Here is a 243,793-nt window from a genome sequence, read left to right as displayed (position 1 = left end):
TAGTTTAATTTTTCTGCTTACAGAATACACTTATTCCATAGAATTCTGTCTGCTGATTTCATCTCATTCATATTCTCTCATCCACCTTCAAGGCCAGTGAGACCACCAGCTAGGAGAGCTTCCCCAGGCCCGTGCTGGGAGAAGAATTGTTCCCATTTTCAGTTCACTTGACTTACTCTGCTGGCAAGGTTGAATGAGACACTCCAATACCTTGTTTTGTAGGCTGGAATCTTAGTATATGTACCACCACCTCGCTCTTTTCAGTACTTAACCTCTATTCTGCGGAGTTAATACTGCAATTCTATGTTGTATTTGTACATTCTAAATGAGAATCGTGATGTTCCGCAAACAAAACCAGACAATGCTAGCCTTAGGATTTTTGGTTTTTTTAATTCCAAGTTAGGTACAATTTAAAGACATTCCGGGATATGACGAAAAATGGTCTCAAATTTCTTTATCAGTTCTTTGAAGAATTAGTAATGGCCAATTCTTTTCCATTTTATGAGCTAAACCTTTGCTATTAGACTTTCCTTTCATGTATTTTACCATAAAGTCCTTTCCATTACTTTGTACTTTCATCATTATAATATGATTCATTCTTGACTCACAATGATCCAACTTGCTGTGATTCACGTGGGCAAAATTCTGGAAATGATAGCCATGTTATTTACTTACAGCACTTAGTGAAGAGAGCAAGCCAAGTGCCCCACCTGGCCAGGGTGTAGCTCCCCTATCCCCTGACATGACCACCTTGGTCCAGGCCTGCCCAGGACAGGCCCCAGCCAAGGAGTCCTCATGCTTCCTGGGGCCACTCTGAGAACCCATTGGATAAATGTATGTCATTGGTTCTTTTCTTAATTCTCTATTTGATTGATAAACACGTTAGAGAATGTTATTTATAATTCGTCATCTACAGAAATGTGGTTGGAACATTTTATACTGGGTGATGTAAAAGTGTATCACTGACGGTTGATTAAATACTACATTTGTGGCCAGTTCTGTTAAAAAATTAGGCTCTAGGTTCTTGGTCAGGAAAGTAGCCCATGATTACTGTGAGTCCCAACTGTATTCAACTAGGAGAATAACTGAAAGTCATAATGTGAAACATGATGAAATATTAACACAACAAATTCAAAATAATTTAGTTCTGAATAAGATAATATTTTATACTAAAGACTTATATAGAAAAAGCTTTAAAAGTATATGGGGTTACAAATTTTAGCAGACACAATTCTATTAGTTAATTTAATTTTTTACTACACATTTGAAAAAGACCACTGTCATTAAGTTTTAATAGTGAAACTCCATGGTCCAGCTTTTGGAATGGGAACAGAGTCTGAAATTCATTGCCCTGTTATAATATTGTTTATAGGCACAAATCAGATTTAGCTAGATTGTTCATACTCAGGAGTTGTTACCATGCCATAATGCTGAAAATTACATGTAATAAAATGCCTTTAACAAGGAAGTTCCACACTGAGGTAAAGGCTTTTGAAGGAATCAGCTTTACTAGGTACGTCGTGCTTCATCTTAAGGAATTTCAAACATATTTGAGGAGATGGATTCAATGTTCTCAGTGGTCCCTTTTAGCCCTGAAATCTTGTGATTTCGTGTTGAATGGTTAAGGTTACTGGATAACCTTGTAATCTGAAACATGTTTCACATTTTGATATGCCCATGGTGCAAGAGCCGTGTGTTTGCAATTCCATTTCCATAAGCAGCCTGAGGGTTGGTGTCGGACTCGTTGGAAAAGTGTCTCCAGAAAATCTCTTAAAGCCTGAAAATAAAAGCAGCTTAGGGAAGCAGTGAGTGGAAGAAATTTATATACTAGAAGCCTAAGAAAGCCTTTCAGAAAGGTCTTTTTAATCTTTTGACAATTGCAAAGCAAGAAGGCCGCTAGTGGAGGAAGAAACAGCCTTTTCAAAGACTCCCTTTTCCAGCCAAGAGGATAAGGAAATTTATGTCACGGATCAAAAACATTTGCAGAAAATTTACTTGGAAATTTCTAGACTGTAAAACTGGTATTTTAAAATGTAACTGTAGTAACAGATATTTTATAATCACGTGAACTAATTGTTCTCAACATGTTTGTAAGCAGAAGCCCTGCCAGGCCTGATTTCACATCTACTGGGACCCTTAATTACTGCTGTGGAAAGAATGTGAGTGTTGGCATCTAGGAGATTTAATTTTGGGTTTGGGAGCTCTGCCACTTAACTGGCTATGCAAAATGCTAGTTTGGGCATGTTACTTAAGTTTTCTATGGCTTTCCCTACTGTAAACTGGAGATAATAATAGCTATCTCACAGTTGAGGACTAAAAAAATCCTGTGAGAAAATACCTACCACTACGATCACTATGTTTTCTTTCTTTTCCCTCTACCCCCTCATTGTTCTCTTCTACCAACAGCAACATTTGTAAGTAAACACAGGTCACTAGGGTCCTCCAAAAGAATCTGAACTCTTACCATTCTTTTCACAGTTTTGTTTATTCCTTCAATAGGTGACACTTAGTACCACATCTAACAAAAGAAAATTAAGCTAGTAAAATTCTGAATTAATGCTATGTTTTATATGCAAGCCATTATACTCCATCTCCATTCTTCATAATCTTTCAAGACGTGGTCATGGTGGAACACTTGCTTATCTTTCTTCCAAGAAATTCAGCACTCTTTATCTCTTTTAAATTCTGTATAACATTCCTAAGAGGTGAATTTATAGGTAAAATGGCTGGCTAAAGGAAGAAACACTGAAGAGGTGCAAAGTTGGTTTCCTGTGTGCACTGCTTCTCCTTACTGGGTCCACGTCCACACGCTGGTATAGCTCCCTTCTTTCCCTGCAGGGGCCACGGCCTCATGCTCTGTTGCTTTCAACCAGACCTGTTACACCATCACCTTTTCCTGAGGTGCATGCAGTGCAGAATAAAAAGCTTTGTCTCCACTACCATGATTTCAGACATTCACGAAATGGCCATCTGGGGAGTGAAGGAGGGAGAGAGGATTTGAGGAAAGCAGATTCAGTGCCTCCCTCCTCTGCCCAAGCTCAAGCCTGTTTCTGTGGCAAGGATTTCTATTCACCTGCCGCATGCAGGGCCCGCCATCTCACCTTTTCACATTGCAAAATGGCACCTCGGAGTGGGGCGGCATCTTCATTTCCATCAGCGCTCTGCACAGGCCCATTAATTCTTAACACATCTACTTCAGATGACAAATCCCGCCCTCCATCATTTTCCAACTGTCCTTTAAAAGGGATTGGTGCTAGACCTACCTTGAACTTTGGTTATGAGGAAAATAAAAACTTCTGATTTCAAATGTATATTTGATTTTCCTTGAAATGTAATTTCAATTTGATAAATTTACTATGTAGCTCTTCATTTATATTGCTTTGATATTTTCCACACGGAATAAAAATATATATAATATGTAACATAATGTGGATAGATTCATATAGAATGAGCACACTCTTTACCTTTGTCCCCTCAGTGCACACATAAAAGTGAATATTTGTAATCTGACATAGTGCCGGATTTAATGAGTGAGAGCAGACCCGTGCCTGACACACGCCATTTTCTTTGTAATGTCAATCATTTTTTGCCTTTATTTATAAAGTTAGGTTAATGTTTGCAATTAATGAGCAATTGAAGTGTTTCACTTAAAAACCAAAAGACTGTGGAAGTAAATGAATTAAATACTATGCAACCTATTCAGGTTTCTGAATGATTTATGATTGATATATAAATAGTGTCAGAACATTTTAGTTTAAATCTAAAAGAAGTGTATTCCTATGATTAATGCATTGAAATAAGAAAAGTGTTTTGTTGGCCATGCCTCATTACGTTAATTACATATATAAAACATGAATCGCGAGAAAAAATTATTTTACATGTGATCAGGAAGAACAATGTATCAAAGGAGATGACATTTGAAATATTATTTTGGAGTTCCTGAGAGGCACATCTTAAATTTATTATTATCATTATTATTATTATTATTTAGTTATGAACATTTCAGCTATGGTATACCATATTATCACCTAAAATATATTAGTCAGCTGTTCCTACATATGTTAGTAAAACACCTTTGTATTCACGTACATTAGGATGCCAAATAAGAACAGTATTGGGCAGTTTGTCTCAGTAATAATTATTACAACATTCTTATTATTTCCTTTGTGGAATTTTAAAACTCCTTGTAATCATTTCAAAGTACCAAGTCTATGCATCTGAGTTGATTTGCATGCTGGATACAATTTATTTCTAACAGAGACTATCCTGTAATAAACATATTTCATGACACAAGTTTACATTTTCAGAAGAAATGGGGCTGATGTTTTATAAGCCCTGAAATAAAAGTTGAATCCCTTAACTCTGGAATTTTCAATATAAATTCCAATGGGTTCAGACTCTTGCTAGAAGCAGTTATAGAAAACTCATTTCCTTGGTCACTTCCCAACTCGCACCCCACCCCGCCTTTGCAATAGTTCAAATTTAACTCTCTGGGCATATTGAGAATTAACCACGGGGCTCTGTCACAGCACACCTGGTTACTACAGATGAAGAAGGAGAGCTGCTCTCTGGCCCACTCTGCCTCTCAGTACCAAGCACCACGTAGTTTTCCACCCCTTTCACCAATAAAATCGCCTTTGATCTTCACGATAACCTGGCAAAGACGGCAGCAGGATTATTGTCTCTGCGAACAAATGAATGAATGAACCAAGGGTCATTTACAGCTCGTGAATGGCAGAGAGCGTTAAATCAGGAACAAAGACCCTCGGCGTGATTATATCGGCGTATGCATTTTCCTACATTCCAGGTTGTCACTTCAGTTATTAATTACGAGACTGTTGAAATTCTCCAATTCCCACACTTAGATCTGTTGCTTATTTGCTCTTCCTAAGACTGTAGAGATGGAGATTTAATCAAAAGACCTTAAGAGGAGTGCCTTGTCAGAGCACAAACATTTTGAAATCCCAATGAAAATGCAGTTTAATGCATCCAGTTAAATTGCCTGAGAGGAAATAGTGAATACAGCTTTCTTAAAGCCTTTCCCCTCAGGCCATTAACTAAGAAACTGGTCACTAACTGCTGGTAACAACCCATTTTGGAGGGATTATTGCTATTATTGGCATTCTGTGGTTTATGGCAACATTTTGTTAAAGACGTTAGAAACGATAGCGCAACTGGACTTGGTACTTCAGAGAAATCAGTCCTTTCCCTTGTGGTTAATGGCCGTTTTTTCATTCCAGTCTAAATGTACCGAGGCTGAACTGAGCCACCAGGTTTATTATCTACCACATTTCTTGTTGCTCTAAGAAATATGCTTTACACCGGAGTCAGCATTCAAATCAATGGAGCAAAAATATAACATTTATTGTTAGTTAAATTGAATCATGCTGAAAAGGCTGAATGAATGCTTGACAAACTGGATGTTAGAAATCATTTCACTTGCCACGAGCACTTTCTGGCTGACACACAGCCACATGCCATTCCCTTCCTGTGATTAATTGTTAGCTGGAACAGGCATATACGCGTTGCCAAATGGAGAATAATAACCAAAGTTGTATTATTGATTTCCCATAACTCGATGTGAACCTATACACCTAGAGAGGGGCCTGCCCTGGGTGGCTTACAGCTGCCTGCTGATAATTCTATGCTCTGATAATTCCGTTTACTAAAAACAGAATTAGAAAGGAGACAGCCTCATGAAGGGCAGGTAAACATCACACAATGAAACTAAAGTTCTTGAGAGTTTCAAAAAATATTTCTTTTGTTCACTTCACATGGCAGAAGCAAGCCAGGACCCTGACAGGTTAAAAGTATAAGGTGTATTTCGGAGACTGAATGCAGATTACAAATATGTTATTTGCATGGGAGACATGTTTTTTCGCGTTTTTGGGGTCCGTTTTTCCTCCCATCTTTTAATTACAAAAAAAAAAAAGGAAGATCAGAACATATCATTAGCTCTGCTTCTTAGTGAACTTGACTTTTCTCAAAAAATTTACATCTTTCTCTCATTTTCTGTTAAGGTTTCTTCCCCTGTTTTCTCACCTAAAGAATTATAATGAGGTAGAGTGAATGAGATCTATGGGGAGTGCAGTGGACCCAGAGACTAAAGGTAAAAGGATGATTGATGGTATGAAATTACCATAAAAGTACAATCAGGATCAGATTTTAAAATGAATTTTTAAGCAGCCTAAGAGATACTCTTTGATTTGCAGTCTGGTGGAATGGATAATGTCTCATTCAGTGGATAAAGTTTCTCACTGTGTGACTTGAGCTTTTTCTGATCTTTCTGACTGGGAGTAAAACGGAACCAAAGCCTAAAGTGGTTTTTAATGCAGAAAATATCAAACACAATATTCTTAATGTCAAAACCCGGGCATAGCAGGTGAGGAAAGAAAAATAAATAGAAGAATATTACTGTTAGTATTATTGTATTAGGCTTTCCTCTCACTGACAAGTGGGGTTAAAACACATATTTTTTAAAGAGCAAGCTTGTTTACATACTGAAAAAAAAATTAATGTTTAGGCTGGTGTCAGATTTTAATTTTTCTTAGGTGTGTAAAATGCTCCAACTGAAACGTGAAAGCAAAATGCTTTTCATGGGCTGTATGTTTTCCCATTTGATTTTTAAAAATTTAAATGCACTTCTTATTTTAGAATAATTTTAGATTCACAGAAAAGTTACAAAGATATTACAGAAAGTTTCTCTATACCCCTCATCCAGTTGCTCCCATCATTAATATCTTACATTTCTATGAGGGTTACCAGCTTTAGCTGATAAACTAAAGGACACCCAGTTAAGTTCAAATTTCACATAAACAACGAATAGGTTTTTAGTATACATAGGTCCCATGGCAACCCTAATTGCTACTGGACACTTGTCACAACCAAGGAACCAATAACGGTTAACTAAATTCTACACTTTATTCAGATTTCCTTAGTTTCTTTTAATGTCTCTTTTCTGTTCTAGGATCCCATTCAGGATACCACATTACATTTAGTCATCATGCCTCCGTTGTCCCTGTGGTCTGTGACAGTGCCTCGGACTTCTCATTTGTTCTTAAATACAATCAAAATCAAAATAAGCTAAAATATTAATTGATCATCTAATAGTGTTAATAAACACGATGTATGTATTTAGAATCCCTTTTTTATTAATGAATTTCAAAAAGTGTTTACCTTATGAGTCATTTTGATGATCTGTATATCCAACGCTCTCTACCTAAGATTATAAAACAATAATAAATCCTAATTATAAATCATGAATGTTCATTTTTAACATTAGGAAAAAATAACTAGGAGCACTTTTGACAAGTAGGACTTGTAAACATGTCCAGGCTCATCGTCAGATTGAAAATATTGTGTTCTATTGAATATTAGAGTTATCGTGGTCCTTGAATATAAAAATAATTCTAAAAACTTTCAAATCATGTGCTTTTATTTTACTCAGTTTAAACTTTCATTTCATCAGTCTTTTCCACAGAATATGCCTCTTCTGAGAAGAGATCCTTAAAAGATGTTGACTCATTTTGTTGTAAACTTTGTTCATAGCCATTAGTACAAACAAAGGTTCATTTTTATTGTGATTTTTTCAGAATTTTTCCAAGAAGGTTAAAATAAAAGCATAAAAGAGGGATGTGGTGTTAATCAACCTAGTAGAAAATATTTGAAGTCTGCAGGTTTATAATTTAGGTGGATCTTCATTAAGTTAAAACCCCCCGATTTAAAACCCTTAAACAGTATGGGAATCTTTAACATTTGAGACAGTTGCTTCTTGTGACAGTTTCCATTTCTTCCCCCCTGCTGACAGTTCCTATAATGACTTTAATCATAGAGTCTGGAAACGGAACCAGCTATTGAATAGCAACAAACTCAATGGTCAATGTCTATGTCACTTTTCTGGGAGCAGGACTTTCTGAGCATCAAGGAGCTAATGCTCAGAGCCTCCTGGAAAAGTGCTAAATGCATTAACTCTCTGTCAATCACATCTGTAACACGCGGGCCAAATTATTACTATTTGGCTCAAGCATTCCATTGAAACTTATTTGTGTGGTATTCGTATCTGTGTACCATATATCACTAATGATGATTGTTTATGGAAAGGTGCCTGTCCAATTATTTTTGAAGAAACACAAGAATGCAGAATGACTGGAAGCATCAGGTTTTTGCCAAAGAATGCCTCAGGTAAGAGAAGAATGGCTAGAGGCTATAAGGAATCACAAGAGACAAGTCAGAGTCGTAAATTGGGAAACTGACATATCTCATCTAATATACTTGCTAACTAGGCCTTTAAAAACCTTGACATTTAACTAAGTTTGTGGAAAAGTTATGGGTTTTTGTCCTTTTCTATTGGCTCTAACTGATTAATCCAGGGAATTAAGGTGTTGATCATTGTTACCAATATTACTAGATAACGGAGGCAGCTGTTTAGAGAGCAGGTAAGCATCTCGCGTCGGAGGAGCAGCTGTTTACGCAGGCTGTGCCTGTTTCAAAGTCAAGTCAGTCAAAAATGATACTTCAAGTTATTTACCCTTTTGGTACTTCGGGGCTTGAAATGGCATGAAAGGAGCCTTTCATTCAGCAGAGGCATTTAAATAAAGCTTTCCAAAGACTGATGTGTTTGGAAAGGGGTGGGCTCTTTACTGAAATAAACAAGTTTCTGGGGATTTTAAGAAAATCGGAAAGAAATGAAAACTCTCCAGTGAATGTCGTCTCCTTCAATATCTGATTTTGACCAAATTTGTATTATTTAAGGGCATAGCAATAGCTCATGGCAAGATCATCTTTGGCTTTATATGTTAATGTTCCTGAAGTACATTTAACTTTACCATAGATATTTTTTTTAACTCCAGAAACATTAGGAAACAAAAAAAAAGACGTATCATTTATAATCAGAAGGCAGCATGGTTTTCTGAAAAGGCAGAAAGAGAAAGTGCTGTTCACAAAGCATATAGTAAAATAGTTGAGCTTTTTATTCAACATTTTATTAAACGTGTGTTAAAAGGAACTTCATTAAACTGAAATGCTTCAAAAAGAAGTGTTAGGATTTGCCTTTATTAAACACTAGTCACCAAAATCAAACCAAAATCCTACCCTCCTTTTTTTCTTTATAATTTCCAGGCTCACATTTTCAACTTATTTATATGAAGTGGATGATAAAGACATTCAGAGACACTTTAGAAGAGGTTGAGATAAGACTACCTAACAATTAACGTGTGGGAATTACTACTTTGAAACCCTCAGAAACTATTTCAACTCCCTTTTCAAGTTATTAAAAATCATATGTGTGTTTCCTTTTTCACCATTTATCTATGAACTATGGAGATTCATCTCTTTTTAAATTCTTTAATAAAAATAAAAAGACTTGGTTGCTTGCTTCTAGAATTACCATTGACAATTTGTAGCACTTATAAATTTATTGGTCAGATGAAAAATAGTTCAAGGTGTATATTTTAAAGGACGTTATCGAATTATTTATGCCAGTTCCTTCTTTTTTGGTTTATTCTTGTCAACAATATATCAAGCCAATATTCATTTAGCAATTTGTATGAACTTAGCAGAACATTAGATTCTTTGGAGAAACCATCAAAGAAGTTTAAGATATGGTCCTTACCTTCAAGAGTTCTAATTTTATGTGGAAGACCAGTCCAACACATACAGAAATATAAACCATAGGAGAACAATGTAAGATGATATGAAGTGATTAATAAAGACCTTTGGTAATAAATAATAAAATGCCACATTGTGTGGTTTAATAAAAATAAAAGACGCCTATAGCTATAGAGAGAAGGAAGATCTCTGTGGATGGAAGAGTGAGGGAAGGCCTTTGTGAAGACCCTGAGGTCGAGGTATGAGGGCCGTGTTGTCCGTGATAGTTTGCCTTATTTGGTGATTAGTCTGTGGGTGTAGATCTGAAGACAAATGCTTACACATCTGAAGAGACCATTCCAAAGCTAGAAAACAAATTAGACACAGTAGTAGCTAATGAATTGGCTAAGGAGTTCATAAGGGTAGTACATTATCCTTGACAAAGAGGGTAGCATTGGTTGAGGGGGCGCGGAGCACGCAGGATGCCCTCTGTGGAGGAGTGTCTGTCACGTTAAGCAAGCTGTTTAAACTTTCTAAACCTGGGTTTCCCTATCTTATCTGGGTTTCCTCACATGGACTAAATAATAGTTCCAATCTCATCCATTTTTTGTGCATAATAAATGACAAAAAACCACACCAATAATGCCTATTCCATAGGGCTATGGTGAGAATTCAATGGGATAATACGCACAAAACATGGTGGAGGTTGGGAGCAGAGACTGGAAGTTGTCTGGGAAGGTATGACAGCTGGTCTTAGCCTCATGTTTGTAAGGGCCTGAGCTGGGAATGCAGAAGCTGAATTGGGGCGGTTCTGTGTACATCTCGTATGTGAGGTGAGTCAACAGGCAGTAATTCTGTTCTGATGTTGGTTTGTTGTATGTTTATGCGTTGCCTTTCACGGAGGTCTTAGGGAAAGGCTCTGTGGATATAGATAAGGGTGTTCTTCAACCTGGGGTGGAAAATGAGAGCTCAAGGATTAGGTTTTAGATAATATGGAATAACTGTTCCTCTGTTTAGAACTGGAGAAAAAAGAAGTTTGGACTCAGAGTACAAGATACATTTGCAAGGAAGTCTCATTGCCAGAATTTTACATTGGCCTCTGCAATATGCTGGAAGAAAGAAGCTAGAAAAATCAGTATATTTTAGAGGCCTGGGTCTCAAAAGGGGCCTCAGAGAACTTTGAGCCCAAGGACTCAGAGCAATCATATCTAATAGCTAATTTTAAGTCCTTTGTGTCTTATTTCATTCTGTTTCCTAAAACCATCATAAGAGTCTTGTTAAAACATCAAAGCTCAATCTTCCCTATCACAGTAGGGAAATGAGGGAGGCATCGGAGCCAACACTTGAGGCGAAGCCGTGCTAGGGAGAATTGCAAATGCTGCTTGGGTGCAGCAAGTCTTGGGTGGGAAGAGGAGACCTGCAGAAAAGCCCAAGATTGTCCCAAAGCCACACCAACATGGCATAGATAGCCAGGGTTGGGGATGGGAAGAATTTCAAAGGGTTCCAAGAAATTCATGGAAAGGACACTGGTAAAGATGCTGGACATCCAATAGTGACAATGGATGGAGACCCAGGTTATTGTGGTTTGAGTATTAACGGGAGGTGTGATCTTGCAACTTGCTGATGTATGGAGTATCTGGGTTACATAGGATTTTTGTGAGGTTGAAATGAGATAACATCTGGCTTTTAATAGGCGCACAATTAATGTCTGTTGTAGTTGACGTTATTGTTATGGGCTATTGGATGTCATGTTAGGAGATTATGTAAGGGTATTGGGACAGAAGGTCATATAAGAATTCTCATTAAGCAAGTCCTGTAGATAGCCAGACTTTTGGTCTAATCAAGTATTAGACCAAATGGTACCACTGCGTGCACAGCCAGACTAAGGCATGACTAGAAGGCCATTTTCCACTTGTCACTTTCCCCAATAAGGACAAGGTTGCAGGAAGCCAGAAGTATAATTTTATAAAAAATGAAAAATCACAAATAATTCAACAAAGCTCTTTCAGAAGGCCATGAATCTGTGGGAGCAGCTACAAGCCTCAAATGACAAGTGCATTGAGGCAGTGGCAGCTCTGTGGGAGTTTGTCCATTTGTTTTTCATAAGATTACTGGAGTCCCCATTGAGCTGAGGTGTGGTCTAATAAACTTCTCCATAATTTGATGGTTTTATTCTTCTATGCATCTTTTAGGCTCAAAGAGGGAGGTAGCCATTTGACAAAAACACAGGCCCCAGTGAAACATGTTTTGGGAACCATCTTCTGTGTCTAGAGACATCTCCCTTTAAGACACACAATTGTCCTACATCCCTGGCACTGTGGTGGAGAGTGGGCTTGGACCTGGCAGGAGACCTGGGCAGTACTGGTGACAGAAATCTTGTATAAAGCAGAAGGCAGAATTGATTTAGGGAGCTAAATAGAGGTCTAGCCAGTAGAACCCAAGATACAGGAGGAAGAATGGCAGAAGATGAGATACAGCACCAGCATCTCAACATGTTACACACACTTACTAGTCTTACTAGCAGGAAGCAGCAGGTAGCAGCGTCCCCAAACAACATGGTGGCCTCAGGTCAGCTGAGGAACTGGACTAGCTGGGCCAGAGTATATGAAGCAGTCTGATAATACTAACAACTAGCGTTTATCAAGAAATATTTATGTACAGGTTCCATTTAAAGTTATTAAATGAATTAACCCATTTAGCCTCATAACAATTGTATTTAGTAGGTAATGTCACTATCTCAGCATACTTCAGCCTCAGGGCCTTTGCACTCATAGTTTTCTCTGATAGGAACACCAGTTACGTACCTAGCCCACTTCTCACTTTATTCAGACCTCTGGTAAAATGTCATCTCCTCAGAGAACACTATTTTAATTACTCCAACTAAAATACTCCACATCACTCTTTATTCTCTTACCATGCTTCATTTTCATTTTTCTGCATAGCTCTTATCTCTTTGATGTTATATTTTTATTTGTGCATTGTCTATTTCCCCTCTAGAACTTAAGTTCCACGGTGGCATGGGACTTATCTAGTTTGTTTACAGCTGTATCCTTAGGCCCCAAAATAGCACTCTTCCCAGAGAAGTAGCACAATAAATAATTGTTGAATAATGAAGTTTCAATTTACAAAGAAGAATCTGAATTGCAGGGATTTTAAGCAAATTGCTCAAGGTCTCAGAGTCACACATGCAGAATGCGACTTGGAATCCAAGAAGTGTGGCTCCAAGACCCCAGCTCTTGACTTCTGCTCTATATTGCCTTGTGAGTACTTCATTACATCACTTCTGTCCTGAGACAGAAACAGATCTGCTGCGAGCAGGACTTCAGCCTACAGAACATTGCTCTCTATGAACAAGGACTGGAAAGGGTGGACGCCCACATCTGGCCTTCTTGGCTCTCTCTTCCAGCCTGGACCTCCACACATACTGCTGGGAGGCCCTGGGGCTCCTGGCTGAAGGGTAGCTGCCTTCTATTTCTCTCACTCTCCTGCAGAGCATGAGAGCCGGAAGTGAGACTAAGTCCAGCTGGAAACCAAGATATCAGAGATACACTTTTTGATGGAGAAAGGATGGCAGGGTCTCTATTTGCCAGTAAATTTCTGAGCACCAGGCTGTGGTCTTGGAGAGCTCTGGCTAAAATGCTTAGACTCCAGTCCTACTGGAAATACTCAGATCACCCACTGTGGAGGGCACTACTGAGCCTCAGGACACAGCTGGCCACTTGATCTCAGCTGAAGGCAAGGCGCCATCTTCATATTTAGCTGACTCTCTAGAGAAGCAGGAGTCTGAAGGCCTGTGATTTCAAGCTCTGAGTGTGTCAGAGGTCTAAAGTTTCCAGAAGAAATATCTCACGCAGTTACACCGTCAGTTAAGTAATCCTGGCATGCCCAGCCACTATCACAGATATCGGAGGGATAAGAAAGAGACGTAGAGACTGATGTTCAAACAACCCTTCCATTAGGTGGATACCCAGTGGGCTAAGGCCTAGGGCTTGGATAAGGCACAAACACGGGGCAGGGCAACTCTGCAGATTATGGTTTGTGGTAGTTCAAGAAAGGAGTCAAAGCCGAGACCTAAATTTAAAACCAGGTGGACAGCAGTGTCTGGACAAGAAGTATAACTGAGATCAAACAACAGAAGAGAAGCTGGTATTTTAGGCCAGAGCAAGAACATTCAGAACACAGGGCAAGAACTAAAGACATTCCTGAGCTATGTGGTGCCGCCACTATCCCTTTCATAGCACACTGTTGGCCTTGATGGAGAGAGAGGCAGAGTCAGCTTAGGTAACACTTAAGTTACAGAGAATGGGCTCCAATAAACTTAGGAGAAAAAGAGAAAGTCAAATGAGTATCTATTTTCATATTCCAAAAGCTCAAAATACTTTGCAGATTCTACACTTCATGGATCACTACTTCATTTCATTAATTCAACAATTATTTATTCAGAGCCGACTGTGCTAAATGCGGCAGTAATTTTTGGCTGAGGTGAACCGACCAAGCCACAGTGATTTTTTTCAGTGTTTCTTATGTAATTCTTTCAAAGAGAAAAACTAGCTTGTCAAATACCCACACCCATATCATCCTGTCCTATGAAGATATGTTTCTTCTAATACTAAAAATTTTTAAAATAGAGAATGAGGCTTTTGCTTTGCTAGAAACTCATCAAAAAAAGTTTGAAAAGTTACTGTGAAACTGACTTTTTTATACTGAAGAGGCAACAATTTTTACTCAGATGTTGCCTGCAAGCTTATCAGTCCAGTAGAGAGTTACCAATGTGAATATTTCCAAAAAGACCACTACTCCAATGACACTCAAAGCCCTCTTCAGGTTTATAGGCTGGTTTGCCTGAAAATTTTTTTTACCTTATTTTGTGTTGTTCCCATTTTGAATCTTTTGTTGTAACTGCTCTGAAGGGCCGTGGATCAGAACACTCTAATAAACGGTGATTCTCCATCAATTACATATCAACATAACTTCATACTCAAAGGACAGCATCTTTCAAATCAAAGAAGACAGTGCTAATTACTCCCATTGGGGATGACTAGTAGTAGACTTACGCATGTTTATTGAACGCCTACCTAGGCCTATAGGTAAGAATGTAGGTTAAAGAACACAACTTGAAGTTTCAGTGGTGACAGTCCTTCCAGGTTATTTGTCCCAGGAAACTTAACTAAAAAGGATTAGGCATTTGAATCAAGTGTAGAGAACATATGGAGGCCAAAGCTAGAAAAAATTTTAAAATGACAAAAATTAATAATAACAATAAAAATAGAGGCCAAGAGAGCAATTGGGAGCCTACCTCTGACTCATTTAGAAAGGTTCAAAAGTGGCCAGAGGTATCTGGTAGACCAAGAAGAGCAAGGCTGATCTCACCAACGTGTGCCACCAGCAAGGATTTTTTAGATATTCAACGAAGAGTCACACATACTTAGGCAATTAATTGAACATGTGAATATTGATTATGGTAAATATGTGGGAATTCTTCCCTTAGCACTTTTCAGCTAGTATAGTTCACAAGTATACTAATATTATCAAGAGTGGTTTGAAAGAATATGCTTATTTTTTAAAATAAACTTTTGATTAAGGCTATTACATGTGTTAAAACTTCATGTTTTATAACATAGCAAAGTTTACTTTGTACTCTCCCTGCCTCCTGTCTCCATAAAGTTATTGCATTAAATTATTCTCACTTGATTGAATGTCTCAGTGCAAGTTACAAATTCTATTGAAATCACACTACAGTCTAATCCACTAATTTTAAGGACCCTTAATATCCTCATTTACCATTGAAACAAGGATCTCATAAAGAAGCTAAATGGATTTCCAAAAATGTTAGATGATAGTATTGACAAAATCAAGTATAAAAATCCTTTCATCTTCACTTCCAAACCATGAGCATTGACTGCAATGACAATGAACATTCTAACACCCGCAATAAACATTTTTTATTTTGACCTTGGGCAGAGGTCATAGGTCCTAAAGTCTTTTTGATGGACTGAGAAAATCACTGGTATCACAAGATCTGTGTTTTTTCAGTATACCAACCAACCAACCAGCTAAAAATAACTTGTCTCTCAGAGATATCCTTTGAAAGAACTTGGCCACATGTTGGATTGTTAATAATGAAGCAGAACTGTTTGATAAGCAAGGAACATGATTACAGGAAGGAGAAAGAAATTGAGGAACACATTAGTGACAATTAATTTTTTTTTTCATATTGCAATAATGGGAAATACCATCTAGGTTCCTGCTGAACAGAGTCAGTCCAGGAAAAGCAAAACAGAGGATTACGAGGTTGAATAAAACTAATGAAAATAGACGTTGTTGCTTCAGGCCAAGTTCTCTCCTCTTAGATCTGTATAAAGAGCCACCTATGCATTGCCAGGTGAGATGTCTTTCAATAATAAGGCTCCAGGCTGGCCCAGCCCTTTTTCTTGCAGCCCTGTGTTCTATGACTGACCAAGGCAGGCTGTGTGATCCTTCCAGCTTCAGAGCTCCCTCTGTGGAATGTATGTTCCCAGCCCTCCCACTGCATGCTGCTCCCTCCTGCTAGGCAGTCTGAGCTCCTCAGGGAGCCTCTACCCTCACACATCTGCCAAGAACCATCATTTCTTGAAAGAGTCCATTTCCCTTGGAAAGATCTGAATCTCCTACATTCCTTCTTAGTCCTTAGAGTTACTAAATCCTTACAGAAACGCAATTATTTCCTGTCCCAGAAACACGTAGCCACAAGCAATTTGTTTTCTCCTCACTTAGTTTGTGCTGTTGCTGAGCTTCAAACCCTGTTGTTTAATTTCCATGTATGTATTGTACACCAGGCCTGTGTTAAGTCCTTTACAGTCATGACATAATTTAACCTTATTTTAAGCTTACGGAAACCCTTCTAACTAGGTTTTATTATCCCCATTTAACAGATGAGAAATATGAGGCCCAAAATAAATGATGTAATTTGCCTAAAGTCACAGAGCTCAGATATAGCGCATTGATCCAAGAAATCGGATTCCAAAGACTATGTTGTTACTGTCTAAATTATATTACTTTCATCAGCCAGATCTGTAGATGGGATGAATTGACCTTAATTTTCTTCAAAATGTTCATCATTGACATTATATAACTCTTCCACTTAGGGCCATGTGATCTTGAACAAATAGGTACTTAACCTATTTTTGCCTCATCTGTAAGATGGGAATTATGATAGTTCCTACCTTAAAAGAGGGTTGTGAGAATTAAGGGAATTAACATATGGAAGAGAATAAGAGCCATGCTTGGCCAATTGTAAGCATTATATGTGTTAATTATCACCATTAGTAGTGTGGTAATCATAACTAATAATAGTAGTAATAGCAGTAGTGGTACATTTATTTGTTTGGGGGCTTAGTATCTGCCTCCTACACTAGAATGCAAATTCTTTAAGGACAGAAACTTTGTTTGTTCATGATTGCATTCTTATTGTCAAAAACAATGCCTAATGCAAAGTAAAGCCTAATAATTATTTGTTGCATGAATGAATACATAAATGACTTCAAGCCTTCATACTTTTTCTGTGACTTTTGGGATTTGGGCAGCTAAAATTCACAAGTGAGTGAACATGGTCTCAGATTTCCAAGTTGTACACAACTTGTCCTGCACCCCAATATGCCCAGTGTTAAAAAACAAGTCGACAGGCCCGAAATGGAGTTGCTTATGCTAAGCCCAAGTCACTAAACCAACGCTTAACTTAAGTATAGTTTTCGCTCTCCCAGAAGTGGAATCTTAAAGCAGTCAATCAGGAATTGCCTCATCACTACTAGTTAGGTCATCTGCCTGATAGACTCCTACAATCCCCTAAAGAAAAGTTACCTTGCAATAACTAACCTACTTTTTGCCTATTGTAACCTCCTTGCTCCTGCTGTCTTCTGCCTATAAGTTTTTCATTTTTTACAGCTCCTCAGTGCTCCCTTTTATCTGCTAGAGTGGATGCTGCCCAATTTGAATCGATTTTTGCTTAAACTCTTAACATTTTTAATATGACTTGGTTTATCTTTTAGCACCAGATACAAAGTGGGCACCACTTGTGTTCTTTGTGGTGCTTCACTGTGATGGCCTTCGTCTTCCCAGGGGCCTCATGGATGGCCGAGTCACTCTCCACTCCTTTCAAGTTGCCCTTTCCTCTCTATCCCATAGAAATGAATCTGTCCTTAATTTTATGGCCGTAAGTCTTCCTCCTTGGTAGGTGATACCTAATTACTCTTGCAAATTAACATGCTATTTGAATTTTTCTAATATCCCCTGCAATTCTAAAACTCTGATCTCTTGTGACTGTGTGGTTACCTCACAACTTACTGGATGTGTGATGATAATAGCTTATCAAAAATGTGCTAATATTTAACCTCTATCTGGTAATAAATGCCTTCATCCAAAGGAGTAGCTTTAATGGTAGAACTCAGGCATCGCGGCTAACTTCTAGAAAAAAAAATTTGGCTGATAGCACCTTGAGAAATCTCTTGCTACATCACATGTTTTTGTTTCCCAGAAGAAGGGCTAGTGCTCTCTGGTTCACCCAACCAGCTGCTCCTCTCAACTTCATTCAAGACACAGGCTTCATTCATAACTGTGTAAGCTTGGAATTTAACTTCCCTCTCTCCTGTTAAAAGTAGCAGAGTTTACTGAGAGAAATCATGAGTGAGGGTAGAAAAGAAGAAAGAGCAAAGAACAGGAGAGGGCAAGAAATCTGTGCAGTGTACAGCAGAGGAAAAGAAGGTACAGGTCAAAGCAAATGGCAGAGCAAAAGAGAATGCTTACTAAGTCAGCAGGAAAAAGGAGGAAATATAAGGGAAAAGCAGAGAACAGAGGAATTAGCACAGAAGAAAGGTGGTAAATTGCAGGAGATTTCACCAGACAACTGAGACAGCCCGGTATGGAAGAGTGGACTAAGATAAAGAGACAGGGTACAAATGATTAAGATATGGATTAGCCACTGTCAGTTCTCTAGGTAAAGAAGGATTTGTGGTCTAAATAAAATTCACATTGTTTATAACTCTGGTGGTTTGTTATTTATGAAACATCTATTTGTTTCATTTAATCTTATTAAATTATAGTTATAATTTTATTCTTTACATGCAACCAATTATTTTCAATATAAAATGTATTGTTAAAAAAAGATCAACTGGGGCTGGCCCTGTGGCCGAGTGGTTAAGTTCGTGCGCTCCTCTGCAGGTGGCCCAGTGTTTCGTTGGTTCGAATCCTGGGCGCGGACATGGCACTGCTCATCAAACCACGCTGAGGCAGCATCCCACATGCCACAACTAGAAGGACCCACAACGAAGAATATACAACTATGTACCGGGAGGCTTTGAGGAGAAAAAGGAAAAAATAAAATCTTTAAAAATAAAAAGATCAACAGGCCTAAAATGGAGTCACTTATGCTAAGCCCCACATCAGCAAATCAGGACTTAACACCTAACCTAACTGCAGTTTCAGCCTCTCCCGAGAATGGAACATTAACCAGTCAATCTGGAATTACCTGGTTAGCACTGATGAGGTAATCTGCCCAACAGGTTTTGTCCCCTGTAGGAAAGTGACCTTGCCTGAAACAATCCACTCTGCTAGAAACTTCTTTTCCTTGCTGCTTTCTGCCTATAAAAGGCTTTTATTTTATACAGCTCTTCAGAGCTCCTTTCTATTTGCTAGATGGTATGCTGCCCGATTCATGAATTGTTGAATAAAGCCAATTAGATCTTTAACTTTACTCAGCTGAATTTTGTGCTTTAACAGATTTTTCTGGCAGCATGGAGATCTGAAGGAAAACTTCTGATGGCTTTGGGGACAAAAAGAAACACAGGCATGGTACTCACAAACCTTTTGCCTTCTCTGTCTTTCCTGCTGTTTCCGAAGACCATGGGTAAATTTCTCTTAGTTCTGAGCTCCACTCTTTTTGCATTGAGCACCGGATCTAATTGGCTTTCCAGTCAGTTCCACGTTTGGAACTACTGGCAGTTCCGTCCACAATGCCCCATTTGATTGGAAACCCCAGCCCTTGGTTCTGTCCCCAGATTCCATATTGAGAACTCCTGGTGGCAGCTGCAGTTCCTCATTTGTTTGGAATCAGTCCAGAGTCCCCATTTTTTGGGGTCTGCTGGTTCAGTCTCTTCCCAAATCCGTAATTCCACATTGGGAATTGCTGGTGAAGCACACAAGGCCTTCTATGGGCCATACTGCAGTAATATCTCATTGTTAGTGCTGGTATGTTAATGTGCACATTAGGTACAGGTTATTGCTAACAAGAATCTTGGAAGCCAAAAGCCATGAATTGGTGGGCATGGGTTGAGCACATAAAAGCTGTTACGAGTTCTTGGCAACTAATGCTAAGACTCCCATGTTTAGGATAAGTTGGTCACAGAACAAGTTAGAATGACACTAAGTCACCCACTAACCTCAAGAAAATTTGTGTGCAACGAGGTACATTGTAGAACACCATATAGTCTCCAACTTAGCTGCACGTCCCCCTTAGGTGTTAGTTTGGCTCCAAGAGACCCAAAGGCTTAGCTAAAAAAGAATGGGATTCTTAAGCTCAAGGAGTCAAGTGCACCACATTCCAGCACAACTGCTTATCTTATGTCTAAGAACTATGGTCCCAGAAGCTATAAATATCTACAAAAATGGCAAAATCTTACTAAACTTGTTTTGTGTCCTGAGAGCTTGGCTTGGTAACTGTCAGGTTGGGGGCTCCAAAATATGGCAAGGTAGAAATGTGGATTACAATCCATTTGCATAGATATGGCTGGACAGAAATGTAGGTTGAACTCCAGTTACAGCTAGGGTAGCTGAAGCTACCAAACTTCTGCCAGCCCTCAGGGAAATTACAATGGCCATTATGAGGAATGTTCCAATTAGATAAGATCACTTAAGAAATGCACTTGAAAGTGAGAGCTCCCATATCAAACAAACAGAATGGGATACCTATTTTAATTGGTATGCAGAAGCCTCCAAAAGACTTCAAAATTCCAAAATATCTTCATTGAAAGATTCACTGCAAAAGGCTAATGAAAAATTAAAGATATAAGAGGTACCTAAAACAAAAGACTGTAAGACTGATGTAACTCCTACTGTTCCTTTCTATCCTCCTTTACTTGAGTACTCATTCCAGTAATCTTCTGTCAGAATCGTTTTTCAACTCTGAAGAGATTCCATGACCGTAAACAAAAGTCCACCAAGTTAGTGGCCTTATAGACATCTCCACATCTATCCTCTAAGGAGAGCCCCCATGTGGGCCTCTCCCAGGGTTGATGAGACTCATAGGAATTTTCTAATAGACTGCTACGTTATTCCCTTAAACAACCAATGGGAAACTAAAATTAAAATTAATAAAAAACCTTGCCAAAATTCTGGTGGATACCAGAGCCTACAGATGGGATCCTGGGAAAACTGACAGAAGCCAGAGAAGGGTAAGATTTCTTACTAAAGTCAGCTCTCCCAAATCTCTGTCTGTAGTATCCAGTCAAGAGAGTAAAATAAAATATTTTTACACCCTCTTTAGGAATGCCTCTTAATCCAAGGGAGGTTGTTCTATTCTGCCAGAAATACTTTCTGTTTGTCCTGGCTGAAAACTGACAAGATATTTTTAAAAATATTTTTAAGTAGCTCTGTGGTCAGAAGTTGACCAAAGTGGAAGCTGATATTCAAAGCCTGAATAAGAACTTTTTTTAGGCCTTCTCTCCTAAGCTAAAATAAACCTATGTACCCAGAGGGAAAGAAAAAACCTTTTAAATCCTTTGTGGAAGGATTTACTAAAACGTTCCAAAGACAAACAGCTCTAAATCCAAAACACATAAATCTTTTGATTTCGATCTTAATTGGAAGTCTTCTCCCTGATATAGAAAAGCAAACTGAAGATAATGTGATTAGGTGAGTGGATCAACCTATGTTGTAGTTTAAGTTGCAACCCGTTCCTTGAGGAGTAAAAGCAAATGTCCTTATCTTATAGATTTTTGCAAAGCTGGAAATGTGGCTCTGGAAACAAATCAAAATCTACCTATCCTTCCTACCAATCCCAAAACCTCACCTATTTATCCCAAAAGGCTTGTGAGTATTGTAGAAACTCTGCATCAACAAGGATGGACCTTGAGGGTATTATGTTAGGTGAAATAAACCAGACAAGACAGAGAAAGATAAACACTGTATGATTTCACTCATATGTGGAAGATAAACGAACACATGGATAAGGAGAACAGATTAGTGGTTACCAGAGGGGAAGAGGGTGGCAGAGAGGGTGAAAGGGGTAAAGGGGCACATAAGTATGGTGATGGATAAAAACTAGACTATTGGTGGTGAGTATGACACAGCCTACATAGAAACTGATATATAATAATGTACAACTGAAATTACACAATACTGTAAGCCAATATGACCTCCACAAAATAGTTAAATAAAAAATTCTGGCCTTAGGAAATAAAAGTTCTTCTTGAAGGAACCTGCATCCTTTCCCTGTGCCTTTAAGATGTAAATGTTTTACCCAGCCTTCCCCAGGAACTCTTATCTAAACCATCCCCAATTCCGAGGAATAAAGAAAAAAGGGGGAGAGGCTTTTTAAAATACTAACTGCTATATAATCTCCCTTACCCAAAATCTAATGCACAGCTTCCATAAGATTACCTGTCAAGGACAAATACAAATCTTAAGTGTTTTCCCCACAAATATTAGTAGAAAAAGATTTAGCCATCTGAGCAGATAAACTTAATTTATACCAACTGTTCTTTTATAACTAATGAGTTTTGTATTATTGTGTACCTGATTCATGGATAAAATTGCAAAACAAAAGCTATGAGGTCTCTGTTTACATTTGTATGTATGTTTATGTGTGTTTATATATGTATATATATGTATATATGTTATGTGTGTATATATGTGTATATATATACATATACTGTAAATGTCTGGTATTTTTCCACCTCTGGATGGTATTGCCAAAATTAATTTTGAAAAGATCTCTGTTTAATTGGCTTAAAAACAAACTAGCACTTATATGAATTAAGAATTCCTAAAACTCTCAGAAATATAAAAACTGTCACAAATGCTTTTCAGGTTCATGTGATCCAGGAAAATATTCATTATTAAAGCTAATTATGATATGTCTTTAGAGTTATCAACACTAAACATAATGCAGGCATAGAACTTTTACTCTACCTGGTTTTATTAGTCAAATAAGTTTTTGTGTTATCTCTGTTATAAAATTTTCCACCTAGAAAAATAACTTGGTATAGGAAAATTTTTGTAAGTATTCTAAACATAATTGTTAAGAATAAGTGAATTAAACAGATGTAAGTGGGATAAAAGCTTTTAGGGCAACTTTTTAAATAATTTCCCCAAATCTTTTTGGTAACTTGAAACATTAAAGTTTTGCTAAGTTAAATTAAATTATAGATAGTCATTAAATATCTAGATTAATTCCAATAAGATAAAATAGTGAAATATTAATTATTGAATATGTTTGTCTACATATGGCTTCCTTTTACAGAGGAACTAAATATGTTTGGTTCTGTGAGTGAATATGTTTTGTGCCTCATTGAAAAGTTTGCTGTAAGAAAGCATATGTTTCCAGAAATTTTAAGGAGCATTTAAAAATTTTCCAAGCCACAGAATGCTAATGTAAAAGACAGCTCACAATTGTTTCCTTCTTTATTTTCACTAGAAATTAAGGTTTTTAGGGGTTAAAAATTCTCATATAAGTAATTAAAGCTACTAGAACTAATAGCAGAAACATCTCCATATGCAAGAAAAGTAGGATGTGTGTTTTTGGTAAAAGAAGGCATACGGAATGGAGATGTAATTTTGTTGAGGGAAAAGAAAATAATTCTTTCCTAAAGTGAGACAGGTTATTTCAGAATGGAAAAGAGGAAAAACATTGACAAAATCCAAATTTAAAAAAAATAATTATAGAAGGTTTGTGGAAAAAGAAGCTTGGGAAAGGAATTTTATGTGTGGTCAAGTTGGATGAGATTAAATAAATTTGTTATAAGGGTTTTTAAAATCAGTTTTAATATCAATAGTGTACTTATGTGAGACTAAGCCTTAATTTTCTTTCTTTAGTTAAAAATACAAAGTTTTCTTAGATTGTGGGTCTGCTCTTAACAAAAAATTGTAAACAAAGATTTTCTTTTCTTTCTTTTCAGTAATCTGCCTAAAAAACAAAGATTCCATGTTTTGTCAAAATAACTTCCTGTGTTTCATGTTGTCTTTATCAAGTCTTCTATTACTTAAGAAAATTAAGTTTTCTCTATTAAAAGAGCTAAGGGTGTTTTGTTTGTTTGTTTGTTTGTTTGCTTTTTACAACAATTTAACTTTCTGTATTTACCTGCAAAGTCTTTAATTGTCCCTCTGGTTAAATGGATAACTAAGTACTGTTTCATGGTAACCCATGATCCTACTGGACCAAGTGTTTTTAAAATCTTTGGATACTTTTTGGCAAACTTCCCCAAAATGTCAAATTCTAAATGAAGCCTTTTTGACCTAGAAGTTACTTTAGATTTTCCAGAGGGCCTCTGGAACATCTCAAAATATTTGTTCTCTCTCATTATAAAAAGAAAGATGTAAACTAAGTAAGCTTATTTCATATGTTAGATTACATGAGAATCATTGTCCAATAAGAAGTAATATTAAGCCTTCTTTATGTTGTATTTGTATAGGTATATGTTACAAGTGTTCCAGAAATTGTGTGTAACTCCTGGAAATCTGATATGTCCTGGTATAATTTTATCAGTCATAATTCCAGTTATTATTTTAAAATGTTTTATAGCACAGAAATAACTACACTTTCTTATCAAATAAACTCTCATAGATCTTTAACAATGTGCATTTTTAAGTCTTTATTTACAGAGAGTTATTTTTTACTCCGATATTTTTGCAAAAGTGTTCCTGCAAAAGTGCTTTATCTTCAAGGAGATTCATGGAATGGACTTTGACAAGTACAGGTTTTTGATAACTTTAAGATCGTAAAACTGACCTGGGTAAGAATTTCCAGAACTAACAGAAAAACTGGATTTAAGCAGAACAAGTACTAATTACGTGGAGCTGAGAGAACCGAGAAGGATATTGTAACTTTTATGACTTTTTGTTTGAAACACTGCTTAATGTTCTGTTTTCTAGATTTTAAAAAAAGGCTTTTTCTCTTAAACTATCTATGACTTACAGAAATTTGGTAAAGTATACCTTTGTAAACAAAGATGAAACATTTACTTTTTCTCCTTGTCTGGTCACTCCAGAATTCAGAAACATGTGAGTATTCTTTTCATGGCAACATATCTATTTGCATAAGTTCAATAAGAATCTGTTCTCCTTGTAACAGGATATAACTGGAAACATTGGCTATATTACTAAGGTTTTGATCAAAGTGTCAAGTTTGAGAGAGATGTGCATAGGCTCAGATATGACCAGATAGCTTTAAGGAACTGCTTTAAAAAAAAAAAAAAAAAATCAACCTGGTACCTTGCTTACAGGGTTACCAGTAACCTAACCACATGACTAATGAAAGTCACTTCCTGGCAAGCCAAGGAACCTCAAGATATTTGGGAGGACCTCAAAAAAAGAAGAATTCACACAAACTACAGGTATTACAGGCAAAATCTTGGCTTGGCTTCTTGGCCTCAAAGGCTTTTAAGAGTTCAATCTGAGATTCCTTATGAAAAGTTTTGATAAAGTAGTCTTAAAAAGAGCTTATATGGTCAACACTATTCTTGTTGCACTTTGTAAATAATTAGACCAAGTTTAATGCAAACAAATTAGTTTTACTGTAATTATCTTTGGTAAAAAAAAATGGCAGTGATTGTAGAGAGAAAAATTAGGTTTGCACCTTTGTAGATATCAGATTCTAGTCTTGGTAATTGTCTTTGAGGTTCTGTTATATACCTACAAACTACACTGGATGCTAAATTCTAGTTTCCGCAAATATCTGGCTATAACTCTCCAAATTAACGTTTCTAATTTTCTCCTACCCTTCTGATTTGGAACCACTAAGAACAAAGAATTCCCTTGAATATCCCTGGAAGGGACTATACCAGATCCTGCTCACTACCCAGATGGCAGCCAAACTTTAGAGACCTAAATCAGGTACACATCTCACAGTGTGAAGGGTGTATCTGCTTCACCTGCCATCTGGTCCTGAACAAATGCTGGAGACCTCCAAATCAATTTGAGTAGGAAGAGAAGAAGCCAAGATCAAGGTAGACTGCTTCCTCTCGAGATGCTAGATCAAGACTCCATACTTTGACATGAAACCCTTTCTTCTTCTCTTTCTTTCCTTTACTCTGGCTTGGCCTGGAAAAATAATGCTGTCACTCGTATCTTCCAGGCCATTGCTAAGGGCAATAACTTTTCAGACTGTTGGATTTGTCATCAAAAACTCTAGTCTGTCCATTAACAGTGCCACCTTAGCAGGAGTGGTTTCTGCCCCAATAGGGTTTATCTTTGTCTGTGGTAGTTATCATTCTCCTTGGGCATACAAATGCCTGAATGACTGGTGCATAGCTGGGCAATGCCTCTTAGGTTACCTAACTGTTCACAAACAGACTGACTCACCTCAATGGTCAACTTCCCTGAATTTACTTTGTCAAAGTACAAAGGACCCGCCAGGAGGCATTCATAATTCAGGATTGGCTTCCTTTGATAGGTCTCTACTGCCCTGGTTAGGAGTAAATACAAATGAGGCTATGATTAGGAATCTCTCCTTAACTCTCAAAAATATTGCAGAATCTGCTGCAAAGCGATAGCTTCCCACCAAAATCTTCAGACTCTCTGGCGAAGGTTGCTCTTGGTGATAGGATAGACCGTGATGATCTTTTAGCTGAACAAGGAAGTGTCTGTGCTGTGGCCCACACTGCATGCTGCACCTGGGTTAACATTTTCTGGGGAAGTTGAAACTCAGCCACATGAAATCACTGAACAAGTTACTTGGATTAATAAAATGACTCCTTCAGTCTTTGACTTATTTCATTTTGATGGGTTTAGGTCTTGGGGACTGTGGCTCTGAAGTGCACTCCAGACATTGGGAATTATCCTGCTTATAATAATCATGGTAGGCTCCCTGGTGTGCTGTTTTCTCTCAAAAGCTTTAAATACATGTTCACAGCTGCTAACCACCAAGCAAATGATCTCCCTAAGACTGAAACACCAGGAAAAGAATGAAGAAAATAACTAGAAAATTGTGAGCCTGAAGTCATGACCTGTGCATGCGACAGAGACTCAGCCAAAAAAAAAAAAAAAAATGCATCACAACCTCTGAATATCACACAGGATCAATAAAAGCTGCAAAAACTACAGAGTGGTAGCTGGGAGTAGCAATAATATCTTAAATTTTGATCATATCTCTCAGGTAAGCTGAGAGTCTAAACAAAAGGAGGGAATTGTTAAAAAAAAAAAAAAAAAAGAAACAACAGGCCCCAAATTGAGTCACTTGTGCTAAGTCTCACCTCAGTAAACCAAGACTTTATACCTAATCTAATTGCAGTTTCAATCCTCTCCTATGAATGTAACATTTACTGCATCAGCCTGGAATTACCTGGTCAGCACTAGTGAGGTAATCTGCCCAACAAGACACCTTCTGTTCTGCATAGGATAGTGACCTTTCCTGAAACAATCCATTCTCTGCTAGAAAGTTTCTTTCCCTGACCCCTTTGCTTATAAAAGGTTTTTGTCTTGTACAGCTTTTCAGAACTCCTTTCTATTTGCTAGATGGGATGCTGCCTGACTCAAGAATCATTGAATAAAGCCAATTAGATCTCTAAATTTACCCAGGTGAATTTTGCTTTTTAACAGTATAGATGGTGCCTTATCAAGGGGTAGAAGTGATAGAGCTTCACTTAAATCCATTATTATCCATACAAGAATTAACCTCACATTGTTGAAATCTTCCTGGCAGTGCCTGGCTGTACTAAACACTGTTCTTGACACTATAAGCATTGCCGTGCCTATTTACAAAAGGGGAGCAATTATTTCCCAGAAAATAAGATACAATTTAAAGGCTTTGGCCTAATTAGCTGTGAAAAAGGACGTGGTCCAGGTAGAGTTTGCAGAAAAGTCAATTCACCTATGTACACGCTTCTCTCTCCATTACCAATGCTCCATCCTTGTTCAAGTCACTCTCATCTCTCACCTGAAATGTTATGATAGTCTTTTAATCCCTTTCTCTACTTCAGCCTTTTATCTTTCCAGTTATCCACAACACATCTGAAGTGAACTTTTAAAAATATCACCCCTCAGCCTCTATGTAAACTTTTCAGTAGTTTCCTACTGTACAAGAAGAAAACCTTACACTGAAAACTATAAGACATTGTTGAAAGAAATCGAAGAAGACACAAAGAAATGGAAAGATATTCTGTGCTCTTGGATTGGAAGAATTAACATTGTTAAAACGTCCATACTTCCTAAAGCAATCTATAGATTCAACGCAATCCCTATCAAAGTTCCAAGAACATTTTTTACAGAAATAGACAAAGAATCCTAAAATTTATATGGAACAATAAAAGACCCCGAATAGCTAAAGGATTCCCAAGAAAAAAGAACAAAACTGGAGGTATCACACTCCCTGATTTCAACTTATACTACAAAGCCATAGTAACCAAAACAGCATGGTACTGGCACAAAAACAGACACACAGATCAATGGAACAAAATTAAGAGCCCAGAAGTAAACCCACACGTTTAGGGACACCTAATATTCGACAAGGGAGCCAAGAGCATACAATGGAGAAAGGAGAGTCTCTTCAATAAATGGTGTTGGGAAAACTGGACAGCCACATGCAAAAGAATGAAAGTAGACCATTCCCTTATACCATGCACAAAAATCAACTCAAAATGGATTAAATACTTGAATGTAAGACCCGAAACCATGAGACTTCTAGAAGAAAACATAGGCAGTACACTCTATGACATTGGTCTGAGCAGCATATTTTCAAGTCCCATGTCTGACCGGGCAAGGGAAACAAAAGAAAAAATGAACAAATGGGACTACATCAAACTAAAAAGCTTCTGCACAGCAAAGGAAACCATCAACAAAACGAAAAGACAACCTAACAATTGGGAGAAGATCTTTGCAAACCATATATCAGATAAGGGGTTAATATCCAAAATATACAAAGAACTAATACAGCTCAACAACAAAAAAACCAACAATCATTAGAAAATGGGCAAAAGGTCTGAACAGAGATTTCTCCAAAGAAGAAATACAGATGGCCAACAGGCATATGAAAAGATGCTCAACGTCATTATCTATCAGGGAAATGCAAATCAAAACTACAATGAGGTATCACCTCACTCCGGTCAGAATGGCTATAATTAACAAGACAGGAAATGACAAATGTTGGAGAGGGTGTGGAGAGAAGGGAACCCTTGTTCACTGCTAGTGGCAGTGCAAGCTGGTGCAGCCACTATGGAAAGCAGTTTGGAGTATCCTCAGAAAATTAAGGATAGATCTACCCTATGATCCAGCTATTCCACTGCTGGGTATTTATCCAAAGAACTTGAAGACACAAAGGCATAAAGATACTTGCACCCCTATGTTCATTGTGGCATTATACACAATAGCCAAGACTTGGAGGCAACCTAGGTTCCCATCAAGGGACGAATGGATAAAGAAGATGTGGTATTTATACATGATGGACTACTACTCAGCCATAAGAAATGACGAAATCTGGCCATTTGTGACAACATGGATGGACCTTCAGGGTATTATGCTGAGTGAAATAAGTCAGATGGAGAAAGTCAAATACCATATGATCTCACTCATAAGTAGAAGATAAAAACGACAAAAAAAAAAACCCACATAGCATTGGAGATTGGACTGGTGGTTACCGTTGGGGAAGGGGGGGAGGGCAAAAGGTGTGATTAGGGTCACATGTGAGGGGGTGCACTATAATTAGTGTTCGGGTGGTGAACATGATGTAACGTATACAGAATTTGAAATATGATGCACCTCCGAAAAAAATAAACATTTTTTTTTTAAAAAAAGAAAGAAACCTAAGTTCCTATAGGACTTACACTATCTTGCCCCTGTATATCTCATCTTTATGTTCAAATATGCTGATCTTCCTTTTTCTTCTCAGATATGCTATTCCAGGGCCTTCACATAATTCAGTCTCAAAACTGGAATGCTCTTCCACATTCTTCATCAGGTTAACTAATACTCATGCTTCCTGTCTCAGCATAAATACTGTTTTCTTCAGAGAAGCTTTGCCTGACCAGCTTAGGCCAGGTCATTCTGTTACATGTGCCCATTGCATGTTTTATTTCTTCTACACATCAAGTCACAGCTCTATTTTTTAATGTTTATTTGTGTACCTATTTGTTTGCTGTCTCTGACCCATAGCTGGTTGTAAGTCTTATGAAAACAGGCCAGCTCCATCTTACCCATCACTCTTTCTCTAGTGCCCGCCATGGTTCCTGCCACGTGAAATGCACTCAACATGTTGGATGAAGGGTAAACGAGTTTTGCATTTCCAACATCCTAGACTTGTTTACAATCTGAAGGAGTCAGCCTCAGGTAGAGCACATGCAATACTTTCTATGCATTTATTTGCAGAGATGAGAGAGAGAATCCCTTCTGCTTCCCAGCTGGCTAGCGTCGTTCTGAATGGACTCTGTTTTGCAGCACCAATAGTAGGGATAGAGATAGCAAGCCTGTGAGTCTTCCATATGTAAAATAGTGCCTGCTGTCCTCCATGAAAGCAATATGATGCTCAGTATACAAAACCTTTTCAACTGCTGTAAGCAGAGGATTTGCACTCCTTTTTAGTTAAGATGAAATCTAGCTGAAAGGCAGAATGTAGTTGGAATAAAGAGAAGCATTATTAGCACTTTGTATAAAATAAAAGTGACAATTAATATCTTTAGTTCTCTACTTCGTTGACATTACTTTCTTCAGAGTAAGTCTCATATTATCCTCTCCTGATGTGCAATTGCAGCCCTTTTCAGCCTAGTCACCAGTCCCTCAAGCTCTATTCTGACACAATGGCATCCAAAATCTATACTCCTCAGAGCCATGAATGGTTTCAAACATCTCTGGATGACTGCCTCAAGGACTTTTGACCAAATGCTGCCAATTAGGTTGAAGTGGTCTCCAGCAGGGCCAGATTCAATCTAATTCAGCTTCCAGTTGTCTCCCTATAAGCCAAAATATTATTTTACAGATACTGACATAAGCTGTGCTATCACTCATGCTTGTTCCTTTCTGGTGGTGATAGGGACAAGAGAAGACAATGCACTGTTAACTCTAATATAATTGATCAAATAGAGTTGTTAGAACTTGCTGATTCTCTTCTGGCAGCCAAACCTGCTCGTAGCTTTCAGAATTCATGTCCACTAATGGCATTAAACACTTACTCCTCTCATCACAAATGTACACAATTATCTTTCCAATAACTAGATCAGCCCATGTCAATGTCATGTTTAATATTTAAACATAGTCTACTGTCTTTTGTATTGTTTAGTCAGTGGCCATCTGCAGAACCAATATGAATAAAAATGGAACTTGTGGGGCAAGAAAAATATATTGAGAATCATTGAGTTGGACAGACCTAGTGGGAAGAGTGTGTCTATTCAAACACCTGTCTTCCACCCTCCCACCATCTGTGCAATCACTTCAGCCTTCAGCCTCACTCCTCGGCCCTACAATTACCCTGTCAAAGGAGAGTGCAGCTCAGGTGCATTCAGTGTAGGCTTAATATGGCCCATTGAGTTTAATGTTGATTTCCTTTAAGTAACTGTTTCTGTTCTTGCTGTAAGTCTATGTCTATGTGTCTATGCCTAATTTGGATGAGTTCATCTAAGGCAAGAGTCAGTTTATATGTTTTGTAGAAAGACTAGATCAAATAAGCAGTGATAGGCCGTCCAAAGCTGTAAGTGAAAACTGCAGAATGACGCATAATTCACAGGTTACAGTGAAGTTAAAAAAGGTTACATTTTAACACATTTTTAAGAATTCTTTCCTTCAAATTCTCGATAAAATATAGCTGTAATTTATCTCTATATAAATATATCTCTCTATATATTTTATCCATAATCTATATATAGCTATAAAGGGGAGTTGAGTAGCCAGTATGTAATCCAGACCTACTATATGTTGTTTGGTATGATGCTAGAGAGCTTATATTTATTTTCTCATCTAATAAGACAACTATTCAAGGTGAGCATTTTAAGACAAAGGACCTGGGGGTCAGAAAGTTCAAGAATCTTGGGATACAAGGCTAAGTCTATCTGTTTCAAAAGTATGTGTTCTTTCTTCGAAGTGGTCACGCCATTTACCCGGTGATAGCACATCAACCTGGATGATTTAAGCCTCTAAGGGTCTCCCCTCATCATGTGTGATATGTTATGCTATATCCTCTGTAGAAAACACAAAAATGATTAGAAAAAATGGAAATCATAAGAAATTGCCCACCCCATTACCTACGTATGACATCATTAGAGCTCAAAGCAATTGGATAACCATAATTGTTCTCTTTCCACCCATTCATTCTCTTACCCAAAACATATTCTTTTGGTTTCCAACTATGTGCCAGGTACTGGGATAGACATTTCAGGCAGAATGATGAGCAAGACGGAAGTACTGTCTGTTATCACAGAGCTGGGTGTCTACAGACCACGGTGCGGTGCAGATTGGCCCCTGTGGATTCTGAAGTGGTGTATGACTCAATGTGGCCTCCTTAGAATGTGAGAAACCAGGTGCAAGTAGATGCTGCTTCTTTGAAATAATTTATGAAATGTAAAGAAGGCAGCAGTATCAGTAACGTTTTATATTTAGTCCGGCTTAAAATATTTATTTTATCAGAGGTATTCAACCATGATATTTCAGAAGTATGAGACAAGTAGTTAAAGGAGAAGTCTGTTGTCGATTTTCTGAATCTGTCAACATGTTTGCACCACTGAGGACCTTTATATTTTGCAAGGATGTTGAGGAAAGACGTAACTGGCCTTCAGTTACAATGCATAACACCTCGGTACAGAACCAAGAAATCCTATTTAGATAGTAAGGTACTCAGAAGCATTCAGCTGCATGCACAAGTCATAAGCCCTTCTCAAAGGAAAATTTACCCCCTTCCTTGATGCCAGAGCCAAGAGTATAGAGTGGCATTCACTCAGTCCTCATTTTCAGATTTAGTAAGGTCAATTGAAAAACCCATAAGAGAAATATTGAGTGTCACACCAATTTCATTGCTTTTTAGATGAAATGAGCTTTGTGTTTGCTCTCCAATTAGACACTTATCATGCATAATTAGCCTCTTGCATAGAACAGCTGCTGCATTTACGCCGCTTTCAATCCAGAGCTGAGTGTACCCATTGTTGGTGTTTACTGTGAGCATTATTCAATCAAATTGTGGTATATACATCATTTGATTTGATGATAAAATATGGAAAAGAATTACCTAAAGAAAAGCATAGTATGCTCATTTTCACCCAGGAAAGTTAACTCTGAAGTAATTATATTAAAAGGCATCAGTTTATCATGTTGGAAAATTAAATTTTTAAATAAAAAATTTTTCAATTTAATATTAAATATTATTCTATGACGGTTTATGAAAAAGAGGAAACTGCACATTTCCCGTCAGTATGTTCAGAGGACTCAAGAGGCAATTGAGTCATCAGGATGATGATCTCATGAATAAACTGGGAATCAGGAAATCTTGGACTTTAAAACCCCACTAACACACCTACTTCCTACTTTTTGCCATTTGTACAATTGAAAAATAATCAACAAACATTTATATGAGGCACACTAAGAAGGAAATTGTTACAATAGATATACAAAATGTAATTCTCAGAGTATAGTTCTAAATTTAAACACCATAATTATTCATATTTGCCACAAATCGGAGATCTTGTAGTGGATTCCATTAGTGATGATGCACGTGTTTGAGAAGTGGGAAAAGCTCGGGGTTATCTAAGGTAATCATTACAAGCAGTAGTCTGCTACCTTTTATTTTTTAACTGTATGCGTTTTTCATCTCTAATTGGAATCACTGTTTTGCAAATAAGATAGCTGAGAAAAGAGAAACCTACAGAGTCACAGTAGTTAGATAAGGAAATATTACTACTGTCCCTCAGTTTATGTATTTTATTCCTAATCCCACGAAGCTTAAAAGACAAAAAGAAATTTAATATATCATGTTTTAGATGACAAAGGACAATAAAAGCTGTGTCATGTGCACAACTATCCTTTTTCAAACTGTAAAAGTAGATTTGGCTATAGCAAGAGAATTCTTCACTTATATTGCTTTAAAAAGGCCTCATATGGTGGGAATAGTTTTTAACATCTTTGGACTGAATAGATGAAATTTCTCTCTTTCTCTCTCTCTTTTTCTTTCCCTTCTTACCCCTCCCTCTGTTCACATTAATCAAAAAGAAAAAAAAAAGTGGTTGGCTATTTAATGCAATTACTCAAAAATACCCCAAAGCGATAGTTTTCACAAATGCTTTTAAAATATGGTATATACTTTTTAAAAAGGTAAGTATTCTAAATTTTCATCTTTTGTGACTTTGGTGGACAAGTTTCTCTGTATCACTTTTATGTACACCATCTTTTATTCTATTTCAGTGATGTTCACACAGTCTGAGATGGCATAAAGGGAGTAATTTGACCACCATTTATTTTTGGAGAAAATCATTAGAATAATTCTTTTATAAGTAGAATTTTTGGAGAAAATCATTAAAATAATTCTTTTAGAAGTAGCATTTGATAGAATTCAACTACTTGTTCTCAGCATAACTGTTTTACTTAATTCAACTAGTTTTTTCAAGTTAATTTGATTGAGTAAATTCACTTTATACTCAAGATCTTTAATTAACATATTCTGTTTCACAAGGCAGAATCCTGTATAATTAAATAAGAAAATAATCATGAAGGATTCTCTATATCTAGGAAGAATCATACCATTCATCATGGAAAAAAGAAAACTAAATCATTTTTAAAGGAAGCCTAGAAAAAGTTATTCTATAACCATAGGTCTTAGTCTTCTTATAAGCATCAACTTTATAGATAAGTTCCTTGTCACATTCCACTTGTGGAAATATACATAATTTCTCCAATACAAAAATATATAAAGAAAATTTCCCATCAAGAATCCTTACTCCAATCTAAGTGACATAATCCTTAGCTTTTAAGGATTGTCTAAATGCACTTTAATGATTGGTAAAATATAGTCTCTACTGAGGAACACGGATTTTAAAAAACAAACACTTTAAGTCTTTAAAAAGAAACAAAAGAAAATCATATTAACAAACGTATTTAAAAGATCTCAACATCATTTTTCCTTACTTCCAAATTATACATTGAGACTCAAAAAAAGAAAGAAGGAAGGAAGGAAGGATGGAAGGAAGAGAAAAAGAGAAAGAAAGAAATTATCTATATTTCTACCACGAAAATAATGATATTAGAATATGAGCAGATATATTTAAAAAATACCCTGTTCTGATATACATTTATTTTTCCAAAATAGATGTTGAATCTTGATCCCAAATGAAAAGAGAAAATTATTCCTTTGGATCAAGTTTAAGATGGGGCAGACTTTCCAGGATCCAAGTCTTCAGATATTTGCTTGACTCAGGAAGATCTTTCTCAATTATCTGTCGCTCGTGTCAAAGTCAGACAGACATGTGAGATCAGACTCATTCTGAGCCAAACCAAGCTTTTTAACTTGTCAAACGTGTTCTTTGTGAAATAGGATTGTGGTGCAAGGAGGAGTCAGTGACACTCCTAAGATAAATCATAAACATAGTAACATTTACCATAAAAATATAATTATATAAGTACAATATACATTTTGAAGTATATGATTGCAGATGCTGAAGTCTGAGCAAGAAAATCAGGATCCATTTTCCCTGAATTTAAGCATATTTATATGCCCTTCATTTTAAAAAATCCCTCAGGTTTACCCTTCTAAAGCTTTCACCTGGCCTTGCTGCCTGTTTCCCTCCTGGGATGACATCCCTGGGGTCTGCAATCACTGAGCACGTCTTCAAGCGCTACAACATCAGTAAAGATTTTGATTTTAATATCTCGAGGAAGAATAAATGTAGAACCAGAAGAACTTGACTGGAACGAAGACCTTATTTAGGGATAATGAAAACCACTGAATGCATCTTATCAGCGTTTGGGTTTCAAAGCAGAATGCTTTTTAAGTGCTTGCTTTCAAGTTTCACCCTCCTCGAAGTTGTAGCGTTTTGTTAGGGCTTGGCTTCTTTCCTAAATAGACTTGTTGCTATGTCCAGAAATATATCATGGAATCTCATAAACACACACCATCACTCAGTTAACGGAAGCATCCTTTCTTACCTCTCATGAACTTTGCACCCTCGGGATTTGAGAATAGGGCTCATTAGTGTCTAAACCTCATATAAACCTACCAGAACGTCTTCTCTCTTCTTAGTGAATTAAAGAGGTTTTTGTTTTTTTTTTTTTTAAAGATTGGCACCTGAGCTAACAACTGTTGCTAATTTTTTTCCCTGCTTTTTTCTCCCCAAATCTCCCCAGTACATAGTCGTATATTGTAGTTGTGGGTCCTTCTAGTTGTGGCATGTAGGATGCCGCCTCAGTATCTGCTGACGAGCGGTGCCATGTCCGCGCCCAGGATCCAAAAGGGTTTTTTAAAGATCATGATTTTTCTGTTTTCTCTCCCTTCTAGTGGTTTTAAAATGTGGCTCTCTGTTCCACACTCCTTCTTAGCAACTACGTTTTCTAAGGAGGAACTATTATTGCCTTGCTGTTATTCTTTTCTTTGATTCCTACTTTCCTTCTGTCATTGTGTGCCTCAAGTTTCTTTCCAGGGCCATTCCTTTATTTCCAACCATTTTTGTCACCCTTTGGGCTCCTTAAGACCTGGCCTGCATTGGCTTTTTTCAACTAGCACATTCCCTTGGCTTTTCTTCACTGCTCATCTTCCTGAGCCGCCGGCAACAACCTGGCTCCTTCTCTATCTTGGGCTACCCCATATTCTTCCCACCACTCCAGAAAGACTTCCTACATTCAAGTTAGCTACTAGCCTGGAACTTTTCAGGGAACTTTTCAAAGCTCCTGGGCGTCATCTCTCTGTCTCTCCTCCATGAGTGGTGGTCGGAGCCAGTTCACATCCTTTGGAGTTGAGGTGGGCGAGAGGAGCCTCTGGTTTTGCCTGCTGGAAGATTACTGCTTCCTTGTGGCGGAGATACTGTGCTCTTCTGAGAGCCTATCGTGGGGCTGTCACTCTCCGCCAGGTTCAGAGGGTTTTTTTTTATTATCCCTGTCAGTTAGCAGCCCAAGGTTACTGCCAGCTCTCTGTCAGGGCTTTGATTTTTGTCAGCTATGGCCAGGTCCTTTTAGTTATCTGCTATCTTTTCAGCTTTGTTCAGGCTGAGCTCTACTTGTCTACTAATTAGCTCTTTGGAGATTTCCCTTTTAAAACTCACTATCACAGAGGACAGGAACCGTTCAAAAGTTTTGTGCTTCATAGACATTCCATATTCATCCATATCTCGTACAGCCGTATTTTTAAAATTAAAAGTGGCAGGTCCGGCCAATTTAAGGTATAGAAGGAACATCGTCTATAAAGAGAGACCTTCAGGTTCTTGATCAGGTATGTAGATGAGTGACAGTGAAAGGAAAGGGTTTACATCAAAAAACACTGAGGGGTACAAATTAAAAAGAAACTATCACTCTGTGTAACATATTCACATTTTCTTTATCTTCTGGTGTGCAAATATTGTGCTAGCTGAATATAAAAGTAGCACAACTTTAGGGTACAAAAAAAACACACTGTAATAACATCAAGAGTGGTCTTACATCAAGGAGGGCCCTGAGGATGTCTTTGTTGTCAACTTCAGAAGAAAAGAGAGGAACAGAAGAGGAAACTGGCAGAAGGAATAGATGCCAAAGAGAACTCAAAGGATTAGGTCCGGGTGAGGTGATCGGTATTCGAAAACAGTCTGCCTTCTGGCTCTGATCTAAGGGAATAGGCTGGCAGCCAAGCCAGAGGGCATAGCAGCACAAACACACCTTCAGCACACCGCTTCAGGGTTGCCTCAGTGCCTTAGAAATTGTGCTAGCAATTAGAAATAAAGATATGGAACAGCAATAGGCAAAATACTCTATGTATAGATAAAACTCTGCTTTTCACATAATTCCCAAACTGGTTGTCCCCTGCACACAAACATACCTTTTCTCTCACTCTCTCTTTTTCTTTTTTTTTATAAGCCCCTCTTCTTTTTCTAGGCTCCTAAGTACGTTTTTCTTCTGCTAACTTCGTACTGTTGTAAGTTGCGCTTACATTGCATTTACACACTGTTAATGCCTGCAAGATGAAAGTAAAAACCTTTGAATATATTAATGCTATAACACAGATGTCTTACTTTTTACTCTTTTTTTTTTTTAGCAAGTTGATGTGGCTAATAATGATGCAGATTGTGCTGGATGGATGTGCAGATGAAACAGGGGAATACAGATTAAATAAAAATTTCTTCAAAGCTTACATTTGCTTCATAATTTAACTTCTGGGCTTGTCTCAGTGGTAGTAGGTACGAACAGGCATCATCGCATTGTTCTAAAAGATCTTGGCATCACAGAGCAACAATCACCCAAACAGCACTGTGGTACTTCTTCGAAGCAAGAGGAAAATAATAACAGGGAAAATAAGGATTCCTAGTGACTCTGAACAGAGAGGCCTGAACCAAGTGCTAATAAGGTGAGAGCTACGCGAAATCAGGGATGAAGTTTGTGTGCTTAAGAAGTAATCTGATTGTACACAGAATTTTGCTTTCTGTAGCTATATTCAAAGCGTCACTAGCTTCTTTTTCCAGATGGTGAATGTGGTGTGTGCCAGAGGTGGTCAGATGCTCACATCTATGGAATGATCCTATCATTGAGCTCTTTTAAACAATGAATTAAAAGGGATATGCATGACATAGGCCTTGGAGCAGGCACAACCAATTTCTCTTTCACATGTCCATTCCATCAAGAAGCATTTATTAGCATGCTGCTCCCATGCCAGGGATTTTGCTAGGGCCCTAGGACATGAGGAGGAGGGCTCTGGGGTCTGCATCTTTAACGTGTGAAGAGAAGCTTACTAGTTGGACAAAGAGGCGGGTGTTGAGGCGTGGAGTCATGGATGAGCAGCAGCATTGGGCAAAGGTGAGACTGTCAGCGAGGCCAGAGTGTAGGCCGTATGTGTGGGGGCGGGGTGGGGAGAGAAGGGAGGGACAGAATGACAGGTGATGACACTAGGCAGGTAGGTCTAAGCAGACTCTACAAGGCCTTATCTGCTAACCTAAGGCATTTAGAATTTACCCTATAGGCAACAAGAAGCCAACTGGAAGCTTCTAGCAAAGGGAAAGTGTAACATAATCTGATCTCCTGTTATGACAACTCTAATAGCTGTAAGGAAAGAACATTGGCTCCTCTAGAAGAGGCTGATGCAAGGAGACCATTAGAAAGCGTGCAGTTTTCCAAACTGTGATGACGATAGTCAGCTGAAGAAAAGCAGCTGGATTCAAGAAACACTTTAAGGGACTTAGATTAGCAGAACTGAGCTTCAGCTCAAAATGTCTGCCAGTAGCCACCTCGTTACCCCACCCCTCCACTATCTTACCTGACGTGGGCAACTTGCTGAGAATCCCATCCCATGCTTCTTTCTGGGTAAAGGAACTCAGCTCATAAGGGTCTAATAAGAAACAGGAAAGAAAGGTCATTCTTCTTCTTCCGTGTGGAGCTTTATGAACACAGATAGCAGCCATCCCCTCATGCACTGTGTTACCTCTCACCACGCCTAAATAGAGCGCTCAAGATAACACACACGTGCCATCTTTTCCTGAATGAATGAAACACAATGAGTGACAAAACTGGAGTGCAAAAAAACCTCCACAGATTGTAGCAAAGCATTGTATTTGTTTAAAATAGTTGCTAGAGTGTAAAGATAACCTTTTTATTTTTATTTTGAAACAGGGGAAGTGACCAGTTTATTGTAAACAATAAAAAAGTTACTCTCTTGTGCTATTTAGAAACAAGTGCCCATCCCTCTGTAGAAACAAAACTAAGTATGTGTTATATAGGTAGTGGTCTATAAGGCGCATCTCTTGGCCTCCAAGTGACACACACAGCATGTCTATGTGGTCACATGGCAGAGTTGCTTTGGGGAGTGACTGTCGAGGCCTTGTGCTTTTGGGGTGGTGAGCTCCTGATGCTGCAAGAGAAGAGAGCTATTGCCTTCTGCTGATGTTACTAAAGAAGCAATAGGCAAACGTGGCTGACAGGGACAGTTGAGCAGTCTGTGCCCTGCACAAGGACACCCTGCTGAGCAGCAAGTGGCAAGTGCAATCTAGGAGTTGTGTCTGACTCGAGCAGGGCTTTTTAAAATCACATCTAAGTGCTGGATGGGAGAATGGGATCCTGGATTTAAGATAAAAGGACTAGAATGAGTGGAAAAGGATATAGCTGAGACCACATTCGCGGACAATGTCCTGAATTTACCCACTGCCCCAATCTGAATCATATCCTTTTATACCATCTGCCCATTATTTCCTCTTGTGGTTTTTGAGCTTCATATCTGTCTTGCTGTCTGGATCTTCTCTCTCACTCCACTTGGCTGGTATAACTTTTAAAGGGCCTAAAAGGGAAAAGGGGCACACAGTGTCTTTAAACACAATTGACACAGCCATCTGTCAAGCACCGAGGACGTCTGGGAGAGATTGCTTGCCATGCTCATTTGGCCAACTGGTCGATGTGGGCCCTAATAATCAGATTATTGGAGCAGCAGCATGTTCTACTGGATGAAACTTCAGACATTACTTATGGATGAAATGAGGTCAGAAGAGGTCAGAAAAGATAAGAGATGAGCTGGCCATGACAGCTGTCCAAGCTGCCCTTGAGAGGCAACATCTCAGCACCGGAGCCAGGGCTGCATCATCTCTTGGAGAAGGAATTCCGTCCACCAGAACCACTGCTGCTGCAGTGTTTCAACCCCAGGGCATATCTCACGGGCAAAGCAACTCTCCTGGAGGAGGATGGGGGAGAAGCAAGCAAACACTGCTTTTGAAGTAATGAAAGCATTAACCTTATGTCTGTGCTCTTCTCGGGAGTTTTACAGCCAGGCTGGGAGCTCCCCGAGAGCAGCTATTAGCATTGTGGTCGTCCTTGGGCATCTATCCGAGTGAAAGCAGGCATAAGCGAAGGGATGGCTTGATGACTGCAAAATACACACAGTCTGGTGTAGAGAGTTGGAGAGAGAGCTTTTTAAGAGCAGGTCTCACAGAAGAAAAAACATTTAAAGTAGATTTCTTTGGTTGTACAGACAAATAAAAAGGTCTACTCCTGTGAGTGATAGTGCACCATCATTTGCCTAATTTTCTAGAGTAGAAATAAGTTAGACTCTCACTTGGAGAATCATAACAGGATTTACTCTATCTCAACAAAGATGAAATCACAAATGTAAAGCTTAAAACAAAATCGTCTTAGCCTTTTGTAAATTGCCCCTAACCTAGGGCCAGAAATATTAAAAAAGGGAATAGATTTAGATACGTAAATTTATCATTCATAAAGTTTCTATTTTCTTGCACAAGAAAATAGCATATTGAATTGAGAATTGGTCACTTCATTAAGTGGTGCAAAGCCTGCTTTTAAATCCAACTTGAATGTTATTCCAATCATAGCCACCACTTGAAACGAAATATGCATATAATACACACATTCTTTGTGAAAAATAATATTAACCTCAAAGAGCTATAGGTTAAAAAGAGCAGAGTTCCCACTTCCAAGTGTAATAAATCAATCCAATTTTGGGTCAAGGTTGTAAAAACATTTCTAGAGCTTTCTACTGTAAATACAATAAGCTCAAGAATTTTTCTCCTAGAGAAGCAAAAAATGCGTTTCTAAACTGCAAGCACTTGCAACCTATCCCCCAATGCCAATGCCAATACAGCTTCCTTCTGTTGCACTTTATTTTAATGCTCTTCTTTTCACAGATGAAAGTTTCATTTTTTTAAGAGAAGAGACAAGAATATGCAGATAGTATGGCAGTGATGGCTGGGAGGGATAGCAATAGTTTATGTGGTCTGGGAATTCTCTTCTATGTCACCATCCTCCCCCTTCTGTGAGTGTAGCAAAATAATTGGCCAACATAATTAAATATGAATCTGCAGAACTTCAGACTGTGAGCGAGTGATCAGTTCTTTGATAAGCTAAAAGGGGTGCTTCACCCGGCCCCGTATTCCGAAAGCAAAGTGGGAAAACCTGTGCTTTCTTTGATTTGTGAAAGGGTGCCTCTGCTGTAAATAAGAAGCACATCCTTGACATTTCCTTACGAAGACATCTGAAAACTTGGACGGTATTTATCACAAATGCAGAGGGGACTTCACAGTACATTCTAGTCCTTCAGTCCCAGTCGTCCCCACCAGCGTTCACAGGATTTTAAAAGGAAGAAGTTTTCAGCTTATTTGGGAGGTAGTACCACAGAACTAAAATAAAACAAACAAAAAAATCATAATGTAATAGTAACCAGCAGTTAGAAAATGAACCAATAATGTTTACTGAAGACCTGTGGTGGGCAGAGCTCTCCACCAGCTACCATGGAAAGGTATAAATCAAATGGAAAATAAACTTCCTCCCTCAAAGGGCCTACAGTAAAGTGGAAGAAATATAGATAAACAAATGCAGGTGAATGTACAAACAGCACATGAACCTTGAAAAGTCAGAGCAGGCAAAACCGATTACAACCGAACACACACGAGTTCGTGTGGAGGGGCCTCTCTGACAGGCTGAGTTCATTTGAGACAGCTTCAAAACTTGGACCTTCAGGCACAGAAACGCAGCTGGAGGCCAGTGCTGTCCATGATATGAACTCGTTCATTTTCCGTCAAAGCGTTTACTCAGTGTGAGATAGGACGGTAGTTACGTAATTTGATCATATGTAAAGGTTTAATAAAATTAATCCAATATTTGATTTACTCACCCTTCTGTTGATTGTTTTCGACAGACTATGAATTTTGTTTTAGCTAAAAAGAAAAAGAGTTGATGTTTAGAATTTTAACTTGCAATATTTAAATAATGTACCTGAAAGATTATTTTTTTTAGATTAATTGAAGGGAATTGTGACTCATCTCTATGCTAACTTAAGGATTTTAAGTTTAGAAGGCAAAGAATGAGAAGGTGTTTTCTCAGATTTTTCCCCCCTTACTTTAAGAATCACTAACAGAGACTATCATCTTAATTACTATCATGTTAATATTTAGTATTTTAGTCTGAATAGAGAAAGAAGAAAGTGTCTGACTCCAAGAAATAATTTCTCATAGAAAATTCTAATATTTACAACTAAATCTCATGAACATTCAAAAGGAATAAGCAGAAAGCTACTTGAGTACAGAAATACTGGCTGCTTTTTTTGATAAAGATTTAGTCCATAAGACAGTGAGGATGCAATCACATACATGGCAGGATTACAGGCAGGAACAGGACTACAGTAAGAAGCTACTGATCACTAAATGCAGTTTATTAAATTAGGGAGATAAGTTAATTTTTAATAGGATTCACTCTGTCTAAACAACTATACTTACAGCTATACGAGTGAATGGTCAAACTAGTTCATCACAATTTTTCTTCCCCCTGAGGAAGATTAGCCCTGAGCTAATATCTGTGCCAATCCTCCTCCACTTTATCTGTGAGTCGAGGCCTCAGCATGACTGACAAGTAGCACAGGTCCGAGCCGGGGATCCGAACCCGTGAACACAGGCAGCAAAAGCAGAGCCTGCCAAACTTGCTCACTACACCCCAGGGCGGCAGCATCACAATTTTGACATCTATGAGTTATCACTTACTTGGAGAAGGAGTGTGGTTTAAGTGATAAAAACGTTATTTAAAATCCATGGATGACCTGGTTCTTTAGAGTTCTTTAGAATTTAACATTGAGTATGCAATCTATGGGGATATTATAAGAAATACTATGCACCTAGAAGAGTCAAAAACACAGAGAATAAAAGGATCTATAGAGGCCAGGTAAAATTGTCTACTTATTTAAATTCTATTAATCAGAAAACCTAATTAGTTGTGATGTTTCTGGTAGTAGTTTAATAACAAAAATTGATATTTAAAATTATAAACCTGGAACTCTTGAAGTACCATCTGAATCATTAATTTCAGAGATAACCTACCTGTATTTTATTTGTGGACATATATTACTTCATACCAAACTGCTATCTAAAAAAAAAAAGGATGGGGAGTTTGAGATGGTATACCATAAAATAAACACATACACATTCAAAATATCTTTAAAGTAAAGGTGTTATTTATTGCAGTGGAGATAACGGTTTAATTTTTTTTAAATCTTTGGAACTGTGAGAGTTGCAGAGAAACACAACAAACGCTGTCAGAATGGAATGGAGCAGAAAGGTCCCTGCCAATTCCAGGCCCAGGGATGGCGTTTTGTGTGTCTCAGTTTCCCCTTCTGTGCAATGCGGAAGCTCTCTACAGCTCCCAGTGCTGACCTTCCAGTCCTCTAATTAGGAGGGTCAGAAAGAAGTCCTTTTCTGGCACACCTCACACATGCTGCTTGTAAAGCAGAGGGTGAAGAATTTAAAACTAAGCTGAACATAGACGATAAATTCACAGGGGTCATTGCTCTGCGAGGGGTCTTAAATAAGCTGAAAAGAAGAAATTCGGAGCTTAGAGTATTAAGTACGAGTCAATTCCCAAAATCATGCTGTCTTCATCATTTCATCTGCTCCAAAAGCAACATTCACCGTAAAATAACGCATAAAAAATGTTTTAATTAACATTTTACATGTTAGTACACTAACTTCCACAAGTCAAAATTTATTTTGCACGCGCATTTACGAATCCTAACACATGACAAATTTTTCATGTTCCACTAGACATGGCTGTTATATAATCTGTTTTAACACGTGTAACTTTCTTATTTTTTAGAAGCTACTTTAATTATCTTCCAAAGACGTTACAAGATGGTGGGGGTGGGGGAAGAAGGGAACCTCAGTTATTTTTATAGAACTGGTGAAACAGAGCAGTCTGTAGATTCCCTCCGGCTTGGCAGGTGTTTGCGTTCGGCACAGGGAGAATTATGCCAAGCCGAGGAAACACCAAGGATCTGCGGTACGGCAGCTTGAAACATTGGGAAAAGTTGGGTTCCAGCTGAGAAGCCTGCACCTTTAGCTTCTCCTGGTTGAATAGGAATGGAGCGAAAAACTATAATTAGAAATTATACAGGATACAAAAAAAAGCAACTTCTGTGTCATAAAAGCAACGTGGATTCTACCTGGTCCCTTTTGGGCTAAGTAAGCTGTTTGATCAGCTTCTCAGAGTCTCTGTGGATGTCCTTATATGAGTCTAATTGAAGGACTCCTGTTCTCTTTTTATTTTTGCTCTATGAAAAATGTATCGGAGATGTCTTATAATGAACTTTGATATGGTGAAATGATAATAATGTCCTAATTATATATAAAAATGTAATTACACTTGCTTCTATTATAGAAAAACTCCCTTTATAATGAAGTGTTATGTTGGAAAAAGATTTTCATTATAGGCGGACTCCTTTACTTGTTAATTTGAGCTCTGATTCATCACTTTAATATTAAAAAAGTTCTTTGTAAGTTACTTTTGATGTGTCTCATTTATGGTTCATTTCACTTCCTGGGCACCACCAGGAGCCCAAATCCAAACTTCTTTGAAAGACACTTAAAAATACATCTTTCAAAAGGAATTCTTCTTTCTACGTGGTGGAACACGAGTAGTCAAGAAAAATATTACTGACCTTCTCATTTACCTGAGCTTTGAAAACTTTTGTTTTGAAATTTGAAAACAAAAATATATATATGGCTTCTCAGATATTTAAAAATCTGTCAGTGCATAAGTCGGTAATATGTAGACTATTTAAAAATAGGTTTTAGCGGGGCTGGCCCCGTGGCCGAGTGGTTAAGTTCGCGCGCTCCGCTGCAGGCGGCCCAGTGTTTAGTTGGTTCGAGTCCTGGGCGCGGACATGGCACTGCTCATCAGACCACGCTGAGGCAGCGTCCCACATGCCACAACTAGAAGAACCCACAACGAAGAATACACAACTATGTACTGGGGGGCTTTGGGGAGAAAAAGGAAAAAATAAAAATCTTTAAAAAAAAAAATAGGTTTTAGCCAATAATCAATTATATAGGTGACTTCACAGGACTCAAACAATATGGATTCTTCTCTACTCCTTTTGAGTTGGCTCAGGTCATCATTTCACCGAATTAAGTGCAAACTGAGAAGTGCAAAAAATTTGTCTTCTTTGTTCTTCATAAGAAATCGGGTCCAAGTCTTGGTAGGAAAAATAGTTAGATGGTTAAAATTAGTTTTGAGGTATCCGCTTATCTAGCTGAATCTGTCCACTGCCATCTCAGGGATGAGCATTTCATCATTAACACCAAATAGAAAGAGATTAAGCTAAAATTGTTAGAATCAACATGAAAATTTAATTGAAATAAAGAAGACACTCAAAAGGATTGCAAGAAAAATCCAAAAACTAACCTACAACTACCACAGAGTATTATATTTATTTTAGGGAATCCACTTTCAAATTTTAAATAAGTTTAATTCATTTAAAAATTAATTTATTTTTAGTGTGATGGGTCCTTAGAAGTGAGACTATGATATAAATAGGTCTAACTTTTATAACATCAGAATCACTACCTATGTTTATTGTTCTATAATTTGTAAGTAGAATAGGAATCTTGAAAATTCTAGAGAATTCCAGTTTCTTTTATAACCTCTTCCTGAATACGGTGACTGCCAAAATTTTGCTATAACTTTAGTTATGGGACTTTAAAGGAATTGTACTTGATTCCTCCTTCTCCACTGTCCCAAGTCTACACCCAGACTTTCGGTGAACACTTTTTTATTTTTTTGAGGAAGAATTGCCCTGAGCTAACTGCTGCCAATCTTCCTCTTTTTGCTGAGCAAGGCTGTCCCTGAGCTAACATCCGTGCCCATCTTCCTCTACTTTATATGTGGGACACCTACCACAGCATGGCTTGCCACGCGGTGCCGTGTCCGCACCCAGGATCCGAACTGGCAAACCCCAGGCTGCCGAGGCAGAACGTGTGCACTTTACCGCTGCACCACCGGGCCGGCCCTCAGTGAACTCTTTTGATTCTACCTCCTAAATAACTCTCAAATCCACTGTCACCACCTCTGCACCTCCTACCCCTTCTACCCGCGCACCTAAACCACTGCCATATCTCACTCAGATTCTTGCAATGGCCTCCTAGTCTCTTTGCTTCCTCTCCAATCTATTCTCCGTGTATCAGTTAACGATCTTGTAAACCATAAACCAAACCATGCCACCTCCCTGCATAAATCCTTTCTGTGGTTTCCTTGTACACTCAGAATAAAATCTAAGCTCCTTACATGACACAAAAGGCTGGAGATGATCTGATTCCTACATACCCCTTCAACTTCACCTCCTGCCACTCCCCCTTCACACACTCAGCCCCTCTCAGACACACTTTCAGTCCTTTAAACACACCACATTCTGCTTCCTCTACCTGAAATGCTCTTTCCCAGATGTTACATGGCTGGATCCTTTCATGTCTCAGTTTCAATGTTGCTGAAATGCCTGGAAGCCCATCTGAGCAGTGTCCAACTTTGGCTGTTTTCTCTTGTAACAGCCTATTTCCCCTTTCATTCTACCCTCCCTCACTGTCACTCACTTAGGCATTTGTTGGTTTCATTTCTGTATCCTTCATAAGACGTAGCTTTGAAGAACAAGAGCCATGCTAAGTCCCAAACCACATCCACTCTCCCATCCCCTGTCTCCAAGAATCTAACCTTCCTTGTTCTCTCAAAATTACCAGGCCTATGCACATCTCCAGTCATGCTCTCCCCTTTGCCTGGAATGGTTTCCTCATAATCTGCAAACTTTCAAAATCTTTCTTGTCTTTCAAGATCCAGTTCAAATGCCACCTCATCTGAGGAGTCTTCTTTGACTCTTGTATTCAGAATTAACTTGTCTTTGAGTTTCAGCACCACTTTATTTGTAGTACTAATCCCATCTTGGTTTGCACCAAGGTTAGTTGTATACAGCCTGTTACCTTCAGAACCACGCTTCTGATTGTTTGGGGTATTTTTCTTTGTTTGAATTTTTCAGTTTTTAAACAACATTTAACTTATGCCCTCCCTGTTCCTCCTTTCAGCAAATAAATTGTATAACTTAATAGACAAAGGATACTTCCTCTCTTAAACAAAGCTGATAAGTCAATGGTTTTCTATATCAGAATTTTCATAAAAATCTCTAAAGTCATTGGTATTTGTTAGACTTTAACAATAAGTGAGTTAATTGTAATAATTCAAATGCCTATTTGGCAAATAATAGCAACTTAAGGACAAAAATTATGTTTCCTCCTTTGCATTTTTACTTTTATCCAGGTGAAAATGGAGAATCAATGTTTGTCAATAGTCACTGCTAATGTGAATGATATCATAAGAAAGTAAACATGATGACGTCTCAGATATGATAACATGGACCCATGGGCTCTCAAAGGGAGTATGGTGCTTAATGTTAACAGAAGGAAGACATAGCCAAGAAAACCCACTGAGTTTTAAAAATAATTTTGTACAACTAACTTTTGGAATGATTTGGTAAAAGGTAAATATGAGTAGCTGGCCTACTTTAATTCCTGCTCAAAAAGATAGATATAACAAGTAATGATATATTAAACTTGGAAGAGGTTGAATTTCTTTATTTCTTTCTTTATTTCTTTATTTATTTTTTCTCCCCAAAGCCCCAGTACATAGTTGTATATCATAGTTGTAAGTTCTTCTTGTTCCTCTGCGTGGGACACCACCACAGCCTGGCTTGATGAGTGGTATGTAGGTCTGCACCCAGGATCCAAACTGGCGAATCCCCAGCCTCCAAAGCGGAGTGTGCAAACCCAACCGCTACACCACCATGCCGGCCCCAAGAGTGGGAATTTAGAATTAACAAAATCTCTCTTGGCTTTTTGGACTTTTTGAAGTTTTCATTTCTCTACTTACAAGATCTTTCAAGTTATATCATTTTAAATGTTAAAAAGGATGAAAGAATGCACATATGAATCATCTCTGAAAATATTTTTTTTTGTTTTTTTGGTTTTTTTGAGGAAGATTAGCTCTCAGCTAACTACTGCCAGTCCTCCTCTTTTTGCTGAGGAAGCCTGGCTCTGAGCTAACATCCTTGCCCATCTTCCTCTAGTTTATACGTGGGACGCCTACCACAGCATGGCTGCCAAGCTGTGCCATGTCCGCACCCGGGATCCGAACCAGCGAACCCCGGGCCCATGAGAACTTAACCACTGCGCCACGGGGCCGGCCCCTCTGAAAATATTTTTTAAAAAACATTATTAGTACTGGGAAAATCCTTCTCAAAATACCTCTATTTTTTTTTTAATCTTAGCAATGTCTCTTCTCCCAGTAAAATATGTCATATTTATTCTCTCCTGATAACTAGTATTTGAATCCAAATGGGAGAATCTAAAATAACGCTAGGTGTTAACATTTCTGAAAGAGTTATATTCAGCTACATAAAGCAGAAAATCCAAGTTGAACTGGCTAGAATGAGATAGAGCTTATTTTTCTGTCATATGAAAAAAGTTGGGGGCTAGGCATTCATAGGCTAATATGGAGGCACCCTAGTCAACAGGGACTCTCCTTCTTCTAGTTTGTGCTCCACCATTCTTCCTCACAGCTCTTATTCTCAAGATTGACACATGAACCAACATGAATGCTGGAGCTCCAGCCCAACAACTACATTCCAGGCAAGAAAAAAGACGAAGAAGAGGAAGAGCGAAAGATCATGTCTCCTAGCTGAGTCAATTCTCCTAAAAGGATTTCTCAAAAATCCTACTCAATGTCTTAATGCTTTCTGCTTATATCTCATTAACCACCCTTACCTGCAAAAAAAAACAGGAAATGTTTTCTTCCACGTAGGCACATTACTGTTCGATATAAAATTATGACTTTGTTACTAAGGAATGAGGGGGAAATGGATATTGGGAAAGCCACATACAGTAATGCTGAAATGACTTATGTACTTTAGGATAAACATTTCCAACCATATTTTATGCCCTCTCCTGCCCTCTCACTATGCTCCAACCATAACAACCTCCTGGTAGGGCCCAGGACGCTGTAGAATCCCCACAATTGCTTTCCTCCTTCATGGAAATCTTGTCTTCTGACTTCTTCCAAGGCTGGCTCCTTCTCTCTTGTCAGGTCTCTTCTCAGCTAAAATGCCACCTCACAAAACTGTCCTCACAACTCTAGCGTGTACAAGTCTCCTTCCCGAACCCCAGTGTTCTCTCCATGACACCCTGTTGTATTCTCCAAAGCACTTAGCACAATCAGTAATTGCTGCCTTTATATATCTGCTTAAGAGTTTATCTGTATATCTCCAAAGAGAGCATAAACCCCATGAGAGCAAGGATCAGCCTTGACCACCGTTACTATATTCCCGGAACCCAATCTTGTGTGTAACACATTGTGGGGTTCAATAAATCCTTGTTAAACAAATGGGGAAAACACCAAGAAAATTGTAATTCAACTAATAAATGAAAACATCACTTTGCCAACATTTTCCTTTTGTGTGACCAATTAAAACATAAATCCCTTTTTACAGTTATAACTTATATGAGTCACGAGAATCAGGCTCTACATGTGACAACCTAAGGGAGGTCCCACTGGTTGGAATTGTTTTGCTGAACCCAAGAGTTTATCTCCTTCTGCATGACGTGACAGGAAAGTTGGATCCATCTGCAAGCTTCGCTATGGAAGTCTCCAAAGAAAAGTCCCATTGAGCACACAGTGTTCTTCAAATGTTTCTCCTAGGAGCCTAATCAGACCACCCAATGCATCTTTTTCTTGTTCTCTTAATATATCAGAAGTTTATATAGAAATGTGATTCTAAAGCTTTTTTCTAACTTAGTATTTTACCTGGTATTCTTGATATAAATGGAAGGAAGGAAGAAATAAAATGATGGGAGAAGGAAGGAAGAGAGAGCAAGAAGGAAGGACGAGGAGAAAGAAGAGAAAGGAAGGGAGAGATAAAACAAGAAAACGAATGGTTAGTTGCAAAGAAGAACTTTTCATTGGGGCAGTCTGAGTCCTAGGCTTTGGAGAATTCCTGGGAGACATTTTAGCATCTAATTCTTCAAGTAGCTCATTAGGGTGATGAAAAGCCCATGACGGAGGGGCAGTGCCATGTTTGAAGAGCCAGGGGTTCCTGTTATCCTGAATTATTAAGTAGTCAATATTCAGTGGGTCATTGCCTGCCCGCCTGTCTTCAGCAGGTGGTGCCCCCTGCCTCTCTCTGGAAAGCAGCTGCTTACTCCCAGGCTCCCAAGAGCCTCCAGCAGCCATTTGTTTCGATTTAAGACAGACACTGTCATTATTTTGTGCAGAGCTTCACAGCAATACTTCCTACTAAATCCTTGAACCATCTGAGTAGCACCAGACAGGCTTCTGGCTTCATTAATAATGCATCCATGCTTATCAATAGGTTTAGACAACCTGTACTTAGAAGCTTCTTCAGAAGGAGTGGGTGGGTTTTTTCACACCAGTTAGCTTCATTCTGTCAGTTCCTCAGTGTTGACATTATATCCAACTGTGTTCTGAAAACCAGAGGTGCTAAAATTGTGTCTGGGCTATTCTCGCTTGCTTTGGAGTGTTTCTTGATGGAGTTAAGTCATGGTGGTTGGCCTTCCCCACTTTCTGCCCTTCCTTTCAAGTGTTCTCTAAAGGAAAAAATATTTCCGATCACTTCACTTTAAACCTTATTACAGGACGGCTCCTCATATTCGATCAATTTGGGCTGTTCTTGTTGGCACCCTGCTCTGATCTTGGTATAGTTCGGTACAGTGCAGTCAGACTGAACTCTATGACACGTATCCTGTGCATGGAAAGTTACGCAACTATTCACTCACAGTCACAAAGAAGCAATGCACCTTCGAGATCTTGGGATTTGAATAAATATCCATTAGAAGGGCTACTGCAAAGTTCAATCTACTGGTTTGTCTGCAACCTGTTTGTACCTTGCTAAAAAGCAATGCCTAAAGTAATGAAGGCACTCTGAAATCCCATAGGGCACCAAAGACAGAAAGTAAAACGTTATTTTTTTCAATGCTGGAGTGTGGAATATATCAATGTAGCAATTTCTTTTCAAAATGATCATTTTTAAGATTTCCTTTCTGAAGCTCGTGTATCATTGCTGCTTACCAAAATATATAGCTATCCAAGTGAAATTAATAGGGCTGGTATAATAGTCTCGTTGTTAATGGAGAAACTGTACAGAAGGAAGCTTAAGGATTTTTTTCTGGAGGCATACACATAGAAGTACAACATACATAATATAACACACACACACGTATACGCATATCTCTGCATGGAGGTAATGTGAATGTAGAATTCAAATTGTATCAATTTATTAAAAATTCTTTGCTATGTTGTATTTTTCCTCCTAAGAAATTAGACGTTTGGTAGGCACAATAACATCTACCCAAAGATGTCCATGTCCCATCCCCAGAACCTGAGAATATGTTGTGTTATGTGGCAAGGGGAAATTAAGATTGTAAATGAAACGAAGTTGATAATCAGATGACTTGAGATGGAGAGCTTATTCTGGATTATCCATGTGAGCCAATGTAATCACAAGGGTCTGTAAATGGGGAATAGGGAGGCAGAAGAATCAAAACCAGAAAGATGATGTTAAGAGCAGACTTGACCAGCCATTGCTGGCTTTGAAAGATGGAATGGGGCCACTAGCCAAGGAATTCAGGCAGCCCCCGAAAGCTGGAAAAGGCAAGAAAACTGCTTCCCCCCTAGATCTCTGCTTATACCTTAACTTCAGCCCCATGAGATCCATTTCAGACTCCTGGTTTCCACAACTATAAGATGGAAATCTTGTGGGGGTTTTTTAAGCCACTAAGTTTGTGGTAATTCATTACAGCAACAACAGAAATCTAATATAAAGCAGTTTCTAGAAAAAGCATGAAAATCGTAAATACTAAAATAAACAAGCTTGAGGTGAACACCGACAATCAAAATAACCACCTAAGAAATAGCCACTCCCCTACACCATTTGTTAAGAACAATTTAGCACTATTTATCAAAAACAATAAAATTTTTTCCATATTTCTTGATGAAGAAATTGTACTTCTTGGGATTTTCTTGTAGTGAAATAGATGCAATTTCACATGTAAATGCAAGCACACACATTTTTTGAAGTATTATTTGAAATAGTAAACAATTAGAAACAACCAAAATATGCAGCAGAATAGAATTGATTAAAGTAAATATGGTATATGTGCACATTACGCAGCCAATGAAAATAATGCCCTGGGGAACATCTAATGACACAGAAAGTTCTTACAATGTATTATATAAAGAAAGGTTTATGAACTAGTATGATTTCATTTATATAGAATATACACATATACATTTAACTGTATTTGTAAGAATAAAGTAAAAGATTGGGAAATACTAACAGTGATCATTTCTGGATATAATGATTACTTTTTTCTTTTTCAAAACTTTCCAAAATGAAAGTGTACTATTTTCATACTCAGAAAAAGCCTATGACAAACTCTATTTTAAAAATTGCCTTGTAGAAATGCCTCTCCCTAGTTCAAGATAGGAGAGATTGAGACCATTTCCCTTCCTAGGGACTCATATCATTTGCTTGAAAATGAATGACTGTTAAGTTATTCAAAGTAGTGAGAATTCTTAGCTGAAAGTATTGTATATGTGCAGAGAAGTGAACTGAAATGGGTAGCATGCCATCAACCACTGACAGCCCAGATTTAACCCAAAATAGGAAAGATGCCTGAGGGTTGTTTGTTCATGAGAAGGCAGGATATTTGGAAGCCAATGAGTAGGTCACAGAAGAATTGCTCTTTTGGAACTGTCTGATCTTCCTTTTTCAGGTTTTGTGAAGTATCAATGTGAACCAGCCTGACAGAACTCATCAGACAGAGGAAAGAGATTTTCTGACTTAATTGAATGCTTTCCCTTGCCTTAGAAATCTCTGACGCCTTTGTTAATTGATTTGTGATTTCGTAGCAGACAATATATCTCTGGCTCACAGAAACACAAGGGAATAAGGCTTTTGTTTATTTTAAGCTATCTAATACATTAATATGTTTTTGGGAAGGATTTTAGAATACATATAATATTCTAAATATACATATATAGTTTTTCAAAAGTTTTGGTTGATCCACAGCAAAATCTTTGGAATTTAAACTTCCAAAGACATTGAAATAAATTTACAGTTTATAGAGTACAGCAAGTCTTTTAAAAATGGTATTTCAATGTTGCCATGGTAGAATTGATTAGTAAATTAGGTTCGCTCCTTACAATTTTAGTCAAGTTTAAAAGAAAATTTTAGTAATACCTTGCTCCTTTTTTCAATGGGGAACTGAACTTAGGAATTTAACACTATTTAAAAATTGAAATTTTAGTTCTGTCTATATGATTTTTCACAAATTAGCATCAATTTATTCTCCCAATTTTACCTCTTTTTTCCTGATAGAAATACACGTCCTCCTCTGACAGAGGAATCTCCCTGGAATACATGCTCTTTGTTAATATTTGTGTAGCAGAATGAATATATATTACCAGATGCAAACAAGAGCTCCCATGTTTGTTTAGGAAAATTCCATAATGGATGGTGGCCTTGAGGAAGGAGGTTAGGTTTGACTTAATCCAAGAGAATGGCCTGGAAGAGAGAGCAGTAAACCAACAAACCATTGGATTGTTCCATTCACAAATTTAATGAGGATTGGGGATGAGCGTAAGATGGAGAGAAAGGAGAAGAAAAGAAAACCAAAAAAGAGAGACTGGCCTAAGCAGCATGTTGGGAAGCTGGATCTGTCTGAGGCATGACTGGAGAGAGATTGACAGGAGTTTGGGTGCTCAAAAAGACTATGAGAAGCAGGACATCCTAAGAACCAAATGAAAGGCATTTGCCCGCTTCAATATAACCTGTCTCTTGTGGCTCTAACCCTTCAGCAAGTCTGCTCTACGCCAAGGCTGGTATTGGCATTTTGATCAGTAGAGGAGTGAGGGTGTTGTTCACCATGGGACAGAATGGAACAACTGAGACACCTAGATGATCCAGGAACTTGGCACCAGAGGAGACGTGATAATCCCAACCTTCCTCACCCACTCCAAACCCACCCCACAAGAGATTTTCAGGGAGGCCGAGTCTCCCACTGTAGGTAAGATGGAGGTTTGAGCCAATTATTCTTGAATCACAAAGCCTGAATGACCTGTGCTAATATCTGCCTTGCATATAGTTTTATAGGGTCACAGAGTTCTCTGATAATCTCTGCAAAACTTATGTGGATTTGGGGATTTCTATTAAGATTTTTGTTAAGTGCCTATTATATGCCTAAAATAATCAGAATCATTTCCTCACTGGGGACTTGTGATCTCATGGGAGGAGATAAGCCATGAATACATGAAATTAGAAGCAAACCACAACTCATCATGTATATGTAAATGCATACATCAGAATTTTTAAATTAATATAGCAAAGCCAAAAATTATGCCATGCAATTAAAATGGGTGAGTAAAGAAGTCAACAATAAAAAGTATAGTAAACTCTATTCCTATTGCCACCGCTCATTATCTCTCGTTAGACTACAGTAAAAAAGCCTCTTGGCTCTCTGTCTTCAGTGCTCTCATCACTAAAATGTATTCTTTACCTTGCTACTAAATTAATCATAATGAGGTAGAGTCCTGTCTGGCACAATGCCTGGCACAGGATAGGATCTGAAGAAATGCTTGTTAAATGAACAAATCAATCAGCAATTCTTTTCCATCCTACACAGAAATTTCAGTGTCTCATTATTTTCTATTTATCTTTCTATCACTATATCTCATTATATCTCATTATTGCTTATTATGCTTCTATGTTCCAGCACTGCTCTCATTCTTATATCTTACTCCATGCTCTTCCTTCACTTGGTGTGCCGTTTCCTCCATTTCAGAAGTTTGCCTTATCCATCTTTGAGGTCTTTTTCAAGTATCAACAGCTCTTTCTCTCCAAACACCCAAGCAAGAAATAACTCTTCCTCCCATCTTTCATACAAATTTATCTTCACCTTTCTATAGCACTAGTTACTGTTTACTTGATATTAAAGTCATTTGTTCCCACACTGGCTACCACTTGTATAGTTTAAAGGTCAGGGTACTTTGATGCAGACAATAGAATCCACTCCAGCGAGGTTACACAGAATGAGATTCATTAAAGGTCATTATATAGTTTGTAGAATTACTGGGAGGTCCCAGGAATCAAGCTTAGATCACTCACATCTAGGAACAATGCAGTGAAAAGAACTGTTTGACTACGCAAAGGGAATTATTTGCATTGAAATTGTATTTCTACTGCCTCCCCTCGGTTCACAGTACCTAGAACCCTAAAGATAAGCAAAGAATCTAAAGTCTCAGATGCCTTGGGAAAACCAAATGTTCCACCACAACGTTCAATCTTCCCACACATGACCCCTGGCTCATGTTGCTCATTTCCATTTTCAGAGTCTTATGTAGGTGCATTTGTTTAGTGAAATCTAGTGCCCATGTGGAATTCTAGCCACGAGGGAATCTGAGAAATATTATTCTAGGTGTCCATCCTCTATAATACAGAAAGGCATAATAGAAGTGGGTCAGAAAGGATTGATCCAATCTGCAACATCTACCATATTTACTAGGCATACTGAGAGCATAACTCATGCCTGTCCATCTTTGTAGTTCTCATTTGCCCATAGGCAGTGCTCAATATCTATGTGTCAAACAAATGAATGAATGTGAGTGAATGTATATTACATGCACAGTATGCAAAATAAGGGCAAAGGAGAGTTAAGAAAGGGGAACTAGTGTCAGTAAAAACCTTGATGTTTCCTTTTAAGAATTCTTTCATTTAAATGACCAAACTACCACCCTTTAAAATAAGTTACTTAGTTTACCAAAAACTATGAAGAAGAAGCAAGTGCCAGAGAAAGGGGGTCCTCACCAACAACTGCCTCCTTTTTCTTTCACCACTGATGAAAAATTGCTTGGATGTCCTTGCACTGCAAGGAATAGCAATTTCTTCATTTTGCCTCCAAAAAAAAAGATGTGTTTTTTCAGAAAGTTTATAGACCGCGAATTAAACCTTAAACAACTAATGATACATATATCTCATTGGTTCATAAGTCACTAAAGTAGCTTTTCTTATTTCTTCTATTCAAAATTTATCTAAAAGAACCTTATCAAGTACCAATTTAACTTCATTCACCGCATAGGAACACAGATTTTGATGACATTCTTAACAGGTTACTCTCCAAGAAAAATCCAAATAATGGGTGTTTTGTATTAGTGTTTAGTTAGACATAAACGATTGATTATTAAAAATTAACAGTGTTAAACAACATTTAGATAACTCACTTCACTAATATAGCCATGAAGACCATCACTCACCAAGGCAAAGTATTTCACGTATTCATAATATTGGCCATTGAGTATTGCCCTTCCCAACTGCATGGCTGCCAACAAGCTTTAGTCTCTTCTGCCTTCCCCAATGTGTTAGTGACAGATCATCACTCAAATGTCAGGATTATTAAGGGATTCAAAAGCAGCTTCTGGGATGACATATAATGGAAATAGTGGTGGATAAAAAGTTCTCAATTTAATGAACAGAAATAAAATATTTCAAGAAATCTAATAACACTCTTTTGCTTAGTGAAATATTGCTTTGTTAGAGAAGAAAGAGGTAAGGTAGCTGTTTTTCTAGGCTCTGTGGTATTTCTCTATAGTAAAAAAGATTCTGGAAGAAAGGAAGCTGGCTTTATATCTGCTTGGACAAACATGCTATTTTCCAAAATCACTTAAGACTCTATAACGTATTGTTTTCATAATTTTCCCATAACTCTGATTAGTTATTTGAACTAACTATCAACAGAAACCAATAGTCATGGAGGCAATGAAATGGAACTTCGGTTCTAAAGAAAATAGAAGCAGTAATGTAAGATAACATTACATAACACACTTCATCTAAGGAGCCCTATGTCATTTGAAATTAAAAATACACCCATTATGGAGCCAGCCCAGTGGTGTAGCAGTTAAGTTCATGTGCTCCGCTTCAGCCCAGGGTTTGCAGGTTTGGACCCCAGGCCAAGACCTAGCACCGCTTGCCAAGCCACACTGTGGCAGCATTCCACATAAAATAGAGGAAGATTGGCACAGATGTTAGCTCAGCGACCATCTTCCTCAAGAAAAAAGAGGAAGATTGGTTAAGGATGTTAGCTCAGAGCCAATCTTCCTCAAAAAAAAGGAATACATCCGTTATAAAGGACCAACTTTCTCCTTATGTGCCATGGGTTCTTGTATAGTCTGTTTTGGTTTTGGTTTTGGTTTGGTTTTGTCAAAAAGCTAGTGTCTGGGATATGGTACACAGGTACACACACGCTGCGAATATTTAAGATTGTTTTTAAATGTCCATTTGGAGCTATGGAGTTGGACAACTATTGGCTTCTGTTAAGTGACACAAGACCAGAGTCAGAAGGGCAAGTTGCTTCCCAATTTTCTGATGTATATATGGAAGGCTGCCTTGTGGAGGAAGAGAGCAAAGACAGAAGATGGAGAGTTTCCCTAGAGCGGGTCAAAATGGGCAGTAGCAAAATGTGGAACTCAAAGCTTACCCGGCTCCTTTGTGCCCAGTCAAGGGAAAGATCTCCCCACTATCTCTAAACTCCTCAATTAAATGTGTGCACTTTTGCAGAGGAGAACGTAATTCTCCACTAAATGTAATGTTCAACGACTTCACACTTTTCTCTTTCCGTGAATCATCTTCAGTGGTGGTTGTGTACAGTTAAGAAAAAAGAATCCAATAACATAAAACTATTTTAATAATTTTTAAAGGAAGCTTAAATGATACGCACTCGATGAGGGTCGATGAAAATGGCACTAGTGTCGAAGGGCAACAGGTTGCTAATAAATACAATAGTTTAGGAAAGTGCTGTTTCTGTCATGGAAAAACCATATTCTGGGAAAACTAATACTACTGTAATTCATTTTTGAAAGCTATTGAGACTTCTCGGATGAAGAATGTAGTTATTAAAGGCAAAAGTACACAATATGTTGTAATGAAATGCTTGTGCTACACACTTCATTAAATGTTTTGTGGGCCTCTGGGGAAATTCTCTCTCTCACACAAGAAATAATGTTTATACATGGTGGTATCACTAGAGAGGGTGCATAGAGCAATGTTCAAAAGAAGAACTTGCTACAACTTCAGTGTGTTCAATTGAAAACATCAAAATGAGACGTGAAAAAATATGTGTAATACTGATGTAAGAGCACACACAATTTTGCTGTGACATTTGCTATCCTTATATTTAATGGAAATGCCATTTTTTCTTTGCTTAATTTTAAAATAAAAAATTTTGAATTTTGTTTGAAGAATGGGGTGATGGAGAAAAACTGATGGTTTGAATTTGTGGGATTAACTGAAAAAGCACCAGATTCCAAATTCTGCTGCCAAATATAGCTAATAACATATTTAGGGCTCTGAGATTCAGAAGGTTGGTAGTTTTGGGTCTGTTGGCTATGTTAACATGGTATTTTGAAAGTAAAATAGTGGTGATATTGCAAAGAAATTCACAAAAAATAAAATTCTTCGGGAGGTGAGAAAGTCCACCTATGGAAAAGATAGAAAAAATATAATGAATAACTTTATAAAGTCTCATTAGCAAAGTGTCTTTAAACGAGAGAAGTAAAATGATATCAAGAAAAGAAAACTATGGGGGGGCCAGCCCTGTGGCATAGTGGTTAAGTGTACATCCTCTGCTTCAGCGGGCTGGGGTTCACAGGTTCAGATTCCAGGCGCTCATCTATACGCCTCTCATCAAGCCATGCTGTAGTGACATCCCACATACAAAATGGAGAAAGATTGGCACAGATGTTAGCTCAGGGACAATCTTCCTCACCAAAAAAAAGAGAAAATAAAACTGTAGAAGTTCTTCCTATAAACATCTTGTTTTGTTCATTGCACAGAATTCATCCTCTCAGCAGTCCTTCCTTAAGAAGGACTTGTCTGTTTGTCTGATCTAAATGAATATGTTGATGCAATGTCTTTAAGGAAAACAGAACAAGGAAATATAAAAGGGAATCACATTCAAAAACAAAATCAGGAGGGAAATACTGAAGGCAATGGGCTTGTGTTCTATAGATCACCAGGTAAAAAGTACTAACACCAAGATTCTGTTTAAAACACTATCTGAGATGCTCAAGGAAGCATTCCCTTGCCTCAAAAACATTTTTTCCCCTTAAGAAGTGTGTTAACCTTAATGGCTTTCCCTAGAGATAGAATGTCAATTAGCTGCTTTACTACCACGACTCTAGTCACGTAAGAAAATGGTGACTCTCCCAAGATTCTTGTTCCAAGCCATATCTTCGTGTGAACATCTAAGTTGAATTTAATAATCTTTTAAATTTTCAGGCTCCTGTGTAATAGTAAGATGCCAGTTATATGAAATGTACAACTTGAACCTGGAAGAACATAGCACTTGGGTTTCCTTCTTATTAATAAAAATATATATTACATAACTGGACTCATTTACTGAATAATCACAGATGTTATTAAAACGTAAAGCTATACTGTACAGTTGGGCTGAGAGAGGATGACACCAAAATGTAACAAAACTCTCAGTCTCTATAGTCATTTTTATCTGCTGCATTACACTATATTAAGCATTATGACAATGTAATTATATTTTATATTACACTACATTAAGCATTATAATAATAAGTTATGAAAAACTAAAAAATATAAGCCTTTGAAGAATTCACATTCTGAGGATTACTAGTTGTACAGTATCAAATAGTATGTTCCTAATTGAGGTTTCCAAAATAATTGACTACTTCAATAATATTTATATGGGCCGTTTCATGGTTCTCTTGAAATACACATAAGCATCATTTCTGGGGATATTCAGAATAAAACACAAATGATGCATAAATATCCAATTAAAACTTCAGAAGTCTAAAAGAGCTAAGAAAATGACAAGATTTCAAACAGTTTATTCTCTTGTCTGCAACTTGTATTTCAGTTCTTTAGGTAATTTCAATATTTTTATGCTTATTTAAAAGGTATATAAGGTCTGATTTCAGATTACCTAAAGTATCCAAATAAAAGTCAAAACTTATCTAAGAGGACTATTTAAAAAATAAGCTTCATCACAAGAAAAAGATTTTTGATAACTATGTAAGGCGATGGATGTTAACTAAACTTATTGTGATAGTGATTTCACAGTCTACATCTATATCAAATCATTATGTCGTACACCTAAAACTAATCAATGTTACATGTTAATTATACCTCATTAAAACTGGAAAAAATAATAATTCTATTATAAGCATGTCCCTCAGCTTATGAGCTATTCAAGCTGCCCTACAGTGCCAGTGCTGGCCCTCTTTAGGACATTACTCTTGTCATCATTTGCCTTTCAAGCAGTTTCTTTCTTTCAGTTCATTTGAATATTAAGCCTAGAGAGACCCTGATGTTAGGTAACTGGACTTTTTGATGTATGCATCAATCAGAGACCAGCCAGGAAAACAGAAATCACTCTAGGTGTTTCCAGTGGAGAATTTAATACAAGTCATTGGTTATGTAGGTGATGGAAAGAAGCCAAAGCGGGTGGTGAGACAACTTCGAGATTGGCAAGAGCAGCAAGCTGTAACCACCGTTGGGGATAAAGGGATAGAGGGAGGAGATAGTACTGCCAGACCACAGAAGCTGGGGCCATTGAGCAAGAACTATAACACAGCAGAGGCCACCCAACAGGAACTGGGGTTATGGAGGCAGAGGTTGTCCAGTTGAAGCCATGGAGGAGATGCAAACTGTTGCTAAAGATGCTGCATGTTAAGAATGAAGAAATACCCCAGATTTTCCCCTTTTCTTACCCTCAACCACTGTCTTTCATTGTCCATGGCAACCAGGAAGCCAGAAGGGAGGAAATTTGAGAAATGTAGTTCTTGACAATAAGAACAGAGAATAAGGATGATTAGGGCAGGGAACAGATCTGAGAGCACAAATGGTAAGAATGTTTTCAAACCACCCCAGTAACTAAACTGCCTATAGCAAATACCATGGTTCACGTCATCACTTTTTACCTGATATCTGCCAAAAACTCATATAGAGTCCTTTTTGTCCTTAGTTTTGCCTCCTCTCAATTCCTCCAAACTTTGGCCAGAATAGTTTTTCTAAGGGGAAAACCTGATACAGAGCACCCTCTGGTTCTGCCTTCTTCAGTGGTCCCCATGGTCAACAGACTAATATCTAAACTCTCTTAGATTACATCCTTGACCCTACTTATCTCTTCGTCTTCAATTATATAGATTTACCTCTAGCAAAACTGAACTACTTGTAATTTCCAGAACATTCCATGCTCTCTCATGCCTTCCAGTATTTGTCTCCTGGAGAAACAACTACTTACACTGTGTGAGGTAACGGTTATGAGCATGGGCTCTAGAGTCAGACTGCCTTGGTTTGAACCCAGGCATCAATGCTTACTAGCCATACGGACTTGGTCGGGTTGCCTAAATTTTCTGTGATTTAGTTTCCTCATCTGTAAACTGAGGATGATAATAGAACTACTCACAAGGTTGGCTGAAAGATAAAAGGAGAGTTTATATATGTAAACCACTTATAATAGTGGCTGACACTTAGTAAGTATCGCATATATATATGTTATTATGATTGTTGTTATTTTATTATTCTTTAAGACTCAAGTACTACCACTTCCGTAAATGCCTCTCTTAGAAAGAGCTAAGCGCTCCTTTTCTTAATCTTCCTCTAGACCTTTCGTACATCTCTAACCATGTCGCGGTTTGTATGTATGTTGATCTCCAACAGCAGAAGATAGACAGTTTGAGAGCAGAGCCTCAGTCCTGCCATCCTTGTACCACCAGGTCTCACGCACAGCCTGACCAAGTAGATGTTCATAAAGACGAGCATCTTTCACACACAAGAATTTCTAAACAATATCATCTGAATAGAACAGGGTAAGAATAAACTTAAATTTAATGAAAATAATGTCGGGATCTTCAGATGATAGAAACACTGGAATCTGTCTTTATGATTCTTCAGAAAAAATTAAATATTCCTTTATAGTAAGTTTTGCTTCTAAAACCATTTCTGTGCTCATATCACAATCCTCCATTTTCTTCTATGTTCTTTTGAACACCACCTTCTCTGTGAACTTCTCTTTGATCCATGTGGCCAAAAGATGGTCATCCTGTTACCTCTAGTTGCTCGAGTAGTTCTTTGTCAGCACCTCTTGTGATACGTCACTTCACATACCCAGCACTAAGCCAACTCTAAAACATTAAATCCATATTCCTCACTCTGACCGCAGATTCCTAACACACCAGACTTATCAATGCCCTCCCACTGTAACACTCTGACTTCATTGAAATTCCAGCTTTGACCTCTTCCCTTTTCTCTCAATCGATCATCCCTCCCCCTCCTGCCACACTTTCTTTCTTCCTCTTTTTTCTCACTGCAGAGGCCCAACAAGGCTCTCAGAATAAACTGCAAGCTACTTTCCACCCTTTCAACAGCTATCATGTGAGGGTCACTAAAATGATGTATCGTATTGAATATATTGGGACTTTTTATCCAACGTTGTGCACTAAGCCTCCTCTCAGAAGATGCTTTCATGTTCCTTAAAAATCCTCGTTGTTGAGTGATGATCTGTCACTAACTGTGTGAAGACAGATGGTGTTAAAGGAATGTGTCAACCCCTTTAGGGTGTATTTGGGATGTATTGGGATGGTAGTGTTCAGTGGCCATGTAACGTAAAAAAGAGACTACTCTGCCTTCCTGCTCTCTTCACTATAATAGTCCATCATTTTCTGGCTTTTTCCCTCAATTATCCTGCCTCTTCCACATTCTATGGTAGCCATAATAAAATTCCCAACATCATCCAATTTTAACATCATTTTTCTTCACTTAAAACTAGAGAAAAATCACAAAATATGTTAAGTTGGAATGACTCTAAATTTATGGTTTCCAGTCTTATCTTGACCTTTAATACCAGTTGTAAATTGTTCGTGTGTCTTCAATTAACTTCTTCTCTCTCTTCCCAAAAAAACTATTCCAACTCCCACTGTACCCCCTCAGACTCTGCATTGCACAAACTCAATGTTAGGTTGTTTAATAAATTAATTAATTCAGTGGAATAAAGTCTAGCATTAGTTACCTATATGTTCTCCTATAGCAAACAAGTTGTTCCCAGGAGGCCTTGCATTTTTTTAAATATCTCTTTAGTCAAGCACTAATGCAATGCAAGTCCATGAGGGAGAAAAGTTGCCAGCTGCTGAGCATGTGGAGTGGACCTCTGTTACTTTAGCCTCATCAGTATTCATTTCTCCATCCTCTGAAAGCAGCACACCACATTTTCCTGGGACTGGCTAATCAAATATTTGCATGTTACCACCTATCCTGCATGCTGGACATAGTAACTAGTTTAGGACTAGATAAATGACTTTATCAGTAATAGAGATTCACATGGGAGGGATACTACTGGAAAGGTTAGGAAAAAGAGTATCTTTCTCATTTTCTAGGGTAGCTAAGTGTACAGAACACAAGCCTGGAGCTAGGGGTGGACACTTCTTTCCCATTAAGGGAAAATCAGTGGAATGGAGCCTATATAGAAAAGCAGAATCAAGAGATTTTTAAAAAATTAAATCTGATACCTGATGACATTTTTTGAGCACCTGGATCCAGTCATATCTGAACATCAGGCTTAAGAACAGATAAATTTCCATCTTCTATAAACCAAAGTCAGACTTTGATTATTTATAACCAAAGAATCCCAGCTAATACAGCATCTTTCTCCATTCAAGAGAGTGGAGAGAAGAAATAAAGTCTATGTCCATACGGGGCCCTAAGAGAAACGAAGAGGGATGTGTGATGGGAAGTCATTCAGAAATCTGAGTTGTTTCTTTCAGTCGTTTTTAACCTTTATTTTTTTAATGAAACTAAATAATGTTAGGTTCTTGTTAATCTATTTGCCCAATTTCATGCATCTGCTGAAATATATATAGTAGAATGTTATATCTTCTCCTGACTGCCAGCAAAAATGTATTCCTTCCCAAATGTCCACATCCAGCTTGAATGTCCTCTTTCTCTGACAGTAGTTCTTGCTTTCTGTCAGTATTGCTAAGATTCCTCCGTGTCTGCTTCTAGGCCTGTGTGTGTCCTGGTGAAGTCTTCATTCCTTTCATCTGTTTCCTTTTAAAGCTGTTTTAAGGTTCATTGCTTCTTGAACTATTCAGCCTTGCTGTTCTTCTAGCCCAGTTGAATTCCCCAGTTGGGGCTTCAAGACTCTATTACTGCTGTGCTGTCAACAACATTTTTTTCTTTCACCAACTTTTGGCTAATCCCTGGTCACATTCAGGGTGCAAAAATGCTGGGAGTGAACAGTTAACCAATCCACAACCCGTGCCAGTAGGACATATGACAGAACCTATTTGGAATCTTTTTTTGTGATGTACTAGCTAATGCAGCTAAACACCGTAGCATCAATCCACCCTCTGGAAGAAACCTAAATAGCAACACAAGAACAGGGTCAAGGATTAACTGATGCTAATAGAAATGTTCACAGTGATAGTCTAGATGAAATAGTGCATCCTAGCTGACGAAGTTCTGCCTATTGTTACAACACTATGGGAAGATATGCTTCCCTGGCAAGGAAAACCCCCTTTCGTTTGTAATGTAGCTTAATAGTTTACATCTTGTCTGCTAGCTGTATTGACTGTGGTAAGAAACACAAACCACAAGAAGAGTCTGTAATGGCAGTGTGAACCACAAAGATGATGTTTACTCTACAGCTAAGCCAATAAGCTCAATGCAGTATTTCATGGCTCTTTATATTTTTCCATATTATATTAGGCTGGTCCTTTCAGCAAGAGTTCTAATGCATTATAACCTATTCGGTGGCCAGCTTTAAAAGCATTTAATAAGAGGAACATGGAGGAAATGTCATCAATGAGCAAGGTTTGCCTTAACGATTCCTTGACGTGTTTATTATTATCTCCTGCTTCCTAGAGATGATTGTTCAGCAGTACTACAAACCAAGCTGAAAAAAACCTGAGACATTTTGGAGCCAAATGTCCTTTATCCCTGCAGGATAATAATACCAGCCTTCCATAATGGGCAGGTTGTGGTTTATTCTGTTTCCTCGAAGGGACCTTCTAGAAGGAATTTTATAGTCATAAGTTTTGTGTGAGCATTAAGCAATCTGTAGTATGTGTAGGAAGAGAAAGCATTTGTCCCAAAAGCTATGACTTCAATTTTCCTTCTTACTTGCTGCCCAGGACTAGGCAGTCTCCATCAGACCCAATGCCTCTTTGGACAAAGCGTTTTAAAAGTTATCTCCAGACCATAATCATTCATAGAACAGGCAACTCAGGCATTCTTGGGGGGAAGTCTAAACTTTATTGTTCACTAAATCACCGAGGCAGAGAAATCTAACCTGAATGGAAGAGTTTCGGAAAAATACTTTCCACTCTCTGAATATGGGCTGGCCTTGTTTTGAGGATATCTGGGGAGCCGATGCTGGTCACCTTCCTCATTTTCACTTGGCCCAATCTTTCCCTTTGGTAAACACACATTTCTACAGACCAAGATATTCTGTTGACTTCTACTGGAAAGATCTACAAGCAAAGGTGAAGCAGAACTATATGGAGCAAATGAAAATAGAACCCATGGGATAACCTGCCACTTTACAGAAGTAAATATGACAAATTTAGACCCACAGGAAGTCGTTTTATGGCAAAGATTTTGTCCTTTCAAAGAAAGGACAAGGCATTTTATTTTTCAAAATGAAACCTTAGATTTGTGAAACTATTACCAGATGCCTGGTGGAAATGATTTTGTCTGTGGGGACCTTCATGGTGCTCTCCCATGAAAAGAAAAATTAACCCTCAATAAATAAAAAAACTTTAAATTCCATGTTGGTAAAATTATTCTTACATTCCAGTTCTCATCAAGGACTAATATATATATAACATTTGAAGTTTTTCCATTAAACCGTTTTTGAATTATGAGTGACAAAAATATAAGTTTGAACAAATTGAAGGAAAAAAAATGAAAAGACAGAACTTTCATGCCCCTTAGCTAGAAAGTATGTTATTTACATCTCTGGGATTTCTCTACACACCCTCCCCTACCTCCATGCAGCTATGGGCAATGCCACTATTTACAAGTTTTAGGTAGAAAAGCTTTTTACTTTAGCATTTACTTTAATTCAACAAATATGCGTACCTACTCAGGGAAAAATTGTGTACCAAGTGCACAAAACATAATTGTGATAAGGCATTTGGATTTCCTTTAAAAAATAGAATGCTTTACATAATGAGAAATGATGCCCATTTAAATTTTAGAAATGTCAAACTTGAAATGTCTGCTATACAAATGAGGAGCAGTGTTTATCAGGCAGCTGGAAATTTGGTCAGTAGTCAGGTGAAACTTGGCATATTGGGGTAGTAGTTTTCTATGTCATATTGATATCACACCTGAAGTAAGTTCACTAACCCATTGAGCAGCAAGCCAATCTCTGACACCAGGTGTAGGGGAAGAAATGAGGAATTTTATTACTGCACAGTGCTGAGCAAGGAGAAAGGGCAGCTAACACTGAAATCCCAAACTCCCCAAAAAGCTAAAAGGAAGGGTTTTTGTTGGGGGTTTTAGGTAGGGGAGGGGAGCATACAGCCTTGCTGGTTGGAGCTTTCCCACCAGACTGTGTTTGGCCTTGAGACTACTTGCAGAGAGGAAGGAGCCCATCACCTTGCTGGTCAGCAGCTTTCCCACCAGCCTGTAGCTCCTTGGTGGAAGGAGGAGGAGGAGATAACAAATCCAGGTAATTATCCTTGGCCATTTGTCTCCAGGGAGGATAGTGGATTCTGGAGCCAGGAAGACAGGGAGTAAGCAGGGAATGAGTGCTTTGGTTTTAACCCCATATATGCTGGGTTTAATGTAGGAGCCAATATCAGGGCCAGTATCAATATGACATAATACAAAATAGGTTTCCAACTAAAAATTAATTTAAATGACCACTAAGAAACTATTATTTTAATCTCTTGTTTAAAATCTCTTCTAGAACGGTAAATATACTCTCCTTTGAAGCATTTCACAATGAATATGTTCAATTCTCCCCACTGCAGGCTGACTAAGTGAAGGGCTCAGGGAATTATATTAACTTTTTTCCTCTTCAGGTATACATCATCATATTTCGACTTCTGTATAGACTACATAGTGCTCACAACCAAAAGGCTAGTTCACATCACCATACAAATGTGTCCCTTTACCCCTCCTCCCACTCCTTCTTCCCCTGTGGTAGCCACCAATCTGTTCTCTTATCTATGTGTTTGTTTGTTGTTATTGTTTCATCTTCCACATATGAGTGAAATCATATGGTATTTGGCTTTTTCCATCTGACTTGTTTCTCTTAGGTTAATACCTCCAAGGTCCATCCATATTGTCAAAAATGGCAAGGTTTCATCTTGTCTTATTGCACACACACTGAGTGTGTGAGTATATATATACATACTCAGTGTGTGTGTGTGTACATATATACACTCAATGTGTATATAGTCATTGTACTCATTGTATATATTCCATTGTATATATTCCATCTTCTTTATCCATTCAGCTGTTGACAGACACTTAGGTTGTTTCCAAGTCTTAGCTATTGTGAATGATGCTGCAATGAATATAGGGGTGCATGTATCTTTCTGAGTTAGTGTTTTCGTGTTCTTTGGATAAATACCCAGAAGTGGAATTTCTAGGGAAATCTATCCAAGACCAGGAGGAGCAATTTGAGCCCAAGAACACACCAGTGCCCAGGAAAGATTAGAGAGGAGAATGGAAAGCTGAGCTACTGCGTTGGTAAGGAAGAATTTTTTAAAGAGTTGATAAGTATCAGAGTTTTTCATGTAAAGAGTGAAAAACTTTTGAAAAAATGAAGAGAAAGGCAGCAAAGTGGGAAACTGGGCGCTAACCCATTTAAACTTTATTGTAATTTCTTTTTACTCTTAAAAATATTTTCCTCTCTGAAATTTAATCAGAAGTCATTTCTTAAAGTTAGGAATTGTGCTGTGGTTCAAATAACTTAAACAGGACTTTGCTACCACCCTACGATGTTAACTGCAAGCCTATATCAAATTTTTGGTGTCTCATTCATTCATTCATCCATTTATTATTTAGGTATTTTTTTCATGCACAATTACTGATATCATTTTTCCTTAGGCAATACCCCTACACAAAATGCCCATTAGGATATAAAACATTTTTCTTAAAGGAAAAACATAGAAGCTAATATCAAACAAAATCCTTTAGAGATCTTTGAATGAATCTGGTTCTGGTATGATCTTTAGCCAGTAAGTTATTTTTTAATTAAATAAATGCCTTAGGAGAAATATTTGTATTTGCTTTAGAGGTTTATGTAAGGGGTGCATTGCTATAAGCTGGGGTTACTGATGCTATTAAACAACATTGTATGTCAAGTGCTCCACGAATGGTCTCACATCAAGCCAGAACTTACAAGAGACAAAATGGGCGCATGTTGTTCCAATAAGGAATGATCAATCATACTGCAGCTTATTTAGCAATAAGAAGTAGTCTACATCACACCAAATATCAAAGTGATTGATTAAAAGCATTTTCACTTCTCATAATTTTGGCATCTTATTGTCTGATTTCCATATAGCTTTGCATTAAGGTCATGGGCTGTAGAGTCAGAGACTTGTGATCTAGTTCCAGTCCCACCATTAATAGCTACATGACTTTGGGCAAGTTACTTCACCTCTCTGACCCTCAGTATCATCATCTGTAAAACAAGGTGTTACAAAATTTACCACCTCAAGAGTTGATGTGAGAATTAAAGGAGATAATGCGTGAAAAGCTTTGAACAGTGTCTGGAGAGTGACAGATAGTCTCTATATAATTCTAATTTTATTGTTAATCTAATTCCTAAACACAGAGTACACAGAAGTTGAAAAAAATTAAAGACAAAAATAATTATGATAAGTAGAATTACAGTCTCTCTGAATGTTTAGGGAGAAAAAACAATCCCTCTCCCTTCCTCCCCTCCACCGTCCTCTTTTTTGAAGAGGCTCTTTCATTCTCTCCCTTTGTATTATGTCAAAGCATTCAACCACTAAGGGCCCTTTTTCCCTCCTGAGAGCATTTGCCAAGTCAGATCCCCAATAGTCTCCGGACCCTTACAGGAGTCATCTAGCCAAGTGAGGCAGCAAAGACTAGACATTCACTATGTCAATTACGATATTTTGGCAATATGATATGTTGGCATCCCTCTTTCATTACACTGTTGGTGACAGGCTGACAGAATGGAGTTCTATGAGAAAAGCATGAAAGCCTGGAGTGCAAATGGATTCAGTCACAACTTCTTGGGATGAAAAGAGTTGTACAAGATGCCTCCCATGGAAGGAAAATACCTCTGCTGGATGTCAATTTGGTTAGCAATGAACACGGTCTGCTAGGGTTCCATACCACCGAGGACCAAAGCAAAATTCTTTCCTGGAACTTACCTTGAAATATACATTTGGTTTCAGCCGAAATTTGTAATAGATACTTAACTTCACACAAGTAAAGGAAAGGCAGATAAAGTTTAGAGTAGATATGATTTTGGACTTTTACATTTTTTAAGTAACATTTGTTAAGCCAATGGATTTTTAGAAACAAAAATAGCATTTGAAAGTATAAAGATTTGACTTGAACTATTTTAAAATAATAAACCAGGAGGCATGTATACTAGTGCTCATTCATGTTTTAGTGAGAAAATGATTATTGTCTCACGAATTGTAGCTTTCTTTTCTGGCCCTAAATAATGCAACCTTAGTGGGAAAACCAGGGCTCTGAGACATATGACAAACAGTTGTAAATATGGCAGTTACATTACTCTACTCCTTATGAGCAGAAGTTTTCATTATAAATATGGATATTAAGAGGTTCATCATTCACATACATGCTCTAATCTGATTCTTGACAACAGAGAAACGAACTCTTGTATATGTGAGTGAAGATATTTTCTCTTCTTTCCTTAAGATTTTTCTAAAGACAGAAAAAAAGCACATTTTTTGAAAGCTTCTTTCTTGAGGACCAAGACACTTTTAGAATATTCCCTGATCTTTCTGTGTAAAGATCAAGACAGGAATGAAATCCCACCCCTGTATAGAATCTGTACCTGGTTTTTAACTGTTCAAGTACTATGTGAATATATTACCATTGTAGGAAATTAAAACAATACAGATTCCCACCAGGCCTTTTTACTGGGGCTCCAATGGGAAAAAACAACTGATTTCTTGCTTGAGGGAAGATTCTGGTTGTAGAGCGTCCTGCATTTCTTTGAAGAGCAGATTGGGCAATTGCTCTATATACAGACTTTTGATAAGATACCTATTTTCTGGTCCACATCTCATTCTTGCCTTCCATTATACCTGATGGTTCAAAGGCCTGAGCCTATCCCAGATTATTTTCCAGAGCAGCAGCTCTCCAGCGCGGTCCCCAAATCAACAACATCAGCATCCTCTGAGAACTTAGGAATGCAAACTCTCAGACTTTACTCCAGATCTACTGAGTCAGAAACTGTGGGGATGATGTCTGGCAATCTGTTTTAGCAAGCACTCTGGGCAATTCTGATGCACGCTGGTATTTGGGAACCACAGGTTTGGAGCAAATTGGCTCCCTTGGAGGACAGATCTGCTCTCTGCACTCAGGCTCTGACTTTCTCTGCCCTGCCACACCAATCACCACTCTTGCATCTGCTCTCAATCTTTCAAATATGGGTTAAAGTCCGTGGTCCCCTAATGACCTCATTGCTGTTCTCTTTACATGTGAGTTCTTATAGCCTTTTTATTTCTTTTCTACCATTTATTGGGGAATCAGGGAAGCAGAATTGACAGACATATACTATTAGGCCACTATCCTTAGCCATAAGTCTCAAATATTTGAATAGGCATTTCTAATCAATGTATATTTGTACTTGGTGCATATTTATCTTTCCTAAACTTGAAATCACTAAAGGTTAGTCCTGGTGTGTGTGTGTGTGTGTGTGTGTGTGTGTAGGGGAGAGTGACTTTTAAAAGAACAAAATTTTTTTTAGTAGTGAACTTTATTTTATTTCATTACCTTCCTCTTTTATCTTTAGCAATCACTTCTTTGCGAGGGCAGGGGGTTAATTTTATTTTTCTAGTTTCTTGAGTTGAAGATATAATTTTATTTTTCATGGTCTAATAAATGCATTTAAGGCTATACATTTTCCACTAAGTACTACTTTGGCTAGTCCTCACAGTTTTTGATAGGTACCTTCATTGTTACTTATTTCTAATGAAATTTGAAACTAATCTAAAATTTAGTTTGATTTCTTTATTAAATAAAAGTTATTTGGAAAGTTTTTCCTTTCTCTTTTTTCTTTAAGAATGTAGGTATTAAAGTAAGTAAGGAGAAGCAGTGGGCTTTGGGAATTTTTTAAATCGTTTTTGTGGTCTAGTGTTTGTTCAGCTTTTATGACTCTTCTCTGTGCACCTGAAAAGATTACATATTGTGCTTTAGAATAAAAAATTCTACATGTATCTGTTAAGCCAAATTTGTTTATTGTGTTATTCAAATTTTCTATACCTTGCATTTTAGGTCTATTTTAGCTATTGAATTCTGAGAGAGTTATATTATTCTTCCATTATCATTACAGACTTATTATATTTCCATAAATTTTTGCTTTCTATATTTTAAACATGTGGTTAAAAATGAAGAAGCCTGTAACTGTCTGTCTTGTACACTTTTTATTATGAATTTAGTATTGTTTATTGTTTTAGTGCTTTTTTATCTTTAACTCCACTTGCTTGATAAAAACTATATTTATTTACATTTCATTAATATTTGCCTGACATATCTTTTTTGTTCTTTTATTGACCATCTCTGGCCATGTCTCACATAGACGGCATATAGCTGGATATTTTTTTAAGGTACTATCTGAAAGACTTTGGCTTTTTATGCAATCATGACATTTATTGAATTAGTAGTATCTTTGGATTTCTTTCTGTTTCTTATTCTATGTTTTCTATTTATTGTCCTTTATTTTGATTTTTTTTATTTCTTGAATTTGTTAATTGATGTAGGGATTTTTTGTTATTTTTTTCTTCTCTTGGTTTGAAAGTTATATGTTTTATTTAAAATTGTCTACTTGCAACTTAAAAAGTTTTAACACTCATTTAAAATGTTTTTCTATAAATCATTAAGATCTTGGCGCATTTGGAGTTTTCTATTCCCACATCCTCCTCTGCCCAACACACCCTAGCCACACCAATAGGCATGTCGTGATTTTTCATTCTATATATTTTTACAATTAACTCTTAGATAACTACACATTTTATTTCTTTGCCTATCATTGTTTATTGTATCATGTCTACTATTCTTTTTGATTTATTTTTCATTTTGTTGAAATACGTCCTGCTCTTTAGGAGTCCTTGCACATCTATTAATTGTAGTTTGATCATGTTTAGAATTTGGAGTTCAAAGTAATTTTATTTCTGAACTTTAATGTGCCTAGATTGTGTTTTTAATTCATTCTGTTTGACTCTGAGTGGGACTGTCAATATAAATATTTATGCTTGAGGATTTATTAATTTTTACAATCATAATATTATTTCCTATATTGTTAATTATGTAACAGAAATTTTTTTGTTTTGTAAATGCCCTAATGAGAATATTATCTTGTCCTGATAAGGATATTAATAAAACTTAAACAGTGCACTTCTGTTTGTTTGGTTAATTTGATTTCCTCAACTGTTAAATGCTTTTGTTTACTTGTTGAAACTGGCACTTTTATTTAAGGTTCTGTGTTGGCCCATCATGAATCCTGTTTCCATTTAGAGTAACCTACTAAAATGCTGTTTTGAATGGGAAAGGAGGAGAAGGAAGGAGATGCCATGTGACAGCAGTTAATTTTTTGGGTGTGAGTGCACCCCCTGTTCTTCCTGGATGCCACAAGATACCTGGGGCACCACCCCAAGTTCACGCATACACACTCTCCATCGTGTCTAGAGGCAGATGATTTCTCTCCATATTATCCTCTTTACCACACTCTTAGCCAGTTAAGGCACATTTTTCTCACTTTAAAGATGGGGAAAACTGAAGCACAATGGGGTGAAGTGATTTGTTCTAGCACATCACTAATCAATGATGGAGCCAAGAACAAAACTTAAATCTCCAGACTCCTGGGTCTATAGCTGTTTCCTGGATCGTGCCAAGAAGATCTCTTACCTGGATCTGATTTAAGTAACTGCCATTAAGTTACCGACCAATTGGAGAAAAGGGTTTTAGAAAGTAAAAGCGTATCGTTGGGGGGAAGAAATAAATTGACGGGTCTCTAAAACAAAAGAAAACAATGTGTATATTTCTGCATAAAATGATATTAGGCCAAAAGAATCACAGCAGAAGACAACATTTTTCAAGGTGAATGTTAATGTCAACGGCCACCAAGTTTAGCTGGGGCGTTCTCTTTTGCTTCTGCTAGTGCTGCTGCTGCACCATCACCACTTACTTTGAGCAAGTTGGGCTTCTGATCTGACCAAGGACATGGCTAAGCTGTGAAAATTCAATAGAATCCTCATAAAGCTGAAACACTGGTGTGAAAGTTGACCCAGTACAAGTAATTGTTCTACAATGCCAGTGTCTTAAAAGGGAACGCTGCACGCCTGCACATGCGTGCTAGAAAGAGAATGCAGCTTGGTCAGACTATCTATGTCATCTCAGAAATTTTAAGAACACCATATCCAAATGGAATTTCAGGCCAAGGGTAAGTAATAGATTAATTCTAAAATGCTGAGCTATTTTAGGGTGATGAGGTCATGAGATGATTTTACTTTAAATGTTCTTTATGATTTTCAAAGTCATATAATGATGCTGTATCAGATAGCTTTTGCAGCATAACAAACTACCCGAAAACTTATCTGTGTAAGCCAAAATAAAGCATTTTTTTCACAGATCTGTGGTTGGCAATTTGGGACACTTTGACCGATTGGATTTGAACTCTTGTGTCTGTAGTAAGACGTCAGGTCAGCAGAGGCAGGCTGACCTTGAAGTGGGGCACCTCAGTCCTTGCCACATGGAGGACTGAATTTACACTGCTGTTATCATGATTTTAGGATGCTTTCTTTGTTGAGGATGAACCATGAATCTTCTCCATGATCTGTTAAAATTAAACCTGTGATTATTCAGCTTAAAAAATTCACTAGAGAAAATAATGTAATGGTTTATTTGAGAAGTCTCAAGTCATTGAGGTATAAGTGTGGAAATTTTTATTTTCCAATAATTTCTATCAGCTGTGCTGCCAACTCCCTTCCCACTAACGATCTCTAAATCTAGTCTCATGGTTTTTCTGTCATCTTCAATTATTCACACTTGGTCTAAACCAACCTCCCGTTAGAGTCACTTCTCCCCTCCTCAGATCTATGAAGGTCACTATACCTTTGGCTCCACAACCTTGCTGTGGTCCTTCCTCCTTGTCCTTTTCCTCTGGTGTTAGTGAGGGGAGGATGGAAGGAGAAGATGCCTCTCCTGACATGCCTGTGCATGGCAAATAGGCTGTCTTCTTCTTTCTTGGCCCAACTACCTTTCCCTTATACGAGCAATTGCACTTCAGTAGTGCAAAACTTGCTATTGCTTTTCTGTGATCAGCTCTGCCAATCAAGCTGCAATCTATGAAGCAGAAGTGGGTAGAAAGAGGTCCCAAGACACTGCTGGCATTGAACCCAACTCTAGGGTATTTCCTTTAGAAATTTGAACACATCTTCAAAAAGTTGAGCTTCACCTGGCCAGCATATCATATCCCAGCCTGCAGTGGTCCCCTGCAAGCTGACAGCCACCCCTCCCTATCTCGTCTATCTACATCCTTTCCCAGCCCATTCTTTGGTTCCAGGAAATACTCAAGAGAGCCAATTCATGCCTGCTCCATCTGGCTTTATCATCCCACCTTCTTTCCTCAGTACTCCTGCCCCCAGAACAACATAGCAAATGTGAAAGCCTTATTACTCAAGAAACATCAAGTAAGGAATGTGTCCACTTCTTGCTAAGACCCACAAACTTTATGAGGAATTCTTTTATCTCCCACTCTCTTTGGCTTCAGAGAAGAAACCAATAAGTGCCTGCATCTCTTTCATTTAGGGAAGAGGAGGTCAGGGCCTTTAAAAGTTGTCTCCTGGTTCTTTTCCAGTCTTCTTTATACAAAGAGTGGATGAGTGAATAGTGGGATGAGAGAGATTGGAAAAAGGTGCTTACCTCTGATACTGCTCAAATGGCACCTTTCAGCAAGTCCTTTGGGGAGGTAACTGGCACCCCAGCCTGAAGTTCTCTGTGAATTTAGAATGCAGAACATATAGTGGCCTTTGCTCTCAGCTGTGAGTTCTAGAAGCTAATACTGGGAAGTTAAAAAAGATTGAACAAGGCATTTTACACTATCTTGATAAGCCTTTAATATAGGTAAACATTTAAAAAGAGTCCCAGGTGTAACTTCACTATCGCTGTGAATGAAAATCTTTTACTTCAACTTCTGTGGCCCATTTTCCTCTCTCCTTTTGCTAGATCACTCTCGTTTCTTTGCAAATCAAAACAATTTATTGTAAGAGTTTAAGAATATCTTTGTAGGTATCGATTAGTTTAAATATCACAGTTCATTCTCTTTCCTTCAGCGCCAAGAAAATTGATGTAATAGCCTGTCTTAAGTTGGTTTCCTCTATTGGTCTGTTATCTGACAAGACACCTTTGGCAAAGTAATGACAAAGGCTCATCAATATGCTGCTTTTCATCTGCCTGACACTGAAATCAATGGACTGCAGAAGAAGTCTGTCTATCCACATTGTCAGAAATGATCACTGTCCTGGACAGAGCATGTTACCTGATTTCTCTAAGCATTCATTCATTCCTGAAAGCTTTCTCTGGGCTGTTACAACAGTGACCCTGCTTAGAGGTCAGAGATGAAGATGCTGTACAATCAGAGGGTACTCAGTAAGTATGGAAAGGGGAGACTCTCTCAGAGTGTGAGATGATATAATGGTCTGCATATCCGGCCCCCGGGAGAAATCACATTCTCCATCTCTGGGACATGTGATCTGCATTTGTGGGCTTGCAAGTCCTAATTTGTCATAAGTGACAGCTGGGATTAGAGGGTTACACCTTGCACCAAGGAAAGAATTTACCCAAGCAAAAGTGGTTGGATTGGCATAATGAGTTTTTAGAAGAAAATTTAAAGTCTTCATCAAAAAGTTTAAAATAATAAAATATAGACATGATTATATAAATATTTTGCTATGATTAACCAATAATAATAATTAAGCAGAAGAAAACAATTTGCCAAATGTATTTTAACATGTTTAAAAAATTTTCAATCATCAGCAAGAATAAGAATTATCACAGAGAACACTGAAGTTCACTAGCAATAGTAAACCATTATAGAATTAGGTTTTCCTGACTTGGAAGCTGCTGGGCTTGTGTTCTTTCTAAAAGAATAATGTCCTGGAACCTACAGCCATCATTTGGAACCCTAACCCAAGGCAGAAGAAAAAGTGAAGATTGTTGATTTCAGAGGTGATATCTGAATTATTCTGATTGGTGAATATCTAAATCATCAGGGCAGTTGCTTATTCTCTGGTGGAAGAGATACAAAAATATCATGCCCTAAAAGCAAGAAATTCTTTCTCCCCAAAACCCAAATTTTGTCTACTTAAAGGGCACTTTCTTTTGTTCTTCATATTAGCCAGTAGTTATACATTCTTTCCCCCCTAAAAAATTGCTCATTCTAAAGTAACAATGTTGACTCTTTTGAGATTTTTTCCCTTGTCCCATCAATGGTGAAATCCTACAAGTGATGACAGTATAGTTAAAATCCTGGGAAGCTGTGAAAGTATGTTAATAAGAAATTCGGAGACAACTGTCAAGAACTCCTCTGAGGAGGTAGGTGGTGTGTACTTCAACGGCACTTACTAATGGGTGACCAAGAAAAACCCAAACCAATATTGATTGCAAAGAGGATGTGTGGATGCTGTAAGGCAATTCCTGCAGGAACACTGATCACAATGTGAGGGGCCAGGGTATATCTTTAGCGATAAATATCCTGTAAGACCCCAGAAAGCATAGTCAAAGCATGGCTAAAAATCCCAGAAGAGGAAGGAAGGAGAAACTGCAGCACATATCAAGTCTAAGGAGAGAGGCAAGACCTCAAATGAGTCAAGTGGTCAGGACTAAGAGGGATTAAAATTAAATCAGGAAAGGGAGTAGAAGGTGTGTGCACTATGAGACTATGAGCAAGGGGTTCACTTCAATGCAACAGTGAAAGGAGAATAAAAATTAGAAGGAATTGCTTTCTATAAATTAAGGAAGTATTAATTTCTCCTTCTAGCTAGTAGGACACTCACTGAGAACTCCAAGATTGTGTAAATTACTCCCAGAAAATAATTTATGTAAGACAAAAACTTTTTGTTGTCACCCTTCTTTTGTCGCCACTTCTTTGCTAACAGACAGGGCTAGCTTCATTGGCAATCCCACAGGACCCCACATTTGGAAGAACTCTGCACTTAGTTTAATTCTCTGTTGTCTCCATCTTGAAATTCTTAATAATTTTCAAACAAGGGGCGCCACATTTTTATTTTGCACTGAGCTCCACAGATCCCCAAATTGCTTCTCCCTCCTCCAAGTGCCCAAGACTTCCCAGAGAGTCTGGGCTCCTCTGCAGCACAGAGTGCTTTTTTTATCCACCTGAGCCATACACTGCAATCTCATTCACTTGCCAGGGAATTGGTTTAGATCTAGGTATAAGATGCCATTCAAACAAATGAGAACCAAGAAGAAGTAAGCTGGGAAATTTCTGGAAAACCTTTCCTCAAACTTAAAAAAGGATGCTGGCGGAATGTTCCTTTTGTTCCTACCTCAGGATATTGATGAGTGATGCTATCAGCATATATTCTGAGTCTGACCACTTCTCCTTCCTCCCACCACTATACCCCAGTCACCTCTCACCTCGTGGTGACTTCAGTAGCCTACTAAGCATACTCCACATTTGCACTCACACTCCCTTACAGTCAACTTTCCATACAGGAGGCAGATTGCAGCCTTTTCAAACATAAATCATGTCATCTACCCACTCAAAATTCTCCAAAAACTTCCTACCTTATGATAAAACTCAAGATTCTAATTATGGCCCATGAGGCCCTGATGATCTGACATTTGCCTACCTCAATGATCTCGTTTCCTCCAATCCTCCCCTGTTCACTCCTTTCCAGCCACTCTGGCCTCCTGGCCGATCCTCAAAAATATCATCCATGCCTCTACCTTGGGGGCTTTGAGGCAACTTGGAAACCTTTCTCCTACAAGTTCCCACGGCATACTCCCTTCCTTCATGGCCTTTCCTCGTGGGCCAAAGAAGACTTCCTGGACACGCATTTATAGAGTAGCAGCCCCTGCACCATTCTGTATTACGAAGCCCAGCTTTATTGTTCTTCACTTTTCAACCATCTGAAATATTAGATATTTATCCCTACCCCTTTTGTTTGGTCTCTGTTCCCATTAGAATGTAACCTGATAAAGGCAGAGAACTTGTCTCTTATCTGATACTATAGCAGGAGATCTGTTTGTTAACTTATGGCCAACTTATTCCACTGGGTCCACATAGTCCCATTATATCCCCAGTCTCTAGAACCTTGGCACTTAATATTCACTAGATAAATAATTATTAAATAAATGAATAAATGTTATGCTTAAGAGCTTCTACAGCCAGCCTGTGATCCTAAAGGATTTTCTTGACATGTGGTGGAAGGCAAAGCAGAAAGAACCCAGATGCACTGTGAAGTCTCTGAGTCTGCAATTCATTAATCAAGCACAGCCCTACCTCCTACTTGTCATGTGCAACAATAAGTTGTTTAAGTCACTTTAATAGGGATTTACTGCTTACACACAGCTAAAATTATCCTAACTGCTTCGTAATTCTAACCTACTAGAAAATTTTGACATTTTAAGTTCTGGAATATATCATCCAAGAACATTTTTTTCTTCCCATTGCTCATACACTCTGGATAAATTTAGCTAAAAGGTTTACGACTTTTAGTACTAACTTCGTAATACTAATCGCATCGCTTACCCACTGTGACTTACTACCATGGGCATTTGAGTTTCCCCCATTTAGATAATGATGCAAAAACAATTTTCTTGTGCAACTAGGCAAAACTGAACTATGAAATTTACAATGAGGAAAAAGAAAACAACAACAACAACAACAACAACAACAAAACCCCCAAAATACCCAAACTTTGCCTTCCAGAATACTTGTCTTCAAATAGTTTTTTTTTTAAAGATTGGTACCTGAACTAACAACGGTTGCCAGTCTTCTTCTCTTTTTTTTCCTGCTTTTTCTCCTCAAATCCCCTCAGTACATAGTTGTATATTTTAGTCGTAGGTCCTTCTAGTTGTGGCATGTGTGATGCCGCCTCAGCATGGCCTAATGAGCAGTGCCATGTCCGTGCCCAGGATCCGAACCGGTGAAACCCTGGGCTGCTGAAGTGGAGTGTGCGAACTTAACCACTCAGCCACGGAGCTGGCTCCTGAAGTATCTTTTTGATAAAAGCATTTGCAACCTCTTAGAAACATTCAAGTGAAAAATGCTTCTGGGAGTTGACTCCATAAAAGAAAAGAATGTGCTACAGAGATCTGCTAAAGTCCAAATCATACACATATTGCATCCTTCGAAAATGTCTCCCATATTCTCAAACATATGGAGCTAATCTCCAAGAATTAAATCTTTCAATTCCAAATATTTCCCTATGAATTCACTGTTAACCAAGTGTGACCATATTCTTACCATTTAGGATTAGTTCTTCATTTATTTATTGAGTGCTCCTTGTATTAGACTTTAAATCTCTGAGGAGTTGTATACGAATAAGACGTAGGTCCTATTCCCAAGGGGCTTAGCTTAGCGAGTAAGACCTCTTGAAAGTCTTCATACTAGTATGCATCATAATAGGTACTAAGACTCTTTTCCCAATCCTGAGGCCTACGGAGTCCATTGCAAACTCCTCATCCACCCTCTGAGGTCTGGACAGTGAACTACAGTCCCAGAATCTGCCAACAGAGAACACCAGTCACCCTGTAATCTATGTGACTGTTTATGTAAAGGGTGCCCCCTAGAGTTGGGCAGTCCCCTGCCTACATGCCCTGGGATAGGTGTCAGTCCGTTGCGACACTACCTAACGTTGCAACCAGAGCTACATCTGGAAGCTTATGGCCAACTCCAGCACCTCAGAATGTGACATTATTTAGAAATAGGGCTGTTGTGGATGTACTTAGTTAAGATAGGGTCATACTGAAGTGGGATGGGCCTCTTTTTCAATATGACTGGTTTCCTTATAAAAAGAACACCATGTGAAGAGACAGAGACACAGGGAGAACACCATGTGGAGGTGAAGGCAGAGATTAGAGTGATACATCTATAAGCCAAATAATGCCAAAGATCACCAGCAAACCACCAGAAGCTGGGAGAGAAACCTGGAACAGATTCTCCTTCACAGCCCTCAAAAGGAAGCAACGCTGCTGATGCCTTGGCCTTCCAGTCTCCAGAACTGTGAGACAATAAATTTTTGTTGTTTAAACCACCTACTTAGCAATATTTGGTTACGCAGGCTTAGCAAACTAATACACCCCACCTGTTCGTCCCATTCTCATAAAAAATTTTTAGCTGTGACCTCTGGAACCCCCATTTTATGTTAAATAAACTTCCCAATATCTTTATTTTCTTCACCAAACAATCTATTTCTGGCACTCTCTTGAGAATGGTAGAACGGTGCTTTGTATGTGGTTATCTCAAGTACTAACCAGGAATTCTTAGCTCCCTGATGCTATTTCCAGGGAGTTCCTTCCCCAATATGTTGTAAAATTCCTTCTTGCTCTGCAAGTGAAGCCATTGGATATCTCCTACGCTCCCACACCCATCACTTTTATCTTCCAACCACTTCCTCATATTCATGAATAAATTTGACACCTGCTTCAAACTTTTCATCTTCATCAAACTTATCGCAAGTTCTGCCATCATCTCAGGTATCTTTGATGGCCACATGAATAAGCCACCAAACTCCTCAGTCCAACAGCTCTTTGCTCTCTTCAAGCCCAGTGGCCACTGTCCTCTACTTCATTCACTGATACTTAGGCACCTTGCCTCACCTGGATCTGCTCTACATCAGAGCCAATAAATTCCAATAGCCCACTCACTAGCCACAACCTTCTATCCTTCATTTTCCTCATAGTCTTTTTCCTGGCAAACTTGTCTCTCTTCTTTTGGCTTCCTAGCGATTTACATTCTCCCAGGTGATTAGACCTTTCCTGGCTTTACTTCCCCACACAGACCAGACCTCTTTGTTGATCATCAACAATGTCTCTTCCATAAAGGCAGAATATAAGCATATAGATGGTTCTGGGGGTATATCAACAAAGGTATGGGGGCAGGGAAGAGAGAAAGAGAAATAGAGGTAAAGACGGAGAAACAAAGAAAGACAGAAAGAAGGAGAGAGAGGGAACTGGTAGAATGCTAATGACTAGGTCAGTTAGGCTCCTCCAATCCTTTTCAATTTATTTCAGAAGGTAATAGTTACTTATCTCTCCTAAAATTTTGGTTATATCACTAATTTGCTTGTAATTTTTCAATTGTTCCCCATCAATTATACAATTGAGTTCAAGTTCTTTAGACTGGCTTCCTGGGCTGGCAATAATTTGATCTTGTCTACCCCTCCAGAATCATTGTCCAGCACTTTCTAACTCTCACATTGATGCTGTGGGGACCTGGAATTGGCCACCCCAGGATATGTCTCTTTGGCATCAGGATTATTTGAGGCTGATTGCTTTTGATAAACTGGGACAGGGAAGGAGGCTCTGAGGAATGGAACTCGCCCTTTGTTAGGACACGTTTACATTTGTAAGGTAAATCTCTATCTGTAAAAGTTGCCTCCCTCTCTGTACCAGGAAGAAGAAAGGAGATGACCTTCTCTCGAAAAACTCTTAATCAATACCAAAGGCAAGGACTTAAAATCTGCATTTTATTGTGCCTGTCTGGTAACCTCCTGTAACTAACTTCCCTCCCCCTCCCAACACTGGCATTTCTTAAGGATTAAGCATCTTTCCTTAGGCTAGGAACTGATTGCCGAGCTCACCTGTGACCGCCCAGCTCCAGACAATCGACTTGCCTCCTGCTACGCCCACCGAGATAGCAGACCACTACCTGCTGTGTCCATCAAGCACTGTGCCGACAGGGCAATCTTGTGACTATTGTGGGAGGGACATTTCAATCACATGTGAAACACCCCGTTTGGGGGTATATAACAACTGTGTGCACCCCACTTCTTCGGTGCCCTTTCTTCCTTCGGGAAGAGAGGCCCCGGGCCATGGTTCCTCATAAAGCTTTGTTTAATTTTCTCTTGCTATTCTGTCTCATGTGAATTTAATTCGTTCTCCAGCCAGACGAACCCCCATTTGGGGAGAGGAAATGTCCTCCTCCCCTACAATGCCATTGGAAGACTTTCTGCTTTTGCGTGTGCTTCTGCCTACAGTTTGTTCTGCCCTTCTTTACGTAATTCCTTAAGGGGGTCCTTCTCACCCTGGTCTTCTGGTGAACTTCTAAGCCTCCTTCAAAACTCACTGAAGACTTGACACCCCTTTCATAGCCTTCAGATTTCTGTGCATAGAATTTATGAATTCTGTCTTTAAGACGCTTGTTCACCTTGTGCACACTTCTACAATTGTGCTGTTTTTTATTTTTATTTTTTTCCCAGTGTATCTTCATGATAGCACTGAGTTTCTCAGCCTGCACCATTGACATTTTGAGCCAGTTAATTCTTTGTTGTGGATGGCTGTCCTGTGTATTGTAGAATGCTTAGCAGCATCCTTGGCCTCTGCTCACTAGATTCCAGGAGCATCTCTCCAAGTTGTAACAACCAAAAACATCTCCAGACATTGCCAAATATCCCCTGGAGGACAAAATCGTCCAGAGTTACAGTGTAAGCCACTCCAGGTTGTCTTTTTCATCTTATTAATCTCAGAAACTAGCAGAGTACCTGGCTCATAACATACACTCAGCCAGTGTTTAATGAATTGATCTGAACCACAGAAAGTATGATACTGCTCCAGCAAAATGCCACAGAAACTCCTAGAGGTGTCAATAGCATTCTTCCAGGTATTTCTAAATAAAGATATTTTCTAGTTAAAAGCAATGTTTCACTATTAGAAAGGACAAAGAAATTCTGGGTCTTCTTTCTAAAAGCAAAGGGCATGTTTGAAAAGGTTGGCTGAGCACTGTGGCCCAAGGCTAGTTTCGACTGTGTAGCTCCTGAAGCCTTGCAGGCTCCCTCGCGCCTGCTTCCTCACCGTCTGGGAGCCCTTTCTGCATGTCCCTGCGCCTCCAGCAGTTTCCTTCTGTAGTGCTCTCCCTCGCACAGCACTGGGGTAGAGTCCCTTGGTAGGCACTTGAAGCTGCTCAGAACCAAACCCTCAGCAAAGGTGAATGGCTCCAGTGGCTGACCGCCAAGTCCATTGTCTGTCTGATTCCTGGGCCAGTGCATTTGGCTCCTGTTTACTGGGCTTTTATCTGCATTTATCTTTTCAACCAAAGGAATTTAAATCACGTCTTTATCTTTTACTACTGAGGCGGCCTAAATTCTTTTTCTATCTTAATGTGACTTCCTAGTCCAGCCCATTTTCTTCTCTAAGAGAGGGTTATAAATATTGTGAGATGGGAAATGGACCACTTCTAGGAAAGCTGTGTGAGCCCAGCTTGGTGCATATGGGAAGGGGTCAGACTTCTCAGCACCATAGGGTAGGACTCAAAGAAGATATTTCATATTTAAAACAAAATGTACCTTATGGCTTTTCTCCCACCTGCCAAACGGCAGACCTTGCATTCTTCTGTTTGCATAGTAAATTATGGAAAAGCAAAGAGACTCTGGAGCACTCAGCATGGTATAACCAAATGGAGAGGTTTTTTTTTTTTTCATAAAACAACTGCACACATTAGAAGAGAAGGTAAATTCCTTCACCAGCAGCTGATGGACCTTTGTGACAGAGCAAAGCTATCTTCGCCCGATTGTGTTTGCCTTTTGCTTTCTCTGCCTTGGGCTTTGTGAAAGTATGAAGCATCGATTTGGGGCTCTTATGTTTAAAACTATTATGGCAGACATTGTAGGCTGGCTATCCCAGTTTCCGTCTCCTTCGTCCTGCCTCTAACTTACAAGCTGGCAAAACAGAATACTCACTTTCCCAGCTTCTCTTGAAGCTTGCCTGGATGTGTCACTTGTTTTTGCCCAATAGGACATAAGAAGAATTTTGCTGGGAGATTCTGGGAAAGTATTTGCCTTCCTGATATAAAAGACGAATGTTTCTTGTGCTGCCCTCCTTCCCCTCCCTCCTGCTTGAATGTGGACATGTTCCTGGAGCTGCAATCGCCATACCGAGACTGTGAAGCATCTCTTCTGTCAGTAGGAGGCTCTACCATTCCGCTACATGAGAAAAATAGACCTGTTTCTCTAAATCTTGTAGACAACTTTTCGGTTGTTTGCTGCCAAGAGCATTTATAAGGAAAATAGTTGTGTTTATATTCTTATCAAGTCACTATGAATGTTTGTTATACTCCTTCCCTCTTCCCTAGGCACTCTCACCAGAAATCCATCAGGATACAGGGTGGTTAGTCCAAAATCTACCTGGCATCAAGTATTAATCTAAGGCAACAATGATGTTACAAGTTAATTCCAGAAGACATGTTGAAAATCTAGGTCATAGTCTTCGGATGCCTGGCTTTGTTATAGCTAATGTTCCCTGAGTGCTCATTATGTACTAAGGCCTCTTCAGGTGCTGCTTTAAATGAATTAACTCAGTGCTCATAAGAACCCAAGGAGGTAGGTACCAAGATCACATTCATTTAAAGATGAGGCAACGAAGACACAGAGTAACTAACTCACTGAAGGTTACCCAGCTAATAAGTAGCAGAATATTGTTATCTATATGGCTCAGATTTTCTGAACCTGTAGAGTACATGCCCTGAAGAGTATGTGCCTTGAGGAAAAAAAAAAACATGGCCATTCTAGATGTGTTAGATGAATTTCCATCTGCATCTTTGAGAGAATATCAGTTACTACCCTGTAAGATGAAACCAGCTCTAAAGGGAAAGGTGATTCTGCCTGCATCACTCAGAGAAAAAGCCCATTTAAATGAAATAATATTAAATACTAATATGAATAAAAATAATGATAACCAATAAATTGTATTATGGACTTATCATGTGTCAGGCACTTTGCTAAGCATTTTTATGGACCATTTTACTTATTCCTCAAAACGATACAGAGGAAGGGAGGCAGAGACTCTGCTGCCAGCCCCAAAGACACAGCTTCCCCTTCCACCCTACTGTCTTTGCCCCAATATTTTTTCCTCTGCTTACCACCTCCTTAAGAAGAGCTCAGAGAAGTGGATTCCCTCCCCAGCCCCAGGGGAGCAGCCATGATTGTGTCTCTGTCACTGATCCCCTTTGCCAGCTGTTGATTCGAGGTAGGCATATTTTGCCTTGAGAACCTGTAAACTGGGAGAAATGAGAGGTAATCTAGGGATTTCTGGGAAAGATTTCCCTCACTGGTCAGGAGAAGCACCAGGAGGAAATGACCACATTGTGCCAGTTACCGAAGCAGTCATCTTGGGACCATAAGTTGAGAAGCCTAAGCTCACAGCCAATTTGCTAAGCACAATAGAGGAAAAAAGAGAGAAAGAAGCTGGGTCCCCAATGACAGTACTAACTGCTGAGTTTACTCTAAAACTGCCTTCCCTCTGGATTTCTTGTTCTGTGAAATAACAGATCCTTCCCTTTGTAAAATATGCTAAGTCGGTTCTATTATCATCCCCATTTTAGAGCTGATGGAGTGTGGAAACTGGGATTCAAACTTAGGCAGTCTGTTTGCAGAGCACAAGGTATTTGCTTAAACAGCAAAACAAAATACCATCACCACCAGCACTTCCTAAACCTCCCACCTTCCTCGTGCTAGCTACAAAAAATTCACTTTTTTAAAAACCCCAGTAAGAAATGCTCACAAGTGAATTTCTGAGCAACCGTCCTGTTATTTACCAAGTTATATTCAGATTAGCAGTCCACAAAATGACTTTAGAAAAAGCTTGCCTTCTCCTAACTAGAATGTGAGACGTATTGATGGAATGCTTATTAGAGAAGACAATGGCATTCCTAAGAAGTAACTAGCATAAAAGTGTGAAGGGGAATCTGGTAGATTTTCCGAGCCAATCTCCCACAACATCCTTCCCTTGTGCCCCTCAGATCTTTTGAACTTGTTACTTGCCTTTCCCCAAACACGGGACTCTTGCATCTGGGTGCCTTGCTCAGTCCTTCCTTTTGGCATGAGGTTCTCCCCACAGCTTGCCAGTCTAAACCTCATCCCTTCTGTGGGGCCCAGTTTTAGCACCCCCACCTCTCAGGTCCCCTGTCACACTTGGTTTCCCTTTCCATTATGTTCTGATAGCATTTTATCTGTCATATGTTGACATTTATCTTATTACCCTCCTTGATATTATTTTTATTTATATATATATAAATCTATGCCTATCTTTCTTGCTCAGACTATAAATGGAATGAAGATAAAACCTATGTTTTATTCATAACTTTAATTTCCAATGTCTACCAAGGGTTATCTACTAAGGGGTTTACAAAACCTCTCTACAAAGAGGGATTTGAACTTTTTTGAAAATCAACTTCATGAAGCCTAGAGCATTAACAGAATATCTTTATGAACAAATACACAGCCTATTCTTTCCAAAATGAAGTCATTCACTCTTTTCTAATTAACATTTTTAAATTGTTACATTTTTGTTTTAACTTTAGAGATACCAAAAGAGAGTAATTTTATGAAATATTACCCTACGTAAAATTAGATTTTCCCAGTATATATGTTTCCTTTTTTACCCTTTCCATCCCTCTCATCCCTCCAATCAGTGAGGCAGAGAGAGGACACAGGTACTGGGTGAGGAATAGAAAAAAAAGTCCCTTAAGTGCTATACTAGGGTAGGTGGCAGAAATCAACTCTCTCATGACAGTAAGTCTCTGACAGCACACAGAGGTTGAGAGTACTCAACTGTCAAGGAAACTCATTCAAGGAGCAGGGGCCATAATTTCAAACCTGGACAGATAAAGCTTTTTAGCCTAATAAAGTAGGCTATATAAGAGAAAGACCCAGATCATTGCAGTTAATGTGAGCCACGCCTCAAAGTAAGAAGAGCATAGCAACTGATGATAGCTAGAGCCAATTTGACCGTAGAAAGCAACTTTTCTTAAAACAATGACATATCAGCCTGGTCACCTTATAAGACACATTAAATTCCCTTATGTTTTCACACCCCACAGCATTTCTCTGTTTGTGCATAGCATTTCTCCTGGAGTCGGTGTCCTATTGCTTTCATATACCTCTGCTGCTGTGGCTTATTCCTATTTGCATTGTTGAATGGCTTAAATAGAAAACTAGAGAGCAATAGGGAGGAAACCAACATTCATAAACTTAAATACCTTCTGTGAGTCAGAGGTGTGCTATGCATTCCTCATGTAGTCCCCAGCACAATCTCATGATGTGAGTGTCATTGGCTCCATTTTATGGATGAGATTGTTGGACCTGGGAGTTCACGTGCTTTCACCAGCCATGAATCATATGCTGGAAGCACCAGGGCTTCCTGGTAGAGGAGGCAGAGATCCAGTCACAAATGGATGTACATTGAGTGTTCATTTGCTGAGCACAGTGATGTTGTATTCAAATGGCTGAGAACTTTACAGCCCTGCATTTGCTACTTGAAAAAGTCTGAAGAAAGTAGTTCTTACCACATGTGCACTCCTTATAGCAAAACCAATAAGTGGCCAATGCTAAAAAATTTTAACTGAAGTCAACAAACAAATGTAACTGGGGTGGATACCATTGGCCTTAGGATTTTGAGCAAACTCAAAGATGCAAATGGCGAGCCTTTGGTCAATATTTACCCTTGTTAATAATGACTCCTAAAGGATGATACTGATCAATTACAAGGGTGACCAGGTAGAACAGAAGGGATCCAGAGGAGGCCTTCAAGGCCTACCTACAAACTGGACAAACTTGGGGAGCCTAAAGTAAATCCATCACTTAAGAATAACCTATGGAGAAGGTCATTATTTCTGTAAGGGGGTGGGGTGGGGAGAGTATAATTTTTCATTTACTAGAGATCTCTGAGGTGGGAAATAGGCAAAAAAGGTAAAAGTAAAGTGTAAGTGATCCATCTAAAAGCCTTTGACAATACCGAGAGCAAATGAATCATGATGGAGTCGGAGGAGGGCTCCTGGGGCTTAGAGTAGCTAGAACTGGTGTGTTCAATCACTAAGTCGATGGCTAAGGAAATCAGGGACTCAGAATTGTAAAGTATGAAGAGATCTTGAAAATTACCTAATTCAACCCCTAATCTTATAAATGTGGAAACTACAGTCAGAGATGGTTTTAGAACACCAGATTCTTGCCACCCAGGCCAGTGCTCTTTTACCACAGTATGATATTCTACAATACATCCGTTATAATCAGTTATGAAATATATATAACACAATATACTGTATCCTGACTCTCCAAAAATGGTTGTAGATTAGAACAAAAATTACCTCAATCTTCCCCAGAGCCAGATCGGAGCTGCCTTCAACATGTAAATATTTATGCATTATGAATACCAGAATGAGATTATTCTAAGGAAACTCTAGAGCAGGTTTTAACATCATCAAAAACTGTACAGAAAATATGCCAGAAGACAGAATCTTAATCTTTAAATAAAATATTGGTCTCTCTGCAATGGAACTACAATGTACAATTTTATTTATTCTTGCTCAAGAAAAAATAATAAACCCAGAGAATTTTGGAGACCATGTAGAAAGTAAACACCAGCGCAGTTATTCTCCTAATTCCCAATTCCTCAGATGAAGAGGGGGACACCTGTGGATCGAGTGAGCTAAGGACAAATAAAAGGAAGTATTACTTTACTCAGAAAATAATAGCTGTGTGGAGCTCATTACCACAAAAGAGGAATAGGCAAGGAATATAAATGGATTCATAAAGGTTTTGACCAAATTTATGTCAGAGCCATAAATGGCTACTGAGGGTACACCTAACCTTTAAGGTTAATGTCAGCGAGGAAAACTATGTCCTTTTCTGGCAATTCCCTTGAGGCCTCTGTTGTCCAGACAATATTGGGTTGGATGGAACACCAGGCTTGCGCAGCAGAGAAGTTCCTAAGTTCCTTTTAACAAATGGGTAGCTGGGCCAGAAGAACATTCATCTCTTCAATAGAAGCGTAAATGGATAATGTTCCATCTTAAATAGGAAGTTTAATGAAATGCTGCTGTTATTTATGTAATCAGAGTTAAACAAGAGGAAAGATTTCACTGTTGGGAATCACAAGGAAGCCAAGTTTCAAACCAGGCCATACCACTGAGCAGGCCCTGGTGCAAGTTATTTGCCTTTCTGTGCTTAGCTTTCTAAAACATAAAATGGAGAGAATCCCATCTGTGTTACAGGCATTTTGCAGAGACTTATATAAGAAAACACTTTGTAAACTGAAAAACAACAAGATTTATACCATTATTAATATAGCAATAGCCAAGCTGAAGCAAATCTCAGTCATTTGGGGAGATGATTTGTGAGACAGATGACGACAGAGCAATCCTTGCGTCATTTTCCCGGAGAGAATCGATAAGAATATTCAAAAAGTACTCAAGACATAAGTCAAATGCAAACTCCTTAAGACAGAGTTTCTTCCTCCTCTAAATTTCAAGAAAACTCTAGTCATGTCTCAATTAGAGTATTCATACTATTATTTATCTGCTGAATCATCTCCTTCATTTAACTGTGAGTTCCTTTGAGACAGAGACCTTGTCTTACTCATCTCTGCATCCCTAATATTTACCATAGTTACTGGTATGCAGTTGGCAATCAATAGGTGATGAGTAAATTACTTAATGTGTGACTGATATTGTTATCTTGACTTCACAATAGTGGGAAAAAGAAATGACTCAACTATAAAATGCAATAAATGGGTAGTAGGTGAGGTACAAAATCATGACTGATCCTCAGCCTTCCTAATTTCTAGAATCCTGTCTCTAACTCCAATTATTTGGAAATAATAGCATCTTGGTTCTATTTACATGAAAAATAAAAAGCAAGACATGAATCATAGGGTAGCAAAATCTTTATTAAGTGCACATACTTGAAGTCCATAAATTACATTCCTAAAAACAGAGTTTGTTTTCTTCAAAATAAGATGAATATAAATTTTGACTGTAGCATCAAATTTTAGATAAGTACAAGACTGCAGCAAGTCTGATCACCACCATCATCTTCTTCAAAGAGAAAACCTCCAGCCTGGTTATCTGCAGAATTCAATAAAGGGATCAAAATCAACATGAAAATGCAGACCTCACATTCAATTCATGACATGAACCAACAGCTGTAGATATTTAGATCATTTTAAATGTCTAGGAAATTTTCTTCTCCCCCTCATAATTTAGGAGTGTAGACAGGAAATTAAATAAATATGTATGCCTACAATATATAAAAATAATTACATACTATGATCAAGTGGTATTTATACCACGTATGCAAGGCTGGTTCAACATTCAAATATCAGTTAATGTAATCCATCACATCAATAGGCTAAACATAAAAAGCCACAAGATCATATCAATAAATGCAGGAAATGCATTTGACAAAATCCAACACCCATTCATGATAAAAAACTCTCAGTAAATTAGGAATAGAGGGGAACTCCCTCAACTTGATAAAGAACATCTACAAAATACCTATAGCTAACATCATACTTAATGGTAAGAAATTTGAAGCTTTCCCTCAAAAATCAGGAACAAGGCAAGCATGTCCCCTCTCACCACTCCTTTTCAACATTGTACTGGAAGTCCTAGCTAATGCAATAAGACAAGACAAGACAAGAAAAGGTATACAGATTGGGAAAGAAGAAATAAAACTATCTTTGTTCACTGATGACATGATCATCTATGTGGAAAATCTGAAAGAATCAACAAAAAAAATTTCCCAAAACTAATAAGCAATTAGAGGAAAGATTCAGAATACAAAGTTAATATATGAAAGTCAATTGCTTTCCAATATACCAGCGATGAGCAAGTGAAATTTGAAATTAAAAACAAAATACCATTATATTACCACCCCCCAAAAATGAGATACCTAGGTATAAAGCTAACAAAATATGAATAAAATCTATACAAGGAAAACTATAAAACTCTGATGACTGACATCGATGAAGAATTAAATAAATGGAGAGATATTCTATGTTCATGGACAGGAGGACACAATATGTCAGTGCTTCCCAACTTGATCTATAGATTCAATGCAATCCCAGTCAAAATCCCGGCAAGTTATTTCTTGAATATCAACAAGTTATTTCTTGGTGGATATCAACAAACTGATTCTAAATTTATATGTAGAAGACCCAGAAAAGCAAACAGAATACTGAAGAAGAACAAAGTTGAAGGACTGACAATACCTGATGTCAAGAATTACTAGAGGGGCCAGCCCAGTGGCGCAACCGTTAAGTTCGCACATTCCGCTTCTCCGTGGCCCAGGGTTCACCGGTTCAGATCCTGGTTGTGTACATGGCATCACTTGGCACGCCATGCTGTGGTAGGCATCCCACATATAAAGTAGAGGAAGATGGGCACGGATGTTAGCTCAGGGCCAGTCTTCCTCAGCAAAAAGAGGAAGACTGGCAGTAGTTAGCTCAGGGCTAATCTTCCTCAAAAAAAAGTTACTATAAATCTACAATAATCAAAACAATGTGGTATTGGTGAAAGAATAGACAAATAGATCAATGGAACAGAATAGAGAGCCCAGAAACAGAACCCCATAAATAAAGTCAACTGATCTTTGACAAAGGAGCGAAGGTAATACAATGGGTCAAAGATAGTCTTTTCAACCAACAGTGATGGAACAACTAAACATCCACATACAAAAAGACGAATTGATGCAGACCTACACCCTTCACAAAAATTAGCTTAAAATGGATCATAGACCTAAATGTAAAATGTAAAACTATAAAATTTCTAGAAGATAACATCAGAGAAAACCTAGATGACCCTGGGTGCGGCAACAACTTTTTAGATACAACCCCAAAGTTACGACCTATGACAGAAATAATTGATAAGCTGAACTTCGTTAAAATTAAAACCTTCTGCTCTGTGAAAGAAAATGTCAATAGAATGAAAAGACGAGCCACAGACTTGGCAAAAATATTTGCAAAAGACACATCTGATAATGGACTATTATTCAAAATATATCAAGAACTCTTAAAATTCAACAATAAGAAAACAAACAACTGGATTAAAAAATGGGCCAAAGACCTGAACAGACATCTCAGGAAAAAAGAGATATAGAGAGAAAATAAGCATATGAAAAGATGCTCCACATCATACCTCATCAGGGAAATGCAAATTAAAACAACAATGAGATACTGCTACACACCTGTTAGAGTGATCAAAAATCCGGAACACTGACAACAGCAAATGCTGCTGAGCATGTGGAGGAACAGGAACTCTCATTCATTGCTGATGGGAATGCAAAATGGTACAGCCACTTTGGAAGATAGCTTTGCAGTTTCTTAGAAAACTAAGCATACTCTTATCATTCGATCCAGCAATCACATTCTTCGGTATTTACACAAAGGAGTTGAAAACTTATGTCCACACAAAAACCTACACACAGATATTTATAGCTGTCTTATTCATAATTGCCAAACCTTGGGAGCAACCAAGATGTCCTTTTGTAGGTGAATGGATAAATAAACTGTGATGCATCAGACAACGGAATATCATTCAGTGGTAAAAAGAAATGAGCTATCAAGCCATGAGAAGACCTGGAAGAAACTTAAACACATATTACTAAGTGAATGAAGCCAATCTGAAAAGGCTACATACTGTAAGATTCCAACATTCTGGAATAGGCAAAACTATGGAGACAGTAAAAGGATCCATGGTTGCCAGGGGTTGGAGGTCAGGGAGTAGGGAGGGATGAATAGGCAGACCGCAGAGGATTTTTAGGGCAGTGAAACTTTTCTGTATGATACTATAACAATGGATATGTGTCATTACCCATTTGTCCAAATCCATGGAATATACAGCACCGAGAGTGAAACATAATGCAAACTATGGATTTTGGATGATTATGATGTGTCAAAGTAGGTTCATCGATTATAACAAATGTATCACTCTGGTGGGGGATGTTGATAACAAGGGAGGCTGTGCATGTGTGGGGCAGATATGGGAAATCTCTGAACCTTCCTCTCAACTTTGCTGTGATCCTAAAATTGCTCTAAAAAAAGTCTTAAATAAATAAGCATGTATAGATGTATGTGTGTGTGTGTGTGTGTGAGTGTAACCCTTTTCTCACTTAACAACAGTTGAAAGGATGAGAATGAAATGGGTCAATAAGCCACTGGACACCAGCATTTTCTTCAGTGTCCCCAGGGGCTAGCCCAGCTCTACCACTGCCTTTGTGAGAGTAATTTCAGGCCAGTTTTACCCAGCATAGTCCGTTCAGTAGTTGTAGGTCTTGCAAAGCTGACCCTCTGCTCCTCTCAATTATGAAACGCTATCTGCTAATATGACAGTCTTTCTTGTCTAAGGGCCTGTAAGGAATGTTTATTTCACTCTATGCTTCCTTAGCTTACCTATAGCCAGACTGACTTTGCCACCCTCAGATTTCAACTTTTTTATTCCCCAAGCCCAAATTTACATTGGTAGCTAATAATATCATGGTTATTCTGACCAAGGGAGCATATATATATATCTCCCGCCTCTCTGCATGATGAACGCATCATACATGAACCTCATTGTCATTATTTCCTGCTGTCGATCTCATATTGGAATAGGCGACATTGCTCTACTTTGTCATGGTGAAAAGTTTATCCTGCAAATTTTCAGTTTCTTAGGTCTTCCGTGAATGGCTCTGCTTATCTCATGTGTGCTTCTAGGCATCTCCAGGGCTCTGCATTTAACTCCATACTTCTAAAAGCATCTGTACAGAGATAATATTAATGTTATTGCAACAGACAGGCAGAGCCTCATTTCTCTCTGCTTTGACTGAAAATGCCTGTTCGTAGTGAAAATGTGCAGACATTGGCATTTTTGTGTGAGGTCTGAATGCGTGTGGGTCCAGCCATTGGTAGCAGGAAGAAATAAGACACAACTGCCAGATGGTTTGGTTTAAAAGAAATACCAGTCAAAATTGACTGGTAATCCACAACCATTATAATTATTTTCCCAAAAGACCCTCTTTTTCTGAAGCTGGAAAAAACTCCTGAATTCACTCTCAGTTCTGAGACGGGTTGCTTGGAAGAGTAAGTAACTTAAAAATCACTTATATCCCAAAATAGCTACTTACCCTAGACATGTTGGGTGTTTAAATTCTGGGTACAGCTGCTGACCATATTTAAACTTTTTGAAGATCTGATTTAGAATTCTCATTAGGAAGGTAGAAAGATGATTGGATTTGAAGTTAAGTTTCAGTCTCTATTACTAGTTGGTTCTCCTTAATGCATTCCTAAGCCTCAGTTTACACCTCTGTATAATGGAGATGACAAAATCTGCTCCAGCTAGGTCATGGTTGCAGAGTTGTTTAAAGACCTAGTGATAAAAATGTATGGAATGAACTCTATAAAGTATCCTATGGATGGAATCTAAGTTGTTCTTATAATAGGAAGGGAAGTTCTTGGAAAACTAACAACTTAAGGGAAACTATTAACGGCCCTGGTGGAATTTGCAGCCAAGTTGCAACTTGCTTAGATCAGCCAAGTTGCAACTTTCATTTTGTTTGTTAGCTCAATTCTCCTTATGTTTTCTCATTTTTATCCCCCAACAACTCAACCCTAAGCAGAGTTGTCTCATAATAATAAATAATAACGTTAATAAAAAATCCAGTGCAAAACAATGGCAACTATTATAGATTTTCACCGTGCACATTAGCCACAAGAATTTCAATAGAAAAATAATTAGTTCATTGCCATCACATTACTTTAAGTAACAGCGATGTTTATGCTGAGACAATACTGATTCTTCGCCTTGCACTCCCACTCAGTGTTTCCATGCGGGTCTAAGTGATCCTGGGCCTGCCTAATGAGGTTGCCACCTTCCCACCAGGCTCCTTCTACTTACTGCTGGGTCTGCGATCTCTAAGCTCTCTGAGGTCAGTGATGTCTTCTCTCCAGCTGACTTTGGGATGCCCTGGACCAGCTTAGTTGCTGGAAACTTGCTGTCTGAGTGAGTGAGGCTGGCATGCCTCTTCTCCTTAAAGGCCCACATACGAAGGCACTGCTGATAGACGGCGACAGAGGAGGTCAAATCCTGCATCTGATCGTGACTAAACTTAACATCCCCAAATTCCTGTGTATGACTTTTTCCTAAGATATAACCAAGGAGTAAATAAAATGGAATGTCATGTGCGCTAAACAATGCTGCTCTCAGGGAGAGCTGTCGCTAACAGCCTCTACATCACACACTAAGGAAGAGCAGTGCTCAGGACCATTACGAAGACAGAGAGGGAGCAAGTACCTCGCAGAGGTCTAAGGATTACTATAGATAGCACTAAAAATATTTTTAAATCTTTATTTCTAGGCTACTATTCCATCTCAAACAGAAGTTCACGTTTTAACAGAAGATTGCTATACCACGAAGTGAAACTACAAGTCTATACTCTTGAACTGTGTTCGTTATTAGGTACTATTGACTATGGATGGATAATTATTGATTACAACTTTTAAAATAACCGTGATATTGAGTAGCAATGAACATTAAATTATGAGGTTATAATATAAAATAAATTAGGCTCTGAGCACATAAGAATTTCAATTAAAAACATACAGTAAGAGGGGCTGGCCCCGTGGCCGAGTGGTTAAGTTCGCGCGCTCCGCTGCAGGCGGCCCAGTGTTTCGTTGGTTCAAATCCTGGGCGCGGACATAGCACTGCTCATCAGACCACGCTGAGGCAGCGTCCCACATGCCACAACTAGAAGGACCCACAACGAAATATACAACTATGTACCGGGGGGCTTTGGGGAGAAAAAGGAGAAAAATAAAATCTTAAAAAAAAAAAAAATACAGTAAGAGATACTGTTCCAAAACTGTATTTCTTCAGTCTTTCTTTCACCACTCATATTCAGTGCTACAAAACCCAGGAATAATTGGAGAAAGATGTTCAGTATTGAAATCACAAGAATTGGAGTCAAAATATATAGGTCCATTCCAAATTGCATGATTTGCTAGTCCCGTGACATGGGACAAATCTCTTTGCTTTCTTAGATTCAGCCTACTGGTCTATATGTTGAACCTCCTGTTGTGGGTTTGAAAAACGTTGACAATAAAGAGCATAAATTTTTGTTAACTCAAGTTCCCATTCTGTTTGTAAAACATTGCTTGCTAGGAATGGATTAAATCAGAAAATTGGTTTGTTATTTTGGTTATTTTGTTCTTCGTGAAGACTGAGCTGTTCATCAGTACTTTTATTTCAATGATTATTATTGATTATTATATTTTTGATTATTATTTGAGGGCATTCATAACCCCAGACTATGAGATTTTTGTAACAAAATTACCCACCAAAACAATAAGGCACTCTCTTCAGTGTGTGTTATTTTCTCACTAAACTTTCTTAGGCATTTTACAAAAGTAACTTCAGACATGCTTTCATTTTGAGGACAGCCTGTGACACTAGTAATAAAAAAGCAAAATTTTAAATATAGACTTGGAGTGATGGGTTGGCTCCCTGCTCGTGTGTTCAGACTCTGGAAGCACACAGAACTTGGGCAACTAAGCGAGTAGCTTTCCAAGGCAATTGCTAAGCCGAGATATCTGGAGCAACCAGCAGTCTAATGTGAAATTCTTTTCATCTTCCCTCCACACTCCTGTGAAAACCAGGAGGATTTCTGAGAGGCACAGAGATTCTCAATCGTTGCAACGAGGCAGCTTTCTAGTTTGGCTCATGAGAGGAAGGGCAATTTCATGTTAAACATACACACAAGATGACAGGGCAGGAAGAGCGCTGATAGCCCGAAATACATATGCAAACCCTCCCTTGGAAGCTGGCGTTTCACTATCTTGTACAAAGTTAATGGAAACCAAGGAACTACCATTCCAGAATCATCGCCCCCTTTAATCCTTAATAACCAAATAAAAATGGGCAGCCTGTATTCAGGAGCAGCTCTAGCAAGCAGCTCTCCAGGAAACAAGGCTCCCTACAGACTTTCCCTTGATCTTAAAGCTTAACTTGAAACATTTATATGCACGAAGCACCTGGCCAGGAGATGTGAGAGGGCCCTTTTTTTCACCTTGGCTCTATTTCTTTCTTTAATAATAAATTCCCAGCTTTCTTTCTTCCCTTCCTGGAAATTGATTCCATTCTAAATAATGTTTTTGTTCTTTCTTAATAGTTTAAGAAAAGCAAGACAAACTTGAAAACCCCCCATTAACACCCATCAGGGTCCCTGCCTGCCGATCATATCATTGATGCTTTAGAAAAGACGAAGCAGAAGTCAGTGTAGGTTAATTCCAATCAGCCTGAGGACTTCTTTTGTTCGAATTCAAAGGGCTCTGGTTAACCTATTATGCAATTTAATATCAGCTGGCTACACAAGTCTTCCTCTTGCACACACCTTGCTGGGTAAAGAAGTGATGAGCCCCATAAACTGTTCGGACTGCGCCAGCTTAAATACACAAGTGTGTCTGAATTATGGACAATGTTTAACAAGGAGGAAAACTGGAGTTTGTCCTAAAATGGTGAAGCCATTGGGGTCACATCCTCAACAAGGATACAATGGGTTTAATGGTGAAAACATGCACAGAGTCCACTATATGGCCTTTCTCCCAAATCAGGTCAAACCCAGGACAGAAACCTTACAGCTATTTAGAAATGGATATATTTAAAGAAAGGCGTACTAGTTCGTAGGTGTCCTGTCCTTGCTGTCTCCCATCTTTCCTTCCTTTCTTCCTCTCCATCTTCATTACACGAAATATGTTTGAGGAGATTTACCAAAAGACACGTGATATGAAAGGATATAATAAATAGTTGAAATTGAAGCAAAAGGGTAAACAGGTGAAAAAAATGTCAAAGGAAATATTCTGAAATGTATAAATGCAAAGCATTTACTCCTGTATGGTGGCTAGAAGGTGGAAGGTGGACATTTGGCTCTACGGATGCTACAACCCTAGTCCAGTAACTTCATGGCTCATGGGGACACCCAATTCATCTCCATGCCTCCAGCGTCGCCCCCCTCTAATCTCGTTCTCCATGCCTGAGTGACACCTCTCCAAAGCAAATCCGATCAGATCTTATTCCTGCTTACAGCACATTGATGGCTCCCCCGTCTTTAGGATAGAGTCGGAATTCCTCCCTGTAGCCTGCAAGGCCTTCGTGACCGCTCCCTGCTCAACCTCATCCCTGGCCATCTGGTCCCTCTGCCACTCTGCCCCCCAGGCACGCCGAACCTCCGTCCACAACTTGGACACGCCCTTCCCCACACAGCTTTGCCAGCAAGGCTCTTCTGCCTCTCCACTGGGTGAACTCACACGAATCTTCCTCCAGTTCTGTGTTTATCTCCAGTTCAGATGCTCCTGAAACACACTCCCACCCGTCCTCCCTCCTCGTGGCTTCTGTCATGCTTTACATTTATTACATTTTATTATATTTATTACATTTTATTATATTTATTACATTTTAATAGCCTGTTTGTGCTGTTTGATAACACAGCCTTTGAAAATAGGAACTGGGTTTATGTTGCTCCATATTTTATTCCCAGTATTTAGCATCTAGAGTGCCTGACTTATTATTGCTTACCTGTGTGTTATCGTTTGTTGAATGAATAAATAACCATCTATTAAGCATTTACCATGGGCCACGAAAGATGCCAAATGTTTTACCTTCATTACCTTTGTGAAAAAAATCTGTTCTTCACAGGAAAGTCATGAAGTAGATTATCATCATTTTCATTTTACAGATGAGGAAACTGAGACTTCCAGTGCCTAAGTGTGGGGGCTAAGCTACCATCCCAGGCCTTTCTGATTCTCAGATCTTAGCTCTAATGACACCCCATACTTCCTTTCTAATGACAAATGTTACTTCCTAATATCCTAAGCAAAAAAGGAACAACGTTCAGCTACAAGATTCACAGCATCTGAAAAGACACGCACCAGCTGTTGGGGAGAAACGTGGCTTTTCTCAGATTCTGAAACTTAAAAAATTTCTTCCCCTGGGTCATGTCAAAGCATCCCCCAGCGGCCGGATTTTGTGGATGGCTGTCTGGGAGTCTCTGCCGTGAGGAGAACAGCAGGTTTTATGCAGCCTCTTCCTAGAATGGCCCTCAAGACAAGCCAGTGGCACCACACAAAAGCATAATTCACCAAAGTCCATTCTCCGCCAGGCAAAATACACAGTTCTCTGGTCATCTAGCTGAAACCAAGGGGTGTTTAATAGACCAAAATCAAATCCAGCAAACGTTCATGTTGTCACTTCAAGACCATTGTCCCCTTGAGAAGAGTGAGGAAGAGGAGAGTTGGTGGGAAAGAGGGGCAAGGACTATGACCCATGTGACCTAGAAGAGTAATGGTGGGCGTTCAGCATGATCTTGCTGAGGGGTCTCTGAAAAGACACTGACATCTGGGCCCGGCTTCCTCCTCTGTGACCTGGAGACCCCAGTGTCCTGAGGATCCTTTCTGCTCCAATGTTCCCTGGATTGTCAATGGCTGCTTTCCTCAGGGGGTGCCATTTTCTGTGGTTTTGTTTAGGAGTTAAAACCCTGCTCCCTGTCTGAAAGTTTGGGTTTGTTTGGGTCTTGGTCATCAAAACTGAGAAAGAATTAGCCAAGCAATTCTGGCTACTCCCTCTTACTATTTGCTGCCACAGAGGTGAAAAGCCCTTGGCTGCAGACAATAACACACACACACACACACACACACACTCACACGTCTTCTTTTTTGTTGGGTGCAACTGTCCACTTCAGGACCTAGTGCCATTTGCACATTTGCCTCTTAAGTTGGCCTGAAGAGTTTTCTCTGAAACAACTACACTTTTGCCAGTTATTGCAGTCTCCATCTGTGCTTCCCTATCTTGGAAGAATTTCTCCTTAAAACTCCACTATGGTTATTTTACTCCACCTCATCTACAGCATTGCGCATGGAAATCTTAGACCTTGGGAATTCAGAAGTCTGTCTAAAGGAGAGCAAATTTTCTCTTTAGTCACAACATTGTAACATTTCAACAAAATCAGTTACATATGTTAGACACTCCCTTTTACAGCCATGCACTGATGCATCTGTTTTGAAAAATATACACTTCTTGTCTTACAGATGTTTGCAGTTACTTCCCAACCTTTAAGTTACGCTCATGAAATGACTCTGAAGTAGGTAAACAATGTAACTTCTTTGAACAAAAAACTCCCGTTGCCCCATGAAATCGTGAAGAAAAAATACACACAAAAATCTAAAAATACGAGGATAAAAGGAGAGAGGCTGGAAGCTTTAGACTATTTCTAACCTACTTGTTTGTTTTTAAGGAATCTGTAAGTAAATGATTCTGATTCCATCAACTGAGAGAAAATAAAGCTGCCTGTTTATAGGACATGCAATTTTATTCTTTCTACTAGTCAACCATGAAATTTAGAATTCTACAATGGTAGGTTTATACTACAGTTCCATGTGTGGCTTTCAGTATTTTATCCTGAGTTTCTTTTAATTCAACATTTACTAGCTATATTTAACATCACCTTATTTTTAGTTAATTACTTGATAAATAAGGGAAATGGTGAAAAGTTCAAAACAATTCAGAAGACAACATTGAACCAGTTGAGGAATAAGTTCAAACTTCAGAAGCAAAACGACAAACCCATAAAACAAAAGGAATTTGATATATTTGTTTTGGCAAAGAAAAGGGATATTCTATATTTTTCCGGTAAGATAAAAGTCATCACCTTAAATTTACGCAGGGAAGATTAGGTTAGACTTCTAGAGAAACTGGTCTTAAATGTTGTGAGAAGTAGAACGGTAGTCTACGGAGGAATTAAAGACTGGAGTAGATGCTCATCTTGGAGGACGGAGGAGACAGATATCCAAAATGGAGTGCACCTCCAAGAAGAAGGGTGGAATGCGGGTCATGATTTCTGAAGATCAGTTCCTTCCAGCCCTAAGGACCGGCAATTTGTCTACCATTTAGTAAACAGCCTTTACTCAGTGGGAGTGGCCTAGTGCTTTAAAAGAATGTGCACATCTCTCCTGGTCCTCGCTCATCAGTGTATACAGACCTCGAGAATATCTGGTGCTGTCTTAATGCCAAATGCCCTCACTTAAGTGGCACAGCCCGTGTTCTGTTAGAGGCAGGGTAGGAGAGGCACCATTTCTCTTTAGCAACCAGCTTTAAAAACAAAAAAAATTGCCCAAGCTCATCCCAAACTTTTCAATAGCTTGTCAAAATAAGGGACAGTGGCAGCATACAACATAACAAAATGCAAACACCAAACCCAGTCCTTTCGAGAAAACGCCTTGGCATTCCCTACGTGGTTCAATCACGCTGCTCATTAAACAAGTCATTTTAATACTCACTGTCAGCCCAGTCTTCCAGGTGCCAGGATTTCCTTTTGAAGAGAGAAGGGACTCTGTGGGCCAGCTTTGCAGAAAGGTAAACATTGGGAAACCAGGACAGGGTTTTCTTGTGGTTAAGATCTGGCATCTTCGAAATTTAGAGACCCTCCTCCCCTCTTTTTTTTGGTTTAAAATATTTTTGAAATTTATTTTATTTTAATTTTTCAGTTTGCACAGGCATGAGTTGCTGTGAAACATACCTCAAGTGTCTTTTAAAAATTAAAACAGAGTTGATTTGTAGTGTCAGTGATTCCTGCTAATCAAAATCACTGACAATTCTTCAGGAAGGAAGAGGGACGGTTTAGCTCTCTCACTAGAGAGCATTGCTTCATTTTTCTGTTTTGATCTAAATCTGAATGTTTTCCTGCAGATAATTCTCTTGCATTTTTTAAAGGACAGAAACAAGGAATAAAATTCTCAGAAAATAAATGTTTATTTGGACACACAGATTCCTATGCCCGGCCCCAGACAAATGAGTGGTGCTCCAGGTCCCTCTGCTGGCCCAGCTCAGTGGGAGCTTCTCCCATAAGTACCGGTTCAGAGACTTCTGCCTCTAAATTAAAACTTCCAAAACAGAATGTTCTGTTTATTCTTTTCCTACAGCCAAGAGCCATCAGTGGAATGCAGGGAGTGGCAAGTGTGGACACCATTTATGACAAGAAAAACAAGCGGCTGCCCGATGAGGATTTCTCTGAGTTGTGTCTCTGACTCTGAAGCCAATGCATATTTCAAGTCGTGTCCCGTTTTCTGACTGTGTTTTTTGCAATTGTCTTTTAAAACTTAGAAATGACTTTTATGAATTAGAAAATCTATAGGAATCTTCTTGTCTTTAAATTCAAATATTTCTTAAAAAACCAGAGAAACAAAAGAAAAGACACAGAAATTTAACAAAATAGTAAATTTCCCAGAATCTCACCTGCTATCAAGAAGTCATATAAGTATAGTTTTGTGATCAGCAGATTGATTCTTTTAAACTGGAGGATCATGTTATGACATTCTGGTGTTCTTTTTCTTTGAAAATACAATTATTCTATGTTTAAAAAGTATCCGGGCCAGATTGGTGGTGCAGCGGTTAAGAGTGCATGTTCAGCTTCGGCAGCCCGGGGGTCACCAGCTCGGATCCTGGGTGCAGACATGGCATCACATGGCAAGCCATGCTGTGGTAGGTGTCCCACATATAAAGTAGAGGAAGATGGGCATAGATGTTAGCTCAGAGCCGGTCTTCCTCAGAAAAAAGAGGAGGATTGGCAGATGTTAGCTCAGGGCTAATCTTCCTGGGGGGAGGAGGGGAGTATCTGTAGTTAAATGATAAACACATTCAAGAAAACACTCATTCTTTTTAAATTGTCATTATGAGGGCCTTCATATACACCCATGAATTAACGTCAGAAAAGGGTGGTATTATTTTCTGATGCTAATTGCTAGGTTTGTGTGTGTGTGTGTGTGTGTGTGAGGAAGATTGTCACTGAGCTAACGTCTGTGGCAATCTTCCTCTATTTTTTTGTATGGAGAATGCCTCCACAGCATGGCTTGATGAGCAGTGCATAGTCCACATCTGGGATCCGAACCCGCAAACCCCGGGCCACCAAAGCAGAGCCTGCAAACTTAACCACTATGCCACCAGGCCAGCCCCTCACCATGATATTTTTAATTACAAAAAAAGAAAAGATAAAATTAGATAAAGAATCCCACAACTAGAAGGACCTGCAACTAAGATATACAACTATGTACAGGGGGGTTTGGGAAGATAAAGCAGAAAAAAAAAATGAGATAAAGAAAATAATCATGAGTTCAGTTGATTCAAAAGAGTCAGGGCAAATAATGTTTGAACAGTGATTAATTGGTCTAAAGCTATCACGTTAAAGCAAAAAGCAAATAAGATTCCAGAGAAAATCATGACAGAGAGAGAGAGAGACAGAGACACACAAATAAAGAGAGACAGAGAGAGGAGAGAAAATGAGAGATGACAAAGAAAATGAGCACTTCATATAGCTGATGGGACCCTCAATTTTCCAAAAGTGATAATTGATTTTTAAAGATGATTTTTAAAGATATACATCCTAATAGTTAATAGACTAACAATAGAGGGATATCATTATGGAATATCTGAAACCATTTATGTAGAAATCCACCACCTACAGCTTCAGAATCTTCCATCAAGAGAAACTCACAGGAGAGGCAACACTATCAGCAGGCTATCTTTCTCATCAATGCTGGCCCGTGTGTAGGTCTGATAACCTTTGTTTTAGACACATAGGTTGAATAAATATTTCGATTACTAGACCTCTACTATGTTTACAGTGATTTTAACTTTTTCATAATGGAGATGCCTGAGTATTTTTAGTTGAGACTTTTTCCTCTAACAAAAGCATATATGGCAATTTAAAATGAGTTAAAATTCATTGTATTTTGAGGATTCTGTGGCTGGAGAAATTAAGAACACTAGGTTTACTTCCAAACTTATGGATAATCAAAAGCATGCAGAGGTGCTTCTAAAGAGTGAGACCCCAGCCCCCCCCCCCCCCCATGCCACACGTCAGATCTACTGAATCAGAATCTTGAGGAGAGGTCCCTGGAATCTTATTTGTTTATTTAATATTATGCCTCTGGGTTGGGAAACCACTGCTCCAGGATGTTGCAAAATAAAGAGAGACGTTAAAGGATTTGAATAAAACACTCACCCAACATCTGGGCAGTTCCCAGCAAGCACAAAGACCAGGGGACCTGAGGCCACGCTATGGTCTACAAGTGCCAGGCACAAATGTCTGTTCTCCATATGCAGATACACATGTGGTTTAGTACACTTTCAAGGTAGGTAAATCACAAATTCATAATTTAATATGTTCTACCGTATTCTCATTATACAGAGTGATGCATTTAAATTACCAGTCTTTGTTTCTCAATTTTTAAAATTTGGTTGCTGGGAAAATAAATCCATCCATGTGTATTGTAGCCGGAGCTGTAACATAAAAGAACAATGTTGCCACCTAGTGGTCAATTGGAGACATTAAAGAATCAGAAGGACTCGTGAAATGACAAGTAGAAGGAAATGAACTCTAAGGAAAGAAGATAAATAAATTTCAATAGAGAAGACTTCTATTATTGAAAGAGTTCCTCTAAAGTACAGGTTACGACCACCAGGCCCTCTGAACCCTCATGTCAGCTTCTAGTCCTAGAATCACAAGTCACGGTCAGTTGACAGCAGAGTTGTGTTTCATTTAGCTTTTTAAAAAATAACATTGTAAATTTGCTTGCGTATTTTTGTAGGTTCACAGGTGAAATTTAACATGAGGAATCTCTCAAACCATCAGTGACACCATCCTTCACAACTGTAGCAGGCCTATTGGTTTCCTCCAATCACTCAGACTGCCTGAATCAATAAGATCTTTTTTTCTTTTCCTTAGTGAGGAAGAGTGGCCTTGAGCTAACATCTGTGACAGTCTCCTTCTGTTTTGTATGTGGGACGCTGCCATGGCATGGCTTGACAAGTGGTGTGTAGGTCCATGCCCGGGATCCGAACCTGCAATCCCCAGGCCGCAGAAGCAGAGCACACAAACTTAACCACTGTGCCACTGGCCAGGCTCCCATAAGTTCTTCAAAAGGGAGATTCTACAGCCATTCTCCCCTCTGACATCTTAGGCGAGGCGACACTCCTTCTAGAGATATTTCCTCTAGAAGCCTTCCTCGACTGAACCTTCCCGTGTTGGAAGCATTCCATGGTGCAAAGGAGCTGACCTCCAAGTCATTTGCATGAGGGAGACTTTCACCTCCTCACATGTGTGTACACTCGTCCAGAGAAGTTAGTGCACATATGCTCAGAAAGGGCATCAAAGAAAAGGCAGTCTTAGGTCTTTTAATTTAAATATTTGGTTTGGTCTAAGTGATCTCAATTAGGTCATATTTCTTAAGTTTAATGTTACTCTAACTTAATTTTTTGATTTCTGAGAGTTACAAGATGAGTTTGAGAGCAGCCATGGTACATGTGTTCAAAGGTGAAGGGCATCACACTGTCTTTCAAGGAGCTGTAAGCTAGTCTGTCTTGCACATGGAAACGGGGTCCCCTAAGAGAGGATGGACAGGACTCTCCTGCAGGAGAGCTCCTGAATGAGCTGCTTAGAGGGAGATCTGGCTCACTTCTGATGTGACCTGTTCCTTGCTCTTCTCACTGAATGGAACACACTTCCATCTTTACCTGAATCAAAGGCATTCTTACTCAAGATGCCCTTCTTCTTGATTGATTGAGGCATCTGTATTTGTTATCCAGGCCCTTAAAAATGAAAAGGTGCCTGACCCAGTGGGCATGGGACAGTGCTCCCTGTTCCGACATGTGCACACAAAGGAAGCCCTGCCCAGAGAGAGTGCACAGGTCACTCCGAGAAAGGCAGCAGAGAACGCCAGGTTAACAGCAGTCTTCTGGATGATACCGCAAACTCTCGGCTGATGAGGCCTTCGATACAGAGTTTATGGAGTAATTACTTGAAAGAAAGAGAAAGAAAGGGTTTACTATATGTCAGATGTTATTCTTTGCTCTTTAGATAAATTAACTCATTTAATCCTTAAAACAACCTAGGAGATAGGTACTTGTATTACTCCCATTTTGCAGATGAGAAATTTAAGGCATAGAAGAGTTGAGCCACTTGTCCAAGGCTATTCGGCAGGCAATCACAGGAATGTCATTTGCTTCCAGGCAGTCTGTCTCCAGAATCCATGCTTTTAATTCCTGTATGCAACTGCCTTGCTCTATGGAACTTCAGCCCTTTTCAAAGAATTAGAACTCAACAAAGCACAAGTAAGATTATATGGAACACAATAAATTTTCCTGGATTAAAGGCTCTGTGGGATCTGCAGTCCCTCTGGCTCCTCATCAAGAACGCTAGTCCTCGTCAGACAGTCCCGTACTGGATAAGTCATAAAAGAGATTAGGCTGTGTCTGGGCCAAGACTCACAGCCAGCACATGATGTAGGTGATCAAAAATCATTCTATTCCAAATTTTCGAAACTGCATTTTAAAATTACTTTCTTGCATCGATTTATCATACTTCCTTTGTGTCATTCTTGAAATTATAACATTGCAGCAGAAGGAAAAATATAGGCTTCTTCGGGCTTTTGATAGTTTGGCCATCAAATATAGATAGATACACACATACATGTTTATTCTCTAAATGATATTGAGCACCTACTCTGCAAGGTGTTTACTTGATGCTGTTGGGGATGGGAAGATAAATGACAAGTCATTGCAACCAAGATGCTCACAGCCAGTAAAAAAAAAAAAAAACACATGTAAAAATAACTGTGATAGTACAATGACATAAGTGATTCTTTCTAAATGAGAGGCACAGAGCCATGGTGCCTGTGAATCCTGTAATTCTCTGTGGACCAGAACTAGTCTACAGCTTGACCACAATGGATAAACAGCATTTCTGGAACACATGATTCACTGATTCTTAAAAAGCACGCTAGATCTTAGTTTAAAATTCTCTAAGCAACTGCAGAATGGTAGAGAGGCACAAAGGATGCAGCCAGAGGATAGAATCATGTGCAGGAGACAAGACCAAGATGAAGCATCCAAGAAGAGGAACCGAAATGTGCTCATTAGCTCTACCATTAAGCCATGGCTCTGACATCATTCCAGTAACAGGAGGAGTTTACAGAATATTCAGAAGATGGCCACAATTTCTTCTAACTTCATTCTCATCTATAGTACCTTATAAAAATTGTCTAGAGTGCCCCTTAGTTTTTCACCCACTCATGAAGAAATTACTGCATGTTTCCCCTCTCCAGAGCAGTTATTGAACACTGTTAGCCACCCAGCCCCTCTCTCCGTCTTACATGCTGCCTCCACCTACTCCCTGTCCCACCATTGAGGGTCTTCTCTCACTTTCTAACTGCTATTTGCTTCTATGCCAGTTAGGGTCCCATAAAGATACTCAGGTTAGGTTAGGTTAAAGCACTCGGGGGACTTCACAAAGCACACATTCTCGTAGGGCTTAAAATAAAGGCAAAACTATGGTGCACCAAGAGAAAGAGAGCGCACATAAGCATTGGGAGTCTGAGCGATTTCCAGGCGAAAGGCTCCAGGATTCTTCTTCTTTGCTTAAGGAGTTGCTTGGTCTCCAGATTAAACCACTGAAATTTGTGCTATGAATCTTGGTTTCCCAAGACCTCCAGGCAGAAGTTCCCAGTAGTCTTTTATTCCCCCGGTCAGGTTAACCAAGCCAGGCTAATTGGTTACACCAGGTGAAAGCCGTCAGCGAACAATCTAGCCCTGGGTTTCACCAGGGGAGTTTCAGACTGTAAACAGTGCGTCATAAATCATTAGTTAGCTGGTTAGTTAGCCCACTGACCTTAAATTGGCCGGGAGTCAAAGCCAGACATCCAGCCATCTGTGGAAATAAGCATAGAGCTGCTCCAGTCCAGCTGTAAAATAACTCTACAACACAGGTGCTTTGCAAGCGAAAGAAACTGATTCTGATGAACCTAAGAAAGGGGAATGGACTTGGAGTGGTCTCACAAGGAAGGCGAGGGAACTGCTCTTGAGAACAGGCACGTAACAAGGTAGTTCTTAATGTCACGGTAGTTAACAGGAATGACAAGGTGCTGCCAGCACCTGATGAAGTTCCAACTGAGTTTTCAGTCCCTTTGTTTGTCTATTCAAAATTCACATTGACGGTGAAGGGACTAAACCTGGGTCTAAGACAATAGCATAAATTCGTTCTTTACGAAAATACTGTTCTTTTCTGCTTCCCTCTTCCTGCAGCCTACCCTCCATCTGTCAGCAGCAGCACACATCTATTGTCATTTTAGAAAAATTTATATCCTAGCTGACATGAAAAAGAAAACAAAAAAAAAATAGCTGGTGGTTTAAAAATAGTTTTCCTTATTAGAAAACTTATATATGCCCATTATAGAAAATTTGGAAAGTAAAGAAAATTATAAGGACAACAATTAAAACCCATAACCTCACCACATAGAGGTAGAGTCCTATAAACATTTCGTTATATTTCCTTCTAGGTTTTATGTTATTGTATTTCTGTCTGTGCATTTGTATAGTAATATAAACATTGATCTGTGCCTATATTGTCTCATAATTTAGACCTTTTAGTCTATTTAGGGTGTGGGGGATTTTTTGCCTCCTTTTTTAACTTTGTTTTACAGTGAACATTTTATAGTCACTACATTTTATTTAGATTTAAAATTTTTCCCCATGTATAGATATTTTTAAGAAATGTGTAATTTTAGTAGCTTTTAAAGAACCGTATACAATAACTGTAGCTAAAAAACTGTGGAGGGAAAAATCAACGCCATGACCTAAGGTAACCCTGGAAGAGGGTGCCCGTCAGTGGGAGCGGTTGGAAGTCAGCCCTGGAGCTGGCTAGGATGAGGCCAAGAGGGCAAGAGCCAGAAGAAATCAAATGATTTAGCAAGAGGGGGAAAAAATTCTCCCAGAGTCTAGGAACTGCCCAGCCTGTCCCTTCTGAGAAAGAAAACACTATTAATAACAGAACGCTAGGTTCTGGCATCAATTTAACTTGTATCTTAGTCCTCCCCCACTTTCTTGCCTCCACCCCCCACTCCACCCAGAACTGCTATATTTTCTGGTATCTCCATACCCTTCCCAGACCAGCTACAAGTCCACTTAGACCTGTGGGAGCTCAGCTGGGGCCACTGTGACACACAGACTTGTGGAGGCGTCTCTTGAGGGAGGAACCAATGAGGGAGCTTCAAGGATGTGACTTGCCATTATAATGAGCACGACCTTCTCCTCTCAGATCCCTGTTGAGGCCTGTGACTCCTCCAGAAATGAACATGTGAAAACTGCAGAACATGAGCATTTGATTTTTTTTTTTTTGGCTATAGTAAAATGATAACAGTGGGAATACTTTTTGCTTCCTGTCATTTTGTACCTCTCTTAGTTTTTAGTGCTGCTTGACCCCTGACTCATTGATATTTGAGATGGATAAATCACAGAACATTTTCTTGAAAAGTTTGAAGAAATAAAATTGTGAAATTTGACTTTTAAAAAAGTGTCCCATATAAACTTTATCAAATAAGCAAATATTATTTGATCATCACAAAAAGGGGAAAACATTCTAAGATTTTTACAAGATTCAAGCTCAACTTGACTGAAAGTTATATTTAAGAATTGACACAGTATATTCCTACAAAAATTCCATGGTCTCTTAATTTTCCAGTGGAAATTATGAAGCTACTTTTGTTTGTTAACAAGATAAGTTCTAGGCCCAAACATGAATTAGACTTGATATTGTAAATCAAGCAACTATGATATGTGAGTCAAAGGCATCTCCCACCAAAGCAGCACCACAAATGTGCAATGTCTAGATCCTGGGGGTAAACTCCTGGTTAATAATAGCATAGAAGGATCACGAATTTATTCACACTATAATCATGTGAAAAAAATATAGATTTCACTTCCCCCTATTACTGAGTCTCTCTCTCTCATAGGCCTCCACCTGCTGGATAATGAGAGAAAAATACCTTCATCAACTTAGTCTAGCACAAAACTTAAAATACCCCTTAAGTAAATGCTCCAAGTCTTTAGGTCTAGTTCAGTTTCTCAGATGTCATCCTAGATCATCTCTGGTTTTATCAGCAAGGAGTGTGGCTTATATCATCATATGGCGGCAGAGGAGACAGGTGGTCCATGGAACCAGGCAACATTGTCTGGATCCTCACAGACCCCTTAGATACAGCGACTTGTTCAGGCTGGATTTAAACACTGGCTTATCATGAGTTCATCTCTTGGCTTCCTGCCAGCATCTGCTGTTGAAAGGCTGCAGTTTTTCCAGGCTTCATGTTTGGGATTCTGTGGAGCTCCCTCACATTCTAGGCTCCAATTTGCCTTGCACAAGTGCTGCAGGCCCATCAGAGTCTCTGCCTCATCTCCCACCTGCCCTTGGCCACTCTGCTCTGGGGTCATCTTCTCATCTTTGTCCCGCTGCAGCTCCATGGCCTATTCACTGGCTCCCCTTGGAGGCCAGTGGGGCTTTCTGAGCCCCATTCACACCCCAGAAGAGCCAAGGGGACGGCTACAGATTGAGTGTTTGTGTCCCACCCCCAAAATCATTTTCTGAAATCTTCACTCCCAAGGTGACGATGTTAGGAGGTGGGGGCCTTTAGGAGGTGATTAGTCCATTAAGATGGAGCCTTCATGAGTGAGATTAGTGCCCTTATACGAAAGGGTCCAGCCTGACCATGAATGAGCATCAGTGAGGAAGCAAGTTCTCACCAGATACCAGATCTGCTGGCACCATGATCTTGGACTTCCCATCCTCCAGAACTGTGAGAAATAAATATTGTTTATAAGCCACTCAATTCATGGTATTTTTATTATAGCAGCCTAAACAGCTACAGCAGGGACCTGGAAAAGATAAGCCTGATCTTCCTGCCCAGCCCTGCCCTACACTGAATCTCCTCGGTTGTGCCATACCCCTCCCCACCCGCAGTGTTGACGTTGTTGGTCCATATGAAAACTCCTTGCAGAGTTCCAAAGTGGGCAAATGATTCTCGTCCTTAAACCTCATACCTCTCCTCCCTCAGCACCTAATCTGAAAGAGGAAAAATGAGGACATACGTGTCTCACGGAGCCTCTCTCATTTCCCCTCCTTCTAACAATCTCCTGGTAAGAGGAGGGTTGGGCCAGGATTCCCTTATGAAAACTCCACAAACTGGCCAGCCAGTCCTGCCTCTTGAAATTTTAGAGAAGCTTGGTTATTAGAAATTCCTCAGTCTTACTCCCCATAGCCTGGATTTCAAAACCTTTGGTTTGCCAAAGAAGTTAAGAAAATCAGCCTTGAGATTCAAGCCTCTCTAGCCAATGGTTCTTGATGAAGGTAGCACCACCTGCTAGGGGGCATTTGGGAAAGTTGTGGTGTTATTTTTGGCTGTTACAAAAGTTGGGGAGCTGGAGGTTCTTGGCAGTTAGTCGATGGGGGCCAAAGATGATCAACATCTTGTAATCAAGGAGGCAGTCCCATAATGAAAAACCATTCTAGCCAAAGTTTTTCTAGGTGAAAAATCTGTTTATAATTGTTTGAGCTTAAAACCCAGTTCTCACAAAGTATTTCTGCATGGTTTAAATATAAACCATATATTTAGTTTAAATAAATCAGTATAAAATTGCCAGTCATGCAACCAACAAATAAGTGAGGGAAGATCACTCTTCCCCATGTTTAAAATATTACCAAGAGGTTTTCACTGTTTCAAAAAGTCACTGTGAGCAGTACTCCTTGTTGCATCCAAGTCAAACTGCCGTCAGTCTGCATGGTGAGCTGTCATACTCAGGCTGATCACAGAGGCACAAGCATTCAACAAGCCACCAGTATTATGCCTTCTGGTGCAGGCGTACCCAAGCATCATATAGAAATGCAAATTACTTCACTTTCAGTCAACTTCCTTCATTTCTCCTTTATATTTCAATTAGAGCACTACACTGATATTTAAAGAATATAGCAGACAGTTAATATTAACTCTAAAATTTCATTTGAAGATAGTAAAGGGAGAATGAAAACTGTTTGTTATATAAAGAGGGTTGGGGTCAGATAAGATGAAGGGCCTCTGTTCTAGGCAGCCCCCATTTCCCCCTCTCCATCATGAGCATTTACTGTGTGCCAGGAACTAAATGTTTTCCATACTTGCTCTCCTTTACTCTTCTCAACCATTCTGTGAGGTAGGCATTACCATCCCCATTCTATAGATGATGGAACTGAACCTTAGAGAATCTAAGTAAACCAATAAGTGGAAAAGCAGGGAACCAAATTCAAGTCCATCTGGCTGCAAGGCCTGGCATCTTAACCATTCCACATATTTAACTAATGTAAAAAAAAATGAAAAAAGATCGCCTTTTGTAAATTTTACTTACTACCATATTTCTATTTACCTAGTTTAATAATCCGTTCATTGAAAATATTTTGGTGAATAAGCACAAAATCATCCAATAACCCACAATAAAAGACTTATAGCCTGGGCCAGCCCTGTGGCCACACTTCGCTTTGGAGGCCCAGGTTCACAGGTTCAGATCCTGGGCGCAGACCTACACGATTCATCAGCCATGATGTGGCACAACCCATATACAAAATAGGGGAAGATTGGCACAGATGTTAGCTCAGGGTGAATCTTCCTCAGCAAAAAAAAAAGAAAGACTTATAGACCATTTTGGTATGGTAAAGCATTTCATTTTCAATATATTAATTGTAAGTATATCAACTTCTCATAATGTATATCTTCTGGGTCATCTAGTAAACTACAATATTGTCCTATCTGTTAACTAAGAATTCAAGAGGATAGAAAGAATTAAAAATTTATATATGTTTATCAGGCAATTAAAAGGAGCAGCAGCCAAGAACGAGAATCTTCTGTTTTAACAAACCCTCTGCGGACTCCTTTATGAACTAATTATGTTACCAACTGCTTCACTTAGCATATCTCTGTGCTATTATAACTTCCTCAATGGTTTGTGTGGGAAAACTACTAATCCTTACAAGGTAAGTTATTAGCTAATAATTTTATAATGCAATATTACTCTAGAGTCTTTCATCTAAGAAACCCAAAGCACTTTAGCAACCTTAGTCCTGTCCCTTAATTATACAAAATGACAATGAGGACATTTCTACCCTCACTGTCACCTGAAAGGAGTCAGCTGGTAGAGCCCCTAAAAAGTACTCACCCAGTTTCAGAGAAGGGTTTTTCTCAGAAGTCGTCTTGCACTAGGTCAACAAAGAAGCTCAGCTGATAAGAAGAAAGACAAGGGCGATAGCTATTTATGGGATGCCTAGGATGGCTATATGCCCATCGCTTTATGTCCATTATTTCATTAAAACCTCATGGCAACCTGTGAGTTAGCTATTATTACCCTCATTGTACAGATGAAAAAAATAAGGGCTCCAAGAGGCTCGAAGTGGCCAAGAGCACCCAACAACCGAGTGTACAAGCTGGGATGTGAGCCCAGCTGGGCTTCATTATGCTGGCTCCTACTCAACTTCACACGTGCGGGCATCTGAGGCTCTTGCAGGAATCCACAGATCTTTAACCCCACCACGGATATCATGTCATAGGAGAGCTTTGAGAGGCTTTGGATTAAACCTCCAGCTAAGTTTTACTTATACCTAGGGTGTCTAATCTCTGGGGAACATTCTCAACTGCCTCTAAGAGATTAGAATTTAGCTGGAATTTGGCCAACCGACATGCCACTTCAGTGATGGGAATGTTTTTTGGGAAATCCAACAGTGACAGGAAAGCTTGAGTACACTCTTTAATAAAACGCAAAGTGACTGAGCAGGAAATTCCCAGAACTGTTGTCCCCACCTTCCAGCATTCTATTTTTGGTGCTGCGGTTAGGTTGTTCTCATGTCCTAGGAGCGTCATATCATTGCCGAGAAACTCTTTCTTCAAAGGCATCTATGACTTCCGTATTCTCATCACCTTCTTAATTTGTTCTGTGATAGAACTTGGCAAAGGTAAATTGAAAATAAAAAGGTCAATATAAAAGCAGCAGCCACTGGGTGTCACTGATTTACCACTTGAATATACCTCATCCCACATTTCTATAGAAGGAGAAAACCTGGCCTTTTTCCAGGAATATTTTGAAACCGCTCATGTTCTTGGGTCCTAGAGATAAACACAGAAGAGTTTAAAATGTGAATCTTGTGACTTTGAGAAGTATAAAGATAATTATTCTTTGGTGTTCTGTTATAAATTATTCATAACTGTAATAATATTCCCATTTTAAAGATGAATACACTGAAGCAGAGCAAGCTAACATCAAGGATGGCAGAAAACATATTCCTGAACTTTATTTTTTAAATCAAGACTCCAATGTTTTATTTTTATTTTAAGACAATTCTGAAAAGCCAGGGACATAGTACCAGCACTTTTTCCTTCTTCCTACCTCCCAATTCTGTATCTAAGAAGAGAACAAAGAAATCACATCAGAACATGTGAGAATTTCAGTATTCAGATTGTGTCCCAAACCCCTAAAACGTGATGTTAGGAGCTATCATTTATCATATGTCTATTCTCAGCCCAGGGCACTCATAGCAGTATCCAATTTAATCCTCACCACAAAACAGTATGTAAGTTATCATTTTCTCCGAATGAAAAAACCTGGGAATCAGAGAGCATAAGTAACTTGCACAACATCACAAAAGAGGCAAGATGAAGACTTTAGACTTAAATCCATAATTTTGGCCCCCAAAGCCATGCTCATTCTGCTGTACCACACTGTGTCTCTATAGAAATGCTGTCTTTACTTTGGACACATTCCTTTCAAAACCATTTGTGCCAAACCTTTAGTTAACCAAATAGTAGGTGATAAAAATATGAAATCCAAGACAATCGTGGTTTTTGTGTTTTAGGATCATTTCCCAGGTAATTCCATTTGCTGAGGGAATCAACTACAGTCTCTCATCCCACAAAGATTAGAAATTTCCCCCCAAACTCCTCAGGGTGACATTCTGGCCTAGGATTTAGTTTTTCCGGATCTTCCGCTGTCTAAGAGGCCGACTCTTATCTCTTTCCATAGTGGATGTGTTCCTGCTCTCATTTTTGGCTTAAAAATACCCATCCATCTGGCGAAATGTAATCCTTATTTAGGCTGAAGAGTGGTGGAGAGCTTTGGATTTATTTGTTTGTCTTCCCAAAAGGTGCAGCAACAGCCCAGCAAATCTATAAACTCGTAAGCTTCCTGATTCTTCCTTGCCAACATGATTTAGCTCAGAGCCGGAGGCTTTCTCTCAGGGAGATAAGATAGTGTGTCTACATTGCCATTAGCTCCTGCCAAGTTCCTGCTCTACAAAGAGGCCATCTGTCTAGCTGGTGGCCTTCTGACTCCTCGCCTTCCTTCCTGCATCACACCTTGATTGTGGAGCTTCCCTTCCTTTAACTCAACGTCTAAACACTACGACTCCTTCTTTGCTTTCCACTTTCTCACTCCAGACGCTTGGGTTTCTTTTCAGGCCGGATTTCGGTGGTAACTCTTCTACTGACCCCATGTAGTCTGGCAAGTGATCTCACTATTTCATATTTTACAAAAGATTCAGTTTCTAAAGTACAACTCCCTATCCCTTTTCATTCTTCACTTTAAGGAAAATGTAGTATTTTTCTTGTCACATTCAGCAAATCTCAGATATCTCAGAGATGAAAGGAATCTCTTTTTCCTCTCCTCTCCCCTTAGTCATTACTTCTTCTCCTGCTCCTTTCAACATGATTTTTTTGGGTAATAACATCAAAATACATGTGGAAAACTTACACAAAACTCAAGCTTCCTCTCTCGGTGACCATTTCCAAAACAGAGATGAAATAAATGTACAATAGATGAAATCGAGTTGAAACTTGGTTCTCTTTTCTTTATTAAAAATAATACTGCAAAATTTTATCTTAAAAACTAGACTTTTTATAGTAAAAAAACCTCCACAAATAATATGTATTTTTTAATATGGGCCTCTCTGCTACCCATAGGAACCCTGTTGTTGGTTGTGGTACAGGTGTGATGATCAGGAAGTGTGGAAAAGGATTTTGACATACTTGTGACATATCACACACTAGATCATCTGTATAAATGCAGAGAAGCATTAAGACTCTTTTTGCCTGAAATTTTAAATAGAAGCATTCCCTATCTTGTTCTGCTTTCAGATCACCGAGCCTTGCCTAAACACCTGTTGGCCCCCTGCCTCCGCCACCACCATCACATAATCTTCACTTAATTAACCTTTGCAAAGCACTGTCCTTACTTCAGACTGAGATACTCTATTCTATTTGTCACTTCATTCCTCCAGCACACATGGACTAAGTGACCACTCTTTTCCAGGCACTGATTTCACAATTTGACTTCTGTATGATGCCTCACCTTCTTCAGCCACTGCTTCCGATAGCGCCACTAGTTAAGGAACTAGTCCAAAGTCACATAACCAAGAATGGGTAGAGAATGGCTTCAAAGCAAAACTGAAGCTCTGAACCAACAAGTGACGCCAGCTCTGAGGTTTAATCACATTTATGCTGGGAGGTTTGTCCTTTCCCATTCCCGTTCTTTCGTTTCTTCATCTAGAAAGTTTTCTGAAATACAAGGTCAATAGAAAATAAAATAGAATACGGGGCTGGCCCCGTGGCCGAGTGGTTAAGTTCGCGCGCTCCGCTGCAGGCGGCCCAGTGTTTCATTGGTTCGAATCCTGGGCGCGGACATGGCACTGCTCATCAAAACCACGCTGAGGCAGCGTCCCACATACCACAACTAGAAGAATCCACAACGAAGAATATACAACTATGTACCGGGGGGCTTTGGGGAGAAAAAGGAAATAATAAAATCTTTAAAAAAAAAAAAAGAAAAGAAAAGAAAAGAAAATGGAATAAAGGACCTAAAGCTAGTGGATATTCTAAAAGATAAGGCGTTAATAGAGATGAAATGGGTGTTTTTTCTTAAACTTAATGAATAGTGCATGAAATCTGGCATGTGGTTATCTCTGTAGTTTGTTCTTCTTTTGCCAATATATTTTAGCCATGGTCGTTGCAAAGATCAGAGTAATTCTCTTATCCGATGAAACGAATTCGAGGACAACGTGTTAGTTTGGAGAGCACGCCTCCTAAAAGCAGGCAGCAGGCCTCATGTGCCATTCCAAGCTCAGGTCAGGATTAGAACAGCAGGGGAAATAACTGAATACTCATGTTGGCAAGGGCTACCATCAAAATTCTCCCACTTTCATGACCCACATTAACAATTTAAAAAGCAAACTTTTTCCAAAGTGGCAGGTGCAATAAGGCATTGTCTGCAATGGAAGAATTCTAAACTCTGCCTACATAAAGAGAGTTAATGAAAATCAGAATATGTACTTTAAAGAACACATCAGGAAAACTTGGCAGAGGTGAAAAGTATTCTCTGTCCCTTATTACAACATTTCTGCCCTCGTCTCATTTTCTGATAATTTGTGATGGAACATTTCCCACTGACAAGTACACTCTGCTCTTGGAGAGCAATTTGTGTCTTCATGATGCTGTAAATGTGATGGTGGAATCAAGATGTTCAGTCTATGGGCGATTCCTATCAGAATATAACCCTGCTAGGTCTCTCCAGCACAGACGCCTCACTGTCTCGTCCAGGTGTCATGAATAGGCCACACAAGCGAGACAGGAGAAGACCACCACCGGGGAATTCCCACCACCTGGGTCTCCTCTGCTTGCCTCCCTATCACTGTCAAAGAGTTTGAGCAGTTCAACTAATCCATCCGCATCCGACCAGGGCTCCTCTCCCAGTCGCTTCGGTTCAGGGAGCAGAAAAGTTGCAGAGCTTCTTGGTCCTTGTTGAGGGCTGCTGATCCTTAAAATACCATATTCTGATAAGAACATAGCCTTGTATAGCATCTCCAGCTGACTTGCCTCCATTCTTCCTGACTCGAGCTTGCCCAGCTAGTCAGAAATGCCTTGACAACTGCTGTTTGAACAAGGCCTTTTTCTCTCCACAAAGCATGAAGCTTAAAGAAATTGATTATAACTTCATTAGCTAGGAGAATCACATAGAAGTATTGTCAACCAGGAAATCTCATAAGGCCTAACACAATGGTGAGACTAACTTGATGCTGCCAATTCAATTGGCTGCTAAAATATACTTGAGTAACTATGCCCAGAACACCAAAGAAATGTGTAAGATAAATGATTTCTTTTAAATGCTCTCAAACAAACAAGCAAAACCCCCTTTGTTAAATGTCTTCAAACATTAGATTTTCTGTTTAAACACACTATTCAAAACATTATCCCTGTGTTATAACATAGAAAGAGAGCAGGAGCTGAGACCGGCCATCTGGAGGACATGGAGCTTGCAGGTGGCCTGCTGAAGGGACAGGAAGAATCTCCAGATTTGGCTTTAGGTTTTTATTCTCCCCTCCTCTAGTACCCTAGTGTAGGTACACACGATGCCTTCCCTGAAGTAGAACAAAGAAGGAAAGGAGAAGAGAAGGGAGAGAGAGAGGGACACAACTTTTCCTTCCTCATGGCAGTTTTTCTTTATTCTCGTTGAGAGAAGAACAAGCTGGAAAGATGCATTATGATAGGGAAATTGCTAATTGAGCAATTGGAGTCATCAGAGAACTCCCACTCTGTTGCCACGAACACAGAGCTCCGGCAGCCTGCAAGGATGCTTGACACCGAATTGTCCTGAAGTGAGTGAAGGATAAGCCTAAAGAAGTCTGGCCCGCAAAAGGATTCAGGATGCTTTTAAGGAACCCCCTCATCAAGTTCTAGGAATAAAACCAAGCTAAATTAAGCTTAATTCAAGATGAGAAATCATTCCTTAGACCTGGTTTTCTTTTAAAAACATACTCTCTTGAGCTCATTTTTAAAGCTAAGATGAGCCTTATAATATTAATATTGTTCAGCTTCAACCAAACCCTGCCAGAGTGTATGTGTGTAGCAATACCATTTTCCTATTTAGAATGCTGGATCTTATTTACAAATCTATATATTTTAGGAACTAAAACTTTTGTAGGTTAAATCCACAATCATAAACATTTAAAATGATGTTAAAGTTCAAATCTAGTCACCCACTACCTGAACACGTTGTCCCAATTGCTGTACTTTGATAAATATAGTTCTGATACTTGCTCAGTATTCTGGGTTTGTTTATTTCTCTCATGACAATATTCAATTCAACAGCAGTGATCCTGTAAGAGTTCTTGTGGCCAAGATTAAACAATGTATTCTAGTCCTTTCATAAGAAAACTGATGTAAAAATAAATAGAATGTCTGCCAATTAAAATAATATAAAGCATCAGACCAAGTTAAAATCATTTATTGATGGTAATTATGATGAAAACAAAAGGATAGGTCACAGCAGAAGAAAAACAAGGAGGCTCTGATGCAAAATTTTCAAATTTTTTTTTCTGGTTAGGTGAAAAATATTTTGTGTACAAATAGCCTTGTTTAACAACTAATTTTGTGTTTCTTTTTAAAAAAAGATGAATTATCTTTTTAAAAATGTTCCACAGATGTGCAGTCACTCCCAGATGTAGGTAGAACTCAATATTTGTGGTTTAGAAATTACTGTCTCAGAAAGAGGGTGATCTAGCCACTAGAGAGATTGAGTTCTTAAAATGGCTGGCTTAACTACTGTTGTCCAGATGTATTTTTGTCTTCCTCCATCTCTATTGTGAATCGTTTAAAACAGCATGCTCTACAGTTTGAATATGGCCCACATTTTAAATTAAATTCACCAAATTTACTCAATGTGCTCAATGTACCAATTTTCATTGAATAGAAGTATTTCTATAAATTCATAATATCACTGAAAGGCAGTATGAAGCTAAGCACAAGAATGGTTCTAAAAACTCGTTTTATCCCAGAAGTAATTAATCTTGGTACCAAAATCTCACACAAATATTTATTTGCAAAGAATTCTAAGCACGTCTCTAGAAAACCACATATATAAACAAACTACATGAGCTGTTTAAAAAGACTCTCCACCAAATTGGTGGTTCTTTCATGTTGTTTTAATTACTTTTGCAGAAATGCATTGTGTGTGAAAGACCTACATGATTTTTGACTGGATAGGGATGTTTCATTTTTAAAAAGTAAAAATGTCTTACAGTATTACCACAGTTTATTGAGACCAGTTCTTCCAAAAGCTAAGCTACCTTCTACAGGGACAAATTTTCTAGAAAAAGAAATCGAGCAAATGGAGGAAAGAGGAGGTTGAGATCATAGGATCTAAAATATAGATGTTCACTTCTCCCCTCTCTGAATTACTGGGAAAATTTTCAGGTCAAACAGTAATTTATGGGCCCTCCTAGAGGTCTTTGATTTCATGATACTGGCTTGTAAGTCTCTCAATTTGCTCCAAGGCAATTCTAAGCATATTTAGGAATAGGTCCTGTGTGTTTGAGACCACCCATGTCACTTTACTTGGCTCCATCCTAATCTTCATTTGTTCAGTGACCTTGTAGAAATTATAACAGCCATATATCTAACCAACACATCTACCCACACCCAACCAATTTATATATAAATATAAATCTGTGCTTTTGTTCATACATTAGACTTAATCTGCTGTTTGTTGACAATGTTGTCTTGTGATGTCATACAGATTGATGTCTCCACTAACGAGAGTGAATATTTCTTTGATAATTATCTGGGGAAGAGAAAAGTCCTTAGACTGAAAACTGGGCCTTGAAAGACAAACTTGAGATTTATTCATTCTTTCATTCAGTGAATATTTATTGAGTGCTTACTACACACCCAGCAGTGTTCTCCAGCCTGAACCACTGCCCAAAGTAGAAACTACAGAGGGAGGCAAATTTTACTTTTAACCTCTTAGGGTTCTTTTGGCTGGGCCTGAGAATTAAATTGACATAAGATATATCAAAAGGAGAAAAGCATACAAATACATTTAATACAAGTTTTACATGACACAGGAGCCTTCCTAAATAATGAAGACTCAAAGAAATGGCAAAACCTATTGCTTTTTTGTATTAGCTTGACCAAAAAGAGGCAATTGTGGAAAAGTGATTCAACTATGGGGGGAGGCTAAAGGAAAATAAGAATTATTTTACCAAGGTCTGTTTGTATAGAATCCTTGTGGTCTCAACTTCTCGTCCTTGATGATAAGAATGTTACTTTCCTTCTGGTATATGTACAACATCTCTCATATAGGAATTTTATGTCCCATTTTTAAGAAAAAGAAGGAAGGTCAGTGTTTTTCATGTATTTGCTGTTTTTCGAGAGCCTTTAACTCAAAATAGTCAATATTCCAGAGAGGCATATTTTGGAGTGGTGTGTTCTGAACTCCTTCAAGATCATAAAGCCACAACACTCTCAGCGTTTCCATTTGGATGCCAAAAAGGCATCTCCAGAAATGTCAACAACATGGTGGAGTGAACTGTTTCCTTTATCTCTCCTCCTTTGAACTACAACGAAATGGACATTCATTGACCAATGGAGGAATCCCACACAGCTGTATATCTGAAGGTGGATTGATAGCCCTTAGGGAAGTGGGAGAGATAGGTGAGAACCCCCTGGTCTTCCCTGGTGGCTCTGTGCATGCGTGTGAACATTTTCCTGCCTGGTGAGAGTGCCCATAGTACCACTGTGCCCCAAAAGTGGGAACACGCCCTGAGGCAAATGTAGGAAGAGGCAGTGGCAGCCCTTAACCCACTTGTGATCACTTTCTTGGCAGTGGGGGAACACATGGTACCCCATGAGGCTCCAAGGAGTGGTCCTGGCTCAGTCCCTGTGAGGAGGCCCCACCCACCAAGCACAGAGGCTGACAGGACCACAAGAAGAGCTAGCAGCAGGCCCATACACCAGGGTGAGTGCATTCCTGGCATGTGTAAGCACCCATAGAACCACTGCCCCATGGAAATGAAAACACACCTTGGAGAGACTGAAAGAAGAGGCAACAGCAGCCATTAGCCCACTCGTCATCACTGTCTTGATGGTGGGAGAGCCTACCACACCACTGCAGCTCCAAGGAGTGGCCCAGGCTTGAACCCCATGAGGAAGCCCTGCCCACCGAGTAGAGTCTACACACATGTCTGAAAGTTCTCCAGGCTAAGCAAGCACCCATAGTACTCCCACAACTTTCAGTAGATGAGATGGGATCAGAAACTCAGCTCCTGCTTCTCCCTAGCTGAGCAGGTGGAAGCTATGACCTAATACTACCACAAATGCACTGACAAAAGATTAATTTATCAAACACCATGGGAAACTACAGTAACAATTCAGAACAGAAGGATAATGACAATTCTCCGGAAACCAACCCTGAAAGCATAGAAATTTACAATCTAAATGACAGAGAATTCAAATAGCCATCATAAAGAAACTCAACAAGTTACAAGAAAACTCAGAAAGACACTTCAACGAGCTCAGGGATAAAATTAAGGATAAGAAGAAATACTTTACCAAACAGATTGAAACTATTAAAAAAATCAAGCAGAAATTCTACATGTGAAGAAAACAATAAATGAAATAAAAAATAATCTAGAATCCTTAAAAAATAGAGTTGATATTATGGAGAAAAGAATTAATGAGTTAGAAGATAGAAATATAGAAATGGTACAGGTGGAGGAGGAGAGAGAACTAAGATTTTTTAAAATGAAGGAATTCTTTGAGAAATATCCAGCTCAATTAGGAAAAGCAAGATAAAGATTATAGGTATTCAAGAGGGAGAAGGGAGGGGCAAAGGAGCAGAGAACTTGTTCAAAGAAATAATATCTGAGAAACTCCCAAACCTGGGGAAGGTACCAGATTTACAAATACATGGAACTAATAGAATGCCTAATTACATCAATGCTAAAAGACCTTTTCCAAGGCATATAATAGTAAAACTGGCAAAAGTCAATGACAAAGAAAAAATATTAAGGGCAGCAAGGCAGAAGAAAATAACCTACAAAGGATCCCTTATCAGGGTTTCAGTGGATTTCTTGGTAGAAAGCTTACAGCTAGGAGAGAATGAAATATGTTCAAAATACTGAAAAACAAAAACTTTCACCCAAGAATACTCTATACAGCTAAACTTTCCTTCAAATATGATGGAGAAATAAAACCTCTCCCAGATAAATAAAAGCTGAGGGAGTACATTGCCACTAGACCTCCCCTACAAGAAATGATTAAAGATGCCCCTGCACCAGAAACAAAAAGGCAAAGGTCTGCAAAGCTTTGAGCAAAGAGATAAATAGAGAAAATCAGAAAACCTCAGCTCTCTATCACAACAGGGAAGCAAATATCCAATTATAACTTAAAAGATAAAGGGAAGAAAAACATCAAAAGTAACTATAAACATTTCAACTTAGTCACAGACTCACAACACAAAACAGAATAATTTGTAACAACAATAACTCAGAAGGGAAAGAGGAAAGAGACGGAACATGCTTAGGCTAATGGAGATAAGAGGTTATCTGAAAATGGACTATTTCAGCCAGAAGACCTTTTATACAAACCTCATGTAACCGCTAAACAAAAAATCAGAGAAGAGCCACAATTCACAAAAAAAGAGAAAACCTCCACAGAAAACCACCAAAATAAAATGGCAGTAAGAAATTTAAAGGAAGACAAACAATGAAAATATAGAGCAAACAGAAAACAAGAGATAAAATGGCAGTATTAAGCTTTCATATATCAATAATCACTCTAAATGTAAATGGATTGAATTCTCCAGTCAAAAGACACAGATTAATTGGATGGATTAAAAGATAAAACCCAACAATGTGCTGCCTCCAGGAAACATATCTCAACTCCAAAGACAAATACAGGCTCAGAGTGAAGGGATGGAAGATGATACTCCAAGTTAATGGCAAACAAAAAAAAGCAGATGTTGCCATACTTATATCAGACAAAACAGAGTTCGATTTAAAAAAGGCAATGAGAGACAAAGAGGAGCAGTATATAATGATAACAGGGACATTCCACCAAGAGGACATACCACTTATGAATATCTATGCACCTAACACAGGAGCACCAAAGTACATAAAGCAACTATTAACAGACCTGAAGGGAGAAATTAACAGCAACACAATAATAATAAGGGACCTCAAAAACAGCAGAATACCCATTCTTCTCAAGTGCACAGGGAACTTTCTAAAAGATAGACCAGATGTTGGGAAACAAGGCAAGCCTCAATAAATTTAAGAAGATTGAAATCATTACAAGCATCCTTTCCAACCATAATGCTATGAAACTAGACATCAACTACAGGAAAAAAACCAGGAAAATCAGAAATATAGAGAGACTAAACAACATGCTACTGAACAACCATTGGATCAATGAAGAAATAAAAGGAGAAATTAATACCTGGAGACAAACGAGAATGAAAATACCACATACCAACTCTTATGGGATGCAGCAAAAGTGGTTATAAGAGGGAAATTCATAGTAATACAGGCCCACTTCAACAAACAAGAAAAATCTCAAATAGGTAATCTTAAACTGCACCAACAGACCTAGAAAAAGAAGAACAAACAAAGCCCAAAGTCAGAAGAAGGAGGGAAATAATAAAAATTAGAGCAGAAATAAATGGAAGAGAGACAAAAAACAGCAGCAAAGATTGATGAAACTAAGAGCTGGTTCTTTGAGAAGATAAACAAAATTGACAAACTCTTAGCCAGATTCACCAAGAAAATAAGAGAGAAATCTCAAATAAAATTAGAAATGAAAAAGGAGAAATTACAATGGATACCACAGAAATACAAAGGATTATAAGAGAATACTATGAAAAACTAGATGCCCACAAATTAACCTAGAAGAAATGGACACATTCTTAGACTCATACAACTTCCCAAAACTGAATCAAGAAGAAAGAAAGACTCTGAATAGACCAATCACAAGTAAAGAGATTGAAACAGTAATCGAAAACCTCCCAGGGGTCAGCCCAGTGGTGCAGTGGTTAAGTTCACCTGCTCCACTTCAGCAGCACGGGGTTCATGCGTTCAGATCCTGGATGCAGAACCTGCACACCATTCATCAAGCCATGCTGTGGTGGCATCCCACATGCAAAATTAGGAATACTGGCACAGACGTTAGCTCAGTGACAATCTTCCTCAAGCAGAAAGAGGAACATTGACAACAGATGTTAGCTCAGGGTCAATCTTCCTCACACATAAAAAAGCATGTAGCCGAAAGTAAAATCAGAAGGCTCAGAATTACTGATGGGGCCCCTTCTACTTACATTATAGGAAGCAAATTTGTCATCCTAAATACCTGATGGCCTTACTCCTCATCCTCTTTCAAAAAAAAACCTCCCCAAAAAAACGAAAGTCCAGGACCAGATAGCTTCTCTGGAGTATTCTATCAAATGTTAAAGAGGATTTAATACCTATCCTTCTCAAACTATTGCAAAAAATCGAAGACGATGGGATGCTTCATAACTCATTCTATGAGGCCAACATTACTCTGATACCAAAACCAGACAAGGGCAACACAAAGATGGAAAACTATAGGCCAATATCACTGATGAACATAGATGCAAAAATCCTCAACAAAATACTAGCAAACCAAATACAGCAATACATTAAAAGGATCATACACCACAATCAGGTGACATTTATAACAGGGATGCAAGGATGTTTCAACATCTGCAAATTAGTCAATGTGATACACTACATTAACAAAATGAGAAATATGAATCACACGATCATCTCAACAGATGCAGAGAAAGCATTTGACAAGATCCAATATCCATTTATGATAAAAACTGTCAATAAAATGGGTATAGAAGGAAAGGACCTCAAGATAATAAAGGCCATATATGACAAACGCACAGCCAACATTACACTCAATGGGGAAAAAACTGAACACCATCCCTCTGAGAACAGGAACAAGACAAGTGTGCCCACTCTGACCACTCTTATTCAACATACTACTCAAGGTTTTGGCCAAGCAATTAGGCAAAAAACAGAAATAAAATGAATCCAAATTGGAAAGAAATGAAACTTTCACTGTTTGCAGATGATATGATTCTATACATAGAAAACCCTAAAGAATCCATTCAGAAAACTCTTAGAAATAATAAACAACTATAGCAAAGTTGCAGGGTACAAAATCAACTTATAAAAATAAGTTGCATTTCTACACACTAAGAACAAGCTAGCAGAAAGAGAGGTCAAGAATACAATCCCTTTTATAATCACAATGCAAAGAATAAAATATCTAGGAATAAACTTAATCAAAGAGGTGAAAGACCTATACACTGAAAACTATAAGACGCTTTTGAAAGACATTGAAGAAGACATAAAGAAATGGAAAGATATTCCATGCTCATGGGTTGAAAGAATAAACACAGTTAAAATGTCCATACTACCAAAAGCAATCTACAGTTTCAATGCAATCCCAATCAGAATCCCAACGACATTCTTCACGGAAATAGAACAAAGAATATTGAAATTTATATGAAACAACAAAACACCTCGAATAGCTAAAGCAATCCTGAGAAGAAAAAACAAAGCTGGAGGCTTCACAATATCTAGCTTCAAAATATACTGCAAAGCTATAGCAATCAAAACAGCATGGTACTGACACAAAAACAGACACACAGATCAATGGAAGGGAATTGAATGCCCAGAAATAAAACCACACATGTATGGACAGTTAATCTTTAACAAAGGAGCAAAGAACATGCAATGGAGAAAGGAAAGTCTCTTCAGTAAACGGTGTTGGAAAAACTGGACGGCCACGTGCAAAAGAATGAAAGTGGACCATTGTCTTACACCATACACAAAAAATAACTAAAAATAGATTAAAGACTTGACTGCAATACCTGAAACCATAAAACTCCTAGAAAATAATATAGGCAGTACACTCTTTGACACTAGTCTTAGCAGCATCTTTTCAAATACCATGTCTATTAAGGCAAAGGAAACAAAAGAAAAAATAAACAAATAGGACTACATCAGAATAAAAAGCTTCTGCAAGGCAAAGGAAACCAGGAACAAAATGAAAAGACAACTCACCAACTCAGAGAAAATATTTGCAAATCATATATTCATCAAGGGGTTAATTTCCAAAATATATAAAGAACTCATACAACTCAACAACAAAAAACAACAAACCCAATCAAAAAATGAGAAGAGGATATGAACAGACATTTTTCCAAAGAAGATATACAAGTGGCAAACAGACACACGAAAAGATGTTCAGCATCACTAATTATTAGGGAAATGAAAATCAAAACTGCAATGAGATATCACCTTACACTGGACAGATTGGCTATAATTAGCAAGACAAAAAACAACAAATGTTGGAGACGATGTAGAGAAAAGGGAACCCTCATGCACCGCTGGTGAGAATGCAAACTGGTGCAGCCACTTTGGAAAACAGTATGAAGATTTCTCAAAATATTCAAAATAGAAATACCATACAATCCAGCTATCACACTGCTAAGTATTTATCCAAAGAACTTGAAATTATGATCCAAAGAGATGTATGCACCCCTATGTTCATTTCAGCATTACTCACAATAGCCAAAACATGAAGGCAACCCAAGTGCCCTTCTACGGATGAATGGATAAAGAAGATGTGGTATATATATACAATGGAATACCACTCAGCCATAAAAAAGATAAAATGGTCCCATTTGCAACAACATGGATGGTCCTTGAGGGTGTGATGTTAAGCAAAATAAGCCAGACAAAAACAAATACTGCATGATTTCACTCACATGTGGAAGATAAACAAACACATTGATAAGAAGAACAGATTAGTGGTTACCAGAGGGAAAGTGCCTGGGGGGTGGGCAAAAGGGATAAAGGGGCATATATCTACAGTGACGGGCAAAAATTAGACTACTAGTGGTGAGCACAATGAAGTCTATTCAGAAATTGACAAATAATAATATACACCAGAAATTACACAATATTATTAAACCATTATGACCTCAATAAAATTACTGAAAAAATAAATAAATAAAGATAAGAGGCATCTCCAATTCAATGTGTCCATAACTAAAAGCCTCACATTCTGACTCCCTAACATGCACCACTCAGTGCTCCCCCATGTCAACTGGTGGCAATTCTGTTTCCAGTTGCTCAAACCAAAAGACCTGATTCCTCCCATTCCATATTCAAACCGTTAGGAAATCCTGTGGTCTCTACCTTCAAAATATATCCAGAGTCTGACCCCTTTCTACCACCTCCATCACTATCACCCTGGTAGGATCCACAGTTGTGGAGACCGGAATATCGCAACACCTTTCACACCAGTTCCTCAGCTTTCACCTTACTTCCTTATAGTCTATTCTCAGCACAGCAACCCAAATGATTCTGGTAAGATTTAAGTTCAAATGATGCCACACCTCTACTCGAAACCCTCTAATGACTGCATTTCACTAAAGAAAAGACAAAGTCCTTACTATGGCCTCTAAGACTCCCATGACCGCTTGCTCCCCGTTACCTGTCTGACCTCATCCCATGTCTTCTCCTAGCTCACTCTCCTTCAGCCACACTGGCCTCTGCACTCTTCCTTTAATTAGCTAGGTGTGATACCAACTTAAGCTTTAGGTGCTGGTTCTTTCCTCTGCCTGGAAAATGCCCCCCACCCGCCCACCCTTTAGTCACATGGCTGAATCTCATACCTCTTTCAAATCTTGTCTCAAATTTCACCTTTTCTATGAGGCCTCCCCAAACTATTGTAAATACAGCCCACCCCACACACAAACTCCCTGCTGGCATTTCCAGTCTCCCTTAACCTGCTCTATTTTGCCTATGGCACTTATTTCAATCTAATCAAACTTATTTATTACATTTTGTTATTGTCTGTTTGTTGCTGAATGACAGTGTTTTGTTTTGTTTTTGTCTCTTTGGTGTCCTGATGTATCCCAAGCATCTGGCATAGGATAGGTGCTCAACGAACAATTGTTCAGTGAAGGAACGTGAGCAAACAGATGCGTTCTGCCGTCAAGAAGCTTCCAGTTAATGGGAGTGGTAACTCTTGTCTCTCTAGGCTTCCTTTTGTGGTCAGGACCTCGATGAGCCCAGATGGGCCTGAGGGCATCAGAGGACACCTCCAGGTGAAGGAGGAAGGATGGCCTCTGTCACATGTAGCTAAACTGGAGCTGCTGGGCCACAACGTGAAAAGAAATGAGTTGTTCCTTTTTATGCTCCCAGCCTTAGTGAAGTATATTTGACCAACAAAATTGTAGTGTATTTAAAGTGTATAGCATGATGATTTCATAGATGTACACATTGTGAAAGAGTCCTTCCGTCGAGTTAATTAACAAACCATCACCTCAGCCTCACATATTTACCTTTCTTTTTTTTTTTTTTTTTTTTTTTGGTGAGAACACTTAAGTTCTACTCTCTTAACAAATTTCCTTTATAAAGTATAGTATTATCAACTATAGTCACTACGTTACACATGAGATCCTCAGATATAACTGAACATCTGTACCTTTCAACAGCCTCTCCCTGTTCCTCCACCCCCACCAGCTCCTGGCAATCACCATCCTACTCTCTGTTTCTATGAATTCAACTTTTTTTCCAGATTCCACATATAACTGCAGTATTTGTCTTTCTTTGTCTGGTTTACTTTACTCACCGTAATGCTCTCAAGGTCCACATATGTTGTCACAAATGGCAGAATTCCTTTCTTTCTATGGCTGAATTATATATATATATATACATAAATTGAAATATATTTATGTATGTATACTCACAAACCACATTTCTCTCCATTAGAGAATCATTGGATTAATAAGCACTGATTGTGGACATTAGGTTGTTCCTATATCTTGGCTATTGTGATAAATGCTGTAATGAACACAAGAGTGCAGACATCTCTTGAAGATGATTATTTTATTTCCTTTGGATATATACCCAGAAGTGGGGTTGCTGGATCATGGTAGTTCTATTTTTAATTATTTGAGGAACCTCCAGACTATTTTCCACAGCGGCCACACCAATTCACACTCCCATCAACAGTGCACACAGCTTCCCTTTGCTCCACATCTTCTACAGCACTTGTTATTTCTTATCTTTTCGACAATAGCCATTCTAACATGTAACATGTAAGGTAATATCTCACTGTAATTTTGATTTGCATTTTCCTGATGGTTAGTGATGTTGAGCACCTTTTCATGTTCTTCTTGGCCATTTGTATGTCTTCTTTGGAAAAATATCTATTCAGGTCTTTGCCTGAATTCAGGAGCCTCCTATGTTGCCATCTTGTGATGTCTCCAGGAGTTAGTCCTTATAATGCAAATCACGTAGTTTTGTGTTCCTGTTTCTATTTTCCTTCAGATATTCATAAGTTGTTAATAAAATTTTATTAAAATATTCCTGCTTGCATTTAGCTGTGCTCTTAAGGTTTATCAGAAGTTAGCTGCCCTCATTTGAGGCCAGTTCCAATGAGGAGGCAGCACTTTGGGAGGTCAGCTTGGTTGTGAGTAGTCATAAGGCAAGAGGACTCTCTAGGGGACAGGGTCAGGTCAGAGGGCAGCAGCCTCATCCTCACTCCTGTGGCAGTCTCTCTCTGAGCCCACTCTTGGGAATGGATCAGATTTTCCTCAGGTCGCTGCTTTCTCTATGGCCTTCATGCTGCATGCTACTGGCAGTGACACCCATCTCCATCCGCTTTAACCCAGGGAGAGTGCACCTCCTATTGAAATGGGGAGCCAACTTCCTTTAACTATACTCACTTAGTTGTCTGTTTGCAATAGTTAGATAACGCATTGCTAAAACCCACTCTATAGATAACACCTGTGCTGCTTGGGTCATCATGGTAATGGGTGCTTAAGTTGTTTTTAGTCAACTCCTTGTCCAGTTCAGGCTGAAAAGACCACTGACTCATCAACTGGATCTGCATGAATGCCTGATAGGTTATCTCTTGACATCAGGGGGCCAAAAACTCCACTCTCAGGTCATGCTAACACCATCATTTTGTGAACACAGATCCTATGAAGAACCATGAAGCTTAACTACACTTGCACAGATCATCGATTACATCATTTCTCCTTACTTCCGATCATCTATTCCCACACTTGAGAGTACTCTGTCCCTCTATGCCATAAATATCCCTAATCCTAATTTTCCAGGAGGCAGATGTGAGACTTGTTCTCCTGTCTCCTCACTTGGCTGCCTTGTGAATAAACCCTTTCTCTGATGCAAACTCATCATCTCGGTGATTGGCATACTGTGCAACGGGCAAAATGAGCCTGGTTCATTAACACTATAGTGTCTCTTATTCATTCCATCCCCAAACTTGTCAGAACTTCTACTTTCTCAGGCAAAGCGGGCTCAATGAGTCATTAGGAGGTATAATCAGTGCTTACTAATCCAATAATTCTCTAATGTAGAGCTACTCAGTGATGTGAACTCTCTCAGGCAGTTCAGGAGAGATCTGTTGAGTTAAGAGAACCTTCCAGGGCCCCCAGACCAGGCCTCATAGATAACTAATGCCTTCACCAACTCATCCAGTCCCCTTCTCTATGGTTGCCCTCCTCAGGGAGTTCACATTTGGTGCTTGGTATGACAGGGAATATGAACAGTCTGAGAAATTCTAGAGGAAAGAAAAACTAGTTAATCTAATTGTTTCCTGATGATAAGAAATTTTAGTAGAAGTAGAATTAATTGTTTAAAATTATAACAATGCCATTTAATAAAACATTCACATTCTGAAGAAATAGTGATCCTTCTCTGTGCCCAAATAAGGTACTCAATTAAAGAAACTGTCTCAATTATCTTATATCCTCTCCAGAAGCTAGCACAGTGCCTGGCCAAATAGATGCTCGATAAATGGAAACAACCCAACAGCAAGTCAGCCACCAAAGTCAAAATACAGAGCTCACATTTTCTCCTTTCTCTCCTTTACACCCAACTATAGATACATGTCACAGCTATGTCTTTAGTCCCCGAAACAAACACACCATTTTTTCCTAATTAACTAACAGGGTCCATGGCATTGCACTATAATGCATGGTTGACACATTTTATTTCCTAGGAGCCAAATTTAACAGCTTTTGCAATTTTCCTTTGATTTCCAAATTTGAGCTTCCTTGAAAATTAATTCAATTATGGTTTACTGTAGAACTGCACTTAGTGGAGTCATGGACAGCAAACCCCAAACTCTCCATTCAGATTTAAATCATCTCAACTTGTTGTTTCATGTTGCCCTCAGGTCTTAAACTTATGCCTTCCAATGAGGTCTTGAAAGGAAGTCACTGATCTGACTGGCCATCAGTCCAAACTCCTACCAGCTAAGGCATATAGAACACAGACTTCCTGATTTATTTTATTTTTAAGTTATTTCAGTAGGGTTTCAGGATTTTTTAATCATTTTTGTGCCATGGACCTTCTCAACAGTTTGGCGAAATCAATGGATACATGCACAAAATAAAATACGTAGAATTATGAAGGAAATAAATTATTATTATTTATAATTTTCCATAGGACAATATGGAATTTTCTATTCTCTGAAATTTAAATCTACGAATAGAGGTCTTAATTATTCATATTATTTACTATTGTAAAGTACCACCTCTAATATACCTAGATTGACTTGGAATTTAACATAGAATTAATAATTTAACTATTTAAATTACAATCTATAAAAAAGCTATTAGTATTTACATCTAAATAAATAAATTAAGCAATCTTGGTGTCAGCGCCTCCTGGCTGACCACCTGAGTACCATACCTGATTTACCACATATTGACTCTCCCTACCAATATGATTTAGACCCTTAAACTTTTCCAAATTCCTCCCAAGTCAAATTACTTTTAATTCACTGGGAAATTCTTGAGGATTTCTAGGTATCGTTGAAATAGGATGCTCTGATACCTGTATAAATGGCTTTCTTCCATCACCTGCAATTTTATATAATTTATTCCTTCTGCATAAATATCTGGAATATATCTATGAATAAATGAACTGTCTGTGTTCTTGTTCTCTTCCCAACTAGGTATAACCCATGAAAAGATCCTTCTTGGTCCTTGTTCTCTCAGAGGATGAAGATGCAGCTGTCTGTGACCTGACATAGTTTGGGCCTGGAGTTTGCTCTAGAGACTTCTTATCTCCCTACAATTCACTGAGGTCTTGGAAGCACTATTTGAGTTGGAGATGATGGCCAAAGAGGAAAATGAACTCGATAGCTAATAATGATTATTAAACTAAATACTATTAAAAATAATTATTATTTATTACGATGTATAACTTACTTATAATAAAAATTGCCATTATTATTATGGCTATCATCATTGAGTTCATCTGTTGAGTAAGCATAAATATTTTACTTATAGGACTTGTCCTAATTTTGAATTTTATTGAAAGGTAGGATGTATAGCTCATATGTAGGCTTTTGTGCACACATATGTTATACAGTTTATTCAACAAGTGCTTATTAAATGCCTATTCGGTATGAGACACTATAGAAACTACTATTGATCTGTTAAGTTTGCCTTTTTGCCTTAGGAACTCTGGAAACCCCCTGAATTTAAAATGTTAAAATTATATTGATGTGTGCTACCCCAACTAAGCTTCTGACATTTTCCATCTCTAATTCTATTCAAGTGCAAAATTTCCAGCAATGAACAGTGGCTACTTTCAATTGGCTTTCAATACGTTGCAACGACACTTTCAAAACTCAATCACCAAGATCTCTCCCTTAGAAAATTGTACAAGGAATGAAAAATGCCAGGTCAAGGGCAAAATCATTCAGCAATTTAAAAGTAAAAGCAGAAATTTTCTGGAGAAAGTAATCTTTTACCTTAAGCTCTTGTTTTCCTTTTGAAGAGAGAAGTATGTGTCGTTAATTTTTTATGAAAGGTCATTTCCATTTTGTTTTACAAATAAAACAAGTGATAATTAAGCCTAGAAGTCAAGGGTTTTACCAAAAAGGATATGATGAGGCCGGTCCCAATTAGCAATTTATTTGCTTGATATCACAGCTTAAAAATGTGAGAAACAGAAAATACCCAAGTGAATCACACATTCCAAGGCCATTTCACAGTATCTTTGATCACAGAGATAAAGCTAATCCACTCCCCTTCCCTCAAGACAAGTGCATTAACAAGATAGACCTTTGCAGAGTAAAGATGAGTCGTATCTCATCAAACCAAAGCCAGTATTGATACCGGCTCCACACAAGCCTGACCTATGGGAAGCCATATTGTAGAAAAGAAACCCTATTGTTACTTTGAATGACCTCTGATTAACCAACCCAAACATGCTCTGTAAATTTTATGGCCTCTCCCAGCTGCTATAAGTTGATAACTTTCTTCTTTTGAGTTCCTTACGAATGTCATGAACCCAGGCAGAAAGTCTATGCTGATAGCCATCATCAATGACAACTGAAAGATCAGGGTATGGGACATTTCTCCGGTCTCTGATGCATATCCAGTGGAACAGCAGACTATTGAGAATAAGACCAGGTATCTGCCCCAACCTGAAGATCAGATGGAGGCCCCACTGGGATTAGGTCTATTTTTCAGGGACTGTTAAAACTTGGGTTTGTCTGTACTTCTTATCCTTCTGGTCTGAAACTTGATTATAAAATGTACCTTTAGATGTTGTTCCAAAACTGTTGAGCAAGTTACAAAATTCTAATAATGCAAAATGTCAACCTGAAGCCAGGAATAAAAGAATATTTCCAAATGAGTGCTAAACAATTTCATTCCTCTAACCCAGATCTACGCCCCAGTTCAGCAGGAAGTAGCTAGATCAGTCCTCACCCCAAATCCCTCAAGAATAAGAAATGACCAAGGAATAGGGGGATTGAAACAGGCAAACAGCTAGCCATTGATGATTAAGTACCTAGGAACTAAAGTTTTTTTTCCTTTTTGCAATTACTGATTATAGCTTTTAGCTGTTTAACCCACCCATTGTTAACTGTGCTGTTTAGGCAATATGCTGTCTGACTCACACTAGATTCCTATAGATAACAGCTCCCTGGAGCCTGGGTCACCATGGTAATGGGTGTGTGAGCTGTTTTTCAGGAATTAGAACCCGTCGTCCACTTCAGGCTGGTTGAGACCAACCACCCATCGACTGGGCCTGCGCAGATGTCCAATAATCAAAATTTTGACATCAAGGGGCTAAAAACTCCACACTCAGATCATGCTAATGTCGCCATTTTCTGAGCATGCGTCCTGTGAAGAGCCATGAAGTCTGACTACAATTGCACAGATCATCAGTTACCTCACCTCTCCTTATCTCCAATCACCTCTCTCCACATTTCAGACCACCTTGCCCCCCTATCCCATAAATATCCCTGAGTCCCTATTTTCGGGAAGCTGATTTGAAACTCATGCTCTCGCTTCCTCCCGTGGCTGCCTTGTGATTAAACCCTCTCTCTGCTGCAATCTCGTCATCTCAGTGTTTGGCTTTCCGGGCAGCAGGCAAAAACAAACCTGGTACAGTAACAGTATCTTACTTCCTGGAAAGACAACTGAACCAAACAGCTATCTGTTGGTTGGAATGACTTTAAATTATTTTAGAAAACGTCAAAGAATAAATTACATCTTCCTTCTTGCATTTATTTTTCCAGTTCCTTTTAAAAACAAAATGTTCATTTGGGGCCATGACAGCTAAAATAAAAATGTCTTTGGCACAAACTCAGCTTTCTACCCCGCAGGCAAAATATAAAACTGTTGTTAAATTGGAGTGGACCAGAAAACGGATGATAAAACTTGTCCATGAAACTTCTGCTAATAACAAACATTTGTCCCATGACATGACTGTAAGTAATAATGCGTGAGAGGGATGGATGTGTCACTGCCCTAGAACACGGGGTCTTGCTGCCTGGAAGGCAGTAGGGCCAACTTCACCTAGTCCTTCGGTCGTGGCTTCTCACGAAACTATTAAGGTTAAAAATGCCCTTTTGAAACTAGGAAATATTTGGGAAGAGAATTCTCTGGTGTTTTGGTCTCAGTTGGTCTTCCTTTAAAGTTTTAGAGGCAGCTTGGGTTGTTGTGTTATTTAATGTGAGCAAGCACAGAGTTCAGCTTCTGTTTTCTGCTTTGGCAGCCTTTCTGTTTCCTAAGAGTTATGCCATTTATGCATTTTGCGTCCATCTCTCTTTCACTCAATAGTCAGAAAGAGATAGGAAGTGACTTTGAAAGAGGCAAATAGGTGGGAGCTGAAGGGAACGTGTTGATAGCTATCACACTGTCAAAAGGCACTCGTCTTTCCTTTTTTCTGTCTCTGTTTTACCACATTTTATTGAACTTAAGACATCACTTGGGGCTGGCCCCGGAGCCGAGTGGTTATGTCCTTGCGTTCTGCTTAGGCAGCCCAGGGTTTTCTCAGTTAGGATCCTGGGCGCAGACATGGCACCGCTTGTCAGGCCATGCTGAGGCAGCGTCCCATATAGCACAACCAGAGTGGCCTACAACAGGGATATACAACTATGTACTGGGGGGCTTTGGGGAGAAGAAGAAGAAGAAAAAGAAAGAAGACATGATTGATTGTGAGATTCACCATTTTATGTACCAATGTGAAAAAAATATGTACACTTCCAGTCAATCTATGATATAACACCTTAATGATAGTCCTGCTGGAATCTTGGGTGGGCCACCCAGCCTTCCTTGCCCGGAAACTTCTTTTATCTATTAAAATTTTTTGGCATTTTCTCTTGCCTTCTATTGCACTGCTCGGCCTGTAATAGGCATTCTTTGGCACTTATCTCAGTAACAAAATGTAACAAAGGCTCATAGACCTGGAGGATTTGCCCTTCTTAGATCTCCTAAAGCACTTGGTTGCTCTTTCCAAGAAAAAGAGGAATTGTAGTCGTCTCTCCAACAAAGAACATTTGCTTCATTAGCATCAGATTCTTGGCCAGCTGCTGTCTTTCTGCATACACAGTCACTTTTCATGTCAAGACTGAATAATGGGATTCTCGTTAAAGACTTTTGAAACGGCAGTTACAGTCTATGTGCACCTTTCCCAACACTGCACATGAACTCAATCAACATGACAGCACAAACAGTTATGACCAAGTTTGCAGGCAGTGGCCACTTCCCCATGACTACTGCCTGGCTGACAGCAATTCTACAATGTCTCTCAATTTCAGAGATGCCAAAATATGAGAAAACTGTCCATTTTAGTATTAGCAGAACACAATATTATCCATTCACACACTGTAGAGGGGTGGCAAACTCAAATGTTGATAGGGCCAATTAAATTATAGACATTAAGTCCAGCTCTATTTAAGAAACATGTGCCCTCTAGGTCAAATATTTCCTGCCTCACTTTTAATAGAGATGTGAATACAAAGAAATATTGTAGGGGCCAGCCTGGTGGTGCAGCGGTTAAGTTCGCGCGATCAACTTCGGCGGCCTGGGGTTCTCCGGTTTGGATCCCGGGTGCGGACATGGCACTGCTTGGCAAGCCATGCTGAGGTAGGCATCCCACATATAAAGCAGAGGAAGATGGGCATGGATGTTAGCTCAGGGCCAGTCTTCCTCAGCAAAAAGAGGAGGATTGACAGCATATGTTAGCTCAGGGCTAATCTTCCTCAAAAAAAAGAAAAGAAAAGAAAAGAAAAGAAATATTGTACTCTATAAAGAAAGCACCAGGCTACGCAACTAGGAAATGTAGCAAACTGAAGAACTCATGTCCCATCTAAAGGGGACAGGTGCCACACAGCTCAGGTCAAATGTTACCTTATCAGAAATCCTTAAGACTTTGAACACGTTATTGCCCAATCTACTGGTTTTTAAAGAGAAACTGGGAATCTGAACTTTTATGTGAAATCTCTTAATTTTTAAATTTTGGCAACTAATTCAAAAATTTCAAAACGCACCATACAAAGTGATCTGTGTGCCACATTGCTATATAGGTCACCAATTTGTGGTCTATGCAAGATACACCTAACATAGATCAAAGACGTTGTATACACGGCCATCTGTCCTGTAGGTAGATTTAATGAAAAAAACTGTCAGCGTCACTGGAAAGCTGATCCTATCATGGTAACATCTTTGCCCGTGAAGCATCAGGCATATGAGGTGCCAGAAGAAATAATGAACCAGAAAGTCTTTTCAGTTAGTTCATTTTGAGTATTTTTCTTACAATTGTCTACGTGTAATAGGACCAACTCACAAGAAGGATTTTAAGGCTTGGAACTGGGAACAAGCAGTTTTTCAGAAAGCAAAAGTTGATTGTTTTTTTTGGCCCCAAATCTCTCTTTAAGAATGAGCATTACGGCTCTGCGTCCCAGTCTTGCTTGGTGCCCCTTGAACCGCGGTCCCTCACTGAACCCGCGGACGTGCTGTCCCGGAGCCTCCCAGCTCCTTGGGGCTGTGTGAGGGGAAAGCCCAGGCGTGCGGATCCAGAGGAGCTGGAAGTGGCTGACTACTTGGGAATGCCCCTTGCCTTGTCCCTACTTCCTAGGCCTAGAAAAAATAGTGCTTTCTTTTTTTGGAGAAGAGAGTTAGGAGAATAAAGAGTAGGGACTCTAACATGGCTTAGCCCAATGCATTTATCTCTGATTTAACGAATGGGAGTCGGCCAAGACGCTGAATCCTGAATAAACCTGCTCTCATAATGGAACTCAAGGTATGAGATCCTCCATGGAGACTTGATTTCCTGGGACTCAATTTTCCCATCTGTTACATGAATGAGCAAACAGATTAAACACGTGTTTTTCAATCTGTGTTCCAAGAAATTTTAGGGACTCAGATGTTGTGCTTAAGGAGAGGGATCTGGTTTTATATGATTTGCATTTGGTCCTAAAGGGAAGGCTTTCATTTATTGGGGAAATATTACACCTAAACAAAACAACAATAAAAACCCCGCAGTATTGGAACAACGCTGGCTAGGTGATCTAAGCCATCTGCCACGAGGCCTCTCTGGCTCTAACACTTTGATTATAAAACTTCCCCAACTTGCACATGCATTTCAGTACTGTCCTCACCAAGTAAAATGCAGAGACATTTTCAGATTAAATCATAACTCCAGCTATTACCCAAAATATGAGTAGATGTGAAAATTCTGATAAGGCTGAGTGTGCAAAAGTACAAATGGCTTTGATTTTTCTCTTCGAAATCAAGCTTTCTTTTTTCAGATTTTGCAAGAGATGACAGCAAACCACAGGAGTCTGGGAAAAGCACTCACACTAGGAAAACGGAGACCCTGAGTCCATCCACCGTGGACCACACACCCCCTGATTGAGCTCGCCCACACAAGCGAGGGCGAGAACTGAGGACGTTTTCAGCATGTAAAGGCTTCAGACCATTTTCTTCTGGAAATGCAGGAAATTGAAGTTAAAATAAACTCCACTATGCAGACCAGGCATAAATCTAACTACTCCTTAAACACACTGAGTGATTTCCCACCCTTTTCTGCCTGTGCCTGGACGGCCCTCCAGCCTGTTCGTCTGCACCTCTCTAAATCATGTCACACACAGGCTGAACGGTGATTCCATTTCCAGTCTCTGCATTCTTCCCCTCCTCCCAGGCCCGTAGCGCCTCTTATCTTTTATAAGTACCTTCTACAAATGGGTAGCTTTGTGAACTCCATTTGGACCTACACGTGTATGACTTTTACCCACATACTCCTGAATTTAGGGACCACAATTGTTCTTTTGTACCCCCCACGGTTTCTCATACATACGTAAGTAGGTAATCAATACATCAGTCGAACGATTAGAAATATTAATTGAATAACTTTGTATCTCTGGGGGAGAACAGTACTACTGTATGAGAAATGATCATACCGGGTTCAAAAGCACTTTGAGAAAAAAAATGAAAATGGCCTAATTGTTCATATAATGGTATGAGACTATGTTGTATCATAAAAAAGATGTTTATAACACAGCAGGGAGTGAAGAAAGGAAGATGTTGTGTAATGCTATACATTCAATGATATATTTAAAGAAAAATATTAAAAAAGAAAAGAAGATATTTCACAATAATGTTTAGGATTATTGGATTCATAGTAGTATTTTTCTCTATTTTTTCAAAACCTTGATAATGAGGCTTATATTACTTTTATAATGAAAAAAATAATAAGAAACATGGTTTCTATGCGAAAGGAATATCAGTGGGACTTTGTTACAACATGAATTTGAGGTCCACGTAATTGCCATTTTTTAGAAGAAATCATTTTCTTCTTTAAAATGTTCCTTTGTGGTAGTTCACAGAATAAAAGTTGATAGCCCCTTCTGTGGGTTTCATCACAGGTCTTTCTTTTAATAAATTCCATGCCGCGGAGAACAGTGTTGTACCAACACACCTGTGTCTCACGACCGAAGAAAATTTCGTAAGCAAACTGAACCAATTTGTTTCCTGGTATGTATTTATCCCCATTAAGAGCCCAGCAAGTGAAGAAACATGGTAATTATCCTGGAAGTCTCTAAATGCTTTCATGTTTTAATCCATAGGCTGGATTAAGTCCTGAAAGAGCCGATCTAGTAAAAGAAACAAAGTCTACTAGTTAACTGAGGAAAAACCCCAGAACATTTGTCCTCTGGCAAGTGACTGACCTAGATCTGAATGACAAGCTACTAGACAGTGTTTCCAGGGATGGAGGGTCATGTCTTCTCCCAACCCAGCTTTAAAGATGTGTGTGTATTTTTAAGAAAGTTTACTATCCCCAAGACAGCAAAAGAAAGTGGAATATTTTCCCTTTTTTTTCAGAAGGACTTGGGTACTTCAGAAAACCTACCTAAAGGAATGTGTCTAAAATAACACATTCCCCCTCCATATTTCTACAACTTGAAATACACACGAATCATTCCAAACTCCTTTTCTTGCCTCAATTCTGTTACTGCCTAAGTCACCCCCAAAATGCCCAATTTATCAATATAAAATTCCAGTTGAATCTCTCCTTCAGCTATTGCTTTTTGACACAGTCTCATGCAATTAGATATATTCACAACTGTGCTGTGGTATTCCTGAAAACGCTTGTATCTTCCTGGTTAAAAGAATAGCCTTTTCCAAACCCCTCCCCTTTCTCCTACTTTTTCCTGCCTAGGATGCAGATGTGAGAGTCAGAGTCACAGCAGCTATACTGCAAGTCTGAGGGAATAGCCAAGAGAAATGAAGAAATCTTGGTTCTAGCATTGTTACGGTGCTGAAATAAAACCAGAAATCACCTACCTTCACAGTTTTCTTATTATTTATTTAAGTCAAGATGATTGGATTTTTCTCTGGGTAACAGGATTCTTCTCTCTTACAACCCATTTATTGCCAAGCTCAGTGACTGCGGTCTGTTCCTTCACTGGCTTTCCTCTTTTATCTCGTTCTCTCTCTATTATTCTTAGTGCCACATGCAAAAATATGCTCATTTTGCTGACATATATGTTCTACTAAACCAGCGTTTACTAGTTTATGTGATCAGAATATGTGTTTGATGATGTACTCCACCAAAAAAAGAGGATGGGGGCATAGAATAGGGAGATTTTGTGATCAAATCTATTTGGAGAACATTAGATTCTCTGTTCTCCTTCTAGAGCTTTGCAATACACATAAAACTATTGCAGACTTTGAAGAGGACAAATATAAAGAAATTGGAATAAGATTCAAATGTTTCCCAAACTTATTGACCACTGAACTGATCTTTCCAGCAACCCTACCTACTTACTGTCCACCTCTCAGAATTAGAGCTGTCAGGCCACATGTGGGAAATACTGCACTACATTCATCCATAATTATTTTAATAATCATCGTTTAATATTTTCTTATTTGTAAATGACATATGTTGAGACTAATTTTAGAGAAACTCCCAGGAAATTCAAATCAACAGATATGTTGACACAAACCAAACAAAGGCAAGTAGCAGTGAAATTCGTGCTTGCTTCTGGCTAGTTACAATTTCCCATTTTCTTTGGCTCGAAGATGCTGCCCCAGACACTGAGAGTGATGGTAACCTGCATGTGCATTTGTGGAAGGAGACAACTCTTTGCAGACTCAATGCTTGAGACATGATAGCTTAATTAGTCTTTGCTGCTTCTCTCTGTAAGGACAGTTGCTATGATTCTGTGAAAGGAACAATTCTTGCTAATGTATGACATATTTGGTTTGTCACATGTTCTTAAGATCCTTCTTTACCTCTAATACCGAACTTGTTTTCCCTTGGGGGATGGTCTATTCTTTCATCAGAGGCATTTGACATACCTCCAAGAACTCCAGATTGTAACACTACCCCCAGCATCCTCCTGCAAATTACTCTGTGCCATGAGCCCCACTGGAGCCATCCGGGTATGGGTTTTTTTTCTCCTTTGCTCTCTTCACATCGTCTCAACTTTTGAGCCAGAATAATTTAAGTACTAAAGTCTTGTCGAGTTTTGCAACCATGAACAGCCTTAGAAAGTCTAGGCGTTTTGCCAGAAATCTAAACTTTGTTGAACTATGTTAAAAGGTTAAACATTTCACAGAGTTTGGGTTCCCCCACCCCCACTGCACTCCCAGACTCTGCCTTGTTCTTAAATGTCTATTTTATCAAGAAATGGAATAACTAATAATGTGCTGGATAGAACATTTTCAACCATCACGCTGTCACCATAGTAGTGCTAAACAAATGTTAACCACACTTCTCTCCTTAATCAAAAAGAGCTGAGGACATAGAGCCAATTTAGTCTCTTTTAAGATGAAAGGCTAGACGCTTTCCATAAAATATAACTTTTAAGATGAAGCTCTTTAATTGCTTGTAATAATTTCTATGTTAACAAAAAAGCTTGGCTACAGTGAATGTCAACACACAAAAATAAATCACAACTTCCCCCGTCTGGAGGGAACAAAATACCGGTCCCCAGGCCCCTAGTTTTGAAAGCCCCCTTGTGGTTTTCCCCTGGAACACTGGATGTCTGTTTACTCTTGGTCAGGGTGCTTCCGAGATTCTCAAGCCTACAATCAACTGGGATGTTGAAGGGAAAGGAAGTAAAAAATCTGGGAATCATCCTTGAATCACCCAGTTCCCTACACCCCATCTGAGAGTAAGCACTGTTGGCATTTCTGTTACAATGTTTCCCAAGTTCATGTATTCTCTGCACCCCTACCACCACCACCCTACACCCAGCACCACCTTTTGGCCTGGACTCCCATGGTGGTCCCCTAGCTGGCCTCCCTTGTTTCTCTCTGCCTCCATTCTCCCCAAAGCCACCAGGCCGTCAGGTCTCCACAGCCTTAGAATCAAAACACAATCTTCTTATCCTGCTTTGTGAGGCCCTTCTTAAAACCTCTTCTCATCTTAAACCACCTCCTCCTTTGCCATCATGCTCCTGACACTCAGAGGCCTTCTTTCTTTCCTGCAAACACACTGCCTTTATATCTGCCTTAGGCTCATTGAGGGACATGCCCTCCCCCATCTTTGTACGGCTGGCTCCTCCCTGTCATTAGTTCTCAGCTTCAGTATTGCCTGTCTGCCTAGGAGTGCCTTCCCCAATCGGGCAATCTAAAAACCCTCCCCCCTAAACCCTCAGGTCTTCTCTATCAGATCCTCTTTTTAAGTAGCTACACAGCATTTTGTCTATCTGACATTTTCTCCATCTATCAATCATCTATCTGTCTTCTGATTCCATTCAGTGGTCATGAACAGGAATTTACTAGTTTACTGCTGTATCTCCAGCAGCTATAGTAGTGCTTGGAAGACAGGAAGAACAAAACTTAATACGTACTGAATGAGCAGGACAAGAACTGAAAACCAGGTGCTTACCCCAGCCTATGTGGCCCAGCCATGGGAAGATGGAACAAGACCAACTAGCAGGTATTTTGGATAAGAGCGTGTCAGGGGTTGGACATCCTGATAAATGTCTTGGGGTGTGATATGAGCCTTTACAAACTAAACCAGAGAAAATACAGACAGACATAAACAGAGAAAGCTATGTCTGTCTTCACTTGTGGGGAAATGACCTTCTCTAGGCGGCTGTCTGTGTCTTTGACGTGTTCAGTGTAGTTTAAGCTACTGTTTTCCAAAGCAATCTCCTGAGAAGAAATTTCCTTAAGCAGAGAATAAGTAAATTTTGCTTAATGTTTTAAAGTAAATTACTGGGGTTTTCTGCTAGATAGTCATGACTTTATAAGGAGTTTACGAATACTGTTAAGTAAAGTGACACAGTGCCCTCACTTCTCAGCAAACAGCCAACTTAGATGACTCATATACATAGGGTGAAAATTACATCTGCAATCAAACATTGGAGCCAAAGTTGGTCGCTGGAAAAGTGCTTAACAAATCTCTGGCTTCTATGTCGGGTTTCATGTGGAGCCAGGATTAACAAGGGAAAGCATGACCAGAATGGAATGTGAGGTTTGAGCACTGCGGAGAAGATGTCCCCGGGGCTGTGACCTGCTTGTGGTCAGCAGCCCTGGGAGCTGGGCTTGTTTCAGTCTTAGGCAGTTTGGCTCTCATGACCAGTCAATGGGATAGGAAGACAAGGGGAAAGAAGCCCGGGGAGCAAACACACCAACATATGTTTTGTGAAGAGAAAAGGTAAAGATCATGGTAAGGTTCCTTCTGGGAGAATGCAGATAATGGCAAATTTATTGATAAGGGAAAAAGCAAGGAAGTCAACTGGTCCCAATTTCATAAACAACAGAGCCTATAGGAGACACTGTTTTTCTGAGCTTTATGCTTCCATGTAGGCAGACAAAGTAGAATCTGAATCTGCTAATATTAATACCCAGCAAAGAGCTTCTCATAAAGGTATTGTACTACCATTGACCATATAGAAATGTGCAAAAGTACAAGGTGATAATAATGATAAGCATCTAGCTATTCCCAAAGTCTCACAAAAGGAAAATCATTTTCCTTTCCAATATGATAAGGAAAACAATTTTAATTCCTGTTGAAGAATAACATGAAAAGAAAAATTATAGACCTGGATTGAAGAGGACATTACTCTTTTTCGTTTGTTTATTTAACAAGTATTTATTGGGCAATACTTTGTGCTAGGTACTGCACCAGGCACTGTGGATGTAAAGGTAGATTTCAGGGAAAAGTGGACTATAGTAACCCAAATACAAGTAGACAATGACTGGAGCAGTGGTGTCAGGTCAAGGGAGGGACTGTTTGGTAAGACGGGAGAAATATGAGCATGTTAAGACCCTAAATCCCTTCCGAAAAGATTAAGTACTTCTTTTTCTTTCCAGTTATCACTCCACGCAGTTCAGTGAATGCTGCTAAAGTAGAACTAATTTTATCCCTTTTTTGAAGAGGTGTTTTAATTCCTAAAGACAAGGAAAGAAACTTCTATGTAGGACTTTAAAATAGTCTCTAAGCAACGTCTTCTCCCAATTCTCCATCCTCATTGTCTCCACAACATCCCACCCAAAATGAGATGGTTTCCCTTAATTACCATTACTATCATAATAAATAGGAAGCCCCTGCCCACCAACTTTGATGCATTTTAGCTGCATTTGAATCATTCAGTTTCCTGAACATGTGTTAAATTTTTTTTTAACTTGAAAATCTTTCTTAACTTTAAAATTTCTTGGGGCTGGCCCAGCAACATGATGGTTAAGTTTGCATGCTCTGCTTTGGTGGCATGGGGTTCACAGGTTCGGATCCTGAGCATGGACCTAGCACCACTTGTCAAGCCATGCTGTGGCAGCATCCCACATAAAATGGAGGAAGATTGGCACAGATATTAGCTCAGGACCAATCTTCCTTACAAAAAGTAAGAGGGAAAGAAAGGAGGAAAGAACAAAAGGAAGGAATAAGGAAAGAAGGAAAGAAAAAAAGGAAGAAAGGAAGGAAAGGAAAGAAAGAAAGAAAGAAAGAAAGAAAGAAACAGAAAATTTCTTTGCCAGTACTATATAATGTTTTTGACAAGGATCCACTCATTCGTTCAACAAATGTTTACTGACTGCATCCACAAAGTGCAAGGTACTGACCCAGGCAATAGGATGAGAGAGACAAGCAAGGCACAACTGATGTTACCCTGAGGCCTTGACATCCCACTGATTACAAGTGAACAGGGAACCCCAAGAGTGTGTTAAAGACCAGACAGAGGATCAGCTCTAAGAACTATGGGGGCACATTACTGAACAAAGTCTTGGGGTGTCAGGAAAATTTTTCAAGGGAAACATCAAAACTGAAATATAAATAACAAGAATTTATCCAAGTAAAGAACATAGGGAAGAATGCTCTAATCAGAACTAGACGTATTTTCAAAATCCCAGAGATGAGAGATATATTCCAGAAATTACAAGTATGTGACCATGTATATAGATGAAGGGCTGAGGAGGGGAGGGGGCTGGAGGTGTGATGAGGGGGTAGAAGATGTGGACAGTGCTCAGGTTTCTAAGGAGAGAAGCGAGACAGAAGTTGTAAAGGATCTCATAAGCCAAACTAAGTATTTTGAATTTTATCCCGAGGGCAATGGGAGCCTTTGGAGGTTTTTAAGCAGGGGATGCACAAAAATAGACTTCTGTTTCAGAACACTAACACTGACTACAGACTAAAAAATAGATCTTAGGAAAACATGGATTATAGTAGGCCACAGATATGTTGAAGGTGGTCAGAACAGTGGTGTCACAGGCCAAGGGAGAGACTTTTTGGCAGGAAGGGAGAAAACCAAGCATGTTAAACATTGCTGTTAACAAATCCACATAAAAGATTGGAGATACAGAAGAGAGGGGACAGTCAGTAAAGCAGTCCCTGAGGACATAAGAAGGGATGTGATCCAGGGTGCAGAGTGAGGAAGCAGCATTGGAGGAGAGACACATCTTCCATTGGAACAGGAGGAAAGAGGAAATGGCTGATGTGGATGACAGCCAAGTTTTCAATTTGGTGGCAGGAATTGAGGAAACTCTCTCTTCCTTCTGTTTTCTCTAAGACATACTGGAAAGACTGGTTGCTAAGAGTGATAGGAGAGAAGGTAGGGTAAGGAGTTTGAGAAGAGTATGGAAAACCAAATAGCCACATTGGATGACTGAGTACATGAAAAAGTGTCTCTGGTTAATGTTGGGTGTTTGGTTGAGATCAAAACTACACATTTCTAGTGGCATGAGTCTGGTCAATTGTGTGAATGCTCCAGCAGAGCTCAATAGTCCAGGTGTAGGTGTCTAGAGAGCAGACGTTTAGAATGACTTAGCTTTAAAGTATTGCCAGGCCAGGTATGGAGGAAGAACAAAAGGGCAAAAGAGTGAGGATACTCACAAAAGTATGGCCCAAAGGGATAAAGCATGGAAGCAAAGCTGGAGAGGAATAAAATTGGGATGGAGAAGATTGATGGATATAACAAAAAAGGCAAGAAACTAAATATATCTATGACATAGAAAGTCACCTATAGTGGGGGACATCATTTATGAACCATTGAAGGAGGTTGATGTGGAGGAGTGGTATAAGTGATTTTAAATTTTCAGAGATGGAGAGTGATTCTAGGAGAGGACAAGATTCAGTTGTCAACATGAGGGTGAGCAGCTAAAGAGGCCATGGAGGAGAAGGTCACTGGAGTTGAGATTGTTATGGAACTGAGAGCCAAGGTGTTGGTGGGTCATCTACACAGACGTGCAAGTGGGAGTGCCAGAACTCAGGGTGGAGAGAAAGACCACAAGTAGCTGCTAATGTCTTGAATAAATAAGGGCAAAATTACATTGGAAGTAAGGTCAGTGAAGAGCGATAAAAGACGACACAGTCAGATGGCCTGAGCCCCGAAGGGGCAGTTGTTTTTATGTGAGGATAGATGAGTAGTAGTTTGGAAAAAGCCAAAGAGCGGCATGCTGAGTTCACTTCCTACCCTGAGGAAAGTGAAGTGTGGACAAATAACCTGACTCTATCTGAGAGAGCTTCAGGGGAAGCGATTTCCTCAGGAGCAGCCAGCATCTGAGCCTGGGGGGGATGTAATCAACAGAGATGGGTTGAGGATGTAATGATGTTGGTTAACTACAGAGGAGGGTTCCACGAATCACAGATGAAAGTCTGAGATGGTGGGGAATAGTTTGAAGTTGACTCAAGGAGCAGTGCCTGAGAAAAGAAATAACTAGAGAGTCTTATGTTTTGAGTGTTGATCAGGGACATCAGAGATGTGAGGCATGGTGGGTTCAGCTGGCCTTGGGTTCCAAAAAATTAATGACAGTTTTCTTCTTGGAATTGGAGACACTTTAAGCTGCTCAGAAGCTTTGGTTACAGACTGGATTCAGTTTTGATTACTAGAGAGCCCAGTCAAAGTGAGTCGACTAGACAAAGGATTATTTGATCCCCAAGCCTCACCTGTTAGGAAGGGCAGGAGTCGTGGGGCGGCAGCTGTCAGTTAGGGTCTGGACTTCTGACCAAGTGCTAATTTCTGAAGGATGGAGAAACTCTCTCCTCCTTGGACTGTCTCAGTGTCTCTAAGAGCCAAGACTACAGAAAGGCTGGCTCTTGTAAAGAGGCTCCTCGGCTCCTCAACTCCTTGTGGAGAAGGTTTCCGACAAGAATGTAGTTCCTAGAAGAATCAAGAGAGCTGAGGAACAGCTGCCGCCTCTGGTGGCTGGAGGATTCTGATCTGTCTTCAATTTTTAGAAAATCCTATGTATTTCTCTAAATGATCACAAACTTACAGGAAAATTGGATGGTCACAGCACATTTTATTTGTTTCTTAACCATTTGAGAGTAAGTTGCTGAATGGATGCCTCCCAACCCATAGATTCTTTAGTGTGTATTTCCTACAAACAAGAACCTTCTCCTATATAATCACAATACATCCGTCAAATCAAGAAATTAACAGTGTTCCTACCACCTAATTCTCAGACTCCATTTAAGTTTTGCACAGTTGCACAGCAATATCCTTTATAACAAAAAATTCAGTCCAGAATCACACATTCGGTTGTCATGTCCCTTAGTCCCCCTCAGTCTGGAACAGATTCTCAGTCTTTCCCTGAGTGTCCTGACGCTTCAGAAAAGTACAGTCCAGTTACTTTGTAGTATGTCCCTTAGTTTGGTTTCATTTAATATTTCCTCTTGATTAGATTCAGATTTTGCATTTCTGGCAAGAATAATTCAGAAGTGACAACATGTTCTACTCACTTAATTCTTTCAGATGGCGAGTGATTTTTATTTGCCCATCACTGATGATGTTTACTTTGCTCTCTTGGGTGAAATGATGTCTGCAAGGCTTCTCCAATGTAAAGTTCCTCCTTTCCCCTTAGAAATGAATAATTATTTTGTAGGGAGATACTTTGAAACTATGTAAATGTCCTGATCTTGTCCAAATTTTCAATTTCTTCATAAATTTATTTATATCTAAGTGGATTTCCAATTTTATTTAATGAGTTTTAATCCATTACCATCATTATTTTTATGCTCAAATTGTCCCAAGCTTGGCCAGAGAGCCCATTCAAGCTGGCTTCTGTTTCCTTTTGACATGTCCCCAACATCTTTTTAGCACTTCCTTCCTTTTTTGGCACAAGATGTCCTGACTTGTATTTTCCCTGCCCCATCCCTGGAATTTGTGGTTTCTTCAAGGAGCCTTGGCTCCTTTGCATGGAAAATCATATTTAAAAGTCAAGATCTGGGGCTGGCCCTGTTGGTCGAGTGGTTAAGTTTGCACCCTTCACTTCAGCAGACCAGGGTTTCACCAGCTTGGGTCCCGGGCCAGGATGTGGCACAGCTCATCAAGCCATGCTGAGGTGGTGTCCCACATAGCACAACCAGAAGGATCTACAACTAGAATATACACCTATGTCCTGGAGGCTTTGGGGAGAAGAAGAAGAAGAAGAAAAAAGAAGAAGATTGGCAACAGATATTAGCTCAGGTGCCAATCTTTAAAAATAAAAGTCACGATCTGAGTCCTGAATGTGCTCATTGTTATTGGGGTGTCACTGCTCTAAGCCCCTCTCAGTAGAAAGAGCTAAGAAATATATGTATGTAGATACATATCCAAATCACTTCCATATGCATATGTTTACGCCTTTAATTATTGCTACATCTATCCATCTACCTATTTATCTACCTATTTATCTAGATATGTATCACAGACCATGAGTTCACATGGATACTTCTAAGTCCAATCCAACACAGCAGTGTTTATTCTAGTTTCATCCCTTTTTTTATTTGTAACTCTCTTCTCCAAAAGTGAGAAAGTTGTCTCCGTTATATTTATTTAATTGATCAATCCCATTGGATGTAACCTGCCTTGAGTCTTGCTCTGTGTGGCTACCTTTTTTCTGTCACAGCTCTGATTCTGCATTCTGAGCTGCGCATCCACGTGGACAGCCCCTCACCCCACTGGGACTCTCACACCTCATATCACCTCTCTGTGGGGATGCCCTCCTCATCTTACTTGGGCTCTGATATCCCTCACCATGTCTCCCTTCTCCATCCCACTTGGTCTCCCACACCCCACACCAGGCCACTCCCAACATGGACACCTTCTTCTCCCTGCTTGAGTTCTGCCACCCTGCACCAGGCGAGTGCTCCTCGGAGATGCTCTTCTTATCCTGCTTGGGCTCCAACTCCTCCCACTGGGCCACCCCTCCACGTGGACTCTTGTCTTACCCTGCTCAAGATCTGACACTCTATGCCAGCTTCCCCTTCTTCCTCTGCATTGGATGCCCTCCTTACTCTAATGGGCTCTGACTCCACACCCAAGCCACCCCTTCCGTTTGCAGGGATGCCCTCTTCACTCTAATGGGCTCTGACTCCACACCCAAGCCACCCCTTCCGTTTGCAGGGATGCCCTCTTCACCCTGCTAGGGCTCTGACACCCAATGCCCTACTGTGGACTATCTTCACCCTGTGGGAGCTCTTGGCCACTGCCACCCCTCCTGACACTCACATATCTAGGATGCCTGCTTTGTTCTTCCCCACCTAATAGATTTAGGAACGAATTTTTCAGAGAAGGAAGAGAACGGCTCTGAAATACTTTTAACATAGACAAGAAAGGGCTTCAACATGTCTACAAACTCATGATTTATCATTTATTTAATCTTAATGTTTATAACTGTTTAGTCTGTATCACTATTACAAATAACCGATTTAGCTGAGATGAATAAAATTCAGTGAGCTCATGGGTATCTCATAAGATATAAAACTAGTCTTTTCAATAATTCTGAGGAGAGATTAATTTTATCTGATATCCATCTTCCAGGAGCAGATAGACTGGGCCACCCACAGTGTCTTTGCCATCTTGAAAAAGACTTTAGTCTGAAAACGTTTTGGGAATTGCAGGTCTATAGCAACCACTTCATCATTAATAACAAACATGCAAGGTTCTAGCTTCGCACTTTGTAAGCACCATGGTTTTAAAGAAAGCCTGGCTTCAGTCACGACAGAACCAGCTCTTTGGACTACATTTACCGTCTGGCAAATGCCATTTTTTTCAATTCTCTTAATTTTTTACACACTTTATTAGGTATTGATGTAACCTAAGAATACGAAGGGCATTTTTATGATTTTTAACTCGATCAGAAAATCGATTCACAAAACGTTAACTTTAAAGAAGAACTCCTTCTTTTCATTGTATTCACCATCAGATTTTGTTTAGAAATTTGATGTGTATGTGTGTGTATCAGCACTTTGCCTTCAAGTTTTCTCTATATAGTTTTATTTCAGTACACTTTATGTTAAACCCCTGATTAGTGTTTCGTGTTTGTAGAAATGTATTTATTCTTGTTATTTAAAAACATTCACTATTTAGTCACAGATGCACTACCAGTTTCTATATTTTACCTTTTCTTTATGTTATCATGAACGTGTCTAAATAATAACCAGTTAAAAAGTAAAACTGTTCATTTGGTTATTTACTTTTGTGTAGCTCAAAAAAGAATGAGTAGGGCATTACTGAATTTAATTTTTTCCGTCGAAGTTTTTCTTTTCTTTTTTAAAATATAGGTGTAGTCATTTCTTAAAACTAACATAATTTCTAGCCCTATTTTCATATGAAGCTCACTATAAAACAAGCTGCTTTGAAATTCAACAGTCACAAAACTTGAATGTCATTTTCCTTCTAGAATAGAGAAAGGGTAATTTCTCTTCCCAAATGAGAATGGAAAAAAAATTCATTATTTTTCTCTGATATTAACCTATGTGGGTATCATAGGCTTTTCCTTTTTCCAAGGATGCTGAATTTGCATTAATTTTAGCAGCATGTTTTGCTGTATTTATTTTTCAGTAATTTTAGCAGCACGTATTTATTTTCAGAAGTCCATTATTTAAAAAAAATATATGACAATACACCAAACTTAACAATTTTGCAATATAATGTACAATAAAGATTTCAATAAAGGCTACAATACTGTAGGAGCTTCATAATTTGTTAGTTTTACTAATGAGTTCACCTTTAAATGATGTAGTTGCTTGTACAAAGGATGCTGATTCTGTGTCGATCAATTTCCAAACTTGTTAAAAATTCTTTTGATCCTTTTTTTATCTTACCATTTTTTTCTTCTGATCTTGAAACAACACATTATTTTTCTATTCATAAATATGTGAGATTCAGGAGTAATTTTTTCTTTTCTGCTTGAATTACAAAATGAAAATGAATGTGTGCTCTTCCCTGAGTGTGTGGTTTATGAATTAATAAAGTTACAGTTCCTGGTCTTGTCAGTATTCTTAACTCTGCCAGCATATTTCAAGGCCACCAATCTCAGGCACCCCCTGATGTCATGTGGGTACCAGGAATAAACAGCAAATCTCATAAGGGTCTGGCTGTTAAGCACCACTTCAGGTATAAGGAGAAATGCAAACTTTTCGCGATATAGTTTTTCATTCCACTGAAGCTTTTCCTTTGGCTAACTCATAAAAATTTATATTTTCACTTAGAATGCTATAACACTTTTACCAATCTAATCACTGAATATATATTTGTTTTTAAGGAATTGCCCTGAAATTCTGCCTTTCATTTACAATGCAAAATGTGCAAACACTTTCACATCCTAAAATAGAATGAAATTCAACTATGTATACAGTTTTTATAATAAAAGGCTTATGTAGGTTGCGACAGCCTATGAAAAGGTATAATTTAAAATATATGCTATCTGATTTTTAAGTCTTGAAATGTTTTGCCATATTTGGTATAAAGCAGATGAAATATAGTATTGTTACCAAAAGAATATCTATTATATATCCTCCTACTTCCTTTGAAACGTTTTTTCCTAAATCAAATGAATAAATTTCCATTGGGGAAAAATGTCTCTCCTCTACAATTAAGGTCTTGAGTAGATCAACACTTGCCATTTGGTGTGGTGGACTGGACTTTCCCCCTCAATGTTACTCTAAGTTGTGTAAGGTTTGCAGAGGAAGTATGCTATCTAGGAGCTGGAACCAATTTTTAAATTTGCATAAAACACGGGTCCAGTCAGTTGAACTGCTGACTTAACTGCACCGTTTAAAGATAGAGTAAAGCTCTGCACAAATGGAGAAAGGTTGAGTTATGCCAATGAGAATCATTTAGTCAGCTGCTTGACACTTATTGGACGTGATAATCAACATGCAGAATAGGCAGTAAACTCTGCTGTATGGTATGACTTTTAAATCCATAGAGTATGCAAGAAATTCTCTCAGACCACTTTCAGCTCAGAGATATGTTAAACCAAAGATGTGTGACTCTGAGGCAGCCCCGGGGAGGACCGAGGGAAAGGGCCAGCTGTGCTCCTCAGCAGTGACCCTGCTTATGGGACAAAGAAATAGTGCCTGTAAGAAAGAAGCCAGCCTGGGAAGATTTGATCAGAGTTGAGACGAAAGGAGGAAAGAAGGGAGAAGAAAGAAGTTATAAAAGGCAGGAAGGGATTAAATTGCAAGAGTGAACATTGACAATATATCGGAGGAGAAAAAGGTATTGACCAGTTGTCAAAAAGCTACATCTATGGGGACGCGATGTGCGGCTAGGGAATGGGGTCAGGGAGGATCTCTTACTTATGCTAAGAATAGCCCAATATGGCACCCAAATTAGAAAACTGACTCCATTAGCCTTAGGTATTATTTTACAGTCTAAATTAAATTTGACAAACAACAACAAATAAGTAAACTAATAATTTTGGCCCAACCTTCATATTAATTTTATACTCTCCAGGCATCTATATGCGTGGACCCACAGTTAGAGGATCCCAAAACTCACAGCCTTATTGGACTCTCCTGACAAACCATGTTCTCAGGAACTTCCTAATTAACCATGCCTATTTAGAATGAATTAACCTTTGCCCAGGCCCAGCTTGTGAACTTGCCCTATACAGATATAGGTTATATATATACATATATATACGCCATATATATATGTAGGTTTTGTATATATATATATAAAACCTATATATGTAGGTTATATAACCTATATATGTATATATATATATATATTTAGGTTATATATATATTTGTGTGCAGGTTAAGATCATCTCTTGTGCAATTACATTCCAATGCTATTTACGTATGTTATGTGAGTACAGCTAATAATCAAAAATAATATGATTTAAATATCTCCCAGCATGACGAAACAGTAGCGTCGAGGGTAAGTTGGGCATTCTACTAATAGCAGAAATTATGAGATAGAGAAAGTTGTCATTTTAGACTGAGAAGAATATAGATAGAGGTTATAGGGAGCGCTCGGTAAGGAGATAAACCTATAGAATGTGCAGTGGGGAAGAAAAGCTTTCTTATTTAGCAAATATTTTCTGTTTCTAGATTATTTTTGCCAGCCTTTTGCAAAGGATGTTTCAGGAATAATGGTTCCAACAATGCTCCGGTAAAGAAAAAAAATAAAAAAGTTTCATGGTGAAATGAGTGTGAGAATGTGGCATATTAAACCTCCCTTTTGGAGATTCCTAATTTCTGTGAGCAAAATAAAGGTTAAGTAATGTTGTATAGATTTTGAAAACCTGTTTAAAATAGTTTTATTTGTCTGACCCTAATAACTTCCTGTACTTAACCTAATAACTTCCTGTAATGACACTACTGTTCTGCAATGTACAATTTTTTAAAACTGACGTATTTTTCCATTCATCTGCTTATCCATTCTGGTGGAGTAAAATCCTCTCAGCCATTACTTTTCTTCTTCAAAATATTTTTGCTTTTCTTCATCTGTTTAGTTTTCTAAATTAATGTTACAGTTTTTTTCAAATTAAAACAACACAGTTTTTAATTAGCATTCGTTATTAGTTTAACAGGGAAGAACTCATATGTTTATTTTAATTAATCTCTTTGAGAATTAATTTTGAGAACTCTTTGAGAACGGATTATATCTTCATTTGTTCAAGTCACTATTTATGGAAAGGAAAAGTACTCAGTAAATGTTGAAAGTTTTCTTTATATAGGATTTATCTTATTTTGTTGTTAATGTTGTATTGTTAGTGAGCTCTTTAGTCTCAGCAAATAGGGTATTTAGGTACTTGGTAGAAAACTCTATTGGTATTTGTTCCCACATTTCTTGTATACTAGCCAGTTATCTGAGCTATTGCAATTTTTTTTGGATGATTTCCTTTGGTTTTCTAGATTAATTTATATCATCTGAAAATAATAATTTTGTGCTTCTATTAGCTTTTTTATTGAAAGACCTCTTGTTTCTGCTTCGTATCTTGTATTGGTCTGCAATATAGATGTTAGGGGTAATAACAGACATCCTTATCCCATTTTTGATGTTAAAGGGAATGGCTAAATTTTTCACCATTAAATAAAATGTTGGCAGTTGATTTGAGGTGAGGACTAATTATCTTGTTAAAGAATTATTCTTCCAGTCCTATTTCACAGATAGCTTTATATAGAAACAGAAACATTTTATCATGGGCTTTTAAAATCTTTCTCAATGTTCGTATGGTTTATCATTATTAACCTTTTGAAATTACATATTAATTATGTTAATAGATATCCTAATAAATAAATTGCCTTTACATTCCTGGATAACACTAGTTAATTATGTTGGAATTTTTTTAAATATCCCAAGGAATATGATTTACTATTACTGTTTAAGATTTTTTTGCACATACATTCCTAACAATTGTTCTGAGATTTTCTTTTTTTTTAAGGATTGGCACCTGGGCTAACAACTGTTGCCAATCTTTTTTTTTTTTTTTCCCTGCTTTATTTCCCAAACGCCCCCCCACCTCCCCCCCCGCCCCACCACCCCTGGTACATAGTTGTATATCTTAGTTGCAGGTCCTTCCAGTTGTGGGATGTGGGACGCCACCTCAACGTGGCCTGACGAGTGGTGCCGTGTCGGCGCCCAGGATCCGAACACTGGGCTGCCGCAGTGGAGCGTGCAAACTTAACCACTCAGCCATGGAGCCGGCCCCTGTTCTGAGATTTTCTTTGGCTGAGGAGAAGGGAGAATATGGAAAAGATCTTTTCCAGATATTTATAGTAAGGATGTTGTCCATCATTTTATATGCTCCAAAATGATTTATTATTTTAATACATAAGAATATGAGCTCCTTAAAGATTCCCACAAATTAACCACAAAAACATGCAACCTAGAAATCTACAAGAAATTTTTTGATAAGTTAAAAAATTTATTCTATAATTATTGACCTGTTGAGGCTTCTTTTAAAATTTTATGTTTAAAATTTCTTTTTATGTGTTGATTTTGGTAAAATTTAACTCCCCATTAAAACGAATTTGTCTATTTTCTTGCATTTGTCAAAAAGAAGAATGCAAAGCAGGTCTTGTTGAAAAAGGAAGGGTTGGAGTCAAGTAAATTTGGGAAACATTGGACTGAATAAAATTTAATAGGTCTGCTTACTGCAGAACTTCTCAGAATTCTCTAAGAGAGTCCTTTGAATCTCTCAGTGAGAGAGACATACAGTAAGCAGGCAGCGATTCCCAAACCTAGGTACTAGGGAACTATTTTGCCCTGAGCATCCTGCAGATGGAAGACACTTTGAGGAGTGCCAATTTTTAGCATACCCATCATAGGGAAACAAATAGATACAGACATACAGGTAATTATAGAGTCATTTTTGAAACATTGCTATAATTTGCCTAGGAGTTTTAGCAATATTTTTAAATTAATCATAATTTGTCTGGATTGAAACTTTTCTTACAGTTTCAGAAAGCACTGTGGCTTCCTCGTTCTCCACGCTTGCCAGTTATATAATGGTCACCTCTAATCAGTCAACAGATTTTCTTGAGGGTTCAACATACACAGAGTTATTTCGGCTTTGACCTCGTACCCTGGTCCAGATTTTCCCTTAGGCACTACTTGAATATTCTCTTTTTAGAAAGGGTTAGTAGTCCTGTTGGCTACCATTTAGGAAAGAAATTCTGAGTGAAGACTCACTAAAATAAACTACAACAGATGAGAGTTGAGGATTATTAAAAAGACATGGCCTAAATGAGGGAAAACGTAGACACATTTCCTATACAAAACTACAGCGCCCATGACACACAGGACCTTTCTTAGCTGAGGACTTTGACCCGCTTAACCAATGATACACTGAAGGCAAAAGCTGAATTATTATCATTTTTGGAAGACTGGGACTGGGCCCACTGGCAGACACACACAGACTCACACACACACATTTACACAGATATGCACACACACCCCTAAACTTTATTTAGCCAACACAAGTTAAAGACACACGAAAGGAGAAAAGGTAAACTTTACCTCTTTCCTAATTTTGCCCAAATTCAGCCTAAATAAATCTGATTTTTTACAAAGTCACACTCCCCTATCCATGGAGTTCAGTAAGATCCACCTTAATGTTGAACTGTGAGTACCGTTTATTTAATCTGCTCGCATACTCATGATCGCCAGCTACAAAAGGTCATTTGCTCAACGTGTTTGAGTAGCTTTCCTGCAGCACAGTTTCTTTAGAACTAATCAGCTGAGTCACATAGGGCCCAGAATGAGGAGCCTCCTACTATTCAGAGGAAAGAATAATAATCAAAATTTAAATATCCTCACATAGTTTTGTTACTTGTCAAGAAAAATGGGCTCCAACTTTGTATCATTCTTAGTGTGCTCATATAGCCAAGATTTCTGAAATAACAATTACAGATTAAAGCACTGAGACCAAAACATGCAAGATAAGCTCACCAGCCTGAGAGTCTCTTGTGATCCACACATTCAAAGCAGGAACTGTTTTTGGCATCTGAGAAAAGACCCATCCATGCCACTGCCCAGGTCTTGGAGCTGATGTTTGTGGTTCTAGATTCTCCAGCCATTCTAGAACTTGACCATTCAGGCAGGGAGAACAGAGGCCATAGCAGCACAGCAGGTGCTGAGAGGGGAAAGTGCACCATATGAGGAGCTCTGCTGTTCTGCTTCAGTAGACACGGTCCTCATTATCCCTGACCCCACTTTCAAACGAGGAGGAAAAGCCTCATGGTCTGGAGGAACCCAGTCCTTACATTTCCCTTGGCAAAAACAAAATAAAACAAAAAAAGACAAGGGGAAGGAGGGAAGGAGGAGGGCAAAAAGGTCAATTAGGCACATGTGTGTGGTGTTGGTGGATTGTAATTAGTCTTTGGGTGGTGAACATGATATAGTCAACACAGAAATCGAAAGATGATGTACACCTGAAATTTATATAATGTTATAAACCCATGCTATGGCAATAAAAAATAAATTAAAAAAGAAAAAAAGATCCACATTTGTCATTTTTGTGGTTTCAGCCAAGGCAATTTCCTATGACCTCTCCACACCATGAAGTGCAATTGATGAATTGTCTAAGTGACCCTGACTGCACAACTGTGCTGGCGGGAGTAACGATTCCAGCCTACCCAAACAGTCTGAAAGAGGAAGATGTCTGGGAAACAGTTGTCACCCCCTCGTGTTAGGAAAGGGCCAGGAAGAGTAGACAGTCAGAGGTATTCCTTGGGGTACCATGACCTACCTTTGAAATTAGTTCTACAAGCAAAACACTTGTGTGATGCATTTTAAGAGACAGAGTGGCTTACATTTAATAGGCATGGGGGACTGGAATTGGCCACTCCAAGATACGTCTTTTTGGCATGAGGATTATTTTGGGCTGGTTACTTTTAAAAACTTCAGACATGAGAGAAACTCTGAAAAGCAGAATTTACTTTCCCTTTGTTAAGAGATATTTACATTTGTAAAGGAAATCTCCATCTGTAAAGGCGTCTCCCTCTCTGTACCAGGAAGAAGGGGGGATGACCTTATCAATGCAGAAGGCAAGGACTTAAATCTGCATAATAACCTGACTCTTGTTTACTGCTCTTTTCTGGTAAGCTCCCATAACTGACTCCCCCATCCCCAACATCCTCCTTTGTCTTAACTGAGGATGGTATTTAAGCTGAGAACTTCTGCCATTTTGATGAGTTACTCAGTTTTTCTGGGTCTCTCCTATGTATACATGTTATAAAGCTTTGTTTAATTTTCTCCTGTTATTCTGTCTCATGTGAATTTAATTCATTGTCCAGCCAGAAGGGCCCAGAGTGGGTAGAGGAAATGTCTTCCTCCCCTACATAGGCAAATAGCAAAATGAAGCAGTTTGTGTAGAAATTAGACCTGCCCAGCCCAAATCAAGTCTACCTATTATATATACTAGGCCCATGCTAATTGTATGCTTTGCGGGGAGAGGGGGACAAGATAAAAAACACCTAGCTCTGTAAACTGTCAGCTCTGTTAGCTCTACGATCTAGAAGAGTTACCTGAACAGTGTTATACCCCCAGCACCTAGAATAGTTCCTAAACAGTATGATATTCCCATTATCTAGAACGGTATATGGCACACAGTAAGCATCAAGTAAGTACTTGCTAAATCAATGAAATAATCTTAGTTACTGCCTCACGGCCACTCACAAAGGAGCAGCTTTATGTCATGCTTGAGACCAGGAGTTGCAGATTTTAGTTCCTAAACAGAAACAGAGCTCTACTCGGCTCTCTTGCCCACCAGGGGGGAGATTTGTGTCATCAAAGAGGAGAAGCTGCATTACTAATACCTTCTTTGCCTCATCCATCATCATGAAACTCCACAAGCCAAGCCCCATGAAGCACATCTCCTACCTGCCCTGCCCCCGCATTCCTTTCCTTCTCTGAGGGGTTCTTGGAGCAGCAGCCCCTGAGTCTCAGAGCTCAGAGCAGCCACTGGCTGTCACTGTCAGAGGTGCTCCTGGCTACTCTGGAGGCAGGCATGGAGTGGAGCTGGGTTACTGGGGAGTCAGGGCTCCCTGGGCCTGTCACTCAGGAAGAATGATCTGGGCTCAGTGACAGCCTCCTGACCCTAGGGGATAAACCACCTCTGAGGGTGCACCAGATCAGAGGGAGCAAGGCATGCTCCTCACGCTTCTCCTCCCATCCCTATTGTACCCTTGCCTGGAATGTCCACGTGTTCCTGCTGTGGCTATTGTTTCCTTTTGCTTGCCACACAGGACTCATTGGATGGGGAGGGGAGTTTGGGAGTGAATTCAATTAGGCAAAAGGCAAGCAGGAAGGAGAAGAGAGTGAAACCACTTTCCAGATGTGCAATTAATTCCTAGCAAGAAAAAAATTACTGATGGTGATGTTTTGTTTGATTCAGTGAATTAAAAAGATTGGAGCTAGAATAAAGTGTAAGTAAAGAAGAAATTTCTCCTTTAAATCAATTCTTGGTTGCTCAGAATACCCAGGATAAATTACAGTATGAAAGAAATGATGCTGACCATATGTTGTCAAAATGTGTATATATTTCTGATTTGTTTTAAATAAATTATATACTAGTAAAATTCATTATTAGCATTGAATATCTTCCAATTGTCTTAACTGATTTTAACTAAGCTGTTCTATATGTCTGGGCTGTGAGTGTTTTAAGGCATGGCCCATGGGCATTTTACTATTCCATATGCAGATTTTATAACTTTAAATTTACATTGTGTTGTAAGAGACAGGCTTTGCAGTCAGGTGACCTGGGTTCAAAGTCTCACTCAGCCACTGACTGTGTCATCTTGGGCAACCTTCCTGTAGCTTTTTTCATCTGTAAAATTGGGGATAATAATAGAACCTACCTCATGGGATTATTGTGAACATTACACGAAGAGATTACATGCAAAGACCGTGCCTGGAGAGTCACACACAGTAAATATTAGCTATTTACTTTTGCTAATTAATTCTGCTCAACTGATAAGAAAACCAAGGACCATTTCAAATCAACTATAGTGTCCAAATACTTAAAATGGGATATTATTGTGCTCTTTATATATTTTGGGATTTTCTGAACTTTTTTGCAATGAGCAAACAAATAAAAATTGATCTATAACTATAATATGTAAATAGAATAAATTCATCCAAATAACAGAAATCATTAGTAAGCTTTTAAAAAATGAATCAGGCTTTAAAAGTTTGGTATTGGAGAGTTGGAGAGATGCATTCATATGTAGAGCCTGTTTCAGCAGGAAGGCATTAATCCTGTTCATTTGAAGTAAAGGTCAATAGTGAAAATAGTGAGGAGGGTTGAATGAATTCGCTAAGAACATCTCATTACTAATTGTCCTTTTCCGGACTGCAGATGATAACATAGACACTAGCACCTCCTTAGGGTTGAGACCAAAGAAGAATGTGTCATCCATCTAGAAATTATAGAACCTTCATTTTTAATGTCAACTGCCTCAAATTCTATATTTTTGTGTAAACCACACAAGTAGCTAGGATTAAGTAAATCCTTTCACTTTTCAACTAGTTTTTATGCACAAATATATACAAACACACAATATCAAATTATTAACTATGAGTTATGCCCTGTCGATTCATTCAGTCACTTTAAAAACTGTGATTTTTATAAAAGCAAAATAATTAAAATTTAATATAAACATTTATTCTCAAGCATAAGCAAAGCGGAGTCATTCCTATATCATTTCAAACAATTAAAAACATAAAAATACCCCATGGGTATTCTCACAAACTCTTTGTGACTTCTCAAGTCCTGCTTTCTTCATTCACATTATTCTCTTTTAATTACATGATAATAATGACATCTGAAAATCATTTTTGAGACTTTTAGTTTACTTTTTTTAAAAAAGTAAATCTTGGAAGGTAAAAAGGTTGAAAATATTTGACTAGGAGGTAAAGTACATCTCCATTTAAAGATGTTTTGAAGACAAAAAATAAAGTTTTACTCCCTCTGATATTCTCTTTTGCTAAGACTTAGCAATTCATTTTTCCTCTGAAATCTCTACATATATCATCAAACGGTGGTGGTCATGGTAGTTGTGGTTGGTGGTTTTAAGAAAATATTTTTTTGGACACCACAATTTTTGTAATGTTTATTTAAAGCTCTATATTATGAGGGACTGAGTTAAAGATAATTCCTTTATGAGGAAGACAGCAAGCTTATCTTGACATAAGGAACAACCATCACAACAAATACAAAAGATCTTTAAAAGCCAATCAGCCCTACACCAGTTCAGCTACTGCTGGAGGATACGTTTGCCATCCCGTTTCAGACGAACCGTCTGACCTATAGCTGCAGCTCACAGCCACCAGGGGTCAGACTTTTACATCTGTCCCTAATAGACACTAAACTTGAGTCTGAGACCACGGTGTCTCTTTTCCCAACACTCCATTTTCTTCTTCCATTTAGCTTTCTCACCACCAAATATAATATAAGGAGATTATATATAAATATAAGAAACACATATGTTACTTTCCCAAGTGGAAACAACCTCAGGAGAAAAAGAGAAGGAAATGGTGGAAATTAAGAAGACTTCTTCTAAGGGGAGAGCTCTGGTACTAAGAAGGAAGGACAAGAACCCAACAGGCTACAAATCATTTTGAAAAGACAAGGAGAACACAAAAAATCTATATGAGCGATCTGGTGATCACAATTGTTTTCAGAATGGTAGTGGCGGTGGTGATGGTGGCACCGTGGTAGCCAGCATCTATTGAATGCACTGTTCTAAACACTTTACATATTATTATAACCTCATTTTAAGGTTGAGAAAACCAGGCACAGAGGATTTTCTAATAGTTATCAGGAGCCTGGAAAATGTTGCTATCTTTTGCAATATAATCTCACATTTGAGAATTTGGACAAAGAATTCAAATGGAGGGAAGCCAACAGCTTCCCACTGTTGACATGAAGATATCATATTAATCCCAGGGTTATTTATAACAGAATTTGGAAACAACCAAACTGTCTAATAAAAGAAGAATAACAAAATAAAATAGTAAATATTTTGTAGTCCTTACAATTGTAATTATGAAGGTTAGAAGCAAGGAAAAAAAAGTTAGGTGAAAAGAAAAAAGCAATTGAGGAAGTTGTACCTGTGCCATAAATAAAACTCTGTAAAATATGCACATTTATGGAAAAGAATAAAGAAATATGACAGAAAAACAATGTACGTGTTACGGTGTAGGATTGTATATAGACATTTTTAAAGTAAAAATCCTGGAAAACATTTTTAAAATATTGCCAAAGGATACAATGTGAAAAATTTTCCTCAAGGGACCTTCGAGCATAAGCAAACTCAATTTATTTCGCATAGTTGGCGATCTCCCCAGGGTAGTCCACCAGTCATGTCCAGGCCTTTCTACTAACCATGTCCAGGTTGGCCAACTACATCCCTCAAAGCACCCACAAGATTCAGCAATAATAGTTACTGTTTTTAGTAATAGTAATAATAACACACCAAAAGTGTATAGAGCTTTATGGTTTTGAAAAATGTTTTTGCTTAGCTTATTTCAAGCCCAATTCCTTATGAACAAACATTAGATTCCTGTGATGATCTCGGCAGAATGATATCCCAGGAGAGAGCACTGAGAGAAATTCAGATGGGTATGGGTGCGCTTTGGACAATATAGAAGCAACTTGTATAATAAACAGGGCACAGCCACACCTAGCATTCCAACAAACCCCATGGTACCTCAACGCCACAAAGGTGTAACACACCAGAAATGTGAACCATCCCATAGGTGCATTCTTACAAAGGACAGAAGGCTTTCTCAAGAAATAATGGATTATCTCTTTCTCTCTGAATTCCTTTCCTTACCCTACTTCCTTCCCAAACAACTGCTCTTTGTGGTTTCTAAATCTCTTTATCATCGCAATCTCCCCAGACCAACTGAATAAGTGCAGTGTCTGAAAAATTGTATTTTCCAAAATGACCCCCAGCTTTTAAAAGTCAAAGCAATATCTTTTTTAGAGAGAAAAGCCAAAGGGGTAGAAAACTGTACCCAACTTTTAAAATTTTACCCTTTAGCTCAGGCATAGATAGGTCCTTCACTGGACAGGAGTATTCTTTTTAAAGAATCACCTACCAATTAGGAAATGAGAAGCCTGCATACTCCACACAACCTCCAGGTGTTGGTGAAAACCCACAGTTGCTCTTCTTCATACCTCCCCACACACTGTCCACATTGGACACACGCAAATCAAAGAGAGTCTAAAATGCCTCTTTACCTCATTATGGGAGAGAATAAATCCAGAAATGCAGTAATAGCACTACCATCAGAGAGAGGCAGAAAATGCAGCAATAGATATTCCCATGTGCTCACTACAGCAGGCAGCTGGTTTTGTTCAGAGCAGATTTCGAAGAGCAGATAACTCTAGCAAAAGAGTGATAAAAACTCTGAGCTTAAAAGAAGTACAGGCCAAACCCTTATAAAGAGAGGTGCAAAAGTTCTCAACAAAATACTAGCAAACCAAATTCAGCAGCACATTAAAAGGATCATACATCATGATCAAGTAGGATTTATCCCTGGGATGCAAGGATGTTTCAACATATGCAAAGCAAGTAACATGGAAACTACATTAATAGACTGAAAGAGAAAAATCATATAATCCTCTCAATAGATGCAGAAAAAGAATTTGGAAAAATTCAACATCCTCTCATGATAAAGAATCATAACAAATTGGGTATAAAAGGAAATACCTCAACACAATAAAGGCCATAAATGACAAACCATGGCTAACATCATACTCAATGGTTAAAGGTTGAAGCTTTTTCTCTAAGATCAGGAACAAGACAAGGATGTCCACTCTCACTACTCCTATTTAAAGTACTAGTACAGAAAGTCCACAATAATCGGGGGGGGGGGGGGGGATGGAAGAAGAAATAAAAGGCATCTAAATTAGAAAGGAAGAAGTAAAATTGTCTTGGTGTACAGATGATATGATTTTATATATAGAAAAATCCTAAAGATTGCACCAAAAATCTGTCAGAATCAATAAATGAATTCCGTAAAGTTGCACGATACAAAATCAACTTACAGAAATCAGTTGCATTTCTATACAATAACAACAAACTATCTGAAAAAGAAAGCAACTCCATTTACGATAGCAACAAAAACAGCAAAATATCTAGGAACACATTTAACCAAGGAGGTGAAAGATCTGTACACTGCAAACTATAACAATCTGAGAAAGAAATTGAAGAAGACACAAATAAATGGAAAGATCCATGTTCATTAATTTAACATTAATTAATGTTAAAATGTCTGTACTACTCAAAGCCATCTATAGATTCAAAGCAATCCCTATTAAAGTTCCAATGGCATTTTTCACACAAACAGGAAAAACAATCTTAAAATTTGTATGGAACCACATTAGACCCAAAGCAGTCTTGAGAAGGAAGTGCAAAGCTGGAGGCATTACACTTTCTGGTTTCAAACTATATTACAAAGCAATAATAATCAAAGTATGGTATTGGCATAAAAAAAGATATACAGACCAATGGAATAGACTCTAGAGCCCAGAAATAAACCCTCATACATGCAATCAACTAGCATTTGACAAAGGGGCCAAGAATACTCAATGAAGAAAAGATAATATCATCAATAAATGGTGCTGGAAAAACTGGATAGCCACATGAAAAAAAGAATGAAATTGGACGCTTCTCTTATACCACTCACAAAAATTAACTCGAAACGGTTAAAGACTTAAACATAAGACTTGAAATGATAAAACCCTTAGAAGAAAACACAAGGGAAAACCTCCTTGTACATTAGTCTTGGCAACAATTTTTTGGATATGACACCAAAAGTACAAGCAACAAAACAAAAATCAACAAGTAGGACTACATCAAACTAAAAAGCTTCTGCACAGAAAAAGTAATCAACAAAATGAAAAGGCAACCTATGGAATGGGAGAAGTATTTACAAGGCATATATCTGATGAGAGGCTAATATCCAAGATATATAAGGAACTCGGCCAAAAACCAATAAAACGCAATTAAAAAATGGGCAGAGGAACTAAATAGACATTTTTGCAAAGAAGACATACAAATGGCCAACAGGTACCTGAAAAGATGCTCAACATCACTAATTATCAGGGAAACGAGAATCAAAACCACAGTGAGATATCACCTTACACCTGTTAGAAGGGCTATTTTCAAAAAGACAAGAGAGAACAAGTGTTGGAGAGGATGTGGAGAAAAAGGAACCCTGTGCACTGTTGGTGGAAATGTAAATTAGTACAGTCACTGTGGAAAACAGTTTCAAGGTTCCTCAAAAAATTAAAAATAGAATTCTCATATGATTCAGCAATTCCACTTCTGGGTATACATCCAAAGGAAATGAAAGCAGGATCTTGAAGAAATGTCTGCACCCCTATGTTATTACAGCATTATTCACAATAGCCAAGATACGGAAACATCTTAAGTGTTCAGCAGCAAATGGATGGATAACAAAGATACAGTATATAAATATACAATAGAATATTATTCAGCTATGAGAAAGAAGGAAATCCTGTTATTTGTGACAGCATAAATGGATCTTGAAGGCATTATGCTAAGTGAAATAAGTCAGAGAGAAAAACAAGTACTGTATCACCTCACTTATATGTGGAATCTAAAAAAGCTGAATTCATAGACACAGATGGTAGAATGGTGGTTGCCAGGGGCTGAGGGGTAGGGGAAATGGGGAATGGTCAAAGGGTGCACACTTCTCATTATAAGAGGAGTGAGTTCTGGGGATCTAATGTAAAGCGTAGCAAGTACAATTAATAATACTGTATTATACATTTGAAAGTTGCTAAAGAGTAGATCTTAAATATTCTCACCACAAAAAAAAAGGTAATTATGTGAGGTGATGGAGGTGTTAACTAACCCTATGTTGTAATCACTTAGCAATACATAAGTGTATCAAATCATCACATTGGCCACCACAAATTTACACAATGTTATGTCAATTATTTCTCAATAAAGCTGGAAAAAAATTTATTTTAAAAAAAAAAGTAATATTATCCACTTACCCACAAGGGTGCTGACATACGAGAACACACTCCAGTACAGACAGCATAGGGCCACAATAGTCTAACACACAGAGAAGGTGGTAAGTGCTGATTCATTTACCCAACAAATATTACCGGGCATATTCTATGTGCCCAACACTGTTCTAGGTACTTGGGATGCATGAGTGAACAAAACAGACACGATGCCTGTCCTTGTGGAGCTTACATTCCAGCAGGAACTTGGACAACACAAACTAGATCGGAATGGAATATATTCTCTCAGCCACGCTCCAGGCCAATTCCACAGGAAGAGAGAATTGGAAGTCTTTTCAAGGCTCCACAGCACGTCTGCACGTTCCTTGTCATGTGTGTGCATGTGGTGTGTGTGTAGATGCTTATATAATTACTATCCCACAGTGTTGATTAATTATCAATCATTCATTTATTTATCCATTTCACAAATATGTGAGTTTCCCTGCCCATGGATAGATTATGAACTTTTCTATCTTTATAAAGTAGTTAGTTAAATTACCCCTTCAGGGATTATGAATATAGACAGCTCAGCTGGGTAGAACCCTCCCGACTATTAAAATCAAGATTCTGGTCCTTAGAACAAAAACCCAAGAGTGCGCTCCTAAAGAATACCTCTTTGTGGAAGTTTGTTTTTTACCAAACTTTTATACTTTTTATTGGAGTTCCTTTTTTTTTGAGGGGATGACACAAGACACTTACAATACCTTGTGCATTAACACATACTCACGTATCTGCTGCATGAGAAAATGTTGCTCTGGGGTTCCCACATGAAAAAAATAATCCAAAATAGGGCTTGTGCCGTTGCCGTTTCTCCTCCCTAATTGGTCAAACACTGTACTCAGCTTGGCAAAACCACTGACTGAAAAGATGACTGTTTTATCCCAAAGTAATGTCATATTGGGACATGAGGTCAAGGTCCTTTGACTCTCAGGTTGTCAGCTTTGATAGGAACAGCTCTTACTCTATGCGGAATTGATTTAGGAACATGAAAATAAAGACACCATCATACAGAGAAAGAAAACAAGCCCAAAGATGTGTTGAAAGACAAAGAGTCCCCAGTCCTAGAGGAATCTATAGTGTTGAGAGTCCTCTCCATTACCTCTGGTGAAAATGCAATCCATTCTGGTTATTTGGGGTACTTATGTTCTATAAAGTCACCATAATCACTGAATTAGTGAATGCTGACCCACTGCTCCTAGGGGAAATACAGGGTTATGTTCCTATGAGCCCCTGATCACATTTTCCTCAACCAAAATACCCTTTGTATTATACAGGCTTGTTAAACAAGCCAATCTCATCAGCATTGAAAACCTGCTCTTCTACATGACCTTTTTCCTGTATAACACTTAGCAGGTGTTTCTTAAATTCTTCCAAATCCTGCTGATCTGCAGAACCTGCCTTGCCTACAAGTCTAACATTTTTCATGCTGTATCACCTTTTGAAACATGTGAGCCAGCCAGCACTAACAAAAAAGAGTTTAACATTTTCCCGACCCTGGGTTATGAAACTGTAAATTTCTTTGGCTTTCAACTTCATAGTGCCACCTACTATGCTCTTATATCAATCATCATCTCATGAGTCCCCAAATTTAGCCACTTTTTCATCATTTCCGTCGCTTCATCACATACTACAGATGTTCCTTTAGCATTTTGTGGAGCACCCTCACATATAGATGAGCGAATTTCCCCTTCCTTTTTCAGGATGTATCATATTGTTGATTCATTTACATTGAACTCACAGCCAACAGCAGTATAACTCATCCCTAAATGAAGCTTATCTAACAAATGTATTTCCTCCACAAGTCACATGGCAGCCTTCCTGTGCATAGGAACACTAGACAGCACTTCCGCACTATGCTTGGGGGCCATTTTAAACAGGACAGTCACCAACAAAAAGCACAAAGATGCAAAAATGTGACACTAAATAGATGGAGGAAGGACATATGTTTATAGTAAGAGAGCTGAAACAGGAAGGCAGAGCATCGCCTTGTCGGACGTCAGCTGGGTATATGTACGCGTAGTGACTCAAAATTTTCACCAGTCTTCCCATATCCACAAATGACCACAAAAGCACCATGAGTATTGATTTGGGGTTTACAGATAAATTTTGTAGCGAGTAGGCTAATTTGCAAATATGGAACTGGCAAATAGTGAGGATTGACTGTACTTTGGAGTGAAGATGTTCTTTCATATTTTAAAAGGAAGTGTTCCATGAACATTTAATACTGTGCACACCTTAAATGTCATTGAAGAAGAGACTGAAATGATGGAAATTAAGGCACCAAATCAACATTTCATCCCCACATGCCCTAGTATCCTTGATGTTAGAAGAACAAAGGAAAACAGATACAAATTGACTCAAATTCTAACTCCAAAACACACCTTCCACCTTCCAGGACCATCAGTTTGCAGAATACTTATATTGGTGAACCAATAATCTGGGTGTTACTCCTGGAAAAGACAGAAAATAGTTTCTAATCATCTACTTGGAGCCTTTTCTAATGCACAGCTGTGTGATCAATTTTAGGCGTGTTAATTTTAGGTCCTAGTTTTTTGAAATCCTTTGCTGGAGGTGTGATAACTTCAAGAAGCAACAGGGTGTTGTAGTTAAGAGGACAATCTTCAAAGTCAGACCAACCTGAGTTCAAGTTCATGGGCCCACCATGTACACTGCATACCCTTGGACAATTCACTTACCTACTTTAAGCACCTTAGTTAAATAGGGGCAGTAATAATGCACTTCACACAGAGTCCATGCAAAGATCAAAGGGGAAACTGTATATAAAGCTCCTAACAACACAATAAACGTTTGAAAGTATTAGTTATTGTCGTCATAGTGAGCAACATCCTGAAGAATCTGGAGAAAGTGAATGTTTCAAATGTTGTTTTCCAAAGTAAAGTCTTTATAACAAAACTAATAAAATGTCCATGAAAATAAAATTTCTATCTATCTAGAAAGAGAGCAAACTTTAAAGTTTCAGCTCCACAGGCAATTTTTGTTAGAAAATAGGGAAATGTGAGATACTGGTATAGTTCTTCCGCCAATGCCATCACTTCTCAACACTCTGAGAAGAAATTTTAAAATATTTTCCATTTCAACTCTGCTCAAGTCTTTCAAATTTGAAACCATAACTGTCCTTACATAACTCTAAATGAATAGACTTTGCCACTTCCAGGTACACAAAAGGTTACATTAAAGGTGTGGTCACATGCTTGTCATGGCTAGAGGAGGAGCAAAAATCCTTCCCAACTCTACCCCAGCTTCCCTTTCTTACAGCTTTAAATCTTCTTATCTGTGGTTCCTCCTACAGCCCCCAAACTTCCTAGGAGAGTCAACAGGTCCCACAACACTCCTCCAACCAGTGTGGAAACGTGATAAACAAATCCGGATTGCAGTAACCAATTGATTCTAAGTCCTTTGGGTATGCAGGTAATTAAACTTAAAATTATACAAAGAAAAATCCTAAATCTTAGTCATCTCAGGTCACCGTAATTATCTGCTGCTTCCTTCTCTGGCTCTCATTTTTACATAAATGTTTGGTGTCTCTTTAAGCACACCACATGGGCAAATGAAACAATTTTTAAAGATTCAAATTATTTGGTTAGTGTTTATGAGACTTAGTGCATTTGAAAAAAATGTGGAAATTTTTAGTCCTTTTTGACTTTTTCTAAACTTTCCTCTTTTTTCTTTTGCTCTTTAAATGTGTCTTTAAATACTTAAAACAAGAAACTAAGTGCCATCCCTCAGCACTACATGCAGAAAGTCAACCACACTCCCTCTCAAAAATGTGTGTTTTCCTTTGAGAAGAAACCTCTGTGTTCTGCAATTAAATATCTGTTGCAATGCTGTATATGCTTAAAATATGATTAACAGTTTTTGAGAAAAAGGCTTTGTCTCTTTTTAGCTCTTTTCAGTGCTTTTAATGTTAAAGTATGTGATACAAGACATCTAGACATTTCCAAGACAAGGACCTCCTAAGCACCACAGTCAGAGGTGTGGTCCTCAACCTTGCAGGCTTAGAAACCTGAGAATTAACACCATCCCAGGTATAGATTCATATTAACCAAGTACACAGAGACTGATGAACCAGAATGCCAACTTACTCACCAACAGTGAACAGAATACCTGTAAACAAGTGAAAATGCTTGAATCATCAATGAGCACTTTCTCTCTCTTTAGGGAAGACACCAGGATGTCAGATGATAGGAAGGAAATTGCCCAGTCAGTGACAAATCTAGCAGAGTGAATGAGGGACGAGTTAGTGGTAGATACGTACTGTGGTTACAGAGACCTGAGTGCCCGTGTCTAAAGGCTGGGAAAGCACCCTCCCAACCCTGCATCCTGACTGCCAATTCTGTCGGTGAGTCTTCTATGTTCTAAGCTAATAGCTTCCTCCTGTTCACCCAGTCTATTTCAAAATATTACAGATTAGATTTTTGCTTATAATATTACAACTTTGTTCTAGACTCCCTATGATTATTCCCAGAACACTTCAGTGAGAGTTCAGGAAAACATGGCTAAAACCATAAAAATAATGCTGTACTAGTTGAGGGCCTGTTTATCCATTCATTCTAGAATATTTATCAATAAGCATTGAATGGACACGTTCCTTGGCACCATACAAGAGCACTGAGCTAGATGTTGTGAGAGTGACCAAAGAAATAGAAGATAGAACGACTTTCCAAAAATAAGAATCAAGGAGGTTCTTAACTATGTGCTAACAGACAGACTTCACAAAAGGGAGAGAACACTGGGAGAACATTCACAGCTAGAAAGCTTTCCTGTAAGGGGTGGGATTTGAGCAAGACCTGGAGTGATGCACAGGATTTCAAAACAGTAACATGCGTAAATCCATGTAGAAGAAAATGAACACATTTACCATAACTTTAGCCAAACAGTCAAAAAATTATCTGATCCTGTTTGAAGAAGGAAAATTCCACTCTCACCGCACAAGATTTAACCACTTGCATCAATTGTCTGTAGGCAGTCCTTCACTATCTACTGCATTTTCTTTGTCAGCCAATTTATAACTTAAGAAAAATTTATGTTTTTAACTTCCATACAATTAATTAAAGGAAATTAATGCTCCCGACTCCATAAAGGAGCATAGCACACCTCGCCCAATGAATCAATAACCCTGACTTAGGGTGCGGAGAGGTACTTATTGGGGTATTTTTTTTGCTCTGTGGAAATCTATTACTGCAATTGGTTTCTCCATTACTGTTGGTTTCTCCGAAAAACGTGGCTTGTCTTCAATCTACATTCTACTAATTAGAAAGCCTTTGGTCATTTGATGAGAGCAGATGCATTCCCATGCACTGCAAATTTAACTCTCCTAAAAAAGCTGTTGAGTATTTATAAAATATTGGCCTTACATTTTATAAGTTCTGGAACCTCCAAAATTTAAGAGAACATAAACATTTTAGCATAGAAAAGGTAATACAGTGGGCCCTCCATATATGCAAGTTTCACATCCACGGATTCAACCAACTGCAGATGGACAGGCCTATAATGGTTGTGTCTGTACTGAACATGCACAGACTTTTTTCTGGTCATTATTCCCTAAACAATACAGTATAACAACTACTTACATAGTATTTGCATTGTATTAGGTATTATAAGTAATCTAGAGATGATTTAAAGTATATGGCAGGATGTGCATGGGTTATGTGCAAATACCACACCATTTTTTATAAGGGACCTGAGCATCTGAGCATCCGCAGATTTTGGTATTGGGGGGTGAGGTGGGGGTGGGGGTGGGGAGCTGGAACCAATCCCCCTTGGATACCATGGGAAGACTATAATTATCTTCCTGTGGTCATAAGGAAACCTCAGGTGACCCATGAGGCCAAGGATACATGGGAATATGGTCAATGTCTCACTATCACGGATGTAGGCCTTGATAGGCTTTCCAGATCTCAGAACAAGTAGTCACCTGCGGCTAGAAGCAAAATCATCATATTTTACTGTATTTAAAACACTCAGGTAGAGCCTTTCATGTAAACATGGTCATACTTTCTTTTTTTCTCCTCCACTCAAGTTCACAAAGGAAAAAGTCCTTTGGGGAAAATTAACAGTTGTTAGAAGTTAAGTTATGCGTAAGGAAAGGTGATCCTAAAATTTTCTCGTCTCGTTCACTGCAACGCTCTTCCTCAAGATGGCCATCAGTCCTTTAAACTGATAGGGATGTCACCCTCAGAGAGCATCTGAGGGGACTTCTTGGTTAATTCCCAGGATAACCCCAGTGGAGACCAACATGTGTTTACTTCATTTTGCTGATGGGGAAAGCAAAATGCACAAAATCCTATTATGCTGTCCCCTTTCTCTAGCCAATGAGTGATAAGAACAGATGCATGTTTTCTAGTTCCCCATCAGGGACCAGTTTTTCAGCCACCAGATCCCACTCAATTATAAGGATACTCAACACTCATAACTTGATGACTCTGATTTCATCTCAACACTGAAGTAACCACATACAGTAATAGCATGTGAGTGCAAAACCACACCTCCAGAACAAAGCATGTTGCAAAAACTAATTGCAATCTTGTAGAGTAAGCAAGCCTTTAAAAACAGTTCTCAAACATCATTATACGCATTAAAATAAAGTTTGGATTAGTCCTACCCATTTTAACAAGTGGCTCCATGCCTCTCCCTCCTAAATGAGTCTACACCAGTGTTTGTTTTGCTTTGGAAGCTATAGAAAAACTAAACAGCTTGCAAAAAAACAGATAAAGTGACAATCTGATCAGAAAAGCAAGAAAGACTCAAAGCCACCCCATCCTTCTCCCCTCACCTTACCTTCTGTTCCCATTACTGATTCTATAGCCTTTCTGGGTCTGCAACTTCACAACCACTAATTTCAGACCAATCCTTTGAGTTGATATATGAAAAACCTGAGACCCACAGACACAAGTTATTTATAAAACAGAGAGAGAAGACAAGGGATCTGGTTCCTAACTCAGTGTTTGATAGCATTGCCCCATCTTGCCTTTACTAGGTTAAGAGATTATGGTCATTCAATTAAGATATAGTCTCCCCAACTTCTGTCCCCTTCTTCTGTACCACGAATAAATAAATGAATAAATAAATAAATAATATGAGATGAATTTCAAATAGCTTACCTTCTGAATTTTTTGTAGGTCCTGGAAACAACACTAAAAGATATTTTCATGGCTATCACAGAGCATTGAATGACTTCATGCACATACCCATAGCTCAAAATCTCATACTGGTGAATTCAGCTTTCTGTCTATTTGTTAATTTTAGTCAAAGGGAAAAATGAACAATGAGTTTAGTCACTGGCAATAGTGATGCTACAGTGAAGTGACTGAAAACACATCCATCAATCATCAAAGAAATATCTGTTGACTATTTCAAAGGTGGTATGTATGTGAAATAACCAAATTTCCGTAATCACGTATTCCAAATAAAATTTAACTGTGAGTCACAAAACCTCTACAAGTACAGCTCAAATCTGACTCCTTATGCAAATAGAAAGTGGCTATTCTACAATATTATTGCACTACCTTAACTTTTTCATTTTCCCGCTAAAAAATATAAAATTTAAAACTTTTCATATAATTTCACATATTGGAAATATGCTATTTTCATATTCATCTTTAAGATGGCCCTTTGAATAGATAAAATGAAAATTAAATTCTACAAAAAAATATATTCAACCAACATTTTACCTGTCCAATAGAGTCCAAATCTCAGTATTAAATATTCTCTATATAACTCTAAATATTATTCAACAGAATTTAGAACTGGTAGATTCAGACCTGAAATATTTGCTTTAAGCATTTTCCTTCTTTCTTTGTTAAAAATAGCATTTCCACATTATAACAAGGGTATATTTTTGTTGCAGAATATTCAGGAAATAGAAAAAAGCATAAAAAGAAAATTTAAAATTTATTATAATACTAACATGGAGAGGTAAATACTGAAAACATTTTGGTACTACATTTTAATAATTTTTGCATCCTATTGCCTCTCCTTCTTTGGTTTTAATGAATATTTTACCGTGTTGTTAGATATTCTTAGAGAATACGATGTTTAATGACTGCCTGATAATCTCCTTCATTATAAACCATTTTATTTCATCAATTCCTAATGTTGAATGTTTAAGCGACTGTCTTTTTTAGAGAGCTGTAACAACCACTAATAGGAATAAGGCCACTGCTACTAATGACACCACCCACCCGCCTTGTGCCAGTCAAGGACAGAGTTACAGCCCGGCATCCTCCCTCAGCCTCAGCAGGTTTAGGAACACAATGAGGTCTGATCAGCTTGGATTTTGATGGAGGTGACCCCTGCAAGGCAGAGCCTATTTTCAAATTCTTTACTGCTGGGCTGCCATCCCTTGCAACAGTTGGTTCCTCTGAAACCCCACACCTGAGGGTTTGTGAGGCCTTACCCATGCATGACTGTCTTGGCCACTATTCATTCCTAATTATTCTTGAGCAATATATCTCGACGAAACCAGTTAGAACAGGACCAATCCAACAACCACTAGATAGAATGACTGCCCTACTTTGGCACAGCAGACACCTTTTATTTTGTTTTCAAGACCATATATGTACTGATTAAAAGCAGGAATGCCTGTTCAGGCCCTGTGAATGGAGGTGATGAATGGTATGTCTGAACAGCTTGGTCCCTGGCTTGGTGTCACTGAAATGCCACACTCCTCACTGAAGTCTGTTGATAAGCCTGACAGTGCTGAGCAACTTTTATCAGCAGACTTTATATCGGGGGACCCAAGCTTAAAGTTAGCACATGGGGTGTTCTGTCAGCACAGAAGGCTTACACTATTAGTAGATCTAAATCGAGTCTAGATTGTGGAGCCAAACAAAAATCTAGGTCATTAAGCGCATAAAAGAAAATGTTACAATGACTCCAATCTAAATAAAATGCTGTTCTGAGGGAACCAAAGAAATTAATCTTGCAGTCTATTGGTAATAAAGAAATAGTGACTTGTATACTGTTTTACATATGTTAGCTTAGTGCCATTCAGGGCAGCTTATTCTTTAGGCTATTTGAACTAAAGCACATTAGGGAAGGACCTGGGGTATTACCAGGAACCAACTAGGGACTTTTTAACAAAATATCTCTCTGTCTCTAGAGAGTTCATCTCTGGAGAACAACTAAACATTACAATGCCATATGATCTTGAAAATGTAAAACTGTGAAAGAAAATAAGATGCCCAGGGAAATCCTAATTCTTGAGACAAAATTCAAAGAAGTTGTTGACAGAAATTTAAACCCTTGACATTTATCAAACACAATGTAAAGTAGAATAAAATATAGTTTTCATACAATAAAATGGATGCAAAATGAACTGGAAAAAATTCAATAGTTTTCTTTAGGGACCATGAAAAGCCATGATATCTTCCAAATATTCACCAGAGTTCAAGGCTAATGAAAAACATGTGTGAAAAGTATTTGATAAATAGATTTTACTGCTCAGTAAAGGAGAAATATACTAAAATTGCCTTGAGTAGGCTCGATTGTGAGAAGAGAAGCTTTGGACCTATTCCCCAATCCATTTTTTTTTAATATGAGAATCAAAGCTGACTAAATTTAGTTCCTTCACTTATTCTTACCCATCACATGCTGGAAATCCAATGAGAAAGGGATTTTCTGGAAAATGAAACTTTTGGAGAAATTCCTGAAAGCGCAAGAGAAAGCCATGAAACAAGGGAAATCAAGACAATATAACTTGAATAACTACAAATTTAATAATCAATATGTAAATATAATCATGGGAGAATCTTCCTAGGAAAACCATATTAGAAATACTTTCTGCACTTCTAGGAAAAATGGTGACCTGAATACATGTAGGAACTCTCCTATTGAATGTAAGATAGAGAAAAAGCAGCATCAGTGACAGAAAATAAGGAAGACTATCAAGACTATGACAGAAATGTTGAAGACGTGTTACTAGCTATCATGCAAATAGAACACAGTTGAAAAAGATACAGAGGCTGTGGTAGGCAGAGTAATGGCGCTCCCAAAGATGTCCATGTTCTAGTCTCTGGACCTGTGAATATGTTACATTACATGAAAAAGGAGAATTAAATTTGCAGATGGATTAAAGTTGCTAATCAGCTGATCTTTAAATAGTGAGATTACCCAGGTGGGCCCAATGTAATCACAAGGGTCTGTCAAATGGCAGAGGGAGACAGAAAAGGAGTTCAAAGTGATGAAGAGTAAGAAGAGCGTAACCCATCTTTGCTGGCTTTGAAGATGAAGGAAGAGGACCACAAGCCAAGGGATGCAGGAGGCCGGAAAAAGCAGGAAAAGGAGAAGAAATGTTCCTAGGGAAAGGAAGGCAGCCCTGCCAATGCCTGATTTATCCTGGTGAGATGTATGTCACACTTCTGACCTCCAGAACTGTATGACAATACATTTGTGTTGTTTAAGTCATTAAGTTTGCGGTAACTTGTTTTTGTCAGCAATAGAAAACTAAGACAGAGGCCTCTTAAGAAAGTAGTGTAGAAATGGATAGAGAAGAGCCTGAAAACAATAGAAGAGATCCTTTCAAAAGGTCCTGACTTAGAGGGGCAAGGTCTGATAACAAGGCAGGGTCTTGGAGAAGAAGCAGCGCACCACCTGGAAAGCCTCTTCGCCACCAGAATCAGCAGCATTCAAAGCCATTGTGACCAAAGGCCCAACGGCTCACAAAATGAATACATCAAAGAAAGCCAAGAGTGGGGTAAGGATTCTGTAAGATTTGGAGAGTGGACATTTATACCTGAATGCGGATGGTCACCTTACAAAGGAGACTAGGCACAGACATACTACATAGCTGGTGTGGAATGACCCAACAGAAAAACAGATACAGGAAACTCCTCCTCCAAAACAGAAACAAAATGTTCCTCTACTGGGATAGCCCAAAAGCTGCTGCTCACTTACCACACCCCTTCTCTGGCAGCCCAACTACTGAACAAGTAATGTAAATTTATATCAACCAGACACTGTTATATGAAAGGAGATAGCAAGAGATTGCAAGGCACAGCTCCCATACTGTTTATGGGCTTGGATAGCCTGTTCTTCATTCAGGGACAGAGAGAAAAAGATTCTCCTACATAAAAGAGGAAGAAGATATCACCAAGATACAGAAGAAGAGAATACTATTGATAAAGGCATTACACAAAAAGAGAAATGTTGGTCAGAAAGATACCCTATGCTTTCAAAATGCAGAATGTAAAAGAAAATATGAGATGAAGAAACAACAGAGTAAAATGAAAAATGAACTGTTAAATAGCAGTAGATAAAATATTCCTCCAAAGAAACAAAAGTTGTGGGAGACATTAGAATATTCATTATAAGAAAATTAGACCAAATGAATAAGACAGAGGACAGAAAACAGAAATCTAACATAAAAATGATTATTATTTTTAAAGAGTCTAAAACAGATAGACAAAAGTAATTAAGATGTAATCAGATATTTTCCTGAACTGAAAAAGACATTAATGTGCAAAACAAATGGATTTACTATAAATCAGATGATGGTACTGAAGAAAGATGAGCCTTTAGATACATTCCAGAGGAATAAAATTAAATTCCAAGAATAAAGAGAGAAGACAACCAGAATCCAGGGAAGGGGGAAAGAGTTAATCTCAGATTTCTTTTCCTCAACCTTAAAAACCAAATGAGAGTGGGGCAATGTCTACTCTACAGAGTGTTTAGGGGAAAGTTTGGGTATTTTATAATCAGCCAATTTGTATGGTCAGTCATTCATGTACAAAGACATTGAAAGATACATACAACTAGATTAGTCTCACTCATAGAAGTGCTCTGACCTCATGCACTAACCACCCCCCAGCCCGCTCCAGTCATCCTGGCTTCCTTGAAGTCCTTAGAAATAGCAACCTCTCTCCCTCTCTCTCGTATTTAACATGTACAGTTTCAGCTGGTGCAAGGGAATAAGCCTGCCAATACCTTGATCTCAGATTTCTAGCCTCTAGAATTGTGAGAAAATAAATTTCTGTTGTTTGAGCCACCTAAGCTGTGGTATTTTAGTATGGCAGCCTAGCAAACTAATACAAAAGACGACGACAAATGGTTCTGTCGACTGAACCTAAGGGCGCTGCTGCTGAGAGTGTAAGTTGGTACCACTGTTGTGAAGGGCAGTCTGCAACATGGAGCAAAAGGCTTCCTAGTGCTGAAATGCCACTGAGGACATTCATCCTAAGAAGACCACAGGGATATACAGAAAATCTATGCGTAAGGGAGTTCATAGTAGGAAAAAGTATATACATATATTACATATACTATATTAAAGGTTTATATATATATATTATGGGTTTAATACATGTATTAAAGGTTTTATGTGTATATATGTCATCAAATGAGTATATAGATAAATAGTGGTACCATATAATGGCATCCATTAAAATCATGTAATAGAAGAATGTTCAGTAATATGGGAAAACACACGATATATCATTGAGTGAACTATTCAAAGTACACACAATATTTACTAAATGGTCACACTTTTAAAAAAGGTATCTTCATTATTATTGCTTTCTACATAACCAAGCATTTTTATGCTGTATAATAAAATGCTGACAATTATCTCTGGATGATAAAGTTATAGATTTAAATTTTCTTTACTTTTTATATTTTAAAAATTTTCAAAATCAATCATGTATTAATTTCATAAGTGGTTTCTTTAAAGAACCCAGCTGTAAGGGAGACTACAAGGCAGCCCTGTAACCTCTTACTTACTCTTTAGGAAACAGAAAAAGAAAGGAAAACTCCCAGTAACATTGAAACCTAAGCGCCAGAATCTGAGATGATTCTCTACTAACTAGAAGGCCAGTAGAACTGTACTAAAAATCGTAAGCAATGGTCTACCTACGTTTTGGCCACCTGAAAGTCAATAAGGATATCCTTTTTTCAATCTCTCTCTTTCTCTCTCTGTCTGCCTCCTGTTGCAGAACTCAAGGTCCATGCCAAACAGAAAGCTGTTTTCTGTCGCTCTACAAAGGCTTTATACAGCAGGCCACCTCCCTGCCTTATGCTGTAATCACCTCCTCGTTCATATCATAGCAGGAGCTACTGCTCTCAGAAAACACTGGGAAGAAAGTAAGAGGTCAGTGACACATTGCACTAAAGGAAATGTAACTCTCACAAATGTTATAGTTGAACACAGAGACAAAAAAACCCTAGTACTGCGCTGGCCCGTGGCCAAGTGCTTAAGTTCGAGTTCGTGCGCTCCCCGCTTTGGCAGCCCCAGGTTCGGATCCTGGGCACGGACGTGGCACGGCTCATCGAGCCATGCTGAGGTAGTGTGCCACATACACAACCAGAGGTGCTCACAACTAGAATATACAACTAGGTATTGGAGGGCTTTGGGGAGAAGAGAAGAAGAAAAAAAAAGAAGATTGGCAACAGATGTTAGCTCAGGTGCCAATCTTTAAAAAAAAAAAAAAAACCTAGTACTTGTGTTTATAGTTAGTTATACTGTATTGATGCTGTTGTTTTAAGCATTCTTATTTTAAGAAGATCAAAGAGCCTGGAAATGGGAGAAGATCTAACATTAAGAATTATGCACATTTTTCTTCAATTGAAAACAATATAATTTATAAATAATACAAAGTAAGTTATTTTTTAATGTGTAAATTTTTAGAAAAGCTAAGACAGCACAGATGTAAAGTCTTAGCAATGCAAATAAATGGATTCACAAAAGATTTCAAGTGTAAACAGAACATTATGTAAAATATTATGGTAAAAAGATGAGAAATTTATATGAATTTGATTAATTTCTAAGAAAATAGAAATAAACAAAACTAACAAGAAAAATTCAAATGGAATGACTAATAATATATGGCTATCAATCTAGCCATTGTAGAAATTGAGATTAATATTTGGAACATTCTAGAATCACTGTAAACTCCTCAATCTCACTAATCTTCCATTTTCCAGTCAATCACCAAATTCCACTGATTCTACTTTCTAAATCTCTGTCTCACATGTCCTCCCTCCACCCTGCTTTCAACACCACAGCTTTATATCAGGCTCTCATCACCTGCTTCAGCACAGGGAGTTCAGTTCTCGTTTCTCCAACCCCACCACCTAGCAAAGGACCTGGAACCAGAGAGGGAGTTAGAAAATGTTGAAAGTTTGAAAGACCATGATGAAGCTGTCACGAAGCAACCATAAAATTTAGGTTGATTCTGGTAGTCTTCTGGTTTGGTGTCTTGAATTGGAGAATGCATACCTCGCGTGCAATTCTCTAATAGAGATAATGAAGAAGGAGAATAGTGTGTCCATCTGGCTGTGGCTTAAAAAATCTTTAAATCTTAGAGTCTTAAAGAATCTTTACAATGCATGACACAGGAAAGACTGGGTGGAGCATGCTCTAAGGGGCCATCAGGGTCCAAAATGTCTTTTTTTCCCTAGTGAGACTATAAGTACTTCAGGGTCATAGATTTTTTGTTTCTTTCATATCCTCCTTGGTGCCTTACACTGCATAGGTAAAGAATTCCATGCTCCGTTAAATGTGCCTTAAATTATATCCCCTCAGTCCCACTTAAAGTATCACTCCAACAATTTCTCCTCTTTCCAACATCATCACATTTTTGTTCTCTCCCAGGATTATTCCCATCCTCATATTATCACAACATTATTTCTCAAATCTTTAAACACACACACGCATATAGCTTCCCTTACCCCTTTTTCCACTTTCCCACTAGCACCTACTTTGTATCTGTGCTTTAAAACTTCTTGAAAGAGTCATCTCTATTCCTGTTTCCAATTGCTCTCCTTCCATTTCCTCCAAGGCATATCCAGCAGGCATTACCTCCTACTACACCAGAAAATGCTTTCCCTGAGAATACTAAATCCAATGGTAAATCCTCAGTCCCCATCTTACTGAGCGATTGATCAGCAGCATTTGACACAGTTGTTCCCCCTTTTCTCTTGGCTTCCAGGACAACACACTCTCTTGCTTTTCCTTCTGCCTCACTGGATCTTCCTTCTCAATCTCCTTTCTGGTTTCATCTCTTCATTTTGATTCTTAATGGTGGATTGATCCATGACACAGGCATCCCTCCTTTATTTACAGTTACTCTGATGATTTAATCCAATCTTATGGTTTTAAACACATGTTGGAATCCCTACATTTATAACTTCAGCACAGATTTCTCCCTTCAACTCCAGACTTGGACACAAACTTATACACATCTCCACTTGGATTTCTAATAGACATATCAAATTCAACATGTACAGAACTCAATTCCTGATCTTTCTCCTCAAACACTTCATCTGTATCCTTCTTCATCTCAGTTAGGGCAATTTCATCCTTACAGTCATGCAAGCCAAAAAAACTTCTATTCTTTCTTAATTATCTTAATAACACAGCTCATATCCATTGCATCTTCTAATCCTGTTGGCTCTCCTTCCAACACATATCCAGAATCTGATAGCTTACATCATCTCCACAACTCATCCTCCTTCTCTATGCCACCATCATCTTTCACTTAAATCACTGCAACATTTCCTACCAGGTCTCCTTTTCTCTATTCCTGCCCTTCTTCAGTCTACTCTCAAGACAGCATCCAGGGCAATCATCTGTTGCTCAGGATGCTTCATGGCTTCCATTTCACTCAGAATAAAATCCAAACCCTTAAACAACCTCGAGGCCCCTCAGGATCTGCCTACCCACACTGTTCCTCTGACCTCACAGCCTACTACTCTCTCCTTTGCTCACTGCTCACTCATCAGAAATGTGTCACTAGGCCACTGCTCACTTTAAGGGAGACTGGGAAATCAAGCTTTTTAACTGGGCATGTTGCCACCTCAACAAAATAAGGAGGAGAGGAGTGAATATTAGGGAGGCAACCAGGAGTGTCATGCACACATGATTATCTTATTCTACAAGTCATGAAACAAAGTCTCAGAGAAGCTAGGTGACTTTCCTAGAAAGTTCATTAGCTTCCCTAGAAAGTAGCTTAGCTGGAAAATGGTAAACTAGGATTTAAATCCAGGTCTGACTCCACATCCCCTTATCTTTCTATTACATCAGGCGACCTCCATCTTTTAGTAGAAAATTACAAGCCTTTGAATGATTCTGAGCAGAAAATGTGTTCTCTCATCCTACCTAGCTCCCAAGAGTTACCTCATAAATGTTCTTGATGATAATTAAGATTTTATTTTTGGCCAATGGCTTCCTGTGCTAAAATGGGATTTTTAAAAACTCATTTTAAGTATTTATATGTTTCTTCTCTCAATAGCCACTGGAGTAAAGTCTAGCAAATATTTGTTTGCATTTTAACAATAACTTTAGGTCAGTTTGTCCCAGGCTGGGTTAGACATTCTATTTCTCTATGGAGCTCCTAAAATTACAGATTCTTGAGTCTTATCTTCAGATTCTGATCTAAGCGGGTTGCGGGGTAGGGGGACTGAGACTGAGCATCAAGAAAAAAATTTCTCTTATCACTTTAAAATGAAGCCAAATTTTAAAATCACAAGTTTAGTTAAATGGCCTTAATAGGTACAAGCTCCTCTTCGGAGATTGCAAGGTCTCCTCACAAACCGATGACTACAAAACTCTCCTGCCTCCTTTCTCCCGTCACTTCCGTCCCTAATCTATATGCCCAAGGGTTAACAAAGTAGGCCACTTCCCTGCCACCACTGTAAGGTTTCATATTTCCATCCTTGCAGTCATGTAGCTGCTTTGAATGCTTGACTCTCCCTACATCCCCTCATCCGACAGCTGAACTATTTTTCCATCAAGACTCATCATACACATCACTGTGCCTGCCCAGAGATCTCCCTTTTGGCCCTCACTGCACTGTTGCAGAGACTGCTAGAGGCCACCAGAGATTGCTGCTCCACTTCCTTGTGAAGATTGCATTGATTTTCTTAGAAGCAGCTGCCAATTTTCCAGCTACCTTTCATCGAGGGAGAGTCATGTAACTGGTTCTAGCCAATGGAATGTGGACATAAGTGACATGTCTAATTTCCAGGAAGAAATCTGAGTATCAGGGGTAGGATCCTCCATGAATTCCTCCCCCCACCTACCAGCTGGGTGACCCCAGGGTGGCCTTAAAAATACAAAATGGTGGAAATACAAGGTAGCAGCAGTCCCAGTGTCCCTGACTCATTGCTTAGAGGAAAGAGAGCCAGGAGAGCTGCTCATTCAGTGCCATTGGGATTGGATTTTATATGAGCTAGAAATAAATTTTCTTTGTATTAAATTACCAGGATTTGGAGTTCTTTTTTACAGTACTTCCCCATATCCTAAAACCAGAACTTTGGCCTCTATTCCATTTAACACCTTCTTTATAGAATGATATTTATTTCTTTACATGTTTGCCTCCCTTACTCATTTGTGGATTACTTGTACCCTGAGCCCCAAGCCCAGCAAAGTAGGCACTTAGTTAAAGTTTTTTGAATTAAACTCAATAAAGAATACTAAAAGATACTGGTAGAGCCAGAGCTGCAGTGCAACTCCACAAGACTCTATCTCCCACCCTGGATCTATGGTGCCCAAGAGTTGTTTTTCCTTTAACTGACACGGTTGTCCTAACTCCACATTCAGGACACCCTGACCTGCCCAACTCTCCCTGCTACCAAAGAACCAAGTTGATTCCTTACCATCTCTATCCTTTGTGTCACACCTATAGCTATCTAAATTTGCCTGCACACCATGCTTTTATGTGCTGGACCAATAAATGCCAACTAGTGAAATTTTACACATTCTTCAATGAATTCCAAGCAACATGAGTCCCTAGCACCCATGAACATGGCATTCTATTAATATTGCAAGTAGCAAACTTACTTTTAGTTCTTTATATGTCCATTTTCTCTATTAGATTCTGTACCCATTAAGGGCAAGAGCCTCTTGTATCTTTGTACTCTTAGCCACCACTTCATGCTTTGCTCAGAACAGATTTAATAAATATGTTTTTCAGTTGAACAGTATGATGCAAGTTAAGAAGTAGAATTTAAGTACAAGATTTTCTGATTGCTCTCTAATAGACTTTTCTATAGGAAGTACCTATAATTGCCTCTAATCAGATTGAATAGCCATTAAGGCATAATTTGTTATTTATTTATATACACAATTGTATCTTTCCAGAAAATACCTAGAGATCATTTTTGATCAGTAAGAGACATTTGATTTCCTAGGCTGTGAAGTGTGTGTGTGTGTGTCTGTGTGTGTGTGTGTGTGTGTGTGTGCATGCATCTCACTATGTATTTAAGAGATGGTGTTGTTTGTGGCTTTCTTTATCATTAAAGAGAGCTGATCTACTGACTACAGCTTTCCCAAGGCCTCAGTGTTAACCGACTTAATAGCCTATTCCAAAAACAATGCCCATTTCTCTGAAAACTACCAATGGAATGAGAAAGAGAGAATAATAGAAAAGTGGAAAAAACATCCTCAGCACATTAAAGGATTAACACAACTTATTCCCATTACGTGCTTGGAAAATTTGTAGCTGTAGGTTTTGGAAGCTATTTATAATAGAACATGTTTTAATAGAACTGCTTATCTTGTTTTACAACCTACGTAGAAACCATGTAACAATTTTAGAACCTATAGGTTGTTTTCAAAGCACATCTTGAATGATATTTACTCTTACTGGAAATACTTAGCTTAGGAATCTTTACTGTATTATCCCAAAATTCTTTGCATTCTAGAAAGGCTGGGAGGTCTTAAGAACTAGGTTTCCTTAGCAAGGGACAAGCTAATTGCCCACTCAATCTAATCATGTTGCCTTTTCATTAAGATTAAATTATTAAAGATGTGAATCTGACATCTTCATCTATAACATCGCATTCCTCCCTAGCTTTCAAACCTCAGTCATTGCTCATTTTTATAGCCAAATTAAGAACACATGTGTCTGACTTCACTCTCAGAAACTGGAACTGTTCTTAACTCTAATCTGCACAACACCCTGGATTTCTTCAAGCCATTCATTAAAACTACACTTGGCTCTCTTTAGTCCTTGATCTCCAAGTTTCAAATAGAGAACTTATGAATTCAGAGCACACATTTAGAATTATTAAAAGAAAAAAATGAGCACCATGTGTATTTGCCAAGTCGTCCTGACTTTGGTTTAGCTGGATCAGTAACCCTCTGTCAGCAAACCAAGCTTATGAAGACTCCAACCTATATTTCCAGGAGAGATCTGGCTGGAGTTTAGGCTATCAAAATGATTGTAGGATCTCCAGCCGGTTATAAAGAAAAATTTGTTGAAAGATAGTGTTTGTGTCACATATGGTATCCTAAAGTCAGAGTTATAGGAAACTTCCTTATTAGGAACAAATCAAAATCCCAAAATTCACAGAGACAGAGAAAGTGCCCAATATAGAAGCTCATTGCCTTAGCAGATATTTAAGACATGTGGGAAACAATGGATATTGTTTAAGCATGACATGGAATCCAACACACAATCAAACGAGCGGCCGAATCAAAACCTGGAGACTTGGGATCTGGTCCTGGCTCTGGGCCTCAGGTTCTGATGGACACATGTGAGGGGCTAACAAGCTTTGTCTCAATTCCTGCCTCTGAAGTTGGCATTCCTGGATCCTCTACTGTATTGACTCTCAAATGCGCCAGCATTAGCAGAATATTTGATGGGGTGGAGGCATGCTAATAATGCATATTCCTAGGACCAACCCCAAATCTACTGGATCAGAATCTTTAGGAATGGAGCCTCTCAATCTCGAGTTTTATAAATACCCCAGATGATTCCTATTCATAGTAAAGAATAAGAACTACCTTGGGCGCCAATCCTAATGTTAGGCAGGAATTACGATTTAGGGGACAAAGCCCAAGACTCTGGGACTCAGCATCAAGTCAGCCTTGTCAATATTCTCACTCTGATTTAGTGCCCCAAGTCTGACAAGTGGTGTTGTCTTTTCATTGAGATATAGTCTCCACCTTGTGTCCCAGTTCAGATAGTTGGGATTTTGTCTTATTCCTTCATGACTCCCTGCCTGCAACCTGCCTAAAACTCTGGTCCCCTTCAAAGGGTCACTTCTGTGTCCCTTTGCCTGGGAGTCTGTGCCTGGACTGTTCTGTGGCTGAAGTCAGGCTCCATGATGACTGGTCTGCCCGCTCTGGCTGGCATATTAAGTTCTCAATACGTGTCTGACAATATTAATAATAATCACGTTTTCTTTCATTAAATGGTAAGTAACTAGCACAAAAGCTAAGGCCCATATGAACCAGTCTCTGAACAAAGTTGCATTCAAAGAAGGACAGTCCAACAATCCAGAGTAATTCACAGATAGTGGTACAGCTACCTAGAAATTACTTCTACCACTACTACCCACTACTACTGCTATTACCTCATCACCATTGTCATGCCAGATCATACAGCAGTCAGTCGCAGAAGCAGACTTAAAATCTGGTTTTCTAACTCACCATGATGACATATTTTCTTCCTTATTGTAGAAACATTAAAACCCAACCTGAGAAAGCATTTAATAAAGACCTTTGGCATCCCATAGGTTACTTGTAATGTGGCCACAAAGTTGCAGATAAGAGTCTACAAAAATGTAAATGGTATAGAGCACAAAAAACGAATTCAATGCCGTGGAATCTTGGGCTCTAATGATGCTTCTTTAGAACATTTTCCAAGTAAAATATAGAACAAATATATACATTGGTTTTTGTTTCATTCTTTATTTCTCTTGGCTCCTGTATGTGCACTGTGAACACACAGAGGACAATCAATCCTTCTGGATTTTGTAGCACAGATTTGAGAGTATAAAAACAGACGGTCCACAAGCTAACCCAACAAAGGTCTAATTTTATGGTGGTATATTTCTGTAAAAGTCAACAAAATGGCAAACCTAATGAGATTTCAGCTCTTTGATTACTGACAGGGCATTGCAAGAGGCCATCTTACCTCTGTCTTCTTCTCCATTTGACATAATGAAATGTTATTAACATATGTTCACATATATAAACATTTCTAAATAGGGGTACGTGGAACAACAGTTTGCAACACTCTCTTTGTCATTCAGGAACCATTCCTCGTGGTCATTTTTTATCACACAAGTAACATATGCTGTTAGTGAGAAAAACTAGAAAAAGAAATACATTAAAATAAGAAAATGAAAATCATCCGTAATCCACAATCTGAAATAACTGTTGGTTACACTTTCTTGTTTATATTTTCTGACTTTTTCTAAGCCAATAAAAATTCATACATAGGTAAATATACACAAAAATGTTTAATCTATTAAGCTATGATCCTTGTTCACATAGAAAATAACATAAATATATGTATTACATATATCATAAATATATTTGTTTTGTAAACATACATATTAAATATATCCATTATATTCTATATCATAGTTTTAAATAGATGCCTGATATTCCATTTTGTCAATGCACCCTAAGTTACTAGTCAATCCATTGTTCATGGATAATTCGGTTGTTTACAATTTTCTTGATGTTACAGATAACTCACTTTTATAAACAGCCTTGTTTGTACACCTTGGTACACTTGCCCAAGTATTTCCTTAGACACAAAAAATTCTAGAAATGGGATTACCAAATCAGAGACTGCATATTTTCAAGGCTTCTTCATATGTACTTTGTAATAAGTACTATGCGTGCATTTGTAATACGTATACGTCAATATTGCCATACCATCTACAGAACCAGTGCACCGGGTTGCATGCCCAGCAGCAGGTATGAGCAATCCTGCCCCACCGCCATTTACAGCTCAGTGAGCCAGTGGCTTGTCTGGCTGGTAACAACTTTCAACAGAAAAAAATCTATGAAGATCCTCTCATATGTGCTACCTTTGTGACGCAAGGAAAGGAGAAAGGCCAACACACAGCTGCTGGACTTCCTGCCCCACTGGCTGGCTAACAGCTGCTGACAACACCCCTGAGAAGTATGATGTCATAAGCTATCAAAGGGAAACATCATCCAAAAATAACAAGCAACTGAGAACTGCTAGGCACTATCAGAGAAAGAAGTTCTAATTTTTAAGTGTATATCTATTTTGCCTTGACAAATGAAACAGAAAAAAGGACTGGCCACATGTGGCAAGTGAGAATACTTTTCCTCTGAGAAAAATTGAAAACAAAAGAGGAAAGAGAATCATTACAGATGTGCAAAATCTGTAATTTCCTGGCCAGTTAAGGTAGAATATTAGAATGCCCAAAGGGCAATAGTTTAAAAAATAAAACTTTCTCCTGTGCCAGGGTAATATTTTCAATCATTTCCTACTCGAAAATTTAAAAACTAAAACCTGAATGTCTCAGGGGCTGTGAGCAAAGGCAGAGCAACAGAACAGACTCAGCTCCTCTTTCTCAGGTTGCTGGTTTTGCGCTGAAGGGAACTACCGCCTGCATGGAACCGGCTGCTCTACCCTCTCCTGGAGCCCGCAAAGCAGAAAGACGAGATCCGGTGAAGTCAGAGCTGCGGATACACGGGACACGTGTACACAGCAGGTGAGGATGAGGGTTGGGAGGAAGCTGAAGTGCGGTACCCACTTGTGGCAAACTGATAAATAAAGTACTGTCTTCTACGTCGTAGGCCGTGAGAGAAGAGTTTCCTAATTATCTTACAAATCGTTTCCTGATGCTTACGATAGGCTTTTCCAATAGTAGTTCATTTAATCTTATGACAAATTATGCCCATTTTCCAATGGGGAAAATGAGGCAAGCAGAGATTAAATATTTTGCCCAAGATAATATAGCTAATAAGTGGAAGAGCTAAGATTCACATCCAGGGAGGCTGGCTCTAAAAGTCCATGCTCTTGGCCACATTGCATGGACTTTTGCCATCTCTTAGGGCACAGTTATAGAGACAGGGGAGGACTAGAGGCCTGAAGAGTAAAGTGCATATCCAAGGGCTGCCTCCTATTAGCAGCTCTAAGCCACCAAAGAGTGTCTGAGTTCTCTAAGCCTCAGGTTTCTAAAATAGGTGAAATCCAGGTGTCAGCTCAGTCCTTATCTCCCTCTCCAACCTGTGACCCGCGCCCACCTGGATGCAGCGCTCAGAACGCCTTTGAGTTCCCCATCCCACCCTGCTTCTACTGGATTTGAATCTGCATTTTTACTCTCTCTCCTAGGCATTTTTATTCACACTGAAGCGTGATAATTATTCCTCTTGAGAATCCTTTGGTATAAAAACATTGGGACAATAAACTTCATTTTTCTGAACATTTTGTAGGGGACATAGAGGAGGGAGAGGAAATACATTGCATGCTGCAGAAAAAAACACTTAAAAATTCTCCATAAATATCGCTACTGATCCCGTAGCTCCACACAGCCAAGTAGGGGAAACCACTTTCAGTGCCATTCCCTTCTTTCAGTTTACAGAATTGATGACAGTCTTTCCTTCTGAATTTTCACCTGGACATCTTTAAGATAAGATCTTTAAGACCTCACTTCTTTCTTGTAACTTGTAAAATAAATAATTTAACAACTATGATGCTCCAGTGAGATGACGGATGTGAAAGTACCTCATAAAAATGAAGTGATACATTAATTGAAGGTATCGTTAATAGTCCCCTGAAAGACGGTAAGCTGAATAACTTAAAACATGGAGTTATCTAAACTTATGATTGACAGGTACACGATGAGTAATTAGAGGGAGCATTTCGACACTGGTGATTGTACACTCTCCCACAAACCATGCCTTAGCAATTACCTCTGAGACCCCATAGAGCTGGTTAGACAAATTTCCAAATGTGACTTTAAGCAACTGTCTCTTGAAAATGCAAACAGCTCCCTCCCTCCCTGTTTGTTATTCAATCCTACTGGTCTTTCTCTTACCATCTTCTTTCTGACTTTACAAAAGTCTCAAACGTATGTCCTATACCCACCGTCTCCATTTTTTCCTCAGCACCTAGTTCTTCCTTCTCGCCTTGAAATCTGGACTCTCTCTCCAACACTACAGTGAAATGACTGCTATAAGTCCACCGAGATCTCCCTGTTGAGAAATGCAGTGGCCACGTCAACTTCCTCATTCTTCTGGCCCTCCTGACCGCACATGACATTTTCAAGGTAACCTAGGGAAGAGTTTCAAGTCAGATGACTCCTATTCAAAGGCAGATGATATGAATCAATTTGTCCAATGGTCTTCTTTTTTTCAATTGTAAAAGGAATATACCTGCTTTGCCAACTCACGTGGCATTGTAACGTGGATGTACAGCTAGTCCTTGGGAAATCCTTCCAATCATACGCTCATATATGAAATAAACTTGATAGAGGCCTTCCCAAATTTGATAGCAATCTCAATAGCTTACATGACATTACCAGGAACAAGTTATAAAGCTGAAACAAATTTTTCTACCTTATAAATAAAAAATAAATTTCTATCAATCATGTTAGTATTCTCTCTGGAAAATATTACAAAAGTACTGTCTTGTGCAGAGGTGATAAAAAAGTATGCAGCCAAGGGGCCAGCCCAGTGGCACAGTGGTTACGTTCAAACGTTCCGCTTCTCAGCAGCCCAGGGTTCGCCAGTTCGGATCCTGGGTGCAGACATGGCACTGCTTGGCACACCATGCTGTGGTAGGCATCCCACATATAAAGTAGAGAAAGATGGGCACGATGTTAGCTCAGGGCCAGGCTTCCTCAGCAAAAAGAGGAGGACTGGCAGAAGTTAGCTCAGGGCTAATCTTCCTCAAAAAAAAAAAAAAGCATGCAGCCAAAAAACATATGGGAAAAGGGAAGTCTGCAGGCCAGGGTATTAATAAAAAACATTATGCTATTTTTCTGAATTTATAAGATGTGTGGTATTGCTCAGAGTTTATTAATTTGTCACTTTGTGTGACTTCTTATTTGTAATAAATATTTACTTTTTATATGCTTTTGTATTTGTAATTTTGTAAAAAAGATTTTAAGGAGAGTGTCCCAAATTGTATGTTTCAGGTCCACCCAAACCTGCATCCTTCTAATCATACACTAGTTCTTCTACCATAGGAACACAGACTATTAACTTCAGCGCTTTTCTGGATGATAAAAATGATGTCATTATTAATATCTTGTTAAATGACAGTAATTCCTCTCATTTCTCCTGTCTTCCTGGACCTCCTACCACTTCTCTATGAGTATATGCACAACTGTGCTACATGCTGAGAAAATGAGACAGACGGATAATACTTCTGCCTCAAGTAGATTCAAGCCTAATGAAGGGAAGAAGATATGCACACTAATAACTATGCAATAACTTGATAACTGCTCTAAAGGAGTTGAGAGCAAAGGGTCCTCAGAACATAGAATGGGGAGAGATTGAGTCCACCTGGGGAATTCAGAAAACACGTCATAATAAAGTAATAGCTAAACTAGGTGTGAAAGAATGAAAGGAAGGACACCTGGCAGAGGAGGGAAAGAGCATTCCCATGGGGAAAATTATAGGTTAATTTATGTAAGCAGGGCATCAAAGTCATTCTAAAGAACACAGTCAGATATGCTGTGCTGGTGTACAAAGTACATAGAAACTAACAAAAACAAACCACTACCAAAGAAGAGAAGAATCTCCAGTCTCTCAGGATAATTAATAAATGATAAGCTTATACATGGCATCCTCTAATATACCAAACATTTATAAAGCTTGAACATTTGCAAGGTCAGTTTCTGGTATCAGAGGGCTGGGCACTGAATTCTCCAACATTGATTAGCTGTGTCACTTGGGACAACTGCATCATTTCTCAAAGCCTCAGTTTTCTCATCTGTGAAATAATCATATAGCACTTACATCAAACATTTGTCATGATGGATTAGACTCATTACGTGCAGCATAAAGTAGTGCTGAGCAAACGTTATCTGTTATCATTAAGTGAGGCTAACATATCCAGGTTCTCCCAACATTAAAGATAGATGGGAATTGCACATCTCTTTGTTACCAGGATAATTAACTTAGGGAAAGTCAGCACCTGTCTGTCAAAACAATCAATCTGAAAGCAGGAAAGTTCTTGCAAATAGCCAGAGCATTCCAAAGAATTCCAGAAATGCTTTCACATTCTCTATCGCATTCCTCTAAGCACACACTAATTTAAACAAATAGCAAAAACACTCCACATCAGAAACGTACACACAGGGGACAAAGGCCAAAAGACAAATCCCAATGAAAAATAACCCTCTTGTGAGGACACAAGCACTTATTGCCGTACGCTCTAAGACATAGTTCAGAATGCTTTCCTGCAGAAGTCAAAGTCCCATCGCTTCTAGGCTCAGTAGGAATGTCTTCAGGCTGTGCTACTTGGCACTCCTTGGAGAGAGTCCTTTTTTAGACAATTGCACCTGAAGCAACTGCTTGATCCTTTCCAGCCTTAATGGAACTGACTACTTGTTTAACGGTAAAATACATGCATTTTTAAAGAGGGACATTAACCTCCCGGATTTAATCAGAGAAAATTATAGAGCAGGGAACTGTGTTATATTTTAGCCCAGTACGCTATTAAATTTGTCACTTTAGAATTAAAACGTAAATATTAAGCCCAAAAGATACTGGGAAGGAACAAATGATGCACATATTTTCTCACAGTAAATCAACCTCTTGGCTTTTGTGACTGGGGATTCTGAAACTGTCAATATTCGCAAGTTGATCCTCCCAAAAAATGTGGCTATAATAACAACAACCCGTGAATATTGGTCAGTTTTGTTTTGTTTGTTGTAGTATTGTGGTACTACAATAGATTCATAATCTAGAATCTGAAATATATAAAAATTTCTCAGGCATGTTAGAATTTCTCCTAAGCACAAAAGAATGAGAATTTATGCTATCAAAAGTGTTATCCATCAGACCTGACACATTGGTGGCCATCATACGAGAATGCATGAACAGGCGACACCTCTGAACTTATTCATGACTTTTTCTAAGCACTAATTTCACCCAAGGTGTTGTGCCAGAAGATCGTAACAACCCTGACCAATAATTTCTTACAAGGCCAACGATGGGGCACGAAAGGAAAAGGGACAAATCACCTCTTGCAGGAGGATTTACATGTGATAAAGATTGTATAGTTTGACTGGAAAGAGGCACCTTTACAGATCTCATTACTTGAGACTAAAATGACAACCAACAGTCATGAGATGACAGGGCACTGAGCAGCTCCACAGCCATCTTATACCGAGAGTTATGACTTTTGAAGACAATAAGCGCTGATGGAGTTAATGGCTTCTTATTACTAAACTGAGTGATTTAGCGGGCCATCTGAGAGCAAGTGAATCCTAGAACATCTCTAGGGAAAAATGCTACACAAGTCGTCAGTTTTGGGGCCCTTCAGAAGATCATTATATGGTGACATTAGATTAAAACTTTACTTAAGGTAGCCTGAGTTTTAGAGAAAAAGTTACATTTAAGAGGAGACCCAGAGAAAATGTAGTAGATAATAGTCGTCGTTAGGTTCCATCCTGCCACACACCGTTATGTTCCCTCCCATGTCCACGTTAAGAAAGAAGTTCCCAAAAAATGTTTTATCGAGGGAACTGTGAAGGGTGTCTAGTATTTCCACATGCGTCTTGTTCTGGGCTACACTTCACCGGTCAAGCTTGAATGAAGTGCAGTATATTTGCCTTAATTTGCAGATGGCCAAGGCTCCTGGCAGCTTGCCTTCATCCTCTCTGCCTGTCCTGGTGTCTCTGTCAGATTTGGGATATAACAACAGTCTGCAGAATTTCATATTTATCTTACTAGAGAAAGTTCTGAAGGTACTAATATTTAAAGCAGTGTTTCCCAACTTTTCCCAAGTCATGGCACTTACAGAAAATGATAGTATTTGTACACTACAATAAAGAGATAAGGCAGTATGTGTCCAGAAATAACTAGCTGGGGGAGGAGAGGGGTTCAGGCATCCTAAGTCATGCCCCACAAGCCTGGAATGCCTGGGTCAGTATCTACACACACCAAGAACCCAGCACAGAATCTGCCAGGGAGATGCTGCCTTCAAGGGTGTGGATGATTCGTGTGTTCCCTTGGAAACATAAGTAAGATTCTAAGGTCCTCATGGTATCATTAGCTTTTATGTGATGAAATAGGGGACCATGAGTCAATATTATTTATTAAGAAGTAACACTCTTGTATTGCTAATTATATTTTATCCATTATTTAAATAATTTTGACCGCTATGAAAACATCTTATAAACAAACCATTCACTGTAGCCTTACTTTCATCTCTTAATTCTCTGAGGACTTGGCATGAATGTAGGTAGGGTGAAATATACTTCCTCGCAGATACTTGCTGTGCACACATATTGCCTTGGACAGATCCCACCCCCTTTGTGTGCCAAGTTCTCCCACATTAAATGCGAACAATTATAACTGTAATGCAAAAGATAGTTATGATTTTTCTAGAAGTTTGAAAAGTCGGTAGCACAGATAAGTTGATGCTCATTAAATATTAGCTCACTTTCTCTCCATAGAAGAGAACTATTATTATCAGCAGTTAAATTCCCATATCTGTTATCTTACTTTACTCTTTTTTTTCTCTTTTTTTCCTGCATTCTGCTGTCCTCTGTCACCAGCCTCTGCCTCCTTGCCTTGTTTTCTATTTGTAGATTGTCTCCTGCCTTCCTCCTTATCATGCTCTTACTGCCTTCTCTCTTAAAACTGAAGCAAGGAGGGAGAAAGGGGGCTTGGATAGGAATGAACAGGTAATGTGGTCATTTAATTCAATTCAACTCACAGCTCTCATAAGTTACTATCCCAATCATTTAAAGTAATAATAAAGAAGAAAAAAATCATCTTTTATCAGGCAATTTCTGTGTTCAAGTCCTGCACTGTTTAATCTCTCAGTTTTCATCAACAGCCACCCTTTGGATCAGTGGCTGTCAACCTTCACACCACTTTGCCATGTCAGAAAAAGCCAACACAAACCCATTAGCAGGAACAGTTCATGCAAGTAGTGAGTCTCATTAAGAGAAAGAGGACCAGATGGTAGGTGTTCAAGTAATATTCACTTATCGTGTTAATGTTTTAAATATCCACCAATACAAGTGCCTGAGGATGCAAAACTGAGCTATGCTATGGATTCACAAATCAGATACAAACCTATTGCTCCAGACCTAAAAAAAAAAATCAAGGTCAACTTAAAATAAACTTAAAAGAAAGATATTAAATATTTACAACTTCTTTCTTTTATATTTTTGTTCCATTATCATGTGTGATAGAGGGGAAACACAGAATGTATTTAAAGTGTGCAAATGTTCTATGAGCTCTCCTAGACTAATCACCAAAAAAAAAAGTTGACAATAAAAGTGTGGTAGAGGCAGCAAGAATCGGCATACCAGTAAAGTTTCCAAAACTGGATGGTTTCTACAAAGAATTTTGAGGCTGGGATACATCTCCAAGCACTTTCCGAAATGCTTACTCTCGTAGTTCAGATACGATGACCTTAGTTGAACAGAGCAGGGAGCATACCATCTTAGCAAGCTTGTAAACAAAAAATGTCAAAATGGTTTGGAAAGGCAATAACACTAACCATCTGAAACTGCCACTGATATAAAGCAGTGTAGAAGTTGGAGAACATATGACTCATTTCATAGTCATCTCAGTAATAGCTTTGTCCAAAAGCACTACTTGTAGCTCTTAAAATAATAATTATCGTTGTTATTCTCCATGATGCCATCACTCACAGGATCCCAGACATGGTAAGTCTTGTGGGGAAAGGGGTTTCTGAAGGAGTTGCCGGGTCCTCAACCATACTAATGAACTTTCAGAGAATTTGCCTATGAGATCTGAGGCACTCTGTAAAGATATAATAGTAATAAGACCCACAAGTCAAGAAGCATAATATTGTCAAAGACTCCAATTTTATTTCCTTTCTGAGAAAAATGAGGTCAGATGGATCTATTGTCATCTTAGAAGGAAAAAGTGTGCATTTCATAAAATTATATTAACTTCTCTATATTAGTATCTATATTAATATTGCTCAATATCTCTAGCTTAGAAATTTCTGATTCATTTATATTTTTATAGTAATAAGATTAAATACGATTCTGAAGAGTATTGTTCTAATAAGACTAGGTTTGTCTGGGGGCAAGATGGCTTAATGTGCAACAATGGGTGATACTATTCACATAGAATTCAATGTGAAAACTGCCCCCTGGAGAGAGGCAGCAAGGTGGCCCTGGATGAAAAGAAAAGAGGCAGAAAGGAGAGGGAAGAAAGAGAGGCAATAAGAATTATTGAAGAAATATCCTTCTAGGCAAATTTTCACTAGCAAAATGTGTGATCATTGGGGGTTGTTAGGAAAGGAAGAAAGTACATTTAAAGTGAAAATCATTGACCCATCAATTTGAAAAGCAAAAGTCCACAATGAAAGGGAGAAAGAAAGAGAGAGAATGGGAAACAGAAGTAGAGAACAGACATCAGAACTTCCTGGTTATCCCTCTAGCTTCCTCAATAAATTAGAATAATAAAAGCTCCCATTATCCTGAATACTCTTCATCAAAGGGCCAACAGAAGACAAATCCCTAACTAAATAACCTTCACCAGAATTATCAGCAAAATGGGCAGGAACTGAAGCAGAGAGTATTGGTTAGAGGAGGAAGAAGGCATTGAGACAAAAACACACTGGCTAGTTTTATGTTGTAAAAAGTAGAAACAGTAAGAGACTTGGAGGAAGGAAGGAGGAAGACAAAAGTAGACAAGTTTTCTGAGGGCAGCAGGATAAGGGAGTCCGTTCTGCACACAACGCATCATATCGTGCCTTTCTGTAGCAAAAGAAAATCATTTGCTTGACCTGCCTGACTTGTTGCTACCATCAATAGTCATCATTACCCTCAGCAGCAGCGGCAGGATAGTTACTCCCTCTGTGTTCCTGTACTGTACTAAACACTGCATAGAGATGATTCTGCTTCATTCTTCAAGCACCTTCGTAAGGGTATAGCATCATCCTGCTATTTTTCCCATTTTTACAGGTGAAGAAATCAAGTCTCAGAAAGTGGGAGGTAATATTTACAACTTTTCGTTGACTGCTTAGAATTGATAAAATGCTACACCCACACATTCAAATTCTTAAAGATTAAAATTAACCTCCATCCTGCCTGATTCAAGTTGATGGAATTCTACGCTCCCTACCTGCATAGCAATTTTAGCATGTAAGCTTTTACAAGATGTTGCATTTTATCTGCTTCATTGACCGTTATTCTGTAATAATTATATTGCAACGCCACTCCATGTCAATGAGCCAGACAATTAACATGCCAACTGTAAATATTTACTTTGAATAAAACTTCATTAATATCCTCAATAACGATAAAACTTCTAGGTGAACATTAGGACAATATTGCAGTTGACTTTAGGAGGCCATCATTTGAATATATGCATCTAATGCTGTAGCCAAATCATTTACTCTTGAGTGACTCAAAGAAACTCCTCATTTTGTTTAAAAATCTACTGGAAAAGTAGACATGTGGTTGGAATTGAGAAAGATTATAACTTATTAGTAACCACACCGATAGACACATTCATACATATTGATTCTTTCTTGCTGGAACAGACACTTAGATTTTGAACAAGTGTATATACCTATTTAAATACTTTTATTTTCCTGTTTAGGAGGTATGCAGCACAAATGATATTTGAGATCCTGATCCCTCTGTACACGAGTTTTTTCTTTGGTGATCTAATGTGCTTGGTCAAATGATAAAGTTGAATTATAGAGCCCCAAATCTCTGTGTCAGAAGGTCAGAAGGTACTTGTTTAAAAAAAAAAAAAGAGCTATTCACAGTTGAAAGCAGTAATATATTCAGATCCACATTGTGGCAAGATTGGATTGATATTCACCAATTCTACTTTCTTTTTCTCAGAAAAAAGGGAAGAATAAATATTCCCATGTCCCCTATAGTTGGATTAGGTACAAGTGACCAGGTTTTGGCCAGTGACATGGAGAGGGAAACAATATGCCATCATTTTCATGCTTGTTTCATAAAATCCAATGCATGAGCATCCATGAAGGCAGCCATGGAGACCATGTGTTGAAGATGGCAGTAGCACAAGCTGAAGGAGAGCAACCTCAACTGCATTGGACAGAGATTTAAGAAAGAAACTAACCCTTATCTCCTAAGCTACTGAGATTCCACAGCTTGTTTACCACATGCCATAATTTAGCCCAACCTGACTAATTGAGAAAGTGGTACTGGCAGTGGGGACTACTGTCATCAAACTTTTAAGATGTGGCAGTGCAGCAGGCAGCAAAGAAGCTGATATCACAGGCTGGAAATGCGGTGATCTAAGTCGTGCAGTGGGAAAACAGGTTGCAAAACTGTTATCAATGATAACTTGATAGACAGACTGTACAACCTACGAAGTCAGAAACTCTAGAGGAAGAGGGTGGAAAACAATCATATCATTAGTGTATCTGGCTAATATAGGTTGCGTTTGGGAAGGCATTACATGAAAGAGATAAGCCCAGGCAAGAATTGGCTGGTTTGGAACACTCCAAAATACTATTTATATCAGGAGTCATACTTCAGTGAACTAACAGTATCTCCAAATTTTCACAGGGTCATTATATCTTTAAACATTAAGGACTGACACTGTCTTCCTTAAATCCAATAGCCAAAGGTCGATAAACCAGACCCATTCATATTGGGTGGTAGAGGGGCAAAGGCTGGGGGTGGAGAGAAAGAAAGGAATTAACACAGCCGTTATCCCAAGCTTTCAGAAAACCCTTTCTGAGTGAATGGGTTAGAAACTGTTTTTGCTCTAGATAATCATATAGTCTCGTTTTTTATAGCATTATGGCCTCTCCTAAATTTCAAAGGAATACTTTTGACAGGTTAGTGAATTTTCACATCTAGAAGGAAAATAAGAAAAACCATTGTCTTATTACTTTCTTCTTAAAGCAGAAAGAATATAAATTCAAACGCAATATTCAAATTCCCTTGAAAAACTAACTATAGATCTGGGGTGGAGGGACTTGGAGAGAATGATCTGGTACTCATTTCAGAGAGCTGAACTTAATTTTCTACTTTGGGAGGCAACACATGATAGTCATTGTTTAGCATCATTCCACTTAGGCCTCAAAAATCTCCATAAAAGGAAACTTATGGGGAATTTATGTGCCTCACATTATGCCAGAGTTCTGAAAAGAGTGAGCTTGGACTTGGTGACCAGTAGAGTTTCCTTCTTGTCCAAAGAGGAATAGCCTTGGTCATCATCTAAATCACATGAAAAGCAATGAGAACCTCGTCAGGAGCAGAGCCAAACAAATCATGGAGGTGCCATTTGGCAATGCTATAAGCTGGGAGGGGGGTGAAAATTGCCATGAGCTGCTCCTGAAGAGGCTACCAAGCCAGAGAAAAACATTGAGTTGACAGAGTAGGAGGCTTACTGAAATAAGAACACAGATTTATGGGCTCTAAAACGGATTCTTCCCCTGACCAGACTGGGACAAGTCACACCTTCATTTAGGACTTCAGTCTCCTCTTCTAAAAATGAGGGAGTTGGGCTTAATCATGGATGGCCAACACAAAAACCTACCAGGATCCAGCAGCTAGTCTATTGGATCGACCCAGGCCGAGTGGGGACCGTGGCTACGTGAAGAATGCGTGCCCTTCCAAGGGGCAGCTGCTATTCAACTCCAGCTGATTAATGGTATGTAGGAATACAGGCCCAGTGCTGCCAAATCTCCAATTTTTTAAGAGACACTAGAAATCAGGGATTTTTATGGAAAATTTTCCATTTCTAAGTGTTCACACCTAATTCGACTTTTTAAGCAATCTATTGCCGTGGTGTGGTACAGCTTGGTGACTACATTTGTCCCCCATACAGTCAGAACACTACCTCTGAATTAAGTAATTTCTAAGTCTCCTTCTATCTTTGAAGATAAATTTAAACTAATTGCTCAATAAATGACATTTTATTTTCTCTATCTATAATCCACTTTCTCTTATTTTCAAAATGTTTGGGAATGAACTCCCATACACTCTGCTTGCGCCCTCAAGATTTGGCTGCCTCCCTACCTCCACTGAAGCTGTGCCCCTGATGTTATCCACGATCTCCTACAAACTCGAAAGGCAGTTGCCTCGCCTTCATTCTTCACCAATTTGTAGCAACTCAAGCTGTTAACAGCACCTCTTCTTGAAAGCCAGCCTTTTGTGTTTTTTCACGTGTTTCTAATCACCTTGTCCCAGATTCTTTTGCTGCCTCCTTTTTTCCTTCCGTTTGCTAAATGTGGGTGTTCCCGGAGACTCAGTACCAGCCCTCTATTATTCTCTTCAAGTTCTCATCCTAAGAGCTCACCTGTAACTTCAGCTTCAAACATCACTAGATTCAATCACACACAAACGCCTCTCCCGAGGAGCTCCCACTCTCCATTTCCAATGGCTGTTTGAACATTTCTACTTGAACTGTATTGCTCATTCCTCAAGTTTAACATGTTTCAAAATTATTATTTTCTCCAAAATGTCTTCCTTATGTTCCTCTTGCTATTAAAGATCTCCCACCATTCCTCCGGTTACTCTGAGTTAAAATCTTCGTTATCTTTGACTCCCTGGACTCACTGCCACATTCAATCATCCATTCACCATATTGGGAACACTCTCCTCTATCTTTTCTTTTTTTTAAAGATTTTATTTTTTTCCTTTTTCTCCCCTAAAGCCCCCCAGTACATAGTTGTATATTCTTCATTGTGGGTCCTTCTAGTTGTGGCATGTGGGACGTTGCCTCAGCGTGGTCTGATGAGCAGTGCCATGCCAGCGCCCAGGATTCGAACCAACGAAACACTGGGCCGCCTGCAGCGGAGCACGCGAACTTAACCTCTCAGCCACAAGGCCAGCCCCTACTCGCCTCTATCGTTTTAAGGAAGGTTCTAACACTTACTCATTCGGTGTTAAATACACCACTTGCATTCTTCTGCTTCCTCACTCCAATCCGTATTAGGCACTGCCGCCACATTATCACTTGCATCATGTCATATCCTCGCTTCCATTGCCCAGTTGGATAAATCCCAACTTCCTGCATCCGGCATTCAGAGTTCACTGTTTTGCACTTAACCATCTTCCCCATCCTCTCAATACCAGTCTAATCACTTTTCCCCAAAGACTATATTTTGTTTGTGCTTAGAATGTCTTCCTCTGTAATTTCTACTTGTCCAAATCCTACCCATTCTTCAAAGCCCAGCTCAATTTACATCTTCTTCAAAAAGCTTTTTAAATTACCTAAGCCAAAGTATCCAAACTCAAAGAAATGTTTTCAGCTCTGCTTCATTAGCACATGAAGAAGGACTCTCAGACATTAGCTGCTAAAAGCTTTGCAGTCTTGCCTTTCACATGTGGGTCTAAAATTAAGTAGGTGTGTGGTATGAAATAGGGACCCAATGTATTCCTTTTTTGCACGGATACATAATTTTTCCTAGCGCTACTGACGTCTATCCTTTCCCTACTGTTATAAATTAAGGCATCACATATGTCAGAGTTGGTTTTTAGGCCGGCAAGTCTACCTTATTGGACTATTTATCAGTTCTTCCACCAATTTCATACTGGTTCAGTTAACATAGGTTTATACTAAGCCTTGATATCCAGAGATCATCCTATTCTAGGCACTTCCATATAAATTTCCATACAGACTTTTGTGTCAACTTTTCAAGTACTCATCTCTCCACCTCCTTCCAAAAAAAACAACTCATTTTTTGGGATTTTCCATTGTTATCTCTTTGAATTTTGGATCAACTTACCTCTTACTTTATTTTTCTCTTTTTTTTTTCTGTCTGACTAGGCATTATTCTGCATGCTTTAGGTTTAATTTTCTGTTCTTTCTAGTTTCTGAAGAAAATTTTGAGCATTGATATAAACTCCTTGTTTTTAATGTAAGAACTTAATGCTATAAATTTCCTTTTATTCATTTCCTTTTATTAATTTATATACTTAGGTACATCCCCAATTGTTGATATGTCATATTTTCTTATTCATTCTATTCCAGATATTTTCTGATTTCCCTTGTGATTTCCTCTTTGACCCCTGGCTTATTTAGAAGTATGTTGTTTCATCACATATTTTGTAATTTTCCAGATATCTTTCTATTATTGATTTCTAGTATAATCCTTGAGCGGTCAGAGAACATACTTTATAAGATTTGAATTCTTCAAAACTTCAGATTTGTTTTACGGCCCAGAATATGGTCTACTTTAATGAACGTTAAATGCCAATTAAATTGGTTAATAGTGTTTATATCTCCTATATTCTTACTTATTTTCTCACTACTTGATTCATTGATTACTAAGAGAGAAGTATTGACGTCTCCAGCGGTAATTATGGCTTTTTCTATTCCTATCAGTTTTGCTTCATGTATTTTGAAGTCTTGCTGTGCTTTAAATACGCATTTAAAATTATTATGTCTTCTTCATGAATTGACATCTTTATCAATACGTAATGTCCCCCTTAATCCTGGGTATTTCTTGGGTGAAGTTTATTTTGTCTGATTTTAGTGTAGCTACTCCACTCTCTTTTGATTTGGGTTTTTATGGTATATCTTTTCCCATCTTTTTACTTTTAAAAGATCTATGTCTTTATATTAAAGGAGTTTATTTTAGACAGTATACAGCTGCGTTTTGTATTATTATCTAATAGAATTTGTCTTATCTGACAATCTCTGCCTTTTAATCAGCGTATTTAGATAATTTTTAAGATAATTATTGATATAGTGAGTTTAAATCTACCACTTTTCTAGTTGTTTTCTCTCTCCTGGATGTCCGTTTTTCCCTTTTCTTCAACCATTTAGATTAACTGTGCATTTGTTATTATTTAATTTTTTTCTCCACAGTTGGCTTATTAGCCATACCCCCTTCTTAAAATTTAGTGGTTGCTCTAAAGGTGACACTGTCCATCTTTAACTTGTCCTAGTCTGCTTTAAAATAATGTTTTTACTTCACATATTGTATAAGAACCTTACAACAATATATTTCCAGTTCCTCCCTCCTATAATTTGTATTTTGGTTTTCTTGCATTTTATTTTTACATATATTATAAACCTACAGTATATTTTCACTATTTTTACTTTAAACTGTCAATTTTCTTTTAGAGTGATTAAAAACATGTAAAAGTGTATCTTTTATTTACCTTTATTTTTAACATTATTGGCACTCTTTTTTTTTTTGAAATCTAAGTTTCTTTTTTTTTTTTTAAGGATTGGCAGCTGGGCTAACAACTGTTGCCAATCTTTTTTATTTTTTTTCTACTTTATCTCCCCAAACCCCCCCTATACACAGCTGTATATCCTAGTTGCAGGTCCTTCCACTTGTGAGATGTGGGATGCCGCCTCAACGTGGCCTGACGAGCAGTGCCATGTCCGCGCCCAGGATCCGAACCCTGGGCCACCACAGCAGAGCGCTCGAACTTAACCACTCAGCCACAGAGCCGGCCCCTAAGTTTCTACCTAATATCATACTCCTTCTACAGGAAGAACTTTCTTTAATATTTCCTATAGGGCAGCTCTACTGGCAATGAATTCTCTCATATTTTGGTTTGAAACTTTTGTACAAAAAAAAAATCTTTAGCCTTCATTTTTCAAAAGCTATTTTCACTGGCATAAAATTCTGAGTTGATGGTTTTTTTCTTTCAGTACTTTAAAGACGTCACTCCATTGCCTTCTGGCTTTCATAGTTTCTAACAAGAAGCCTACTATAATTTTTTTTTGTTTATTTGAACTTGTAAAATATCTTCATCTCTGGCTGTCTTCATGATTCTCTCTTTATCTTTGATTACTACAGTATTTCAAAATTTCTTTTTATTTGACTTTTTTTATTGTTTTATGGAAGGAGTGCTTATCCTGCTTGCAGTTCTCTGAGCTTCTTGGATTTATGGTTTGACATCTTTCATGGTTTTTGGAGAGTTCTCAAGCTTTATTTCTCCAAATATTTCTTTTGCCTTTATTCTCTGCTAGGACTCTAACACACATATTTTAAACCATTTAATACTGTCTCACAACTTTTGGATGTTCCTTTTTTGTTGTTTATTTTAAGCACTCATTTTTTTCCACGTTGTATTTCAGTTTGCATAATTTCTATTTTCAGTTTGGATAACTTCTATAATTTTTCTTGATTTATCTTCAAGTTCACTCATTCTTTCCTCAGCTATATCAAGCCTATTGATAAATTTGTCAAAGGAACTCTTCAATTCTAATTTCCGTTGTTTAATTGTTTATAACAATTGTACAATTTTTAATTGTTTATAATCTGTTCTTATAGTTTCATCTTTCTTCTTAAGTTTTCCATCTATACATGCACATGGTGCACCTTTCCCAGTAGATCTTTTAACATAATTGTTATAATTATTTAAAGTTCTTGCCAGATTGTTCTAACATCTTGGAATTGTTCCAACATCGCTGCATCTTGATTTTTTGATTCCCTTATCCCTTGACAATGGGTTGTATTTTCTTGCTTGTTTGATTATCTTGTGATTTTTTTTTAAATGAATGTCTGTCATTATAGGTAGGACAATACAGGTTGAGGTAACGCATATTTATGCCCCTCCTCTGTTAGGCATTTGCATGAGAGGTTGAGTTAATCTAGTCAAAAAATGAACTGTGTCTGGGTTCACTTCAGTGCACCACAGGCCTCAAATTCCTCTAGTAGGGGGCTGCAATTGCCTTGTGCTTAGTTTAGGACTAGAGCACCAGGCAATTTTTCTCAGTGTCCGTGCTTCACCCTCAGCTTTCAGCCATTGCTACATACCTATCCCACAGAGGAAGCCTCTCTCCACACTCTTGCCGCACGCCCCGCTGTAGACTGCTATTGCTTGATACTCAGTGCTAGGCATGGGGAAGAGATTTCTCTTTTCCTAGTTCAGCCTTGGTCTTAGGCAGGCCCTGTGTTCCTGGAACTTGAAGTGGAGCTTTTTCATTAGTTCTGCCTACCTTCCCATGACAGTCAAACTCTGCATTGTGTCTGTGGCTTATCTGGGCCTGAAGTTTCCTGCCTTCCCCTGTGGTATCTGACCACTGTTTGGTAGCACTATGGGATACAGAACCCAGGCTGCTTTCCTGTTCTCCCACAGCAGAGGAGTTTTTTCTTTCTACTCTTTTCCTAGCCAAAATGGTTCTTGTGCCCTGTGAATAACAGTGTTTGCTGCTTGTCTTCAGTGGGTTAAGGTTTTTTATTCATAGAAGAGAAAGGACCAGGAAAGGAAAGGCTTTGAGTTTTCCCCTGAAGTTCCATATTGCCTCCTGCATGCCTGTGCTCCAAGGAGGAGTGGTCTCTGCAGTCTCCTGTCCTTTCCTCATGAGCATCCAGCACAGGCGAACAGAAAAATTCTTGCTAGTGAGTGAGAACCCATTCATTTCAAGCTGGCATACCAATTACCCTCAGCCTTGATTAATTGGTTAAAATTTTAGCTGAAGTATTCCAACTTGTCTCTTCCTTATATGGCACTTGTCTCTTCCTCTAGAAGTTGAGACAGTTCATATTCCATAGACTTGTCACTCTTTGGAATTTAGGTTACTGCGTGACCTCAGCTCTCTAGTGGGCTCAAGAAAAGTTATGCTTTTAGAGTGTTTATGACTTTTTCTCCTTGTTAAGGTGGGTGGGAGTGGTATTCTTTCCAGCATTTTATATCCTGGGTGAAAGTAGAAACTGCTAAGTTACTTTTATTTTTAATACCTGGCACTTGTTTAGTTCTTCAGGCCATGACAGACTATAGATAACTTTGCATTTAAGATTCTCAGGTATCCTGCACCATTACACAGAAAAAGTAATTCTTGTCACAACATTTAAGTTCAGATGTTCATAATCCAAGAACTTGCTTTCCTAATGACCCCTTAAAAATAATAATAATGCTTCCTAACAATCAGAATGTTTATCAAGAAAGAACATAGAACGCATTTCCATTGAAAGTAACTCTACCTTATCATAATACTAACTAATACACAAGAGATACAATATTCAGTAAAATGTGGCTTAGCCTAAACAAAGACAGCATATAAAATATAATTTTACAAGGACCTTGGCTTAAGTTAGTCTCATCAATAAGATAGTCCCATCATATGTAACCTGAGGGTTCACAATAACATGATTTCAAGTCAGATTTGTTTAGTTTGTCCTTCTCGAAAGTAGGACAAGACCAGTTTGTTTTCAAGGTTCCACCAGAGTTGTGAGTTTCCTACTTATAGACTTCCTTATATTTAAAAATATAATACTGGGGCTGGCCTGGTGGGGTAGTGGTTGGGTTAGCACACTCTACTTCAGCAGCCCAGGGTTCGTGGGTTCGGATCCCAGGCGTGGACCTACACACTGCTCATCAAGCCATGCTGTGGCAGAATCCCACATGCAAAATGGAGGAAGATTAGCACAGATGTTAGCTCAGTGACAATCTTCCTCAAGCAAAAAGAGGAAGATTGGCAACAGATGTTAGCTCAGGGCCAATCTTTCTCACCAAAAAAATATATATCTATAATACTATTCATAAATATTTGTGATAGCTATTATTCTCCATTCTTCTCTGTACATCCAAAGGCTTAGATAACAAATAGCACCTAGCCACATTTTAGTTTTATTTGTTCAACAAAAATATACTGAGTACCTACTATAAGCTATGTGTTAGGGATAAAATGTTGAAAAGTTGTTGTCCATATCTTCAAGAAATTTACAATTTCTGTGAGACATATGTTAAGATGATACAATGTGATCACTCCTAACAAGGAGGCATAGTCAATAGGAACAATAGAGCAATAGAAACATGGAGTAATAAAAGATAGGAAAGAATAAGGATTAACGTGGTAAATCTACCAATCCTAATGACTATGGTCAAAGCACATTAAAATTAGTGATTAACATGAATGAACTATTAAAGGAGTGGAAAATAGAGGCCAAGGCACAAAACACAATATAAATGTATCAAACTAACAATATTACTCCACTGAGTTACAAATGACAACTACACTTTAAAACAGAGACAGTAATTGGTAAATGTGTAACAGTGGAAATAATCATAGGGGATTATAAGAAGTCAAAAAGAAATAAATCCAGGATTTATTTAGAACACTAAACAAATCCAAAAATCCCTTGACTTTAAAAGCAGTGTAAATCTCGAGTGACTAGAAGTTGGAAACCTTTGAAAAAACTGGAAAAAAAAAATCATCTGACTAAAGCATGTTCTGCAGAGAAGCACCACAAAGGAAATAAGAGACCTGTACTTTTATGAGCCAAGCCAAATTAGCTGTGCTGTTCTCTCCATAGTCAACAAGCGAATTCCTGAGGGGCTACAAGAAAGCGTACACTATATGAACTAGAAAAGTATTTTCACCTTAAATTGCAAACCAAATCTGTCCTGAAGTGACATTTAATTTCTTTTCATTTGCCATAATTACAAAGACAAAAGCTCCTAGTGTTGCTTTGGAATAGATTCCAGATAAATTAAATCTTTTACTATTTTGTCTTTATCTCTAAGTTTTAACCATCCATTATAAAAACATTGCATCTTAACAATGAATTTAAAATATGTGTTTCCTTTTGTTTATAATTTCCCCTCCAAGACAATATCTATAACACAAAGTTCCCAGAAGTAGAGAGCTTTATTAAAATGTAGCCAATAGAAGCCAAAATGGAAGGCTTCACTAAAATTCCTATCAGATGTAGAGTTTTCATGCTCTCTCTTCACGAAAAGCAAGGGCCCAGGGACTCCCCTGATCATGACTTTCAAACAAACAAATGAGCACCTTCTGTCATCATGGCTCCTCTGGACATGTAGCAGAGAATCAACAGCATCTTCCTGGAGCATGTTTGATCACATCATCATATTTGAAATCTAATGGGGTCAAGTTGAAGTCAAAGGCCTGGTGGTAGGCCAGCAGCCTGATTGAAACCAGTCTAATACTCTTTCATTTGACAAATTATTGAGGACCTACTCTCTGCCAAGCACTCTGATGGATGCTTGGGATACATTAGTGAACAAAACCAAAATACTTACATTTGATGGCTCCTGCATTCTATGATAAGGGAAATGCCCACAAGGGCCATAACCAACTACAAAGTGAAAGGGACTCAATAATAATAATAGGTAACAAGTATTAGGTACTGATTACACACTGAGTCCTCTTCTTCTTAGAGCTTTACATGTATCAATGATGGGTAAATTCTATTAGGATCCTGATGCACTTTGCAGAATGTTTAAACATAGAATTTAGCCCTGTAGCAGTATCAGGCTGGGCCTACAACTTAGTCATGATAATCAGCAATCCAGCACCAAAGAACTGCAGAGATGAGAGCCTTCAGTTTTAAAAAACAAAATACAATATCCTAGTTTTGCTTTTGGCTTGCTCAGCACGTGGATTTCCCTCTGATTTTACTTTAACAATTAAAAGTAACCTAATTCTGGCAACTAGAAATGCAAATCAAGAAATTCTTGGGACATAGGAAGCATCTTGTAGCACTAAGGGAGAATAATACTGGATGTGCAGAAGAAAACTTCAGCTCATGAACTGAAGGCATATTGCTCTGTAATAACAAGATCATATGATATGGTAACCATGAGAAAACAAAATTACACAAGAGAAACCTCCTGAATAAATATTTTGCATCTCAGCCAAAATTCAACAAAAAAGAATTTCAACTCATTTCAGAAGTTTGCTGTGGAGGCTTGAGTCTTCGCCAAGAGTCCTGCCTGTGACTTTGTAGCCATCAAGAGGGTCTGGCAGAGTACCTGGCACATACAGTACAGAAGAGCAGCCTCTTGACAAATCTGGTTGAACTGAGCTGAACTTTCAAATTAAGAAAGACTCTGTGGGTCTCTCGTGTCCACATGTCTCATAGTGAGTAAGAAAACTTCTACTTCTCATTCCTGATTGTCTAGGAAGATAAATTCAGACAACTTGGAGGAAAAGTCTTGTTATTTGTGAGTTTCGTACTTTGTGCATAAAGGTGTAACATCATCACTAGGTGAAGGAGACATTGTGTCCTGCGCGAAGAGTCTACTCTAAGCCAGGGATCTTAGAGGATTAACTTGTCTGGTCTCAAATTTTTACAGACTATGAACATCGTAAACTAATTTGGATTACTGGGATCTGTCCCCAGACTCAAAATAAACTGAAAACTTCCTTTCCTCGGAATAGGGCTGAACCAAAAGAAAGTTTTAAATGCTGCAGAGTTTGGAAATAGGACACTGATCTTTTTCATCCAATAGATTAGATACCCCTAAATCTATGACTGGATCGTCCAGGTTGACCACAGAATTTAGGACGTTAATCAGTCCTCTGAAACCCTGCCTTCAGCAGCAGCCCTTCCATTTCCTCAACTCCAGCTAAGTTTCAGTTCAGAGTCAACTAATTGTTTTTCTCTTTCTTTCAGTCAGACTTCACGTGCTTTGAAGACAGTCTAAGAAATAGTCTAAGGATGGGATTTGTAGTTTGTTTCCAATGAAATAAAACCTATTTATTCTTTCTTACTGGTTTAGCTTATAAATGGTTTTCAAAAGTTGTTAGATGTACATAAATGTTAATTAATCTAATTGGTTAGTAAAATAATACTGACTCAGCTCACATCAGCTTTGCCACCACCTCTGCCTCTTGCTTCTCATATAATAGAGAAAATAGAGCTAGCAGTATATATGATCCAAACATTCTCCCCTACAACACAGATGCTAAAAGAGAAAATAAATATTGATGCTAAAATGTAGAAAAGGGGGTATTACATTTTTTCATAAGAACCATATGATTTGTTTTTCGATACTGTTTAATTTCATGGTTGAAACTAGCATTGAAATACACCAACATGTTTTCCATTTTAAAATAAAAAATTTTGACCTGAGTTCTGTTAGATGGCTGCCTTGAAGTAGCTGAATTATTGAAAATAGCCTTAACGTAGTCTTCCATGAAGTATGCATGACTTTACAAGTTTGAATACATTTATTTATAAGTTAACATTTTAAAAGTTTGTGTGCATGGAATATTTACCTCTAAATATTTATGTGTGTATTTTCCCATTAAGTCAGGAGATAGTCAGGAATGAAGAACTCAATACAGTGTATTCTCAATACAGTAGACATATTCAAATCTCAAATTTAAAAAAAAAAGGGATTAACCAAATATCCTAATCCTTGTGTTTTTTTAACCATTTTGTTGACATATGATTGACTTTTAAAAAGCTGTACGTATTTAATTTATACAGCTTCATGAGTTTGGAGGTAAGTATACGCCCATGAACTATGACCACAATCTATGCCATAAACTTACCCATCATCCCCAAAAGTTTCTTCCCACCCTCTTTATTTATTAATAATACTATTTCATGTGATAAGAACACAACATAAGATCTCCCCTCTTAGCAAATGTTTAAGTATATAATATAGTATTGTTAATTATAGGCTGTACGCTATACAGTAGATTTCTATTTCTTTGCTGTATTTAGCGGTCTTTTGTTTTTAGATCATCCCTTCCAATTAAAGGAAACTTCCAATATTAAGTACTTTATGAACCATACCAGAATTTATAGCCAACATACAGAGGAAAGCAGAGTGAAAAGTGGAGGCATCTTTTCATTCTTTGCAAGGCTTAATTTAGGCAAATTCCCAGTTCTTGTGTGTAATTATTTAGGCTTCTTGGAAATGTGCCTTCAATGGGATTAGGGGGAGAGGTTCCAGTTCCACTCTCTTTACAAAAAGAAAAAATGCTCTCATAGTTATTGGATTTGAAAGATATCAGGGAAGAAGCAGTTTGAAAAAAGGAGGACTTTTCATGCGCGTTTGTTCCAAGTGAAAAGTGAATATGATAAATCTGGTCGGAAGGATAAAATGGTTCCCGTCCACAGCCCTGACAATTGGTGCCATCAGGGATCAACTTCCAGATTTTCTGTTGGATTATCTGCGAGCTTTTGACTTAGAAAATATATTTTCCTTAAGAGCTGGTAGATATTCCTTAAGAAACATGATCTTTTGATGTTTTATTCTACCATTTTCTGGTTTAATAAATGAAGGGAGAAGCCCAACACAGTAAAACAAGGCCAAGGTAGACTTCGTGGAAACACAGAAAAAGGCAAGATGCAAAATTCCCAAAGGAAACCTTTGATGAGGCACACCATGCATTTCCCATATCTGCAACTTGTGTTTATTCTGCGACATAAATAAATACATCTGGTCAGCGTGATGGTGAGATCTTTGACTTTCATGTGTCCTGAAGTTTTTTTCTCTACTTTTAATCTTAAAATCATGGGAATACAGCTAGTTTCGTTTTAAATTATAATTCGCTTGCAATAAATCCCACACTTGGGAATCTGAGCTGAAGAGTTTATCATGTTCACAGCAAAGTACCGAATTCTTCTCTTCCTCTTTCCAATTTTCAAAGACACAGACATATTAAAGAGTTTCTCTTAAAAGGAAAAAAGTCTATATGAAAAGTTTTTATTTAAATTAACATAAAAATAACATACCATAAGCATAATGCCTGATGTATTATCATTTTTATATATTCACTCCATTGTTTTTATAAGTACACATTTTTAGCATTGTTATAATTATCAAATACATAGAATATTGTACACTCTTTTTCCCACATAACATTGATATTTTTCACATATACAATTTTTATTAGAAGCATAATATTCTACTAATTGACTTAAGCATTTTCTCATTTTGGACATATGTATTACCTTAAAATGTTTAACTTTAAACTTCTTTATGTATTTTCTGGACACTTTTCAGATCTAGTAATGTGATTCCGGGGCGACTTGCAGTAAAAATGTGTAAACATCTTCTGGATCTATTACTCTGATCCCTCTATCTACGTAAGTTTTTCTGTATTCTCTCAGACAATTAGTTTCATGGAATGTCAGTAGATGGTACACACCTCACACTAGCTCTGCCCAATATCCCGGGAATGTTTAAAATAAAGGACAAGCTCTCACACCAAAAAGTGATGATAAGAAATGTAAGCAACAGAAAAGATTAAACAGCATATGTTACATAAAGAAGTGTGGATTGTGCACAAACTTGAAGACAAGATGGCATTAGCCTAGAAAACCCAGTCACATCCCCCCATGTGACTCCTTAAGGTCAGTGCCATTTTGGTCCTGGCCTCAGTAGAACTCCTAGAATGTGCTGACTCTGGAAGGGTTTTCATCAGGGTGTGTTTTCACTCCTTGCCTTGGATCTCCGGACCCTGAATTCCAGATTTGAGCTGAAAAATCTTTACCACAGAATTAGTCCCTCCCAGTTTCTGTCTGCCAATATCCCAGGTGCTTGCAGCAACATCTGCTATGGTCGCTGCCTTCTGCAAATAGTTAGGTCATGCTGTCAACATAGGCCAAAAGTGAGAGGAAAAGTTTTAATTCAATGGAGGTTGGCATTTTTTTCCTCTCTCTTTTCTCTGGCTTTTTCCAGTGTTTACCAGAAGGATATTTCTTGATTCCACTGGGCTCCCTTTTTCCCACTGAATCATCAAAAGCTCTTCCTGCCCACTCAGTTCTCCTAACCTACACTTTTTAAACAGTGCATTCTTCCACCGCAGTAGAGTTACAATGGATACAAAACTGCTAATATGTTTTCCAAAAGAGATGCTCCAATTTGCACTGTCACCAGAAATGAGTGAAATTTTGTTTCACAACACTCGGTAACATTGACTTCTCTGAATTTTTCCTTATTTTAGTTTAACCTCAATAAATATTGCTAAGCATCTAAGATAGCCTCAGAATTCCTTCTGAAAATATACAGCAGCAATAATAAAATCTATGAATTATAGAGTGTCAATTATATGGCTGGCACTTCACATGCACTGTTTCGTTTATCCTTAAGCAACCCCAAACTATGAGTATTATTCATCCCTTTCAACCTATAAAAGTGAGGATCCAAAAGAGTAACTTGTCCACATCTGTAGCCTCAGTGGGAAGTGTGGGCATGATTGAAACCTACGTCTCTTTGAACTTAGCTACCTCAAGCTATCTATGCCATGCTAGCTCAAAGCTATAGGGCCATCAACGAGTGCATTTTCTATTCCTCATTCCTTTTCAGAATTACCTACTCACTATCACATTGTTCAAACAAAATCTCAAGGGCATAAATAACGAATTAAACTCTAGTTAACTAAACTCAACTACACTATTTTTCTAACCACAAATCTAAACCTCACTTGTTCTTTCAAAGGCAGCCAGCAAATTAAGTTACCTTGATATTATTCCAGGACTATGATGGATTCTTTGTTTGTTTCTGGCATCACTTAAGTGATTAATCTATTTGTTTAGTTCACTTGAAGTTTTTGTAAAATCCACAAGTTACAAATGTTAAACTAAATTCCAACCTTTTAGGACTCACAAAATGTTATTTGGGGAAAACATGACTTCTTGGGGTCAAATGGAGAGAGGAATTGTACGCTGTTCAACGTTTTTATGATACATGATCCTAATTTTTTCTGGATATCAAATCACTTATAAATGCTATTTTAATGATATCAGCTTAAATAAATTAGTGCTCATGTGCCACGCGGTAAAAATGTCTCCATGTCTGCACCTTCCTAGGCACATCTAGTTATAAAAAATTGGCTCAACCTCAAAGAGTGGGAGACCATGATGGCTGCAGTTTTAATTTGCAAAGGACTGGAACAGGCAGAGATTAAAATTCATCTTGAAGATAAAAACTGGAACAGACTCTGATAATTAGACCCATGTACTGGCTTCTAAAACCCATATCCACCTACACATAGAAAGTTTTAACTTTACTCTGTAAAAACATATATAGCCTCTATGAAAATGTTTGGAAATGATTTCAATGAGTTTAACTAAATTCGTAATAGTTGTAGTAGGATGGGTTTCTTTCCTCACATCCCAATGTCTCCGAAATAATGCATCGTGTATGAAATTTTACTCTATTTTTTAAGTCTTAGTTAACCTTCAAGGTTTTGCTCAAAGATCATCAGCTTCTTGAAAGTCCTTCTTTCTGCCTTTCTAATCCTTCACTGCCCCTTGCTTCACATTCTAGTAGAAATTATCTCTCCTTTCTCTGAATTCCCAAAACTTGTGAATATAACTCTTTTATAATAATTTATCACATTCTACCTAACATTAAAGTTATTTATGTATACTCTCACCTGCTGGGCCAGACTACAACTGTGTTGTACCCATGCCCAATGGGAGTCTACATAATTAAAATAATATGGTTAAAGTAAGATATGTTACTAATTTGAAAATTCAGAAATTTTTCAAAATTATAGTTTTTACTTAATATCGGAGGCTGGGACCAAATATATCCTGGTGCTTTCCAGACTCATAGTTCCACTTGACTTTTGCTCCCTATACAAAAATTTTAAACTATTATGATTTTATCAATTCTTTTCTCCTTGCTCTTTAAAAACCTTGCATCAAAAGTAATAATGAGGAACAGAGAAATGCATACCAACTCTATTCCTTTTTTACATTTGATTTTCTATAACAACACTAAAATTAGGTTTTACAGAGGGGAGAAAGATTGATTCACGCTGGCCAAAGTTATTTCCCTGAGGAACATAGGCTTCTTTCCATTAGGTGATCAGATGCAGGAAGAAGGGGACGAGCGATTCTTTACTCCAGAGATTTAGTTGAAACAGCAAGGCATGACCCAGAGCAAATGAGCAATTAAAACCCCAATGTGTAGTTCCTCCCCATTGCCCAGCAGCCAGCCATGGTTGAGCTTCCGTCCGTTAACGGAAGCCTGACTATTGATGCCATTGTCTAGGAAGCTATTGTTATTGTTCCCCAGGAGACAATGCCCTTGAACTTGCTTTTTGTTCTGTTTAATTGCTTAAAACTCCATAACTTTTCATAATCTATAAAAACACAGTGGCATCATTTGAAACCTCATTCTTTAAAATGTCTTTCAGGAAAAAGCAAAAAACTGTTGCATTCTTTTCTTTTTCATATCAAAAAGAGTTCAGGACAAAATCATCACCTTATTTAATAATAAAAACATCAACAAAAAGGATTTTTTTTAACTCAAAGCTATATAGTATGGACTAAATATACTCTTGGTATTTGCTATATACCAGGGTTGATTCTCTTAGTAGAACACTCACTATATAAAGATTATTTCCACTTCCAACGCCAAGATATACATGTTCGTTCTGTTCTCTCATTCTTTGTGACTTTTTCAAGGGTCAAATTGGATAGAAAGAATTCAAAGAAAGCAAGGCTAGAATGTATTTATTTAACTGTTCCAGGATTTTACTAGACTCTTTTTCACCCTTCCTTCCAGCTAGATTAGATTGTGAACGTATAATTAATCATTAGTTTGAAAAAATTTAGCAATAAAATAATTCTGTTTGAGTACTTTCCTGTCCAGAGAAAAATAGGCAGAAGTCACTTAAGAGCATACAGTTTAAACCAAATAATTGCTAATTCATCATAAGAAAACATCTACATATTTTTTTATTATCAGGTAATATTTTTCCTATTAAGTAAATTGATATTTAATCAATCATTACTTCAATTAAGTATACTCATTCTTTACTTAAAATAGGTGGTAAAGAATGGATCCATGACTGTTTGCCTAGGTTTAAGAGAAAGGAAGAGAGGAGAAAAAAAGAGGAAGAGAGGGAAGAAGGGAATGAAATAAAAGGAAAAGCAAGTAATATTTATTAAACGTGTAAGTGTTAACAAGCAAGAAAATCAAGGTACCCATCTTGAATACCTTGGAGAAACAAAAAGCTTCACCACTATAAATTATTAAAAGAATGAAATAAATGCATGAATAAAGAAAAGTTTGTGAATCCTTTTGCAGATCAATGTTAAATTAGTTCAGGGAGGGTCTTGACACCTTCCTGATTGAATGGTGTAAAGAAAAAGTTGAAGCCACTCAACTACTGGTGGTGGTGGTGGTGGTGGTTTTTTCCAAGTGTGTTGACAAATTTATCTGTTTAGCTAAAATTTTCAACTGCCAAGAAAGTATTCAATCTAAGACCTTGTGTTAGATTTGTTATTTTGTTGTGTCTTTTCAGCATGTCCACTGCACTTCTAATAATAGAATCCTACTTTCCTTTGGAGAGCCCATTTCTTGTGATTCAGGTGGGATAAACCTGCCTATGGCCACTTGGTAATCCTATAACTCACAGCTGACCAATCAGAATGTTCCATCCCTATCCCAACCACAAAGATTGGATGAGAACACGATGTAATGAAAACCAGTCAGGATATGTGATCAGGCTTGACATGGTCTTCTTGTGAGCGAGTCTTTCTTCCTTTTAATCAAAATTCAAAAGAATATATTCTTGGGGCTTCCTTTCCTACCACATTGAGAACATGCCTGCCTGAGAAATAAACCAATAGGAAAATAAGGCAAAGGGATAGAGAAACTAAGCCCTAAGAACATTACTTGAAACCCTGAACCTACCTGTATCTGAAATTGATCCATCCTTGGATGGATGACTACAGATTCCAAAAAATTCCCCTTATTTTGCTTAAGGCAATTTGAGTTGGAGTTCCTCACTTGCGACCAATAGATTACTAGCTAATAAAAGTGTGTTGTTATTTTCTGAGTCACTGTAAGCTATTGCGCAGTATCTCTTTTTACTTTTAGGCAACTATCAGATAATATGAAGCAAGACAAAATGAAATGGTCAGAATCATTAAGGATAACTCAATTTTCTTTTCAACAATACTTTTGAGAGCCTGAAAAGAAAACCAATGCTCAATTTAATTCAACTATACTATCAAGGTAACTATCGTTTTCTACATAAACATTCGTTAAGTTCAAGTAAATTCTTTCTATATCATGCAACTTTAGAATAAAAAAAAGGAACTTAGAGTGCCTCTTCCCATCCTCATTTTAGACATAGGGAACCTGAAGTCTGACAATATTAAGTGAATTGTCCGAAATCATAGAGCTAGTTAGTGACAACGTTGGAATGAAAACAAGGTCTGCATTGATAATTTACCAAAAATTATAAAATTATACCTATTATAGTATGCACTTTATTCTGAGATGAAGTAACTAGAGAACTTACTAGAATATTATCATTTAAAAAAATTGGAAATTAGCTTAGTAAAGCGCCTAAGTGACTCTGCTTGTTTATCCTTTGGGGTATCCATTAATCCTTCTGAAATGAGGATGTACTAAATGAGCCAAAATTCCATTAAACACACACGATGATAAATGACCTGAAATGATCTCTTCATAATGCTTTTGTGTTTTCTTTATAAATAACTACCAGAAAAGGGTAAAAATAATGATATTCTAACAGGAACTGGTAAATTCTATTAGATATGAAGGCTGAATTATACTCTGAGTGAAAAAGCGCTGATTTAAAAAAATGGTTTTCTTTTGGATAAGGATGGCTCATCTTTCTTCCTCTGAGTTGATAGGCCATATCCAATAATAACTAAATCCAGGAACCAGGAACCCAACAATATACTTACAGAATTCTAACAATCAAACAGCATTTTTGACCAAGTTATTAGATATTCTTTGGTTGGATCAGGAAATTTTTTCCTGTATATCCTTATTCCATATTTTTAAAAGTGGAGAACTCCTATTACTACTTCAATAAACATAATTACTGTAAAATGCTTAATATTCCATATTTTTAAAAGTGGAGAACTCCTATTACTACTTCAATAAACATAATTACTGTAAAATGCTTAATATTCATGTGCGTTTTTAAACCAACTCTAACTTCAGCCAAGAAATCCTACTAAACCAAAAGCGAACTAAGTATTTTCTTTCGGAATTGTTACATAGTTACGTAGAGGAAATTTGTAGCCCTAGAAAGTAAACAAACAAAGAAATGTGGTACACCCAAACTGGCCACAAGCAAATGAAGAAAGTCAATGGGATAGAAAGAATTTTAAAAGCTAAATTAATATTCATTTAAAAGCCTCTTCTCCTGCAATTTTTTTAACTATTTTATTTTAAAATAGCTATTATTGATTAATATTTTGTCACAATCTATTTCTAGTAGGGTAAACTAATTCAAAATGAGTTATTACTTTTGCTTCATACTGGCAAAAAGTAAATGCAATTTCCTAATAAAATGTTATAATAAACTTTAAACATACTTCAAATAGCTAGACTTTGAAGAAGGAATAAAACAGTGAACATCATGCCCGTAGAATTATAATAACTAACCACAATCACACCGGTTTTCTCTATCAGTGAGGTATTTGCTGCTATAACGATTAATCAGCCTTTGTAAAATCGCTAGATTGGGCTCTTTGCAATAGTTTCTCTTCCTTAAAGTCTGACCAGAACACTCCTAGCAGACAGGCAGATGAGAATGCTATCCTCCGAAGTCGGCCTGGGTTCCCATATCTGATATCCCAGCTTTGCTGCCTCCCTCCCTACTGGCGAGCTAATGAATCATCTCCTCTCTCTACTTCCTATCCGGCCTCTTTGCCTCTAACTCCCAGGAAGTTTACAAATACTATTCATAACTTCAAAATACACAAGCAGACTTCCCTCACTTTTAAACCACCAACTCTCTCTTCACAGAAGGCTAAAATCATTTAATCCACCGACTGTTCAACTCACCGGGGTGATCAAGGAAAGCTGGTAAGCAGCTATTTCAATGTGCTCCGTGTACAGGTCCTTCTCACTGGTTAGTACCATTTATGTTCGTGTACAAAACCACAAGCAGGATATAACCCTGGTGCTTTTCACACGGTGCCTCCTAGGACCCTGCCTCGAGGACAGTTGTCCTGCCTCATTCCTGCTCAGAATCTTGTTGCTGCAGCCTTCCACGGTGCGGTAGACATTGGGGAGCTCAGGGTCAGCCAGACTTTGGACAACTGCTGATTGTTACACAGGGCCCTGAACTGCAAGAAACAAAGATAGTCCAAAGGGGAGATTTTTACAAAAAATTTTAAAGAGACCACAGGCTTTTCTCTCATTGGCAAAATGCTATTATAAATCAGAGAGGTGAAATCTGAAGGCTTGCTGCGTCCAGTGACTCCACTTTAATGTCAACATACTGTTTTGCTACTGCCCCTCTTTTTTTTTTTTCTAAGAGTAAATTTTCCCATACACTGTAGTTTTAAAGTGCAAATAAATACAAGACCCAGTCCCTGTTTGGATTCAGTGTTTTCAGTTGGAACCAGTGCCTTACAGATTATGACATGCAGCACACAGAAAATGAGATTAGAAAAGGTGCTGTGGCTATGGGGTTGTCCCCGGGCTGTAGAAGGCAAGGAACACCCTTCATTATTCTTCCTCTCAGACTGAGGAAGCTCGTGATAGCTATGTGTCACCTCTAATGTCATCTTCTCCCTCTCAGGCTTTGTCTCCCTGTCTCCCTCTTCCCTTCACTGTCTTTCCCCCACTACCCCTCCTCCTCTCTCTCCTTGGCTCCCAGGACCAAAGAAAGGCAGAAGAGCCTAAGAGTGGATCCACCATGCCCTAGTGAATTAATAACCATGCCCAGCCCCTATGCAATCCAGAAAGGACTTTTTGATTCCAGCGTGTTAGGAATCATTAAAAGATATACATTAAAAGTCAAAGATTTTGGTTTTTATTTTTGCTGTGAAATCTGTTAAAATATTTACTTTTTAAAAAGAGGGAGTTCAACGTTGTTGCATAACTCAGTGTTAATGCCAGCTAATTTTTTAAAGTACACTAAGAAAATTTACAATGGAAAAAGAAAAAGAAATCACTGTTTCTATGCAATACATAATGGTAGGGCAGAGGACTGTCGATACAGATGTGGTACAGCAGAATGTCTGAGTTCTTTGTTTTTTTTCCTATTACTGAGAGGAAAAAAACCAAATTATGTTGTTTGAAATTATAACCAAATCTCCTAAATTAAAGTTAGGTTTTATCTAAATAACCATGTAACAGCTTTCTCATGACCAAGTTAAATAACATATTTTCCTTTATAATCATGTTTATTCCAGTTCTTGATATTCAGAACACAGATATATTAGGAAAAAAACGAAAATAAAACAGGGCTTAAAGTAATTTCACAAATTCATTCAATTCCCCCTTAGAAGCTGAGCAGAGATTCTCAGTTTAGCTTCATAGTCACTGCTCATCCTACATATACAGACTCCCCTACCTGGATGGAAAGGTAACATATACGAGGTCTGTATTTCCAGTAAACAAAAGACGCTCTGCCTCACAGCGTGGTATTCACTGAGATGGGGGCTCTTCGGGCAATGCGGCTTGACAAAAGTATTCAGCAAATAATATTCTTCGTCAAACGTTGCTTTCACTTTCTTTCTAAAGCTCTCGTTTTACATTGTTTATTGAATTTGGGTGACAGAAAGTTATGTAAAATAAGGAAGAAATTCTGATAAAGATAAGCCAACCAGAAAATGAAGAGCTCAGGCAAGTAGTCACACACACACACACACACCCATATACATACACAAGGCACAGCTGTGCACTCTGGACATTCTTTTGCTCATTGTTTACTATATGAGCGGGTAATATAGTAAAGAAATGTGTTCAAATGGTCAATGTCTAATTGAAGTTATTTTATTCGTCAGCTAAGTAAACGTAGAATCATCAAAAAACAAACATTCTGTTTGTAAAAATAGACTTACTGATTACAATGGTAGGATTAATTCTTTACATAATTTAATATAAAGCCCCACCAATTTTATTCCCAACTTTTAAAAAACTGACAACACATCAAAGTGTATTTAGACTGCTTGCTGATTAGCTGATGTAAAAGAGAAAAATAGGGGCAAATTTTTCCTTCCAAGACATTTGTTAACCTGATTTTGAAGCCCAAGGAAGTGGAGGGGAAGATTCTAGGTGATTCTAAAATGTAAACCAGCATTCATTCATTCATCAGTCAAAATTTAGGTGGAAAAGCCTTTACTGAAGGAAAATGGACAGGCGCCCCACAATCCAGCAATCCTTCTTCTGAGTATATAGCCTCACAGGTCCACAAAGAAAGGTATCTAGGGATGGTCACAGAAGCATTGTTTATGGTTGCATGGAGAAGGAAACAGCATCCATCTCCAGGGAATGGGAAAATAGCAAATGTGCACATGATGGAGCACAAAATCAGAGGCAGAGCTCATGAGTCAGACATATATTTAGCAACAGAAAATACCTCAAAAACATAACACATATTTTTTAAAAGTAAGAAATTGAATGAAATTTAGAGCATAATATCATTTATATCAATTTTAAAACATACTCAAAACAATACCATATATTTTCAAGAGTCTACTTAAACTTTTTTACATATATATAATTTTCTACATTATATATAATTTTTATGTACGTATATAAATTTTATGTATGTATGTAGGTACACACACTTATATATGATAAGAATTACAAGAGCATACCTTAATTATATTAAAGCAGATGTCTATGGGGCAAGAGAATGGGAGTGGAGATTGGGGACCACATAGAAGAACAAAATTAAACAAAAGAAAAGCTCATGTCAACCCATCTATGACATAGTGGGCTGCGAATGAGGACCGTGATTGACTCAACTCTGCACACATGACAAAAAAAAAAAAAGTATAGAGGACTTTGGAGCCATAGTTATTGACAACAGGATAAAGCAACATACCCAAACAGCCAGCCATATCTAAAAATAAAATTTAACTGAAGGTAAAGAAAATGATCTTGTAAAAGACATAGCGAAAAATTATAGGTTGGCGATATCCTTAAACTATAAAATTTACAGTTAAGCGCAATTTAGAACTCTTAAAAATCTTACACTGAAATTTTTGATTTGTAAAATCTATTCATGGGTCTGATTACATTTAAACCCATGAAAAAAAGGAAATCACAGCAGGGAAAGACCATCTGAACGGTTCCTGCAGAGACAGGGCTCACAGGGTACATCTGTATCTACCTTACGGAATCAGGGCCATCACTGAGATGGCCACCACCACCCAGAACAGGCATGAGTTACATGAGGCAGCAGTTTCATCACTTTGCTACATGTTGAGTAGCTGAGAAGAAAAGCCATTATACATATATATGAAATTTTGCCTCAGTGATCTAGCTGTTTGAGGTGAAATAGTGGGATTTGTCTGAAGACTCTGTCATGTCCCTGATTCACTTTATATGGACCAGACATAGTTACATTGCACATTGTCTAATAAGAGTTTGCAAAATTCTATGAGAGGTGAACCATCTTGTTAAAGACAACTAATCAAAGCCACTCTGAGTGATCCACAATAGTTATCCAACCAAATGCTAATATGAAAACTAAACAGTCTTATGACATGTATCTCTCTAGTATCTTTGAAAATACTTCACTGCTGTTTCAATTTCCAATGAAAACATGCAGATAGTGATTATATAATTATAAACTGATATACAATTTTACTTAGATAACAGGAGTAAAATGTATTGACCTATGTCTTCACTGCTAAGGGAGTTAAGTTAAATATATAAAAATGCCTAATACCAGTTTGTTTTTTCAGCAAATATATCTTGGGAACATCATCCCCTTTTAAATGCAGTTTCTCTACTCATCTTACCATTACTTATAGCATTGGTTTCATGAGAATTTCTTGGGAAGTTACTGAAACCACACAAACATCAATAATTATAAGTGAAGCTAATTCTTGTAAGATAAGGATAATAATAAATTAGTTGAGGGATAATCCAAGTCCGTCAACCGTATCATCATCTCAATATTATAAAATATTGCTAAACAGAGAATTTTTACCAAAGAGAGTTATACATAAAAAGTCATAGAAATAACCCAAATGAGAGTTGACCAACAAATTAATACCCCCAAAACTCTCTCTCTAAGGTAGTTATTGAAAGCTACACAACAAAAAAGAATATACAGCAAACGCACCAACTAAAACGTTTCAAAGACAATAAACTGCAAAATCTGTGATTCTAGGAAATGAAAGCTAAGTTTCGGTAACCATTCACTGACCACACACACTCAAAAAAGTAGCAACACTCCAGGGTATTCATCTCATCATCTCAAACAGACAGTTTGTTTGACAAGAATTATGAATCAAATCACCATATTCATAAGTGGCCGTAAAGCCATTTTTTATGCCTTTCCACTATGTAGATAAAATGACAGTTAAGTGAATTAAGAAATTTGCTTCCTATTGTCTAATATTTCTGTTAGAAGATTGTCCATAAATGGTGAGGAAGAAAAATCTAGACGATGCATTCCATATTACCTATTTTTTAAGACTACAAAATTGTGCACAGACCAAGCAAGTCCTCAGATAGTTAAATGGTCACACCAGAGAGCTTATCTGAAATTTCTACGATAAATGGCCACCTTAAAAGTTTGAAAAAATACTGAGAAGTACTGAAAAAAAATTTGTTGGGTTTTTTTTTTCCTTTCCCCTTTGCAACAGAATGAGGGAATGAAGCATTTTTCTTGGACACTGAGTATAATTATAGCTAATCATCTCCTCCTCCTTGGAGCAACATTCGTTGACGTTCCTTCATTTTAGGGTGGCTGGCTGACACAATTCAAATATAATTACTCTTCTTGCATGATAAACTCCAGCACCGTGAGCAAATACAGTATGTCTCATTGTCAAGTATGGCTAGACAGCAGCAGTGTAATATAGACCTTTCAAGCCCTGGTGTAGCCCCCTGCCTTTGAAATCTGTGCAAGATGACAAAACTGACTTTCATTTCCCTTGGACTTTCTCAAGGAATCCTTATTAAGAAAAAAAAAAAAGCCTAAAACCCATAAATTTAATCTACTGCCTGCCAATCACAATAGTTTCTGCTGTCAGACACTCATGATACATAACCACAAAATTTAAATGTTATTGTTTCATACAAGAAGGAAACGTTGCTCATGACTACCCCAAACAGTCATGTGACAATTCACTGCAGTTCCTTTGTTTGCCTCTTCACCGCCGAACAATAGCAAAAGCAGGAAACCAGTAACCGATGGGCCAAATGTGGAAGGAGCTACACAATAATAAATGCTATCGAGCATTTTTCCTGACTATCCCGTAAGAGACAATTGTGTGATGACAGAAAGTTTGTTTCTTAACATGTATTTCATTTCAGATTAATAATGACACTTGCTTATTTCATTCTCAAATGACTTCTCATTTTTAAAAATCAAACAAAATTGGATGATCATTAGATAGAAATTTTGCCAACTTTTGTAAAAGAATTAGTAATGAAAGGAAAAATGACACCACATAGTCATGAATCTTGAGTTTGGGGAAGAAACAAAAGCTTGAAACTTAAAAATGAAACTTTTTGACATGGCCTACCAACCCCAAAGAGCTATGTTTTCATTAACGTGGTCAACTATATGGCTTTCTCTCACACGTGCTGATTAGTAGCTTTAAGAAAAACATATTTCTGTGGATGGAGACAAATACAAATTGACATGTTGTCTCTTATTGAATTATAGTGAAAAATCAAATGTACTTTTTACCTACAATTTTCTAGGACACTATTCCACCATGGGTCTTCTAATTCTAGACGTGTTTTTTTCTAAGTGTACGCAAACTCACTTTCTCGGAGTGTGTAGCCTTGTGGATGGAACTACACATCCCATCACTGTCTATGTGTTTACCTTAGGCTGCTATGGGGACAATTATAGGTAGTTGGCTTTTTTGTTCCTTGACTTCTTAAAACTATATAAAGTAACCCTCAACTGTTTTAATTAGCAGTAGAGAGATTTAGCAGGTGAAGAATCAGATTCAGATGATAGGGTTCTTTTGTTTCGTGACTGGGGGAATAATTTGGCTTAGCACATCCCCTGGCCTCATTCCTCCATCATGGGAAACAGTGAAATCTAAATCCAGTTATATAAAATTGAAAACAAAACCTTTGTTTGCTCTACACACATGAGCAAACGCTCGGCAATTTTTGCTTCCAAAATAGGCAGAATTCTACTGCACAATTCTGTTGGAGAAAGGATCCACTCTAGTCACTCAGAAATGATCAGATATATGTGGCTAGCAGCAATTAAAGGAAACCCATATATATGAAATAAAATGGAACCCTTGACCACTGCATTTGCAACAGCAGACTGGTTTGTTATAAGAGAATGCTGCCTCTAATAAATGTATATGTGGTCAAAACAAACAAAAAGCACCCTTGAGGGACTTGGGCTTCAGGTGTTTATCAAAAACCTTGAAAACTCTGTTGCAGATCACGTCCTCCAATCTACACAAAGAGAGATCACCCATCTCCTTATAAAATAAGGACATTTTCTTAGGGAAAATCTGATGGTTTACAAAGGGGTTTTTAGTTTTCCATGGCACACTATTCCAGCAACCATCAACGCAGTCACACCAAAATACCTTGCTAGCTTTCTTCTTTTGTTATGGACAAAGCTTGCACTGAACCCTTTTCAAACGCAGCCCCATTTTCAACTCAACCTTTTCCTTTCCCTAGAAAACAGGACTCTACCACGCTGGAAACCATCAGATCCAGTATTATGATTCAGGACTTTCACCTGATCCATAATATTTGTCTCTTGAAGGCATTTATACCTAGACTTCTTTGGGTATGCTGCTCAAATGTGGAAGTCATTTAGAAATCAAAACCAAATAAATACACAAATCCGCCCTGAGGATTACAAAACACACTTGCTTTAACATTCTTCTTTAAAGTTTAGCAAAAGGAAGTGGAAAGAGACATGAATTTGCAATCTAACTCCTTCTCTGTTCTTCATTATCATGACACACTCAGCATCCCTCTGCTGCCCATGTAGCTTAGTCCCAAACCCTAAGAAGCCAGACTTCACTTGACTGACCTACTGCCCATAAAAAGTCTAAAATTCAGCAGTTTGAACTAAATAGAACTGGTTATATAAACGCAGCCCAAGCCCAAAAATAAAATAAAAACAAAACAAACAAGAACAGGTGACTGAGAGATTTGCATTTGGTTTGCTATGTCGCTTCTACTCAAAGGCTGAAAATTCTTCGCCTTGCGTATTTAAATATGCATCAGCTCAGAAGAAGTTACAGAATGTTTCCATCAGCAGAAGATGTGGCACTCAGCGAAAGCATCAGGAAAATAAAAACTACAGACAAAATAGGGTGTATTTGCATATTTCACTTGAAATTAGGCTGTGTCGCAGCATATTGGAAACTCATATGCATTGGATGTCAGCTGAGTTACTTTTCTTTCCCCCCAAGGTGACATTGGTGCTTGTCTTACCAAATATGATGCAACTGACAAGTGTTTTCATGTAAGGAAGATATATGCCTCCCATCACCTTGTCAAGCTGAGTGAAGGCAAACTCCAGCACATCCTTTCACAAGTGATTAGGTGGTCGGAGTCATTAAAAGTCATAAAGTTAGACTGCAGCAGTGTGCCCTGCATACATATGAACTCATCCAAAGCCGTCCTCCTTGAAGCAGGTGATAGCTCTCAACTTTGCCTCTGACCGAGTCATAAATTCTTGGCTGAGTTTTCTTTCTCTTAGCATACCTTTGAAATTATACTGAACAGTAAATGCCGTTTTGGCTAGTCTCATTGTCTCCTGCTTTCCCAGCCAAACCTCTAACAACTGGAGGTCCAAACATCTGATTTTGGTTCACGAACACAAAATAAACAACCAGATTGTCATTACATATTCTTCCAGAGCCCTTTTTAAATCTTCAAAGTACTTTAAAAACTCTTGTTAATCAGCCCATTTTAAAATTTTCTAAAAAGGCAGCAAGAAAAAGAGTGGTACTGTTTAACTATTTCACAAAATGAGGAAATTAAGGCACAAAGAGTTGAAGTGACATTGCCAAGAGTCTGGACCATTATGGCTAATCAGGAGCTCGGAACAAAGTCTGAATTCTTATGTTATCAGCTTCTATAATATTTCCACTTTCAGCCTTATCATTTCCCAGTAAATAAATCTGATTTTCTATAAGTCTGACCTTAAAAGTACCACAGACAATATGAATTTAAAAATTTTTAAATGTATTTTGACTCAGAAATTCCACTTCTAAGAATCTGTCCTAAAGAATTAGTAAAGTGTATGAGCAAACATGTATGTACAAGATGTTCAATACATCATTATTTATAATAATTAACAACTGCAAACAACTTAAATGTCCAAAAACAGGAGATTCTTAAGATTCCTTGATTAAATATTATAAATCCAAATTATATTTCTGAAGAATTTTTTAATGCTAAGAGAAATAATCATGATGCAATGTTTACGCAAAAAACAGGATTCTTAAGAATCTCAATTATGCTAAATATAAAAATGTGCAGAGAAAAAAGGACTAGGAAAAGTACAACAGAATGCTAACGATATTTAGATGGGTTTTTTATGTTTAGAGATTTGCAGGCAATTCTAATTTTCTTTTTTAAAGTCTGTATAAATTTTCCAAATGTTCTACAATGAGTATTATTTGCTTTTAAAGTTACAAAAAGAAAATAAAACACTAAAGTTCCTAAGTGGATGTCTAAGAAAAATTGCCAACATTCCATAGATCTCTCGCAAATCATCTTAACATAGACTACTCAATATTAAGCAATCTAAATGCTTTCTAAAATGTATCACAGCGATGTAGCACTCAGTGCCTGCCATGAGTGTATGAACTTTGTCTCATTTTAGGTCTAACACAGTGGCTAATGCATTTTTTTAAGACATGGTAACTGAATGGATATCGATGGGCCAGAACGCCTTTTCCCAGAATAATTTCATTTCCTTATGCTGTTCATCCAGCATAGATTGTGTGCAATCATAAGTGAATAGAGTGGTGAGGAAAATAATAGTAGTTGCAAGACTTTAATTTCAAACTCTCCAACTTTAATAAAACAATTTTGGGGTTTGAGCACTGTAGCAATTAAGAGCTACTCTTGGGCTAATCAGATAGACACAAATCAACTCATTTCAGCCTTCATAAACATCATTAAAAGTTTTTAGCATCAGGCATTTAAAAGATAAAAAGCCAAAATGGGATCATGTGCCCTTGTGTCATCTCTTACATTGCATTTTCCATTGTTCTGGGCCAACAACAAAACATAAAAAGGCCCACGCTATTGGCTATGCTAATATGATAAAAACAGAAATGTTTATGTGCCTACCAAGAAGAACATACATGCATAAGAACGGAATTCTTTCTACCAAACGTATTGATTTAGTTTTCAAGTCCATCGTCGTCATCGTTATATGGAGTAGACAGTTGTTGAAGTAATTTCTTGCTTAGTACTCTACACTTGAAATGTTTTAAATATGCAAGCATATCAAGCACATGACTGAAAAATTTTTAGATGAGACTAAGTTAGAGGAAAAGAAGGCTAAAGGGAAAAAATGTCTGAGTCCTTTGTGCCAGGTCGACAGCTCTTCTCTTCTGAGCTGTCCTAGGGAAGAAACCTGCTGGTAGCTACACTTACCCACGAGGAAGCCATTTTTATATTCTACCCACACGTATTCTGCTTTTACATTATCTTTTAGAAGAGATAAAGAACCAGAAGCCATTCAGAAATTTTGCTGCTGGTCCTCATGTAATCTAAAGACTTAAGCAATCTCTACAAAAACAACTTATTAAAAAAATAATTTGTTACTAACACAAAGAATGTGCCTTACTTCTTACTAATAAAAGTTATGTTAAAATCCAACCCTTAAGAAGGTCCTATGAATCTTCTTTCTCTCTCCCTATTCATTCACTTTGAATCACGGGGTTAATAAATCATGAAATCAACAGAAGCTGAGCTTCAGGAATAAAAAAAGGAAAAGAAATAAAATTCTTAGCTTACCAAAAAAGATTAATAATAAATCCCTGAAAAATTCAACTTAATATACTTAACGGTTCTGGTTAAGAACAATTAGAACAACAATTTTTCCTTATTTTAATTTTTATACTGTTTTTCTCATTTAAAAACCAATAAATACTCAAGGCAGAAAAACTTGTAAAACAACAAAAAATGTAATGAAAGAAATAAATTTTTCCCACATACTACCAAAAAATAACTATCATTAGAAGTCAGTTGTTCCTTTTAGCCTTTTGTGTATAAATAGGACTTAAAATACATAAATGTATTTCATCTTATATATGTGCCATAATTCATCTAATTACTCTCAATTATTGGACACATGGAGGATATCTAATGTTTCATTGTTATTAACTCTGACATGAAAAACTTAGGAATATAAATCTTTCTGCATATTTGTGATTTTTTTTCTCTTTAGAGGAAATTCAAAACAGTGAAATTATGGAGTTCAAAGAATATAAGCTTTTTAAGGCTTTTAAAATATATTGCTGAATGGCCCTCCATAAATTTTGTCCCAATTTATGCTCCCAAGAGCAATGTTTGTGAAATGTCTTTCAAGATAGTCCTGCTAGTCTTCTCTTTGTCTTAAAACAATAGGTTAGCTATGGGAAAAGATATAATAAAAGATGAAATAGCATTCCATCTGTCTAGAAATTATTTATGGCTTCTCATACACTCAAAGAGAGTGTATATGTTTATAGTGAGGGCAATATTCACCCCACATGACTGCATCATACAAGACAGAAAAATATCACTGGCCACATACAGACACTTAGATTTCTGTCTGAAAGAAGCACAAGGAAAGGCACTTTGAATTTATTGCATCACTGGTCTTTTGAGTTTTAATACATTTTTTTAAAGATTTTATTTTTCCTTTTTCTCCCAAAGCCCCCCTGGTATGTAGTTGTGTATTTTCAGTTGTAGGTCCTTCTAGTTTTGGCATGCGGGATGCCGCCTCAGCATGGCTTGACGAGAGGTGCCATGTCCGTGCCCAGGATTCCGAACCGGTGAAACCCTGGGCTGCAGAAGCAGAGCGTGCAAACTTAACCACTCAGCCACGGGGCCAGCCCCTGGTCTTTCGAGTTTTAAAACCCTATCATTTGCACAATTCTGAATGACTTAAGAGATCTAACAAGGTAGAGGCATTAACAAATTCTCTGTTTGTTGCATCCTGCACGTAGAATATACTTCACCAACCTAGAAACGGTAAGATTTAAAGGGATGAAAGGACCCCCACCAGTCAGGTAATATGAGGCACTAATGTCCCTCAGAGTAAGGCTTCTGTGTGTCAAAAACCATCAAAGAATTAGCGGGTGCCAAGATAGTAAGATTTTATTTCTTAGGAGAGGAAATCTGGAGATAATAACAAAGCAATGAAAAGAAGGGAAAGGCAGAGTCCAGGTCACATTAGTGCAACTTCCCAACTTTGCTGAGCCAGGAAGAATAGGCGAGCTTTCCACGGGTGAGGTCCCTAATCCAAAGTATCCCCCAAGTTATGCTCTTGCTCCCAAGACTCGTCGGGAAGGTGTCAGAGTAGAGTCGAGCTGTGGTTACTGAGGAAGAGTGGCAACTGCTGCCGTTGTCACTACTCAGTCTCTCCAGAAGGTTAAACGTTGTCCTCTAGAGCCACAGCATTGACATTATTTCTCTCACTATCTGCATGATCAGTGCTGCCCCTAGGTGACATCTCAGTCACTCTCTAAGTTACAAAGCTAAATGGATGCATGACAGATGGACCCTGCAGTACCTCTGAAGATCAAATACTTGAGGGGATTTCTCATACTTGGTTTTCCTACCCAGAGCATAGATATGTATTGTGCTTACTGAATCAAAAGCATTCAAATGATAAACAAAACATTCAAATTGGTTTTGGGGCCGCTCACCATCAACAGAAATGCTCCAAATGGAAATGCCTAGCTTAGTGATTCACATAATGTAAACACTACACAAGAACTTTTCTAAAACTTCTGGGGGTTGATTAAAACCTTTTAGTTGGATATTTCTAAAAGACTACAAAGAATTACTACACATGTCTTAAATTTATAAAGACCATCGTGGTCTGAAACAGAAAACAATAGAATAGCCTCAGCCCAGGATTCAGGCAATGAGTAATGAGAAGCAAGTACCTCTTTGCACCAGCGTCTGTCTGTCTGAATCTCTTTCTTTTTTTCTCCCTCTTCTCAATCTGCCTGATCCTCTAACTCAAGGCTGATCCTCTTTATCCAGATGTAAATCCAACCATGTCCTGGAGACACCAGACCACCAGCAAAACCATACATGTGGGGAAGCTGTTACCCAAACTCAGTCCAACCCAAATCTTACACAAGACTCAAATTGGGCTTAAAATTGAAGGAAATGTTTGAAGCAGTCTGTGGATGTAGGATTGGCCCTTAATTACAGTCTTTCCAAAGAGGGCAATTTCCTAACAGAACTTTCCCAACACAAAATTCAGCTACATTCCAAGTATATTCTTGGAGGGGACTATCATTCAAATATATTTTATAGAGCACAGTCATTCTTTAGTCCAGCATTTGAGGTTTTTGCTCAGTTTACAAATCCTACCACCCACCGAGGGAATTATCTGTGAGACAGGATGCTTACTGAGTCACTTTTAAAGTGACTTCTGCATCAGAATATTTCACAAAAGCCAATCTCCTTCCAGCCCTTCTTTGATTAAATGCTAAGGGAGTGATCTTAGAAAAATAGAGTTTGTTCTAAACAATAGTGACTCTTGATTGAAATCAGATGTTTAAACCTCAAAGAATAAAGAATAACTCACACCACAATGGTTGTCAATCCTGGGCTCCATTCAAATGTTTCTGCTAATCTGAGAACTTCATTCCATTTTAAGAGTGTGTTGTAGTGACTCTGATAGTTGTACTTAATCACTGTCATTTTGGCAAATTTTCTCCATCTTCAGGCCAGGATTCACTTAGAGGAACCCTACTACTTCATTCTAAAAGCCACCTGTCACCATATTAAGGGGAAATATATTCATTTTCCTACAGCTTTCATTCTAAAGATTCCAAATTTTCTAGTGAAAGATATCTTTAAAGAAAACAAGTAGTTTGTATTCTAAAACATGACTTATACTTATTTCCACTCACAAAAATGCTATTAACTCACTCTTCCTTGAAAAAAAAAAAAACTAAAAACAGTCCCTATTTACTAGGGTTCATACTGACAATAAAGCCCTGTTCAATTCGACTTGTATTGAAGCTATCCTCACATATAGAAATTCATTGAGTTATAGCAGGTAAATAATATAGACTCTATTTTCACAAGCAAAAATTGATTTTCAATGAGTTCTTCAACTGTGTCTGAAAATAAAGTATACTATTTAAAGAGAGTTAGTGAAATTTCAGGAATGTCGTATATTAGTAAACAATTCAGAGCTGTACGTGTAAAGAGGCCATTAATTTATTGACTAAATGAAAAACAGGTTCTCCTAGGATTATTTTCCTCTACAAACTCTAGGGTGATCTTTCCTGAATCCAGAAAAGTGCTAGCAGTTTTGTCTCAAAGTTGCAATTGAGAGTGGAGTCCTACTCCTCAATTCGTGAATCCCGCAAAACTTCCAACATCTGGCTAAGGGGAAGATACTCTGACAATGAACCTACACTGTGCAGATGTTGTGACAAAGGAAAGAGTGAGGGGCCTAAGGGGAATAATGGTGCTGCTGCAGGGCACAATCAACATGGCTCCACCTTCCCTGCTCTCTTTCTCACTTTCCCTTTTCAAATTAAATCTAGCCACACTAGGCCTAAGATGACCTCAGAGGAAGCAATTAGGGCAAGAAACTTCCCTTTGCTTCTTGGAATTTTGATAAACTATGCCCAAAGCAGTTATCAGAGTCAAGAGTCTTTTCCATAACTAGTGATTCTGGAAATTCCTTGTAAGGGAGAGGAAGGCATTGACTCTACAAGTCAGGTCATAATGACCACGGCCATCTTCCTTTTATGACTCTCTCCTATCCCCTCTGTTAATCTCACTGTGGCACTTCATATGCTCTGACAGTCTGTCAGGGAGAACTAACTACACTTAAGGTATGTGAAGGCTCAGTATGCAAAGACACACAGGGAGGCATAGCCTTGGTCCCATTCAGTAAAGCAGCTCAACTAAATTATAATCATTAACAAACTGGCCTCCAATTCTAGGTCCTCTGGTCACATCTTCAGATTCCTCACCTAGGCCCTTCTGTGCATCCCATGTGCATCCCACCACAGAATGTTAAGGACTTGGGCTTGAGTCAAGAGACCAGGATCCAAGTCCCAGCTTCATCGCTTACTTACAAGCTATTGGATTCACCACATCTTTTATGTTCTGTATGCTGATGTTTTGACATCTGGGGCCTTGCTGACTGCGGGGACTGCCTCTCACAAGATTAGCTAATTCCTAGACATAATAAAAGAACTGCACGCTTTTCAAATGCAAACCAACCAATCCAGAGCCCACACCCTTAACCACCTCCTTTATTGGTCTCTCCTACTCCAGGCCACTATCTACCTGTACTAATCACCCCAGGGCCAGGTACCCAGACAACTGGGGACAGCCCACATACTCCAGAGCCCCCTGGAATTATTCAAACTAGCCAATCCTAAACCCACTTTCCCTGTCTCTCCTGTTCCTTCCCAAAGAAACCACAATAAAGACTCTTATCCACAGCTTCCCCCACTCCCTGTCTCCTGACCAAGTCCAGTGCTTCCCCATGTGTCTCCCGCACCTCCCCACCCCGTCCTGGGAGTGGTATGCCCCTTCCTCTTGGGATCTGTGAGTATAACAAACTCTCTTTTCAATGGCAGTCATTCCCTGATCTGTTGGCCTTACCATATCTTACTAATAATAAAACCTGTAATAAAACAGCTGTGTGACCTTGGAAAAAAAACAGAAATTCAGCCTCCATTTCTTTATCACTAATAAGAGGATAATAATATTTCTCACATTGCTCCTGTGAGGATCAATTAAAATAATATACATCATGGTCTTGGTATATAGTAAGTGCTCAATAAATATTCATGCTTCAGGGTGACAGTTAAGGAAAGTAGGGTTTAGAGATAACTCGTTAAAGGCTATATAGTTAGGAAGCTGTAGAATCTAAATGTCATCCAGATATATCTGATTCCAAATCCCTCTCTCTTTTCACATCACACTACCTTCCCCAGTTGAGAGTAAGCTCCCTCCTACTGTACTTTGAACCTCTCTCAGAGTGGTAAACACATAGTGCCTTGGATGACAGTCAGTTGTGTACATCACAAGGACAGCATGTGCTCAATAAATTGTTTGAAAGAAAGAGAGAAGGAACAAGAGACGGGAAGAAGAAGGGAAGGGGAGAGAGAGAGAGAGAGAGAGAGAAAGACAGAGGAAGGAAGGAAGGAAGAATTTTTTCTATCTCAGAAATACAAATTAGAACTATTTCTCTCCTGGTATGTTCCTTTCTTGCTGGGCCCCAAATTTACCTGCAAATAAAGCTAAAATGGCTTTATCTCTAGTTATAAAAATCTCCAATCAGGAACATCACCCAGTTATAGAAATTTCCCTTTATCAGTCTCTATTTTTTTATGGACCCAAAGCTTCTAATCAACAACTTCCCCCAAGCCTCCTCCTCTCCTAATCTCTAACCTTCAAGATGTCTTTTAAATGCCACTCCCTGAGCCACTTAAGGTCAGTTCTAAATTCCCTATGCCTCCAAAAGCTTGTGTATATTCCTTGATTACCACTTCTCTTCCCTCTTTCCTCTCCTCCCCATCTCCTGAGTTACATATCTGTGTTTCCCAACTTCAAGTAGCCCAGAGACACCACGTTAACATTTTACAGCCCTACCATCTTCATAGAATCAAACAGTGATATAAAGCTCTGTTTGATCATTCTTGACCCGAACTGGTAAGAAGTATTCTCAAAGACATCTATAATTTAAAAACGGAATTTTTTTCTTAGCCTTTGACCTTGCAGAAGTTGCAATCTTAAGTGCCTCCAAAGGGAACAGTAAGGTATCCTATAAATGATTGAAAATGATCCGGTGGAGATTGGAAGAGTCTGGAGAGGTCTGAGGTCTCTGGAGGTCTCTGAAAAGCTAGCCAGCCTCGACTGGCTGCTTCATGTCAAGACAGCCCATATAGTCAGATCACCCCCATTTTCAAGGAAAGCTAATAATCTGTATTTTTATGTGAAGAAATTCCCTACGTTTAAAGGTTGCCAACTAATTCAATTTTTCTAAACACTGTATAGGCCAAATGAAAATCATTTTATCTAGTTTTAGTCTGAAGGGCTTCATGGTAAGTCTTTTTTCCTAAGACATTTTAGAAGTATTTTCAAATATATGGGAAGAGACCAGAGCATTTATTCTAAGGAAGACCGGCATGAAAGAAAGTTCATTTTATTGGAAAGTAACGGAATGTTTAAAGCCATAAAATTTTGCAGTCTAGGTAAAGTGAATTATATTAGGTTGGGAAAAAAGGGTTATAAGTGTTAGTTTTTCACCTTTGTAAACATCTCTTACCCATCCACTTCTTTGTCCTCACTGCCACCAGCCTTGTCCAAGCTCCCAGTATATCGCCCTGGAAAGTACCCTTGCCCTCCAAGTGGGAGGCACCACGCACAGTGTCATCTGCTGTATGTTTTACTTTTTAATGGCGAATTTAGACCATATCCATCCTGAGCATAATATAATTAATAAAGTGCATGTGCCCTACTATATTTTCACCCTTTATGCTGACACCAGTTTATTTTAGAACTTTAAGTTGAAGGTTCTAATTCTTTTGGACAAAAAAATAAAAACTTAAAAATCTCTCCAATTTTTTCTCTCGAAATGCATATGTACATACATGCATGCAATAATAGAAAACATAGGGAGTCAACTGGTCAAAATTAAACAAAAGGCCAAAATTCATTTCCAACCACTAAAATCAATTCAGATTGTTTAGAGTCAGATTTAGTATACCGCAATTTCCCGTGATTCATGGTTAAACAATCAAATCTTGGCAGAGACTTTAGGATCATTGCTAAAGTATTGGACCTAGGACTTAATATCTTTTTTTCAATTAGCACTAAAGTAATTCCTAGTTTTTTATTCAATTTGTAGCTCATAAAATCTTGGCCAGCTAATGGAAAAATATGTTTTTAAATAGATATTTGGTCAAATCATGGTTCCTTTGAATGTAATAGTGTATAAAGTATAATCTCTAAATCTGTTATAGCATCAGAGACAAGGATTTAAACTGGATTAATTCCTGCTAAACCTAAACTTTGCCATATTTTACATTCACGTAAGAAGAATTTTCTAAATTTTAATTCATTTCGACTGCTCAGTCCGGGTTTTTTCTAAACAATGTGGCAAAAGGCAGCAAAATTTTAATATGATAATTTTTAAAAATTTAATTTTAGGGGCCAGCCCTGTGGCCCAGTGGTTAAGTTCGCACACTCTGCTTTGGTGGCCCAGGATTTTGCCGGTTTGGATCCTGGGCGTGGACATGGCACTGCTCATCAGGCCATGCTGAGGCGGCGTCCCACATGCCACAACTAGAAGAACCCGCAACTAGAATATACAACTATGTACTGGGGGGATTTGGGGAGAAAAAGCAATTAAAAATAAAGATTGCCAATAGTTGTTAGCTCAGGTGCCAATCTTTAAAAAAAAATCTAATTTTAATATGATCTTTTTTTACCTCAGGTTATGTTTTTAGCCTCTATTATCCTTGAGAAAATGAATTCTATAAATTAATTAATCAAAGATAAATTTTCTTTTCTGTAGCCTTTGTCTTTCAAAACTAAAAACCTCTAATTTTATTTTGTATGCATATCTGTCTGTCATTGTGATTTCTTAACAAAAGAAACAAGAATTTCAGGAAATAGTTCAGACATTCATTCACTTTATTTTTGAAAACTAAATAAAAATGTTCCATTTTCTTTCAGTTGTCTTCTACACCTTATTGGTCATTATGGGCACAGCACACACTTCGCAAGAACTAAGTTATTCTGAATTCTTAACTTAAAGAATCAGTTGAAAAAAATCTAATCTTATGGAATGTAACATATTGCAAATATTTTCAAATGAAGACCAACTGGAACATGTTATATAGTCTACATGATAAAATCTTTGGAGAGACAATGACAGCAAAAATGGCAGAGTTTGGACCTCAGAAAATTCTCTCCCCCATAAAAGCAATAATAAAAATAGCAAAAATTGTCAGAATCAACCTTTTCAGAACTCTGGATATCAGCAAAAGTTTTTCAGCAATCCACTGAGCATTTATTCAAGAAAAAAAGGCTGAATTTTGGTAAGGAGAAGAAACTTTGAGACATTTTCATTTGTCCTGTTCTGATTCTCCACTCTATAGATTTGGGATAGTTTTAAACACCAAAGGCTACAATCATGGGAAAACCAGTAACCTCAATCATAGCATAAACCAACAGCTTGTAATCATGGTGTAAACCAATAGTCTACAACCACATTGTAAACCAATGGCGTACAATCATATTGTAAACCAACAGCCTGCAATCAGAGGGTAAGCCAAAAGCCCACGATCACAGTGTAAACCAACAGCCTACAATCATGGCATAAACCAACAGCCTGCAATCATGGTATAAACCAACAGCTTGCAATCATGGTGTAAACCAACAGCCTACAATCAGTGTAAACCAACAACTTGCAATCATGGTGCAAACCAATAGCCTAATAGCCATCAGAGGGGATAGAAAGAGGGTGGAGCTCCTTAAAAGTTTACTCCCAAAGCATTATCATTATTTGACCTGTATTATAGTTCCCTGAAAACTCCACACTCAAGGCTATTTTTTATACCTGACTCAGAGCTCACTCCATGCAGAAGCTATTTCCCCAGGAGCACTTGTCAAAAACAATGAGAGGCAATTAACTTCATGGCTGTATGAAGCAGTGGATAACAGTTGGGCAAACAATATGCTAACCAAAATGCTTAAAATAAAAAGTCTAGAGAATGAGATGCCCACAGGGGCACTGAAAATTTCCAACATATTTCTGGGAATCTAGATGTCCACATGATGCATAAGGTTTTCCCCAACACACATACAGGGCCCTTGAGCAAGACAAGGAAACATTGATTCCCGTGGTATAGGAAAATTCTGTCCAATCATTAGCTGACTATAAGATAACCAATTAGAAACTTTAGTGACAAGATATGACAAAGAATACAGACTTTATAGAATTAGTTCAGAGAAGACAATAAGCAAACAAACAACCCTGGGGAAGGACAAGAATCTTATTTCTAGAGTTGCCACATTATATTGTTTAAAATGTCCAATTTTCAGGGCCAGCCCAGTGGCGTACTAGATAAGTTTGCAGGCTTTGCTTTGGCAGCCTGAGGTTGGTCAGTTCAGATCTCAGGTGTGGACCTATGCACCACTCATCATGCCATGCTGTGGCAGCATCCCACATACAAAATAGAGGAAGATTGGCTCAGATGTTAACTCAGTGAGAATCTTCCTCAAGCAAAAAGGGGAAGATTGGCACAGATGTTAGCTCCGGGACAATCTTCCTCACCAAAAAAAAGTAGATAAATAAAAATAAAATATCCAGTTTTCAATAAAAAATTACTAGACATGAAAGGAAACAAGAAAGTACGGCCCATACACAGGAAAAGAAGAAATCGACAAAAAGCTTTCCTGAGGAAGACCAGACATTGGACTTACTGGACAATGACTTTAAAGAAGATATGTTAAATATGTTCAAACAACTAAAGGAAACCATGCCTAGAGAATGAAAGGAAAGTATAAGAATGATAACTCACCAAATACAGAATATTAATGAAGAGATAGAAAACATTTTAAATGCACACAGAGAAAGTCTGGAGTTGAGAATACAATAACTGAAATAAAAATTTTACCAACAGGACTCAGCAGCAAATTTGACAGAGAGAAGAAATAATCAGCAAACTTGAAGATAAGTTGGTCTAGATTACTCAGTATGAGGAAAAGGAAGTAAAAAGAATGAGCAAAAATAAAGAGAGACTCAGAGGCCTATGAAACAATATCAAGTGTACCAACATATGCATATTAGGAGTCCAAGAAGGAGAGAAGAAAAAGAGATAGGAAGAAAAATTATTTTAAAAAATAATGGCAAAAAATCCTCCCAAATTTGATGAAAAACGATAATATACACACATAAGATGCTCAATAAAATCCAAGTAAGGTAAACTCAAAGGATTCTACATCTAGACATATCATAATCAAACTGTTGAAAGGCAAAGAGAGAATCTTGAAAACAGCAGGAGAGAGATGATTCATCACATACTAGTGATCCCAGTAACATTGTCAATTTCTCATCAGGAAACATGGGGACTAGAAGGGGGTGGAAATGACGTATTAAAAGTGCTGGAAGACTGCCAACTAAGAATTCAATACCCAGCAAAACTATCCTTCAAAACTGAAGGAGAAATTAAGGTATTCTCAGATAAACAAAAGTTAAGAAAATCCATCACTTGCAAACCTATCCTACAAGAAATACTAAAGAGAGTCCTTCAGGATGAAATGAAAAACCATTAGAGAGCAACTCAAATCCATGTGAAGAATGAAAAAGCACTGATAAAATTAATTACATAGGTAAATATAAAAGCCAGTTTAAATGCATGTTTTGTTTATAAATCTTTTTTATTATATGATTTAAAATAAAATTATATAAAGCACAAATTATAAATCTATGTTAAAGGACATGCAATGTATAAAGATGGAATTTGTATGACAATAACAGCACAAATGAGGGGGAGAAACAGAAATATATAGGAACAAAGTTGTTGTATATTATTGTAATTAAATTGGTATTGATCCAAACTACATTGTTATAAGCGAAGAAGTTAATTGTAATTCCAAGGGCAATAACTAAAAAACTTTATTTTAAAAAAACGGTAAAATAAATGGCAAGGGAATTAAAATGATACAGTAGAAAATATCTATTCAATACAAAAGGCAGCAAAGGAGGAATAGAGGAACAAAAAGAGTATAAGACATGTAGAAAACAAATAGCAGATGTAAATCCTACCTTAGTCCATACAATGGAATATTATTTGGCCATAAAAAACAATGAAGTACTGATTCAAACTACATCATGGATAAACCTTGAAAACACTATGCTAAGTAAAAGAAGCTAGACTCAAAAGATCCATATTTGATTTCATTTATATGAAATGTCCAGAATAATCAAATCCATAGAGACGGAAGGTAGAAGTGGTACTATGGTCTAAAGGTTTATGTCCCTCTAAAATTCATACATTGAAATCCTAACTCCCAAGGTGGTGGTATTAGGAAGAGGGAAGTGGGGTCTTTGGGAATTGACTAGGTAATAAGGGCAGAGCCTTTATGAAAGGGATTAGTGTGCTTATAAAAGAGACCCCACAGAGCTCCCTAACACCTTCTGCCACGTGAAGATACAACAAGAAGTCTTCGAACCAGATGGGGGCCTTCACCTATCCATGCTGACACCCTGATCTATGACTTCCAGCCTCCAAAACCATGAGAAATAAATGTTTGTCATTTTTAAGCCACCCAGTCTATATTTTATTATTTTATTATAGCAGCCCTAACAGACAAATACAAGCGGGAAGTGACTGCTAACAGGTACACAGTTTCCTTTTGGGGTGATTATATGTTCTGCAATTAGATAGTATTGGTATTATCAGCCCTGATATCGATTTCCCTACATTAGACCCAGTGTGTGTGGGGTTGGACCCAAAGTATTCATTCTCTGCTTGCTCCCTGGCTTCCTAGCTCCACTGTAGGCCTTGGAGACAAATGGCCAAGGATAACCTCCTGGATTTGTTATCTCCCCTTCTTCCTCCTCTCTGCAAGCAGCTACAGGCTGGTGGGAAGCTGCTGATCAGCAAGGTCACAGGCTCCCTCCTCTCTGCAAGTAGTCTCAAGGCCAAACACAGGCTGATGGAAAAGCTCCAACCAGCAAGGCCATATGCTCCCCCTCCCCTACCTAAAACCCCAAATAAAAGCCCTTACTTTTAGCTTTGTGGGGAGTTTGGGATTTCAGTGTTAGCTGCCCTTTCTCCTTGCTCAGTGCTGTGCAATAACAAAATTCCTACTTTCTTCCACTACACCCTGTGTCAGAGATTGACTTGCTGCACAACGGGTGAGCGAACTCACTTCAGGTTTGATTCATTGGTGGTTGAACAACCCTATGAATATAGTGAAAACTGCTGAAAGGGTAAATTTCATGGTGTGTGAATTGCATTTCATTAAAAACAAAATCCTTGGAATTAGGGACCATTTTTTTTATCCCCAGAGCGGCTATCTCAGGATGCAATCAATGAGTGTTGAATAAAAGACAGTTTAAGGGCAACGCTAACAGCAGGTCATGGCCTGTACCAATATAAAAGGAAGAGAGTTGGAAACTCATACTTGATCAGTATTTCTCCAGCTCTTTTTTTTACAGGGTGTTCACTAATTTTAATGACCTCTTTCAATTCTGTAGACAGAAAAGCCTTTTGTGTAGTGATATCAGCCATAAACTTTATTTTCATGTACTCATCACTGTTTTCTTCTTTACTCCATATCCTGTCCTCGGACTGGGTAGAAGAAATGTCCAGGTAGATAACCAATTCCACTCTTTAGCCTCTGATTTCATTAACTGCCTCAACTCCAGTAACTTCCCAACAGCATTCCTCATGAGCCGCCACTCACACATAGGCAAAATCCAGAAACTTGTTTTCACCTACAACTTCCCATGACAGAAATATTAATTGCAAGCATTTCTCGTCCTGACCACAATCTCCTAATTTTCCCGTTCTCTTATTCTGCGCTCTCCCTTTGCTTATTCTCCTACCTCATTAAGGTCATCAGACTTTTATTTCTATATTTTCTCCCATTATATTGATCACTTGCTTAGCCTCAAAAGGATACCACCGTGGACAGAGAGTAGTGAGAAGGTAGGAGGCAGGGGGGCAACGAGGTTTGGAAAGTCAGGCAGGTATCCAATAACACCAGGACTTTTTGGACATGGAAAGGAGTTGGGATTTTATGCTATTGAAAGATTTTATTCTATTGAAATTTTATTAAAGCCATTTTAAACATAAAAATGACCGTCTGGTTTATAATTTTAAAAATCACTCTGGCTCTTATAGAAGGAGAGAGTAAAAAGGGAGCCAGTAAAGAGGAGACTATAGAAATCTCAGTAGGAGATGACAGCACCTGGGACTTAAGTGATGATAGTGAAGACAAAAAGGAATTAATAAAATTAACATGGATCTTCGAGATCGATGGATTTGTTGATGGTTTAGATGTGAAGGTTGAAAGAAAGCTTGTATCACTGATACACCTAGGTTTTTGGCTTGCATAAGTGATTAGTGATGTCATTTACCCATATGGAGAAAATTTAGTAAAGACTGGTTTGGGATGAATAATCAGGAATTCCATTTTGAGATGATTCTGATAAGGTAGCAAAGGCAGTAAAAGCATAGTTTTTATTTTCACCAAAATGCACCCATAAAAAATAGATGAGTCACTAGATGGCAAAACTAAATGGGCAGCATCTAAAACAAAACTAGGTGACAAGCTATCTCACAAACCCCAAAATACTAGTGGATGGGGACATGCCACCCACATTTATAAGACCTAAATGGTATACAACCATGTGTGCT

The 243,793-nt window shown here is 38.3% G+C and overlaps 3 long non-coding RNA genes across 8 annotated transcripts; all 3 read right to left on the bottom strand.

The window, feature by feature from the left end:
* Window positions 1–2,466: 2,466 nt before the first annotated feature.
* Window positions 2,467–220,351, bottom strand: LOC111772542 (uncharacterized). Of its 6 annotated transcripts, XR_011436756.1 has the most exons (13): window positions 220,068–220,351; window positions 43,707–43,752; window positions 42,512–42,554; window positions 41,794–42,017; window positions 40,619–40,750; window positions 40,070–40,171; window positions 39,158–39,229; window positions 38,043–38,168; window positions 37,730–37,864; window positions 14,445–14,577; window positions 7,177–7,219; window positions 4,535–4,684; window positions 2,467–2,970 (listed from the first exon to the last, which is right to left on the bottom strand). It is a non-coding gene; the product is annotated as an uncharacterized lncRNA (long non-coding RNA). The 6 variants fall into 6 exon arrangements; XR_011436755.1 differs by lacking the exons at window positions 4,535–4,684; window positions 38,043–38,168; window positions 220,068–220,351 and adding exons at window positions 75,902–75,974; window positions 158,618–158,739 and having other exon boundaries at window positions 40,619–40,768; XR_011436754.1 differs by lacking the exons at window positions 4,535–4,684; window positions 38,043–38,168; window positions 220,068–220,351 and adding exons at window positions 75,902–75,974; window positions 158,618–158,739.
* LOC138923297 (uncharacterized) lies at window positions 90,863–93,637 on the bottom strand. Its single transcript, XR_011436760.1, has 2 exons — window positions 92,204–93,637; window positions 90,863–91,058 (listed from the first exon to the last, which is right to left on the bottom strand). It is a non-coding gene; the product is annotated as an uncharacterized lncRNA (long non-coding RNA).
* LOC138923299 (uncharacterized) lies at window positions 115,116–117,331 on the bottom strand. Its single transcript, XR_011436762.1, has 2 exons — window positions 117,192–117,331; window positions 115,116–115,250 (listed from the first exon to the last, which is right to left on the bottom strand). It is a non-coding gene; the product is annotated as an uncharacterized lncRNA (long non-coding RNA).
* Window positions 220,352–243,793: the final 23,442 nt, after the last annotated feature.

This window comes from Equus caballus, chromosome 2, assembly GCF_041296265.1.
Source record: "Equus caballus isolate H_3958 breed thoroughbred chromosome 2, TB-T2T, whole genome shotgun sequence".
Taxonomy (NCBI): Eukaryota; Metazoa; Chordata; class Mammalia; order Perissodactyla; family Equidae; genus Equus; species Equus caballus.
Note: the sequence above shows the minus strand (reverse complement) of the source record. Positions and strands in the feature narration are given on the sequence as shown.